Source organism: Globicephala melas, chromosome 10 (genome assembly GCF_963455315.2).
Source record: "Globicephala melas chromosome 10, mGloMel1.2, whole genome shotgun sequence".
NCBI lineage: Eukaryota > Metazoa > Chordata > Mammalia > Artiodactyla > Delphinidae > Globicephala > Globicephala melas.
Window position 1 is genome coordinate 64771177 of NC_083323.1, and position 288358 is coordinate 65059534.

The window sequence follows — 288358 nt, forward strand, 5'->3', positions numbered from 1 at the left end:
GAACAGCTATATAAACTTATACTCCAGTAGTTCATAGTAGAGCTTTTTTTTTTTAACATCTTTATTGGAGTATAATGGCTTCACAATGGTGTGTTAGTTTCTGCTTTATAACAAAATGAATCAGCTATACATATACATATATCCCCATATCTCCTCCCTCTTGCGTCTCCCTCCCACCCTCCCTATCCCACCCCTCTAGGGGGTCACAAAGCACCGAGCTGATCTCCCTGTGCTATGCGGCTGTTTCCCACTAGCTATCTCTTTTACATTTGGTAGTGTATATATGTCCATGCCTCTCTCTCACTTCGTCCCAGCTTACCTTCCCACTTCCTGTGTCCTCAAGTCCATTCTCTACGTCTGTGTATTTATTCCTCCCCTGCCCCTACCCCTAGGTTCATAGTAGAACATTTTAATTTAAATGATATTTTAAAAGAGAGAATCTTCAGATTGGCTAAACACATAAATAAAGGCCCTTTGAACAGTTCGGTACCCGTGTCCAGATGGATTTTCTGTTATCTTATTTGTTCTTCCTGCCTTATCAGATCTTTCTTCCCTCTGCCTGTTGCACAGTTTTAAGTCATTTGTTTTTGTTATCTACACACTATAAATTTCAGGCATTTCATTTGAGACGCTGTGTACTTTAAAAAGAAGACCTTTTGTTTCCCCAATATCCTAATTTTTCATCCATAAAGACAACAGACAAGATAGTCTTTTAGAGACAGACGTTAAGGGATGAATTATTGATCAAACCATAAACAAGTTGGAAGATGAAATGCATTTGCTAAATCAGTTTTATTTTAATCTTTTCCAAACTTTTCATCCTCCAACCCTAGAGATGTGTCAATAATAGAGAAAAATGCCGTATACACAGCTGGAACCAACTGAAATAATCAGAGGCCATATTTTTTAAGGCAGTGGTTTCCAGTACTGAGATCCTCTTTTATGACTTCCCATCCCCATGGGCCCTGTGTTTTGAAAAATCGAACACACCAAACTGCATTTATCAATATTTAATTTATCTTCCCATTTTTTTATTAATCAAAGTCATCTATAACTGCCAACCAGAACATCCAATCGGTATGAGACAACCTGGGTTACTACACAGAATTGCTATAATTCCAGTTAAAAGCAAGAAAATATCTGAAAGGAAACCATCTTTAATCTGAAAACAGACATTGTGTTTTCTCCCCCAGCAGGAAGAATGGAGATGAGAATCTTACACTCAGGACCCTTTAGTCTTTGGTTCCAACCTTTGATGGGCAGAAAGCCACCACTCCCGTCCCCACCAAATGTCCACATACTATTCCCTGGAATTTGTGAATATGTGCGGTTTCATGAAAAAGGAAAATTAAGGTTGCAGATGGAATTATGGTTGCTAGTCAGTTGATTTTGAGATGCGGAGATTATCCTGAATTATCCACGTGGGCCCAGTATAATCACAAGGTTCCTTAAATGTGGGAGAGAGAGGCAGAAGGGTCAGTGTCAGACCGATGTGATGTGATATGGTGTGAGAAAGATTCAATTGGCCATTGCTGGTTTTGAAGACGTTTGGGGCCAGGAGCCAAGAAATGTGAGCAGCTTCTCGCTGGAAAAGGCAAGAAACTGGATTCTCCTCTAGAGCCTCCAGAGAGGAACGCAGCTTTGCCGACACCTTAATTTTGCTCCGTGAGCACAATTTCAGGCTTCTTCCCTCCAGAATGGTAAGATAATACATTTATGTTCTCTGAAACCACCAGTTTGCGGCAACTTGTTACAGCAGCCAAGAAAACGACTACAGATCTCTTTCCTCAAGTCATTGACCTCTACTCTCCTTATGAGTCCTGTGTTCTGGGCAAAGTGACCTTGTCTGTGGTGCCTGGCATGCTCTTCCACCTCCTCTGGATCCTTGTTTATGCTTTCCCTCATGAGGGCATCATGCCACCTCGTTTCAGCAGAGTCAAATCCTGTCCCTCTTTCAGGATGCAGCTCAGATGTCTCCTCTGCCTCAACCTCCATCGTTACTGCATCTGTCAGTTGCCTGCAATCTCTCCCTCCTTTGAACTCCTGCAGTGCTGTGTCTGTCTCTCCCTGTCCTGGCATTTACTGCATTTTCTCCTGGAAGAGTTATTCATTCACGTATTATATCTTCTCTACAAGATTTTAAGTTCCTTGATGACAGGGCTAGTGTTGGACTCATCTCTAAATCTTCCATAATGTTTAGCCCAATAGGTTTATGTCCTATGAACTTAACATATACTCACGGTCCTTTATATGTGTGTACATGTACATATATGCACGTGTGTATGTGTATATGCATGTATGTGTGTACGTACGTATGTGCATATATGTAAATGACATTATAGTATGTCATATAGAACCATATGCTCTCATAAGAATAAAGGAGAAAAGAAAACTAAGGTTTTTCACTAGTTGCCACGCAAATGTCAAGCATCCCAGGCACATCTTTAAGACTAGCCTGAGCACTCCTCCCTTCACAAGACGGCTATCGCAGCATGGAAGACTATGGTAAGTTTATCCCTTGGTGGAGGAGATGTGCAGTAAAAGTGGAGAGCTGTGCCTGAGACTCCCCTGCATTCAGGCACAGGATCTGAACAAATAGAGGAAGGTGAGGTCCATGAGCAGCAGTAAGGTCTTGGGCCAACAGCTTAATTTTTTATTTTATTTTGGATCCAGCTACCCACCAGAAAAGAATGCAAAACGCTTTTTTTTTTTTAATGCAGATGTTAATCAATATCTTTCTCGAAAGAAAGAAACTAAGAATGAAGCTAAACAAGCCACAGCGTCAAAGAGTTGATGGCACACTTGGCTTGTGCGTCTGTGAAACAGGGCCATTCTTTGTTTTTTGCGGTACGCGGGCCTCTCACTGCTGTGGCCTCTCCTGTTGCGGAGCACAGGCTCCGGACGCGCAGGCTCAGCGGCCATGGCTCACGGGCCCAGCCACTCCGCGGCATGTAGGATCCTCCCGTACCGGGGCACGAACCCGTGTCCCTTGCGTCAGCAGGCGGACTCTCAACCACTGCGCCACCAGGGAAGCCCAGGGCCATTCTTCAAAAAAAAAAAAAATTAATGTTTTGTCTCTAAGACAAGCAGGTAGCTTTGTGGCACCATAATTTCCAGTTCTGTGAAAACAGAAAATTGTTGTTGTTCATATTTTGCATATTAAAGCAATTACTTTAGGTATTTTTTAGCTTTTGTCCTTCTAAAAGAAACATTAGACCCAAGACCCATTACACATCCGTCCAAAGACTATTCTACTCTTGGTATATTTTTAGTTCTTTCCTCTTAGAGTCAGGAAACGATAGATCACAAATGCATTTTTAATTGTCTGTACTTATTATTACTATATGCCAGACATTATGCTAAGTGTTTATAGATATTCTGCCATTTAAAACTAACAATCCTCCCCAATGTTCCTAGCAGCACTTTTTTCAATTGCCAAGATATGGAAGCAACCTAACAGTCCATCAACAGATGGATGGATAAAGAAGATGCGCTATATATACACAATGGAATACTACTCAGTCATAAAAAAGAACAAAATTTTGCCATTTGCAGCAACATGGAGGGACTTGGAGGGCATTATGCTAAGTGAAATAAGTCAGACAGAGAAAGAAGAATACTGTATGATATCACTTATATGTGGAATCTAAAAAATACAACAGACTAGTGAATATAACAAAAAAAGAAGCAGGCTCACAGACATAGAGAACTAACTAGTGGTTACCAGTGGGGAAGAGGGAGTGGGAGGTACAAGCAATTGGCTGTAAGAGAGGGTACAAGGATGTATCGTACAATATGGGGAATATAGCCAATATTTTGTAATAACTGTAAATGGAGTGTAACCTTTAAAAATTAAATAAAAATTTTAAAAATTAAGAAAAAAAACAAAACTAACAATCCTGTGAGGTGGGTATTATTATTTTTATTTTAAAGTTTAGGTAGCTGAGCCATAAAGAGTTTAGGTTCTTATTCAAGCTCTCATCACCAGTAAGGGGCACAAGACGCCATTTACCGCAAGGTGTTTGCATCCTTAATCCCATGTTCTTGACCTCAGTGCCATCCAGAACTTCCCTGTGGGCTACTTATCAGGCAGAGGAAGGAGGTACATCCCTCCTGTACACAGATGTCAGCTTCTAACCTTAGATATTAGAATTGAAAGAAACTCCAGGGCAGGACTTTCCAACTTTTTTTTTTTTTTTTTTTTTTTTTTTTGCGGTACGCGGGCCTCTCACTGTTGTGGCCTCTCCCGTTGCGGAGCACAGGCTCTGGACGCGCAGGCTCAGCGGCCATGGCTCACGGGCCCAGCCGCTCCGTGGCATGTGGGATCTTCCCAGACCGGGGCACGAACCCGTGTCCCCTGCATCGGCAGGCGGACTCTCAACCACTGCACCACCAGGGAAGCCCCTTTCCAACTTTTTTGACAACAACCCATAATAAGAATCACATTTAACATCTAATCACAGAACACACACACACACCCCATAATATCATTTCTACTCTATGTGTGCTCTGATATATTTTTTTCTACTCTATTTCATTTTTAAAAACCACTAGATTGTTATCAGAATTCACTAATAGGTTATCATCTTTATTTTGAAAATCATGACACTAATACACAGCTAGTCTATCTGACACAATTACTTTTGGAAGAGAGGTCTACCATCTTAAGTAAGTTATTTCTGAGTCTCCAGTTTCCTCATCTGCAAAATGAGGAGGCTGGACCAGATTTGTGATTCTTAATCTTGACTGTAAATTAGAAATATTTAAGAGCTTTGAAATACACTTTTATCCAGGTTTTTGCCCCAGAATCTCTGATTTAGTTTTCTTGGGGTAGGGCCTGTGCCCTGGCTTTTGTTGTTGTCTTATTTTTTTGTTTGTTTTTGTTTTTTCATTCCCCAGATTACACTAACAAGCCACCAGGGATAGGAATTACTGGATTAAATGATTACTAAATTTTCTTCCAGCGAAAAATTCTAGGTTATTTTGACTGGTGAGTGGGTTGTATTTTTAAAAATTATTTTAAAATTTTATTTTTGTAAGAAGAAAAGGTCATTAACCCTAAGCCATATCCCTTACAAGAGTGCTTTTCACATTCTAGTTACAGAGGGATTGGGTTTGTTTAAAATCCTGATCCCTGGGCCCAGCCCCAGCAGTTCTGACCATGTGCATCAGGGTAGCGCCACAAACATTGTGCATTTTTCACAAACACCTTAGTGATTCTGATGCAAGTGATCTCAAAAACACTGCTCTGCTTCATTGTCTCACCAACTGCTTATAGTTTCCTCAGTCCAGTACTTAGCACCGGACCTGTGGCCAGTGCTCTGAAATGTTTGCTAAGTGGCTGCCCCACTAACCTGCCTGGCCGCTCCGCTGCCCTCCACCAGCTGCACGGCTCCATGCCCATTTTCCTCTGTTCTTTGATCCCTTTTCTATCTTAGCCCAAATAAATAACCCCATTCTCCTATTTATCCTACTCCAACCATACTTAACGTCTTTCAATATTAAAAACACACTCGGGAACTATACTCGATATTTTGTAATAACCTATTAGGGAAAAGAATCTGAAAAAAAGTATATATATATATATATATATATATATATATGTAACTGAATCATTTTGCTGTACACCAGAAACTAACACAACATTGTAAATCCACTATACTTCAGTTAAAAATAAATAACTAAATAAGTAAAAAGAAAAATACACCAAACTAGGTTACTCATACCCTGAAGGTGATTATACAGTGGTAGCTAGAACAGTAGGATGAACTTGGAACAAATCTTTAATTTTATCTAACAAATATTTTCATAGTGCTAAGTATGTGCCAGTCGCAGCCGTAAGGCTTTATAAACATTAACTTGGTTGATGTCCCTCCATAATCATCCTATGAGGTAGGATGCTACCTATGAGGTAGGATGCTACCATCCTAATTTTACAAATTAGGACCCTAAATTCCACTGTATTCTTGTAGCACTGATACTACCCAGTTTTGAAGAGCATTATTTTTTAAATTAAACTGTACAGAGTTGAACATAGAATTTCAATATTTAATTTTTTAATTTTTATTGAAGTATAGTTGATTTACAATGTTATGTTAGTTTCAGGTGTACAGCAAAGTGATTCAGTTATATATATATATTGATATTAACCCTGAGCAATATAATATATATTAACCCTGAATATATATATATATGTGTGTGTGTGTGTGTGTGTGTGTATATACACATATATATATATTTTAATTTTCACACAAGGGTAACTTTATTAAAGCAAAGAACTGAACATAATTCTAATGGACATTTTTCAAAGGACTCCACCTCCATCATATCTTCTCCTAGCTTTTATCTTCATTGAGAAATTGTTCAAGGTTAAGTTCACTTTTTTCTAGTGCTGCTGTTTTGGCTTACCTTGGTAATCTTATCTGCATTTCTGGTCTGGCTCTGGAACTTCACGATAACTTTCAGAGTCAACTTTGGCCTCAATGCTCTGACATCTCCTGTTCGTTCTAACTGATACATATATATTCTTCTTCAGATTCTTTTCCATGATAGGTTATTGCAAGATACTGAATATAGTTCCCTGTGCTATACAGTAGGTCCTTGTTGTTTTTTTCTATTTTATTTATAGTAGCGTGAATCTGTTAATCCCAAACTCCTAATTTATCTACCCACCCTCTTTCCCCTTTGGTAACCATAAGTTTGTTTTCTATGTCTGTGAGTCTATTTCTGTTTTGTAAATAAGTTCATTTGTATCATTTTTTTTAGATTCTATCCATTAATATTTTAATATGAGGCATGAAATAAATTTAATTTGGGGGCTACGCTGCTGCAGGGAGACCTCCTGTAGGTAAAGGTTCAGCCTCCTCCACCATTAGAGGTATTCCAGTGGAAAAGTGAGAACATGGTATTAAGGAATTACTTAGTAAAGCATTCTTAAGTTAATTCACCCAGTAGTAATTTCCTTGAATAACCTTATATAATATGATTTCTTATCTAAATTTTATCTCTAGCCATGAAAATTTAATGTATTGCCTAATAAATACTTTTATTGAGTTAACAAATATGTATTTGTCAATAAACTAATTAGAGACTAGTATATCATTTGCAGATTGACATAGACACATAAATACCCTCACTCTGATGTGTAATCATTTATTTATTGGTCAATTAAGGGAGATATAATACCAAAACGAAGATCACTTGATATGCAAAGGAGTTTTTCCATTTTATTGTCCATTTATTAACTAACCCACTGGGTAGATTTTATAGAGTCTAAGCTAATCCCCAGACTTTGATTCCTTCCCATCTGCAAAATCAGGACAATTTGTCCACTGTTTGCAAGTTCATCTCCATCTGGTCTATATCTTTGGTATTGTTCTAGCTCCGAGCTTATTTCCCAGTGTTAATATTGGGGCTCTTTATGCTCTTTATGGGGTTGTTTCAAATAGCTGGCTTCTGTCTAGAATCACATTTCAGATGATCAGTGTTATGCCTTTCTCCCTGTGTCTGGGTCTGTGTCAGTAGAGACCTAGATGATTGATGGGGGGCGGAATGGATAAGGGGGTCTGAGAATAGAGTCCACCTGTATCCATTACCATATCTCATGGTGACCAGGCTTTTCTGTAGGAAGTGTATCTCAGAGTAAGCAAACAACTCCCGTAGATGAAGAAAATCTCTTCTTTACAAAAGAATGCCAAGCTAAGAAACGTGCAAACAGTGGTAAAATCAGAAAATCACCATTTTTCCACCCCTAACGAAATCTCTGTTTCGAGCAAGAATCATCAACGTGTGTTAAAACCATTAAGTGAAAGATTTGATGAGGAACCGGAATACTGACTTGGTACCAATGTACCACCCACAAGACACTTGCTGGTTGCAAGTAGGAAAACATAACTTTGAAGTTTAGGAGTTTGACTGTCACCCTTTACTTGGTGATCAATCTCAGCACAGAATGCTGGGAACCAGCTTATATGCCCTCTCCTGTGGTACAGTTGAAGCTCACTGCCTTGTCTGTGACGTGTTCTACCAAAAACATTTAACTTGCCTCTAAACCCAACCTTTGGATCTATCATTCACTTTATAGGAGACACAGGGGATAAAGTAAAAGTGAAATGACAGTATGAAGAAGTCATTAGACAAGCTCAGAAAGTGGAACATTCTGCAGGACAAATGTTTTCAATGAGTCAATGCCGTGAAAAAAAGAAGGGAGTGCTTTGGGTTCTCTTCTAGATGAAAAGAAATCCAGAGACATAATAAGCAATGCAATGTGTGATTCTTTAGTGGATCCCACTCTGAATAGGCGTCAAAAACATTTTGGGGACTGAACATCTGTCTTATTTCGGCTGCTGTATCAAGTCCAGTAGTTCGCCCCTGTCTGCAGGTGGTGTGTTCCAAGACCCCCAGTAGATACCCAAAATTTTGGATATTACTGAACCCTATAGATACTATGATTTTCCCTACACATACATACCTATGATGGAGTTTAATTTATAAATTAGGTACAGTAAGAGAATATCCAAATTGCCAGCATAGTTACTTTTGTGCTTTGGGTCATTATTAAGTAAAATAAAAGATACTTGAACACAAGCACTGTGACAGAGTAACAGTTGATCTGATAATCCAGACCTCTACTAAGTGACCAATGGGTGGGATCCACTGGACAAGTGGACGATTCACATCCTGGGTCGGGTGGAGTGGGGGTAGGTGGGTGAGAGACTTCATTACATTACTCAGAGTGGTGCACAATTTAAAATTTATGACTTGTTTATTTCTGGAATTTTCCATGTAATATTTTTGGACCACAGGTAACTGAAACTATGGAAAGTGAAACTGTGGATAAGGGAGTCTACTGTACTGTGGACTGAGTGGCTTCTGAACAATAGAAATTTATTTCTCACAGTGCTGGATCCTGGATGTCTGAGATCAGGGTATCAGCATGGCTGGATTCTGGCGAGGCCCCTCTTTTTCCAGCTTCTTGTTGTGTCCTCACACAGGGAGGAGCAGAGAGAGGAAGCAAGCTCTCTTGTGAAACTTACAAGTGTACTAATCCCACTCATGAGGGATCCATCCTCATGCCGTCATCAAATCCTAATTATCTCCCCAAAGTCTCTCCTCCTAATACCATCCTATGGTGGGATAGGGTTTCAACATATGATTTGGGGTGGTGGGGGACACAAACATTCAGTCCATAGGCAGAGGGTGCTGTGTTGAATGACTATCTCTGCTCAGTTTCAGAATATTGTTTATTCTCCACTTCCCATTACCATGCTCCACTGGGATGTGTCTTAGGATGTTCTGTGACCCTGTGCTGGGCATCAAATACCTGGGGTGGGATACCTCCACTCCACGCCATACTCTGCAGGCTGGAGGAGACCCACCCCAATGCTTGTTGTCAAGGAAGACTGTCCTGATGCCTCCCCCATCTTGGGGGAAGAAGAGGGCAACCATTCCTTGTACATTTCATCCCACTTTGATTAACTAGCTAATCTCGGACTTGTCCCAGGTTTATCTGATCAATTTTAGCCCATATTTGGGCACAGATTATTATAATGCTCCATTTAAAAAGGGCTTCATATATAAAGTGTCACCAACAAACCTTTTCTCTTCACTTAGCCCAACTATTTTATCTGGCCTTCTCTAGCATAATATTTCCCCAAACATGCTTTTAAAAGATGCTACATATGAAAGTGGTCTGTGGTTAAATAAATCTTGGAAATACTAGGTTAGATACATTGAATCAAGTTTATTTCATACAGAACTTCTCAGAGCCTCTAATGCGTTAAAAGCCATTGTGAGTTTCCACATGGGGTGACTGTAGAGTGAACCCTTTTGTAAGCATCCTTGCCCACAGAATGCATGAGGAGTAAAGATTATGGCTTAAAGGGACATGTTTTAGAACATGTTTCTTTAAAGATTAATGGGTAAAGTCTCATGAAGAATTATATCTATAAATTAAGCATGCAGTGATAAAGTCTTTTCTTAAAGTTGTGACAATGAGAATACTGTTTCTAGTTTATAGCAACAGACATACGGTAGCTGAAAACAATGGTAAATCCTTTCTCTGACATGATCTACGTTTTCAAAACAACTTACCTTTGCGGAATTCGTGAAACTGAAAGCTCCAGAGATGGAGCTGCTGCTACATACAACTCCAGAATTTAAAATGAAAATTGTCCCTGGCTGTTATGCAATGCAGATGCGGGGGAGGGGTTGGGAGTGGGAAGCTGGAGGGGGGCGCATGTGAACCAGCAAGAGCTCTGTGGCTGACCAGGGATGGGGCTGATTCTGATCCTGTGGGAGGATGTAAGTTTCCATTTGTTTTCAAATGTTGGGCCTTGCTTTGCTTGTACTAACAACAACAAAAAAAAAGTTACAGCTTTAAAGTTTTGGCTTTTGGTATAACATAGTATATCTTATTATAGAATCTTGTGAGAAATACGCTGCACAGATGTTAATTTAATCATTAATTTTCCTTTTTTTTTTTTCCCCAGAAAACTGCAGACAAGAGTCAAATATAAAAAAGCTGTCATTTCTTGAGGCTGGAAAGAATAGGCCAAATGAACCCTGAATTCTGAGTCTTAACAATAGAGCAATAATTTCTCTCATAAAGGTTGAATAATTTTGGCTCTTTTTTACCAGACAATAGCTTGATTGCATTGCTAGATTTCTTGACTTAAGGAACAAGAAGACAATAGCAAAAAAAATGGGCACAGAAGAAAGCTCTAGGCTGGAAGATAAGGTCAGGGTATGTAGGAAATTAACAGGAAGGCCATTGAAGATGCCCTCAGGCTCTAACTCCCAGTGGGGGTGAGGTCCAGGGGGCCTTAGCTTCCCAGAATGACTGAGGTAAAGTTATAGGAGAGTTCTGTAGACAGTTTGGAAAGAAAAGTAAACAAATACAGCTCAATTCTGATGTAAATTGCATTCTTACTTAAGGATAGAATGTGAAGTAATTGTATTCTTGAACATTTAACTAAAGTAAACATGCTTGAACACCTTCTTTGCCAGGCACCCTGCTAATAGGCATTGGGAATTCAAGGGCAAGCAAGACTCCTGGAGAAGCTAACAAACAAGCAGCCATTGACGCCACTGAGTGGGGAGCAACACAAAGGAGATAAAGAGTGTGTTACAATGATCCTAACAGCACTCTTAGATGGTCATGGAAGGCCACTTAGGAGATGACTTGGAAGGTGTGGGGGGAAGGATGAAGAGTCAGAGATCCAAAGAACTAGGGAGTAGAGGATGTTGAACATTCCAGGCAAAGGGAAGAGCAAGTGCATAGACCCAAGTTATACAACAGTTTGACATCTTGTAAAAATAGAAAGGAGTCCTGTGGGGTTGAACATGTGAAGAACAACGAAGAGAGTTCCAAAAGATAACACTGCAGGGACAAGCAGAAGCCTGATCATGTGGGACAGCATAAGACATAGTAAGGATTTTACTCTGGGCTAATGGATTTGGACTTTGGAGCTCCAGAGCTCTAAGAGAATAAATACGTGTTGTTTTAAGCCACCATGTTTGTAGTATTTGTTACAGCAGACATAGGAAATGAATACACGTGGGAAGAAGATTATCTGAGTTTACCCGTACTCCGAAACAGCTAAGAGAAACAGGACTGTTAAGGGATCAGTGCCACTTAATCCATAACCTAGTGGATTCATCATCGAGTCAGTGTCCGGTGCTCAGCACTGTATGTCTAAGAACTCATTCTCCTTGGTTCATTAGGCATGATCAGATTAAGGAGGATGAATACACACTAACTTAACTCACAAGAGAGAGATATAAACCACAAGACATCAATTAATTGGCTTATTCATGGAAGTAGAAATACTAAATGGGTCAACTTAACTTAGATCCGCAGCTAAATGTTGCTTGATCTTGCTTGGGAATTGTAAAGCCAGAATGATGGCAACGGGCTCATCCTGATGCCTAATGTTACCAAATCTCATAGCCTGCTGCACTCATCTCCATGGGATGAGAACATTTACACTGGTCAGGCGGGTCCCTCTCCTGATTATGTTGGGACATTCTGGCAAATTTTGACTTGTAGGCACTACCTTTCTAGAATCCTCAAAGATCATCATGACCCTATTTTGGTAAGATTCCCTCCAATGGACCACAAAGATTAAATGTCAGTTTACCTCATCTCATGTAGTCTCACCAGGAACACATACTCCACCTCATCATTGACTCCCTGATTCATTCAAGAAATATCATTCAGTACTTACTAAGTTCCAGACATTGTGCTAGGGTTTCAGACCCAAAGATAAGTAAGATAAAGGCCCTATTTTCTTACGGTGTTTTAGTGGATTAAAAGTTTCCGCTGATCTCATCCATGTCTTGTGACTTCATGGATTCCATTTTTGCAGAATAACATTTCCTGACCCTCATTGCCAAAGTTAGGGATGGTCCAATTGAGGACCTGTAAAACAGTCAAATCAATTCAATGAAAAACCCTGTTATCTGGACAATTTTAGTCATGTCTTATTTTGACTGTTTTATCTAGGCATTAACATTTCACCAGTCTAGTGTGACAAAGGGCCTAACATTTAAACAATCTCAATGATGTTAACATTCTTACGAAACAGAGAAGAGATGGTGGGGTCCACCTGTCCAATTTACAAGGAAGGGATTTGTGCACTGGGTGGTCCCTTCCAACTCCTAGTTTTACCCTATGATGATTCACATTGTCATTGAGTGCAACTTAATTTTCTCAAGCCCCAAACTCAAGACTATTAAAGAAATCATAAGGTCATAAGCATGCCATTCACTCTAGTTTACATAACCAATAAGCCTCTGGTTATGGAGCTATAAGGGTTTTTCATCATCACTTCCATAGAAAGACCATGTTTGGTAAACTTCGCTTCTTGGTTTGTTGCAGTATAAATCAAGTTTGAAAGTTAATATAAACTGATACTAGTATAAACTGTGAAAGACTAGTGGAGGAGTGATTTTTCTGTGTGACCTAGAACAAGTCACTCACCTCTTGACCTCAGATTCCCTGTTTGTAAATGTTAGTTAAATTTTATGTTTTTAGTTTTCTCAGTTCTGAAATTCCATGATTCTTCGAGAATCTCTGGAAAATATCACCACAAAAAGTTAAAGTTCTTTTATTTATTTGTAAGGAATCAGATCCATTTTATGGAAACCCTTTAGAGAAATTCCATTTTGAGTAGTTTATCAAGGGGCCGTAACTCTACAGCAGATACTGTCCCTGCTCTTATGAAGCTAAGTGTTCAATGGAAGGGAGAGGCACCATTAAATACAGACTCACAAAACCCACAACGACTTTTATGAAACAACTTGTTAATTTCAATTTTATATTTACAAAAAGACAAAGAGAATAGGCAGTGGGGAGGCAGGAATGATGCCTGGTTCCCCCTCGCAGAGTGCAGAGTGCAGTGAGAAGCGACAGCCAGCAAGAATAGGTCAGACTGCCCTTCCCTGCCATTATTGATAACAGCAATGGACCAAAGGCTTCAGTTAACAAGGTCAGTCTGTCTGGGGAGAGTCGGACGATCTGTCCAGTCCATGTGCATGAGGAGGAAGGCACCCAAGTCAGTCTATTGAGGCCTTGGCTCTCTATAGGCTGGGGCCCTTCTCTTGGAATTTCTGGGCCGCCCTCTCCAGGGCAAGTAGGGGCCACGGGGACAATACCGGGGAAAACCCCTATGGACCACAGGGGCCCGCTGCTGATAACAGGGTTGGGGGAAGGGGGGCCTAGGCGGCTGGGGACTAAACATAAAGTCACCATCGAAGGCAAATTCTGTCTGGGTAGATGGGAGAATATCTGAATGGAAATGGTTCAAGGAGAACTGATCCGATTGGAAAGGACGGTCTGAAGAAAAATCGGCATCTTGGGGACAGACAAGGAACGGGGGTGTCACCTGCTGAAGGGGGATGGGACGGGGTTTTGGGGGCAGAAGTGGGAACTGGGGTGGGCGGGGAGATGGCGTGGGGAGCAGGGGGCAGCACCCAGGCAGAGGCAAGGGTCGGTGCGGAGGAGGGAAGGCCGGTTGATCTCTGCAGGCCGGACGCTGCCTCTCAAGTCTCCGGCCAGGTCCTCCCCTCGCGGGGCCATCCTTGATGCACTTGCCCACTGGGTCACGCTGGGGCAGCTCCACCCCCCAGGCGTCGGCCACGTGGGCCAGCAGAAGCTGGGAGAGATGCCGGTGCGCTCGCTCGTTCCAGTGCACCCCGTCGGGCTGCAGGTACTTCCCTGTGTGGCGGCGGAAGTGGAAGTGCAAGTCCAGCACATCGAAGCCGTGCTTTTGGGCCTCGACAGAGCTGTAGAAGTTGGCCTCAATCACGTTGGTTTTCAGTGTGGAGGCCGCGGGTCGGAGCTCGGGCGGGAGGAAGCCGCTATTGATGTTGTTGCCCACGGGCATGGCCGTGTTCCAAACCAGGAGGCACGACTCGGGCAGCACCTGGCGCAGGCGCCCAAACAGGCTCTCCAGGTTCTGCAGGTAGTTCGGCCAGGAGTCCTCCCCGTACCTGGTGAGGTCCCAGAGGCAGGAGTTCATGATGACCAGGTCCGGGTCGTGCTCACCCGAATGCAGCTCCTCCAGGATGGCTTCCACGTAGTCGGAGTACACGCGCGTCAGGAAGTAGAAGCGCACCAGGTGCTGGCCGGAGCAGAACTGGCGCACCTCGCGGTAGTGGGTGCCGTTATGCATGCGGCCCTGCTTGCCCCCCTGCACCAGCTCGTCCTGCTCGAAGCTGTACTCTCCCTTGGCCTTGAGCTGGCTGAGTGTGAGCAGACAGTCCTTCTGCAGCAGGAGCACCAGGTCCTTGTACACGGCCCTCTGGACCGAGTCCCCCAGGATGACCACGAACTTGTTGTGAAGTAGCTGCCGTACTTCGGAGGCGAGCAGGTGGACCATGACGCCCGGGACGCGCCGCCTAGCTCCTTCCTTTCACTCGGTGGCTCTGCGGATGGCTAGGACAGAAGGAGAGAGCATATGGGAAGGGTCCACCTCGGGCAGGACGGTTTGGGAGGGCCCGGGGACGGGGATGGAACTTTAGCCTGGGGCACCTGCAGGGGCGGGGCTCCGCTACCGTCAGCCCGGAAGGAAGGGAGCCTGGAGCCAGAAGCCCTGGTTGGCCTGCACGCAGTTTCTGCCTGAGACGTAACTCTGAACACCCAGGAAACCCAGGTTCTACCTGGCCGGGTGGTGGGGGTGGGGGTGGGGGTGGAGGCCCTGCCCTCCCGGGCTGGAGGTACAACCACCACAAGATACCCCACCACCGGCCTGGAGGCCGCCCAGAAGTCTGACAACTGGAGAATGGTTAGGCAAATTTTGCAGCTGTTAAATACTGAGGATTATATCAAGCAAGAACATGGAGAGTGTGATATATACTGTTAAGTTGAGGAAGTTACCATATGTGTGCCCCATTTCCCTGAAATGGTATAAAATAGATATGCATAGATCACACTGAAAGAAAATAGGCAAAAAACAGTTTTTAATAGGACAGTAGGATTATGGGTGACTTGCCTCCCCCTCCCCTTTTTGTAAATATACTTTATATAGTCGTAAATCAATTTTAATAACTTAAAAGGAATTTAATGAAATGCAACAGGCTGCGGAAAGGAAGAGCACATATGCCAGGTATTATTAAAAACAGATTTCTTTTACAAGCGAGCAACTGTTTCTTATTGATGGGACTTGTAAGAATAAATAAAATTGGAAATAATTCACGTGTGTTTCAGCTGTAATATTCTTAGTGTTTCATTTGAAGATCAGAATATGCCAACCCCAAATATGCTTTGGCATAAGAAATATTTTAGCTAAAGGCCACTGAGAATCAATAGATACAGGAAGAGTTCTCCGCCCTCCCACTATGAACCTAAAAGCAGGGCATAAATTTCCTTTTGAGGAAGGTGCCCCTTCCCCCAGCAAGGAGAGAAGAGCCGAGGAAGAAGACAGTGAATTGTCAACCCCGAGATGAGTCTGCATAAACAAACCTTACTAAAAGAGCCCTTATTTTCCATTAGTACCCCCATAAATCCCTTCCCCACAATTTATCATCCCTTGAAACTCATACCCTTTGTTCTTTGTTAAAATGGTATGGAAGCCCGGGCTTCCCTGCTGGCGCAGTGGTTGAGAGTCTGCCTGCCGATGCAGGGGACACCGGTTCATGCCCCGGTCCGGGAAGATCCCACATGCCGCGGAGCGGCTGGGCCCGTGAGCCGTGGCCGCTGAGCCTGCGCGTCCGGAGCCTGTGCTCCGCAACGGGAGAGGCCACAGCAGTGAGAGGCCCGCGTAACAAAAAAACACACAAAAAAAACCCCAATAGTGTATAAGCCCAAGTTTCACCGCTTCTTTGAGTTTCATTCCTTTTCTGTGAACTTTTATGCACATAAATATTAACAAAAATTGTGTGCCTTTTCTCCTGTTAATCTATCTTTTGTTAGTTTTATTCACAGGGCCCCAGACACTGAACCTAAAAGTGTAGAGGAAAAGATTTTTCTTCCCCAGTTACACTGAATAAAACGTCAGAAGTTGTGAAACTTGTCTTCAGAACTTCAGATCGAGTTTATTTCAAGCTGCCATTTACAGCCATATCCACTAATGAATAAAAGGTGGAAACACACTAAAATACTACTGGCAAATCTCACATGGGGAGGAACATGACATCCACTTCACACACTTACACAGAAGCTGTTAAAATCTGCTGTGGCTTGCTATTCGCAGGCTCTCATGCATTAGTAAACATTTTAATAGGTGTAAATTACACATCTGGTTTTTTAAAGCTATACTATTTGTGGTTTTAAATGGGTATGAGTACAAAAATAAAAACATGAAGATGGATGGAGTACAAAAGTGCTCCACTAAGAGAACAGTTTAAAATATTGGCTTACATGAATCTTCATTTAAATGTTTTTGCTATCAGATAAAAAGCTTCAAACTAGGCTTTTGCTCATTGTGGTACAACAAAATAAAACATAATTAAGCAAACTCCAGATCCCCTTGGGGCTCAGGCATGTTCACTAGTTTATATTCATTTATTCATCCAACTTACACTAAGCACTGACTAAATGCTCCACATGGAGCATATAAAAATGAATAAAACCTGGTCTCGCCCTTCAGGAGCAGATCACATATATTCATTGGTAACTGTAATAAAAAGTTGAAAGTGCTAAGTGCCATGAAAACAGAATGAGCAGGTGCGGTGGACTTTCAGGGGTCTTTGTGAACAGGATTACTCTACCCTAGACCCAAGTCTCCAAAGTGCAAAGTGAAGGGGAAAACCTTTCCCAGTGTTTTCAGGGCTCCCATGCCACCCCAGCTATATGTGCCCTCTCTGGGCTGGACTCTTGTCATATTCTGTTCTAGTCCCCTAGAGCAGCAGTCCCCAACCTTTTTTGGCACCAGGGACCGGTTTCATGGACACAATTTTTCCATGGACGGGGCGAGGCTGGGGATATGGCACAGGCGGTAATGCGAGCAATGGGAAGCGACGGGGGGAGCAGCAGATGAAGCTTCGCTCACTCACCTGTCACTCATCTCCTGCTGTGTGGTCTGGTTCCTAACAGGCCTCGGACCTGTACCAGTCCACAGCCTGGGGGTTGTGGACCCCTGCCCTAGAGTAGAGGACATCATCCCCTTCCACTGGAGTTCCCTCCCCTAGGCTGGCAGATGGGATAACCCAGCGCTCTCTCCTTCAGTGGTACTGTGTTTACACGGCCCAGTGCATTCCTTCTCTGAGTATGAAGTCTCTAGAGCTGAACTCACAATGTGAGTCAAATCCGCTACTTAAAAGCTGTGGAAAACGGAGGCTCTTAAATATACTGGTGAAGAGCATTGCTTTTAGAGCCACACTATCTGGGTTTGAATCTCAGCTCTTCTTTTTGCTAGTTCTTTATCCCTGGGCAACTTATTTAGCCTTTCTCTGCCTTAATTTTCCTCATCTGTAAAATGGGACTTTTAGCACCCACTTCAGAGATTTGATCTGAAGATTAAATATAAAGTGGTTAGAACAATGTCCTGACAAATAGCATGAATGACTATTTCTAATAGTCATAATTATAATTATATACACAATATATAATATTATATTATTATATAATATAATATTGTATTATATATTATTATATATATAATTATAAATATTATAATCAATAATAATTCACTGAGCAAGTTTCAGAACACCCGGTTAATCATCTGTAAAAGGGGGTTACAATATTTGTGCCGTTTGTCTAGCAGGGTTCTGTGAAGATAAAATGAGAAGAAGCAAGTGAAAGATTTTGAATAAAGCAAAATTAACATTTATTGGACAGCTACCAGATGCCAAGTGCTTTGTAAATATTATCTGATTTGTGAGAAGGTTCTTATTCTTTCCATGTTATAGGGAAGGATCTTCATGTGATGGAGCTAAGATTTAAAACTACTGATGGCAAAGCCTGTCCCTGTAGGAGGCACCCCTTAGAGCAGAACCCCTGCAGGTGAGTCTGAATCCAAAAGCTTGGCTCATGTCAGGGAAATATTTGAGGGCAAGATGGGAGAAGAGTGTTTCAGTGTGCCTTTAAGCACAGGCAGGTAATCCTTTACTCTGCCTGCTAGGGAGAGGGGTCCATGCGTACTTAGGGGGTTGGGGGGTCAAGTGAGGATATAGATATATCTCATCCCATACCTTGATCTCAAGCTAGAGACATACAAAAATTAAAAGACCTGGATTTTAGAATAACCAAAACAAATTTCTACAGATTTCAGAGTCTCACAGTGTTTGAGAAATTCTGGCTGCCCTATATCCTGACCAGTGAACCTAATCCACCCAGATGGTGTTCCAAGGGCTTGGAGCCAAAACTGGGCAAAAATGCCCGCCTAAGAATTTCTTATTGTTCTTCTGCAATGCAACATGCAGATTGGACTGTAGGCAAGAAGGGAGAGGGAAATGACTGGAAAGAAGCATTCCAGTTAGAAGCTGAAACTGAAAGGAAATTCATGAAATTCTTGATAAACTTCCTGTCACAACAGAATTAACAAATCAGACATCCTCAGGACTATAACTGTGGGAAAAAAAATCATTTAAAAACTAAGATGCCAAGCATTAAAAACAAAACCTAATAAAAACAAAGTGATTTTTTTCAGAGGTGTGAGTGAAGAATAATTTGGAGAGCTGAATCTTCTCTGGTCTGGAAAAAAAAAAAAGTTGGTAAGTTCCATTTTCAAAGCTTTTATTTATAAAAATGAAACAAAAAAGGGATTTGAAAACAGTCAGATCAGTGATCTTTTTGGCTTAAGAGTTTTTCTTTGCTTCAAATTTGCAAAACTTATTAGTTTTGGTAGCTATTTTATAGATCAACTGCCGCATTCATTCATTCATTAAGGAATTCATTGAGAACTAGATATTGTGCTAGGTGCAAGGAGTAGGTATAAAAAGGCAGTCTCTTCTCTCAAGAGGAGGGGTAAGAAAATGGACACATACAAATATCAAAGGAGCTAACAGCTAGAACTGATGTATGTAAATGACATATCAAAGCCAGTAGGAAGAGTCCAAGGGGAGGGAGGAGACAGGCGGATGATCCAAGGCAATCTGTGATTCCAGCCTCAAATTAAAATCGATTTTTAAAAGAGTTTTATGATGATTCCTTAAATTATAAGTAGTTCCATGTTTTTCTGTTTTCAAAGTAAAATTTGGGCTTTGGCTAAAGCTCTGACAGAAATATACATTAATAATGGCTACTACTATGGGCTTCCCTGGTGGCGCAGTGGTTGGGAGTCCGCCTGCCGGTGCGGGGGACCCGGGTTCGTGCCCCGGTCCGGGAGGATCCCGCATGCCGCGGAGCGGCTGGGCCCGTGGGCCATGGCCGCTGGGCCTGCGCGTCCGGAGCCTGTGCTCCGCAACGGGAGAGGCCACAGCAGTGGGGGGCCCGCGTACCGCAAAAAAAAAAAAAAAAAAATAATGGCTACTACTATAATAAATTACGTTTAGGCATCTTGCTTAGATTTCCATTTGGGGCTAATTGCTTTTTTAATAGCTTCATAAACCGTCACTTGTAAATCACTGACTATTGCTTTATAACTATCACAAACCAAACACATAGCATTGTTCTTCATTAATTAATGTGTTGTAGAAATTAGGTTCGTTTTTTTCTTTTCCTAATATCTTTAGTCAAAGGAAGAGTGGCAAAGATATAGAGGCCAGTTACTGTGGAGACCCTGCAAAGAAGTCTTAAATCACAGAGGTAATCACTAACAATTAGGACGTTGTTCTGATTAGTTGTAGGAAGTACTTCTAACTAGTTTAGAAGTTTCTTGCATATGACTAACCGTCTTAATGTAACACTGTATTAGGAATATAAATACTTTATTTCCTTCTAACTGCATTTTTGGTGATCAGATCTATGTTTGAACTATCCAAGATCCCCTTAAACGTTAATGGATTAGATGTTACAAATAAGAAAATGATTTTTCGTGAACTCACCTATACAGCTTACCAGTTCTCGGTGTTTGTTTAGTATTCTACGTGGAATTTAAACTGGTCAAAAATTAAATTGCGTATCATGTAAAGTTTCCAAAGAAAAGAGAAAAGCAAAAGATTCAAACTTCTCTTTAGGAAAGCAAACTTCTCTTTTCCGCAGATGGGGATTCTCAAGAGATTGATCTTTCGATTTGGGGCAAGTCAGTTAACATTCTACTCCTCTGTAAACACAAAAATGGGAAATAGTGCAGGCCTATTATTTTTAAAAGTGGTTTTAGGAGAAATTTTTAAAGATGCACGAAAGTACTGTGAGATACCGTGATACATAAAGCAATAGAAAGATGATTTCCAAATATTAGCCATTGGAAAGACCGATTTTAATCCCACACCCCTCACCTCTAATACAGGCCTCAGCTCTGCAGCCCATTCATTCAGTAAAAATTTAGAAAACACTGTGTATACCTGGGGCTGTGACAGGTGTCATTCTGCAAGTTTGGCTCCCATCCCGCAACAACTCTCATGGTTTCTCTACCCCATCCCAACACATATGTCATATGGCCTATATATCTCACTTGGTTATTCAGTTAGTTCTTATACACCACAGCTAAAATCTCAGAAACATGTGGCATAAATGGAAAATTGAATTTAGATTAATGATCTTCGAACATTTAGATTAATGTAACCACAAGTTTTCCTTGTGGAGGCAGGAATCACTGTGGACATAATTCCCTTTGTATCCGTACCATCCTCACCAGGCCACAATCTTAATTTGGGATTCTTTTGTAACAAAGTATCAGCAGAAGAATTTCACACATTTGAAGAATTTGAAAATTACCAAGTTTAAAAATCCTTAAGGCAGCATATTTTCCCCATAGTAATAGTCCAATATAAAAATTTCTTATGGATTATACAAAGAAACGCAGGGGACATCCTTTATGAAAGAAGTGGGGGTTCATAATACCTGATATGCAGGTAACTTCTATAAAAACAAAGATAAACTATGGAGCCTTTATCCAAAGAGCCCCATTAAAAAAAACCCAACCAAACAAACAAACAAAAACCTTGTGTTTTACCAAAGGACCTCCTAAAGTAAAAAAATCAAAGCAATTCGTATAAACAAAATATGATTTCAATCACGTACAGCCTATGACGAACTTCCACATTCTGGTCTCGAACCATTATTTAAACTACACTTGTGGGAATTCCCTGGCCGTCCAGTGGTTAGGACTCCAAGCTCTCACTGCCAAGGGCAGGGTTCGGTCCCTGCTCGGGGAACTACAAAATCCCAAAAGCCACGTGGTGAGGCCAAACACAACAAAAAAACCCTACATTTGCTAACTCCCTACCTGTTACTCCTCTAACAGGAATGAAAGATACTGGAAGGCAGTGACCTGGCTTTCACTTCGAGGAGACGACATAGTCAGATGTGGCGTCTGGCCTTGAACAGCCGTGTGCTCTTGCCTGCCCACTGCCCCGAGCCACGTTTTTTTTCTGGTGTCAAACAGGGGTAATATCCCCCATGTCACTCAATAATAGTGAAGATGAAAAGAGATCAAGGTCAGCGTCCATCAGAGGTCTAGGCCAGTGCCGACGTGCATTAGGCACCTTTAAACCCCCCGCACAGCAACCCCTCCCTGTGGGAAGAATGCTGAGCCGGCAGAAGGCAGCTCGCTCTGGTTGCCTCCCTCAAACCCACAGCTCCCCGTTCCTCCCTCCCAAAGGGGCAGAGCTGTACCTCCTCAGGTGTAAAGGTGATCCCTCAGCTCAGGTGGCTGGTCCTCCTACATCCTCAGGCACTTTGCTCCAGGAGGTCCCCCGGAGAGGGGAGAATGATGCTTTCTGTGTTTCCTTCAATCTCCTGGGGCTGACTCCTTTCTTTAAACCTTAAACACATTCTAGTTTCTTGCTTTAAAAAAGAAAGGAAACGTCTTTGACTCCACCTCCAAGACAGTCCTATCTTTTGCTTCCCCTTCAAGGCCACTTCTTGCAAAGTTGTTTGAACTGGCTGCGTCTGGGTCCTCACCTCCCACTCACTCCTTTTACTTGATTTTGGCTTCCAACTGCACCAAAGCGAAACGTTTGTCAGTAAATCCCCAGCGATTTCCTTGTTGCTCCTTTCAGCGACTACTTCTCGGTCGTTATCACATCTGTAGCATTCCTAGCTCCTTGGGGCTGGGGCACCGATGGTGACTCCCTTCCACGACTCTGCCGGAGACTCTGACACCCTGGTCTCCTGTCTCACCTCCCCCGGTATCCTGTGTGAGTTTCTCTTCCTCTGGCCATCCCCAGATGTCGGTCTTTCTCAAGGCCCACTCATTGGCTCCTTTCTTCTTTTCTTCAACATTCTTTCCTTTGGATTCATCCACGCTCTTGGCGTCCATCCGTAAGGTGAACACACACTCCTAATTGCCCCAGCTTTTCTGGTTTACGTCTGCTTTCCCAGCGTAATCGTTAATAGCGACCCTCCCCCTAAATGTCCCATTTGGGAAGGAAACAAATGATACAGTCCCCATATCAATTACTATTTGTATGCAGATGACTCCGAATTGAGATCATAAAGCACAGAGGCTGAGGGGGTGGGCCCTCGAGTCAGCCCTCTGGGTTTATATCCTGCTCCACCACTTACTAGCCTCTGAGACCCTGGGTAGAGTAACACTTCAGAATTTTGACCTGTAAAACAGGAATACTACTATAGATTTCTTAAGAAGTGAGGGTTAAATGAACACATGTAAAGTCCTTAACATGAGGTCTACCATATTTTTAAGTGCTCAGTAAATTTAGCTAGCCCAAACTTGTCTCCTGAGTGCCTGACATCTTCTGGTGAGTAGAATAAGGTGAGTTCAGGTGAGTTCCAAGTGGGGGGGGGGGGCAAGGAGTGACTTAGTCTGCGTGACTTGGTGACTTAGACTTACCACTTCTAAATTCTCTGGATGCCATCATCCTCCCATCAAACTGTGGCTGAATTCCTAACATAATTCTCTTGTGACCTTTGAACAATCTTCCTAAAGGTAAATATCGATCATCCCTGAGAATGATGGCATATTTTGCTGTGCATTTTCAGAGAACTGCTCTATAATTTACGCTTGCAACACTGGCTGGGGATAACTAGGTGGAAACAAACTGCTTCTAAAACGCTTGGGTCAAGTCATTTTTATTTTTCATGACTGTGGCCGTTGTCACTGTTCGTAAAACATCAAAATCCTTCAGGGACAGCCTGGATATAGGCCGGTTCAACTATTTCTTGGCAATAAAAAAATAAGATGTAATTTTTGAAAATACGCTTTAGGGAGGAGAACGTTGCAATATATTTTAGGAGGCTGAGGGCAGTAATCAATTTCACCTCTGTTTTAGATTTTACGGTTAAATTTTCTACTTCCCATACATTTCTCTTAATCCTTAAGGAAGTGTCTTATTTTGATTGAAATACTCTCTAAAATGGGAGAGTTTTTATCGTATACGTGTTTTCTCATATTTCTCAATTTCATATCTTCACTTTCATCTGATACGCTAGCATAACTACAACATTTTGCATTTATAAACTTTGTTTTTTAACCTAGGGTATGATCATTCCTTCTGTGCATCTCTCCAAAGCCTGTGGATGAATTATAGAGCTTGCGTATACCCAGAGGGCTTTTTCTTACCTCTTCATGTTTGCTCCATGACTCAGCATTGAGCGTTCCCTAACCCCTTCTCCTTTTGAAATTCTGTTCCTTCTTTAAGACCCAGTTTAGAGTACAATTCTGTCTGAGAGCCTTTCCTAGTTTCCCAGACAGAAAAATCTCCCCTTCCTCTGACAGTTGCCTCTATTTAGCACTTGGTTCTGTTTTGTTCTATAATTACCTGTCCATGTGTATTTCTACCCCAGTACATCCCAGTCCTGGGTGGCAGAAGTAGGTCTCACCCATCTTTGTACCCCTCATGGACCAATGGTTATTATCCATTGAGCATTTACCCTGTGCAAGGCCTATTCTATTCTCATGACCTAGTGAAGTAGAAACTATTATTACCTCCATTTTATGGGTGAGTAAAGTGAGGCTTGGAGAAGTTATGTCAATCATCCAGGGTTGTACAGCTAGTAAGAAGAGGCAGCACCTGTCCCTTATGGACAGTGAATCTACTGATGGATTAGATTAGCTTAAGATTTTGTTTTGCTTCCTTAGGAGGACATATGGCTCCAGAGCCCAGGCTTTTAACCTCAGCTATACAGATTTATTGAAATCAAGAGGAAAAAATAATCTTACCTAGGAAAAAAATTTGCATGTAATTTTCCTTTTTATTCTCTGTCGTAAAACAAAACAAAGCAATGCCGTGTGCACAGCTTTCAATTCTTCCATGTGAAAACAAGGCGGTTATGAAATCAACCTAGTTGTTTCCGTCACCGATAGTCAGCTCTTCTTCTGAGTGGGTCAGTGGGAGAGTCAGTGCTGCCCTAAAGCTACATCAATGTTTCAAACTTTTCTATTCTTACGTTGCCTACTCTAGATTCTAACTACTCTAGGTTCAATGGCTGAGTAAAAGTTTCCATGACTGAAAAGAGTGTGGGTGGTGGTGCTAATAATGACTAAACTGCTTTCAACTGATTAACAGGTTGGATCCTGAAAATTCTGTCTTCAGGAATGGCCACAAAAGCCCATTTAACCAGCCATGCGAACCCTAGGCTGAGTCAGCAGGCGGAGGGTTTCTGCCACTGCCAGTGCTGACTTTATCTCTGTGTGTTCAACCTTGAAATGGAAGAAACGGCCCCTATGTTTCTCTAGGGAGATTGCCCAGAAGAGCTTTTAAAATGAATATTATTTTATTATTGCTGTGGGTAGTATTATTAATATTACATAGTATTGAGATACTAGGTGCGATAGTGTTTCAATGGCGAACAAAGCTCTTGAATGGAAAAATAGGATTCTCAGAGCCAGTCTCTGTCTGCCCTGCTGCCTAGCACCTCTCTTTGGTAGGGGGATCTGGAAGCCCTGGGTTCTCACTGCTTTCCGTGTACATTTCCCCAGTTTCTTTTTTTTTTTAATTTTTATGTTTTTATGGGCCATGAAAAGGTTTTGTTCTTACTTTCAGAAAGCATTTTTTTAAATTTTGTTTTTTACTGGGGTATAGTTGTTTTACAATGTTGTGTAACTTTCTACTGCGTAGCGAAGTGGAGTTCCCTGTGCTATACAGCAGGTTCTTATTAGTTATCTATTTTATACGTATTAGTGTATGTATGTCAAAGATTTCCCCAGTTTCAAGCCCAAGGCTGGGAACAGGAGGAGGGCTGAAGCGCAGGAGGGGAGGGGGCTGAGGAAATGAGAATCTAGGCTGGAGAACTGAAGGCACCGGCTCACTTCTGACACCAGACCTTTCCCAAGTCGTGCTTTCCTCCCTTGAGACCTGAGCTGGGACCGAAGAGTTTCTTCCTGCCACATGCTCAGGAGAGCTCTCAGCTTCTCCCTTATCCCTCAGTAACAAAACCAAGCTAACAGCGCTGCCTACCTCAGGGTTAATTGTGGAAATGAAAGGAGATGCTCTGTAAACTCCACGATGTTAATTGTTGTTACTCAGAGTCAGCTCAGCAATTTGGGGGATGGGATTTAGCAGCGAAGGGAGCTTTCCAATGAAATCTAGTCTTTAGCTTATTATTTGCTAAGTTAACTTGTTACTTAGTCACGTTATTTAGTACCCACTCCGACAGTATGTTCAGTATTTATTCCTCTTAAGACCCGTATGAAATTGGTGCTTTATTCTCTCCATTTTACACGTTCGAAAATTACAAGATTGAGTCATCGCCCAAGGTCATCCATTTTATAAAAGGTGGATCTGGGAGTCATAACTGATGCCAAGCCGTTGTGGTCAACCACAACATACAAGATGACACAGACAATAGACGTGTCACCGCCTTTCTCCAGTTCACAGCTGGCTGTTTCCTTGCACTGTACGCTTTTAGAGACTTAGTAGCTTATCAGTCACAAATCCTTATTACAAAATAATATTACAATAATAATGGTTGTCTCTCTAGGGCTCTTCAGTTAAGTGGGGGTACGGTGGACTGGGCTAGGATGGTGACTTCTTCCTATACAAAGTGCCCAAGAAATGAGGATCCTGAAAAAGGCTGGTCAGAAATGCAAAATTAATGCTTAAAATAAAATGGAAAAACTGGAAAGTACTTACTCATTAAAGTAACTGGTGATTAAAAAATGTGCCTCTCAGTTGATTCTAGTTCTTTTCCTAGACAGACTCCTTTCTCAGCTGGAGGTTGACGTGTCAGGTTGGAGAGCCCAGAGCCTGGGCTGCAAGGCAGATAAGTTCACCTCTGGGTGCTGCTCCGTTTGTGAGCCAGCGTCTGGGGAGAAGAGGCCATTTCTGGAGGCATCTGGGGCAAATGACACGAGACAGCATTTACTTTCTTGCATTACGAAGTGGAAGACTAATGACCGAAGCTTTAAGAACTGGGCAAATACGAAAACACAAAGTGGTAAGTAAATCAAAATACAGCATCTTCCTGGAATTTGGCTCTGAGCTAGTTTTCATTTCACATTTCTCAGTAATTTGGGTGTAATGTGTATTGACTCTTGCCTGGTTTCGTTCTAACAATTCAGACCTTGGGCTCTTGTTACCCTTACTTGTGTGGTTTGTTCACAGCTGGGAAAGCTATTAGAGGGGGGGAAGGAAGGAGAGACAGCGAGGGGCCGGGAGGAAGTGAGGAGAGAGACACAGGAAATGATGAGAGGAAGATTGCTCCCTTTTCTAATTAATTTTTTAAGGTCATAATCTTGCACTTTTGTGTGGGGCATTGCAGTTTACAAACCACTTTCAGATCGCTTCCCTTGCTCCTCCCACGCACTGTGGGCGGAAGAATAGACCATTACACAGCTGCAGAAGGCAAGGGGCCTCAGCCACAGGCCTCAGGTAAACACAGAAAGTGGCAGAGCCAGGACGCCTTCTCTCCCGCTGCATTTGAAACCAGCAGGTGACGGAGGGGGAAAAGGGAAGTGGTCCTCTGATTGATTAGATAAGCTCAGAGCTTTGTTTTGTTTTGGAAGGACCTGATTTGGAAGAGGAGGAAGATCATATCACATCCCCTACAGATACCAAGACAAAAGGGACGGAGGAAATAAATCATTAAAAAAGAGAAAATGAAGTTTTAAAAGTTCTCCCCAAATGGCGAACCCTCTAGAGGTGTGTCAAACATTTTAGGATAGAATGTGTCTCCACTACATTAAATGGTATAAAATACCTAATGAACAAGAGTAACAGATTCCAAAATGGTCCTGAAATACATGCCCTTCATGCCTACATGGCTTTTGTGTTTAATGCTATGTTTTAGGTAAACTGGCCGATAAAGCAACGCAGTGGTCTTTTTTTGAAAAATACCAGCTTACTTCACTGACTACTCAATGTATGGCTTAAAAATTAATCCTACACATTACCCATTGTTTTGATCCTCTTATCTATAGCCACAAATCAAATTATTTCACAGTTTTTCCATGAGTTTTAATACAATCATTATTGTGTCTCAAGGCAGGGCTGCATCTAGAACCCAGCTGATAACTTAAGTATTTTAAAATTCAGAGTAATCTATGACATAATTTGAAAACTTGCCATTATTTGATTCTTGCAATTCTATAAATGAGTTGCAGATCTTTCCAGTTCTCTAAATTCCAGCTAGTGTGTACTTTGTGAGAATAAAAGAACAATTTAGAGGATGACTAAAATTCACATAATTATCCTAAGACCAGAGAATAGAGGAGCTGTAATAATGCAAATGATAATCTTGCCTGTACTCTTTAAATTTAAAATGAATATTTTTGAGACCAAGCAACAGATTTTCCAACGATTTTCTTACTTCCAAGAACTTATTATGATACATGGAGACAGTTATGATTGCTATCCTGGCCCCATTTCATGTTCCGTAGCTCAGTGAGCTGCCTTTCTCATCCACCAAACCTGGCTTTTTCCTAAAAAATAATGAGAACTACCCATGTATAATGTTTTACACTTAGAATGTGCTATCTCGCAACAGATCCCAGTACATAAAGTAAGCCAAGCTCTAATTATTATCTTCACTTTGTAGATGGTGAAACTGAGGCCCTGGGAGAGCTTAAGTGACTTAAATCCCCTCGGTGATCAGCATAGGATGGAGTGTTTCCGTCTGCAGGGAGTCATCGTCGCTGCCCTCTGGGGGCTTGGGGAGTTGGGGGGCGGGGAAGGCCACACAGGGCACACTGCCCTCATTGTGATTCTTACATTTTTCTTATTTCTAGAAGCTATTTAATGCACATGGCACAAAACTTCAGAAGGTACAACTGGTATATGAGAGAGAAGTAAGTCCCCCTCCCTTTCTTGTTCCCTAATCCCTCAGTTTTCTTTCTAGAAACAATACTGTCATCAGCTTCTTGTCTATTCTACCAGAAATATTCTATACAGATATTCTATATCTCTCTGAAATATTTTATTCTCTTTCTTCTTTCTGAAAGAGTCAACTTCCCTTTGCACTGAAGGCAGTTGTTAGGAAAGAATATGAGCATCACTTAGAACCAATGTTAAACTGCAGAAACTGATCTTTGGTAAACTGATCACCCAGAATGTTCCAAACACTCAAATGTTTTCAAAAAACTCAAGACTCACAACAGCCTGTAAAAGGAGGTGGGCTGCTGTCCCCGTGGTGTGCTATCCCATCTGGGGACCACTCACTCAGAAACCCTGATCTTTTTTTTTTTTTTTTTTTTTTGCGGTACGCGAGCCTCTCACTGTTGTGGCCTCTCCCGTTGCGGAGCACAGGCTCCGGACCCGCAGGCTCAGCGGCCAAGGCTCTCGGGCCCAGCTGCTCCGCGGCATGTGGGATCCTCCCGGACCGGGGCACGAACCCGTGTCCCCTGCATCAGCAGGCGGACTCTCAACCACTGCGCCACCAGGGAAGCCCCCAGAAACCCTGATCTTGATTTGTGATTTGGTGACTGCATGTCTGTTGACGGTGAGGATTGGAGCCAGAGCTATAATGCTGTGAAATAAAGTGAACTGTCAGATCACTGGCTTTGGGGCCAAACAGACTTGGGTTTGAAACCTGATTCTGTCACTTGTAGCTGCATGTCTTTGGTAGTCAATTAACTCCTCTGAGACTATGATTTTCTCATCTGCGACTCTGATTTTCTCATCTGCGAAACAGGGATAGAAATAAGCACTACAGAGATGCAAAGATTAAACGAGAAAAACAGACAAGAACCAGGTACACGGTGGTGTATAATAAAATATATCTATATCATTAACCATGGCTCATTTATTCTTTCACTCATTCATTCAAAATAATCGTGGTAGGCAGTATTAGAGGTGCTAGGGATATCGCTGTGAATAACATGGAAAAAAAAAACAAACACCTTGCCCTTATATAGTTGACATTTGGGCTGAGGGGAAGCAGACAATTAAAAAGTAAGTAGAATAATATGTTATATAAAAGAAAAGAGGAACATGATTGCTGCATGGGGAGGATGTAGGGACTGTGGGTTGGAATTTTAAATGGTGTGGCGACAAGGTTCATAACACTGTACCCTAGAATACAGCACCTCAACATACTAAATATTTTAAGCTGAAAGAATGTGAGAAAGCAGCAGGTACTGGAAGGACTCTCTGATGCCCCCTGAAGCAGGTCCTAAGACCCTGTGTGGGAGGGGCCCTCGCTATACTCATAAGAAAGGAGCATCCTTATCTCTGAAGACAAAGGGACTCAGAGGAATTCCAACAAACTGACCTTGTTAAGTTCCCTCTGTTCTCCGCCCTTAGCTCTTACCCTTTGTCCTATCAACCTTCATCAAACCCAGTGTGAAAACACTCAGGCTGAACCTTCCTTTAGGTCTTCATTTCCTTTGGAAGGCTACTTTCTAGCTTTTCTCCTGTTAATCTGTCTTTTGTTACAGAGACCCAGCTGAGAACCAGAAGACAGAAGGGACCAGCAGTATCCAGAGAGAGGTAAGGGGGCAAACCACGTGGAAATCTGTGGGGAGAAAGCTCCAAGCAGAGAGAACAAGTAGGCGAGCGTGACTAGACTAAGTGAACAAGGGAGGGGGACACGGGAGACACACTCAGGGAAGAAGGGAGGCAGATCAAGGTCATCGAAAGGACTTGGGCTTTTATTTTGGGAGCTGTTGTGCAGGGTTTGAGCAGAAAATCAACACCACTTTAGTCTAGACTGTCCGGGGTAAGAGGGGAAGGAGGGGGACCAATTAGGAGGTTACTGAGTAAGGCAGGAGTTGAGCCTTAAGCCGGAATGACATTAGCCAAGGAATGAGAAAGGGTCAGATTCTGGATATATTTTGAAAGTAGAGGTGGTAGGATTTGCCTGTGGAGATTAGATGGGGTGTGAGAAAAGGAGGGAAGACAACGGCTAGCTCCATGGCTCTTGGCCTGAGCAACAGGAGGGATGAAGTTACTGGATGAAGTTACTGAGATGGAGAAACTTTGGGAGAAACAGGTTTGGGGGTGGAGGGCTTGTTCTGTTTGAGATACCTTTTATGGAGCTGAGGGAGAGGACCAGGCTGGAGATAACAGTTTGGTTTGGGTTTGGATGCTGTTGCCAATGGAGACGGTGAAGCTAGAGAAGAAAAGCTGTCTGAGAATTGAGCCCTGGGGCGCTCCACACCTGGGAGGTCAGGAAGAGGAGAAGGAACATGGAAAGAGACTGAGAAGGAAGAGTCGGTGAAGCAGGAAGAAGAATGTGCGAGGTCCCAGGAGCCAAGGGAAAAACACGTGTGTCGAGGGAGGACTCCAAGGAGGGATGGTCTGAGTCAGAGATAGCTGATAAGTCGAGTGGGATGTTTGGCCATTGGCAGAACATTGGGAACCTAGACAGAGTGGTGGGGAAAACTGCAGGTTAGAGTGGTTAAGAGACAATGGGAGGAGAATTGGAGGCAGTGCCCCCCTCCAGAGGAGTTTTACTCTAAAGGGAAGCCAAGAGAGAGAAGTCAGCTGCAGGGGAAGTGGTGATAAGAGAGTTTTTGCTTCGTTTAAGATGGGGAACAATGGTAGCGTGTTTGGATGCTTACAGGAATGATTCAGTAAACAGGGAAAAACAGATGCTGCAGGAGGAATGGGGAGAATTCTGGAGCCATGCCCCTGAGTTGGCGAAAGAGATGGGCTCTAGTGCCCAGGTGGAGGGCTTGGCCTTGGGTGGGAGCGTGGACAGTTCAACCAGAGAAACGCCAGGGAAGACGCACGATGTGGAGGTGACAGCTGGCTGGGGTTTTCCTGATTGCTCTTTTCTCAGTGAAATAGGCAGCAAGGTCCAGGTCACCAGTTTAGAGTGAACCTGGGGAAGGTGGGATTAGAGGTTTGAGGATGGAGAAGAAGGTATGAAATAGGTGTCTGGGGGATCAGGAGGCTGCCATTACTCAACAGTACGGAGGCCCACTTAAGGCTGGGAGCCCTTATTTCGACTGAGGATGCCCAGCAGGGGTGGTTGGTTTTCTCTAGTCTGTTTCCAGCCATGTGGGTGCAGGTGCAGAGTGGGCAAGAATGGTACTTAGTCGGATTGCGGTTTTGCCTTTCAGTTTCTATTTACGTTAATGTGCCATTAGAATTTTATAATTTATTTTAAACCATGATTTATTTAAAAGCAAACTCACAGAAGTGAAATATAATTTAGTGAAAAAGTATTCTGAATATAAGGGCAGAAATGATGGTTCCTTTAATATTAACAACTTTTTAATAGTTCCAGCCACAGATTAATTTAGACTTATCTTTCTATGAGCCATTATCATTATAGCCACATTTTCTATTTTAAGGAACACTTATTTTTCTTATCTTCTTGGAACTGAGTGTTTCAAGCAGGCCAGAAATCAGCCCACTAAATATTTACTTATAAACGCACTTATTTCCGCCAGCTGGTGTGTGTTTGTGTTCAAATCAATGCCTGGTTACCCTAAAAAGAGGACCAAATTTGGCAAATCACAAAAAATATGTGTTTTCTTTGCTTGTGTGCCTTGAAACAGGACGTAGTTTCGATCATTTCTCTTCAAAGCATTTGCATTTAGCACTTTCAAGCACATATGAATAATTTGTTTCTTTGGGGGCACAAAGTCTTCTATGAGAGTATATTAAGAATTTTGAGGGCTTCCCTGGTGGCACAATGCTTAAGAATCCACCTGCCAATGCAGGGGACACGGGTTCAAGCCCTGGTCTGAGAAGATCCCACATGCCGCAGAGCAGCGAAGCCCGTGCGCCACAACTACTGAGCCCGCGCTCCACAACTACTGAAACCTGTGCGCCTAGAGGCCGTGCTCCGCAACAAGAGAGGCCACCGCAATGAGAATCCTGCACACCACAACGAAGAGTAGCCCCTGCTCGCCGCAGCTAGAGAAAGCCCGTGCACAGCAAAAAAGACCCAATGCAGCCAAAAGTAAATAAAAAATACATAAGTAAAAAGAAGAAAATTAAAAAAAAAAGAACTTTGAGACTGGATCAAAACTTCTCATGAGCTGAATTTAGTAACTGGACTCAATTCTGCACTAATTTGGTATATGCAAACTTCTGTGTTGTAGAGGAACAAGGCTAGAGTTGCTAGAGTTTGGGAGGTTACAGGCTGGCAAGAGCCCAGGTCGTGGTTTCACCAGGATGGATGGAATGAGAGGAACGGAATTTATTTATTTGTTTATTTATTAAATTTTTTTAACATCTTTATTGGAGTATAATTGCTTTACAATGGTGTGTTATTTTCTGCTTTATAACAAAGTGAATCAGCTATATTTATACATATATCCGCATATCTCCTCCCTCTTGCCTCTCCCTCCCACCCTCCCTATCCCACCCCTCTAGGTGGTCACAAAGCACCGAGCTGATCTCCCTGTGCTATGCATTTTCTTCCCACTAGCTGTCTATTTGACATTTGGTAGTGTATATATGTCCACGCCACTCTCTTACTTCGTCCCAGCTTACCCTTCCCCCTCCCCGTGTCCTCAAGTCCATTCTCTACGTCTGCGTCTTTATTCCTGTCCTGCCCCTAGGTTCATCAAAACTACTTTTTTTTTCTTTTCTTTTTTTTTAGATTCCATATATATGTGTTAGTATACAGTATTTGTTTTTCTCTTTCTGACTTACTTCACTCTGTATGACTGACTCTAGGTCCATCCACTTCACTACAAATAACTCAATTTCGGAGGAACGGAATTTATAGAGACCTCATTCTGTCAGGATTGCTTTAACTTTTCTGCAAACTTTCTTAGAATTTTTATGTTTCATGTGACTTCCCTATTCTGCTCCAGTGTAGCTTCATGGTTCCGAGCATGGCCTTTGCAGGCAGAAGAAATGAGTTCAGAGTCCGAAGTTTGTAATGCACAAGCTGAGTGACTTTGGGAAAGTTACTTAAGCTCTCTGGTCCAATTCCACTTGTGGAGATTGAACAGGCCAAATGCTAAGCAGAGTGCTTGGCACTTGGTCAATGTTCAATTTATTCTAGGAGTTGGTATACATACATCCATGCTTTAGTAATATAAAATAATTACTAAATTATCTTAGTAATTTAGCAGTATAAAAATAGACTTTCAATGGCTAACTACTGAGCTTGAACCAAGAACCAGGCCTCCTAAATCTTGGTCCCATAGTCCCAGAGCCACGGTTCATGAATTGCAGGAAAATCAGGAGAAATAAAAGCTTGTGAACCTTTTTCACAAAGAGTAATTTAATACCCTAGGAGAATAGGGCCCTGAATTATTTAGCAATGTCCCTCACCTCTAAATAATATTACATTTTATTAGAAGACTCCAGACTACTGGCTTAGTTTTCTGATTCCAGTCTCTCTCTCTCTCTCTTATTACCATCTTAACCATTTGCAAGCGTGCAGTTCAGCACTGTTAAGTATATTTGCACTGTTGTGAAACAGACCATTTCATCTTACAAATCTGAAAAACTCTATCCATTAAACAATAACTCTCCTTTTGCTGGTCTCCACACCCCCTGGGAACCACCATTCTACTTTTCTGTTCCTGTGAATTTGGCTGCTATAGACACCTCACAGAAGTGGAATCACAAGTATTTGTCTTTTTGTGTCTGGCTCATTTCACTTAATATAATGTCCCCAAGGTTCATCCATGTTGTTGTAGGTGACAGGATTTCCTTCTTTTTTCAGGCTGAATAACATCGAACATCCAGTTCTCTAAAATTCACCTGCTCACCATATCTGTAAGAACACAGCTTTGTCCAACCCCAGGCCAGTGCTCGAAGACACTCTTTTTGAGATGTTTTATGTTAAGGGTCAGTTGACTTAGTTATTTATTAGTGACAACAAATATCCTATACAAAATCCATGTTGGCATAAACTATGCAAGCAAAGAGGTTCCACCCTAGACCTGCAAAACGCTGGGAGCATCATTTTTCTCTCACCAAGAAAAGCTGGCAAAGAATCTCCCTTTACCTTTTACATTCATGATCTGTGTTTGAAAATCTTCTCTTTAAAATGCCTTTTACTTTTCAACTTGTCATATTGGAGGGGGCTATTCACAACACTGTCAGTTTTTAAAAATATGGGTATTTTGGGAATGTAAGCTGATGCAGCCACTACGGAAAACAGTATGGAGGTTCCTTAAAAAACTAAAAATAGAGCTACCATATGATCCAGCAATCCCACTCCTGGGCATATATCTGGACAAAACTATAATTCAAAAAGATACAAGAACCCGAATGTTCATAGTAGCACTATTCACAATAGCCAAGACATGGAACAACCTAAATGTCCATCGACAGATGAATGGATAAAGAAGATGTCGTACATGTGTACAATGGAATATTACTCAGCCATAAAAAAGAATGAAATAATGCCATTTGCAGCAACGTGGATGGACCTAGAGATTATCATACTAAGTGAAATAAGTCAGACAAAGACAAATATCATATATCATTTATATGTGGAATCTAAAATATGACACAAATGAACTTATCTATTAAATAGAAACAGATTCACAGACATAGAGAGCAGACTTGTGGTTGCAGGGGGGAGGGAGGGAGGGGGAGGGATGGATTGGGAGTTTGGGGTTAGCAGATGCAACTATTATATATAAAATGGAAAAACAGGGCTTCCCTGGTGGCGCAGTGGTTGAGAGTCCGCCTGCCGATGCAGGGGACACGGGTTCGTGCCCCGGTCCAGGAAGATCCCACATGCCGCGGGGCGGCTAGGCCCGTGAGCCATGGCCGCTGAGCCTGCGCTTCCGGAGCCTGTGCTCCGCAACGGGAGAGGCCGCAACACTGAGAGGCCCGCGTACCGCAAAAAAAAAAAAAAAAAGTTCCCAGTCAGGGAGAAACACAGAAGCAGATGATTGTAATTCAATATTGGAAGTGAAGTTACAGCCTTATGTTAGGGCATCACTTCTATCACTGAAAAAGGATTTGAAAAATCTTACTGAAGATACGAATATGATTGAAAATAGCATTGTGAAAAGTGGCTTCTTGTCAGACCCTCTTCAGAAGGACATTTGCTTTATAAAGATAATGATTGCCCCAAATGGCATCATTTGTTTTATAAATCAAATGTGTGTCACTATTCCATTCTACCAGTACAATAGTAGGCTTTTAAATATTTTTCCAAATTATTATTTACAAAAATAATGTTACTGGCTATTTCTTATTGCCTTCCTTTCTTTCTCCTTTAGGACATTCCTTTCCTTAACACATTTTGTTGTTGAATCTCTGAAATACATTTAAAAAAATGAAGATGGAGAACTACAAATTACTTCCACTTCTCTGAATCTAGTGTTCACCAGTTTAATTAACCTATGACTGTAAATCTTTGAATCATATGTTGATATTCTGTTTTCTTAGTCATGATTTCTAAGTGTTGCATAATTCTTGATCAGTCACCTGATATACTGGTATCAGAACAAAAAACTTTGTGTTTATGTTCCATATATGCATTTATTCTTGGAGATGCATGCTAGTTAAATCACGGAGTAGTTTTAAAATACATGACAAAAATTCCTAAGAAGAAAGAAATGTCTCTTTATTGCTGGTTGAATAAACTCTGCAACTGTGCAAAGATCCAATTTAAAACCAGTTCTAAACTAATGAGCTTATTCCGCAAGCTTGTTCTTCTTCTCAGTAAGTGAAGCCAACATTTACTTAATTGCCACACGACAGAAATTACAAGGTCATCTGTGATTCCTCCCTTGCCTTCCTCCACCTGGAGTAGAGTAGATTCTACCTGCTGAACCACTGCTGGATAAGTCCCCTTCTCTCCCTACAGTCTTGACCTCAGCTCAGATCTGCAGTCCTGCTGTGGCTTCTTAATTTATCTTCCCATGTATACGGTTTTCTTCCTCCACCCCATTCTCTGACCTGCAGTCTTTGTTCTTCCTAAGACGCAGATCATACGATTTCACTTCCCTTTCATAGGCTAAATTTAACCTGCTAAATCGTGTCAAAAATTTTCTGAAAATATCAAACCTTCTGCCTTTTCTTAATCAGGCATGTTAGCCAAATACATAGCATTACCTCAGTGAGGCCTGCAGATCCCAAAGTGACAAGGCATCTGGGTTCCTTCAGATCACAAGAATACATAATAACAAACACTTATCGAGTATACTATTCTGAGCACTTTAAGAGTTTTAACTCTTTTGACAAAGTCAACAATAATAATTATTGCCACCATTTATTGGGAGTCTAATATCCATCCAGATATTAGCTGTCCATTAGTTGTTACCTTTTAAACCGCCATGCCGGGTTAGTGTTCCTGTCTCCAGGAGGAAGATGAAATGAGGGAAGGGATTTCTTAGGTCAGGGCTTGCCCCAGGCCAGTCAGCTAGGAAGTAGCAAGGTCCAGAGCCAGCCAACTCCCCCTGTCCCTGCTCTCTGCCCACCCTCAGTACTGGGCGCCTCACCACTTACAGGCCTATAGTGGTGTCACATCAAGAAAGGTGATGGAAATCCACAAACAAAATGCTGGAGAGGGTGTGGAGAAAAGGGAACCCTCTTGCACTGTTGGTGGGAATGTAAATTGATACAATCACTATGGAGAACAGTATGGAGGTTCCTTAAAAAACTAAGAATAGAGCTACCATATGATCCTGCAATCCCATTCCTGGGCATATATTCAGAGAAAAACAAGGTCTGAAAGGATACATGCACCCTAGTGTTCATTGCAGCACTGTTTACAATAGCCAGGACATGGAAGCAACCTAAATGTACATCTACAGAGGAATGGATAAAGAAGATGTGGCACATATATGCAATAGAATACTACTCAGCCATTAAAAAGAACAAAATAATGCCATTTGCGGCAAGATGGATGGACCTAGAGATTGTCATACTGAATGAAGTAAGTCAGAGAGAGAAAGAGAAATATTATGTGATATTGCTTACTTTCAGAATCTAAAAAGAAATGATATAAATGAACTTATTTACAAAACAGAAACAGACTCACAGACTTAACAAACTTATGGTTATGGGGGGGGAAGGGTTGGGGGAAGGGATAGTTAGGGAGTCTGGGATTGACATGTATACGCTGCTATATTTAAGATGGGTAACCAACAAGGACCTTCTGTACAGCACAGGGAACTCTGCTCAATATTATGTAACAACCTAAATGGGAAAAGAATTTGAAAAAGAATAGATGCATGTATACGTATAACTGAATCACTTTGCTGTACACCTAGAACTATCACAATATTGTTAATCAACTATACTCTAATATAAAATAAAAAGTTAAAAGAAAAAAGAAAGGTGATGGAAATGGAAATTAAAATATTGTGGCCAAGTCAGGCAGACTGTTTTGACTTACGACTTCTGGGGAACAAAGCCTGGCACTAAGCTGACTTCCCCAAGTCCATTACCTAAAGTGTTACTGTTTGGGTTTCGGGGTTGTGTCTGGTGACGGCAGGCTCAGAAGTCCTGGACATATGGTGGAGTCACAGAATGTTAGCCCCCAGGCTGAAGGAGAAACTGTCTCTTGCAGAGCGTGATTAACCACAGACAAATTTTAGGAGGAAGTAGCCTAAGAAAAATCTGCAAACTTTGCCTGTCGTCTGCTGAGGCTGTCAAACAAAACTAGATGAGAAGCTTCTTATTTCTTTAAGTGGGAAAGTCCTAAATCGAAAAAGCCCCCAAATGTTTTGTCTGAATAAGTTCTCTCAGTGGATGTCTTAAGAACAGGGATGTATCGTTGATGGCCAGGGGCCAGGACCCAGCTCACCAGCCTGAAGTAAGTCCTTTACCTTGTGGCCGAAGTCTGCTGATGAGGGATGCATAGTCACAGGGTCATGCAAGGACGATCTCCTTATTGTCCTGACCCATCAGGGCTTAGTCCAGGAGGAAGGAAGAGAGGTCGGGGGCATGCCACACTGTCACCCGTGCTCAGAGGAGAAGAAGGCCGTTGGGAGTTCCTCTTGGCCACCTGCCGATCGGCTGGGTCACTCTCGTCCTATCAGGAGAGAGACGGTACTTCCGTCGGAGGGCTTGGGTGTGAGCAGAAGCCTCCGCCAGCTGGAGGGCATGGCCCTGTGGCCTCAGCCTGCTCGGGGAGATGGCTCAGGGCTTCCTCTTTCCTGGAGCTAATTACAGAGTCTCAACTCTTATCTGTGCTCCCAGATGAGCCCAGCTGCTGGCTGGCTCTCCCCACTTCATCTCAACCAATCCCACACACTTTTTCAAGCCAACACTGAGATTTCCTAATCATTTCTTTTACATGTGGGGACAAAGATTTAATCTAATTTAGTCCTCAGTCTGTCACTTTGGGGCTAAAGTCCCTTTTCTTGGTGGCTGTACCACGGGATGCCTCTTAGGACCTGAAAAGAATTTTTTTCCCTGAAGGTCCTCAGCCGGAGACCGCCAGGGTCACCTTGGGCTACACCTTCTCCTAATGAGCTTTTGGAGAAAAGATCTGTCGGCTTTGCTGACACCCCATTCAATGCCCCTGCCAGTCTGAGCAGTGAGACATTTTATCTGGATGCCAATGAAGCTGGCTGCAGTTCTCCTGGACGAGTCTATCAAAGTCCCTGTCCATTCAGACAGCCATCTATGTATGGAGGGGGACACTGGCTAAGCAGTCTATTCCCCAGAGGTGTGCTGAGATTTGGGGGTGCAGAGTGGAAGGCGGATGATTACACGCAGATCTCTTTCTTCACTTTCCTTTCCAACATAACAGGTCCTTTAAAAACCTAGGATTTTTTAAATAATTAATTAATATAAAGAGAGAGTGCAGACAATGGAAATACAGTTTTGCCTTGTCTCCAGTAGGCTGAAGGAATTACCAAGGAGAGAGGACTCAGAGTAAAACATACCAGTCCTGAGGCCAACTATTGATCATACTGTGGTTCACATTTACTGAGCCCTGTTTGTGTTCCTCTTCCTGTCTCTGCTCCCTCCTCCCCTCCCTCCCTTTCCTTCATTTTTATAAAAAAAAACTATGGACTCAATGAATTGCTGGTTATAACAATCTACACATAACCTCAATTATAAGGAGACGAAATGATCAGGGAAGTAACTGAACTAGGGTATTTAGATTCTTCTACACTAAGAACCACTGAATATATAGCATTAATGCTAAACTAGGAGGAAATATGATGGCTCAACTGTGGAAATCAGCGTATTTTTGGACAATGAGGCATGTAAATGAGGAGGAGAATTAGAGCCACCAGAACCTTTACTTTTAGATGTCTGACCTGCCTGTCCTGGTCTGTAGGCAGTGGGGGATTAAGGAAACTAGCAAGCACTGGGATTAATCCAGAACCTAAGACACACTCCAGGAACACCCAGATGCCTGAGAACAAGACCAGGAGTTGCAAGCTCCCGTGGCTGTAGGTATTAGACATGAGATGGAAGAGGGTACAGGAACAGGGTCTGTTCATTGTATGGACAATCATTTTGCATATTAAACATGTAGGAATAGTCTTTGTTAACTCTAAGACTTGTAGAGCTGGCCCTCCGTTTCCATAGGTTCCGTCTGCATCTGTGGATTCAGCCAACTGGGAATTGAAAATATTAAAAAAAAAAAAAAATTCCTGAAAGTCCCAAAAAGTAAAACTTGAACTTGCCACGTGTTGGCAACTCTTTACATTGCATTTGCATTGTATTAGGTATTGTAAATAACCTAGCCTATTTAGAGTATACAAGAGGATGTGCATAGGTTATATGCAAATATATGCCATTTTATATGAGGGACTTGAGCATCCATGGGCCTTGGTATCTTCTGGGGGTCCTGGAACCAATCGCCTGTGCATACCAAGGGATGACTATACTATACTTTTTTTTTTTTTTAAATTCTTAAACCTCTCATATCTCGTGTTTTGCCACTTCTGATAAATATTATATATGGGAACAGAGAAATACCTCTCTACCATAAGGATAAAACAGAAGTGAAAGTATAGTGGTAAACAAAAACTTAATACTCAGCCTCAGTGTCGGAGACATTAGGGAGTAGTGGGGATTGTGGCAAACTGGAGAACACATGTACCATTTAAGTGGGCAGGAGCCACTCTGCTCTAGCAGATTGCTTCATTAGAGAATCTGGCTCCAGTATCCAGTTTTTTTTACTTCTATCTAGACAGTGAGGGAGTCAAGTTAGAGCAAACATCTGGGAATGGGGAACCACATAGAATCCTATCAAATGGGAGCAGTGGCTAGAAGAGAGGGAAGCAGTGAGGATTGCAGGAGCTACAGAAGGGCCAGAGAGAGACAGAATTCTGAAAACATTCTTGCCTTGGGAACCATTTCCCCTCTAGTTGTAGTACAAACCAGTGACAGTTTCCCAGGCAACATCCAGGCTGGCATAGCCTGAAAACTCATGTACTTCTGCAGTGCAGCATAATTTCTTGATAGGCAAATTTTGGCACCAGTTCTCAGAGTATAACCAACCCAAGAATGGAAGGTGAGATGGTGCTATTGGGTAGCAACTCCCTGTCATGGCAAATTTTAACCCTTCTGTGAAGTACAGAGTTCTTAATGAATTCTCATTTCTTTGTCTCTGTAGTTCATTGAAGTCAAGTTCTCAAAGCCTGACTGCCACATAAGAATCTTCTAGACATTGTTTTTATTTTATCTGTGGTTGGTGCTTAAAACAAATATAGATAATCGGATATTTGTAACACCAATATGCTGATAGTGCAGTTGATCTAAATGGATTTTAATATTTCTTCACAGTTGGGCACAGCTCAGTTAGAGGCTCAGTTTTACTCAAAGATGAACTTAAAAATATCTGCTTTTTTTGTTAAGGAATAATAATGGTAATAAAATACTGTTTGGGCAGTATGAATAACCATACTGTCTAGGACTTCAAAAAGCCTTCCAAATAACTTCAAACAAATCTCTACTTTGTTTTTAAGAACACTGGGGAAATAGAATTTAAATGAGCAACTGTGCCTTTTAATCCACATCTCATGGGCCCTTTACTGTTTAACTGTCCTGATTATTTTTTCCACATACTCTCTAATAAGCCAAATTGAGATGGATTAGAGTTAGTAGTCTGACACAACAGGGGAAAGCTATAGTCACACTGTATCCAGATATCAGCAAGGCATTTGGCAATGCCTATCATTATAACATTAGAAATAAGATGGAGAAGTACGTATGAACTAGATGACAGCACGTTTTAGTGCATTCATAGTTAGTTATCTACATTCAACATATCATTCAACATTGATTTAGCAAATATTTACTGGAAATCTACTATGGACTAGGTACTGCTCTAGGTTCTATAAGGATAGGAGCAAATATGAATTTTTGTTTTTGTAGAGAACACTGAGAAAAAAACAGGTTTTAAAAAAGGTATACACACACACCTACACTATATGTATAAATACATATGTAATTTTAAAAATGGACAACTCAGGCCTTGAGTGGAAAATAGATTTCATCCTCACTAACAGTGGATATTGCAATACAAAAACAATTTTGAAATGTCATGGGTGAAACATGTTGTATCATTATGTAAAATGATATATAAAATATATATGAATAGACTATTAAGTATGGAGTTCTCATACACGTTCCTCCCACCCCCAAAGATTCCCCTATTATTAAATTTTGCATTAGTGTGGTACATTTGTTATAACTGATGAACCAATATTGATATATTATTTTAACTAAAGTCCTTACTTTACATTAAGGTTCACTCTGTGTTGTATATTCTATGAGTTTAGACAAGTGTTTATTTGTATCCATTATGTTTCATGGTGTCATGTATTATCATGCTTCACCATATAATGTATCCACCATTACAGTATCATACAGAATAGTTTCACTGTCCTATAAATTCTCTGTACTGTACTTACTCATCTTCCCCTCCCCCAGAAGCCTTAGCAACCGCTACTGTTTTTATTATTTCTATAATTTGCCTTTTCCAGAATGCCATATAGCTGTAATCATTGAGTATATAGTCTTTTCTAGTTGGCTTCTTCCATTTAGCAAATGCATTTAAGGTTCATCCATGTCATTTCATGGCTTGATAACTCATTTTATTTTATCACTGAATACTATTCCATTTCATAAATGTACCACAGTTTGTTTATCCATTCACCTACTAAAGGACATCTTGGTTGTTTCCAAGTTCAGGAAAGTGTGATAGAACTGTTATAAACATTGAAATGCAGGGTTTCCTGTGGCCATAATTTTCAACTCATTTGGGTAAATACCAAGAAGCACAATTAATGGATTGTACAATAAGTCTAAGTTTAGCTTTGTAAGAAACTGTCTTCTGAAATGGCTGGACCATGTTGCATTCCCACCAGCAACGAATGAAAGTTCCTGTAGCCCCACATCCTGTTCAGCACTTGGTATTGTCATTGTTTTGGATTTTGGCCGTTCTAATAGGTGTCTCATTTTTTGTTTTAGTTTGTCATTCCCTAATGGCATATGGTGTTGAGCATCTTTTCATATATTTACTTGCCATCTATAGCTTCTTTGTTAAGGTGTTAGATCTTTTGCCCATTTTTAAAGTTAGGTTGTTTGTTTTCTTATTGTTGAGTTTTGAGAATTCTTTCTACATTTTAGATATAAGTTCTTAATCAGATACGTGTTTTGTAAATATTTTCTCCTAGTCTATGGCTTGTCCTTTCATTCATTTAACAGTGTCTTTTGTAGAGCAGAAGTTTTTAATTTTAATGAAGTTCCACTTAATTTTTCTTTCATGGATTGCACTTTTGATGTTGAATCTAAAAACTCATTGCCAAACACAAGATCACCTAGACTTTCTCCTTCTATATTTTCTTAGAATTTTAGTTTTGCATTTTACATTTAGGTCTGTGATCCATTTTGAGTTAATTTTTGTGAAAGATGTAAGGTCTGTGTCAATTCCTTCTTTCCTTTTCTTTTTGCCTGTGGATGTCCAGTTTTTCCAGTGCCATTTGTTGAAAAGATTATCCTTTCTCCACTGAATTGCCTTTGCTCCTTTGTCAAAGATGAGTTGATTAGATTTGTGTAGGTCTATTTCTGAGCTATTTATTTTGTGCCATTGATATATTTGTCTATTCTTTTGCTAATTCCACATCACTGTACCTTTAGAGTAAGAATTAAAGTCAGATAGTGGCAGTTCTCCAAATTTGTTCTTCTTCTTCAATATTGTGTTGGCTATTCTGGGTCTTTTGCTTCTCCATAAAAATTTCTTTTTTAAAAAATTTATTTTAATTATTTTTGGCTGCGTTGGGTCTTTGTGGCTGCGTGTGGGCTTCCTCTAGTTTTGGTGAGCGAGGGCTACTCTTTGTTGCGGGGCGTGGGCTTCTCACTGCGGTGGCTTCTCTTGTTATGGAGCACAGGGTCTAGGTGCACGGGCTTCAGTGGTTGTGGTGCATGGGCTCAGTAGTCATGGCTCGCAGGCTCTAGAGAGCAGGCTCAGTATTTGTTATGCACCGGCTTAGTTGCTCCGTGGCATGTGGGATCTTCCCAGACCAGGGATCGAACCCATGTCCCCTGCATTGGCAGGTGGATTCTTAACCACTGTGCCACCAGGGAAGGCCCTCCATGTTATCTTTAGAATCAATTTGTCAATAGCCACAAAATAACTTGCTGGTATTTTTATTAGAATTGAGTTAAATCTATAGATCCAATTGGAAAGAACTGATACCTTGATAATATTGACTCTTGTTATCCATGGAATACATCTCTATTGATTTAGATCTTCTTTTGTTTCTTTCATCGGAATTTTGTAATTTTCATCAGCTAGATCTTATATCTATTTTTCCTTAAGTATTTCTTTTTCTTTCCTTTGTAAATGGCGTTAATGTAGATGGTGTTGTGTTTTAAATTTCAAATTCCAATTGTTCGTTGCTGGTATATAAGAAAGCAATTACTTTGGTATCATTCATCTGTATCTTACAACCTGTCTACAATCATGTATCAGTTTCAGGAGATTTTTTGTTCTTGCTTTGGAATTTTCTACACAAACAGTCATGTTATTTGTGAGCAAAGGCAGTCTTATTTCTTTCTTCCCAAACTGTATACATTTTACTCTTCTTTTAATCTTATTTCAATAGTTAGGACTTCCAGTGCAGTGCTGGAAAGGAGAGGTGAGAGGGGGCATCATTGCTTTGTTCCTAATCTTAGGCAGAAAGCATCTAGTTTCTATTAAGTATGAAGTTAGATATAGGTATTTTGTAGGCATTCTTTATCAGGTTGAGGAAGTTACCCTCTGTTCCTACTCTGCTAAGGTTTCTTTTGTTTGTTTGAATTATGAATGGGTATTGGATTTTTCAAATGCTTTTTCTACATTTATGGATATAATCATATGATCACCTTTAGCCTGTTGATGTGATGAATTACATTAATTGATTCTCAAATGTTGAATCAGTCTCATGTACCTGGAATAAATCCTACTTCATCATGGTGTATAATTCTTTTTATACATTGTTGGACTTGATTTGCTAATTTTTTTTTTTTTTTTTTGCAGTACACGGGCCTCTCACTGCTATGGCCTCTCCCGCTGCGGAGCACAGGCTCCGGACGCGCAGGCTCAGCGGCCATGGCTCACAGGCGCAGCTGCTCTGCGGCATGTGGGATCTTCCCGGACCAGGGCACGAACCCACATCCCCTGCATTGGCAGGCGGATTCTCAACCACTGAGCCACCAGGGAAGCCCTGATTTGCTAATATTTTGTTGAGGATTTTCACATCCATGTTTATGAGAGACATTGGCTTGTTTTCCTTTCTTTAATGTTTTTGTTTGGTTTTGCTGTTAGGGTAATGCTGGACTCATAGAATGAGTTAGGAATTATTCCCTCAGCTTCTATTTCTGGAAGAGATTGTAGAGAATTGGTATCATTCCTTCCTTAAACGTATGGTAGAATTCACCAGTGAATCTATCTGGTACTTTCTGTTTTGGAATATTATTAATTACTAATTCAATTTCCATAATAGATATAGGCTTTTCAGGCTTTTCTGTTTCTCCTAGGTATGAGTTTTTGTAGATTGTGTCTTTCAAAGAAATGGTCCATTTCATCCAAGTTATCATATCTGTGGGCACAGAGTTGTTGATAACACTCCTTTATTATTCTTTTAATATCTGTGGGATCAGTAGTAATAACCCTTCTTTCATTTCTGATATTAGCAATTTATCTTCTCTTTTTTGTATACATTATATTTTAATGTGCAATTTTTATTATAAGTGAAAGCAGATATGTTTTCATATAGCCTTTTTTTTTTTTTTTCTGCACCATAAAGCATGAGGGATCTTAGAGTCCAGACCAGGGATTGAACCCATGTCCCCTGCAGTGGAAGCACAGAGTCTTCACCACTGGATCACTGGGAAGTGCCCATAGAGTCCCCAGTTTTATTTCTTTTATAAACCACAGAATTTATGTACTTTGCCTGTTTTTCGATTTTATCTAAGGCTTATGATAGATGAAGTGTTTACCTTTTACTCTGTCACACATGCTGCAAATGTTTTTATTCCAACTTATTCCTTTCCTCTTAATTTTGTGTTCATATTTTTCATACATAAGCTTTAGATAAAGTCTTTCAGTATTTTAAATATTGCTTCTTCCTTTGCTATCATGCTAAATAATACCTAACATTCACTAAGTGTTTACTGTGCATCGGGCATTATATAAAGTATATAATACTTTATATACTTTATAGAGTATAGATATATAATTATATATAATATATATAACATAGTTATCTACAGTATATAGATAACTGTATATTATCTAGGTTAAACCTCCAAGAACCGTTGTGGTAGGTATTATTATCTCCATCTTAAGGATGAGGAAACTGAGGCACAAGACGGTGAGTCTCTAGTTGCAGGTGAGCACAGAGCCAGGATTTGAAGCTAGGTACTCTAATACCAGACACTCAGTCCCTAAGCTTTACTGCCTCCCAGAGAAGTGCTGCCACTTGAAGATGATATGATTTATCAATATTTTTAATGGTCTACATATTTTTTAAAAAGGACACTCATAAACACTCTACTTTTAAAGTGTCAAGATTTTCAAATTTTATAACATAGAGCTATATGTCATAGCCCTTGCAAATTTAAAAGCATTCATTTATTTTGGAATTGGAATTGACGCATTATGTACTTTGATCTTATGGAAAAGTGGACTGATAGAATATTCGAAGATGTGGGAGAAATTATGAGACAAGGAAAACTAAGCCATTTTTAAGAAAAGGCAATTATTAACTATAGGGAAAAAGCAAATGGTAAAGAGAAACCTCATGATTACAGTGCACACAACATTAAGTTGTGAATGTTATTTGCATGGACATAATAAAGTGAAAAATGAATGTTTAACTACACAAAACTAGTGAACGAAAGGTGAGGAAGTGGAAAATGCAGAAAGTCGAACAGACAACTCTAGTTTCGGGGAGTCGCTATTTCTAAATGAATGTAGAGCAATCAAAGGAAGAAGAAGGATTGGTAGAGCAAAAAAGGAATAGCCTTGCAAGCATCAATTATTAGATGGAGTTGAGGGTAAACATAATAAATATGGAGAGAGATTGTTTCATTCTCTCATGATCTCCATTTCCTCCCTCGAGACATAGCTCCAACTTTTAGAAATATTCCTAAGACTATTAAAAAAAGATTAAAACAAGCTCGTTTTCCTCTCATTCAAGAACACGTCTTCACTTAACAAGTTAAATACATAATGCTAACAAATAATTCACAATACTCCAATGAAGACAATAACTTTAAATGGAATTACAAAACAGAATAAATGGACAGTGTTATTTTTCAAGAGAACAATTTCGTTTACTATCAAATTTTGCCACCTTGTACCTTTCTCTGCTTCATTAAAACCCTGGCCATATAACGCGGCTTTCCCATCCAAGGGACATCCGATCTTTAAATAGCATGTGGAACTCCTACCAGAGTGACCTTTCTTTTTGGCAGGTCATCTGACAATATTAGCTAGAGTACTTTGTTCCCAGAAGAGCAGGAGACCTTAATATTCGGAGAAGCTTTATTGTTGAAACAGTCTGAGCCGACTGCCAAAAATGACTGACTTCCTTTGCTCTGAAGAAGTTTCTCTTGTGTTCGCAATAAGTAGATATCAAAGGGACATTTATGGGTCTAAACTAGTTCCGGTGCTTGTAAAGAGGGCCACCCCGAGACGAGGCAGGCAGTTGGGAGACAGATCTGTTTCAGGGGCATGAGAGGAAGTTTTCTGAAGGATGCTGGCAGCAAAGGGCGGGCAGCCAGTACTGCAGGGAGGTCTTAACACAACATGACCAAGTGTCCCTACAGGTGACAGGGCATAGCAATAGCATAGCAGGAGTATATGATATTCAATGCCAAGGTAGGAAGGCAGGAAACCAGAAATGCAGCTTAGTGAAGGTAAGAGCAAGGCAAGACCCCAGCCCCAGAGAGAAAGAGCAAATGAAATGGGTTAAAAACAACTCAGGGGCTTCTCTGGTGGTGCAGTGGTTGAGAGTTCGCCTGCCGGTGCAGGGGACACGGGTTTGTGCCCCGGTCCGGGAGGATCCCACATGCCGCGGAGCGGCTGGGCCCGTGAGCCATGGCCGCTGAGCCTGTGCGTCCGGAGCCTGTGCTCTGCAACGGGAGAGGCCACAGCAGTGAGAAGCGCGTGTACTGAAAACAACAACAACAACAACAACTCAGGAAAACAAGTGCAATTATCACAATTGGGTCCCAAATGGCAGACTCTGAAATAAACTCATAAATGCAATCAGCAAACGAGGTTAGAACCTTGGAAACTATCCAGTTGCTTCATATGATTTATAGGATTGGAGAAGTGTGTTGATCCTCATACCAAAGTTTATGTCACAAGGTGTAAACACAATTCTAACTTCCCAGTGAACCATGATTTAAGCTACACAGGGCTGAGGGTGCGGAAGTATGCCTTTGTCTCTAAGGGAGATAATAAGAAATGCTTGCAATTTACGAAAGTCACCGATAATTTTTAATCTTTTTGTTTTGGAGGTCAGCCAAAATTCCAAATCTTTTACACTAACCATTGCAGTAATCCAGGTGAGTGAAGGTGGTGGTGATGGAGGGGACGGGGACAAGGTGATAGACTGAACAGTGACTGGAGGGGAGTGGGGGATGGGAGAGAATCACGAGCCGAGAAGTATTGTACAGAATGCTTCCTTGGTGCTAGAAGATAAACTGAGGCATATTAAAACTTTTTAGTTTCTTTGAGCAAAAATCAATTGGAATGGAGCAGCGCCAGATCAGAAGTTGTTAGGAGCCCTCCACCAACAGGAACTCTGGGAGGGACTTTATAGAAAGAAGGTGGAAGCAAAGCAAGGAATTATGGGTTGGCTATAGCTTAAAGCCTCGTTGGCTGTTTGTGACTGGTTGTCCTTAGGTTTGCATTTCGATTTGGGTTTGCTCACGTAGGCTGCCACGGCATTAATGCCACCTGTCTTTTTTTAAAAATAAATTTATTTATTTATTATTTTTGGCTGGGTTGGGTCTTCTTTGTTGTGCACGGGCTTTCTCTAGTTGTGGTGAGCAGGAGCTACTCTTCGCCGCGGTGCACGGGCTTCTCATTGCAGTGGCTTCTCTTGTTGTGGAGCACGGGCTCTAGGCGCGTGGGCTTCAGTAGTTGTGGCACGCAGGCTCAGTAGTTGTGGCTCACGGGCTTAGCTGCTCTGCGGCATGTGGGATCTCCCCAGACCGGGGCTCGAACCGTGTCGCCTGCGTTGGCAGGCGGATTCTTAACCACTGCGCCACTAGGGAAGCCCGGTGCCACCCGTCTTAATGGTCTCCTTGTTGAGTTAACTTAACACTGGTTTCTGGATTGGCTCGGACAACTGAGTGTACCGGGATGCCAGCACAGAGTAGGCACAGTCTGATGGCTGGAGTCAAAACCTGACTCCAGTTTCTATGCTCTGTGTGAACTTGAGCCAATTACTTAACCTCTCTCAGCCTTTATCTGTAAAAACAAGAAAAATTCTACCTACAAAGTTGTTGTGAGAGCTAAATGAGAGTTCATACCACTAACTTGACACATATACTGATAGTCTATTAATTGCCAAACCCTGAATTCAAAGTCCAGTATGCTGGGAGAGATGTGCAAAAACAAACAACACACTACAAAGGGGCAAGTGATAAGCACAAAGATATCAGCCTCCCTAAAGTGTTCGAGGAGCCCAGAATCAGGTGTTCTGCTTGCAGATGTGGGGAGAGGGGAATGGGTATTTGAGCCAGGCTTGAATGAGTACGTTTCCACTAAAATGCATCTCCCCTGTGAACTTGGACAAATTAATCTCCGAGAGCCTCTGTTTCCTCAGTTAGGGATAATAATAGTAATCATCCCAAGGAGTGATTGTGAGGGTTAAGTGAAATAATCCCTGAAAAATGCCCAGTACAGTGCCTGGTACATAGCAAGTACTCCATCAACGTTGGCTACTATTTTTTTTTTACATCTTTATTGAAGTATAATTGTTTTACAATGGTGTGTTAGTTTCTGCTGTATAACAAAGTGAATCAGTTATACATATACATATGTTCCCATATCTCTTCCCTCTTGCGTCTCCCTCCCTCCCACCCACCCTATCCCACCCCTCTAGGTGGTCACAAAGCACTGAGCTGATCTCCCTGTGCTATGCAGCTGCTTCCCACTAGCTATCTATTTTATGTTTTGTGGTGTATATATGTCCATGCCACTCTCTCACTTTGTCACAGCTTACCCTTCCCCCTCCCCATATCCTCAGGTCCATTCTCTAGTAGGTCTGTGTCTTTATTCCTGTCTTACCCCTAGGTTCTTCATGACATTTTTTTTTTCTTAAATTCCATATATATGTATTAGCATATGGTATTTGTCTTTCTCTGTCTGACTTACTTCACTCTGTATGACAGACTCTAGATCATCCACCTCATTATAAATAGCTCAATTTCGTTTCTTTTTTATGGCTGAGTAATATTCCATTGTATATATGTGCCACATCTTTATCCATTCATCCAATGATGGACACTTAAGTTGTTTCCATCTCCTGGCTATTGTAAATAGAGCTGCAATGAATATTTTGGTACATGACTCTTTTTGAATCATGGTTTTCTCAGGGTATATGCCCAGTAGTGGGATTGCTGGGTCATACGGTAGTTCTATTTGTAGTTTTTTAAGGAACCTCCATACTGTTCTCCATAGTGGCTGTACCAATTCACATTCCCACCAGCAGTGCAAGAGTGTTCCCTTTTCACCACACCCTCTCCAGCATTTATTGTTTGTAGATTTTTTTATGATGGCCATTCTGACTAGTGTGAGATAATATCTCATTGTAGTTTTGATTTGCATTTCTCTAATGATGAATGATGTTGAGCATTCTTTCATGTGTTTGTTGGCAATCTGTATATATTCTTTGGAGAAATGTCTATTTAGGTCTTCTGCCCATTTTTGGATTGGGTTGTTTGTTTTTTGGATATTGAGCTGCATGAGCTGCTTGTAAATTTTGGAGACTAATCCCTTGTCAGTTGTTTCATTTGCAAGTATTTTCTCCCATTCTGAGGGTTGTCTTTTGGTCTTGTTTATGGTTTCCTTTGCTGTGCAAAAGCTTTGAAGTTTCTAGGTCCCATTTGTTTATTTTTGTTTTTATTTCCATTTCTCTAGGAGGTGGGTCAAAAAGGATCTTGCTGTGATTTATGTCATAGAGTGTTCTGCCTGTATTTTTGTCTAAGAGTTTGATAGTTTCTGGCCTTACATTTAGGTCTTTAATCCATTTTGAGCTTATTTTTGTGTATGGTGTTAGGGAGTGATCTAATCTCATACTTTTACATGTACCTGTCCAGTTTTCCCAGCACCACTTATTGAAGAGGCTGTCCTTTCTCCACTGTACATTCCTGCCTCCTTTATCAAAGATAAGGTGACCATATGTGCGTGGGTTTATCTCTGGGCTTTCTAGCCTCTTCCATTGATCTATATTTCTGTTTTTGTGCCAGTACCATACTGTCTTGATTACTGTAGCTTTGTAGTATAGTCTGAAGTCAGGGAGCCTGATTCCTCCAGCTCCGTTTTTCATTCTCAAGATTGCTTTGGCTATTCAGGGTCTTTTGTGTTTCCATACAAATTGTGAAATTTTTTGTTCTAGTTCTGTGAAAAATGCCAGTGGTAGTTTGATAGGGATTGCATTGAATCTGTAGATTGCTTTGGGTAGTAGAGTCATTTTCACAATATTGATTCTTCCAATCCAAGAATATGGTATATCTCTCCATCTATTTGTATCATCTTTAATTTCTTTCATCAGTGTCTTATAATTTTCTGCATACAGGTCTTTTGTCTCCTTAGGTAGGTTTATTCCTAGATATTTTATTCTTTTTGTTGCAATGGTAAATGGGAGTTTTTCCTTGATTTCACTTTCAGATTTTTTTGTTATTAGTGAATAGGAATGCCAGAGATTTCTGTGCATTAATTTTGTATCCTGCTACTTTACCAGATTCATTGATTAGCTCTAGTAGTTTTCTGGTAGCATCTTTAGGATTCTCTATGTATAGTATCATGTCATCTGCAAACAGTGACAGCTTTACTTCTTCTTTTCCGATTTGGATTCCTTTTATTTCCTTTTCTTCTCTGATTGCTGTGGCTAAAACTTCCAAAACTATGTTGAATAAGAGTGGTGAGAGTGGGCAACCTTGTCGTCTTTCTGCTCTTAGTGGAAATGGTTTCAGTTTTTCACCATTGAGGACAATGTTGGCTGTGGGTTTGTCGTATATGGCCTTTATTATGTTGAGGAAAGTTCCCTCTATGCCTACTTTCTGCAGGATTTTTATCATAAATGGGTGTTGAATTTTGTTGAAAGCTTTCTCTGCATCTATTGAGATGACCATATGGTTTTTCTCCTTCAATTGTTAATATGGTGTATCACATTGATTGATTTGCGTATATTGAAGAATCCTTGCATTCCCGGAATAAACCCCACTTGATCATGGTGTATGATCCTTTTAATGTGCTGTTGGATTCTGTTTGCTAGTATTTTGTTGAGGATTTTTGTATCTATGTTCATCAGTGATATTGGCCTGTAGTTTTCTTTCTTTGTGACATCTTTGTCTGGTTTTGGTATCAGGGTGATGGTGGCCTCGTAGAATGAGTTTGGGAGTGCTCCTCCCTCTGCTATATTTTGGAAGATTTTGAGAAGGATAGGTGTTAGCTCTTCTCTAAATGTTTGATAGAATTCACCTGTGAAGCCATCTGGTCCTGGGCTTTTGTTTGTTGGAAGATTTTTAATCACAGTTTCAATTTCAGTGCTTTTGACTGGTCTGTTCATATTTTCTATTTCTTCCTGATTCAGTCTTGGCAGTTTGTGCATTTCTAAGAATTTGTCCGTTTCTTCCAGGTTGTCCATTTTATTGGCATAGAGTTGCTTGTAGTAATCTCTAATGATCTTTTGTATTTCTGCAGTGTCGGTTGTTACTTCTTCTTTTTCATTTCTAATTCTATTGATTTGAGTCTTCTCCCTTTTTTTCTTGATGAGTCTGGATCATGGTTTATCAATTTTGTTTATCTTCTCAAAGAACCAGCTTTTAGTTTTATTGATCTTTGCTATAGTTTCCTTCATTTCTTTTTCATTTATTTCTGATCTGATCTTTATGATTTCTTTCCTTCTGCTAACTTTGGGGTTCTTTTTGTTCTTCTTTCTTTAATTGCTTTAGGTGCAAGGTTAGGTTGTTTATTCAAGATGTTTCCTGTTTCTTAAGGTAGGATTGTATTGCTATAAACTTCCCTCTTAGAACTGCTTTTGCTGCATCCCATAGGTTTTGGGTCGTCACGTCTCCACTGTCATTTGTTTCTAGGTATTTTTTGATTTCCTCTTCGATTTCTTCAAAAGTGATCACTTCAAAGTGATCGTTTCGTTATTAAGTAGTGTATTGTTTAGCCTCCATGTGTTTGTATTTTTTACAGATCTTTTCCTGTAATTGATACCTAGTCTCATAGCATTGTGGTCGGAAAAGATACTTAATACAATTTCAATTTTCTTAAATTTACCGAGGCTTGATTTGTGACCCAAGATATGATCTATCCTGGAGAATGTTCCATGATCACTTGAGAAAAATGTGTATTCTGTTGTTTTTGGATGGAATGTCCTATAAAAATCAAGTAAGTCCATCTTGTTTAATGTATCATCTAAAGCTTGTGTTTTCTTATTTATTTTCATTTTGGATGATCTGTCCATTGGTGAAAGTGGGGTGTTAAAGTCCCCTGCTATGACTGTGTTACTGTCAAGTTCCCCTTTTATGGCTGTTAGTACTTGCCTTATGCATTGAGGTGCTCCTATGTTAGGTGCATAAATATTTGCAATTGTTATATCTTCTTCTCGGATCGATCCCTTGATCATTATGTAGTGTCCTTCTTTGTCTCTTCTAATAGTCTTTATATTAAAGTCTATTTTGTCTGATATGAGAATTGCTACTCCAGCTTTCTTTTGATTTCCATTTGCATGGAATATCTTTTTCTATCCCCTCACTTTCAGTCTGTATGTGTCTGTAGGTCTGAAGTGGGTCTCTTGTAGACAGCATATATATGGGTCTTGTTTTTGTATCCATTCAGCCAGTCTGTGTCTTTTGGTGGGAGCATTTAATCCATTTACATTTAAGGTAATTATCGATATGTATGTTCCTATTCCCATTTTCTTAATTGTTTTGGGTTTGTTATTATAGGTCTTTTCCTTCTCTTGTGTTTCTTGCCTAGAGAAGATCCTTTAGCATTTTTTGTACAGCAGGTTTGGTGGTGCTGAACTCTTTCAGCTTTTGCTTGTCTGTAAAGGTTTTAATTTCTCCATCAAATCTGAATGAGATCCTTGCTGGGTACAGTAATGTTGTTTGCAGGTTTTTCTCCTTCATCACTTTAAATATGTCCTGCTAGTCCCTTCTGGCTTGCAGAGTTCCTGCTGAAAGTACAGCTGTTAACCTTATGGGGAGTCCCTTGTGTGTTTTTTGTTGTTTTTCCCTTGCTGCTTTTAATATGTTTTCTTTGTATTTAATTTTTGACAGTTTGATTAATATGTGTCTTTGCATGTTTCTCCTTGGATTTATCCTGTATGGGACTCTCTGTGCTTCCTGGACTTGATTAACTATTTCCTTTCCCATATTAGGGAAGTTTTCAACTGTAATCTCTTCAAATATTTTCTCAGTCCCTTTCTTTTTCTCTTCTTCTTCTGGAACCCCTATATTTCGAATGTTGTTGGGTTTAATGTTGTCCCAGAGGTCTCTGAGACTGTCCTCAATTATTTTCATTCTTTTCTCTTTATTCTGCTCTGCAGTAGTTATTTCCACTATTTATCTTCCAGGTCACTTATCCGTTCTTCTGCCTCAGTGATTCTGCTATTGATTCCTTCTAGAGTATTTTTAATTTCATTTATTGTGTTGTTCATCATTGCTTGTTTCATCTTTAGTTCTTCTAGGTCCTTGCTAAATGTTTCTTGCATTGTCTCTATTCTATTTCCAAGAGTTTGGATCATCTTTACTATCATTATTCTGAATTATTTTTCAGGTAGACTGCCTATTTCCTCTTCATTTGTTAGGTCTGGTAGGTTTTTATCTTGCTCCTTCATCTGCTGTGTGTTTTTCTGTCTTCTCATTTTGCTTATCTTACTGTGTTTGGGGTCTCCTTTTTGCAGGCTGCAAGTTCGTAGTTCCCATTTTTTGGTGTCTCTCCCCAGTGGCTAAGTTTGGTTCAGTGGGTTGTGTAGGCTTCCTGGTGGAGGGAACTAGTGCCTGTGTTCTGGTGGATGAGGCTGGATCTTGTCTTTCTGGTAGGCAGGTCCACATCTGGTGGTGTGTTTTGGGGTGTCTGTGGACTTATTATGATTTTAGGCAGCCTCTCTGCTAATGGGTGGGGTTGTGTTCCTGTCTTGCTAGTTGTTTGGCATAGGGTGTCCAGCACTGTAGCTTGCTGGTCGTTGAGTGAAGCTGGGTGCTGGCGTTGAGATGGAGATCTCTGGGAGATTTTCGCCATTTGAGATTATGTGGAGCTGGGAGGTCTCTTGTGGACCAGTGTCCTGAAGTTGGCTCTCCCACCTCTGAGGCACAGCACTGACTCCTGGCTGCAGCACCAAGAGCCTTTCATCCACACGGCTCAGAATAAAAGGGAGACAAAGTAGAAAGAAAGAAAGAGGATAAAGGAAAATGAAATAAAGTAAGGTAAAATAAAATAAAGTTATTAAAATAAATAATAATTATTAAGAAAAAAAAATTTTTTTAAGTAAAAAACAAACGGACGGACAGAGCCCTAGGACAAATGGTGAAAGCAAAGCTATACAGACAAAATCTCACACAGAAGCATACACATACACACTCACAAAAAGAGGAAAAGGGGAAAAAATAATAAATCGTGCTCTCAAAGTCCACCTCCTCAATTTGGGATGATTTGTTGTCTATTCAGGAATTCCACAGGTGCAGGGTACATCAAGTTGATTGTGGAGATTTAATCCGCTGCTCCTGAGGCTTCTGGGAGGGATTTCCCTTTCTCTTCTTTGTTTGCACGGCTCCCGGGGTTCAGCTTTGGATTTGGCCCCGCCTCTGCGTGTAGGTCTCCGGAGGGCGTCTGTTCTTCGCTCACACAGGACAGGGTTAAAAGAGCCGCTGATTCGGGGGCTCTGGCTCACTCAGGCCACGGGGAGGGAGGGGTATGGATGCGGGTCGAGCCTGCGGCGGCAGAGGCCGGCGTGACTTTGCACCAGCCTGAGGCGCGCTGTGCGTTCTCCTGGGGAAGTTGTCCCTGGATCATGGGACCCTGGCAGTGGCGGGCTGCACAGGCTCCTGGGAAGCGGGGTGTGGATAGTGACCTGTGTTCGTACACAGGCTTCTTGGTGGCGGCAGCAACAGCCTTAGCGTCTCCTGCCCGTCTCTGGGGTCCGTGCTGTTAGCCGCGGCTCGCGCCCGTCTGTGAGCTCCCTTAAGCAGCGCTCTTAATCCCCTCTCCTTGCGCACCCTGAAACAGTGTTCTCTTGCCTCTTCGGCAGGTCCAGACTTTCCCCCAGACTCCCTCCTGGCTAGCCGTGGCGCACTAACCCCCTGCATGCTGTGTTCACGCCGCCAGCCCCAGTCCTCTCCCTGCGCTCCGACCGAAGCCTGAGCCTCAGCTCCCAGCCCCAGCCTGCCTCGGTGGGTGAGCAGACAAGCCTCTGGGGCTGGTGAGTGCCGGTTGGCACCGGTCCTCTGTGCGGGAATCTCTCTGCTTTGCCCTCTGCACCCCTGTTGCTGTTCTCCTCCGCGGCCCCGAAGCTCCCCTCGTCTGCTACCCGCAGTCTCCACCTGTGAAGGGGCTTCTAGTGTGTGGAAACCTTTCCTCCTTCACGGCTCCCTCCCACTGGTGTGGGTCCCGTCCCTATTCTTTTGTCTCTGTTTATTCTTTTTTCTTTTGCCCTACCCAGGTACGTGGGGAGTTTCTTGCCTTTTGGGAGGTCTGAGGTCTTCTGCCAGCGTTCAGTAGGTGTTCTGTAGGAGTTGTTCCACGTGTAGATGTATTTCTGATATATCAGTGGGGAGGAAGGTGATCTCCGCGTCTTACTCTTCCGCCATCTTCCCCCTCTCTCTGACGTTGGCTATTTTTATTAACATTATTACTATGGAGAACTCTGGTACTAAAGAGCTCTGATGAACTCAATGACATATCAAGGTCACAGCTAGTTAATAGCAGAGACTAGACTAGGATCCAGGCCACAGTTTTATGCTCAAAATAAAAGTAAAGCTCTGGACTCATCCATCCTACTTTTCCTACTGGAGATTCTAAAGAGAGTGTTGGATCTTTTTGTGTAACATGGAAACTTAGCAACTTTTCCCAAATGAAGTTCTGAATGAAATCATTTAACATTTGAATGAGCTCATATGTAAAAGGATTAACCACTTTGACAGGTACTAAGTCTGCAGTACATATAAATTTACTTTGTCTTACTGGACATCTTGGTTTTGCTTTTGTTTTTTTTCCAGGTTACATATTTCTCTTATTTCAACCCTCTAACCCCATTCTCTGAAGCCTATTTGATTTTCATATCAAAGGAAAATGAAAGCAAAATGGATAGGTTCTACTTGTAATCAACATCCGTTTACTGTCTATTGTGGTTCAGAAGCTCTTCGCTAGCCCTATGGAAGGAGACAAAGAATAGAAAAGATAGCCTCCATCTTTGAGACAGGTGCCGTTTTGTTTAAATAAACCAGATCTATATGCAAAGAGAAAACAATAATTCTGTGATAATGTATAGATATTCCATGGTCATATGGGTAGGTTGGATATGTTCACACAGAGGAGACAAAGTCAATTGGTGTATTGGGCGGGAGCTAATGAGGATGTATGGGGAGAAAAGAATCATCTCTTTGACCAGTGCTATGTTGGGTGTTCCGTATAGTATCTGGATAATTCTGAGCTCCAAAAGTGGTAAAGACTGACAAAGAGAAAGGCAGGCAGTGATTTTCATTAAGATCACCTGGTACTAAACAAACAAACAAAGGAACCTGCACCCAGCCCCCACCCTCAGAGATTCTGTTTCCGTTTCCGGGGCAGGGAGCCCGGGTCTCCACACTTTATGAAAGCTCCCAGGTGATTCTAAAGTGCAACAAAGGCTGAGAACCTCCACGTTGGGGCAAAGACCAGATGAAAAATATTGGCAAGTCTGTGTAGAGAACTAATGCATATGAAAGGGTTTTCTAAATAACACACTACTGTGTGAATAAAGACTTACCATTGTTTTTCTATGTGTAGTTTGTACCTAGAGATCCCCTGAAATGACGTTGAACTAGTGCACTTCGAGTGCGGTGCTTATGCACTTCAAGCAGGATTCTGAGCACATTGTATTGAAGCGGGCGTGTGGGTTTGTGGGGAGGAGGGTGAGGGTGACTAAAAGAAATGCCAGGCAGGGCTGGAGGAACAGACCCATGAGTTCTCTTCTGTGGATTCCAGGTCTGAAGCAGCAGAAAGTTACGCCCAGGGCTTGCCAAACAGCTCAGGAACCTTCTGTTTGGAGATTTCAAGGATGCCTATTTTGTCGTAGGGCTAGTTGAAGTGAAAATGCCAAGCTGGAGAGGAACAAAAGATGGGATTCAAGAGTTTGACTCATAGTTCATGCTCATTAATTGTTTGCTGAAATGAGGACAAAATGTGGGATGATGATGTAGCGCTAAATAGAAGAGATGGCCTAGCAAATTAGATCATGGTGTTTGGATTTGATGCTAATGGCACCGGAAAGCCATGATGTAACCTTGAGTAGTGTTTAAGGACCTGTAAACTACTGAAAATTGAAGAAATAAATGTGTGTCCAAGGTTATTCATTCCTTAAGAGGACTTTAAAGAAGAGTATTTTCATCATGAGAATAATGGTCGCTATAATGGTTTATTTAAGCAAGATTGTGGACTCTTCTTTTCTGAACAGGGTTGCACCTCCGGTAGGGCTGGTTGTTCATGTCACACGAGTGAATAATAGCGTTGGTCCTGAAATCAGTCTGTCCTGTGCTCACTAAGCCGTGCATCCGAGTGTGGACTGCATCAGCCCGGATGAAGGGATGCCTTTTCCCACCTCACACAAAGGCACCCCATGGAGTATTGGCAGCCCATCTCTGAAAGTCTGAAGACACAGTGCATGCTCTTCTGCTTAGGTAGTCTCTTAAGGTCACTTCCAGACTTGGGTAGGAAACCAATGATGTGAGCAATAAAGTGGAAGAAAGAAGAGAAGATTAAAATGATCAAATATAAGAAGAAATGTAAAAGAACAGCAGAGTGAGGTCCCAAGATAAGTGGAGTCTCCCCCCATGTCTTTCTGATATTGTGAGTAAACACGGAGAAAAAGTTCAGTGACCTAATAAACGGCAGAAACGAAAACGAGGCAAAATGCAACACAGAGGCATTTTGCAATAAGAAGCAACATGAATCTGGCATCTAAATCCAGCAATTGTATAACCGGGGCTAGAAAAAGTCCATTTTACCAGCAGCAAGTCTATTTTTAGAGAGAAAATATAAAATGAGTATGTTTCCAGTGGTCCTCTGCACTTCTTTTCACTTTCATCCAAAATCCCTTCCTCCTCAGCCCATTCCAACACCTCAGTGGAACTGGATGGCTACTGCTAATGTTTTACGTTTCAATTTGGATGATGAGTTTCCATATTACGTTCATATCGGCAAGGCTCTGCCACTCTCACCTCTAACTGCTAACTTTTCTAGTACACAGTCAGAAAAGGAAGTCCTTAACTCTCACAAGCAGTTTCGTCTTGAAACTACCTAAGAAATGTCTCAAGCCCCTTTCAATTTCTAAGGAACGCAGAATTTGCACATTAGAAACAGAGCTCACAACACCTAAGCAAAGAATTTCATAGAAATAAATCAGATTAGTTCAAAGGATATTTCTCTTTAGGCTCACAGTATATCCCACACTTTTCAATAGACCAAGAAGACCTGTGGTCAACACTCTGGATTCCTATCCCTATAAGGCTTTTGCATGGAACATCACTGATTCCTATGGGTTCCAGCTGAGGAATTTATAACATGATCTGTTTCCCTTGGGATTAGCGTTTGAAAATTTATTTATTCATCCAACATTTAATAGATCCCCCACTGTGTTAGATGCTGGGAACACAAAGATCACTAAGGCATGGCTACTGCTTCTGAAGTCCTTATTTAGTAAGAGAAGACAGACATTTAATTTAATAAATGCCACAAAATACTCCGGTGTTATGACATGTATGTCTGGGGAAGAGAGGGGACACAAAGGACAAGGAGGTGCTCCAAGGCAGAGCAAACTGTGGGAATAAATAAAGCAGCTGTGTGTCAAAGAGTGTGGGATAGTCAGGAAGATGCAGGTAGATCCAGTTGACCAATCGAAATCCTATCCTTGGAGCAGGTGGAATAAAGGATAGGTCCAGCAGGTAGGATAAAGGATAGGTCCAGGTAGAAGAGGTGGCCGACGGGGCCAGTGGGAGTGTAACCCATAAAGCCACAGTCTTTACAAGACTTGGCCTCCATAGGATGGTCTATAGTTCCCAGATATGCCTTCAATGAAGCCAACCTAATGTTTAAGAGCAATTCCAGAACGTGTAGAGTTGGGGGTTGCCTGGGAGACGGAATGCTCAGACAGCTACTTCCCTATTGCCTCTGGTTCTCAGAGCTGAATTCCTAGCATCTTTAGTCTCTGCCTTAACTGTGAAAAAATAGATTTTAAAACATGGATTTTTCAACATTTTACTGTTTAGTGCTGGGTTTAACTGTTTAAACCTGTCACTGAATGAAGATGAAAAATTTGTTTCACTATACAATACTGCCTACAGTTAAAATGACATCTCTGTTTCTCTCTTTCTCCTTTATTCTCTCTCTTTTTGAAACTGGCTTAATAATTCCCTTGGAGTAGGGATAGGGGATTTTCACTAGTACCAGATCATTTCACCTGCCTTTTCTCCCTGAGATTTCCAGTTTCCTGACATGCGCTTTTCTTTAAAATTTCTACCCCTCACTTGGTTTTCCATGAGCTTCCATGGTCTCTTCCTGTGAACACTGCCCCTCACTTTTCTAACTGCTTACCTGGAACCATATAACTGGATCCCTTACCTAAATTTTTCTTCCTTCCATCCTCCCTTTCTTTTTTATTGAAATACAGTTGATATACAGTATTATGTTAGTTTCAGGGCACGACATAGTGATTTGACATTTAAATACATTGTGAGATGATCACCACAGTAAGTCTAGTAAACATCTGTCCCCACAAAAATCTATTATAGTACCATTGACGACATTCTCTATGCCGTACGATATATCCCCGTGACATTTATTTTACGACTGAAAGTTTGTACCTCTTAATTCCTTTCACCTATTTAGCTCCCCATCCTCAACCTCCCCTCTGGCGAAACCACCTCCCCTCTGTTTTCTTATGAGTCTCTTTTCATTTTGTTTTGTTTTTTAGATTCCACATATAAGTGAGATCACATGGTGTTGGTCTTTCTCTGAGTTATTTCACTTACCACAATACCCTCTAGATTCATCCATGTTGTTGCAAATGGCAAAATTTTATTCTTTTTTATAGCTAAGATTCCAGTGTGTGTGTGTGTGTGTCACATCTTCTTCTTCTTCTTTTTTTTTTTTTTTTTTTGCGGTACGCGGGCCTCTCACTGTTGTGGCCTCTCCCATTGCGGAGCACAGGCTCCAGACGCACAGGCTCAATGGCCACGGCTCACGGGCCCAGTCACAATGAACATAGGGGTGCATGTATCTTTTTGAATTAGGGTTTTGTTTTCTTCAGAGAATATGCAGAAGTGGAAATGGATAGTTGGATCATAGGGTAGTTGTATTTTTAATTTTTTGAGGAATCTCCATACTATTTTCCATAGTGGCTGCACGAACTTACAATCCCACCAACAGTGAGAGTTCCCTTTTCTCCACATCTTCACCAATACTTGTTATTTGTTGTCTTTTTGATGATAGCTATTCTGACAGGTATGAGGTGATATCTCATTGTGATTTTGATTTGCATTTCCCTCATGATTAGTGATGTTGACTATCTTTTCATGTGCCTGTTGTCCATCTATATGCCTTCTTTGGAAAAATGTTTATCCTCTGCCCATTTAAAAATTATATTTCTTGTTTATTTATTGTTGAGTTGTATGAGTTCTTTCTATATTCTGGATATTAACTCCTTTTCAGATATGGGTGCATATCTTTTTTCAAGTGTTATATGTTCTTGTTGGATTGATCCCTTTGTCATTATGTAATGCCCTTCTTTCGCTCTTGTTACAGTCTTTGTTTTAAAGTCTATTCTGTCTGATATAAGTATTGCTACCCCAGGTTTATTTTCATTTTTATTTACATGGAATATCTTTCTGCATCTCCTCACTTTCTGTCTGTGTGTCTTCAGATCTGAAGTGAGTCTCTTACAGGCAGCATATATATGGGTCTCATTTTTTTCTAATTTTTTTAGCTATTCTATGTCTTTTGATTGGAGCATTTATTCCAGTTACATTTAAAGTAATTATTGATAGATATGTACTTATTGCCATTTTATTAATTGGTTTTTGGCTGTTTTTGTAGTTCTTCTTTGTTCCTTTATTCTTTTCTAGTTCTCTTTCCTTATGATTTGATAACTATCTTTAGTGTTACATTTGGATTCTGTTCTCTTTATTGTTTTGTTTATCTTTGTAGGTTTTTGATTTGTGGTTACCATGAGGTTCATGTATAAGAACCTAGATAGATAGATAGTTAGATAGATAGATGATAGATATATAGATAGATGATAGATAGCTAATAGATAGATGATAGATAGATAGATAGATAGATAATAGATATATAGATAGATGACAGATAACTAACAGATAGATGATAGATAGATAGATATATACATAGATAGATGATAGATACATAGATAGATGATAGATAGGTAGATGATAAATAGATACATAACCTACTTTAAATTGATGATCTCTTAAGTTGAACACATTCTAACAGCTCTACATTTTTAGTCCTTCCCACCATGCCTTGTTTCTGACATCATATTTTACATCTTTTTATTTTTCTGTACCCCTTAACTTATTGTAGATATCGATGATTTTACTACTTTTGTCTTTTAACCTTCCTATTAGCTTTGTAAGTCATTGATCCACTATCTTTACTATATGTTTGCCTTTACCAATGAGGTTTTTCCTTTCATAATTTTCTTACTTCTAATTGTGTCCTTTTCTTTTGTGCCTAGAGAAGTTCCTTTAACACTTTTTATAAGGCTGGTTTAGTGGTGCTGAACTCTTTTAGCTTTTGCTTGTTGATAAAACTCTTTACCTCTCCTTCAATTTTGAAGGATAACCTTGCTGGGTAGAGTACTATTGGTTTAGGCTCTTTCCTCTCATCACTTTGAATGTATTGTGCCACTCTCTTCTGGCCTGAAATGTTTCTGCTGAAAAGACAGCCAATGGTCTTACAGGAGTTCCCTTGTTTGAAACTTGTTGCTTTCTCTTGCTGCTTTTAAAAGTCTCTCTTACCTTTAATATGACATTTTAATTACAAAGTGTCTTGGTGTGGTCCTCTTTGGGCTCATCTTGTTTGGGACTCTTTCTTCCTGGACCTCATTGTCTGTTTCTTTCCCCAGATTAGGGAAGTTTTCAGCTATTATGTCTTCAAATAAATTCTCTGCCTTTTTATGTTTCTCTTCTCCTTCTGGGACCCCCATAATGCAAATGTTAGTATGCCTGATGTTGTCCCAGAGGACCCTTCAAGTGCCCTTATTTTTAAAATTTCTTTTATTTCTTTTCATCTTGGTTGATTTCCACTACTCTGTCTTCCAGATCCCTGATCCATTCTTCTGTATAATCTAATCTACTTTGATTCCCTGTAGTTTTTTTGTTTTGTTTTAGTTATTGTATTCTTCAGCTCTGATTTGTTCTTTTTTATATTTTCTAACTCTTCTTTGAAGTTTTTACTGTGTTCATCCATTCTTCTCCTGAAAATGGTGAGCATCTTTATGATCATTACCCTTAATACACTGGGTAGATTTCTTGTCTCCATTTCACCTAGTTCTTTTTCTGAGGTTTTTGTCTTATTCCTTTGTTTGAAACATATTCCTCTGTCTCCCCATTTTGCCTAGTCTCTTATTTTATTTCTGTGTATTTTGTAGGTCCATTTCATCCCTTGATCTTGAAGAAGGGACCTTATGTAGGAGAGGTCCTATTGGGCCCAGCAGCACACTCCCCTTGTCCAATGGATCTAGATGCTCCATGGGTATCCCCTTTGTGGGCTGCGTGTGCCCTTCTGTTGTGGCGGCGCTGATTGCTGGCCTGCCTGGCTGTGTGGCCTGGCTACACTCAGCTACTGTGGGTTTGCTAGTGGATGGGCTGGGTCCCTAGGTGGCTTACTGTGTGGCTTGACAGTGTGTGGCTGCTGCAAGCCTGCTGGTGAGCAGGGCAAGTCCTTAGCACTAGTAGGCTAGAGGGAGGATTCCAAGATGGTCCTTGCCAGCACTGGTGTCAGCACGGAAGAACAAGAGGTCAAAAACGGCTGCTGCCAGAGTCTCAGTCTCCAGGAGGAGTCCCAGTTGCCACCTGCCTCTCCAAGATGTTCGCCAAGATCAGCAAGGTCTGATCCAGGTGTCTTTCAAACTACTACCTCTGTGCTGGGACTCAGAGCATGTAAGATTTTGCATACACTATCTAAGAGTGAAGTTTCCTATAGCCCTGTAGTTCTTCCAAAGTAAGCTCAGTTTGTTTTCAAAGCCTGACTTTCTGGGGGGCTTATCTTCCAAGTGCCGGATTCCTGGGCTGAGACGCCCAATGTGGCACTTGGGTCTCTTGGTCCTTGGGGAGGACTTCTACAGTCATGATTTTCCTCCTATTTGTGGGTCAATGACCTGGGGGCATGGATCCTGACTAGATCATGTCTCTGCCCCTCCTACTCATCTTGTTGTGGCTCCTTCTTTATATGTTTAGCTGTGGAAAATCTTTTCTGCTAGTCTTCAAGTTGTTCTCATAGACAGTTGCTCTGTAAGAGGTTGTAATTTTGGTTTGCTCTTGGGAGGATGTGAGTTCAGGGTCTTCCTACTCCACCATCTTGACTCCCCCCTCCTTTACCTAAATTTCTGAGGGCTTCTGTAGAATGTGAATGTGCCCCATTAATTAGGGCAGCACTGCTAACATGCCAGCTACAGAGTAACAAAACAGTCCATCTTCATATTTGCTGCCCATTGCCTCTCCTAGGCCATTTCCCCTTCTTCCAGTGTGTTTAGATGGTGGGTAGAGATCCCTTGGTCACAGGGAGAATTGTCCCTACCCCAGGCCCAAAGATGAATTAGGTCCAAACCAGTCATGGAAATCCCCTTCTCCTTGGCCATTGATTGTTCTAAGTTTAGACATCTGACCCACATCTGGCCAATGGAATGTAAAAGGAGATCTGGAGACCACCTATGATAAGATTTTGTGATGATGTTTGTGATAAGTTTCCTAGAACTACTATAACAAAATGCCACAAACTGGGCAGCTTAAAACAACATATACGTACTCCCGCACAGTTCTGGAGGTTATCAGTCTGAAATCAAGGCTCTAAGGAAGAATTCTTCCTTGTCTTTTTCTCATCTCTGATGGTTGCCGTTCCTTGGTTTGTAGCTTCCTCTGCCTCCGTCTTCAAGTGAGCATCTTCTTTCCATGTATTCTTTGCATTTCCTCTCTGAGTCTGTCTCTGTTTTCTCTTCTTACAAGGTCACCAGTTATTGGATTGGGACCACCCTAATTCAGTATGACCTCTCTTAATTAATTACATTTTCAAAGGCCCTATTTCCAAATATGGTCATATCCACAGGGTTAGGACTTCATCACACTTTTTGGTGGACACAATTGAAACCACAAGGCCTTTTGCCCTTTTCACTTTACCTTCTTGGAAGTACAGCAGCCATCTGATGACTATAAGGTTATAGGCATGAAAAGACTCTACAATTTGAAGATGGGTGGAAAGGAGAGCTAAGGGAACAGTAGGTACCTAATAGCATCACAGCACAGTTGAACCACTGCCAGCAACCGTTTACTTCTAGACCGCTTGATTTGTCAGAAAGTGACCCTGAGCTATTAAGTCACTGCCAGGTTTTCTGTCACTTGTAGTAAAAATATCCTAATGGATACACCAAAATCTCCCTAGTTCATAACAGAATTAGAAAAATAAGTAAGGTAGTAAAATTTTCATTGAGCAAGATTCATTAAATTTAAAGGATATTTTAAAATTCTGAAGTTATATCATTTTCACCTTTTTGTTATTAAAATATGCTTTCTTTTATGAAATGATGGTGATTATAGAAGGTCATTTGTTTTTTAGCATCTTTACTTGGAGAAGGAAGGGAGGAAGGAAGGAAAGAATGAATGAGTGAATGAATGAAGGACAGAGGAAAAATTTTGGAAAGTTAGTTTTTCTCTAATTTTCAAAAATTTTTTCTTTTACCTTGTGAAATCCAAAAGTCTGTGATGATAAAAATGCTGCTGAATTTGCCTTGAAACCTAGAATTAGTGATATGCTGCAGCTTCGGGCACCAGCTCATGAGAGGAGGGGGTTAAATTTCCAGGAAGTGGCTTGACATCACCTTGGTAACTTGAAATCTGACATGGTGGGAGTATTTACATCACGGACATCTGCAGATACTATAAATCCAATCCCTTCTCCCCCAGCTGGTTGTTTTCCAGCACAACACTGCCCCATACCTGCCTCTTGCAGGTGCAGGGTGTCAGCATGCAAGGGACAACTCATACCGAATAAAACAAACATGAGATTGAGATGGACCTAATTTAGTAATTTAAAATTTTACAATGTAAAATATTCTGTCTCATTGCTTGTTGAGTTATCTGACAGTCCATTTCCCTCATGAAAATATTAGCTTTGCCTCAGCAGGAACCACATCTGTTCTATTCACACAGTATCCTCACTGCTTGCCACAGCATGTAGTGGGCTCTGGGGTCCTCATTTTCCTAGGAGTCATTATCAGAGATTCCAGCCATCAGGATGCTTAGGGAAGCAAAAGTTATTGTAACATAAGAATATTTACCAGTGAGGGATCTGTAGACAAACGAATCCCTGTCCTCAAGGGGTGTACATTCTAAGATGGCTAAGGGGAAAATGCAAGTAACAAAAGTACCATGTAATTTCAAGTAGTGAAAATCACAAGAGTGTGAGTTTTAAACAATCTACTGTAGTATGTTCAGTTAAACACTGGTTCAATGGGAGGTTTATAGGTGTTGAAAAAACTTAAATGGTTCTGTAGGCAATACATTTGGGGAATGTTGGTTAAACCAAGTTAAATTGGTGTCTTTATTGCTAAACTGCTCAGAGCCTTTAATATGATACTGTGAACCTTTAATCTGTGGTAGTGAATCTTTACTTTGACCATGGAATCCACTTTTGAGTGCATCACCTATAATTAGCTTTCCACAGAGCATATTTTAGGAAACACGAGCACATTGTCATCTTAGATTTCTTGAAAGGTTTATGTCGATTTCCTTGAGGGGCTTTTCTATGAGGCATTAAAGCAGAATATATTTAGGAATTCCACCCCCAGACAAACCAGAGAAGTTTTTTTAGGTATATTCTGCCCACCTTTTTACAGATACGGAATCACCAAGATATGAACACTTACCTATTACAATTTTAGAGTACAGCGGTTACAGGTAAGCCACATTTCCCTAATTGGGAAAAAGTTCACTCTCCTCTCTAATTGGATAATTAACACTCCCGATATATCAGATATGTTATTTAATCAAAATGTTAATTTTCTTTATGTCAACTGTTTTTCAAATGGTATAATGAGTAAAAACCATCTTTTCAATCATGACGAGAAAGAAGGAGACCTCAAAGCCATTTTAACTTAGCATTTGGTTTTCCAAGGCAGACCTGAACTCCCTCCATCCCAATAAGACATTCCATTTCCATTTACAATCTCTGGAGTGATAAGTGTCAAAGTCTCATTTGTTTATATGGCCTCATTTTTTTCACATCCTTTCAGACAACTGAATGTTTCTGCTCGTAAGGCAGTGTGGTGCACTGATGAAGAGCTGAGGCTCTGGAGGCAGCTTGTGTTCAAGTTCCAGCTCTTCCATTACTAGCTGTGTGGCTGTGTGCAAGTTACTTAAGCCTCAGTTTTCCTCAGCTGTGCAATGGGAATAATAGCAATAACATCTGCCTCCTGAGTTACTGAAAGGCTTAAAAAAGACAATATGTATAAAGCACTCAAGGTAGTATTACTGTAGCTATAGCTCTCTTAACAAGCGCTTAGAATTATTGTTATAGTGACTCACTACCATGCACCTTTGAATTCCAAGCCCTCTCTTTCTTACTCAGTTAAGTCAAAGAAATTCATTTCCTCTAACAGCTTCCTCACTAGGAGGCTCTCCCAAGCTTTCAGTCATTTCAGCTGCCCTTTTCGGAACGAGCTTCAAGTTTCACTGGCTCTCTTTAGTTTTAGGATTTCTAACGGAGCTCAGTGCTCTGAAAAATGCCTGCATAGAGAAACAGAACCATTTGTGACTTCAAAATTACATCAAACTGTTCTCTGAAAAGGTGTGTGAAGCCTTCAGCCTTTCTGTTGTCAGTGGGAGTGGACTATTTTTAGCATCCAGTTCTGCACGGATCTTCTTGGATTCAGTTCTGATTTTGAAGGGGGGAAATTACAGGATGTTTCTTGTGACAGGAATAAAATCACAGAAGGGTTGGAATGATTGGTAATGATGGTCTGTCTTCTGTTTAGCACTGACAAAAAGTTGAGTTCTTTTACTATTTTTTTTTCAGGAGAGGGGATAAATTAAGCTGAGGAGGTTAAAAAAGTTCTAGGTTTAAAAGAATTTAGAGATTCAACATTCTTTCTACTCTATATGGTTTTTCTATGTCATTGTACTCAATCAAGAGAATACAGTGGAAAATACCTTCACTAGCCAGAACTCAACTCCCTGAAACCATGATTTAAATAGATTAGAAATATAAACTTCCTGAGAAAACATCAAATAACATAAAGCTAGCTGACCTCAGTGATTAATCAAAAATCAACTACAAGGGTATGTCCGTGTATAAGTTAAGTCAACCCAACCACCTATTCCTTATACATGTAACATTGTATTAAAATTTAATCTCCATGGAAGAAGAGATTCTTGTCTGTTTTGTTCTCTGTTATGCCCGCAGCCTCTAGAAGAACACTTGGCACATAGTAGGCTTTCAGTTGATATTTATCAAACGGATTGATGAATGAATGAAAACAGTATGTTTGGTACTGTATGTTTGGAAACAGTATGTTTGGAAAGATGGGAAGTGATAGTTCAGAGTTATGAAGCAGAGACATTGTAAGGTCTGTAATAATCAACAAAATATCAGTAATGTTGGAATGGAATTGGCCCTCTTCAAGCAGAGCAGTTGACTTGTAAAGTATTAGGAAAGATACTGATGAAGTACTGACTTCTTAAAAGAAATGATTGATTAACCAGAAATATTATTTCATCTGAACGGTCTACCGATTCCAATTAATTGAGGCTTCAAGTTGAAGAGTAAAGGTGCAGACCTTGCCCTTAGTAACAAAACTTCATGAAAATCCATCCTTCAGGGCTTCCCTGGTGGCGCAGTGGTTGAGAGTCCGCCTGCTGATGCGGGGGACGCGGGTTCGTGCCCCGGTCCGGCAAGATGCCGCGGAGTGGCTGGGTCCGTGAGCCATGGCCGCTGAGCCTGCGCGTCCGGAGCCTGTGCTCCGCAACGGGAGAGGCCACAACAGGGAGAGGCCCGCGTACCGAAAAAAAAAAAAAATCCATCCTTCAGCTAAGCATTCCCAGATGTTCTGATGAGTTTGATGGTCTCTTGTTTTATCTTTGAGAAGCGGCCACCCCAATTTAACTCCATATTAATTTTCTGGCACTTAACTGTGACTAGCTAACATTGGCGCAGAAGGTCCTGTCTGAGCCTTTCAGAGATGCCGAAGATGAGAAGCAGGGAAGGGAAGACGGAGATTAGGTGTTAGGATCTAAACTGTGGTTGCAGCCTCATGGTAGCTGAGTGGGCTCTTCATAAGGCAAATTATGGCAGTGCTTCCATTTGTAATTTGTATTGTCCGGGTACAACTTTGTGTCATTAATCCTTCTTTACTTTTCAAAACTAAAAATGATAGGCAATTGCCTCGGGGGCTTTTGTAAACAATGGCATTTGCATTTTTATATCATTCAGCATGAAGAGAGTTAATCTTACATTAACTTCATGAGTACATTTGAGGTGCCTTCCCGCTCTTCTATTTCTTTCCTTTATTTTTTGAAATGGTGGCAGAGCTATATGAGATATTTGACTGCTGTTCCATTATTTGAAAGTAAACCTGATCTAATCTGGCCTCACCAGTCCGTGGAAGTTCCTGTGGCAGCACTCCATCTTCTCAAACAGTAACTTAGCATCCCCTCTCTCAAACTGTCCCTATTTATTTTGGAGACCGCCCCCCCCCCCACTCCGGAAGATGTGCTTCACATTTGCCTACAGACCCGTCTGTCAGACACGGTTAGCACATGGCGTCCACCACGACCTTCTGTTGGCTGTACTTACTCATGTCTTTGCCTTGCTGCCATTGATTTGCCTACACTGCCAGGAACCACTGTCTGAGGTGAGGACGTCAGTGTTCATGCCCAGAGTGCTATATTCTTGGGGTGTGGGTGTGGTTTATGCAGAGGAGGGGAGAAAGGCCCTTTCTCTAATTCCCTGCGACACTTGGTCACTGGGCCCTTAAGCTGATCTGATTATATCCAGAGTCCTTTCTACGCTTCCAGCTTCTGACTTCTACCCTCACTCAGAATCTTACAAATTCTGTCAACACAATAATTCTGTCACTCATTATTATGACAGAATTATTATTATTGAATTATTATGTCAATAATTCTGGCACTCATTCCTTGGCCAAAATTGTTTTGGAAACATTCTCTAAGTTTCTAGTTACCACTCCTCCCCCAACCCCACCCCCAGGCTGGGCTAAGGCATCAGCTGGGGCAAAGATGCCACAATCGGGGCTTCCCTGGTGGCGCAGTGGTTGAGAGTCTGCCTGCCGATGCAGCGGACACGGGTTCGTGCCCCGGTCCGGGAAGATCCCACATGCCGCGGAGCGGCTGGGCCCGTGAGCCATGGCCGCTGGGCCTGCGCGTCCGGAGCCTGTGCTCCGCAACTGGAGAGGCCACAACAGTGCAGAAGCTCCACGGACATCACTGGTACAGAGAGGTTTTGTGTGTGACGGGAGCACAGCGAGGGGATGGAATGAATGTGCTCTTTAGCGGTGGGTTAAATGCTCTCTTACAGAAGGAATCCTTTTTCTCTTACTTCTGAAGTGACGAAACAAAACCTAACCACCTTGGGCTCCACACACCATCTCCTTCAGGGCACCGCTCAGGTGACTGCTGCCCACCAGCTCTTCCAGGGCCTGGGGCTTAGTCATCCCTTTGTTGAATAGAAAGGGACTTGGTGGAAATTTTTCTTAGGGACAAGGAGTTCTTCACATGCTCCCAGGCTAGAATTTGTGTTTGTTGGGCGCCTTGGAACTGGTAGCATTCCTTTTCCTCTCCTCCAGAGCCATGAAACAGGCAGCCTTAGCTGCTCACTCCATTCTGTGAACTTCTCAGTTCACAGCTGACACTGAATCCCAGATTGCACCAAAGGAACAGCCTTTCGTCTTTTTATTTGTTTTCTCCCCTCCGCCTGTTTCTTTACTCAGTCTCAGTTCCATCTTCTTGCATTCCTCACTGGGGAACAACTTTGACTTCTCTTCCTCATGTTTTCCTGATTTTAGCTGGTCTGAAATCCAAACACGTTTTAAGAAGGAAAAGTACTGAGCAATAATATTATTCAAAGAACCATTGGCTAGGACACACCAATCTTAAAAGGAACAAACAGATAGGTTTCTGAATTCCCAAATGGAATTTCTATACATTAGAAATGTCTGTGACCCAACATTTAAAAACCATCATATTCTAGATAATGACCAAATAAAATTAATTATGAGGTTTGGTTCCTTTGGAAAAAAAGCTTTGAACTAATTCAATTCATGCCTATGAGGATACTGTGCAAGTTAATATCGAATTACTAACTTAAATAATACAAAGGTCCAGGAGTGAATAAATTTTCATTGAACTTGGTTTGTTACCCAGATATTATGGGCAGTTGGCCCACTTTGCTTCTAGGATAATGTAATGTAAAAAAAAAAAATCAAATTTAATTTCTAAGATCAGATTCCTAAGCTAAATCCAGTACCATATGTTAATTGTAAATATTCCACTTGACTAGCAATTTAATTTTTCTACAATTTGTTATTCAATCTCCTAATAAACATCAACAATGCAGAACTGGAGAAATTTGAGGAGGAATGTTTAAGGGGTATTTTTAAATAATTCTAAGTGTTATAGTACCTAGACACATAAAATTATATGATATATAGTTATAAGTGCTATAAGCAACAATAATACATTTCATTTTTGAGGCTTACTATATACCAGATAACTTGTGAGACCTTTACTTACATTATCTCATTTAATCTATGCAGTAGATAGGTTTTTAAAAAATTTTTATTGGAGTATAGTTGATTTACAAAGTTGTATTAGTTTCTACTGTACAGCAAAGGGAATCAGTTATGCATATACATATATCCACTCTTTTTTAGATTCTTTTCCCATATAGGCCATTACAGAGTTTTGAGAAGAGTTCCCTGTGCTATACAGCAGGTCCTTATTAGTTATTATTTTTTATATAGTAGTGTGTATATGTCAATCCCAATCTCCCAATTTATCCCTCCCCCTTACCCCATTTTCCCCCCTGGTAACCATAAGTTTGTTTTCATGCAGTAGATGGTTTTAATTCCCATTGTACAGATTAAGACACTAATGCTCAGTGATATTAAGAACTTCCCCAAGTTAGTATAGTCTGTTAGAGGCAGGCCCAGGATTCGAACCTACACATGTCTGACCCCAGAGATTATGCATTTAACCCTTGGGCTATGAGGCAGGAGGAGGAAGTCACTTAAAAAAAAAAAAGATTACATCTCAGTGTGCAAAAGTATATAGAAGTTATTTTTCTATCCCCTCATAAAATTGTCACATACATTCAGATTAGCTAAGGATCTGAAAAAGTAAATGCTGGAAAAGGTGAGAAGCCAAGAGCAAGAGGGGTGGATGTTTGCCAAAACCAGTGGGTAGAGTAAGCCAAAGGGCAACCAACAGAGAGCACAGAGGACGCAGAGTCTGAGGGAGCCAGGAATCAGGACACGAGGGTGAGTGGGGTAGAAAGACGCTGCTGCCGGACATCACACAGAAGACTGGGGCCGGGGGACAGGGGGTGCAGGGATGAGAGGGCAACAGGAGTACCCAGAGCAGAAGCATGTACAAAGGCAGCTTGACTGTGGCTGTTCACATCACTGCTTCTACATTTTCTAATTCTCCATGTCAATAGCCCGTCCCTACAGAATCTAGCTAGGCTTATGGCACTGGAGTGGGATCAGGCAGTTGGAGGCACTAAGCTGAGGCAGAAGGAGAATCCACAGCACCTGTGCAGGAGAAAATAGTGCCTAAAGGCTGTATTTAATTTAATTTAATTTATTTATTTAGGCCGCGCTGTGCATGCAGCATGCGGGATCTTAGTCCCCTGACCAGGGATCGAACTTGTGCCCCCTGCATTGGGAGCGCAGAGTCTTTACCACTGGACCTCCGGGGAAGTCCCTAAAGGCTGCGTTTTAAAGACTCCAGGTAGATAAGTACCAGGAAGTATGACCTTCAGTGGGCTTTGCTTCTTCAACCCCATGATCCTCACTGCTTCTAAGAGAGTTCTACTAGATTATGCCCACATGTCTCCCAAGAGCAAAATTCAGCTCTTAGAGACAGCTTAATCTGAGCCCACAAAGAAAAATTTTCTCAGTTACATTGCAAATGACAGGGCACCTCTCACTCATTAAATTCAGTGAGTCATAAATTATTCAGAGCCATGTACATATCATGGGTTAACCCTCGTCTGTTTCCATCTTACAGGACATGTTCTAATTGCCAATTTTCCCCTTAGAATGTAGTACTGGAATTTGCATGTTTCATTCTATATGTGGCTTGACCAGTAGGAAGTACAATGGATGTACTACTTCCTTAAAGGCACCCTGCTCTTTTATTACTTGTCATTTAAATTGCATTATCACTGGAAGCTGCCACATCACACTGGTATTGAGTTCATGGCCACTGAAAACTGCTAGATCTTTTTCACTTAAACAGCTACTACCAAGCCAGATATCCATCTTATATTTATGAAAATCCAGTCGAAAATAACTTTTACATGGGTCTTTGCCTGTACTCCTGTTAATTTCTTTGTGGTTTTAGTGGCCCAACATTCCAAATTGCTGAAGGCAGGTTGAATTCCAGCCTGTTTGTGTCATTGAAATCAACAGCATCAATACTTCAGGCCCTGCGATATCTGCAGATATGATAAAATGCCTTCTATGTCTTCAGTGAATTAAATAATTTTCAATCGAAGTCAACAAATATTTTATTGAGGACATGTTATGAATTAGCCACTTTTCTAAATGCAAGGATGAATGAGATGTATTGATGATGTCTGGATGAACTAGACAGAACTAGTGCCCAAGAGGCTCACGGGACCTGGAGGAACAGGCATGAATATGGCTAAGTACAATATGATATGAGTAGGAGTTCACTGGTGGCACAGTAGATAAGAATCCGCTTGCCAATGCAGGGGATACACGTTCGATCCTTGGTCCGGGAAGATCCCACATGCTGCAGAGCAACTAAGCCCACGCTCCACAACTACTGAGCCTGCGCTCTAGAGCGTGCAAGCCACAACTACTGAGCCCGCGCACCTAGACCCCGTGCTCCGTAACAAGAGAAGCCACCGTGATGAGAAGCCCGTGCACCTCAATGAAGAGTAGGCCCCGCTCGCCACAACTAGAGAAAGCCTGTGCACAGCAACGAAGACCCAATGCAGGCAAAAATAAAAAATTAAATCTTAAAAAAAAAATGGTATGAGTAAAGTCCTATGAAAACATTTAAAATTAGCAATTTACTGAATTGCTTTAGCCATTATTTCAGTTTCTTTTTTTTTCAATTAACAAATCTTTATTGAACATGTATGATAAACAGGACAACTTAATGGGTTCTTGGGATTAAAATAGAAAAAAAAACTTGTGGTCACTGCCTTACAGAGATTATCTCAGAGGCATATATGCAAAAGTAACTACATCATAGTGATATCAGTTTCTCATATACAGTCGTCCATCGGTATTCATGGGGGACTAGTTCCAGGACCCCCACGAATACCAAAATTTGTGGATGCTCCAGTTTCTTATATAAAATGTTACAGTCAGGTCCTCTGTATTTGCAGGTTCTGCATCCGCCGATACGGGAGAGCTGACTGTAGGTCATCTTCACTGAACCTGTTGGTTTTCAAATTTCCAAGTGGTACTAATTCAACCTGAAGCTAGGTCTGCATAAAGCTACTAGATCAAGTGATTGACTGAGGACATTGTCGCACCTGAGCTGAGCACAGTAGAATGTGTGAATTCGATTATATTAAGAATGCTGATGCACGTGACCAATACATTAGAAACATACAAATATCTCATCATACCAGCACCTTCTGTGATTTTAAGAGGACAACAACGTGAAAGATAGTGCACAAGACAGATTCATCTCACGTATTGCTGCCTCTTCCAGAACGCAAAGATAGCAAGAAAGCAACAGAAAACAGACCCTCTCCTGCAACAATGAATGTAATCCTGGCCGGGGGCTCACTCACCACTTTACAGCCCCAATAATAGTTCAGATGTGCCACGTCCCTGCATCTTGTAGCCAGCCACCAAGCATGACCACACAACATTTGGTAGCTGAAGCTAAAAGAATTATTTGGGTGGTTGACTAATTGTTCCTTTACCTTGCCTTTCAGATAGGAGGAAGAGGAGGAAACCTTTCTGTCCACAGTTTTTACTAGGCTGGCAAATCTACATGGGCCCTGTTCACATTTACTAATCTGAGTCTTAGCAGGAACAAGAGATTACCTATTCAGATGTGAGGGCTCTTGGCATTTTACACGAAAAACAATGACTCAAACCTGAATATAATTGAAAGAAGGGAGATTCGTTCCATAGCATCTAGCCTCCATTCAGAGCTTTCTTTTCTCCCTGACACCATCTGCCCTAAGAGAGACTTACGCAGCCCTACTCGGGCTGTCCTGGCCCCTGGTCCTGAGGCAGGCACCAAACTATGCCTTCCCCAGCAGGAACCCCAGGCTCAGACCTTTCCTTAAGCCGCGGCTGTGTGTGAGGCTGGTGCTCCCTCAGCCAGGAAGCAGGCCAGGGCCAGCAGCCCAAGGATTTTCAATTGACTTTCTGTTTGTTTTGCTTTTTATTTCCTTCCCTCCCTCCTTTGCTTCCTTCCTAAGTCATTTGAGTATTTTATTACTAAATTTCAAAACTCAGTTGTTGGCCAATGCAAGTATGAAATACAATTTTTGAAAGATGTAATAAAGATGAAATAAACTGTTCCTAGAGCGCCAATGGAGCAAATCGAGTCAGGAAATTGAAAAATGGTGCTGGAACAGTTGGACATTCATATGCAAAAAAAAAAAGAACATTGTTCCTTGAACAGCATGTAAAAATAAACTCAAAATGTACCATAGACCTGAATGTTTGATGTAAGACTGTAAAAGTTCTAGAATAAAACCTAGGGAAAAAAATCTTTGTGACCTTGGATTAGTCAAAGATTTCTTAGATATGACACAAAAGCACTAACCAGAAAGCAAACGATGATAAATTGGACTTTATCACAATTAAAACCTTCCTCTCTTTGAAATACACTTAAGAAAATAAAAAGACTAGCTACAGGCTGAGAGAAAATATTTGCAGAACACATATCTAATCAAGAACTTGTAGCCAGAGTATATAACTAACTTTCCAAAACTCAGCAATAAGGAAATAAGCAACCCAGTTTAAAAAAAAAAGCGGGGGAGCTTCCCTGGTGGCGCAGCAGTTAAGAATCCGCCTGCAAATGCAGGGGACACGGGTTCGTGCCCCGGTCTGGGAAGATCCCACATGCCGGGGAGCAACTAGGCCCGTGAGCCACAACTACTGAGTCTGCGCGTCCGGAGCCTGTGCTCCACAACGGGAGAGGCCGCGACAGTGAGAGGCCCATGTACCGCGATGAAGAGTGGCCCCCGCCCGCCGCAACTGGAGAAAGCCCTCACACAGAAACGAAGACCCAACACAGACAAAAATAATAAAAAATAAATAAATAACCCATATACCAACTGAATACTATCACATTAAAAAAAAAAAAAGGGGGGGGTGGTTAAAAATTTGAAAATCTTTCACCAAAGATGACATGCAGATGACAAATAATCACATAAAAAGATGCTCAACATTGTCAGTGATTAGAGAAATACAAATTAAAACCACAATAGAAATACCACCTATTAGAATGACTAAAATAAAATGAAACCAACAAAAAGTGCTAAGAGGTTGCAAAGCAACTGAATTCATGCACTGTTGTGGAAATGTAAAATGGTATAACACTTTGAAAAACAACTTGGCAGTTCCTTACAGTATTAAACATATACTGACCTTATAATTCAGTAATCCTCTTCCTAGGGATTTACTCTGGATGAATGAAAATCATAGTCACACAAAAACTTGCACCCTACTTTTATAGCAGCTCTATCCAAAATTGCCAGAAACAACCCAGGTGGTAAATGGATAAACAAGTTGTAGTATATCCATACAATGGAATACTATGCAGCAATGAAAAGGAATGGACTGTGGATACAGGCAATGACTTGGATCAATCTTAAGTGCATTGTGCTAAGTGAAAGAAGCCAGACTCCAAAGAGTACATATCATATGAGTCTATTTAGATGACCTTTTGGAAAAGGCAAAATGATAGCAACTGCGAACAGGTTAGTGATTGCCAAGGTCTGGGGGATGGGGAAGGAAATTGACTACAAAGGGGCACTGGGGAACTTTTTGGGTGGCAGAAATGTTTATATCTTTATTGGGGTGATAGTTACATGGGTGTATACATACATAAAAATTCATTAAGCTGTACATTAAGATTTATGTATTTTACTGAAGTAAAATTGTATCTCAAAGCATTTAAGAAATGAAGATGAAACAAAAACATCTTCAGGTAAAGGGAAACAGAGAGAATTTATTGCCAAAAGACCTGCATTAAAAGATGCTACTAGATGGGAACTTGGATCTTCAGGAAGAAAACAAGCACGTTAGAAATGGTGACTATGAAGATAAACATAATATAAATACATTTCCTCAGGTTTCCCTTTATTTATCTTTTGGTGGGGGCAGATAGAATACAAAACACCTACATTATGTAGGGAGATGGTGGGGGGGATTTTTTAGGAAACAAAGAGAAAGCCACCTAATCAATTAGGGATTCCTAGCTCCTGAAAATTTGGTTCTAGCTTAATGCCATGGTGCAGAGTAGATTCACGCTAGGTCTTCATGATGCCAAACAACCTGGTGAATAAAACAAATTTGAGTCAACTATTCCCAAACATTACAAGTCGGGCATTTGGTGTCCACGACTTGCTGTTAACAGATATTAAAAAATGTTTGTTAGGGGCTTCCCTGGTGGCGCAGTGGTTGAGAGTCCGCCTGCTGATGCAAGGGACGCGGGTTCGTGCCCCGGTCCGGGAGGATCCCACGTGCCGCGGAGTGGCTGGGCCCGTGAGCCATGGCCGCTGAGCGCCGCTGAGCCTGCGCGTCCGGAGCCTGTGCTCCACAGCGGGAGAGGCCACAGCAGTGAGAGGCCCACGTATGAAAAAAAAAAGTTTGTTAGATAATTATAACATAACTTCTAATTCTAATATTTTAAGAATCATTCTACAAAAGACAGAATTAATAAGTTGAGGCCTACTATGGGTAGGAAATGCCAAAGTCATGGGCTGAGATTTAAACTGAGGTAAGTTTGACTCCAAATTCTACTTCACTATCAACACTGCACTGATTTTAATCCTGTGTTTCCTATATGTAAAATGAAGATAGTGATAAAACCTATCTCACAGTGTTGTTATGGGGATTAAATGAGAAAATGTCTGCAAAGTACCTGGGATATAATAAGAACTCAATAAATGGGAATGTGTCCACAAAAATATATGACCTATAGTTGTTTTTTTAAAAAATAGATCTTTATTGGAGTATAATTGTTTCACAATACATATGTCCCCATATCTCCTCCCTCCCATCTTTCCTATCCCACCCCTCTAGGTCATCTCAAAGCACCAAGCTGATCTCCCTGTGCTATACAGCTGCTTCCCACTAGCTATCTATTTTACATTAGGTAGTTTATATGTCGATGTTACTCTCATTTTGCCCCAGCTTCCCCCTCCCACCTCGTGTCCTCAAGTCCATTCTCTATGTCTACATCTTTATTCCTGCCCTGCACCTAGGTTCATCAGTACCATTTTTTTTTTTTTAGATTCCATATACATGTGTTAGCATACAGTATTTGTTTTTCTCTTTCTGACTTACTTCACTCTGAATAACAGACTCTAGGTGCATCCACCTCACTAAAAATAACTCAATTTCATTTCTTTTTATGGCTAAGTAATATTCCATTGTATATACGTGCCATATCTTCTTTATCCATTCATCTGTCGATGGACATTTAGGTTGGTTCCATGTCCTGGCTATTGTAAATAGTGCTGCAATGAACACTGTGGTACATGACTCTTTTTGAATTATGGTTTTCCCAGGGTATATGCCCGGTAGTGGGATTGCTGGGTCATATGGTAGTTCTAGTTTTAGTTTTTTAAGGAACCTCCATACTGTTCTCCATAGTGGTTGTTCAATTTATATTCCCAGTTTATACCAACAGTGCAGGAGGGTTCCCTTTTCACCACACCCTCTCCAGCATTTATTGTCTCTAGATATTTTGATAATGGCCATTCTGACCGGAATGAGGTGATAACTCATTGTAGTTTTGATTTGCATTTCTCTAATACTTAGTGATGTTGAGCATCTTTTCATGTGCTTCTTGGCCATCTGTATGTCTTCCTTGGTGAAATTGGTCTATTTAGGTCTTCCACCCAGTTTTTAATGGGGCTGTTTGTTTTTTTGATATTGAGCTCCATGAGCTGTTTGGATATTTTGGAGATTAATCCTTTGTCAGTTGTTTCATTTACAAATATTTTCTCCCATTCTGAGGGTTGTCTTTTTGTCTCGTTTATGGTTTCCATTATTTTTTTAATTTTAATTTTTTATACAAAATTTTATAAAATAAAATAAAATTTTATTTTATTTTTTATATTTTTTTATTAGTCAACCATTTTATACACATCAGTGTATACATGTCAATCCCAATCTCCCAATTCATCACACCACCACCCTCACCCACCGCTGCTTTCCCCCCTTGGTGTCCATACGTTTGTTCTCTACATCTGTGTCTCAATTTCTGCCCTGCAAACCAGTTCATATGTACCATTTTTCTAGGTTCCACATATATGCATTGATATGCGATATTTGTTTTGCTTTGCAAAAGCTTTTAAGTTTAATTAAGTCCCATCTGTTTATTTTTGTTTTTATTTCCGTTACTCTAGGAGGTGGGTCAAAAAAGACCTTGCTGTGGTTTATGTCAAAGAGTGTTTTTCCTATGTTTTCCTCTAAGAGTTTTACTGTGTCTGGTCTTATATTTAAGTCTTTAATCCATTTGGAGTTTATTTTTTGTGTGTGGTGTTAGGTAGTGTTCTAATTTCATTCTTTTACATGTAGCTGTCCAGTTTTCCCAGAACCACTTATTGAAGAGGCTGTCTTTTCTCCATTGTATGTTCTTGCCTCCTTTGTCGTAAATTAGGTGCCCATATGTGCATGGATTTATCTCTGGGCATTCTATCCTGTACCATTGATCTATCTATATATACATTTTTTGCCAGTACCATACTGTCTTGATTACTGTAGCTTTGTGGTATAGTTTGAAGTCAGGAGGCTGATTCCTCCAACTCTGTTTTTCTTTCTCAAGATTGCTTTGGCTATTCGGGGTCTTTTGTGTTACCATACAACTTGTAAAATTTTTTGTTCTAATTCTGTGAAGAATGCAATTGGTAGTTTGATAGGGATTGCATTGAATCTGTAGATTGCTTTGGGTAGTATAGTCATTTTCACAAAATTCATTCATGTGATCCAAGAACATGGATTTTCTTGTTTCTCCATCTGTTTACGTCATTTTTGATTTCTTTCATCAGTGTTTTATAGTTTTCTGAGTTCAAATCTTTCATCTCCCAAGGCATGTTTATTCCTAGGTATTTTATTCTTTTTGTTGCAGTGGTATATGGGAGTGTTTCCATAATTTCTCTTTCTGATTTTTCATTGTTAGTATATAGGAATGCCAGAGATTTCTGTGTATTAATTTTTTAACCTGCAACATTACCAAATTCATTGATTAGTTCTAGTAGTATTCTGGTGGCATCTTTAGGATTTTCTATGTATAGTATCATGTCACCTGCAAACAGTGACAGTTTTACTTCTTTTCCAATTTGTATTCCTTTTATTTCTTTTTCTTCTCTGATTGCTGTGGCTAGGACTTCCAAAACTATGTTGAATAAGAGTGGTGAGAGTGGACATCCTTGTCTTGCTCCTGATCTTAGTGGAAATGCTTTCAGTTTTTCACCATTGAGTATGATGCTTGCTGTAGGTTTGTCATATATGGCCTTTATTATGTTGAGGTAGGTTCCCTCTATGCCCACTTTCTGGAGAGTTTTTATTCATAAATGGTGTTGAATTTTGTCAAAAGTTTTTTCTGTATCTACTGAGATGATCACATGGTTTTTATTCCTTAATTTGTTAATGCGGTATATCACATTGATTGATTTGCGTATATTGAAGAATCCTTGCATCCCTGGGATAAATCCTACTTGATCATGTGCATGACACCTTTAATATGTTGTTGGATTCTGTTTGCTAGTATTTTGTTCAGGATTTTTGCATTTATGTTCATCAGTGATATTGGTCTATAATTTTCTTTTTTTGTGATATCTTTTTCTGGTTTTGGTGTCAGGGTGATTGTGGCTTCCCAGAATGAATTGGGGAGTGTTTCTCCCTCTGCAATTTTTTGGAAAGGTTTGAGAAGGATGGGTGTTAGATCTTCTCTAAATGTTTGATAGAATTCACCTGTGAAGCCTTCTGGTACTGGACTTTTGTTTGTTGGAAGATGTTTAACTATGGTTTCAATTTCATTACTTGTGATAGGTCTGTTTATATTTTCTAATTCTTCCTTGTTCTGTCTTGGAAAATTGTACCTTTCCAAGAATTTGTCCATTTCTTCATGGCTGTGCAGTTTATTGGCATATAGTTGTTTGTAGTAGTCTCTTATAATCCTTTGTATTTCTGTGGTGTCAGTTATGATTTCTCCTTTTTCATTTCTACTTTTATTGATTTGCATCCTCTCCCTTTATTTCTTGATGAGTCTGGCTAAGGGTTTATCAATTTTGTTTAGCATCTCAAAGAACCAGCTTTTAGTTTTATTGATCTTTGCTATTGTTTTCTTTGTTTCTATTTCATTTATTTCTGCTCTGATCTTTATGATTTCTTTCCTTCTACCAACTTCGGGTTTCCTTTGTTCTTCTTTCTCTAGTTGTTTTTAAGTGTAGGGTTAGAATGTTTATTTGAGATTTTTCTTGTTTCTTGAGGTGAGAATGAATTGCTATAAACTTCCCTCTTAGAACTGCTTTTGCTGCGTCCCATAGGTTTTGGGTCATCATGTTTTCATTGTCATTTGTTTCTATGTATGTTTTTATTTCTTCTTTTATTTCTTCAGTGATCTTTTGGTTATTTAGCAGTGCACTGTTTAGCCTCCATGGATTTGCGTTTTTTAGGTTTTTTTCCTGTAATTGATTTCCAATTTCATAGCATTGTGGTCAGAAAAGATGGTTGATACGATTTCAATTTTCTTAAACTTTCCAAAGCTTGATTTGTGACCCAAGATGTGATCTATCCTGGAGAATGTTCCATGTGCTCTTGAGAAGATAGTGTATTCTGCCACTTTTGGGAGGAATGTTCTATAAATATCAATTAAATCTATCTGGTCTATTGTGTCATTTAAAGCCTGTGTTTCCTTATTTATCTTCTGTTTGGATGATCTGTCCATTAGTTTAAGTGGGGTGTTAAAGTCCCCTACTATTATTGTGTTACTGTCAATTTCTCCTTTCATGGTTGTTAGCATTTGCCTTATGTATTGAGGTGCTCCTATGTTGGGTGCATAAAGATTTATAATTGTTATATCTTCTTCTTGGACTGATCCTTTGATCATTATGTAGTGTCCCTCTTTATTTTAAAGTCTACTTTATCTTATATGAGTATTGCTACTCAAGCTTTCTTTTGATTTCCATTTGCATGGAATATTTTTTTCCATCCCTTCACTTTCAGTCTGTATGTGTCCCTAGGTCTGAAGTGGGTCTCTTGTAGACAACATATATATGGGTCTTGTTTTTGTATCCATTTAGACAGTCTGTGTCTTTTGGTTGGGGCATTTAATCCATTTACATTCAAGGTTATTATTGCTTTGTATGCTCCTATTACCATTTTCTTAACTGTTTTGGGTTTGTTTTTGTAGGTCCTTTTCTTCTCTTGTGCTTCCTTCCTACAGAAGTTTCTTTAGCATGTTTTGTAAAGCTGGTTTTGTGATGCTGAATTCTCTTAGCTTTCACTTGTCTGAAAAGCTTTTGATCTCTCCATCAAATCTGAATGAGATCCTTGTTGGGTAGAGTAATCTTGGTTGTAGGTTTTTGTCTTTAATCATTTTAAGTATGTCCTGGCACTCCCTTCTGGCCTGCAGAGTTTCTGCTTGAAAATCAGCTGATAACCTTATGGAGATTCCTTTGTATGTTATTTTTTGTTTTTCCCTTGCTGCTTTTAATGTTTTCTTTGAATTTAATTTTTGTTACTTTGATTAATATGTGTCTTGGTGTGTTTTTTTAGGGTTTATCTTGTATGGAACTCTTTGTGCTTCTGGACTTGGGTAACTATTTCCTTTTCCATGTTAGGGAAGTTTTTGACTGTAATCTGTTCAAATATTTTCTCAGACCCTTTCTTTTTCTCTTCTTCTGGGACCCCTATAATTTGAATGTTGGTGTGTTTAGTGTTGTCCCAGAGGTTTCTGAGATTGTCTTCAATTCTTTTATTCTTTTTTCTTTATTCTGCTCCTTGTCAGTTATTTCCACCATTTTGTCTTCCAGCTCAATTATTCATTCTTCTGCCTCAGTTATTCTGTTATTGAATCCTTCTAGCGTTTTTTTCATTTGTTATTGTGTTGTTCATCTCTGTTTGTTTGTTCTTTAGTTCTTCTAGATCTTTGTTTAACATTACTTGTATTTTCTCAGTTTGTGCCTCCATTCTATATCTGAGTTTCTGGATCATATTTACTATCATTACTCTGAGTTCTTTTTCAGGTAGATTGTCTATTTCCTCTTCATTTATTTGGTCTTGTAGGTTTTTACCTTACTCCTTCATCTGTGACATATTTTTTTGCCCTCTCTTTTTTTTTTTTTTTATGAGTCAGATTGTGTTCCTGTCTTACTGGTTGTTTGGCTTGAGGCTTCCAACACTGCAGTTTGTAAGCTGCTGGGTAGAGCTGCATCTTGGTGCTGAGATGAGGACCTCTATGAGACCTCAGTCTGATGAATACTCCCTGGGGTCTGAGGTTCTCTGTTAGTCCAGTGGTTTGGACTCAGAGCTCCCACCGTAGGAGCTTTGGCCCGACCCCCAGCTCATGAACAAAGATCCCGCAAGCTGCGTGGAGTGATGGTTCACTTGGGGGTTCTCCCATCTCCTTGGGCATCAGAGTCCCCACCAGCGGCTGGCAGGCACCCTAGTTGTGGGGAGACGCTAACTCGACATCTCCCCACACCGCCATCTTGACTCCGTTCTTAAATATGATTCTTGACCTCTAGCTAATACATCTTATAGTTGGCGAAGACTTCAGTGAGGGGGAGGGTGTGGAACACCCTATTTTTTGGACTGATCACTGAACCATCCTATGACCAGGAAACACCTTAATCCTGAGAGCCTTGTAATCATACCTTCAGGTAATCATAGGCTTTTTAAAGGAGCAACAGAAATGTTCTCCCTGTAACCCATGACACTACATATTGGAAAGTGGAGTGAATTTCAAAGAATCCTCGGGTTGTCTCTGGGTGCTTTGAATTAGCAATGATTACCTCTAAGGCCTACCCCAGCCACATTTTTGGACCGAAATCTGCTCTGAAGCAAAGGGTTGTCTGATACTACTTTCGATTAAATATGGACTAAAGGATTTCATTGGATTCCCCTAACATTTGTTGAGCTTCTCTTGTTTGCTGGAGCCCATCCTAGACACTTTCTCATATATATTTATTTAGATTTATTTCAAGAAGAATACTCTTTAACGTGGTTGCTGCATTTCCTGCAAATGGTTTCCTCGGTGTTTCAAAATATATGAAACACCCGAGAAGTATCTGTGAGGCTCTTATGATCAATATTTAAACAATTGATGAAAATTGTGTCTCTTATTTGGGCATTACATTTTTCTTCTAGTATCTCAGAGATTAATCCTATTCATCCTAAAATAGTGATTGTGAATCTTCTTTGGCAGGATGGCTCAAATTCCATGATAAATACAGACATTCTGTTTTCCCCCCACCATGTTCAAGGGGGGGGGAATTTATGTGTTTGTTTACAAAGCTAAAGAAATAATAAATAATTCTGAGTTTTCCAAAGGGTATTGTAAATTATATATTAGCTTTGGGGGGAATCCATTTACAACTCTTCCGATGGTTGGCTTCGTCCTCGTATGACTTGCCATAGTTTAAATCATCCATTTTAATGCCTGATGGGTCATTCTGAGCCCCACTTGCTCTGTTTTCCACATGGCTCACCCTGAGTCAGAACTTCAAAGGAAATTTTTAGTGTTCTCTTACTTCACTCCCTTAGTTGCTTTTCCTCTCTTCACTGTCTTGTCTTCCCCACTGCCTCTTTTAACTTATTTCCCCCAAAATTGCTCCTACAGACGCACAAATGCAATTCAGTACCTTCTCAGCCTTGTCTGTTTCAAACTGATTTCCTATTGCCACCTCGTCAGTCCCTTTCCCACAGTGACACATCTGTGTCCTCGGGGTCTCAGGAGAAAATTCCTCCCTTCCTCAATACCACCAGGAAAGGGAGGAGAGAAGCTCACCATGTGCCAGTCCTTACCTTTCCCAGACATGATCTCCTAGCAAGAGTTCTGCAAGAAGGCATTGTCATCTCCATCTTACAGGATGAGGGTCAGAAAGTGTAAGCAATTTGCCCAAGTTTACAAAGCCAACAAATGTAGAACTGAGACTTACATCCAGGTCTTTCTGACCACAATGGTCACACTATTTCACCATGTTATCCTATTTTCTATGACATACAGGATCACACTCAAAATTGATCAGTCTAGTACTCAGAGATTTCCTTGATCAGGATCCAGTTTTATACAACCAGTTTCATATTAGCCCCAAACTCCATCCAGGCTCTCCTGATTTATGTCTTAAGGTAAGATGTATTGATACCCACTAGCCTAGAATACCCTTCTCTTCTGTCCCAAGTCTACCCATTCCTCAAGATTCACCACGTTCATTTTCCATAGGACCTTTCTGACACCTTGCCCCCAGTTATATTTGGGGGGATCTCTTTAAAATATAGATTCAAACTGAGACAAACCGGAGTGTGGCCAGAGTCTCTGCATTTCTAACAAGGTGATGTCAATGCACCACCCGGTACACATGCATCCTTGTCCATGTACAGGATGCAAAGATAACTGGTTCTTTCCTAGGACAACCCCAGCAAACCAAACCTCACAGCTCAGGAGCCCAATCACAGGTAAGGGGCAGAGCTGGCTTGGATGAATCACCTGAGGAGAAACTGTTAGAGAGCCAGCCACATGTCCACTTCAGTTCCCCAGTAGGGCAGTGAGAAAATCCAGCACAAACCCCCCAGGAATGCCCGAGAGACATAAAAGTAATAACCAGCAGAAAAATCAACCCTTTTGATAGGGGAGATGATTTTATTTTTGACTACAGCTCATCTCGATTAGTTACTTGTTTGCAAAAAGACTTCCCTCTTGGATCCTTTCATTTTATGGAAGAATAATTGAGATGAGCAGAGCATTATTTCAAATTCTCTTACTAGAATGGATTGTGAATCACCCTCTGTCATGACTGTGGCCAGTGGCCATTCGACGATGCTTAATTCAGAGACTATTGCCATGACATGTTTCTGAGGTCAGCTAAAAGTTTCTAGGCATCCATATTTTAATTGGTTTCCTTCCAGTTTTGGGCTGTATGCACTAAAGAAAAACAATGCTGGACATTAGTTAAAGGTAGTAAAAACAGACTTTCTTCAGTAACTACTGCAGTAGGGGAAAAGGACTTCAGTACAAAACCAAACTCAGCTCTGATCCACGTAGAGGTGCAGAGATGGAGTCAGGGCTTGAGCAAAGTCAGGAAAGTGGAAAATTACAAAAAGCAAGTGGCGGGGGTGGGGTGGGGGTGGTGTCAATGTGATTAGGCCACCTGGGATTATTAACTGGCCCTTATGGAAGTGAGACTTTTATCCTCCCACAGAGACTGGGAAAAAGAGGCCCTGCCTTCAGGTGTTGGTTGGAACAAACAGTAAATTCTTTAGTCAGCCTTGACTTTTCCCAGACAGGAACTTAAGGGGGGCTGGGTCATCCCAGGGACACAGCCTTGAGCTGTTAGAAGCCATGTTAGTGTTTGTTCAAAGTCTTAGTGTTGGGGGTAGACAAAATCATTCGTGATGAGACAAATCAACAGTTCTCAGATGTAACCTAAAGAAATCATGCTAATAATAATCTTAATATATACAGCTGTTACCATATGATTCCTCTTTGTCACTAAATTTATAATTTCATTTACTAATATAAAGTCAAATGAATACTACATATGAACTTTTTAATTGAGTAGAAGACTAATTGCACATTATGCCCCAGTAATCCCTGAAAATATTCCTAAGTAAGAGCATAATATGTACAGAATCAGCTCTAAAGGATAGCCAACTGGAAACATCTTTTTAAATGGAGGAGCAAGGTTTGGTGGATGCATAACTCAAATAGACAACTTTTGCCCACCAATTCTAAGTGGTGATAGGAAATCAAGGAGTTAGTCATAAAAGCCTTTAAATAGGCACTTGAACAAGTGAATATAGGATGGAACTTTTTATCATTCCTTTCACTGTAGAAAAATTACTGAAACAACTGAAAGAAATGATCTCTGTTCTCTCTGGAGCTGTTAAAAGAATATGTGCTCAGTTAGTTATCAGAATGTTTTTCCAGTACACATATACTCTACGGAAATATATATATATCTACACACATATATATGAAAATGTGAAAACCTCCATAAAGCTGACAGAAATGAAAAGCAATTCTAGAAAAATTGCCCATCATTCATTCATTACTGGTTGTAAAATGGTCTTACGTTTGCAATAACAAGAAGCACTAGGTGGGAGAATATGTAATAGAAAAATAGAATAAATGTTTCACTAAATCAGATATTCCCTTGGTGAAATTGGTTCTGCACTGTATGCTGAAGGTTCAACAGGAAAAACAAAAGCCTCGTCTTACTACAGATTGCATTTGGGCCTAGATGATGGCAGCAGATCTGGGTGAAAATTGAACAAAGCAATCTTAGGTAGGAATTTGCAAACGTATAATCGAATACCTAGTGGCTGGCGCACAGTAGGCATTTTGGAGATACATGTTAAGTGGAGTTTTCAAAATGCATATTTTGGTCACACGTAAATAAAGTATTGGAGATACTGAGTAATATTTACGTTTCAAACTGTTGAATCAGCCCTAAATAAGCATCTTTTTCAAAGAAATGATAAAGGGAAAGAAGCTCAGATTGTTCAGTTACAAAGAAGCCATATTATCAATGTGATCCTTTCTCACTGTTACACAGAAGCATTGAATTTAATTGGATACTCCGGGCACCAAATCTTCCCTCTAAGAAGCATAGCTGAGATGGAAGAAAGAAGCCAGAACGGCCTCTGAAGAGCCAGCCAAAGCTCCTGGAGTGACAGCCGGCAGGTTTAAATCCCTTATCACAGGAGAAGCACGCGGAGCCCCAACCAAAGCTTATTTAATCTCACTTAGCACAGGATTTAAATAATTTTGTTTATCTGGTTTCTAAGCCACAATTTAGAAGGGTTTTATATAATGTTAATTTCCTGGGCTGGAACTGTCGAGCATCATGCTTTAAGAAATACCAGGTCCCACTTTGGAACCTGTCTGTTTTTATCCAGAGTCCTAGTTCAGGACATCTGCCTCTCTCCCCAGTTGACTCCCCTGTATAATTGTTTACATCTCTAGCTCTTCTCCGATTAATTTTTGTATTCCTCTTTCCTTTAAAACCTTCCCCCAGACCTTGACGATGCGGGTATATAATAAATGCTCGTTAAACACTATGAATAGAAAATAGAGCATGAGAAGATTTGATGTCCTGCTGGAAGCAGCAAGAAGTCACGTATGGCTGGTGACAGTCTAGGAAGAAACTAAAATCAAAGGGCTGATGCACGAGGAAGCCCAGCTATATGGGACTGACCCTTCGGTGTAGGGAGAAAGAGCTCTGCCCACGCGCACCTCAGGAGCCCTGGGGTACTGCGTGGAGATTCAGAAGAATACGGTACCTAGTGCTTAGAACCACCACACTGTCTTCCGAAGGCTTAAACGAGGAGCTATGTGCTGGGTTTACAGAGGCATGGGAAAAATGAGAGGCCATTTTTCTATCAAATTGGCAAAGATGTTTTCTTAAGATCAAACCCAGTGCCGCTAAGGGCACAGTAAAATAGGTATGCTTATAAACTGTTGGGTGGTGCAAACAGTTTTAAGTTTTAAAAAGTTGTATACTGTTTAAAAACAGTTTTTAAAAGTTTTAAGCGCAATGCAAGATGCTTGCAAAAATGTATGACAGGATGTTTATTGCAGTATTAACACTTACTATGAAAAACTGCCCATCAATAGAGAAATATTGACCAACAAAGATTTGTAAAAATTAAATTAGAATATTTCAATATAATATAAATGTACACACGTGCATTAAAAGGATGCACGTGCATGTGAAAAGATATAGATTAAGGTATAGATATAGATTAAGATATAGATTAGTGGTTGGTAGAGTCACAGGTAGCTTTTATTTCCTTCTTTATAATTCCGTGTTTTCCAAATTTTCACCAATAGATATGAATTAATTTACTAATTAGAAACAAGAAGGAATTTTCTGTGTGTGTGTTCAGGCGTAGGCTTTAGCTATATGGAGAATTCATTTATGTAGAGAAACCAATTCCTTGACCATATTATTATAGACCCTTAGGAACTGTCTGCAATGTGCCTGATATCTGTTGGGTCCTGAATATTCAAAGATGAAATACAGGGTCCCTGCCCTCATGGAGCTTAGACTCTATGAGGAGACAAGTTTTCACCCTAACGTTTACTGAACATTCACTGGTGCTAGGCATTTTATTTAGTTTATCTCATTTAACCCCCATGATAATTCTTTGAAGTAAATATTTTTCTCTTCATAGCGAGAAGCTGAGGCTTAGAGAGGTCAAGTGACTTGCCCAAGATCACTGCCAGTAAGTAATAAAGGAGAGCTTCAAGCCCAGGCAGACCAGTTCTAGACGTTCTTCTTCAATAAGACTGTCTCAAACAACTGTAATTAAGGAGATATATGCTAGGATGGAGGTAAATACAGAGTGTTACTGGAGCACTTAGGACATGTTTCTAACCCATAGTTAGTGGAGAAAAGGATGGGGAAGGCTTCCTGGAGGAGGTGTTATTTTCACAGAATAGAATGTTTATAGGAGTTGGGGTTAGGAGAGGAGCAAAAGGGGGTTCCAGGCAGAAGCCACATGCACCCGTGATCAGAGGCTGGAGAGAAGGGGGCACACTCTCCAGCCACGCACGTGGTTCCCTTCTGTCTGGAGCAAGGGTGCGAGGGGGCGTGAGGATCAGAGAGTAAGACTGGGATCTCAGAGCAAAGGGACACACTTGCCTCATCCTACGCTATTGTGCAAAATGAAAATCTCTCTTAGTTTCCACTAGTGGGTAAGGAAAAGGGTTAAGCAGGCTCTAAAAATCCCATCCTTGTTTGACTGATTACTGCCATGGTAACCCAGCAGCAGCCGACACTTGTCAAGCCCTCTTCTTTGGATACAGTAATAAACAGTGATAAAACATTACCTCAAGGCTTTATATTTTTGCCATCAGTTAAAATTCTGTTCTTGGCTATGGTGAAGACTTCTTCAAATCACAGCCAAAAAAAAAAAAAAAAAGAGAGAGAGAAAAGAAAAGAAAGCAAGGGAGAGAAAGGTATATTTTTAAATAATGCACTGGAAATACTTTATGCATATGCTTTAAGAATTCAAAGCCCTTAACATCTGAGGCCCTTGAAAAGGCCAAAAACCTTCACAAGGTAGAGAGTTCTGAAAGGGCTTTCTGCCTCCTAAGAATAAAGACTTGACAGAAGGTAAACAATGACCGTTGCGTTTTGGAGCTCCACGAAGCATTAGCTCCATTATGTCTGTAATGATTTCTGTGGTGAACAGCCGCTCCCTCACCCCTCCTTTCCCTGCTAACTCTCGCTGAAAGAAAGGAGCCCAGGCTCCCCATTATAGCTGTGTGACAGCTGTGCGATGGGTGGGAACTTGTTTCTAAAACAACCCACAAATATTTAGATTTGGTACCATTCTGAAAGCTACTCTCAACGCAGGCAGCTACTCTTCTTCTAAGAGGCAATTCCTTAGGGTAACTGAAGGCTCTTCAGCTTTGAGAGGCGTTTCAGCTGGGTCCAAGTCATGGCTCCCACTCCTTCTAGCATCTTCCCTCTCAAACCTTACCTAACCTCCAGCAGCTCAGTTTTCTGCTTTGTAAAACAGGCTTTATACATCTTCTTTGCAGTAGAGCTGAAAGGACTGGGGCTAAGGAACGTAAATGCGGTGGGCGCACATATACTATATCTTCTACAGTCAGTAGCTATTATTATGTACTTAGAGTCACAAACTCAAATGATAAGTTAGATAATAAAACACCATGAAGTAGCCTAGGCAAAAAGTTTTCAACCCCCAGTTTATGTATCATAGTTCATACATTTTTAGTCACGCTGTTTTTCATGTCTTAACGTTTCTGAAATTGGGATGTATCTTACCATTGGCAATGATTTTCCTTACTTAGTGGATCATAAAATAGTGGAGCATCTTACCGTGGAGGAAGTCTCAGATGAGATGAAATAGGGTAATCCCTTTCAGCATATGGAGCATTTGACTTTGGTTCCAGGCCAACAGATAAAAGAAGAAGCCAACCCCTACTCTTATTCAATAAATCTCTGACAGAGAAGATAAGATTCATGGCAAGGACCCATCTCATCTTTCTGAGCTGTTGCAACCTGGCAACACATCTGTTCCTAAGAAAAGACACATGAAAATCATCCATCTATTCAGTCTCCTATGTAATCTATACCATCTGGTGGCACCTTTCAGTATCTCAACTGTCCTTCTCCCACCACACGTGCTGCTGCTAAAACTAAACAAAACAGAAAAAGACTTTAGTCTGAGATTTTCAAAGCTGTTTCTAAAGTGAAACCAGGCAGGAATGTGATGAATGTAATTTTCCAGCCTTGTAGAAACACGTTGATAACAGCAGCAAGGCTTACTGTTGGGGGAGGAAAGAGGAAGATGTTCGTGCAAACACACACACACACACACACACACACACACACACACATCCCTCTGTCCCATATTATGGAGCTCTGCCTTGAGGCTTCAGGAACCCCCAAAGCCAGAGCTCTAAGGGAATGTAGGTGGGTGGGACTCTAGAATAGCTGGTGTCACCTGCTTGGGAACAGGAGATGCACACACACGCGTGCACGCATGCACGCACACACACACACACTTTTACAGGTAACAGAACAAGACTGTGAAACGGGTTAGTAGATATTTGCCTGGGAAACCAGCCTGCAAGGGCGCTAAAATATCATTGGCATAAATCAAAACTAGGAGACCTGCTAACTCAGGTGTTTGACAGCAACTCTACATGGTGGCTGAAATGCAAGTTGGTTCCGTGCCCACTAAAGGAGATACTGACTTCTAGGAGAAACAGTTCAAAACCAAAAACTCCCTACAGGTGCTAAACCTGTTTGAAATGAGTATCTGTGTGGTGCTCACGGGCAGGTCCCATAGTGCAGTTATGGCATCGGCCACCAATCCTAACATCCCGGCTGCTGAAAGTAGGGCTTGGGGTCAGTAAGTTCAAACAACTGTCAAGAGTGGCCCTCCTTGTGAACGAACGAGTTAGCCTGCTACCGTTTCACGGTTTCCAGTTGATGATACCTGTCTACGTGTGTCAGATGGTTTGGAACAAAGAGCAGTCAGTGCCTTGCTCACAAGAGGTATAGAAATGGGAGAGACCTTGGAGAACTGTCTCCCAGCAACAACATAGTAACGTGGCATAGTGGAATATAGTAGAGTAGCTCCCACCCCGCTAAACAAACATAGTGAACTACATATGAGAACAAACATATTGAAACATATACTGAAAGAATATCCGTATGAAGAGGCATAGGTTATAGCCTGCCTAGGAAGGTCACGTGGTCCAGCTGTGGTCTGGGGCAGTGCAGGGTTAGTCTTTCCACGGGAAAGAACTTGAATGAAAAGGTCAATTCACAGAGAAGGGAATAGGACAAAGGAAACAATGAATAGTTCTTTTCCCTTTTTATTCAGAGACATACCTATTATATAGTTCATAATTCAGTGGGGAGGATAAATCTGGTTGCTTAAAAGTAGTTGGAAGAGTCTTAGCCTAAAGGCGATGCAAGGGTTCACCATTCAGCTCTGGAGAGCAAACTGTTTCTTCTTTCAGCACAGATGGCTTTTCCTTTCTTTTGGCTATATCTAGCAGTTCCTGGTCCTCCTACTTCAAGGACTTGAATTGGTAGATAAAGCCAGTTACCAGATTTGAGATGACTGGAACTCCAATCATTTTGAATTTATATATCAAATTATCTATAAAATATACATGGAGAGAACATTTTCTGCAGTTTTAAAGTGTATAATTCAGGGCTTCCCTGGTGGCGCAGTGGTTGAGAGACCGCCTGCCGATACTAAGGGATGCGGCTTCGTGTCCCGATCCGGGAAGATCCCACAGGCCGCGGAGTGGCTGGGCCCGTGAGCCATGGCCGTTGAGCCTGCGCGTCCGGAGCCTGTGCTCCGCGACGGGAGGGGCTGCAGCGGTAGGAGGCCCGCGTACCGCAAAAGAGAAAAATAAAAGTGTATAATTCAGCTATAACTTCAATTTATAAATTCTAAGCATTTTCTCCTTTTCCTAGAATTAGTACATTTGATTTCAGTCCCCTATGTAATAATTTTCTTTATAACTTTTACTAATTGTCAGTCTAGTGCTATTTGAGAAGGTAACGTTGATATAATAGTCCTCCCTCAGTATCTGTGGGGGATTGGTGCCAGGACCCACACTTATGTAAAATGGCATAGTATTTGCATATAACCTAAGCACATTCCCCTTATACCTAATACAGTGTAACTGCTATATAAGTAGTTGCTAATGCACAGCAAATTTAAGTTTTCCTTTTTGGAATTTTCTGGAATTTTTTTCCAAAACATTTTAATGCACAGTTGATTAAATCCACAGATATGGAACCTGTAGATATGGAGAGTCGATTGCACAGTTAACTAATCTTCAGAACTTATTCCAATACTGTATCTCCAGTTGTTCTCTTTCAGGTCCAAAATTCAATTCAGGATCTCACACTGCAAGTAGTTTTCATGTTTCCTCAGTCCTCTCCAATCTGAAACAATTCTTCAGTTAAAAACAAAATTACCATGACCTTGATAGATTGATATCAATATATCAAGAGTCCTTGATAGATTGATATATATAGATATAGATATATTGAAGAGTCCTTTAGTTTGAGTTGGTTTAATGTTTTTTCATGATTATACAGAGATTACTCATTTTTATCAAGAAGACTACAGAAGTGGTAATACGTCTTCTTAGTGCAGCATATGAGGACGTATATGATGTCAGTATGCCTCATAAGTGGTGATGTTGACTTTGATCCTTTGGTTAAGTTTTCTCCACCACAAAGTTATGATTTTTCCCATGTAACTAATAAATATCTTGCGGGGAGATACTTTGAGACTATGCAGATATCCTATTTCTCATCATGGTGTTGCCCACTAATTTCGGCATCTGTCAACATTGCTAGCCTGCAACACTTACTACTGTTTACTTTGGTGTTTACTAAAGAGTGATTTTCTATTTCTGTTATTCTTTCAGCATTTATTAATTGGAATTCTACTGTAAAGAACAATTGAATAATTTATTTATATTAGTGCATACTCATGGATATTTATTTTCTTACTCAATTTGTTCCATATTTGGTCCTTGGTAGCTCCTTTAAATTGGCTCCTATATTCTTTTGACATGCTCCCATAATTTTTTTAAGCACTGCCATATTTTTTGAGACCACAAATAGCCCAGGCTCATCCTTTACTTCTCCTCTCCAGCCCTGGAATTGGCCATTTTTCCAAGGAGCCCTGGCTCCTTTTATTAGAGAATGATGATTAGAAACCAAAATCTTGTGGGTGTCAGGTGTGCTCATCATCACTGGGTGTCATCTCTTACAGGCCATTTCAGCAAACAGAACTAGGATATATATGTATGTGTACACACACACATATGTCTGTCTGTCTATCTATCTATCTATCTATCACCATGATTCTCATTGGTATCTCTGACTCTAGTACAACATGACAAGTTTCATTATAGTCTCCCCCCTTTCCTTATTTGTATCTTCTTTCTCCTCAGTTAAGATACCTGACTCTCGTTATCCATAATCTAGTTATTTATTTGCACAATCCTATAATGCACATAAAGTAATTTCAGAGTTGCTTAACCCATACCTCTGTGAAAAACAAATTTATCAATTCAAATAAAATATTTCTGTATAGTTCTTTTTGCTTTTAGCTTTATGGTGCATGATGGTTAATTTCATGTGTCAACTTGATTGGGCCATGCATGGGGTACCAAGATATGATTAAATGTTATTTCTGCCCTTGTAGAAACACGTGTGTGTGTCCGTGTGTGTCTAAGTGTGTCCGTGAGGCTATTTCTGAAGGAGATTAACATTTGAATCAGCAGACTGAGCAAAGCAGATTGCCCTCCCCAGTGTGGGAGCCAGATGCAATCTATTGAAGGCCTGAATAGAATAAAGAGCTGAGAGAAAGAATTCTTTCTCCTTGCCTATCTTCGAGCTGGGACATTGGTTTTCTCCTGCCTTTGGACTGAGACTCAGACTAGAACTTACTGCATCAGCTCTCCTGGTTCTTAGGCCTTTGCACTCAGACTGGACCTCTACCATCGGCTCTCCCAGGTCTCCAACTTGTGGACTACAGGTCCTGGACCTCTCAGCCTCTATAACCATGTGAGGCAAATCCTTATAATAAATCATAGATGGATAGATAGATAGATAGACAGAACTCATGGTATATATTTCTACCTTTATATCTATCTATATATTCTCCTATTGGTTCTGTTTCTCTGGAGAACCCAGATTACTAATCTTCCATATATAGTCAAAATACTCTTTTCCAAAATCACTTAGGTTAATGCCTTCTTCTGTACTCCCTTCATTGTGGTTCTATTGTTCATCTGTAATTGGACATTTCTTACCCCTTACATTCCTTTTAAAAAGTAAGTGAGATCATATCTGCACAAAACCCTCCAGGACTACTCCTCTCACTCTAAGTCAAATTAGAAGATATTCCCTAATGTAAGCTGTGCATGACCTGGCCTCCTTATGCCTCTCTGACCTCATCTCCTTACCTCCGAACCCTTTGCTCACTGCTGTCCAGTCGCACTGGCCTTCTTGTTGTTCCGTCAACACCCCACACACACTCCCACCTCAGTGCCTTTGCACGTGCTCTCCAGCAGACATCAATATGGCTGAGCCCTCGCTTCCTTCAGGCTTCCTGAGGCACCTTATTTACCAATTTCTCTGTCTGTCTTAGTTACAAGAATGTGAGTTCCACGAGGGTTTTGTTCTGTACACTGCCATACTTCCTGACCTAGGACAGTACCTGGAACTTAGTAGGAACTTATATGTATATATATGTATATTTGTGTTGAATGTTTGTTGAAATAACCTGCTTCATATTTCTTTAAGAAAATATCTTCGATGCTTTTGATGTCAATGACGAGTGTCAGCTGATGATACATTGCCAGCATAAGGACGGACAATCTGTATTTCTGCCTCACATGCATGTTCCAGTAACTGTGCCAGTGCAGTATGTGATTCAATCTTATTCATTAGAATGTTTGCCTTCAATATACTCCTCCACATCTCTTCTAATAGCTGCCTGTCCTTATACAAAGGAAATATGGGATTTTCCTCCTAAATTCTCTGCAATAAACATATACTATTTTAAAATCTGAAAAAAGCGCAAAAGCTATTAAAAAAAGAAGCTCATATGTTAAAGTGTAAGTCCTTGTCATAGAACTACTGTGATGCCTTCCTCCCTCCTCACCCTCCTGAGGAATCTTTCAGGCTGACAGGCTCCCGTATCAACTTTTTTTTTTTTGCAGTACGCGGGCCTCACTGTTGTGGCCTTTCCTGTTGCGGAGCACAGGCTCCGGACGCGCAGGCTCAGCGGCCATGGCTCACGGGCCCAGCCGCTCCGTGGCATGTGGGATCTTCCCGGACCGGGGCACGAACCCGTGTCCCCTGCATTGGCAGGCAGACTCTCAACCACTGCGCCACCAGGGAAGGCCACCCAGTATCAACTTTTAAAGCATCTGTCTGAGAAAATGATCAGGAAGCATATTTGCTCCTACAGATAGGCCATCTACTATTGTGCAAGCCAGCCTATAAAAAGACAGTTATCCCCAATCATTCATCAGGGAGAGGCAGAATAAGGAAATAATAACAGGTAGAGAAAGTGTGAGGCTACTATTATGCCAGTTTTCAGGGAACCTGACAAAGGGAGAGAGAAGTGTGAAGAAAAAGGAATTGAGCTCTAATAGCAGGTGAGGATGTCAACGTCTCTTCCTGTGTTGAAACATAATGACTTTGTGGGGGGATCGCTCTGGAGGGGAAGCACTTAAGAAAAGTGAAATGTATTGTCAATTCTAGGTTTAGGGTGTTTGGAAGCTAGATACAACATACCAAATTATGAAAGCAATTGAGTAATGTCTAAACTGAGAAATAATAGCTGGAAAGTTGTTTCCACCATTTGAGAGCACAGATTTATTTCTGTAAATTGAAAAGACCAGGAATAGCCAAAGGGATTGTTAGATTCATGGAATCTTCCACTGAGTTCCATGGGGACAGATTCTCAGCAATCCCATTTCTGATGGCATGTTACCAAACCTGAAGGTACGTCGACAATGGAAAAATGAAATGGGGAAGGGGAAGACAAAAGGGGGACAGAAAGTCCTGCTTTTGTAAATCTCACTGGATAAACGAAAGACTCTTGAGGGGGACAAATGTTGAACACCGCTGTGGTCTGTCTGGTAACAGAGATATGTCTGAGATTTAAGGAACTCTAGTCAGCAGCACGAGAATCTGGCCAATGGGGTAGGCATGTCTGAATTAATGATGAAGGAATATGTGAAACAGAGGGCATGTTTCCTTCCTAAAGTCGAGGGCTTTCCTTTAGGGAGGACACCTGAACGAAAAGTGGGAAAATAAACCTTATATGAGCATCAAACATGGCTCTTCGAGACTTTTTTTTTTTTCTCCTAGGAATCAATTAACTCCAGGAAACTGAGGCAACGCAAATGACCTCTGGGGTCCCCCATGAGGACTAGAGATTTCAGAAGCTGCAGAGAATTGCCTCTGCTCTGCTTTTCTACCTGGGAACTTGCTGCAGCAGACAGCTTCGGCTGCCTACCCCATAGCAATTCCCTACTCAGTATTTTCTGATAGACGCTGAATTTGTTCTAGTGTCTATACTTTTCCAAGAATCCAGAGGCTTTAGGGAATGCTGGTCCCATTCCCAGTCCTGTGTTTGATTATACGAACCCAGTGGGAAAAAATTTTTCATTGTTTGCTAGCGATTGGCTTTGGAAGAGGCAGTTTTGGCCAGCAGGACATAAAGGGACGCTCATAAGGGAGGCTTCCGGGGAAAGTTTCATAACTCTTTAAAAGAGACACAAGGAAAAGTCCCATTTTTGTGTCTGTGTAATGGATTGTGAAGATGTGATGCCTGAATCCGCTATAGCCATTTTTTCTTTAAATTTTTTATACAATTTTTAAAGGTTGCTTTCCATTTACAGTTATTGCAAAATATTGGCTATATTCCCCATGTTGTGCAATACATCCTTGAGCCTATCTTACACACAATAGTTTGTACCTCCCAGTGCCCCGCCCCTATATTGCCCCTCTCCCCTCCCCACTGGTAACCACTAGTTTGTTCTTACTATAGCCATTTTTAAACCATGAGGAAATCTAACCAAGATGCTCAGGATGGAGAAGCTGAAGAAAGAACTTGGGTTTTTGGTGTTGTTGTCAAGGAGCTGAATCGAACAGCCCTGGGCTGTGCTCTCTCGGGGCTTCTTGTTATGTGAGACGATAAATCCATGGCTGTTTCAGCCACGCTGAGTTGAGTTTTCTGTTGCCTGAGTCCTACCTCTTTCTTCTTCTTACTCTAATAATGAAATTTTGAACATGCTAGCAAGAAAATCCTTACTTCAGAGTAGATTGCTGAGTAATATTAAGTCCTCTCTCCCTTTCACTCCGTGGGAGGTCTCCCAGAGTGGGGACAGTGCGACACTCCCAGAAGGCTAAAGGGCCCAGAGTAGAGACAAGAGATCCCATCACGGCTAGGTTCCAAGGCAGACCTTCCAGGCTCCGGTAACCCACTGCAATAGCAGAAATACCCATTGGCTCGGGGGATTGACGCATGGACCAAATTTAGAAGTTGATTCTCAGGCTCCCATTTGGGCCGAGTTGCCTCTGAGTTGCCTCTTGCTGTGCTCTGATATCGTCAAGAGCCCAGATGCTATGCCTCGGCTGTGCGGTGAAGGATTAGCTCAGCAGAGTTGGGGGTGCTCAAACCTGGCACATGTTAAAGAATGGCCTGGCCTTAACCTCCAGGGAGATAACCTCTGAGCCCTTGGAATATCCTTCCTGACAAGAGTGCCTTTGTATAACTGAGACCTTGAGCCACACCAGATAATTTGTGTTAACAAGGTGATTTATGGAGAACGCCTGCTTTGTTGACCTGTGACCTTGGACCACGAGGTACCAGTGTGACCTGCGGAGGCCTGAACACTGAGTAATTCAGGTCAGTCGTTCAGGTGCTCCACGCCTATGTGACTGAACCCCAATAAAAACCTTGGACACCAAGGCTCGGGTGGGCCCCTTGGTCGGCAATAGTACTTTGTGTGTCATCACACATCATTGCTGGGAGAATTAAGGGCTGCCTTTCCAACGACCCTGGGTAAGGACAACTGGAAGCTTGTGGCTGATTTCCCTTGGACTCTGCCTTTGGCTTTACTAACTTTAATCTGTATCCTTTCACTGTAATAAACCATTGCCATGCGTATAACAGCTTTTCTGAGTTCTGTGCGTCCCTCGAGTGAATCACTGAACCTGAGGATGGTCTCGCAGAATCCTCAAAACTCCTGCTACACCAAAACGTAACATTTCTTTTGGAATCTCTTATATTCTTTCCAGAGTCACAGATCAACTCAATATTATACTGGGTTAATTGGTTCACTGGAAAGAGCACTGGGACACAGCAGACTTGGATTCACATCCTGGTTCCATGACATGGTGGCGGGGGGCCTTGGAGCAGGCACAGATCTTCCCTGATCTGCCCTCTTTTGCCAAATGGGACAATATCTGCTCCACTACAATGGGTTGTTGTGTGAAGCACATCAGATAATGCATGTGACAACACTTTGAAAATTGTAGGGACTTTTCATCGTTAGGTGTTCTATATACTTTTAATACTTGACACAAAAGTGGAATCTTAATAGCTAATGCTGAGGGCTGAATTTGTGCCAGCATTTTCATACAGTGGCTCATTTAATCCCCACTCTAGCATCTGCTTCATGTTATATGTGTAGGAAACTTTGTGAGGAGGAAATTAAACAACCTTCCCAGGGCTCTATAACTGGTAAAGAGCAAACAGGAACTCAAAACACAGTCTTCTGATTGCAGAGCTCGAGTGAGCCACCATTTTATAGTGTAATTCCATCCTTTCCAGTACGTCCAGCAAATTCAGTCTCTTAAATATGAAACCCCTTAGACGTGTGCAGCCTGTCATCTGAAAGTACCGAGAATGTCTTAGAAACCGTCCCTAAATCAAGGACACTTTATGAAATACACCACTCTTACCTAAGAACTTTCTGTTTTGTTTTGTTTGGGGTAAGGATATTTAGCAAGTAAACATATCTTGGCTCATATCTTAGGGACACACCAGCCAACAACACTACAGGAGAAGGGGAACTCGCTGTCTTTGCTCCCTTTTCCTGTTTATCCAGGTATTTTGGACAAACTTTCCTTTTTGCATACAACTGCCACCATCACGAGCGGATAAATCTGTTATATCATCTGTCAAATATGTGAAGCATTTTCCACTGTCTTCTGACATAACTCAAAATCTCGATTGTGAAACATACCTTCGGTATTTCAGTCTTGCTTGTTTTTTCTATGTGGGTCAAGATGGAGACCGGATATCACTGCATTTCACTGACTAAATGAAGAGAGAGGTTTTGGGTACAGATGTTAATGCATAAAACAGTTGAAAGCGACAACATATTTTGTTGTCCCTGACACTTCGCTGCACATTTCTTGGCAGCCCAAGATGCCAGGGGCATAAGAGACTAGGTAATATAGGTCAAGAATCCTTGGGCTTTCAAACCCACGTGTTAACCAGAATTGCAAACAAATAGGTCTTAAAACTCTCTACTTATTTAAAATGTACTATGGATTTGTTTTGGAATCTGTGTTTGCTGCGTTATATGTTGACAATGTTGTCAGGCATTAAATTTAAATGATTAGGATGATGTAGCAGAAACAAAACAGTGTTCTTTTTCAGAAAACATCAATGCACTATTGAAAATCTGTATTGTTCAATAAGTAAAATTCCTTGTTAGTATGCAGTAACTTAGGCAAGGCAGTCTTTTAATCCTGTGAGTTTGTTCAGAAGCAGAAAAGGAATGTTTCTTTCCTTTTCAAGCTATGGTTTTCAAACCCCCGGCAGGATGAATTTTGACCAACTTTTGTTGTAACAAGAGTAGTAACTTCAATACATATATGTACCACCATGCACACGCAGGATCCCCATGTATACCCCCCTCTCATACCAAACACACCTGCATACACGATACACACACCACACCACACACATACATACACAACATATACACAAACATCACACAAACACAAGACATTTCTATACATGCACCAAACGCACCATACCACACACACATTCCCTCTCACACCAAGCACACACCCCGCCGCACCTACCCCGCACAAATGCGATCTAGCCACTGGCTACCTCCTGACCTACTTTCCAACCCTCTCTCTTGTTTTCTGTACTTCCGCTACACCCTCCCCCTTGCCACTTCTTGAACAAGCCAAACACACTCCTGTCTTTGCGTCTGCAGTTTCCTCTGCTGAGTTTCTCTTTCCCGGACATGCACATGGCTTACTCAGCTTTCCTAAGAAAGCCCTTCCCTGACCCCTTAATCAGGGGAGCACACAGATCTCTGTGTTGTCTGCCCCTCCCCATTGCTCTCCAGATTGGCCTTAACTTATCTACGCTCTTAATCCCAGCCACAAGATGTGAATGAAACTTAGAAATAATTAAATCTAGTTTAACACTCTCATTTTCCAGACAACAAAATGCAAATCTCAAAAAGGAGAAGTAACGTGTCCAAAGTTACACAAATCATTCATTCATCCATTCAGCAAATATTTAGTCAGCTCCTATGTGCCGACACTGTTCTAAGTACTGGTTATCAGAAGGGTACAAAAAGGGCAAGGAAACTTACATTCTATTCAGGGAGATAGGTAATAAACAAATAAACACATCGCATAATGTTAGGTAGTGATTAATGCTTAAAAAAAAAAAAAATCCAGGAGGGAGGAAAAAGGAGCCAGAAGTAAGAAAGAGCCAGGAATAGTTGAGAAACGTTATCCCAAAGGCACATGGAGATACAGTCTGTTGAAATTCTCCAGATGTTGAAACATCTGCTCATTCAAGATGGTAGCCAGGTGGCACGCTAACTCACGAATACAGAAAGTTTAGCAAGGGGTTCCTTCACATTTGAAAAGGAGGCATAGTTTCTGAATCTAGGCTCAAGGCAAGAATCCTGTAAAAGACCCTTAGATGGTCTAATGACTCTCACTGTAGCAATAATTGCAGTTAAGATGGAATCTGGAGTGAATCCACTCAAAACACTGTGCAGAATGAACTGTCGTAGAGTTTAGATACTCTTGTTAATGTCAGTTACTGATAGTGGCTAGAGCCGACTTGAAATCCAGCAACACGGATTCTTCTGAGAAAATAATCAACAGTCTAAAAGTGGGAGCCAAGTTACTGAAAGGCGGGACCTTTCATGCCTTGGTGGTGCACAAGGCAAGACCAGAATCAGACTACTCATCTAGGAATGTCCTAACATACACTCATTCTGGAAGGTAAAAGTCCACTGGTGCCGTAAGATGTGGCCAAATGATAGAAAGGCTAAAAATGGCAGACCAGATCTGAGAAAAGAAGAGACCAAAAAGCAACAGAAAATAATTTCTTTCTCTTCTCATTCTTGAGGTTCTATACAGAAGGCAGGCACCGAATAGAAACATCTGAGTGTGTGGGTACACGTGCGGACATGCATGTATATTTGTGTGTGCGTGTGTGTGTGTGTGTGTGTGTGTGTAAAAGAGAGGAAGGAACAGACATATTTTGGAGGAGCCCCTACATGTTTAATGATATGTCCTGTCTGCCATGTCTGGCACACTTCACCCAACTCATTATCTTTCGAAGGAAAGAATTCTCTTAGGAATGGTAGCCTGGGCTTTTATGCTACATGAACCTCCGGAATGAGGGCTGCTTCTCAGATCATTAGAACTGTTCACTGGCAATTTCAACAAAATAGGCCATTTGCACTTAAATTACAGGGCTCTCTTCAGTGACAAGGTTTGAGGGTTTCTGAATAAAGTGTCAAATCTCTAAAGTGGCCCAAACCTCTCAGCTTCAGTATAAACAGCTCTGGGTACAATGTAGCTTTTTGGGACTATATAATCCTTGTAATTTTAAGCATTAAAAAGATTCCTTTTTTGAAAGACAAAAAAATTTTCCCTCAATGTTTAGAAATTAGAATAGGAACATTTTAGAAATACGTTTTCTATAGAAATCTATCTAATAGCATTATTGTAGAGCTTACTTTATATACATTAAATATTTTATTTCCTATAACAGATAAATCATTTTTGCAAAGGACTGCTTTGGATGTGTTGATGATTCCAATTCTGATCATTTCTATATTTGAAGATATATATTGACTGATAACATAAGGAGCTAAAATGTACACATTTAATCAAAATATGTCATTGTCTAAATATGAAGGAAATAAAGTGAAATTAAGGTAATGTTGAGACCCACTTCATGAAAAAAATTTGTATTAGGTTTTGTAATCAGTACCACGATCTTTCACAAGCTGGATAATAACAGGAAGCCAATGAGACATTGCAGAATGTAATCTACAGATATGTTACTTTCCAACAGTTAAAGTAATTCAGAGGGTCATACGGATTACAAAATGTTTTACCACGAGTTCTTTTAATTCACAAAATAACCTATTTGATAGGTAGAAAGTTATTATATTCATTTTATAGATGAGAAAACTAAAACAGAGAACCTGAGGGAGTTACTCAAGGTTCCATGGCAAGAAAGTGACAGAGACAGGTGCAGAGTCCAAGTTTACTGACCCTAATCATGATGGCCATTCTTCAACCTGACTGTCTTGCTGTACTATGCTTTACCTTCCAATATAAGTTGATAGCGTTTTAACTGAAGGAGTTGCTTAATCCTATTTCACAATGATACTGAGATGCTCAAAACAGAACTTAAAAATTGTCAGAAACATCCCTTAAAATTTGGAAGATTCAGGATTCTGAAAGATATTGAAGAGCTACATGAAAGACACTCTTTGAAGTTCTGGTGTGCAAGTTTTTTGGGTTTTTTTAAATAAATTTATTTATTTATTTATGGGCTGTGTTGGGTCTTCCTTGCTGTGCGTGGGCTCTCTCTAGTTGCGGTGAGTGGTGTGCAAGTTTTATGCAGATTATAAAGGCATGAATATTTGGTTGCTTTCCCAACTCTGATGGATAAATTTCCCTTGGGTACCTCATGCTGCCTTCTTACTGCTTACTTACCCTTTAAAGTAAGTGATGGTCTGGCTTTTGTCATCTCCCATATCTCATTTTTAAACAGAATCAGGCTGAAATTCTTTTTTTTAAAAGGGCTTAATAATTCCATCTGCTAAGAGGAAGGAAGAGAATAATTTATTTTTACCATTCAATCTTTTGACAGATGGACAGCCTAATTTTCTTGATTTATAAAGAGCTCATTCAGATAAATTAAAAGGTGAGCAAACCAATAGAAAAATGGGCAAAAGATATGATCATGAATCTTATAGTACAAAAATACAAATGGCCAATAAATATATGAAAGATGCTTATAATGAAAGAAGTAAATAGCAAAACACTGAGGTACTTATCAACTTAGAAAAAAAAAATTGGATACTACTCACTCCTGGTGAAGGTATGAGGGAAAAATGACTCTTGTGTCCTATTGGTGAAAGTGTAAATTTGAATGCCCTTCTGGTGAGCAATTTGACATTGTCTATAAAAATTTTAATTGCATATATATATCTTTTAAAAGAACAATCTCTTTTTTTTTAAACATCTTTATTGGAGTATAATTGCTTTACAATGTTGTGTTCGTTTCTGCTGTATAACAAAGTGAATCAGCTATACATATACATATATCCCCATATCCCCTCCCTCTTGCGTCTCCCTCCCACCCTCCCTATCCCACCCCTCTAGGTGGACACAAAGCACTGAGCTGATCTCCCTGTGCTATGCAGCTGTTTCCCACTAGCTATCTATTTGACACTTGGTAGTGTATATATGTCAATGCCACTCTCTCGCTTTGTCCCAGCTTACCCTTCCCCCGTCTCCATGTCCTCAAGTCCATTAATCCCATTGTATGAATCTTACTATAAGGATATATTGATGGAGTTCACCTAGATCTATGTATATCAAACTTTATTAATTACAGCATTATTTGTAATGGCTAAAAACTCTAAACAACCAATTCCTATCAGTAGGGAATTGGTGAAATAAAAAACAGACAAATTCATAGAAGCAAATACTGATGACTAAAAGATAATGTAAATCTGTATATGGAATGATTCTCAATATTTGGTTATAAGTTGAAAAACAAGTAAAGAGGTGTGTATAGTACGATCCCTATTCTATAGATTAAAAAAGAAACAGAAAAATAGACATAAACACATGTACACGTGTACACGCATATGTGTATCCTTTTGCGTCATGGATGAATCACAAGACATTATTCAATAGCGGTTACTTTTAGGTCAAAGATTGGGTGGGATGAAGTCAATTTGGTGGGGGCAGGGGTTGCTTTTTTTCATTTTGTACAATTTTTGCCCTGTTTGAATTTCCTATTTTCTAACCAGACATTTGTATTATTTTCTGTTTGGTGTATTATTTAAGTGTTAATAAGAGATGTCTTCTCTACATTTCACTGAATTGAAAAAAAAAAAGAAGGAAGAAAAAGAGAAAGGAAGGAAGGCGTTCCATGTGGATAAGGAAACAAACACATAAATTCCTGTCCACAAAGTCAATTCACATTACCTCCTGTCCTAATCTAATGTAGGCCTTGCATTCTAAATCTCCTCTTTATTTTCCCATGTGGCACAAAATGCCCATCATGTTATGGAAACTTCCTTGAGCACCTGAAGATGCTCTCACTTCTGGATTGACCATTCACGTCATGAAGCAGTCAGGGATCTCGGTCACTGGAAATTGTATCTTGAAAGTCACTATTAGGATTTTCTTTCTTTCCCTTGCCCTGGCAAGTAAGATACCTGATGTGAGGCGTCTTATGCTAGAACTGTGATACTGGTCTTCAGAGAACAGTGATGTACTTTATATGCAAAATGATGTTATTAGTGGAAACTCTGAGCTGTGACAAAGACGATCTCCTTGATCAACCTGTGTTCAGGCTCCTCTGAGCCCTCTTCTCGAACAGACTGCAACCTTGGCTTATAAAACTTGCAGGCTCTCGGAACAAGTGATTTGTCCACTCCTGCCCTGTTCCCTCCACCACCAAGAGACTTAAGCAAACACTAGCACAGTTTCTAACAGCTCAAGTCTGCACTCCTTTTCAAAGTATCTGCCTGAAAAAGCCTGGTGCTTCCAGGAGCATTTACTGTTTGTTCCTGGCCAAAACCTGGTAATTGGTAGACAGGCTCTTGCACCCTCTCTTTGAGCAGACACTTTAGAAAGATTGCAATTATAAATCCTTTCTCTGCCCTTTGAGATGCAATTCTACTACCCAGGACGGTTTCTTCAAGGGCCTGAGAGTCTTTGAAATGCAAACATCTGTGGAGATGACTCTCCCACAGGCCAGTGGGAGGATTAGGGCTAAAGTTGGTAGGGCCTTACTTTTACTTGCCTCACTGCTCCTGCCATTAAGATAGGAGACATCTGTTTCTCTTCCAGATAAGCACCAATAAACAAAGCCAGAAGATCCAGTCACAAGGACCAACCCCCCTAACACTCCCCAGTTCCTTGCCCTTGGCCCACCCATGCCTTTTTTAAAAATTTATTTATTTTTGGCTGCCTTGGGTCTTCGTTGCTGCATGTGGGCTTTCTCTAGTTGCGGTGAGGGGGGGCTGCTCTTCGTTCTGGTGCGCAGGCTTCTTATTGCGGTGGCATCTCTTGTTGTGCGGCATGGGCTCTAGGCACGTGGGCTTCAGTAGTTGCAGCACGCGGGCTCAGTAGTTGTGGCTCGCGGGCTCTAGCGTGCAGGCTCAGTAGTTGCGGCGCACGGGCTCATTGCTCCGCGGCATGTGGGATCTTCCAGGACCAGGGCTTGAACCCCTGTCCCCTGCATTGGCAGGTGGATTCTTAACCACTGCATCACCATGGAAGCCCCCCACCCCTGCCTTTAAAAAGCCTCCTGCCTTTTGTTTTGGCAAAGTTGAGCTCAGTTCATGCTGGACCCCCTTCCCTATTGCAATAATTTATTTCTGAGTAGAACCTATCTTCACTGTTTTAACTACTGTCCAGATTTATCTTTAGCAACAGATCTCAGTGAATATCAGGTCTGAACCCAGAATGCCCATGGTCATTTTTCCAAATCCCACTGGCATGATGTGTCCCCAGTTCCCACCAGTCCACTCCCATAATTATACCTGTCATTATTAGTGAACCAAGAATTATACAATTGCTTTTGGTCCAACCGTCTAGCCATGTTGTCTCTGATGTTTCAGGGCCCCATATAAGGGGTGCCCCAGCAGGACATCCATCAAAGCAAACTGTTTTAAGACAGGGATAGACTTGTCTTTCTTCTCTCAGTACAATCCCTACTACAGAAATCACGGCCCTTGAGGTACCTGGAAAGTATGCTTGCTGATGTCATGTTACCTTACCCAGTTTAGCTTATCAAGGATGAATTCCAAACTTCTGCAGATCTATAGACAGGTGAAAATAGTCAGAAAATATATTTGTGTCTTCGTAATTTAAATTAACTTGGTACTATTTTATGGACCTACACATAAAGAAAATATCCTCTAAAGCCTCCTTTATAAGAAAGATGGGAGGCGCAGTGGTTGAGAGTCCGCCTGCAGATGCAGGGGCCACGGGTTCGTGCCCCGGTCCGGGAAGATCCCACATGCCGCGGAGCGGCTGGGCCCGTGAGCCATGGCTGCTGAGCCTGCGCGTCCGGAGCATGTGCTCCACAATGGGAGAGGCCACAGCAGTGAGAGGCCACATACCGCAAAAAAAAAAAAAAAAAAAAAAAGATGGGAGAATTACTTTTAACCTGTATTTTTAAACTTTAAATATGAAAAATTTTAAACACATATAAAAGTAGAATAGTATATTGAACCACTGTCTACTCATCAGTTATAGGATTACAATATTGTCATATTTCTTTCATTTTTTCCCCCCTGAATGTACTGTATTTCTAATAATAATCTTTAACAAAAGAACTTCTAACTTAAATTCCACAGATGTTGATTGTGCCCCAGCTGGGTGTGGTTCTCCTTTGGTAGTGATGCTGTCATTCAACTTCAAGAGGATGTTACTTGCCATCCTGAGGTCATGGTTTGGGTTTTATTCCAGTAATAGCAATCAATACCTTTAGGCTGAGTCACATGCAGTGTCCCCTCCAGTCTCCCTTTTAACTGACAGCACAGTTTCTGACGTAGTTGGGTAGGGTGAAGCGCGTAGTTAGGGCCATCTAGAAATCGACTTACAACACACTACAATGACTGAACTGACTTCACTGTCAGATGAAGCCTGCCCCTTAGCCTGCATGAGAATATTGTTTTCCTGATAATATAATGATGGCATTCAAGCTCTGAACTATAAATCCAAGTGTAAGACATTTAATTCTTCCTTTGCACTGGGACATCTTTACAGGGGCATTTATGTCAGAGGAAAAAGTCTTACTACAACTACATTAGGGTCATTTTTAGTTGGGTAAACTGGGTCCAAGCTCCAGACTGCAGGCTTAAGTACACATAGGAATAAAAATTAATTGGTACAATATGGTTTTTGTTTGTTTGTTTGTTTGGGGTTTTTTTCGCGGTACGCGGGCCTCTCACTGTTGTGGCCTCTCCCGTTGCAGAGCACAGGCTCCGGACGCGCAGGCTCAGTGGCCATGACTCACGGGCCCAGCCGCTCCGTGGCATGTGGGATCCTCCTGTACCGGGGCACGAACCCGCGTCCCCTGCATTGGCAGGCAGACTCCCAACCACTGCGCCACCAGGGAAGCCCCAGTTATTGTTTTATTAAAAAAGAATACACATTGGAAAAATCTCAAGGTTTCCACTGTTGTTAGTTGTCCTTGATGCCAATGACTTTCCATGTAAAGTCCATTACTGCCCAGGACACTTACTTTCACCACAGCCTCCTCATTATTCATGTAAAGATGAAGCAAAACATGACAACAGGTTCGGCACAATCAGGAAGTTGGAGAAAACTGAGAATGAGCCATGGAGGAAAAAATATGACCCATGCCCAGGTTGCTTGCTCCAACCTTCCTTCCCTTTTGCTCGTAGTGGTTTCTGCAGTGAGAATTTTCTGGTGTAATCCCAGCCAGGACAGATGATACGTAGAACAGAGCACCCACATTCACTCTAACAAGTTTCCAGGAAATGAGAGTAGTTGAATAGTTTTCTGCTTAATCCAGAGAGGCACTAAGATTCTGAGAGGAAGTAAAGGAAGGCTGTTGTCTTGCATTGGTTAAAGAGGGCATTTGGGGGGCATTCTGAAGAATCTGGGGGTGCATTTGCTCAGCCTAAGGGGTGGAATGCTTAGAAGAGAGTTTCAGATAGTTTTGTCATTTCAACAAGTAACGGTGACATGAAATCTTTATTGGATGAGTCAGTCTTCTTTTAAGTAAGTATTGGCATGTCCCAAGTCATAGAATAAGGATATGGCTCCTCAGTTATAAAAGTAATTCATATTTATAAATACCAGCAAGATACCTTCAGTTTAAAACAAATATTCTTGGAGATAACCATTCTATGATAAGACTGAATGTAACAAATATGATTGTTATAATAAAATAAAATGTACACGTTGATCTAACATATAAGTAATGTGTGATTGCTGTGATGCATTCCGTATGGCTGTTAGCATAACTGACTCCATCGTGGGCCCTTACAGTTTTTCCTGTCCTTCCACTGACCCTACCCAGGACTGTACTGTGCAGTAAATCACTTCTCCAAAGTCAAGGGCTTTGTAATGAATAGATATTGTTCAATAATCATTAGGACTAGGTAGCCTCTATGCCCTGTTGGTCCCCAAACAATGATGAAAACCTTTGCTGTTGTATTACTGGTGCCCATGAGACTAGTGACCCATTCATGAACCTTGACTTAGGAATGCATGTCCTGTTTCCAAGTTCCTACCCCCATACCCTAGGTTAACTACAAAACTGTCCTGGGGGCTTCCCTGGTGGCGCAGTGGTTGAGAGTCCACCTGCCGATGCAGGGGACGCGGGTTCGTGCCCTGGTCCGGGAGGATCCCACATGCTGCGGAGCGGCTGGGCCCGTGAGCCATGGCCGCTGAGCCTGCGCGTCCGGAGCCTGTGCTCCACAACGGGAGAGGCCACAACAGTGAGAGGCCCGCATACCACAAAATAAATAAATAAATAAAAATAAAAAGAAGAAAAGAACCAGCACACTCAAAAATTCAGTGATTCAGTTTTAATCTATCATCTTAATCAATTTCCCACTTGGGATGAAAGTGGATGACTCCCTTTCTGCAGGCTTGAGTGACGGGGTAGGAAGTGCTGTTACCACATGAAACATATCAACAGAATATAGGAGCAGCGGAAGGGCTGAGGAGACGACCATGCGGAAGTTGTAGTAGCTTAAAGCTGCTTGCTCCAGTGAGAAGCAACGCCATCAGATAATAATGAGAAGACTGGCGTGTGTTAGGGACTTGAGGATGGTCAAGGTTTACAGCGGTAACTGAATATAGAGAAGACGGTAAACAAAGGGAGCACAAAGATTGAAGGGCAGAACTGAGGACTCAGCAGAACGTGGAGAACACAGATTGGCGGAGTAGTATGGTTTTCTCCACCTGTGTCAACAGTCCAGCTGTTGGAGGAAGGAGAGCAGAGAGTGGCACCAATTAACCAGAAATGAGCTTCAAAAAGGAGCCATTCTGGAAGGCGTGATGATGACTTGGTTGAGCGTACTCTGGTTACCGAAGTCTTCACTGAGATAGTCAGGTAGTTTCTACCCAGGCCAGACACGTAACCCACGTGATTTGTGTTTCAAGTTAATCACTGTAGGGCTTCCCTGGTGGCGCAGTGGTTGAGAGTCCGCCTGCCGATGCAGGGGACACGGGTTCGTGCCCCGGTCCGGGAAGATCCCACACGCCGCGGAGCGGCTGGGCCCGTGAGCCATGGCCGCTGAGCCTGCGTGTCCGGAGCCTGTGCTCCACAACGGGAGAGGCCACAACAGTGAGAGGCCCGCGTACCGTAAAAAACAAAACAAAACAAAACAAAAAAACTGTCCTAATGGCCCCTTGGCTGTGTGGAACGCATTTGCAAATGCTTCCAGATCTTTGTCTGTCAAATCCTGCTCCCACCTTGTAAGTTACCTTATAAAAAAACCAATCCATTGATAATATAGAGCTGCCTGCCTCGTTTTTTTTTTGGTTTCAAGATGCCTTCTCAGTTCAGTGGGCACTTTTATCGTTCTCTCCGTCCTCCAATGCAGGGGTTCCCAACCCCCGGGCCTCGGACAGCTGTCAGTCCACGGCCTGTTAGGAACCGGGCGGCACAGCAGGCGGTGAGCAGTGGCCGCTGAGCGAGGAGGGAAGCTTCGCCTGCCGCTCCCCGTAGCTCCCCATCGCCTGCATTACCGCCTGAACCATCTCCCCCTACCACCCCCGCGATCCGTGGAAAATTGTCTTCAGAACGGTTGGGGACTGCTGCTCGAACGCGTCCCTGTTCATCATGAGTAGTTAACTGTCAATGTAACTAGCAATTAATACGGACTTTACAGTCCTGTATCTGTAAACTAAAGCAACGAAGACAGCTTTAATAAGATGTTATTTTTAACCGTTTGAATTTGTAATCTGCTTGTTGGTATCAAAATTTTTATCCTACTCATGAAATAAATATTTCAGTCGTAATTAAACACTTTCCCATGATAATATCTGACATAAAAACAATTGTGATGAAGAAAGTAATGTTAAATAAACTCATTCTATTTTCCTGTTTACCCTTCTCAGAATCATTTTATAGAAAATTGGGTAAAATGCATTCAGTGACATTTTATACCTTTTGTTTTCTTTTTTTAGTAATATGCTTATTTATTTATTTTTGGGTCTGTTGCTGCACAGGGCTTTCTCTAGTTACTCTTCGTTGCAGTGCGCAGGCTTCTCATCACGGTGGCTTCTCTCGTTGTGGAGCACGGGCCCTAGGTGCGCGGGCTTCAGTAGTTGTGGCGCATGGGCTCTAGAGCGCAGGCTCAGTAGTTGTGGCGCATGGGCTTAGTTGCTCCGCGCCATGTGGGATCTTCTCAGACCAGGGCTCAAACCCGTGACCCCTGCATTGGCAGGTGGATTCTTAACCACTGTGCCACCAGGGAAGTCCCATCGTATATCTTAATAACACTTACTCTTTAAAAACGAAAGCTTCACTACTTAAAAAAAAAATTATCCAAATGAAAGTTTTTCTACTACTCTAGCTCAGTGGCTCTCAGTTCACTATTTGTTAATAGAGGAATGTTAATTTCAAGTAAAATTTTACTTGAAAATCCAATATGCAAAAATGAATAATATGAAACTGCAGTGGTTGAAAAAGGGCATAGGGAGCTCAGGGTCCTACCTACTGAGTTTCTCCTTTGGGCAGAACTCAAGACTCCTGCCAAGCACAATTGGAAAACCACTGCTTTAGCCCATCATAAGGAAATTTATTCTTTCTGTGACATGACAGCAAGCAAGTCCAGTTGGTGTTCACCATGCTGTGGGACGTGGTTATGATGGACAGGCCACGTCTCATGCCTACCAGGTAACGTGCCTCCTGCTGGGATCCTTCAGAGTTCCTGACAGACACATGGCCCCTTCTCCATCCTTCATATCTTGTGATTTAGCCACTTTAACCACGAGTGATTGGACTAGGGATGAGCACCAGATCAAAGGACAGCTATCTATAGGCTGCCCAGTGCCATGTAAGTAACCTGGCATGAGACTTCTGCCCAAGGGGACACTCCATTCTGAAGAGTCATTTGTTGACCTATCATTCTCTGTGGGGAATTTGAACTTGAAATGTACAATGAGGAATGTGGCAAGGAGATATGCAGAAAGAAGGTGGAGAGCAGAAGCCTTGAGGCAAACAGAATTAGAGTTAGTTTGTTATGGCAGGAACAGTGAAAGAAAAAGAGAGAGCAGCTAAGTCATCATGCTGGCAGAGCACTAAAGAAGGGGACAGCGGGCCCCTGGTTCAGAGTTCCCTTGACAGACCACTGGGACTTCTGACATTCTGTGAAGGAAATTTTGAGAAGCTGTCCTGTGCTTCCTCGCCATCCCATGTAGCCTTACACAAATCTTTATCCTGCAAGGTTACTTAAGCATTCTTTGTCGATTTCAATTTGGAAAAGCCTGGCAAATGTCACTGTATAGTTTTCCTAATTTTCCAAACGTATTATTCAGCTAGGAGATGTCATGTGAAACCAGGTTTGAACAGTAGATCTGTCAATATCTCAAGTCTAAGAATATCAAACGTGTGGCATGTGCTCTTCCAGTTCCCACACGTGTGCCCCCGGCAGACATCAATAATTGAACACAACCCCTTAAGTTACTAATGAGACAGGAATCAATTTCAGACATTTTTTCAGACAGTTCACTAGGCAGGTTACCAATCCCTATTGTTGACGTGAGAGTTGAAATCCATTTACAATTTCACTTTTGAATGGGATCATTTCTTTTTTTTTTTTTCCTGGTAAGCAGAGTATTTGAGTACATCTACTGTTTTCAATACTCTCCTTGGTGTCTGAAGTCTTCTGCTGAGGTACCAGAGGGGGTGCCTCTGGGGGAAGGAGAGTGAGGCCCACAGTGAGGCTGAACAACTGGAGTCCAGATAAAAGAGAAGCTATTTCACTTTTCTATCTGTATTGAATTTCTGGTAAAATTTTATGTGAGGGAAGTTTTTTACAACTGAGAAAAAAATTTTGAAATCACTAAATTATATCTCATCGTCTGGATCATAGTGTTCATACCACTGAATCATTTCATAGATCAATCTGACTTGAGGCTGTCAACTGCCATAATCAGCCAACTATTTAAACTTCTCATTTCAAGATCTAAATCTGTAGAACAACATTTCTAAGTACTTTATTAATAAATGATAAATACTAAATTAATAAATGATACCAAGATTTTCCATATGGCATTCACAATACTGTTCTCTTATTAGGTATTAATGAAACAAAAAATTATCAAGATGCAAAAGAATGTACATGCACTCTGTCAGTAATTGATAGACCAAATAGACAAAAGAATTATTAAGTCTATAGAAGGCTTGACCACTCTATCAACCAATTTGATCTAATAGTAATTTATAGAACATTTCACCCAACAACAGCAGAATACACATTCTCTTCCAATATACATAGAAAATTTACCAAAATAGACAATATTCCGAGCCATAAGACACGTTTAAATAAATTTAAAAGGATTTAGTCATGCAAAGTATATTCTCTCAGCACAGTGGAATTTAATTAGAAGTCAATAACAGAAAGATAATTAGAAAGTCCCCAAGAATTTGGAAAAAATAACACATTTCTAAATAACCCCTGGGTAATAAAACAAATCAAAGGGAAATTAGAAAGCATTTTGCACTAAATGTCAACGCAATCAAAACATACCAAAATGTGTGGAATGCATGGGATTCAGTTGACACAGTTCTTAAAGGATAGTTCCTAAAACTAAAATGCCTTTATTCAAAAGGAAGGTTCTGAAATCATTGACTTCAGCTTCCACCTTAAGTATTAGAAAATAAACAGCAAAGAAAACCAAAAGGGAGCAGAAGAAATGAAATAATAAAGATCAGAGTGAAAAATCAATGAAATAGAAAATATAAATAACTGAGAAAAGGAATGAAACCCAAAACTGCTTCTTTGAGAAAAATCATTAAAATTGATAAAAACTCTAGCCAGTCCAATCAACAGGAAAAAAAAGAGAGAATAAACAAGATACTAACATCAGAGATGAGAGACAACTCAATGGATAGTAACAAGGATAATGAGGGAATATTATGAAAAACTTTATGCAAATAAATTTGATAACATAGATGGAATGGATGAATTCTTTGAAAGACACAAACTATGAAAGCCCATTCATTCTACAAGAAATAAATAACCTAAGTAATCCTACATCTATTAAAAAAATTGAATTTGAAATTAAAAATTTCCCACAAAGAAAACTCCAGGTTCACATGACTTCTCTGGTGAATCTCAACAAACATTTAAGGAAGAAATAATACTAATTCTACAAAAAATTCTCCAAGGGAATTGCAGAGGTGTGTTACTTCCCAGCACATTCTAGAAGGCCAGTATTATACTGAGACCAAAACCAAAGACACCATAACAAAAGAAATCTACACACAAATATCCTTCATGAAACTCAGTGCCAAGATTCTTAATAAAAGTTTAGCAAATTGAGTTCAACATTACATAAATAACATAATACATCTTGACAAGTGGGGTTTATCTCAGGAATGCACAGTTGTTTTAACATTAGAAAACCAATCAATATAATTCACCGTATTAATAGACTAAAATGAAAAACATGTGATCATTTCAGCAGACACAGAGAAACCATTTGGCAAAATCCAACATACATTCCTTATAAAAACTCACAGTAAACTATAAATAGAAGGGAAAATTCTCAACCTCGGGAAAAAAAAGGTTTTTTACAAAAAATCTTACAGCTAACATCATAGCTAATGATGAAAGATTGACTGAAATGTTTTCCCTATAAGAGTGAAAACAAGGCAAGGATGTTTACTCTCATTGCTTCCATTTATCATTGTACTAGAGGTTTGATCAATGCAGTAAGAAAATAAAAAGAAATAGAAGGCATTTTTGGAAAAGATTGGAAAGGAAAAAAAACTGCTTTTATTTGCACATGACATGATTGTGTATGTAGAAAATCAAAGGAAATCTATAAAAAAGCTACTAGAACTTATAAGTGAGTTCAGTGAAATTGTGAGATACAAGCCCAAAGTGCTAAAGTCAATTTGTTTTCTATATACTAGCCATAAGCAGTAAGAAATTGAAATAAAAATGCAATTCCATTTATAATAGTATCAAAGAATGTGAACTACTTAGGGATAAATCTTATAAAAGATGTGTAAGACTTGTACATTGGAAACTACAAAACCCTGCTGAGAAAAATTAAAGACCTAAATAGATGGAGAGATATACTATGTTTATGATTCACAAGACTCAATATTAGTAAGATTCCAATTATTGTCAAATCCATCTGTACATACTACAAAATCTAAGCAGGATTTTTTGTCAATTGACAAGTTGATTCTAAATTTCATATGGAAATACAAAGGACCTAGAACAGCCAAAACAATTTAAAAAAGAACAAAAATGGAGGGTTAACACAATCTGATATTAAGACATTATAAAGCTACTGTAATCAAAGCTGCATGTCATTGCCCATAAGGATAGACAAATAGATCAATGGAACAGAAGAGCGAGTCCAGAAAGTCCAGACCCACATATATATGAACAATTAATTTTTTTCAAAGATACAAAGGCAATTTACTAGAGAAAGGATAGTCTTTTCAACAAATAGTAGTGGAAACATTTGCAATCCATATACCAAGAAAAAGAATAACAACAAACTACATTCCACACCTTTTACAGTGTACAAAACTTAACCAAAAAAAAAAAAAAAAAGATCATCGACCTAAATGTAAAACGCAACATTTAAACTTCTGAAAGATAACATAAGTGAAACCCTTTGTGACACTGAGCTACGCAAGTATTTCTCAAGTATGACACCAAAAAGACAATCCATACAATAAAACCTGATGAATTGAACTTCACCAAAATCAAGGATATCTGCTGTTTAAAAGACACTGCTTTATTTGGTTTGGTTTGGTTGAAAAACCAAGCCAAAGACAGGGAGAAAATACTTGGAAATCATCTATCGGATAAAGGATCTGTATCCAGAATATATAAAGAACTCCCAAAACTCAATAATATGAAAACAAACAATGCAGTTAGAAAATGGGAAACAAATTTGTAAAGGCACATCACCAAAGATGATATAGAGATGGCAAATAAGGGCATAAAAAGTTGCTCAGCATCATTAGCCATTAGTTAATGCCAATTTAAATTACAATATAGTAACACCATACCTTATTAAAATATCTTAAAAAGACTGAATATAACAAGTATCAGTAAGCATCAGTAAGTGGAACAATTGGAACTCTCATGCACTGCTGTCAGACTTCTTAAAAAGGTAAACATACACCTACCACATACCCAGCCATTTCACTCCCAGTTATCTACCCAAGAGAAACAAAAGCATATGTCTACACAAAGATTTGTTCATGAATGTTTATAGAAGCTTTGAATTTTTTGTAACAGCCCGAAATTGGAAACAACCCAAATGTTCATCGACAGGTGGATGAATAAACACATTATGGTATATCCATACAGTGGAACAGTGTTCAGCAATAAAAAGGAATAAACTCTCAATACTAAAACAACATGCATCAATCTCAAAATAATTATAATGTTGAGTGAAAAAAACCAGACAAAAAGAGTATATACCATATGATTACATTAATATAAAATTATAGAAAAACAAACTATAGTGGCATAAAATAAATAAATGATTTCCTGGGGATGTGGATTAAGAAGGGGGTTAAGGAGCATGATAGAACTTTTGAGGGTGATGAATATGTTCATTATCTTGATTATAGTGATAGCTTTATAGGGTGTATACATGTGAAAACATCAATCTATACACTGTATATTATTTATTGTATGTCAATTATATATCAGTAACTGTTCAAAATATATGTATAAAGATGTTCATTGCACTCTTATTTATAGTAGCCCAAAATGTCTAACAGTAGGGAAATGGCTAAATAAATAATAATGTGTTCATAAAATATAATTATCATGCAAGCACTAAAATATTTTCAGAAGAAACTTAATAACATGATTAAAGGGTCATGTTACAAGGCATATGTTAATAAAAAAGTGAATTCAAAATTATAGATAAGAATGACTGTGATAATCCTGATTTTGTAAGTTAAAATATAATAGAAACAAAATGGGAAGAAAAATCTTGTTTGTTTAATACCTGTGATTCATTGGGTCTATGGCATCTTATCACCTATATTCATCTTTTGTTATTGTCTTCTTATATTCACCTAGTTTTCACTTGAATATAAAATATATTAAGGAAGGGGAAACAGAAATTTTAATTTTTTTGGATATCCTGGTGGACTTATTATAGAATTTTGCTGCATTGTTTTATTTATTCTAATGAAAGTATATACATCTTAACCATAGATTAAATAAGCTCTTTAAAGGGCAATGCTTTTGCAATCTCTGTTCTCCAAAGATAATTGATGTCATAAAAATTAAGCATCTCTATATGACCTCTGCTTGGATAAAATCCAACTATGCATGGACAGATATATAAGGATATACTGTGTGAGGCTGTGCTCACACACTGTTTAGAAGGAGCCATGCTAGAGCTCAGATAATGTCATCATACCTTCTAAAATAACTTTTAGTGTTCAGAAAGAGGAAAGTGTTATTACCTAACAAAAGTTGTAGGAAATCTCTTTTACCGCTAATTGTAACTGAATATGGATTTCTTTAGTGTGACTGCTATCAAAGGTAGCACCTTGTTTTGTGGAAAACTATTTGGTCAAATAATCTAGGCTATGACATAACTGTATAGTTATACTAGAAAGTAAGATTTCTCAGTCAACAATGTTAAATTCTTCATTCTAATCTAATAACCTGATTTTCTATATTCTGCTTCCCACACTATGGTATGCTTCCCATGAAACTCAAATGTCCCCTACTAATGAGAAAATAGGGAAATAAAATGGGCATATGGTATTTGTTTTTGATTTAGGGGGTTATAATCTCCAGGAGGTCGGTGACTAATTCTTTTGCAACTTCTCAAAAATGGACAGGACATTTCAGAGCTCTTAATAAATTTGTAAACATAGAACAGATTTTTGATAAGACTTGCTCTGTATGCCAAGCTCTTACAAACGGACAAGATAAACTTGTAAATCATTGATCCAAGCACCAAGGATCGCAAGTGTCTCCAGGTTCTCATTTTCCAGATCTGAGGGACTTAACTATAGGCTACAGAGAAGCTGCTTAATGCCTTGAGGACAATGTTCATTTTCCAAAAAAGAAGGGCAGATATTGAGAGCAGAGGTTGCCAGCAGAGAGGCACCATCAATCTAGTTTTCTATACTATATACCTTAACTAAAAGATTAAGGGGCTGCAAGATGTTCAATGACTTTCTATTACTGAGGACATAAGGAAAGCATTTGTATTTCATACTTAACAAAATACGGTTTGAGCAACTATGATGTAAGTCACAGCCCGACAAAGTGAAATACCAAGTTCTGGAACCAAGTACGCGTGGTTGGCTTTCTGCCCATCTTCAGGGAAACATCATGTTGGCTCCAATTACAAATGAAGCACATTTTCTGTGGTGTAAACACTTAAGTCAGTGGCAAACCGGCCATGGTGCTTTAAAAAAAAAAAGAGGGCCAGTGTGAATCACTAGATTATACGTCATCCTCCAATAGGATGCTTATTAGGCCAAGTGATGAATGCCTAATTAAAAATAATAATGATGAGAAACATTTAAAGTGATTACTATATGCAAGGTGTACTCATTTTATTATTCCAATTAATTATAACATCAGTGAAGACTGAACTGTAATCATACTGGTTTTACAGATCAAGAAAGGGAAGTTGAGAGCATCTTTTCACAGCTTGTTTTGACAGAGCCAAGACAGATGCCTAAGTCCACAGTGCTCTTAACCACTTCTCTACCGCCCCCAATCAGAAGGAACTTCCTGAGGCAGCCTAGCCAGCTTATTTAAAATATTCTCTTTGGACATTTAAGTAGACTAAATTAGTGTATTAGAACATGTTAAACATGCATTTTTGTACTTGCAGATTAAGTAAAAATTACAAAGGAAGGTTTCTTAAAAAAATTTCCAATATTTTGCAGTAACTAAAATAGTCAAATTACTATATGGACTTCAGTTTTATATATATATATACTTTTTCAGATTCTCTTCCATTGTAGGTTATTATAAGATATTGAGTATAGTTCCCTGTGCTATACAGTTGGCCCCTGTTGTTTACATATTTTATATTGAATATATAGCAGCGTGCATATGTTAATCCCAAACTCCTAAGTTACCCCCAACCCCCGGCCATTTGATGGTGTCCTTTGATGCACAAAAGTTTTTTGTTTTTTTGTTTTTTGTTTTTTGCGGTACGCGGGCCTCTCACTGTTGTGGCCTCTCCCGTTGCGGAGCACAGCCTCCGGACGCGCAGGCTCAGTGGCCATGTCTCATGGGCCCAGCCGCTCAGCGGCATGTGGGATCCTCCCAGATCGGGGCACGAACCCGCGTCCCCTGCATCGGCAGGCGGACTCTCAACCACTGCGCCACCAGGGAAGCCCAAGTTTTTGGTTTTGATGAAGTCCGAGTTAGCTATTTTTTATTTTGTGGCTTGTGCTTATGGTGCTATATCTAAGAATCCATTGCCAGATATGAGGTCGTAAAAATTTAACCCTATGTTTTCTTCTAAGAGTTTTATAGTTTTACCTTTTTAGTTTATGTCTTTGATCAATTTTGAATTAATTTTTTTGTACATGGTGAGAGGTGAGGGTCCAACTTCATTCTTTTTCATGTGGCTATCCAGGTGTTCCAGTACCATTGGCTGAAAAGATTATTCTTTCTTCTTGAATGGTTTTGGCACCCTTGTCAAAAATAAGTTGATGATAGATGCATTGGTTTATTTCTCGACTCTCAATTCTATTCCATTGACCTATATGTCTGTCCTTATGCCAGTGCCAGTACTGTTGTTTTTCAAAGAATGAGGCTTTACAAACATTCATGGTTGACACAGTCCAGGATCTCACAACTCCAATATTTTTAATAAATGATTACCTAGCCTTGAGATTGGCAAATAATTTGGCTCAAATAATCCAATTACCTATTAAAACTTATACTTATCAGTAGTGAACTGTTATAAAGTCACCTGCTATCTACTATGTTTAGGATGAAATTTATATGACAAAAATAAGTCACATTTTCTTATCTGACTGTGCTTTTTGAAAATCAAACTCTCAAAATAAAGTACATTATACAATTTTGGAATTGAAAAAATTTAGACATCAGCTAGGCCAATCTATTTGTTTTTGTTTTACAGATTAAAAAATAAACCTTGGTGTTTTCATAATAAAGATGTCACCTCTCCCAAACTGTGACCTAAAATGCATCTCCTCCATTAAATTCACTTGCAGACTAGAAATAATTCAGGTGTTTTGACAGACTGTGTACTTCTCTATAGGGAACAAACAATTATTGGTGTGCACAGAACTTATCAACAACTCTTTTGTGGTCAAGGCCCATCATACAGAGGTTGTGTCAGTAAATATTTAGACGATAGAATTCTGTATTTGCCGTTTGGATACTTGGCACCATGTAGACCCAAGAAAAAAATCTTATTAGTAAAGATTATTTTAACACAGAAACACACTGAGAGAATAATGTCATATTTTGAAACAAAATGCTAAAGAAATAAACTAATAAATCGTGGAGTGATTGATTCAGAAATATTTTTTGTGTTCTATATATCTTATATATTTAAATTTTTATTAATCTAATTAATATAGATTTATAGTGTGTTACTTTACAGGAATATGGCTTTACTGATGTTTAACAAAAGCTCAAGCGCTCTGTTATGGGCTGAATTGTGTCTCCCCCAGATTCACATGTTGAAGCCCTAAACCCCAATGTGACTATATTTGATGATAGGGCCTGTGAGGAGACGATAAATGTTAAATGAGGTGGAGCCCTAATCCAGTAAGGCTGGTGTCCTTATAAGAGAAAGGACAGACGCCAAAGCTCTCTCTTTCCACCACATGAGGACACAGCAAGAGGGCAGCCATCAGCAAGCCAGGAAGAGAGTCCTCACCAGAAACCAAGTCAGCCAGCAACAAGGTATGTACTTCTCTGCCTCCAGATTGGGAGAAATACATTTCTGTTGTTTAAGTCGTTCAGTCTATTGCACTTTTCTATGGCAGTCCAAGCTGACTAACACATGCTTTTACATGCTGAAAACCAATCTATACCATTTCTTAGGATCAGAACCTAGCACAGCATTCACACTGTGTATACAATTGTTTTTCATTGTAGTTGCACATAAAAGGATTATATGAGGATGTAAGAGGTATCGATCTGAAAGGGGTCCTCCAATCTGCTGTAGATAATCATCACATCACTTAGACAATAAATGCTTGCACATTAGATGAATACCAAACTTGATCTCTAAGATGAATAAGGAGATTCAATCCATACCACATTTTTAACAGCAAAGAAACAGACTATTCCCTAATTGAAATCTTTCTGGAAGAAGGAGAGGAATAAAAATATGACAGAAAAAGAAGAAGAAGAAAAATAAGAACAGGAAGAAGAAGAAGGTGAGGAGACCAAGAAGAGAAAGGAGAGAAAACAAAGAAGGCAAATAACTTTTTTTCTTATTTGTGTGTTTGTAAGCATCAGATGGCTACACATTGGAAAAAGTTAAAAAGTACATTATAATATTTAAGTAGAAATACAGGAAAGCTGATTCAATAATACAAATGCTATGTATACACTTTGGCTGAGAACTTAAATGTTTCACATGAGCACATGCACGGTTGAAATAAAAGAGCTCCAAGATTGAATATTTTTAAAGAAGTTTAATCAAGACTAAGGAAAGAATTTTAATCTTAAAAAAGGATGCTATTTCTGGAACTACAACAATGTACTTGAATTAATGCAAACCAAGGAAGAATCTTAATAATCAAAACTCTGGGAGCTAAAAGCCATTTAAAAATTCTTTAAAATATTAAAGATTTAAAATTCCCAGCCAAGTTGTCAAAGGAGTGTAAGACTATGCAGGCCAGATGAATAAAGCCATCCTTTATACCTTCCTTAAATGCTTAATTCATTCACCTGTTAATCCATTCATTTGCCAATTGTTCTGGAAGACTTCAGTTAAATTCCCCGTTATAGACCTGACTCCCCTAATACCCAATGAGTGATTATCTTTCCTTTAACGAGAAACAACCAGGATTAACAAATGGGACCTTGTAATTGCATCAAAGTTTCATTAGCACACTTCCAGAGGACATTAAAATTTAACTGCTGCTTGTGATAGAATGTGTGGTGCCTTTAAAATTCCCATGAAAACTCTTTTAGTGTCCAAGAGAGGGGCTTGCTCACTGAGCTCATCTCCAGTGAGGTACGAGAATTCTGACTGGTTGACTTAGAGCTCATCATTCTGCCCAAGAGGAGGTAATCAGTGTTGACAATACCTTCCTTTTTCGAAGCAGTTTCTAGTCGCTCCACATGAGCGCAACTATGGCTTTAAGACAAACCCTTCTGTTCGCTCCCTGAAAATTACAAAACGGAAGGTACAAAAAGTCACAGACATTGAAGGGGGGGGGGTGGCCAGGGTGATGGAAGAAACCACACCAGCAGAGGCCAGAATCTAGAGCAGATATCACCGGAAGGCGGTTTAATACTGGTTTTGGCAGAGAATAAAGGAGCACTAAAAGGTGATTTTAACTGCTCTCTGATCCTTGTGCCTGAAATTTCCTCTATCATTGTTATACAGCTTCCAAACTGGGCCTAATCCAGAGAAGTTTGCCCCCGTTGGTTTGCACAGGGTCCTAAAACCACCATCCATTTGTTCATTTATACAAACACATATTGATAACCTATGTGCCAGGCTTTACTATATACCCCTTCAGATACTTAGATAAACTGGTAACGTCACATTATATTCAGATCACAGGGATTGAGACTTGAATTGACTTATTTTGCAGTATTTCTTCTTTATTATTTTTGAAGAAGATATCAACTTTGGAGTAATTTAAAGTTAGTTAGTTTCTTTTTTCCTTAAAGAATCAATTTTATTTATTTATTTATTTTTCAGTGTGTTGGGTCTTTGTTGCTGTGCCTTGGCTTTTCTAGTTGTGTTGAGTGGGGACTACTCTTCGTTGTGGTGCACGGGCTTCTCACCATGGCGGCTTCTCTTGTTGCGGAGCACAGGCTCTAGGCGTGTGGGCTTCAGTAGTTGTGGCTCACGGGCTTAGTTGTTCTGTGGCATGTGGGATCTTCCCAGACCAGGGATCGAACCCATGGTCCCTGCACTGGCAGGAGGATTCTTAACCACTGCGCCACCAGGAAAGTCCCCAAAGTTACAGTTTTCACCTGCACATAGTCTAACTTCCCAAACCTTCTTCCCACCTGTATCTCCAGACTAGGCTGTTAAACTTTGCTTAATGGACTTTAGGAAACATGAAAGAAGATTCTCTTAGAAACTTGCTTGTCTTGGAGTAAGATGCTCAAAATGGAAAGTCAGATGCTGGCTTGATCAAGCTCTTAAAGGCTTACCCTCAGGCCTGTCACTTGGAGGCAGTCCCTGGTAACAGGGGCCTCCATTGCTGCTCTAGCTGGGGGGCTTGGTGGCAGCAACCTTAAGCCTTCCGAGATAAGGACAATTGCTTTTTCTTGAGAAAGTTCTACAGGTCAAGTGACAGCAGGAGTTGCAGAGAGGCAGCCATTGCTAACCTAGGGCAATGTAATTTTGAGCTAGAATCGAGGTGTGTGCATATATCTTATGAGACTGACACAGATCTGTTCCCGGGGCAATATTCTCTGTCTCTAGACAAACCAGAGTCTGGAGAAAGCTGCATTTCCAGCTTTTTTGGCCACATTGTAATTAGCTGAAAAGCTTCTGCCTAGATCTCTGCTTCTAAGTCAGAGGCTGCATGTGGAGACAGAGGGCCCGAGTGTGAATCTAAATTCCTCACTTACTATTTATGTGGGCCTCAGTTCTGTCATGTGTCTACTGGAGGAGATTAGCATCCACCTCCCGGATTTGCTAGGAAGAAAAATGGTAGAAGACAAGCCTCAACCGTAATGGTGCATGGTGGACGCTCAGGGAGGTGTTCTGAATCTGAATTTTGATAGCTGCTCTCTCTACAGAAGTGTGCCTCTCTCTTTATTATGGCTTTGTGTCTCTTCCTACACCCAACAAATCTTCAGTAAATTACCAAAGACCCAAACTTAGTTTTTTCCCTTGTAATTGGAATCACAGGAGAAGAGAGAATTATGCAAACAGACAAAGGGATTTCTCAGTGTGTTTCTCAATGGTCTCTTCAATAAGTGGTGCTGGGAAAACTGGACAGCTACATGTAAAAGAATGAAGTTAGAACACTCCCTAACACCATACACAAAAATAAACTCAAAATGGATTAGAGACCTAAATGTAAGGTTGGACACTAAAACTCTTAGAGGAAAATGTAGGTAGAACACTCTTTGACATAAATTGCAGCAAGATCTTTTTTGATTCACCTCCTAGAGTAATGAAAATAAAAACAAAAATAAACAAATGGGATTTAATTAAACTTAAAAGCTTTTGCGCAGCAAAGGAAACCGGAAACAAAACAAAAAGACAACCCTCAGAATGGGAGAAACTATCTGCAAACGAAGAAACCGACAAGGGATTAATCTCCAAAATATACGAACAGCTCATGCAGTTCAGTATCAAAAAAACAAATAACCCAATCCAAAAATGGGCAGAAGATCTTAACAGACATTTCTCCAAAGAAGACATATATGTGGCCAAAAATCACATGAAAAGATGCTCAACACCACTAATTTTTAGAGAAATGCAAATCAAAACTACAATGAAGTATCACTTCCCACCAGTCAGAATAGCCATCATCAAAAAAATCTACAAACAATAAATGCTGGAGAGGGTGTGGAGAAAAGGGAACCTGCCTACACTGTTGGTGGGAATGTGAATTAGTACAACCATTATGGAGAATAGAATGGCGGTTTCTTAAAAAATTAAAAATAGAGCTACCATATGATCCTTTGGTCCCACTCCTGGGCATATATCCAGAGAAAACCATAATTCGAAAAGATACATGCACCCCAATGTTCATGCAGCACTATTTACAACAGCCAGGACACAGAAGCAACTTAAATGTCCATTGACAGAGGAATGGATAAAGAAGATGTGGTACATATATACAACGGAATATTACCAGGTCATAAAAAGAACAAAATTATGCCATTTGCCACAACATGGATGGACCTAGAGATTGTCATAATGAGTGAAGTAAGTCAGACACAGAAAGACAAATATCATAGGATATCGCTTATATGTGGAATCTAAAAAAGTGGTACAAATGAACTTATTTACAAAACAGGAGTCACAGATGTAGAAAACAAACTTATGGTTATCAGGGGATAAGATCGAGGGAGGGATAAATTGGGGCATTGGGATTGACATATACACACTACTATATATAAAATAGATAACTAATAAGAACCAGTTGTATAGCACAGGGAACTCTACTCAGTACTCTGTATTGGCCTATATGGGAAAAGAATCTAAAAAAAAAGAGCGGATATATGATCATGTATAACTGATTCACTTTGCTGTACACCTGAAACTAATACAACATTGTAAATCAACTATACTCCAATAAAAATTTAGATAAATAAGTAAATAAATAAAGCCCTTCTCTATAGACTTATTTTTTAAAACACACTTTAAATAAAGGAAACAAATAGTACTGTAAAAATAAAGTAATACTTCTTTTCTTAAAAAAAATAAAATATATGACTCTCAAAACCACATTCTTAAAAAAAATTCCATTTTTGGCTATCCTTTGAGCACGTGCATTCCTCTGCCTACATGTCCCACAAATTTCTGATGCCAACGAGAAGGCCATTCAAATCCGGTAAAAGTTGACTGTCTGAAGCCTTCCAATATTTCTTCTTTTCTGGGGGTGGGATCAGGGTCAGGGCAGGACATGAAGCAGGAAGTGTCACCAGCATGCATTAGTGTGATGAAAAGGATAAAAGCTGAGCAAACAATCATACTTGGACAAGTCTTGGTGTCCTCACTTCTAAATTGGGGGTAAAAATGCCTAATCGTACAAGGGGTGTGCGGATTGAACTAGATAATTTATGGAAGCTGCCTAACACAGTGCCTGCTACATAGTATGTGTTCAAGTCGGTTATTTTCACTTCTCATCTGTGGATCCTAAATTCAGAGATATTCCCGTCTTATGACTTCCCACAGCCTTCTCTTTTCCACGAATTATGTACTGACTTGCATTATAATAATGGAATAGACATCCTCTCCCCACTCCTTCAGGACAAGGACTCTGTCTGATTCCTCTTAGTACATTCCAGAGACCTAAACCGGTCATAAAAACATTCACTTATGGAATGAATAAGACATCCCATATAATTAGGAGGGGACTGTGTGTGGTTTTAAAGAAAGCTAGTTCTATTTGCCAGTTTTCGGTAAAAGACTGTAAAGACAAACGTACCAAGAGTGGGGGATTATTAGTTAAGAGAAAGAGAAAGGAATTTCCACCTGGTTTTGTACCCAGCAGGGCGGGAGGATGTGCCAGGGGCAGATCAATGACTATCTCTTGCCCAAGAAGCTCACTGAAGATTGAGGTTCTCTACTGTAGAAATGAAACTGTAGTCTCCCAGTTGAAGGGAGCAAGCACTTGAATATTCCAGTATTCCCTGGAGCCCAGAGAATGGGGAATCTTTTAAAGGGCATAAGAGAAAAGCAAGCATTATGCCTGTTCTAAATATTTGCAAATAATGGAACCGTACAAAGTTTTGGCTAAAGGATTACAACATTGGAAGGTATTCTGGTAAAGTAATGTACCCCGGAAGCGGCTTTCCTATGAAGAAAACACAAATTTCTATTTGCTAAAGTCTGATACACAGATTGTGATCAAAATCACAAATAAACCTTCAGCCAAAATTAACTGTTTTGTTAAATAGAAACCACAAGGGATATAGTGGGTAGAAACAGTTGCTGCATTTTCTGCACTAACACCATGGAATATGGAGGGATATATTTTCCTGCAAGACGGAGCTAATGAACTATAGTGAAATGTGCCTCAAGACTCTTACTGAAACAGCACTTTAAAAAAATTCTGTTTGGAATTTAAATAATCAAGACTGTATTCGAAAGGCGTTAGGAAATGAGGTTACTATTCAGTGGATTGGAGGAATCGATCCCCTGTAGCAGAAGTGCCCCTTGTATAACAGACAGAGACTATCGAATAATCCCAGGTTTATGCTGGGCTCGGTGCAGTGTTGGCCACATAACAAGTGTTAAATAAAATAATAGCAACATGTGACATAGGAGCCTGATTCTCTCATTCTTAATGCTAAACCTACATACCAGATGGTTATAACACACCCGTAATCAAGCGCAGAGCCGTGTGGGCTGGGGTCTGGCTGTGGCAGCTCTGAGTCAGGCGGCTGCCTTCCCCGCCCCGTCTTGTGGAAGAGCTTCACGACCTCCGCAAACAGTTATTAGGGGGCAGTGCTGGGGCTTTTGAGAGCTCACAGAGCCTTGGATGGGTTCAGACAAGTCCTGAGTGACGCCAGTTTCCTTCAACTACGCGTGGAATGACACCTTATCAGTTCCCTTTACCGCTGAGAGAAGCAGCTTTCTAATAAGATCTGTAGATACACTGGGGCACCTCAGCTAGAACAAGTACAGTTGAGTGTTCGTGAGACTTGAAAGTATTAGCTCTCTAAAAAAAAACCTCGACCTTGAGGACACCACACTGAGTGAAATAAATCAGTCATGAAAGGACAAATACTGAGTGATTCCACTAATATGAGGTTCCCAGAGGAGTCAGATTCATAGAGACAGAAAGTAGGATGGTGGCTGCCAGAAGCTGAGGAAGGGGGAGTGGGGAGTTATTGCTGAATGGATGCAGAGTTTCAGTGTTGCCCAATGAAAAGAGTTACGTGGATGGATGGTGGTGGTGGCTACACAACAATATGAATGTCCTTAATACCACTGACCTGTACACTTAAAAAATGGCTAGAATGATCAATTTTATGTTATGTGTGTCTTACCACAATTAAAAAATTTATAAATAGGCATATTAATAAAAACAGAAATAGACTCACTGACATAGAAAACAAACTTACAGTTACCAACAGGGAAAGGGTAGAAGGGAGGGAAAATTAGGAATTTGGGATTAACAGATACACACTACTATGTATAAAGTGGATAAGCAACGAGGACCTACTGTATAGCACAGGGAACTATATTCAATGTCTTGTAATAACCAATAATGAAAAAGAATATGAAAAGGAATATATATATGTATAACTGAACCACTTTGCTGCATAACTGAAATATTGTAAGTCAACTATACTTAAATTTTAAAAATTTGAAAAAAATATATAAACAGACACATAAATAAAAATCTAATAAACACTTATTTCTTCTGAGGGTCAGTGAAAACCCTCATGATGTTCCTCCTATCATAAAAAGAGAGCAGACGCGTGTTGAAGCATTTGAGAGGCGGTCCTCCACAACGTTCTTTCTTGTGGGAGTTGGTTCTCCCTAGAGCATAAGCCCTTCCAGACAGTGTGATACCATCTTCATCTTTGTGTCCTTGTGGCTCAAAATATGAGGTCCACAGTGTCCCTGGATTTATATTACTAAGCCAACCCAAATGTTAAATGGACTCTTCAGTTTTACCAAAATTTAATTATCAAAAAAACCAAAAAAATCAGACTACTTCTAAAGCAACTGAATTCAGTGGGAAGAAAAATGGATTTCTCTTTGAAATTTGAAGTTATATAAGTCAAACTTCAAAGAACTCCAGCACATTCTTTCATGCTGCATATGTTGCTTTGAGCTGAAGAGCTCAAACCTTTGGTGCTCTGATCTTATGTTTCCCTGAAACTGTAGCCTGGGAAATCAAACTTCACATTGGACCAACCTCTGCTATGTGTTGGTTATTGACTCGGCAGAGAACAACCTGATCAATGATTACATGAAAGAAAATGCTCGTTTGATCTAAAAATGAAGCTCGTGTTTTCATGATCACAGCAGCTTCTCAAGGAGAATCATACCCTTGCATTGATTATGCTCCCACATCCTGACGCAGAGGCCTCCTGAAACCTTTCTCACTTGACTTTCAACATGAGGCTCCTTCTCTTACGTTGATATTCTCTACCAGGCAATAAGAATGTGATGGAGTATCTTTGCGTCTTAAGGGTCTTGTCTCCCTAGTCATACTCAAAGTTCCTTGTGTAGAGAGATACCATATCTTGTTAGTAAAGTTGGGTCAGATCCTATGCCGGACACATTGTCCTTGTCAACTACAAACTGTTACCCAATACTTCCTGGGTGAAATGTGCTTGCAATTCATAATTGATTGGTTGAATGTCTACTGACTGAATGAAAAATTGTTCATTGAAGTCAGTCTCAACGCAACCACTGGACTTCCCTCTTCACTGACAGCTATGCCTGCAAAACTCACATTACACACTCTAAACTCAACCAAGTGGGGACAGAAGTGATTGTTGGCTGTCCTCTGAATCAGTAATTTACATGACAGATCGTTCATTCTTTTCTCTCTCTTTGTTCATCTACTTAAAACATGTTTTTTATTGTGGTAAAATACACACGTACATAACATTTACCATCTTAAGCATTTTTAAGTGTGCAGTTGAGAGGCGTTAAACACATCCATCGTGTTGTGCAACCAACAGTACCATCCACCCACAGAACTCTTTGCATCTTGCAAAACTGAAACTCGGTACCCATTAAACAGTAAGTCCTCCCGCCCCCAACACCACTAGCCCCTGGCAACCACGATGTTACTTTCTGCCTCTATGATTTTAATTATTCTAAGTACTTCATATCAGTGGAATCATACAGTACTTTTCTTTTCATGACTGACATTTCATACGGTGTATGTCAAGGTTCATCCATACTGTAACATATGTCAGAATTTCCTTCCTTTGGGGCTTCCCTGGTGGCGCAGTGGTTGAGAGTCTGCCTGCCAATGCAGGGGACACGGGTTCGAGCCCTGGTCTGGGAGGATCGCACATGCCACGGAGTGACTGGGCCTGTGAGCCACAACTTCTGAGCCTGCGCGTCTGGAGCCTGTGCCCCGCAACGGGAGAGGCCGCAACAGTGAGGGGCCCGCGCACTGCGATGAAGAGTGGCCCCCGCTTGCCACAACTAGAGAAAGCCCTCGCAGAGAAACGAGGACCCAACACAGCCAAAAATAAATAAATTTTTAAAAATAGGACAGGAAAGGACGATAGATGGGAAATAGAAAAAAGAAAAAAGAATTTCCTTCAATTATAAGGCTGAATAATATTCCATTATATGTATATACCACATTTTGCTTATCCATTCATCTCTTGATGGGCATTTGGGTTGCTTCCATGTTTTAGCCATCGTGCATAACATTGCTATGAACATGACTGCATGTTTACCTACTTTTTAGCTCAACCAAAGTCCAGAGTAATAATTCATTTAGAGACACGAACACCCTAAGAGGACCGGGAAAAGCAAGAGGATTCATGAACAATTTCAGCCACTAGCAAATATCCTTCAAGCCGTCTATTTAAGCCAGTTCTAAACTCCATTGCATTATGTGGGAGAATAATGCAGAATCTCCAATTTACTAGGTTAAAAGTCACTCAAGGTGAAAAAAAAAAGTCACTCAAGGGTTCCATACACTGATCAAATCTCAATATGTTTTAGGATCAGAGAAATGTTTGCTAGAAGGGATATGCGAGACCATCAAGTTTAGTGATTCCCATTCTTGGCTGTACATCAACATCACCTGGGGCTCTTAATAAAAATACCGATGCATAGATCCCATTCCCAGAGATTCCGATTTAACTGGCCTGGGGGTAGGCATCAGTATTGTTCAAAGTTTTTCAGGGAACTAACGTATAGCCAGAGTTGAGAATCACTGATATAGCTCAACCCCTTCCTTGCCCCCATTTAGAGAGAGAAACGGAAATGATATGCTGAAAGTAACACAGAAATTGGTAGAATGATGCAAAGAGAAATTTTAAAATCCCAAATCTAGTACTCTAAACCTTTTGAAACTTCTTTTTACAGTACTCTGCCTCCAATTCTGTTCTGTAGAAAGTGCAAAAATATAGAGTACTATCAAGTAGGTGATTTTTATTCAACCTAGAATAATTTAAATTGTCATTAAAGGCAAACTGGAGAGTTTATTTTAGTTTTTTTCATTTCAATGTCTGAACGGCAATGAATCCAAAAAATGAAAGAATTCCACCTATTATCAGAAGTCTGCCAAAGGAAGACAAAGTCTGTGTGTGCCTTGAAATATTATACACTGCTAAAATTAAATAGATGAATCGGAGGCACAAAGTTTAAAGAAGAGAAGAAAACAGAGAGGAAGTAACAGGACTGATTCTAAAGATGATTCCATTCTGTTGTAAAAGTCAAGTAATGGAAACCTAAGAGGAAATACAAATGACCGATAAACATATGAAAAGAGCCTCCGTCTCACCAGCGGTCAGGAAAATGGAAATTAAACTACAGCTTGATTTATCAGATTAGGAAAAAGTAAAACATGGATAACATCCAGGCCTGGCGAAGACATGGGGAAAAGGGGAATCCAAGGCACGTTTGGAACATGTGTCGCTTCCAAACAGTCTCTGAACAGGAATGTACAGAGTACCAAAGACCTTGGGAGAGGAAGTCCTTGGGAAAGATCTGTTGTTCTTCATTAACTCCGTAATTTTGCCTTCCACTCAGATTCTTGACAAAGAGAGACCCAAAGTGGGAGCTTCTAGCTTTGGACCAGTCTTCTGCGGCTTTTTCCATGGCTCCGATACAGGAGACTTTAAATTCCTACTTTCAGCTTGAGCGAGTTTGAGTCCATCTTGCCACTTGCTGTTGATGAGTCCACATTACTACAGAAGGTAGGCACTGCATGCAGAAGTTTCTTAGGGTGGCCTGGCTGCCGGGGCATATGTTCCAATGAACCCACTGAACTTCTGATTTTCTTCCTTAATCTCCCTGAAGCAACATTTCTGTACGCAAAGGACCCTAATTCTTTGTCTTAGGTCCTGTGTAGTGTGTATGGATCAGCTCCTGAGAAGCTCAGCAGTGTTTGGGCTACTCTCCCTCTCATGGGCCCTTGCTCCCATCCAGAGCCCACTCCAGCAGTGGCTCTCAGTGTTCTCGACTGGAGAAAGCAATGCTCACCCACTCCTCCATCCCGGATTCCCCATCACCGTGCAAGTCCACGAGTTCTATACTCCTGGGTGGTAACCTTCTCAATAGCTCAGTTGCTGGCGGTGCATCTCCCACCATTTCCTGAGTGCTGGCTGGTATCAGGACAGTACTTCATTCTGCCATATTCTCATTTTGTCCTCCAACAATCCTACAAGGTAGTTATTATTTTTATTTCTCTTTACGTATGAGAAAGCTGAGGTTTAGAGAGTTTCAATGGTAGTGATTATTTTTATTTCTATTTACATATGAGAAAGCTGAAGTTTAGAGAGTTTCAATGCCTTTCATGAGGACACCTAGCTTGTAATTGGCCCTCTTTTGCTGATCCAGGAGTGTCACCTGCATGTAAAATAGTTTTGAGGAGTGAAAATATACTCTTCCTCTTTTAGGGGACACTGTATCTGAACACATCCCTGAGGAACCAGTTAATGTGTGGGATGCTAACCCCAGGCTGGTGACTCCAATGACTAATCCCTGAGCCACCTCCACTGAAGGAAGAAGCCTCTGCTGCCATTGCTGCCACCTGCTGGAAACTGGTCTCTCTGCCCAAGCTGATGTCAGGGCCATGCCATGGCCCTCCCAGGTGCTTTAACTTCCATCCATTGCACCCTCTCCTTCTTCTGGGACAATGGTCAAAACCTCAACAAGTTTTCCTCCATATATCTTCTTAAATTGGGGCCCCAAGGGCTGCCACCTATCTGTTCCCACCTTTTCCTATTGGGAGAAGAGAGAACAGCCTCCTTCCTCCTAGAGCAGAGCATTTGCTATCCTGTCTCATAAAGCTGGCCGAGAAAAGCAGGACAGTGTTCTGTGGAGGTGGGTGAGACTCTGATCCCAGTGAGATCCCCAGCCTCTTCATGTGATGCAATACGGTAACTCCTTTGACTTATGACACTTGGCACAGAGTTCTCCAATCAGAACTTCAGGAATCTCTCGTGACTATGAATCAACAATGAAGACTTGATTATCAAAACTGATGTCACCCCCTTCCTCCCACTGACTTCAAACAAAGAATTTGGGTACTCTGTGTACAGAAAATTTGCTTCAAGGAGATTAAGGAAGAAAATCAGAACTTCAGTGAATTCATTGGAAGATATGCCCCAGCAGCCCAACCACCCTAAGAAACTTTTACAACATGAAGTGCTTGCTTTCTGTATTAATGTGGACTCGTCATTAGCAAGTGGCAAAAATGGACTCAGATTCACTTAAGCTGGATATAGGAGTTTTTATGTCTTCTTGTATACTAACCATGGAAAAAGGCACAGAAGATTGGTCCAAAGCCAGGAACCCCTCTCTGGGATTCTCTTTGTCTCTAATCTCTGCCTCTCTCCGCAGGCTGGCTTCACTCTGTCTGAGTTCAGAGGTGCTAGCGGAGAGTTTGAAGGGAGAAGAGGATGGGCATGGAGAACAGCATCCCAAGCTCACATCCCCTCCCCTCCACAACCAATGGGAAACCCTTCCCAGTGGCTCCACTTAGAAAAATCCCGGAGAAGGATTCAAATAGTCCTCTTTTGGATCATGTGACCATCTCTGAGAACTGGAATGGTCTTTGTTACCATAAGAAAGAGGAAGGAGTACTGGGCAGAAAATGAAAAATGGCCATTACCGTTCTACATAATGAATAAGTGTTTGTAAGATTTACATTTATTTTGTTTAATTTTCATCATCAATTTTGTTTTAAAAAAAACAGTTTAAATAGATTTCCATGGAGAGAATCCCAAAGGATAAAATTATAACCAATGGAAATTAGGTCTTAACTTATTATCCATATTTTTCCTTTATCCCATTTGTCACTATTTTAATTATATGCTTATTGTATGATCATTTGATCATTTGATAATTGCTTGTCTGCTCAACTGGAATGTAAACTCCATGAGGGCAGGGATATCTTTATTCACCATGATTTCCTCAGCACCTAGAACATTCCTGGCATACAGTTGGCATCCAACACATTCTGTGAATGACTGAATGAAGAATCAACTCAACCTTTTCTAGACAATGTAAGGCAGCACCATGTGACTCCAAAGTTAGAGAATCATAAGAACCAGCGACAGAAAGAAAGAGGAAACGAGATGAGTGCCTGGAATTAGAAGATCCAACTAGAATTTCCCTGGTGGCACAATGGTTAAGAATCCACCTGCCAATGCAGGGGACACGGGTTTGATCCCTGGTCTGGGAAGATCCCACATGCCGCGGAGCAACTAAGCCCGTGCGACACAACTACTGAACCTGCACTCTAGGGCCTGCGAGCCACAACTACTGAAGCCCGTGTGCCACAACTACTGAAGCCCGCGCGCCTGGAGCCTGTGCTCCACAACCAAGAGTAGCCCCTGCTCCATACAACTTGAGAAAGCCTGCGCGCAGCAACAAAGACCCAACGTGGCCAAAAATAAATAAATTTATATAAAAAAAGAAGACCCAACTAGCCTCACCATTCATGGCCAGGAAATCCACAGAACAGAAATGGTAACACCAAAGAATAAGGGTCTAATGAGCTAAACGTCAAAAATTTAAGACGGTCGTAAAAGAAAAAGGTTCAAAGTTCTAGCTAATTCTGAAAATTTTAAAGTTTACAGAAAAAGTTGACATTTATATTATGCGAAAAACAGAATTTGTTTAAAAAACCTACCACCTATCCCTATATTTCTATTTGACCCAATTTCCAGATGGAAATATCATCAAGCCAGACATCCAGAGAGACCTCCTCATCGGCCTGTGTTTAATGGAACTACACACTCATGAAAACACACTGCTTGGGTACTTCACTGGGTTGTGCTAAAAATTATGGCCTGCAAACACTCTCGATCGCACATGCTCTTGCCCTATGCACACTTTAATAAAACACGACTCTTTGAGCTTCTGTTAATTAAGCTCGCAGTTTCCGGTGACCTGGACTTCCTGTGCCTGAGGCCAGGCCATGACACTGGCTCCCCAGCGTGGTTCTTAACACACAGAGAGAAGCAGATCTGGGGGAGAGGGTGCCACGCAGAGGAGGCTGTGGGCCCTGAAGTGCATTTGCCACGGTGGGGAAATGCCATTCCACCTGGATGAGGGCCAGGGCCTGAGACACAAAGAAAAAGGTTGGAGGAAGAAGAAAAAAAGCATGCTCTGACAGGAGGAATTTACTTTTTCTTTAAATTTCTTCTAAGAAAGGTGGACAATGAGAAATTTTGAGGCTGAGGGGTGCCCTGTAGGAAACCAAGACTTCTGTGAGGTCAGGGGAGGGGCCCTGTCATATTGCGATTTATAATAAGAAATGTATGTTTGATCCCATCCCTGACACAGGGATCCTCAAACCCTTGTAAATTCCTGAGTGAGTGACATGAGCTCTAGGAGTATCTTTATTTCTAATGTGGTGACTCTGGGTGGGCTCCTGGATGGCTCCTGGATGGGGGCTGGTCACCAGAAAGACCAAGCCATGAGCAGAAGCTTGGAATTTTTAGCCTGGCCCCCAGTTCTCTAGAGAGGGGAGAGGGGCTAGAAGTGGAGTTAATAATTGATCATGCTACATGAGGAAGCCTCCATAACATAAAAGCCTACTCATATAAAAATAGTAGTCGGGGGGTGGGGGGGAAGAGATGCCAGGTGGGTAAACATGCGGAGATTAGGGGAGAGTGGCAGCCTCGGGGAGGGCACGGGAAGTCTGTGCTCTTTCCCCACACCTTGCCCTATGCACCTCTTCCAGCTGGCTGTTCGTGAGTTATATCCTTTTATAATAAACTGGTAATCTAGTAAGTAAAATGTTTCTCTGAGTTCCGTAAGCCACCTTAGCAAATTAATCGAACCCAAGGAGGGGGTAGTTGGAATCTCCAATCTACAGCCGGTGTGTCAGAAGCCCAGCTGACAACCTGGACCTGTGACGGGTGTCCGAAGAAGAGGAGGCGGTGGCGCGGGGAAATCTTGTAGGATTGAGCCCTTAGCCTGTGGGATCTGATGCTATCTCCAGGCAAATAGGGTCCGAAGTCAGAACTGAGATGAGTTGTAGGACCCCTAGATGGTGGCTGAGAATTGCTTGGTGCTGTGGGAAACCCCACCCCACGTTGGAATTGGTACTAGAATCATCTTACCCCCCTACCCCTCATGGAGAATGGTAATGAGATTCACACAGAGGGGAGGGGCAGCGAGTGACCGCTGTGACCCCCCCCCCAGCAGGAGGTTTCATGCCTCCCCTCAAGGAACTGGGATGACAGTCAGCATGGGCACAGGTGAGTACAGAACCAGCGGTTTGCTGATGCTTTGTCTTTCCTCAAACACCCGTCGAGTGGACTGGCCAGAGCCGTTTCCCATACGAACCCACTTTCCTTCCCACTATGCAACTCTCCCCCATAAGTTAAGGTATTTTCAACACAAGGAGTACCAAGCAGTTAGACGTAACTCCAAAAACAGGAAAAAATTGTGCAGTAAGGAGCAATGTGAGGAATTTATGCAATGAAACGGTTCTTGACGTTAGAAAGAGAAAATGGAAAGCACCAACTCTTCTACATCGGCAATAAAATGGTCTTTGGGGATTCGTGCAGCAAAGCAGAAAGAGCTCACACCAGGCATCAAAGCAGTTACAGAAAGAGCTCACACCAGGCATCAAAGCAGTTACCTTGAGCAGTGGGTCTGGCACACGCAGCTGGGTGGCTTTCTGTGGTAGGTTACCCTCTGGTCCTGTTTCCCCTTCTGTAAAAGGATACCTAAGTTCTCTTCCAGATTTAATTTTCTAACTTTCATAGAAGTTTTTCAATTAAAAATGATAAAACTTGCTAACTGCATCATCGTTAGGATATTTTCCTACTATTTATGGGAAGATATAGGGCGTATGTTCCAACATTGACGAGGGCATGAAACGGCTACGAGATTGTACTTGTCACATTAAAGCATCAACTCAGGGCAAGTTCTTTCAAAAGACACCAGTACTTTGTCACTCTTTCAATCACCCATGCTCCACTCACTTTCCCCTTGTGACCTTTATTCTTCCAGAAGCAGTTTTAAAGCTGCTTCTTACTTGAACCTTTTTTAAAGGACCAAAATATTTTTCCTACAAAAATCCGAACACGATTTACTGAATGACAATTTTGGGTAAAGCATTGACAAACTAAATTTTTAAATTCAGTGTTGAGCAATGGTTTCCACCCCCTTTACAAATAATCATATAAGCATCCCAGGGCATCTTACTTTCCTTTTTCATTCCCAGGTCTCCCTTACCTCAGGCCCTAGGCTCCTCCCACCGAGTCGAGCCCCACCCATTGCACATGCGCAGCACGACACACTTTGCTTCCGCCTTCCCGTGTCTGTACTGACTGCAGGATAAAGTCTAAAGCCTTGACTCAACCCTGGGACACTTCCTCACTGGTTCACGTCTATCTCAGCAGCCCAGCTATCGTTACTCCCTTAGATAGTACGTGGTCCTGTCTCTGGGAAGATTCCCAGTTATTTTTTTTGCTGTACGCGGGCCTCTCTCTGTTGTGGCCTCTCCCGTTGCAGAGCACAGGCTCCGGACGCGCAGGCTCAGCGGCCATGGCTCACGGGCCCAGCCGCTCCGCGGCATGTGGGATCTTCCCGGACCGGGGCACGAACCCGTGTCCCCTGCATCGGCAGGCGGACTCTCAACCACTGCGCCACCGGGGAAGCCCTCCCAGTCTTTTTAGAGTAATTAGAAGGGGATGAGTAAGAGTTGAATTCCTTAAGACCTCGGTTTTTTCTCCAGAGCCTAACACAATTTAACCTTAATCCTTGCCCCAGTGGGTCAAAGTGAACTTTTGACCCAGGTATGAGCAAGGTCTCTGCAAGTAGATGTTTGGTGGAGGCCTGGTAACCAAAACATTCAGAAGATGACTTGCCCAGGGTGATAATGAAAGTGATAACATAATTCATTTACACTGACTGAGCTCTTACCATGTGGCAGGCCCTCTTGTTTGTATCTTTCATTCATGCATTTAATGCTCACAACAGTTCTCTAAGTTGGGTATTATTCTCTCCACTTTACAATGAGAAAATCTTTCATTTCCAAATGTGAGTTGCCTTTTCCCCAAGTTATACAGCTAGTGAGTGGCAAAGCTGTTTTTGTGTAGGGGAAGAGCCTTAGCTGAACCTGCTTTACCTTGAAACCAGAGGAGAGAAACTCACATGCTTGCCGGAAGTAGAGTCCTCAACACGTTCCAGACTTCTCATATGGTACATCTGGGATCTTAGGGCATCTCATTACCTGAAATATGAAAATGGTATAAGTTTAATTATTCATTTTCCATCACCCTTAATGAGGGGATTAACTGCCGTGTGAAACAAAAGGAAGTAGTCTGACCTTCAGGCTGTCAGGAAGTGATAATTAACTAAAACCTCCAGTCAGTGGAAATGGACAAATGAAAGTGTTTCACTGCTCTTGATGCAAATGAGCTGTCAGGGTCACTGACGGAAGTCACATAATGGAGCGGTGACAATGAAAAAATAAACATATGCCAAAAATAGACATTTTCTAAATTACAGTTTGTTTACAGATTGTCTTCAGGGGTTTCCAAAGCTCCCCTGACTCACTGCTGTCTGAGGGTTTTGAGTGTGTGGGTTTTTGTTTTTTTTTTTTGCTGTATCTGGGCCTCTCATTGTTGTGGCCTCTCCCGTTGCGGAGCACAGGCTCCGGATGCACAGGCTCAGCGGCCATGGCTCACGGGCCCAGCCGCTCCGTGGCATGTGGGACCTTCCCGGACCGGGGCACGAACCCGTGTCCCCTGCATTGGCAGGTGGACTCTCAACCACTGCACCACCAGGGAAGCCCTGTGTGGGGTTTTGAGTGTGTGTGTGGGTACAGGTTGCAGCGCCCTGGCTTGCTAGGAGGACAGGGGAGGGGAGGCTGTGTGCATGGGGGTGGGAACTGTCAACAAAAATAATCAATACATAATCAATGATAAGAACAGAAAAGAGTTTTATTTGAGCCAAACTGAGGACTAGCCCGGAAGCCCACTTCCCAGATTACTCTGAGAAACTGCTCTGGAGAAGGAGGGTTTTCAGCACGGGTTTATATCTTGTCAGAAAAAAGAACATTAAACAAATCAGGGTTACATTTCTACAGTGTTTCAAAAAACAAAACAAAACAAAACCAGAATGTACACAGTGAGTCAGTATGGCCTTGGCACCTGGGAAAGGAGTCTTATCATCAAAGGAGTACCAGCACTGCATCCCGGGGAGAGGGGCGTTTAATCTTAAGTTTTAGCACAGACATTCTTTACTCCTGGTCAGTGTGCCGTTTTCTTTGGTAATTAAAGCAGATGTGCAATGTATGTTTGATAGGCCACAAACAGGCTGTTTTGGTTTAAAGTTTCAATTAAATCGTGTATAAGCCAGAATGACTTCCCCATACCTCAATATGTGACCATTTCTTTTATCAGGGTCAATTCAGTCTCAGATTCGAGGAGCATCAGGCAAGTGGAGACCTGTTCATCTCAGCCCCAGGACCAACGGATTGGTTTTTCATTACTTGGTTGATTGGTTTGACCAAAAGTTACTGTGGGAATGATTCATGGAAGCATTCTGCTGTACGGCATGTAAACACAGGCTTCTAATCTAGACCTTCGTTATTAAAATGGTCACAGATAGCTGCGAATTACGACTGTTGTGAACCTCATGAGTTCATCACGGCTTCTGGCCTAGCAGATGGAGCCGCGTTCCACGCAGTGCTGCAGCGCCCGGCTTGTCCCCAGGCTTTAATGAGCACAGCCTGGTAGGTGCGACGCAGATGACAACATGGCATCCTCCTTGCCCCACTCTGTTCCAGAGTAACACATTTTTCAAAAGACCATCGAGCCTTGAAAGCCTCACACACGCTGCATGATATATAAATATATAACTGCCCCGAATATAGCAAAATGAGTCGCTATTAATAACTCAAAGAGTCATGGAGATTCAGGCAGTCCAGTTCCTCTGCCAAAAGTTAAGAATGTTTGCTCAGTGCTTTGATTTTTTTTCTTTTTTTAAACTCTGTTCTCGATTTGCTACAGTACATTTCCTATTTAGCTACTCCACTGCGTGTATGTCAGACTTTATCTGTGACCTTACTAGGACATACCAGAGCATACAGGACGGGAATGAAAAGCCTTTTAAAGCTACTGGGGCTTTCAATATCGTGCCTAACAAACACTTTCCATTTCTCTCTACCATGGCAACCGTCACCTTTGCCTTATATGCAGAAATTGCTAAGGGGCAAGTGAAAAAACTCCCTAAGTTACTTACTGGATTATAGTATTGTACTATTAACTGTTTCTTGAACGTTTACTATCTCCAGACACAGGGTTTCTATACACTGCTAAGCTTTGCATCAACCCTACAAAGTAGGTGTTATTCCTACTTCACAAACCAAGACTCAGAAATTAATTAACTGCCCTGAGCTGACATGCAAGTGAGTCTCAGGGCTGGAATTCAAATTCAAGGCTCCTTGGCTTGAGCCATATGAAACTGCCAGTCGTCAATCATTTCTGCCCAACAATGGTGATTTTATGGTTCCACCTACTACTACAGGGTGTTGGCCCAGAAAGGAAACCTAGAATCTCCTTCTGACATCACCATTCATTTTATCAGAACATTTTCCAGTGCAGTACTGGGGGGAAGAGGAGGGGAATTGGTCAAATGATCTGTTTTTTTTTTTTTTTCCACCAACTATTATTACCATCACAAATAGAGACATAATATAAAACTGCACCCAAATAAAATGGCAAAGCCTGTCAAAATCTCTCTATTCTCCTCACGTTCCCTGATACATTCTACCTGAAAATCTCCACATGTAATCATGCTCATCAGACTTTTCCAAGCCCTGAAATGATTTCTAGTATTTAAAAGCTAATGATGTTGAGATATAATTTTGATGGACCACACGTTTTAGTGAGCAGGTAGGCTATGCGTCTATAACACGTATACATCAAAAAGATAACTTGGGAAGAGGAATTTAGTTTCTTGGGAATTACCTGAAAGTCAATAGCATAATGGCTTAGATAGGAGCTATTGTCTAGGACAAATTATGTCTCTGCATTCTCTTAAAAATGGTGCAAATAAACCCAACTCTTCTTTTTAATTCACAGTTTTCTCCACTGATAGAGTTAGAATGGGAAATATTAAGGTGGCTAATAGTAATTATTGCACTTAATATGTGATGCCTACTGAAGAGTAAACTGTTAAATGCATAATTGGGACGGTTTAGTGTCACAAGTTTGGCTCAAAAGGTAAATAATAAGAAAAGGGTCAACGAGTCTTAGACTGAGATTTCAGTCAGGAGAAGCATCTCATTTTACTGAAGGGGAGACTGAGACAGAAGAAAGCCAAATACATGACAGAGTCATTCAACTCATTGGTGATACGTCAATGACTAGCATTCAGTTCCCTTGACGTCTGAGTTAATGTTTTCCCTCCCTAAAATCATAGTCTGGCTCCACGTAATATTTCATTTCTCCTTCTCTACATTTCTTTTCCTTGAAGACATCTGGAAGGAATCATGAGCTGTGCCTAACAGATTAATACATTAAAATGAACTCAATATCCTGGGTGATTATATTTTAAGATGGGATAAACTAGATGTTTTAGATTTGTTGAAACAAGATGATCAAATAACTTTAAGAGTAAGTTCCTACGGATCTATTACCAGAATCCAAAGTCTGATTGGCTTTTCTCAGGGTCAGAAAAGATTTCCTTTCTATCTGACCCTTTCCGGACTCTCTGTTCACCTCTTGTATGGGAGGCATCCGATGTGAGATACTGGAGGATTTCACATGACTCAAGTTTCTGACTCGATATTATGAATAGAAATCTGAACCATTACAAAGTTTACGGTAGCCTTACCATATTACTTGTGAACCAAATGACACAACCGAAGGGGAGAAGTACTCTAAATAAGAGAATACCAAATATCCTTTTAGTATAATGATAAACATACAGAGAAAAAAAGGAGAATAAGTATATTCATAGACGGATGGATGATTCAGCTGGTTTCTACATTAACAATGACTCATTCTGTAAAAATTGGCATGTTTATAAAATAAATCATATTATTGTACCAGAAAAGACAAGCACATAATATGCTAGAGAACCAAACATGCTCACAAAATAGTTTTCTTTTATTTCCATATATGACTTTCTTGAGTGTTCTATTACTCTGGCCTTTAATGACATAGAAAAGGGGAATAAAATGTTAATGATTGTTAGAAAAAGCAGTCTTTTATGCATGCAAATAATTTTTCTAAAAGAGTATTTATGAATAGTACTGGATTCAAGTGTTTCTATTAATAATCCTTCATTGGCCTTAGGTCAAGTCTGTGAGAATGGCCCCTTTTCCAAGGAAGGAGTGGAACATTGCACAGTGTAGCCCTTCCTTTGGAGCCCCTGGGTTTATGCACTGACACCTGCATTGATGAAAATGTGCTGAATGTCCTCAGGAAAGTCAGCTTTAAGACTGGCAGGTAATGGATGTGGGCTTGTGGATTTACAGGCCGATGTTAGGAGTGCCCAGATGGAACAGGAGGTTGTGCTGGCTCAGAAAATCCCTTTCAAATGCCTAAATTGGCTCCTTTAATCACGACCTTGTAGGGCTTCCCTGGTGGCGCAGTGGTTGAGAGTCTGCCTGACGATGCAGGGGACACGGGTTTGTACCCTGGTCCAGGAAGATCCCACATGCCACGGAGCGGCTGGGCCCACGAGCCATGGCTGCTGAAGTGAGAGGCCTGCATACCGCAAAAAAAAAAAAAAAAAATCACGACCTTGTGACTATGACTGGGCCACCTCTAAGTCTTCTTTTCCTGGGCTAAGTAAAGGCTAATACTGCTTCCCTGTCTTTCTCATGCTCTTCAAATCTTTCTAGTAGGGCTCACAGAAGTCTAAGGACATGTGGAAATCCAGATGGAGTAGCAGAAGGGAAAAGCAAAGTTTCTGAAAAGGTAATATCTGAATATTAGTTCCAATATTCTAAAAACATTCGACAGAGGTGGAGAAAGAATATTCGTTCAATTTATGTATATGACGTATCCATCCAAATGAACGCTATAGTTGTCAGCCAGTGTACTTAGGTGCTAAGTATGCAGATGTGGTGGGGACGTAATCCCTATTCTCAGGCACTCACAATTTGATAGAAGAGTTTTACATGTGTGGGCGCGCGGCGCAGTGTGTGGGAGGATAGGGAAAGTTTTCTGTGTAACGATAAGTAGCCCTTTTAGGCAGATAGAATGGTTGGCTACTGAGATAATAAAAGGTGCTCTGGGAAGATTCCTAAAATATATTCCAACCGATGCCCAAAATGATATTGGGAATTGTTATTCCTTAGTGCCTACTGTTGCCTTCTCACTGCACTGCTCTTCTAAAATATTACTGGAAAAGTCAGACAATTTGATAGTGGGAAATTTTTCAGATCATGTTCTTTCCTCACCGGAGAGAGAGGGGCCACACCAAAGCAGGGTGCCTGGGGAGAAGGGATACGTCAAGAGATTGCTGGTTGCTAGGAGTCCAATCTCACTCGAATTAACTCAAATTAAAAAGAGGAGTTAACTGTAAAGATAAAACCGGCAACCTTACAGACATCTAGAGGCAGGAAACAAAGTCCAGCTGCCACTTCATAGCGACCTAAGCTGGGAACTAGAATTTCACTGGGTCTCTATTCTCTGTCTCTCTCTCTCTCTCTTTTTTTTTTTAAACTCTTTCTCTTTTGACCCTTCTCCTTGATTTTTAAGCATATCTAATGTCTTCCCTCTAAAGACTCGGCTTCCTCTGATTATTCATAATTTGGCTTTCAAGGAACTTTGATTGTACTTGACTCTGGCGTGCACTGGTGCCAACCTCAGCCCAGACTGGACGTGAGCTCTGAGCGGGAGTCCACAACCATCGACTGTCGATTCTGTCATTTGGCTCAAATTCTTGAGAGAGTCTGATCGTGCTTGTCCATGAGTCTGTTCCTGGTCTATTCAGACTGGGGCAAGGTGGACATGGGGTGGGGTCAGGGCTACTTAGGCTTGTCCTTTACAGCACAGGCTATGAACAGCAGGAATCCTCAGGGACAGGAACCGGGGAGGAGACACAAGTGTCCCAAAGCATGTCAACCACTACTCCAGACCAAACGTTTTCCCCTCACAGTGTGGCAGTGGGCAAGCCTCACTTGCAGAGGGGCAGGACCTTGTCTGCTATGGTACAAAACTGAGTAGCACTGTGTTTGGAGCATGGATGAAAATGTGGTTTCTGAGTCTCCATCCCTTTTCTCCCTCTACTACAAATTTAACAGAAAGTAAACTGCTGCTTCAACGGTGGCACTGCCATCCCTGTGAATGGGGCCAAGAGAATCTTTGGGTAAACAGAGGAGACAGAGCTAGCTACTGAGGTTCTTTTCATCCCTTCTTTCATTCAGTTAGTTAACCTTAGTAATCACCTGTTCTGTTCTGCCTTCTGCTAGAAGAGTAGGAGACCCTTATATACTCCAAGAGTTTATTTTATTAAAGGCTCTTTGGGGTATGTGTTTGTTGACTTTCCACTGAATACAATCTAGATATCACCAGTGAGAAGTTCCCAAAATACTCTTGGAATCTATTGTACCTAAAAATTTCTAAAAGCAGAGTATTAATAAATACAGATACATAAACAATGCTTATTTCTGGTTCAGAAAACTGAGTTCAGTCCAGTGCCTGGAAAGAAAAACTAAGCACAAAGACTAAAATAAACATAATATAATCCATTTCACTTCCCCTGCCTCACTCCTGCATGGCTTTAATGTGAGCTTCCAGCTGAGAGGAAACTTACCATGTTTGCTACAGGCAGATATTTATGTCTGTTTTGAGTTTTAAAAATCTAGATTCAGAGCTATAAAAAAGAAAGAAGAGGGTGATCATTTAAGAAGTTGTAATTAAATTGTGCATTTTGAGGGATGTATTTTCCCTACCCACACTTATCTTTATAGACAGATGAGTTATTTTAGGTATTTCTAGTTGATACAGAAAGTTAAAGACCTGAACTAGGCATCAGAGGACTTGGGTTCAGTGTAAGGTGTGTAAATGTGGGCAAGTCTCTTTCCTCCCATGATCCCCGCTTCTTTATCTTTTTGGCTTATCCATCAAGTTATTAACAGGATCAACTGAGAGCTGAAGGTTCATGCTCTTTGAAAACTGGAGAATACCATTCAGTAAGTGTTTGAATTTGACTGTGTAAATTCAGGGCTTTATTGAAAAATCAGTATTACTGCTTGACCTCGATACTAAAGTTGTCTTATCCAAACTTACAGTCTATTTTTGGTGATTACTTAATCAAAATTCTATCTCGAATATATTTAAACCAGCATACTTAACTCACATAGTGGCTGCGTTGCAAGTTTATTTTTGAAAAAATATGCAGGAAGGAATAAAAAACACTGAAAAGGGTAAGTATACAGGTATTTATAAACTACTATTGACTGTACAAAACAATAAATGTAATATTTTTCGTAGAGTAAAATCTATGTAGAACTAAAATGCAAAACAGGAAGAACAGAAAAGCAGGAAGGGTGAACAGTTTAAAAGTTTTAAGGGTCTGATAATATCAGAGGAGTGGTAAAATAATAATTTGTATAATTCTGTAATCAATCAAGGATATGTGTTGTATTCTCTAGGATAACTACTCTCAGAACAAGAAACTAATGTATTATTTGTAAGTTATTAGAATAAAAACATTAAATAATTTTAAATTTTTGAATAATCTAAAAGAGGCAAAAAAAGGGGAAAAGGAATATAAAACAAAAAGAAAAAAGGAATATAAAAGGGAAGAGCCTAATAAAAAATGAAAAATAAAATTTTATCTAGAAAGCTAGTTATGTCAGAGATTATACTGAATGTAAATGAATTAAATTTGAAGTAAAAGACTATGATTGTCACACTAGATTGAAAAAAAACCATATGCTTTAAATATAATAATAATGTTTAATGTAAAATAAAAAAATAACACCAAGCAAAAACTAACAACAACAAAAAAATCTTGTGTAACTCTACCAATATCAGGCAATGTGAACTTTAAGATAAGAAACATTATTAAAGATAAAGATAGACGGTTTATAATTGTAAATGGGGCTATCCAATAGGAAGATATTACACCTTCTCTATGCACTCAGTAGCATTGCTTCAAAATAAATCAAACCAAGATGGACAGAACAAAAAGTGAAAATGTTCAAATGAACATCACAGTGGGAGGCATTAACATATCTTTCTCAATAGCCGGTAGGACAAGCCAAAAATAAAAAATGAGTAAGGATATAGAAGATATTAACAGTACAATTAGCAAGCCTGATCTAGTTGCCATGCATATAACATTGCACCTATTAATGACCAATTCATATTCGTTTCAAATGTACATGGAACATTTATTAAAATCAATGTATTGTAATATAAAGTCTCAACAATTTCAAAATGTTGACATATTTAAGAATATCTTCAGTGACCACCATGGAATTGAACTAGAGATCAATAACGAAAATAGAAAAAAAACCAACTGCTAAAAATTAAAAAATACACTCTAAATAATCCATGGGATGAAGAAGAAAATAGAAAATAGTTTAAACTGAATAATTAAAAATACATTTCAAAGCTTATGGGAAGAATTAAAATGATGCTTAGAAGGAAATATATAGCCTTAAAAGCATATAGTAGAAAAGAAAAAAGTCTTAAAATCAATGATTTAAGTATTAATCTCAAGAAACTAGAAAAAGAGCAGCAATCAAACCTAAGGAAATAAATGACAGAGACAAAAACTGAAATCAAGGAAATAATAATCCAACATATAATAGAAAACAATCAACAAATCCAAAAACTGGCTTTGAAAAGATTAACAAAATTAATAAAACCAAAACTGATAAAGAAAAGTAGAAAACCCACAAATCAGCAACAATAGCAATAAAAGGGAGGATATCACTATTGATTGCACAATAAAAGTATTCCAGGGCTTCCCTGGTGGCGCAGTGGTTGGGAGTCTGCCTGCTGATGCAGGGGACACGGGTTCGTGCCCCGGTCCGGGAAGATCCCACATGCCGCGGAGCGGCTGGGCCCGTGAGCCATGGCCCCTGAGCCTGCGCGTCCGGAGCCTGTGCTCCGCAACGGGAGAGGCCACGGCAGTGAGAGGCCCGCATACCGCCAAAACAAAAAAAACAAAAAAACAAACAAACAAAAGTATTCCAAAACCAACTCTATGCAGATAAACTTGACAATTTGCATGAAATAGACAAATTTGTTGAAAAACACACCTTACCAAAGCTGATAGAAGAAGAAATAGAAAATATGAATAGTTCTGTGTATGTTTTAAAAATTTGAACCCATTATTTAAAATCCATTCCCCAAAGAAAAGTCTAGGCCCAGAGAGCTTATCAATGAATTTTCCAAAAATTTAAGGAAAAATAACACATGTAATTCTTCATGAAGACAGAAACAGAAGCAGAACTTCCAGACTTTTAAAAAATGAAAACAGCATTTAAAACTCTGACAAGCATTCTGAGAAAATTGCAAACCCATCTTTCTCATAAACATTATTTAAAAATTCTTAACAGAATGCTAGGAAATCAAATCCAGTGATATAGTAAACTGAGGACAGTTTAGTCTAGGTGGGCAAGCAGGTTTAACATTCAAATATCATAAACTCAGTTAACCACATCCATAAAAAGGAGTAAAATCACATGATCATATCAAATGCAGAAAAAGTATTTGATAAATTCAACATTTACTTGTGATGAAAACGTTTAGTCAAGTAAGAATAGAACTGCCTTAATGTGATAAAGAATACTTACAAATTACCCACAGCAAACATCATTTTCACTGAAAATGAAACTTTCACTGAAACCTTCTCCCTAATATTGGGACTGGGTCAAGAATGGCCACACTGTAACTGGAAGTCTAACCAGGGCAAAAGGCAAGAGGAAGAAATATAAGTCATGGAGATTGAAAAGGAAGAAATAAAACTGTCATTTCCAGATAGTATGATCATGCATATAGAAAATTTCTAAAAAATCTACAGACAAATTCTTAGAATTAATAAGAGAATTAAGAAGGACACTGGATATAAAGTCAATATACAAAAATTAGTTGCTATAGACTGAATGTTTGTGTTCCGTCCAAAATTCGTATTTTGAAATCCTAACCCCAAAAGTGAGGGTATTAGGAGATGGGGCCTTTGGGCTCTGCCCTCATGAATGGGATTAGCGCTCTTACAACAGAGTCTCCAGAGGGATCCCTAACCCCTTCCACAATGTGACAGCACAGGGAAAAGCCACTGTATATGTATGAAGAAGATGGCCCTCACCAGACACCAGATCTGCTGGCACCTTGATTTTGGACTTTGCAGCTTCCAGAATTATGAGATATAAATTTATGTTGTCTATAAGCCACCGAGTTTATGGTATTTATTATAGCAGTCTGAGCTGATTATGACATGAGTCACAGTTGTATATACTGGCAATAAACAAATAGAAAATAAAACATTTATAATAGCATCCCCAAACTCAAACACTTAGAAATATATCTCATTATAGATGTACAGGACCTCTAAACTAAAAATTACAAAATATTATTGAGAAAAAATAAAGGAGAGCCAAATAAATGGACTTGTCATGGATTGGGTGACTCAATATTGTAAAGATATAAGTTCTCTCCAAATTATTATCTACTTCTATGAACTCTCAACCAAAATCCAAACCGTGGGATATTTCTCCCAGAAATGTACAAATCAATTCTAAAATTCATATGGAAATGCAAAAGGCCCAAAATAGCCAAGGTATTCTTGAAGAAGAACAAATGTGAAGGACATATACTATATCAGGAACTATTAATATAAAGCTAAACTGTGTGATACTAGTATATGACCAGATAACTGTCCAATGGAACAGACCCACACATATATGATCACATGATTTATGACAAAATGACCATGCAATGCAGTAAAGGAAAAAGGTGGTCTTTTCAAAAAATTGTACTGGGTCAATTGGATATCCATAGGGGGAAGAAATGTCTATTGGCTTCTACATCACTTTACACACAAGAATCAATTCCAGATGTGTCAGTCCGTTCGGGCTGCTATAACAAAAATACCATAAACTTTGGCGTCTGGTGAGGGCCTGCTTCCTCATTCATGGATGGTGTCTTGCTGCTATGACCTCACACTGCAAAGAGGATAGGGATCTCTCTGGAGCCTAAGCATATCCCAATGCCCCACCTCTTAATACCATTACCTTGGGGGTTAAGATTTCAACATACGAGTTTGGGGTTCAGACCATAGCAAGAAAGACTGGAGAAATAAATTGAAAGATAAAACAATAAAGCTTTTAGAGGGAAGCATCTTCATGACCTTGGACTAGGCAATGCTTTTTAAAATAAGAAATAAAAAAGAAGGAAAATAAAAGAAAAAAATTGTGATAAACTTGACCATATTAAAACTTAGAACTTATGTTCACCCAAAGTGAGTAAAACAGCAACCTACAGGGTGGGAAAAAATGTTAAACATATATATTTACACACACTTAGGTAAGATATACGATAAAAAACACAGATCCAGAATTCTTAGAAAGCTCTTACAAACCAATAAGAAAAAGATGGACAGTTCAACAGCAAAATGGGCAAAAGACTTATAAAAGAGGATATGTAAATGGCCAATAAACATATGAAAAATTGCCCCCGAGTTTATTAGTCATCAGGGAAATGCAAATTCAAGGCACAATGAAATATTAAGACTACCCACCCAAATGGTTAAGATGAAAAAGATGGAGAATAGCAAGTGCTGATAAAGATGTGGATGAATAGGAATTCTCATAAATCGCTTGTGGGAGAATACTTTGGTACAACCACTTTGGAAAACTCGCAGTTACTGCTAAAGTTGCCTATGTGCATAACCTGTGATCCAGTGAATACATCTCCAGGTTATACCCAATAGAATTTTGTGCAGATGTTTATCCAAAGACATGTATTAGAATGTTCATGGCAACAGTACTCATAATAGGCAAACATTGGAAACTACCCATAGATCCATCCAAAATAAAATGGTTAAATAGTGATATAGTCACACAGTGGGATACCACATAGCTGTGAGAATAATCTACTACTACATGCAAAAATATGGATGAAACTCTCAAGCATAGAGTTGAGCAACAGAAGCCAGACAAGAAGAGTATATATTTCATGTATACAATGTATCAGAACAGGCAGAACTAACCCAGCAGTCATGAGAGTGGTTATCGTTGGGCATTTAGAGACTGGAAGGGAACATGGGACCTAGTGGGTGCTGGTAAATGTTCTGTTCCTTGATTTGGGGGACTTTGCCCTTGTTTGTTAATCCTCTTCTGTACGTGCTACATGATTCTTATCTCATGACTGTCTTTGCCGGAACTTTTTTTTTTCTTTCAAAATGGTTGGGCAGAACTCAATTTCTGCTTAGGTAATTATTCAGTTTACTTTCAATATGCATATTTACCATTATATTTTCTTGAGGTTCTGCAAAATGCCTGCTTATCAGGATTATTTCTGGAGACTGACTTTTTTTCTCCATGTAGCTCCGCAGCTTTCTGAGAACTCTTTCTGATGTGTTCTGTTTTGTCCATCTGCCTCTCTTCCGATCACCATTCTGCCTTATTTATTGTTGTTCTGCCTTTGCTACTCTGTTACTGTACTGATGAAGAAAGAGGGAGAGATTATCTTTAATAGGAAGAGTAATTTTCTGATTGGGGCAGAGACATGATGTCATTGTATTTCTTGTGTAATTTAAGATTTCACTGATTAACTGCTTGGCATATTCTGCCCAGGGATGACAGTGCTGTGTCCAGCCAACCTGAATATGTGGACTTGTTGGCAGACATACCTCTCCTGTGGCAATGGATTTGTCATGCTTGATACCACTAAACATTAAACTCATCAAACTAACTACTCTTCTCTTCTATTTCGCACTCAGTAAATTTGTTTGTGATTATAAACTTGGCTTCCCAAAGCTTCTTATAGGCAGAAACTATGATTAGGACCATATCAAGGTCTGATCCACTTGAGTTTTGCTTTAAATTCACAGGTAGGTATTCTTTTGGTTTATATTATAAATCTTTCTCCACCCAACAAATTAACTCTGGGACATCAAAAATATCAAGCTTGGACCTGCCAACCTGGGCTATGTTGATGCGTTCAAGGTTGTCCATCTGGAGAGCCCACCATCCAGCTTTCCCCCCCAGACACACCCTACAAACAAGCAAACAAACACATCTGATACTCATTGTGTCAATGTTATTCTGCTTATGAAAATAGAACTAAGGTGCCCAGTGCCTTCCCAGCAAAGGACATTTAGGAAAGAGGAGTTCAGATGTCCAACAGTTCTAATAAATATAATTGAGTAAATAAAAAATTCCACTTTGAGAGAAATGTGGACAGCTGCCACAATAGCATGTTTTTCCAGCATCCTGCTGTTTCTGTAAAGTAGGAAATGTCAGTGAGCAGACTCATCCTCCAGCAACTTGTTCAGATTTGCACCTGACCTCTTCTACATAACAGCTTCCAAGGAACGCTTCCTTAGTTTCCTACCATGCATTTTTATCACGATGCAAGAGGCAAGCAGCAGCATGTCAAAACTGCTCTCCAGACACAGTGATTATTATTTTTTTTATTTTGTTTTTCCCTGTAGTTCAAAACCCCTTTGGGTACCCTCCAGTGTGTATTGACATTGCCAGTCATCTCTGCTAACTAAAGGTCTTCACCCAGGATGTTCCCCCACAACCTGCCAGCTTCAATTCCCCTGGGGCTTTGGGCAGCCCAGGCATGCAGACTGGCGGCTCATTCCCATCTGCAGCAGCTGACAGTACCATGGAGAGTAAGGCAGGGCTGAGCGAACAACAGGTTCTCCAAACGAGGACCAAATGAAGACCTGTTGTGCTCTGGTACAGCCCAGCTCAGGGGAGCCATAAAATTAGTACAAACATCACTGTGGTGAGACACCTCTCCAGATCTGTTTATTCTGTACACAAACCTAGCTTCGGTTCCATTAGGTTCAACAAATATTTGTTAAACATCTGTGCTGTGTCAGATCACATCCAAGGCACAAGGACAATAAGGATGAACAACACATGAACAGGACGCACTGTAACACTCTTTTACAGTTTTATAGTTCCCAAAGCACTTTTCACATGTCTCATCTCCATCGGCCTCGTGAACTCAGATAGAGCCTTACATGGGTACTGCATTTCCATTTCACAACTGGGAGACTTCAGAGTCTGAAAGACCAGGTCAACTTCCCTGAGGTCACACAGTTAGTAAATGTAAGTTCTGGCACCAGAACCCAGAGATATGATTCTTTATTCAATGCTCAATTTTATCACATTGCCCTATTTTTTTTTACACATTGCCATTTGGCATACAATTAGAGGATGTTTCAGACCCTTTGCACATGTCAGGAGAGAGATGCTACTTTCCTTGCTTGTTATTCTCCATGGTGAAGGCCGTGGATAAAATGAGCCGGAAGGATTCATATTATTGTTGCTTAATTCTGAGAGTTCATTTTCATCTCTGACTATTCAAATAGTTTCTCCTGAATTATGTTTTTATTTGCATCCAATTCGCTCTGTTGAATCAGCTACTTGGTCAACCAAGAAATGGTTGACCTAAAATTAGAAAAAGTAAGACCTAAAATTCTGCTTGTATTGGAATTTTCAGGGCCCAAAGTACATATTTTCTCTTGCAAATATTTTAGCTCTTGGTAATATCCAATTTGAAATTGAATTATATACTGTCTTATATCCTGTAATTATTCTAATAACACTACAAATTCCTAGAGTAGAGCAACCATATCATGGGTCTGGGAGTGTGGCCAGAGCTAACAATATTTGCTGAATGGAATTTAAATTATAGCTGAACCTTCTACTCCCTAATGGGAAGCATTAGAGTTAATGGCTGAGCATCAGATCAGAGAGAGGCAGACTTGGTGACAGATATGCTTCTACCACTAATCTTGGGCAAGTTATATAAATCAACTAAGCCCCACTGCCCTCATTAGAAGATGGGGATGTTAATGGCCATCTCTTAGGACACTTGTGAGAATTAAATGAGAAGCCTGGTAGATGCTGAGAATGAATGTTGGGTCTTATTATCAAGCCCACTTCCTTGGATCTTTCCAGAGGTCCTTCTGCCTTTCCCCATTTGAATACAATGTTTCTTTCCACGAGCACAGACTGAAAGGTCAGAGCTCCAGAGCCAATTACTCACGGAGCATTCACCAGAGAGGGCCTTGGATTTGCTGAAAATAATTGAATTAGTATTTGCCACAGTGCTGGTTATATAATAGAGTGTTTATTATTTTCTCTCTCAATTTTATGTTACTCTATTTTGTGTAAATGTTGACTAGCAAATAATGATTGCTTCCAATCAGATAGTTCCATGAATAATCAAGTATCACCTTAACAAAGGTATGATAATTCCTGTTACAGGAAATCATTTTTTTTAAAGGACATAAAACTGGAGTCTGAACACTTCATCTAGTTCTCTAAACTGGGTTTGTTAAAAATTATCCATGGTTTTCAGAGAGAGAAAATTAGCCCCAGCTTTGAGAGATATAACAGCATTTAAGAATTCAAATAGACGATCCCTTCAGGCTAATAATAAGCAAAGTGAAAATTAGAGCACCTACCATTTATGACCAGTCATAAAAGGAACATAATGCTAGATGCATGGCTTTAAGACTGAATTTTATAAAGCAAATTTTCATCTGCTTATTTTATTCCTAAGGCTGAGAATTCAGAGTATTAAAAAAGAAAGAAAGAAAAGAAAGGTCTGCTTATTTCTCTTGTTACATAATTATGACAAAGAGAAAAACATCCTTCTGCAACATTCTCAGGCTCCTCACAACAATGGATTTGTTCTTTCAGCAAAAATAAATTGACCAGTAAGATTATAAATGGCATTCTCTGATTCTTTACAGTTTTTCTGTATCTTCCACTTCTCCTACAAGGAATGCATAGTACCTTTAGGATTAGGAAAAAACGTTTTTAGTTGCTACTTTTTCTTTGCTTCTCATCGAAAAACCAATGGTGGTATGGGGTAGGGGACCATGCTCCTTACAAAGGCGGGTCTAAAAATGTTTTGTGAGAGGGAAGGATTCACAACTGCTGGGAGTTGATCCCAACCAGGGATGTTGAGTTGCAAACCTGGGAATATGGACAGCTGGCCAAACAAGAAATATGTGAGTGACTATATGTGCCTCATTCCAGTAAGACTTGTGAGCTACAGTAGCACTTGTGTATTGCTAAAATTCTCAGGCTAAAGAATAGTGCCCGGAACATAGCAGATGCTCAGGAAATATTTGCCAAATAAATGACAGTTGTGCTGAGAGGGGACAGCAATTATTATCTCAAACCAGGGGAAATCAGAGTCACTTCCTGCCTGAGAAGCCAGAAGAGGGTTTGTTCTCTAAAACTAGAGTTGCTGAATATTAAGTAGTAATCACAGTAAAGAAGAAACATTGATGCACATGACTTAGTCACTGGTAACTTTAAACAATGATAAGTTGTCTCTGAGTTTTCTTATCACAAAAGCATTGCAGATAAATAGAAAATGCAGATAAGAGAAGAAAAATTTTAGAACCACTGTTATGATAGGTATATATTCTTTCAGGTTAGCTTTGATGCATACATATGATTAATATACATATGTATTTTCTTTTACAAAAATTGGAAGAGCAATTTTGGTAATTTTTTTGTTACGTCACCAGATATCTCTCTGCCACATTATTTTTAATGACAATATAGCACAATGACGGATGCGTGCACAGTCATTTATTCACCCACATCCCTGTTGCACATTAAGGATACACTTTTGTTTTTCCTCTGAGAAATGATGCTGCCTCTTCATGATCGAATACTTAATAAATTAAAGTGATGTCTCAACTATAGACAACTTGCCCTCAGTTGCTTTTCCTGAAGCAGCCATGAGACTGACATCACTGGGGAGAAAGGAGGAGTTTGTGTCTGCCCGGTGCAGCGATAACTGACCCAGAGGAAGGAACTAAACCCAGATCAGCTCTAACTGGTTAGTACCTGTGTTCTAATCGTCTGTCTTCCTGGGGCCTGGGCAACAGCAGACAGGTTGTGATCAGAAAATCAGATTCATTTTTTGAAGTTAAAAGGAATTTAAGAAACCATTAACTGTCATATCCTTAATTGATTCTTGGGTTTTATGGAGAGATGAAAGCAGTTTTGCCCGAGACTAGAACTTAGATGTCTTTAGCTCAGAAGACTGCTCGGTTTCTATAATCACATAGGGGCTTGATACTTTCATAATTGAAGACTCTGGACAAATGGGACTTCCGGCCTCAAGGCTGACAACGGCAGGGGCAGATGCCCCACGTCTAAGCTCAAGTGCAACTAACCCAACTATGCAAGACTTTCAAAGGGATGATCCCAACTTGTTCTACAAGCTTTAGCCAAAAAAACCCATCCAAACCTTGAAAACATTATGCTAAGTGAAAGAAGCTAGGCACAAAAGGCCACATCTTGTATGATTCCATTTATATGAAATGTTCAGAATAAGCAAATCCATAGGGACAGAAGGTAAATTAGTGGTTGCCAGGGGCTGGGAGGAGGGGAAATGGGAGTGACTGCTTAATGGGTCCAGGGCTTCTTTCGGGAAGTCATGAAATTATTCCGGAGTTAGATCGCTGTGATAGTTGCACGACATTAACCACTGAATAGTATACTTTCAAATGGTCAGAACAGTGAATTTTGTTTATGTGAATTTTATTCCAGCTAAATTAAAAAGAACAACAAGGATCCTATCCAGTCCATGTCCGTGAAGACAGGAGATAGAAAGAGCAGGTGGGTGAATGGTGATTCCTTGAAGAGTTGGCCCCCTGTGGGCCCTCCCTGGGGAGGGTATGTGGGTACTTCTTGCACGTTCCATCTCCACTCCCTGCCCAATTTCTAGCCTATGGAGCTTCCAAAGAATCCAGCCACAAGGTGACACACGCCAGCTGGAGTTAAGAGAGCACAGGGGCTGGAGCTCAAGTCTTTAAGAGAGCACAGGGGCTGGAGCTCAAGTTTCCATACAGCCAGAGACATAGTACTGGGTTCGCGATCTGGTTCTACCTTAAATCTTGGGCAATTTACAAAAACCAACTGGAACAGGTCAAAAGGCTGTTGCAGGAGTAGAGTGCACTTCCAGAGCTGGTGAGCAACGTTATGTTTCCTGCGGGCCTAGCCTGCAGTCACATTGCAAAAACCCTACCAAGAGTGCTGCCCCCAGAGTGGGCTCTCAGCAGAAAGCTTCTGCATGCAACAACCAGGCTCCCGCAGAGCCAGATACTCCTGTGAGCTGTCCCTGAAGAACACCCGATGTGTCCCAAGGTTAAAAAAAGAGGCAACTTACATGAAAAGATGCTCAACGTCACTAATTATTAGAGAAATGAAAATCAAAACTACAGGGAGGAACCACCTCACACTGTTCAGAATGGCCATCATCAAAAAGACTACAAATAATAAATGCTGAAGATGGTGTGGAGAAAAGGAAACCCTTCTACACTGTTGGTTGGAATGTAAATTGGCGCACCCACTATGGAAAATAGTATGAAGATTCCTTAAAAAACTAAAAATAGAGTTGCCATATGATCCAGCAATTCCACTCTTGGGCATATATCTGGAGAAAAATATAATTCAAAAAGATACATGCAGGCTTCCCTGGTGGCGCAGTGGTTAAGAATCCGCCTGCCAATGCAGAGTACACGGGTTCAAGCCCTGGTCCCAGAAGATCCCACATGCCGCAGAGCAACTAAGCCCATGTGCCACAACTACTGAGCCTGTGTTCTAGAGCCTGCATGCCACAACTACTGAGCCCGCGTGCCACAACTACTGAAGACTGCACGCCTAGAGTCCGTGCTCCACAACAAGAGAAGCTACCGCAATGAGAAGCCCACGCACCACAACGAAGAGTAGCCCCCGCTCACCGCAGGTAGAGAAAGCCCGCACGCAGCAACAAAGACCCAACACAACCAAAGATAAATAAATAAAATTATATATATAAAAAAGATACATGCACCCCAGTGTTCATAGGAGTACTATTTACAATAGCCAAGATATGGAAGCAACCCAAGTCCCCATCAACAGATGATTGGCTTAAGAAGATATGGCATATATATATATATATATATATATATACACAATGGAATATTACTCGGCCATAAAAAAGAGTGAAATAATGCTATTTGCAGCAACATGGATGGACCTAGATATTATCGTACTAAGTGAAGTAAGACAAAGAGAAAGACAAACACCATATGATATCACTTATACGTGGAATCTAAAATATGACACAGATGAACTTATCTATGAAACAGAAACAGACTCACAGACATAGAGAACAGATTTATGGTTGCTAAAGGGGAGGGAGGTGGGGAGGGATGGACTGGGAGTTTGGAGTTAGCAGATGCAAACTATGAATATTATGTATAGAATGGATACACAACAAGGTCCTACTGTATAGCACAGGGAACTATATTCAATATCCTGTGATAGACCATAATGGAAAAGAATGAAAAAGAATATATATATGTATAACTGAATCACTTTGCTGTACAGAAGAAATTAACACAACATTGTAAATCAACTATACTTGAATAAAACAAATTTTTTAAAAAAGAGGTAACTTTAGATTGGTGTCCCAACTACACCTGATTACAGGAGGCATGCTAGAATCAAATGAGACACAGAATGTGAAAGCCCCTCACAGCATATAAAGTGCTATTAAAGTGTTCATTATTAGTAAAAATGACTCCAAATCATCAAACTAGTGCTGTAACAATTTCTTGTCTCATATACCTAATTCTTACATCTTTGATTACAACCTGAGAAATTCTGGAAATCATAGGGCTAGAAAATGCCCTGGGATTTCATCTACTCAAATCCCTGACCCAGTCAGGAGTTACTTCCAATCCCAGCCAGACACTCAAAGGACCACACGTGCCTGAGCACACTAGATTCAGAATCACATCAAGTGTCAATTCACTTTCTCCTATCCGTTGGAGTCATTACTGAATGGTCAGAAAAACCAATAGATTATGCCATGTGGAAAAGACCAGAGAAATATCTATGTGTCCTATTTTAAACTCCTGAGAAGGCAACTCAACCATCTGTCTTGGCAACCCATTGCAGGCTGGAACTACCCTGTCAAAAACGTCTCTCTTCTGTTTAATCTAAATCCTTCAAGTGGAGCTTCAAGCTAATTTTGTCCCATTCCATTTTCAGATAATTTGGAACACAGTTGTTTACCATCTGCGTTATAGGATTATACAATGTCACAGGGTTTTGGTGAGCCGTAAACAAAATAATGCATGTAAAACACAGAGCTCAGATCTGAAACATAACAGCCCAATACATATTTATTTATTATTACCATCATTATATATATTAGGACTCTTTCAGTCACAAGTGATATCAACACAACTCAAAATAATTTAAGCAAAGGAGGAGGAGGGGGCGGGAGAAGAAAAAGAAAAAGGATGCAGGGTGGAGAATGTAATTAGAAAGGAAGTAAAATTGTGCAGTGGCTTTCAGGCACTGCGGGATCCAGGACTCAAATAATGTTCGCAGGGCTCGTCTTTTCCTCTCTTCTGTTTTTCAGAAAAGCTTTTTGAAGTATAAAGAGCAGGAGGGCTATGAGCAGATTCAGGTCACGTAAGCCTAGAATAGGTTCTCCATTCAGCAGTTGATTCATCAAAAATTCCTTCAATGGTTCTAGAAGCTAAGAAAAGAGCAGTGTCCAAGACATAACATTTCACCCTTGTGGAATATACCTTCGAGTGGGAAGAGTGGATCTGGTAGAAGAAGGGGAAGGGATGCCAGAAAGATATAAAGTTATCCTCTACAAAGTAAGGTCTCACCTTATACCATTATTACAGTCAACTCTTAGCTTTCTCTTCAGCAAGCCAAGTAAACCCATCCCTTTCAAAACTCTTTTCCCCTTGGCAAATGTGCAGAATCCCAAAAATCAGGTCTCTAAAGAGATAAATAAACTTGCCTGTGGATTTGAGTGCATGTAGTTTATTTAGGCTGTGTAATCTTTGCATAATATTTCTAAGATGTGCCTTCAGCCCTAATAACATAACATTACCATTGTTTCCATTTTTGAAAGTCACTTTTTTAAAATAATTAATTAATTAATTTTATTGTTGGCTGTGTTGGGTCCTCTATGCTGCGCGAGGGCTTTCTTTTAGTTGTGGCGAGCGCGGGCTACTCTCTGTTGCGGTGCGTGGGCTTCTCATTCCAGTGACTTCTCTTGTCGCGCAGCACAGGCTCTAGGCGCGCGGGCTTCAGTAGTTGTGGCGCACGGGCTTAGTTGCTCCAGGGCATGTGGGATCTCTCCAGACCAGGGCTCAAACCTGTGACCCCTGCATTGGCAGGCGGATTCTTTAACCATTGCACCACCAGGGAAGCCCCTGAAATCACTTTTCTTTTTAGACTCTTTTCCTTTTAAATACAGGTCTTTCTCCCACTTTCATGTTTTCCTTTGAATAGGATGTTAGTTACTTAGTAAAACACTGCAAACATCTGGTCATTTATGAGTCATTTAAAAGGTATGCCTCTGAGTAATTTTAATCTGTTTCTCTGTGTTAATCATTCTAACTGTAAAAATGGCCTGGAGACCAAGTTTCTTTGAGAACCCAAGGACGTGTGGCGTAAACTTCAGAAAATCTCAACCTCTTCTTCTCCCCTGGGAGCTCGCAGTAAGGAATGCGTTCCTGAAGCATTTCAGGCTGTGTAGTCTTATGATAAACTTCAACTTTTCATAAAACTGAAACTAATCTGAATGAAGCTGCTCTCACCTGAAAAATCTTAATTTACCAGGTGCTATTTCAGATTCATCCCACAAAAAGCCTAACTAAATTAACGATGCACACAATTCTATTTAAATTTGGCACTAGCCTAGCAGATCTGTGCTACCACATGAATCCATTCACGGACAATGTAGAGAACAACTCTCACTAAATTCACGGTACCGCAAGTGTGTGTGTGTGGGGGGGGGGCAGTTGATTGTCTACGTCATCGCTTCTATTCTTTAAGTAATATTACAAGTTATGTGCCCTGCCCCCAACTGTTGTTCTCAATTTGGTCCTCTTTTCAATGTCCCCCTCCCTTCTGCTTTGGTTAATATCTCTCGTCAGCGCAGTAATTTAGTTCTTGTTAATCCGGATATAACGGCTAAATGGGTCAGTTGGCTCAGTCAAATCCCATCGTTAAAACTGATCTCGGAATCAACCAAAAATGGAGTTTTAATCGAAAAGCTCATCAGCTCCACTCCCCTTCCCCCACCTCATTTTGCCTGATCTTGTCACCTGGCCTTGTCCACCCTGCTTGCAACTTTCCTAGCCTGCCTCTCGCGAAGGGATGAAGAACCTCCGCGCAAGACACCCCTTCTGTCTGGGATCAGCCCTTGTCCGGCGCGAACACATTTTGAAAAAAAAAAAAGTCTGGATCTGGGATTTTTTTTCTTTTTTCCTTTTTCTTTCAAGCTGAATACTGTTATCTTTGCTTTCCAGGCGGAAGGTCGGTTCCAACCCTTCTTTCCTGAGCTTCTCCTTCGCGAACGGGGGACCATCGCTGATGCTTCCTCCTGAGTTGGGAAAGGGACAGAACTTTCCCAGGGAGCTGCGGAGTGTCCCCGCTGCGCTTTCCCGGTTCCTTTCCCCTAGAAGAGATCCTGTTGCACCGGAGGGAACGTGCCCCATTTCTCTGCGCCCCCCCCCGCCCCCAAATGACGGCGGAGACGGAAGGCAGCTTCTGTGTTTGTTTTGTAAACCTTTAAAACCTACTGCACTTAGCGCTTTGCGAGCCCCTTGGCCTTCGCCCAAAGCAAGCCGTAAAGAGGTCGGGGAGCTCAGCGGACTGGGTGGGAGAGGGAGGCGACCTGCGCTGCCGCGACGAAGTGGGTCTTGAAGGGTGCGACCTCTCCCTCCGGGACTGGGCGTGTCCCTTATCCTCTCCCAACCCTATCACCCTGCTGACCCCGGCTGGGCTCGCGGACGCGACTGGCAGGAGTGCGCGACCGCGTCCTCACGCCGGGGGACGCCGCCCACGGCCTCAGGTGTCGACCCCCGCCCCGCCCCGCCCCGCCCGCGCGGCCGCTCTCCCGGGACCCGGGAGTGGGGGGAGGGTGGTGGAGTTGGCGGCGGGGCTGCCGGGTGGGGGCGAAGGGGGCGCCGGCCGCTGCCCCGATTGGCTGCGCAGCCGCCCCCTCCCCGCGCCGCGCGCCCCCGGCCCGCAGCCCGGGAGCTGGTTCCCGCTGGAGGGAGGACGTGCGAGGGCGGGACCGGTCTCCCAGCCCCGCACCCGACCCCGGGCGCGCGGGGATAAAACCCGGCCGGCGCCGCCCGGGAACCCGGGCTCTGCAGCCTCCGGTGCGCGGAGAGGCGGGGCCGGGTCCGACCCGCTCCCCGCGCCTCCGCCCCTTGGACCAGGCTCCGGGAGCAAGGCGCCCCGCGCGCGGGCACGCGACGGCCAGAGCGCCCAGGCGGTACCTTCAGCAGAGCAATGAAGAGAGCCGGGGAGAAGCAACCGCAGCCGGCCGAGACGTTTCCTGCGCCCGGGGTTGCTGCCGCCGCTGCGGCTGCCTGAAACTCCCCAAAGTTGCGAGCCAGCGAGAGGCTGCCGCCCGCCGGGAGCTAAAGGGAAAGGAACTCGTAAGATGCCGGAGTGACAGACAGACAGACGCACAGACCTGCAGAAGACACCACCGTCGGCGGCCTATCCCCGGAGCCCGTGAGGCTTCCCAGCTCCGTGAGTTGCTTTCTGGACGGGTGGCTTGCTAAGTATTTCCGTGTAATTGTTTATAAGATGCGTTTGTATATTTTTGTGACTCTTGGAGAGAGTTAAAAAAAACAACGCAGGATGCACCTTAAAAAACAATTGAGTTTCTGATATTGAGACGGTTGTGTTGATAGAATGAGACTGTAAATGTCTGTAAGCAGGAGTAACCCAGGAAAAATTGCATCCAACAATAAAAAGGACACGTAGGCTCCCCAGTGTGAAAAAAACCCAAAAGCTTTCATTTCAAAAGTTATTGGAAAGAAAGCCAGATATTACTCTTAAGGGCTAACTAGTGCTAGTTAACTTTGCTTTTTTACCCCTCTTTAAATATTGATTGTTTACCAGGTTCACTGGTGGGAGGCTGAGCTGGTGGAAAAGGCGCCTGGAAGAGCCCTAGAGGCGACCATAATGTCTTTACGTTTACACGCACTGCCCACCCTGCCTGGAGTTGTCAGACCGGGCTGCAGGGAACTGCTGTGTTTGTTGGTGATCACGGTGACTGCGAGCCGTGGGGCCTCCGGGGTGTGCCCCACCGCTTGCATCTGTGCCACTGACATCGTCAGCTGCACCAACAAAAACCTGTCCAAGGTGCCTGGGAACCTTTTCAGACTGATCAAGAGACTGGATCTGAGTTATAACAGAATCGGGCTCCTGGATTCTGAGTGGATTCCGGTGTCGTTTGTAAAGCTGAACACCCTCATTATTCGGCATAACAACATCACGAGCATTTCTACGGACAGTTTTTCCAGCACGCCAAATCTTAAGTGTCTCGACTTATCGTCCAACAAGCTGAAGACTGTGAAAAGTGCAGTGTTCCAGGAGTTGAAGGTTCTGGAAGTGCTCCTGCTTTACAACAATCACATTTCCTATCTCGACCCTTCAGCGTTTGGAGGGCTCTCCCAACTGCAGAAACTCTACTTAAGTGGAAACTTTCTCACGCAGTTTCCCATGGATTTGTACGTTGGAAGGTTCAAGCTGGCAGAACTGATGTTTCTAGATGTTTCTTATAACCGGATCCCCTCCCTGCCGATGCATCATATAAATTTAGTGCCAGGAAGGCAGCTGAGAGGCATCTACCTTCATGGAAACCCATTTGTCTGTGACTGTTCCCTTTACTCGTTGCTGACCTTTTGGTATCGTAGGCACTTCAGCTCAGTGATGGATTTTAAGAATGATTATACCTGTCGCTTGTGGTCTGACGCTAGGCACTTCCATCAGGTGCTTCTGCTCCAGGATAGCTTTATGAACTGCTCTGACAGTATCATCAATGGTTCCTTCCGTGCCCTTGGCTTTATTCATGAGGCGCAAGTGGGGGAAAGGCTGATTGTCCACTGTGATAGCAAGACTGGTAACGTGAATACCGATTTCATGTGGGTCGGTCCAGATAACAGAGTGCTGGAGCCCGATAAAGAGATAGAAAACTTTCACATATTTCCCAATGGAAGTCTGGTTATAGAAAGTCCTCGTTTTGAGGATGCTGGAGTGTATTCCTGTGTTGCAATGAATCGGCAACGTCTGTTAAATGAAACTGTGGATATCACAATAAACGTGAGCAATTTCACCGTAAACAGATCTCATGCTCACGAGGCATTTAACACGGCTTTTACCACTCTTGCAGCCTGTGTGGCCAGCATTGTTTTGGTACTTCTGTACCTCTATCTGACACCGTGTCCCTGCAAATGTAAACCCAAGAGACGAAAAAATATGCTAAACCAAAGCAATGCCCATGCATCTATTCTCACTTCTGGCCCTGAAAGCGATGCCCCCGCCGATGAACGGAAGGCAGGGGCTGGGAAAAGAGTGGTGTTTTTGGAACCCCTGAAGGATACTGCAACAGGGCAGAATGGGAAAGTCAGGCTCTTTCCCAGTGAAACGGTCATAGCTGAGGGCATCTTAAAGTCCACAAGGGTGAAATCTGACTCAGATTCAGTCAATTCAGTGTTTTCAGACACACCCTTTGTGGCGTCCACTTAATTTTGTGCCTGTATTTTTATGATGCAGTGATTGAATCTCTTCATATTCCGCTTTGTGTGTGGTCTGCAGAAATAAACAGAAGGACAGAAATGGGGTTGTTTTGTTTTTCTGAAATACAACCAAAGTGTCTCTTTCTCTGGTTAATAGGAAATGTGCTGAAGCACTTAGGTTCGAGCTAAAGCACTTGGGTTCGTGCCAGAGAAAGATGGGGTTGTTTTTCAGAGTTTAAGTTCTAGATAGTAGCTTAGTTTTTAGCACCACTGATAATTTCAAAGCTGGCCTGGAGGTGATATCACTGACACTGTCCTTTCACTCAGGATTCTTAAAAGAAAAAATAAGTTCCAAGTATTAGTATTCTTAAAAAAGGGGTTTTACTAACTTATTGGCACCAAAGTTGAGTTATGTTAAAGAAAAGTGTTGTGTTCATTTTTAAAAGATGTAGAAGGAAGAACCAAGCAGCAATTATTTATAAAGCGCAAAGTGAAGTTAGATTTGGGAATAATTCGGTTCATGTCATCATTGCAGACCAGAGTAAATAGACTATCCTGATCAAATTTACTGAGCAGTGCCGCATCCCATGTGGTGTTAGATAAATAGTACAGTAAAGGTACATTTGTTTGACTGTCTTCTTCCCATTCTGTACATTTCCTATCTTTGTGCAAAAGATCTTACTGAAAGTTTAAAGCCATCATTATCTGTTGCCATAAATATGTAGGTGTCAGTGCCAGAACGTCTGAGTAACTTCTTCAGCCTTTGGTCTAGGACTCTAGTATTTGTTCATATGCTTGTGTGAATGTATGTCTTAAATTATATGAACTGTTAAAGAGATACCACTGTATTGTGCTTTGGACATTTGAATTATTGTAAATATATGTGTTCTGCGACTTGATGTTCTGTTTTATTTGCCTATTTAAAAATATACATCTAAGATGTTTTATGTGATCTGATTTTGCTACTTTTGTGTTAAGCACCCTCTATAGCAAATACCGCTCCAAATTTCTTAGAGTTACAGTACAGAGTTTATTTTTTTTTAAAGAGGGAAAAAGGCTCTAAGGTGCCCTACCCAGTTTATACCTTCTATATCACATTTTACTCTGACACCATTATACATTTCACCCAGGTTTGGAAGATATTTAAGCTCTGATTTTGGAACATGTGAGAGCCCCGGAGACCTCCTCCTCATTCCTATCCCTGCTGTGATGTAATCGCGTACCCACTGTTTTTTGTTTTGTTTTTTTTTTTTCCTTCGGTACGCGGGCCTCTCTCTGCTGTGGCCTCTCCCCTTGCGGAGCACAGGCTCTGGACGCGCAGGCTCAGTGGCCATGGCCCACGGGCCCAGCCGCTCCGCGGCATGTGAGATCCTCCCGGACCGGGGTACGAACTCGCGTCCCCTGCATCGGCAGGCGGACTCTCAATCACTGTGGCACCAGGGAAGCCCCGAGTACCCACTCTTGACCTAGGTTTCCTCAGCTATGAAATGAAAATTTCAGACTAGGTGATGTCTAAGGTTTCTTCTACCCTGGAATTGATGACTTCCTGGTGGTCTTAGCTCCATTACAGACTTGGACTGGCTTTCTGAAAATGTACCATATGCTGATGGAGGACAGGAATGGGATTAGGACAGACTAGTGTAGCACTGCCCAGCTCCGAGGGACTATGATTTCGGATCATCAAGTCCAGCTCCTTTCCTTTCTCAGGGATAAAGGAAGCCCAGAGAGGGTTGTGGGTTGTCTGAGGCCACACAGTGAGTTAGTGACAGGGTTGCGAGGAGAGCTGAGTTTTGGGATTCTTCCTGGCGAAGATAAGAGGGTCAAAAAGTGGTTATTTTTAACTATGGGGACGGAGAAGGAGCCAAAGAACGAGACAAAAGAGAGGTCAGAAAATGGCAAAGGAGAGTGAATCAGGGATGTGTTGTCCCTGGGGCCAAGAGAAGAGAATTTTTAAAAGATGGAATTAGGCAACAGTAACAAATATTTGGAGAACTGGAGAACCAGAGGAGGAGGGAAGACTGACTTTGGCAATGTTTTGGGGGAACTGGGTACTTGGTGACAGCTTGATAAGTGCCAAGCCAGGCTCCCAGTGGCAGATGCTGGTCAGCTGGGGGTTAAGGAGTGGGTGATGTGTGCCGAGGGAATAGGATGTTAGCCACTGCTCAGTTGCATTGACAATTCTTTATTGCCGGTGTTATTTTTTTTATTATTATTTTTTGAGGTGGACCATTTTTAAAGTCTTTATTGAATTTGTTACAATATTGCTTCTGTTTTATATTTTGGTGTTTGGCCCCAAGGCATGTGGGATCTTAGCTCCCTGACCAAGGATCGAACCCGCACCCCTTGCATTGGAACGTGAAATCTTAACCACTGGACTGCCAGGGAAGTCCCTGCCTCTGCCTTTTAAACACAGACCTCACCGGTTAGATAAGATCCTTCAGCCCCAAAGATATTACAGGAAAACTTTTTTTTTTTAATTTAATTTAATTTTTTTTTTTTTTTTTTTTTTTTGCCATACTGTGCGGTTTGCGAGATCATAGTAGTTCCCTGACCAGGGATCAAACCCGTGCCCCATGCATTGGGAGCCTGGGGTCTTCACCACTGCACCACCAGGGAAGTCCCTATAGGAAAACATTTTATTCCAGTTCCTGCCATTTAAGTAATGAGGAAGAAGTCTGTGATCTGTGTAACCTTTGAAATCATCACTCCTTTCATCATTCATATTTGGAGAATCTCAGACTCAGAGATGCTGTGATTTGTTCAAGATCACAGGGGAGTCTGGACACAAGGGAAAACTCTTTCGAACCACTGACACTCTCCAGCAAGGGGAGGGGCTGCCTCCAGGGGCCGTGATGACCCCAATGCTGAGTGTGAAAAAGCCTGGCTGGCAGGGAGTTTGCAGAGGATCTCTGAATTCAACCTTTTCTCTAGGGTCCTTCAGCCCTCAAACCCTTGCTCCTAGGAAACGCATGCTGCCTTTGGCAAGGGGACATGGACAGTGCTAGAGTGGGGAGTTTGGAAAGCCTGATCTTGGCTGGTCCTAATCCAGATGCTTGGTTAAAGGATGGGCTGAGCTGAGATAAAAACTAACATACTGGGCTTCCCTGGTGGCGCAGTGGTTGAGAGTCCGCCTGCCGATGCAGGGGACACAGGTGCGTGCCCCGGTCCAGGAAGATCCCACATGCCGCGGAGCGGCTAGGCCTGTGAGCCATGGCTGCTGAGCCTGCGCGTCTGGAGCCTGTGCTCCGCAACGGGAGAGGCCACAACAGAGAGGCCTACGTACTGCAAAAAAAAAAAGAAAGAAAAAAAAAAACTAACATATTTACAACCAAAACAAAACATATATATATATATATATATATATATATATAAAGCGGAATCACTTTGCTGTACGTGTGAAACTAACACAACATTGTAAATCAGCTATATTTCAATAAAAATAATAAAAAAGAAAACAAACAAAAATCCTGAATGCTGCAAAGCAAAGCTTTGTTTTGGACAGGAATAGGAAGGCGCGGTGATGTAAAGCATAGAACTGACTGTTATGATGTGGAATTTTAAGTTCTTACATGTACCTGTTTTTTTTTTTTTTTGGTAGTAGCCTGATCACATGTATTTTAAATATAGGAACAGAACTAATTTGTACTTTATAAATTTGTTCCACTCAAAACTTTTTTATAATTTTCCTTCTAAGTAATAATCTGGATTTAGGTAACTGGGTTATTCTTTTAAGGTACTTAGTATTTTTTATTACACAGTTGTGAGAGAGGTGGATACTCATTGGAAAAATCAAGCAAAGATCATTGATGTGAAATTTTCCTGGGCTTACAATATTTTTTCACTATAATTAGAAGATATTAGGTTCACGACAACAGACTGTCTAGTTAATCATGAGTTACATTTTTAAAATACACTTTTAAGACTTATAATCTGAACTAATGGCCTAAAACATTAATTTATAGTTAACTTCTTCATGAATCCTCACCGTTTGGCCTAGAGAGATTTAAATATTAAAAAAAAATTTTGATTAATTTTTAGCACTGATTGCTTGAATTATTTGCCCAGAAAACATGTTTTTTCATTTTTCTAAATAAACATTTTTCTGAAATGTTAATCAGAAGGGACATAGGTGAAACTTATGGGGGTGGAAGCATAAGAGGGACAAGAAGACGCACAGTCCAGATTCTAAAAAGACGTCTATTTGTATCAACCTGCTAAGCACTGTTAAAAGAGGATATAGCCTAAACACCCTGCAATATTGCTGGCTTTTCTTGGCCGTGACTGCTGCTTGGTGATTGTCACCTTTTAGTGTCATCTGGTTTACCAAGTGGTCTAACAATAGGTCTAAACCCAGGCTTCTCCATGGGATCACAGGGGAAAGTTAGATAAACAAGCGTTTCTAGCAGGTACCCTCTATACATTGCCCAACCAGAGGTTCTGGTTCAGGCCACCTGAGGTAAGGCCTGAATATCATATATTTTTTTGAAATTTCCAAATAATTATGCTTCTGCTTATTTTGTTGAAACACAGCCAAAAAAAATGGGGCTGTAGCAAATTTTGCGTTTGGGGCTCTGTCAAAATACATTATTATTACTTGCTAATGGATTTATTAATAAAAAGAATTTTAGCGCTCACTTAAAAAAAATTCTGATATGTTGGGAAAACGAAAGAGTGATCCTCTGATACTAAATAAACTCTAGAGTAAATTGTTGGCTATAATTTGTGATTTCTATTTTTCTAAATTATGAAATACAGAATAACTACTTTGAGATGACTAGATCTCTGATTCTTTCATTTATTAAAACTATTTTTGGCTTGAAAGCGGCAACAGCAGATCTGATTCCTAACAATGAGCTTTGGGGCTTTCAAATTTGATTAGATCATAGTAAAGTGAAGGCATATTCCAAAGATACGAGTGCAGATTTCAGCTACAGAGAACAAACTTCTTTGTTTTTTCAATATATTAGAATGATATTTTTAAAAGAGAGCAGTGAAATTCTTTTCACGGTTTTCTCATCCCTCTTTGCCCAAGAGCCAGCCCCCAATTCATATTTTTTATTTTTTATAATATGAAAATTAGTGTGGAAAGATGATGGTAGTTCACCCTTGCAAGTATTATTTGTTAGTAACATATAAAATGTAGAACCAAAAACTCTTATAATAACCTCTTGACTAATTGAGAGGACTGCTTACAGGACCATTGTTATTTGTGAATAGATTCCAGAAGGGGAATCCTTTTACAGTGAGGATCAGCGTAAACAGAGTATGGAAACACAGATCCTTTTATAAATTGTAAGAGGTGATATATATATATAGATATATAGATATAGATAGATATAGATATATAGATATATTTATATATATATAGATATCTATATATCTGTATACAGATAGAGATATGTATGTGTGTGTATATATCATATATACATACATATATACATATATATGGAATTTATACTGGCTTTAATTTATTAAGTGTGAGAATTGGGGTTTATTATTCCTCATTACAGAAGCCCTGAAATGGGAAATATTAACCCCCCCCCCCCACTGTTTCAGATAGGAAAAAGAGGCTTAAAAGGGATAAATAATGTTCCCAGGTGACTCAGCTAATAAGTCGTTTTTATCATGAGAATCATTTAAAAAATATCTCTGCACAGAACCCTTAGGGATGTTCTACCAACAGAATAACTATGTAAAGCACAGGCAATAAGTAAACTCATAAATGTAATTAGTGCTCACAGCATATCTGGGAGAAGAGGAATGAAGGGTTGGGGGATCATAAGTCATTCAAACATAATAAAGATGGAAATTATTATTATTTTTTCCCTTAAAACACAATGAGTCACAAGTAGCAAAGTTAGAAATCTACCTAAGAAGATTTGGTTTAATAGACGAAGCCTCCTTCGTCTGCGGGCTCTCTTCAGTCTGGCTGCCCTTCACACATGAAACTGCTTAATATGCAAAGCGAATATCTGCTTCATCATCATAAGCGACATATTCAAGATTTTTAAATGAATAAGTGATTGAGTTCAATTTTTTTAAATTAAAAATGACCCCAATTTACAGGAAAAAATAATCCTATTGGAGGGGGCATCTGATAATTTGCTTTAAATGTCTAGAAGAATGGAGGGGGCAATTCAGAGCCAGTGGGGGATTTTTTCAGCTAATTTTTAAATTAGATTTCTCAAAATAATAAAAAAAATTATTGCATAAGGTAGCATCATCAGCTTACCTGATTAAACTTCTCTATTAGGTAATATATCAGCAAAGTATCAAACATCATACTCAGAGTATGTGTATATATTAAGTGTCTACAGGACGGAGGGAACGAAAAGTGCCCACGAACTGAGACTGAAAAATGAGGCAGGCGGCTGCGTATAATCAATGGATCAGTCAATTATAGGGTAACTTACAGGGTGGGATTGGGATCCGGCAGGTAACCATCCAGAAGCATTTGCAGCCATACTCCGTACCACTGAGGGGCCATTGAGGCAATTTTGTAGTTAACCTAGGGTAAGGGGGTAGGTGCTTGGAAACGGGACAGGCATTCCTAAGTCAAGATTCATGAATGGGTCACTAGTCTCCTGGGCGCCAGGAATACGTCAGCGAAGGTTTCCATCATTGTTTGGGGCCTAACAGAGCATAGAGGCCACCTGGTCCTAATGATTATTTAAACAATATCTTTTAACTACAAAGCCCTTGACGACAGAGAAGTGATTTACTGCACAGTACAGTCCTGGGGAGGGTCAGAGGAAGGACAGGAGAAATTGTAAGGGCCCAAGATGGTGTCAGTTACACTAACATCTATGCACTAGGATCTTGGCGTCGTGGAGTTGAGTATCATAAGATCAAAGGCCAAACCCTTGGTGATGAGTGGCCAGTGGTAGCCAGGAGAAGATTATTAAGCATTTCTACATAGTGTGGAGGCCGTAAATGATGTATAATAACTGTTCTCTCCCCTTAAAGGAGATTACAGTACAACTGAGAGATCAAACAAAAAACCTGAAACAATTCACGAGTAAGAGTTGATTTGTCTACTAGTGACTAAACTGGCAAATAAGAGATGAGAAGAGGCAGATAATTAGCAGAGACCTTGCTTTACCCTGTCGGGCTAATGTGACACAGGCTTGAACACTGAATAGCCAGCCCATAGATGCTCTGAATGTTACATTAGCTGGGATCCTTACCTCAGAAAGACAATATTGTAAGGAGGTGGTGCAAACTTAGTTCATAGTGCTCTAAAATGAATGTCAGGGACTCTATTTAAAATTTGACTGCTCATTTATTATCATTTGTGATCAAATCTAGAGGAGAAAGAGACCTTAATATTTCACACTGGTCCTTTATCTACACTCACAGCCCCAAACTTCACGTCCATCACAGTTAGAATGAAGACTTCTGAATGTCCTAGCCATGTCCCGAGGAATGAGAATAATAACAATGACAGCAGGGAACTCTTCTCAATACTCTGTAATGACCTCCACGGGAAAAGAATCTAAAAGAGCGTAGATGTTTGTATATGTATAACTGACTCACTTTCCTGTACAGCAGAAACTAACACAACATTTTAAATCAACTATACTCCAATAAAATTATAAAAACAGAAAAAAATAATAACATTTTTATATGTAAGCTCCATGATAAGGGCTTTACATATTTTGTCCCATACCTATGAGGAAGGTATTTTTACGTCCATTTGGATCCGGTTTTGTCTGGATCCATCCAGAACCCAGCCTCTTAATGTCTGTACTGTAATAGACTAAACTGTAATACTTTCCAGCTCCATAAGAGGGCTTTGCTCATCATGTCCCCTTTGCCCTCTGCTTATCTGGCTTCAGGAGACCTTTCCTCCAGCGGTCTGGCTCTTCTTTCAAGACTCCGTACCCTGTCCCGCAGTGATTCCCCCTCCCCTCGGCAGCTCGCTGCTCTGGCCCTTAAGCGATGCTGGCTTTTATCGTTCTGTCTCTATTCACATTCCTCATCTTCCTGACCGGGTCCTCAGCTACTTGAGGAGATGTCTTCTATCCCTTTATCCAGCACCTAGCCCATAGTAGGTGTTTGCATGTCAACTTTTCAATTATATTCATTCAACACACAGTATTGAATACCTAATACGTGCCTGTCCCTGAGCTCGACCCAGAGATCAACAACAATCCAGCTGCTCCCAGTGTTTGAAGAGAGGCAGAAACACAGCTTTAATGAGGCAAGTGCGCTGCTAGAGAAGGGCCCAAAGACAGGGAGGTCAGGGGAGTTTTCCTGAAGAAAGGTTGCCTGAGCGGAGGCTCCAAGGAGGCCTCTGTGTTTGGAGAGGTCTGGTTTGTTGTCCACAGCTGGACATGCAGACAGGATGGAAGGCAGGATTGTGAACGTACTCTGGGGCACTGGGGATTCAACCAGAGCGGCTGTAGGACACACGGCATTGGTGCGCTCGGAACTGCCTTGCAGTGGGCCCCCTTCGGTAGTTTGATCACTTGGTCCTCTGGATGCGGCCCAGCGTGAACCCTTCTCATTCCGCATTCCATCCTCGCTGAAAATGTAGCTGCCGTGTGGTCCTATTTCGTAGCTCTTCAAGGAGGATGCATAGTAAATTGGCTCATGTAAAGGCTTATAGCACATTTGGCCAAGCTAAAAAGAGTTAGAAATATTAGCTTCTCTTGTGTAACAATGTGGGCTTCGTACAGCAATGATGAAATAATGCTACTTAATTCAGTTATCACTCTATGGACCAAGAAATACCTCAGAGCTAATGTTTATCCAAGCCTCACTGTAACTAAATTTACATTGCTAGCCTAGATATTGATTTGACTAAGCCAGTTTTATAAGAGTAAATGATTTGGGTGGGAAGAGACAGAAAGATGTGACCGACCTGCAGGATTGAATTACACAGTTCAGGCTGCTTACTGAGTGTTTGTGTGCATTTTTGCCTCAGCTCTGTCCACTTAAATACGTCTCCAAAGCGTTCATGCTTGAGTGAATCTTTCTAGGAGTCTAGACTTCAAGAGCTATGGCACAGGGGTTTTTGTTTGTTTTGGTTTTCTTTAATCTGTTTCTTTTTTAAACTATATTCTTTTTTCCAAAGAAAAGGATCTTGCCTGAGGTACAAACTTAATGAAAGGCCTGTGATGTGAAAGCCTAAGAAGGCTGTTTATTTTTTATTTGTTTTCAGTTTTTTAATATTCATACTTAATTACAACCTTAGGGAAGCCTTGAGCTCTCAATCTGACCTACTTCAAATAAGTGGAGAAAATAGCCATATCTCCCCTAAGCAACCATTTATAATAACTTTGACTCTTTCCTAAAAGCCAAAGGAAATGTCGTTCTTGATCCCGGGCCAAGTTTGTCAGGAAATATTTGTGTTAATAAATCTTATTCACGTAAGGATTCAATTAAAAAAATTATATCATTAATTATAATATATAATGTGAATAAGGACCTTAAATAGGACTTAATTAGTCCAAAATGAAGTGATTTGAATGACAAATCAAATCATATGTTGATTGTTATTGATTGCTAAAAGAATGTTATTACTTTTTTTTTTCTCATTTAATTGGTCAACATTAAGCATCTTAGGCATTTGACAGGGTTTTGGAAAATGAGATTATATGCAGCCCTGTAAAGGGTCTGAGATTTCCCTGAGGAACTGGACTCAGGCATCGCCCTTTAAGGACTGCCTGCTTATCGCAATAAGGTGGCTGACTAACTCCCCTGCTATTTGTCACTCAGAGTACTCTCTAATTCTGTTCAGTTTTCAGTACTGCACACTTGGGGAGAAGGGAGAGGCAGCAAGCATCCCTTACATCTCTTGAATTTAGGGCCATTGCCAGGATTCTTGCAAGGCAACAAAGCCTTTTCCCACAGGGTCCTAAAGATTTAGAGGAGATGGCGGCAGAGGCATTTATGGGAAATTTTTCCTGGCTATGTCTTTATCTCCTCAGTTTATTTTTGGAAAATGCTTGGAACACGTGTTTATTATTTGCTATCAAACTACCTTAACCATACTTGGCTATAGAAACTCGCCCTCCAGCCCCACCCCACCCTGTCCCTCTTAAAGGCATTCTTGACCCCTGGAAAGTGCCAGGCGCAGAGTACGTCACTATCTATGGGCATTTCCATGCAACGTGTTTATATTTGACCTAGAAATGCCTTCTGGGTTGTTGAATAAACGTGGTTTTTCCTGTGGTCTTTCTCATCTCAGCCAAATGGCAACCCCATCCTTCCAACTGCTCAGCCCCCAAGCTTGGTGTCAAGTCTGACTCCTTTTTGCTCTCATACCCTATATCCATTCCATCAGTGGGGAAGTCCCCGTGGCTTTACCTTCCAAATTAGCTGGAGGCATCTGACCTCTTCTCACCAGCTCCTTTCCATCCCCATCCAGGCCCCCAGCATCCCTCACTGAATTATTGCTATAGCCTTGCTGGTCTCCGTGCTTCCACCCTTGTCCTCCTACAGCCTGTTCTTAAAACTACAGCCACCATGATCCTTCTGAAGCGTAAGCTAGCTCATGTCCTTCATCTGGACTCAGTGTGTCTCAACCCTTGACTACTCCCGGGAGGCACCAGTGGAGACTTCAGAAACACTCGCAGGCCTCGGCTCCATCCAACCATCACTTGGTTTTTTGTTTTGTTTTTTTTTTTGCTGTACGCGGGCCTCTCACTGTCGTGGCCTCTCCCGTTGTGCTCCGGACTCGCAGGCCCAGCGGCCATGGCTCACAGGCTCAGCCGCTCCGCGGTATGTGGTATCTTCCCGGACCGGGGCATGAACCCGCGTCCCCTGCATCGGCAGGCGGACTCTCAACCACTGCGCCACCAGGGAAGCCCCATCACTTGGTTTTAAAAATTGCACAGGTGACTGTAAAGCCACGGTTGGGTCCTCATAATGGTCTTCAACCCTTCCCCGACCCCTGCCAGTTCTCTGGCCTCATTGCCACGGCCCCATCCCCCCTCATTCTGCGCCCACCCGTCGGCCTCTGTGCTCACCAGGCACGCTACCACTCTGTGCCTGGAATATTCTTTTCCCGATTCCTGCCTGACTGGCTTTGCCTCCTTCGGGTCTTTGCTCAAGTGTTGCCTCAGCGAGGCCTCTGACCAATTTATTTAAAATTGGATATCCCACCCCAAGCCCACCTTCCGTCTCCCCTTTTCCTGTTTTATCTTTCTGCATCAAATTCGTCGCCAACTGACGTCCCATGTATTTTGAATGTTACTGTGGAGTTCCACGAGGGCAAGAATTTTTAGCAGGTGTGTGTGTGTGTGTGTGTGTGTGTGTGTGCTGTGTTCCCAGCGCCAAGAACAGTAGAAATAAATATCTGCAAATAAATATTTATCCAATGAGTGAAACACACTCAGGAAGGAGCTGTGAGGCTGCGCACTGAGGTGAGGAAAGGCCACAGCGGGCAAATAGTGCTGACAACAGTTGGTTTCCACGTGTCACATTTTCTACTTTGTCCCACAGTTTGTGACACTCTTCTTCACCCCCCAAAAGAGCGCAAGAAGGTCTTGGCCATATTCAGTGATGAATAAACGGTCTAAATACATCTCAGTCCCATTTCACATATTTTCTCATTATTTAAGGCATCCCGTTTGGTGTTTACGGAAAGATGTCCTGCTGGGTACAGGAGAAGCAGGAAGCGAGCCAGTCTCCTCTCAGCATCTGCTGAGTGAGTGATGCCAATTAGCATGTGTCAAGGGCCTGAAAAGAATCAGACTGGGCTTAAAGGGTATCCGGCAGTAAGCCTGACACAGCTTTAATACACTGTCTCCTATCTTTGGAGCAGGTGTGTTTTGGGTTTTTTTTCGAATCTAGTTCCGTCAAGAGGCATCCTGCCTGCTTTAGAGGCACACAGCAGAGATGCTGTGTTTACTCAGTGACTCCTGCGTGCAGTTAAAGATGAGCTCTGGGGAGGTGGTGTGGTGCGACAGGTCAATTAACTCTTTTCCTTGTCAATACGTGGAAACTTCCAGCAACTTCCATGGCAACATATTTTCTGAATTAGTTCCTGGTATGAGGAAAAAGTTACATTACCACAGAGAACACCAGGCAAAAGGAAAAACCTGAAAGGGGTGGGGTGTGTAACATGAGGGTTGGCCACTCAGAATATCCACCTACTCCAGGTGAGGGTCAAGTGTGTGATGAGAGGTGCTTGGTGAACAGTGAAATGCAAGATGATGGTGATACTCAAAGATGGCAGCGGGGCTTCCCTGGTGGCGCAGTGGTTGAGAGTCTGCCTGCCAATGCAGGGGACACGGGTTCGTGCCCCGGTCCGGGAAGATCCCACATGCCGCAGAGCGGCTGAGCCCGCGAGCCATGACCATTGAGCCTGCGCGTCCGGAGCCTGTGCTCCGCAACGGGAAAGGCCACAGCAGTGAGAGGCCCGCGTACCGCAAAAAAAAAAAAAAAAAAAAAAGATGGCATTGGGGCCAGCGTTGGTGGCTCATGGGTGGTTCGCTCCTGTAGAATGGTCCTCTCCTCTCTCAGTATTTTCCAAAACAGCTACTGCTTCTCTCCTCCACCTGGACCCCTCTTTCCGTTCCACTGAGAGTCTGTGTAAGGCTAAACTCAAGAGAGCAAGACTCTGCATACTGCTTTTAGGAGGTTACTCCTCTTGCCGTTTTATACTCTATATGGTTAAAGCATTTTTTTCAAGTCTGTGCTATTGTCATCTAATCAACCTAATTTCTGGCTGTTATAATAACATCGCTGAATAAGAAGTGATGATGACGGCTTCCCTGGTGGCGCAGTGGTTAAGAATCCGCCTGCCAATGCAGGGGACACGGATTCAAGCCCTGGTCCGGGAAGATCCCACATGCCGCGGAGCAGCTAAGCCAGTGCGCCACAACTACTGAGCCTGCGCTCTAGAGCCCGTGAGCCGTAACTACTGACACCATGTGCCACAGCTACTGAAGCCCGCACGCCTAGAGCCCGTGCTCCACAATAAGAGAAGCCACCGCAATGAGAAGCCCACACACCGCAACACAGGGTAGCCCCCGCTCGCCTAGAGAAAGCCCATGTGCAGCAATGAAGACCCAACGCAGCCAAAAATAGATAAATAAAATAAATAAATTTATTAAAAAAAAAGAAGTGACGATGAAAAAATGAATGACTAACATTTAGTGAGTACTCACCATGTGGCAGCCCCTGTTTTAATTGTTTTCCATGTAATCCTCTGAACAACCTCTGAATTAGGGATGACTGAAAGCCTGTGACCTGCACACAAACTGAAGCAGAGATTTAGAAACTTGCCCAAGGTCCTCCAGCCAGTCCGCGGCAGAGCCAGCGCTCATACACATCGTTTCATTTAATCTAGGCAACGCCATACTGAAGTAAGTACCATGAAGCCATCTTACGTAGGAGAAAATTGACAGACATGAATTACTTACCCAAGGCCACATGGCTATTAAGAAGTTAAGATCCGAACCCAAGTTTGTCTGGTTTCAAAGCCCCTGGCTGTACTTTAATTGGTTTCTGGGGTAAAGCCCACTCTTTCTGATTCATTATTAATAGTCTGAATTTGGTATTAGTGTACCTTTGTTGGAGGCAGGCAGCCAGATATCCCTAGGTGTTAGGTAAAGATTCTATCATTTTTAGCTTCATTTTAAAAAACAACCAATTATCAAAGTCTGAGCTGTGGCACCTCAGAGTCGCCAAGAATGACGGCTCTAGGCACCGTGACTGGTCTGTGCGCTTGGCACACAAATTCTTGCTGACATAATTGCACAGAAGTGCGCCATCCCTGGGAGGCAGGCATCAGTAGACCCACTCTCAGATGGGCAAGTTTGCCTGAGGTTACCTAACAGAGCTAGCAGGTAGCTGAGATGGGATGTGATTGTACATCCCTTGGCCAAACTCCTGCCTGGCTCACGGTCCTCCCTCCGCCCGGGGTTGGTACAAAAGCCACGTGCTGCTGGGTAACCAGGCATCTTAGCCACGCCATTATCTTTTCTTTGTAACCGAAGAACCAAGAATGCTCATCATTGCATTGGGGAACTTTTGAGTGTGAACTCAAGGGCCAGATCCCTACCTGAGCTTGTCTGAATCCATCTAGCACAGGCAGCAGACGTTCTCCGGTCCCAGGCAGGCATCTCAGGAAAAGATGCTACTATTGGCCACCAGGAAGACCTTTTAAGACAGAAGATATTCATCATAAACCTAGCTTTTCCATTGGAAAAACAATTCTGAAAGCACATCCTACACAAACCAGGTCTAGGAACACCTCGATACCTGTGCCAAAAAGCAGATATGGAAGACTTTTGGCCCACAGGCCCTTCTTTTTTTTTTTTTTTTTCCTGCGGTATGTGGGCCTCTCACTGCTGTGGCCTCTCCCGTTGTGGAGCACAGGCTCCGGACGCACAGGCTCAGCGGCCATGGCTCACGGGCCCAGCCGCTCCGCGGCATGTGGGATCTTCCCGGACCGGGGCACGAACCCGTGTCCCCTGCATCGGCAGGCGGACTCTCAACCACTGCGCCACCAGGGAAGCCCCACAGGCCCTTCTTTATGCTCATGGATGGATTAAGATTATTTACTCATTGTTTTAAATGTTCACATTCAATTCACTTTCTGGCAACTTCCAGAAAGTATTCGCTGACAGCTGGATAAAATCAACTGAGTGTGTCCAATAAAAATATTTCTGAAAATAGAAGCAGCATTATCATTTTGGCAGCGCTTACAAAATTTGTGTCCATACATATTATGCATGTTTATTGTCTTATGTTTGGTTTTATTCTCATGGGGAAAAAATCCCACTGAATTTGGCCCCAAGTATTAAGTCAGTTCCTTTAAATTTTCTCTTCTTTTCCCATGTCCCTCCCTTCCTTCCTTCCTTCCTCTCTTGCGCCCTCCCTCCCTCCCTTCCTTTTTCTCACTCTCTTTTTTGTCTTTTTCTTTCTTTCTTTATTTTTTTATTAAATCACTACTTGTTTAATAATTATTTTAATTTTAGTCTAGAAAAGCTTTAGTACTACTCTCCTAGACTAATACATGCTTTAGAATCTCATAGTTTAGACTCTGCTGATATGTGCCTTTATAGTCTGAAAACACTTCATGTTTTATCATTCAGCTCAATTTCTAACATTAAATTCAACTCATTGAATCACCAGTCTTTCTTTTTTTTTTAATTTATTTTATTGAACTATAGTTGATTTACAATGTTGTGTTAGTTTCTGCTATACAGCAAAGTGATTCAGTTACACACACATACACACACACACATATACACATTCTTTTTCATATTCTTTTCCATTATAGTTTATGACAGGATATTTAATGTAGTTCCCTATGCTATACAGTAGGAACTTATTGTTTATCCTTTCTATATATACTAGTTTGCATCTGCTAATCCCAAACTCTCTCAATCCATCCCTCCCCCCAACCCCCTCCCCTTGGCAACCACAAGTCTGCTCTCTATGTCTGCGAGTCTGTTTCTGTTTTGTGGATAAGTTCATTTATGTCATACTTTAGATTCCACGTATAAGTGATATCATATGGTATTTGTCTTTCTCTGTCTGACTTAATCCACTTAGTATGATAATCTCTAGGTCCATCTATGTTGCTGCAAATGGCATTATGTATTTCATTCTTTTTTATGGCTGACCACCAGTCTTTCTTAAATGGTATGTAACCAGTAGAGATCACCTTTCATGTTGTTCCTAAGGCTGCTGCCTTATCAGTAAATGTCCTTCTAATAGAGGGCAGGAGGAAGATACTTACATTCAATTCAACAGACCTCCCTTTCACTAGCCTTAAATATTCCTTTAAGTGTCATAAAATATCCCACAATATTGTCACAACCCGCATTCAAAATCATGATAGCTAATATTTAATATGTTCCTGAAAAATAATTATATGACTTAAACTCTGTTTACAAAACATGTAGCTCATCAGCACATTGTACTCAGTTTTTTGTTTGTTTGTTTTTAGCAGCAAGATATATTTGTTGACTAATTGACATAATGTAGTGGAAGTTCTTCAATCACTGTAGGTCTGGAAATCTAATCCAGGCATTGCTATTCTCAATTCATTGTTTTAAAAGCATTTAAGAATAATAACAGAATCTACATTAATTCAAACTTTCCCTGTCTCAAAGTAGTTTTAAAAATTAAAAATCACTGGCTTAATTATTAGCCAGTCAAAGATGATTCAGACCATTGAGGGGAACCTTGCCCTAATGCAAACTATTTATTTTGTGGTACAAAAGAAGAGTCCTTCCCTGGAGCATCTGAATTTGATAACCAAGCTTTTACACTGGAGCATCCTCTTAAATAGCCTATCATATTCTCTGAAGACAAACTTTTTGTAGCATATTATTTTCTTTTTAAATAATGGCATATTCCCCCTAATTTTTCCTATTCTTATTGGTTAGATTCTCTTATAAGAATATGATTATCTTATAATTGATACACATTTAAAAAATTAAGCATTGAAACAGGCACTGGCTTTGGTTAAATATGACAGTAATTGATAGTTTTCTTTTAAACAATGTTTCCTAGGTCAGTCTATATCTCAATAATTTTCATAGCAGAACATTAAAATTGCAGCTCTTAAAATGATTTCGATTTGCCCCCTCAGCTCTTTCCCTCCCAACACATCTCTTGGCTTCTTTTCTGACAGAGAGTGGGGTGGCATTGCCATGACATTGAGATTTCCGTCAGTTTTTTGGGATCAATAATATGATCTGTCACCTAATAATGATAATGAAAAATAATTCCTTTGACTTCCCATTTAAGTTTCCTAAACTGTATCAGTCTGAAGCAGGGAAATTAGATGCAGAACCCAATTGTGTCTTGCATAAAACACATTTAATGGTGCAACCCTTTCGGATTGCACTCAAAATTCTCCTTAGATTGTCTCCAGGCAATTTTTCCAGTATTCATTCCCACAATTCTTCTCTCTCAACAATGCATTCAAATCTAGCCTATTCAGGGGTCCTTAAAGAGGCACCTAAAATATTCTCCGTGGTATTTTCCACTGATTGATAGTCTATTAATCCTAAAATGTTTTAGCAAAATCCCACTTCTATGAAGCCGTCTTTGACTTCATTCATTCATATGTGAAAGTAACATTTTCTGAACCATTTCTGATTTAAGCCCTCCTTGAAAGACCCCTTTGAAGCAGAGAAGACATATTAATTCAATCTGCATCTGAAAAAGATGCTTCTGGTAATGATGCTGAGATGGGTTGGTTGTGGAGAAGGGAGGAATGGAAACAGGGAAACCAATAGAAGACTTTACAGTGGCCCAGTAGCAAAAGTAGGACAGGTTTTTAGAGAGATTAAAGAGGCACAATTTTGAGGATTTCATTGATTGAAATTAGACAGACAAGTCATTTCCAGCTCACACAAGGGTAATAATAAAGATACGCACAAAGCATTATAGGAGAACAAAGAAGGGTGGTAGTAGTACTGAGTGTCCAGAAAAGTCTTCCTCAGGCTATAATACCCCACAACAATCCTTGGAGAATGAGTTGTAAGGTGAAGTAGAGTCGGAGGGAGGGGATTCCAGTCCAGTTGGAGGGAGTAGCATGCGTGAACGCTGAGAGATTAGAGAGAATGTGATACATTCAGTACCAGTAGTTTGGTTTTGCCAGAACTATAGTTGAGGATGGGTAGAGGTAGGAACCCCGCAAAGGGGAAGCTAGAAAGGTAAGGCAGAAGTCAGATCATGAAGGGTCCTATGTGCCACCCCAAGTCATTTCAACCTTATTCTGAAATAAGGTCAATCTGTGAATTTCAGCAACTGCAGTGATATGAACAGATGTGTAACTGAAGGGTTGCAGAATATGCCACCCCAAAAATGCCACTTTGGCTTAAGGATTATTTTGTGCTGAAGCCAATTGAGAAGAAGCAGATATCAGAAAAGCTCTCTACTTTGCTTCTATTTACCTAAAGCAGAACGTAAATTTATAAAGGTGTTCCCCCCTCCCCTCTTTACCAGGAAGGACAGAAGTAGATCACTGGAGACAACTCTAACTCTTATTAGCCCAGAGACAGCACCAGAGGAATCTATATAACAAACTTTATTAATTAGCCCTTGTCTTCTATTAGTTCTCCCATATATTTACCTTCCCACAATTTGCTGCCTTAGAAAACTGAAGGCCTTCACCTTTGTCTTGTGACTTCTCTAAAAACGTATTGTTCTTTTCTTAAGAAGCTATATAAGCCCAAGTTCTAACCACCCCTTTGAGTTACTCATCACTGAGAACTCCCATGTGTATGCGTGATGCCCATGTTGATACACTTCTGTTTGTTTTTCTCTTATTAATCTGCTTTTGTTAGTCGAATTTGCAGTATATGAACCTCAGATGGGTAGAGGGAAAATAATTTTTCTTCCCCTGCATAATTTAGAAAGAGATTTCTGACTGCAGTGAGGAGGGAGTAACAGATTAGTTAGGAGACTATAAGAATGACCCAAGGAAGAGATGATAAAGGCCTGAACTGAGATATGGTGATGGAGATGGAGGAGGGGCCATAGTTGGGAGATGTTAAGATGCTAGGATTGACAAGACTGCTGCCTGATTAGCTGGAGGAAGGTTGAAGGGAGCATCAGATTTACTTTCTGATTTATAGCTTGGGTGGTACAGTAAAGGATGGTGCCAATCTCCAAGATGGGAGATATATTTGAGGAAGAAGAAAATGAGTTTTGTTTTGGACAGGTTGAGTTTGAGTAGCCTGTAGGGCTACAGAAGAAATGTCTAGTACAAAGATGAATGAAGATGCCTAAAGCTCAGAAGAAAGAGCTGAGACAGAGATTTCGATTTTGGTGTTGAGTCCACATTTAGTTAGCAGTTCAAGCCATGGGAGTAGATGAAACATATCAGAGAATATTTAGCAAGAGGAGAGAAGAGGATGGAACAGAGGAGAAAATATCTAAGTAGTTGGAAGAATAGGAGCCAGAAAAGGAGGACCCAAAGAAGCAAGAGCCAAAGCAGAGAAGGATGGTATCAGTGATGCCAAATGAGGAAAAGGAGGTGTTTCTAGCAGGACCAAATACATTAGAGAAATCAAGGAAGAGGAAGCCTGTGAATGTTCACTGGATTTAGAAACAGGTGACCTTGGCAGAAGTAAAGTGGAGGAGGAAGGCATATGGCAGTGGGTTGAGGAATGCATAAGGAATAAAGAAGTGCAGACATCTCTTTCAAGAAGTTTGTATGTGAGGGAAGGAGAACAAAAGATAGAGCCTGAGCTATGCAGGGGGATTGTGGAATCAAGAGAGGGCTGGAATCAAGATATTCAGAAGGCGTGGGCATATTTAAATGCTGGAGTAGAAAAGCCAGTAGAGGAGAGACTGAAGATCTAGCTAAGATAGGGCATAAAGACAGCAAAGCAAAGGCATAAGACAGCAGGAAGCAAGGAAGGGAGGGAGGGAGGCAATGAATGCGTCGGGGGGACAGAAGGGACATCAATTCAATTCAATGAAGAGGGAAGGGGAAAAAAGAGATTTGGAGGACTGGGTAGGAAGTTGAGGAGATATCTGCCTGAAGATCTCAATTTCTATGTGAAATAGGAAAGGAGGTCATTTGATGAGGGTGAGGGGAAGTGACAGATTGGGGAGGAACTTAAAGAAAGTAGAGAAGATTTGAAATAGTCATTGTGGGTACCAGGGAGGAAAAACTTCCTCTACCCTCTTAGGTTCATTCATGGAGTCCTGTGAATTAGGCTGACAAGAGACAGAGAAAACACAGATTTTTATTCACATACATACAAAGAAGTTTCCAGAAAAAAATGTGACTTAGGGAGGTGGTTAGAATTTGGGGCTTATATACCATCTTGATAAGGGAAGGGGAGAATGAGAAAGGAAAACAATTTCCCTAATTTTAGGGAAAATAAATGGGTCCTTAGGAGGCTAAATGGCAGATATGATAGTTTTATGACAATACCTGCTTAGGTGTTCTGTTATCCTGGTGCCAATTTCTCTTCTCCAGTGCTAGGAGTCAATCTTGTCTGACTGTGAAACTCCTGGGAAAGGGATTGATGACAATTGAGTTCTTTTGGGAGGCTCTGCTTTCAGGCAGATAAGGGGAGTTCAGAAAAAAAATCTCTTCCTGCATCTGCTGATTCTCAAATGCCTTCAGCTCAAAATAATTTTTATGTCCCAGTGGCATACTCTGGACCCCTTCATGGAAAATAAGATAGAGATATAACTAGGGAAATGTAGAGGGTTTTCAAGTTGAAGACAACAACATGTCTACACTTCTGTGTGATTTTTTTTTCCGTAGCAGGGTAGGTGTAGGAGCAGAGAAAGTGGGCCCTGGGATTGATCTATGTTTAGTTTTTCCGAACTGGTGGGATGGAAGGACAAGTGGTCAAGGGAATTCAGGGTGGTAGTTAGCTTGGGAGTAACTGAGCTTATGGATTATTGATAACAAGGTGGTGTTATGACCTGAATGTTTGTGCCCCCTCCCTCCAAACTCATATGTTGAAGCCGTAATGCCCATGTGGCTGTATTTGGAGACAGAGCCTCTGATAAAGTAATTAAGGTGTGGTAAAGTCATAAGTGTGGGGCCCTTATCTCATAGGATTAGTGTCCTTATTGAAAGAGACACCAGCAGACTTCCCTGGTGGCTCAGTGGTTAAGAATCCGCTTGCCAATGCAGGGAACATGGGTTCAAGCCCTGGTCCGGGAAGATCCCACATGTCGAGAAGAAGCAGCTAAGCCCATGCACCACAACTACTGAGCCTGCACTCTAGAGCCTGAGAGCCACAACTACTGAGCCCGTGTGCCACAACTACTTAAGCCTACGCGCCTAGAGCCCATGCTCTGCAACAAGAGAGGCCACCACAATGAGAAGCCCGCGCACCGCAACAAAGAGTAACCCCGCTCGCCACAACTAGAGAAAGCCTGCGTGCAGCAATGAAGACCCAACGCAGCCAAAAATAAAACTAAATAAATTAAAAAAAAAAAACAAAAACAACACATCAGAGAGCTGTCTCTCCATTCACACACATCAAGGAAAGGCCATGTGAGGACACATGAGAAGGCGGCCGTCCACAAGCCAGAAGGAGAGCTCTCACCACCAGAAACCGAATCAACCAAAACCTTGATCTTGGACTTCCAGCCCTCAGAACTGTGAGAAAATAAATTTCTGTTGTTTAAGCCACCTGGCCTACAGCTTTTGTTATGGCTGCCCTAGTAGACTAATATATGTGGTCAGGGAAGGAAGGTGAAGGCAGGAAGGGCAGAAAAGTGGAGAAGAGCTCTTGAGGGTATCGAAGAGCAAGGCAGCGGCTATAGTGCAAGGAAAGGAAGTTGTGGAAGGGAGTGTCTGTTAGAATTTGTAATTGTTGAGGAATAGCAGCTCTAGGGGATAACAAGCTCAGGATTGTAGCTAAATGGCAGTAGAGGAAATGAGGTCATGAAGGCTAGTGAGATTAGGAAGAACTGAGGCTAAGGCTTGGAGGTCATCCATGTGGCCATAGAAGTCACCTAGGATGTTGGCAGGACCTGAGATGAGAAGGATGTATGAGTTGGGAAAAGCAATGCTTGCTGCTATAACAAAAGTCCCCACATTTCTGTGGCTTCCCAGTATAAAATTTGGGTTTGGCGGCCCCCCTGACAGCTGCCCTCCAATCAGAGACTCAGAGATGGGGACTCCTGTGCAGGACTCTGCTATATGGGATCATTCATTTCCAACGAGTATAACCCTGATACAAAACATAGAAAAGATAGCACACAAAAAAAGGAAACCTCCATCTGACTTATGAGTATCGATGCACACATTCAAATAAAATGCCAGCAGTGATAAAAGAAAAATACAGCATGACCCAACAGAGTTTATTTTAGTGGTGAAAGAGAGAGGGTCTATCTACGTGGGCCTGGCTGAACTGCATGGAATGAAAACATTTGCTTTGCTCAACCTTCTGCAACTTATCCAAACATTTGTATACCCTGAAGTCAGAAATAGTGGTCCTCCATTTCAGCAATCCACAATGCCATAAATCTGTGAAGATACCTTGTAAATTGAAATGCACTAAGTAGGAGCAAGGAATTTCTGAGCACACAGGGCCCCATGCTGGGTGTGATTTAGTATAAGAATTTTAAGCCATGATTTCTCTTCTGGATCTTACCACCTGGTTGGAAAAGATAAGCTAAGAGAGATGCAAACAACATCGGGTGTAAAGGCCCAATAGCCAGACAGACCATGTTTAGCGTTGAGAGGGAGAGAAGAGAAACTCCAGGCCTTGTCTGTTGCAGAGAAACCAAATCATTGCATTTTCTGCCTGGGGCCAGGAAGACTGCCTTTCCCAGCCCCGACTGCTTTTGGAAGGAGTCAATAACAGCTCTGGTCCCTAGAATATGGGCAGGAGTGATATTTGCCTCCATTAGTCTTGGCACTTAAATATTGTGCTGGGTCCCACTCTCTGTCTCTCCTCTACTTGTGCAAAGAATAAGCAAATGTCAATAGTATACGGAAACACCCCCCCCAAAAAAGCCGAATTGTTTTCCAGTCTCCTATTTTCTTAACCTTTTCATTCTTTTTTTTTTTTTTTTTTTTTTTTGCGGTACGCGGGCCTCTCACTGTTGTGGCCTCTCCCGTTGCGGAGCACAAGCTCCGGACGCGCAGGCTCAGCGGCCATGGCTCACGGGCCCAGCCGCTCCGCGGCATGTGGGATCTTCCCGGACGGGGCACGAACCTGTGTCCCCTGCATCGGCAGGCGGACCCTCAACCACTGCACCACCAGGGAAGCCCTGAAATGCATTATTTGTTTTAAAAAATCAATATGATCAATATACTCCATGAGTGATTACAGGTATTTTCAAGATACATGTGACTTTCATTTTAGAGCCAATTCTCCATTTATTTATTTGCTTATCGCTATTATTGTCCCCTATGTGTTTTAGGTGTAACATTTCTAGTTACCATTAGTCTAAATATTGTTTACTGTAGTTTTGATTTCTTTGAATTTAGGAGTTGATAGGAAATGTCACCTCACCTGATACCTCGTTGCTGAAAAATCCCAGCTTCTAGGAAGTCAGACACTCCTCTGGCTTTTAAAAATATGTAATTTTTATACACACACGACTTTACAAATTGTCGCACTTACTCTTTACTGGTCTGCTCTAGGCATGCTAGAATTAGTCACTGAGTTCTGCGTCTTTAACCACTCAGACTGCAAATATAAAGTCCATCCGGAAAGCACCATAACCAGAATGCTACAGAACTCTCCTGGCCCACCTATGCTTATACCACCCAACACTCATTTCCCTCTTAACCAAAAAAAAGAAAAAAGGTGAGAAACAAGAATGGGCTTGCTTTTGATGAGGTTTAACTGGTAAGTGCTAAAGGGCCAGAAAGCTGAGGCCACTGGGAGATCTGCTTAGTGCCTGGTACTTGGTGGGTACTTAGTATATTTTTAGTGAATTACCAAACAATTGAATTCTGACTTCAGATCACTCGCTCCTCCTACCTCATGCCCCACAGCGCTTTTGTGAGGCTCGAATGCGAAACACTTGAAAGAGCTTGGCAAACTGTCATGCTAGTCATCGCTACTATGGTTTTAATACCCCAGATTGTGTGACCCTAAGGCGTAATGCACGACAGCACCACCAGAGGGCGGCAGCCCCCCACTACTACTCTGAAAAACCTCAGTGAGTAAGTTTTAGATGAAAAAGGAAAGGCTCTTGTAAGCTTATGAAAAAGGACTTTGTTCTCGTTACCCGTTGCGGAGCACAGGCTCCGGACGCGCAGGCTCAGCGGCCATGGCTCACGGGCCCAGCCGCTCCGCGGCATGTGGGATCTTCCCCAACCGGGGTACAAACCCATGTCCTCTGCATGAGCAAGCGTACTCTCAACCACTGCGCCACCAGGGAAGCCCTTTACCTCATCTTTATTTCTGCAAAGTGGCTGAGAAAGTGAGTCGGATTTGAGTAGCACCCATCCCCCCCATCCAACAGATGGGGCTGCAGAAAATGTTTATTTCTTCCTCCCCTTAGGCTAATCAGCTTTTGAGAAGTAGATCAGTGGATCAATGGTCTACGGTGGTAGAATGGTTGATTTGTGCCTTTGTTTCCCTGAACATTTTGGATAAATTATTTCCTGGAATATGTATGATCTCATGAAAATAATTAACAATGGTTCAGCAATTACTTTGTATCAAGCCCTGTTCTTATTGCTTTATGTGAGGTAGGTATGATAATTATCTCCATTTTATACATGAGGACATTAGCACAGAGAGGTTAGGTAATTTATGTAACGTTGCCCAGCTAGTAAGGGGCAGGGCAAGTTAGGAAGCCCTGTAGTTTGGCTTCGGAATGTGTCATTATTCACAGCAACTGTTGTCGCCAGGATGTTAGCATGTTTTGCACCGGCTCCCTAAGCCCCAACTTCCAAAGGGCAATAGGAAAAGACCAGATGATACCTGCGCATCCAGCAGGTTGTGACCCAGGAGAACTCTGACCAGAATCTTCTGTAATGGGCAGTAAACATGCCTATTCTTTGCTCCAAAAAGAGACATTATATTCATTACACTGGGCAGCAGATAGGTCTGTCCTTTGATCCAGTGGGAAACACAGTCTCTATCTCTCAAGGTTGTTCTCCACACAAACATCCTTGAAAAGATAGTGTGTAACAAAAGACAGACAGTGCCTCTGTTTGCAAGATGTGCAGAGTGGTTGAGAGAACATGTAGCAGGCTTGAGATCCATGGAGAATTGTCTCCCACAACAGTAATCTATCAAAACCAGCCCTATTCAAGTCACTGAACGTTATGCTTTTTTTTTTTTTTTTGCGGTATGCGGGCCTCTCACTGTTGTGGCCTCTCCCGTTGCAGAGCACAGACTCCGGACGCACAGGCTCAGCGGCCATGGCTCACGGGCCCAGCCGCTCCGCGGCATGTGGGATCTTCCCGGACCGAGGCACGAACCTGTGTCCCCTGCATCGGCAGGCGGACTCTCAACCCCTGCGCCACCAAGGAAGCCCCGTTATGCTATTTTTAAAGTGCCAGAGGTAGCTGAATTCCTTGATAATCAAACATCAATTTCATATTGTTTCAGTAAACCCTTGCAGCAAGAAAGCTGATTTTTGACCCACTCCAGCAAAAACAACTCAGTACTAATGAGAGCATCCTGATAATTTAAAAAATTATTTTTCTAAGTATTTCATTCTTCCAAAGAAAGAAAAAAAATATTCTCTTTAACACACAGTGCACATGAGATACTGTCTTGTTTGGGAAGTGACATGGAGGAGGAAGGGCCAGTGATAACCTGATTTCTCAGTACCCACATCAGCAACACATATTTTCATGTATAATACATCAGTAGGGTGGGGCTGCCACAGTGATATGTGCAAATAACTCCCATGTTACGGTAATCATTTATGTTAATACAGTTCCTCTTTATGATAAAAGATATGCTCATAAGTATTAAAAGCTTATACATCTTATGTAAATAGTTTTAATTGATGATTAGAATTTTTGCCATTTATGCAACAATTTCTTTTCTCTTTCCTAGTTTTTAATACCAGCTACCATTTGTCATGCATCTAATATTCAGGTAATTTGCATATTTAATCTCATACGAATGTTAATGACTGTATATGAAGGAATGGAGACACACCCACCTACAAGATTCAGATCTACCTGCCTGGAAAGCTGGTATATTTCTATTCCATTCCTCTGCCTTATGGTTGCCTGGCCCACCTCTTGGCCTGGGGTATGGATTTCCAAGAAGCTCTTGGAGCATTTCCCTCCAGGTTTCTAAATCAGCTGCCTCACTCTCCTTCACTTGGGCCTGCTGGCCTCCTCAGCAGTGTTCACTTCTCCACGGCTCAAGCACATCATGGAATCTTAGAGATGGAAGGGATCCCGAGAGTCTCCATATTATAGCATCCCCAGTGGGTGCCCATCTGCTTTCTGCCTCAGTGCTTCCTTGATTGGAAGTGCTTGTAGTAATTCGAAGTTTTAAAGATGTTGCTCTCTGCTGTCACTTTGTAATTTGTACCCATTGTTCCATGCCTGCTGTTAATCTACTTCCTCTTCTAGAAGCACTTCTCATAAAATCCAAGAAAATTTTTTCCAAAGAAGCATGCTGAACAAAGGGCAATAACCTAGGAGGTTTGTATAGTTATATCTTTAAGTATATTATTAAATATTAAAATATAGCGACTTGCTTCTCAAGCACTGACTAGGGTTAAATCATGCCAATAAATTACTCTAAATCATTTGCCACTGGAAGGATTGGCGGCTGACTTAGTGAAATACTTATTGGTACCAATCCATTTTCTATTATGCATCTAACACAACTGTTAACACAATAATAATAATAAATGTTGGGTAAGCATTTTTAAATGCTTCAGAGACACTGTCATTCTTATTTACATTTTCACATTAAACTATAAAGCAGGCTTGGTGGGTGATCCAATATGTAATTATCCCCCCAGAAGCCACCACCTATAGGGGTTAACATTTTCTTTTCTGTGACCTTTAGCCTCTGACCCATCTACTTTTTCCAACGGAGTGCTTTTTAAAGCAATTCCACCTCAAATACGTTTCATTTCCTCAGATCCAGGACAAAGTACCAAGAAATTCAAAAGTCTCATTTAGAAAAGTTTTTTCCCTTATACTTTAGAATTACATCTCTCTCTCTCTCTTTCTTTCTTTCTTTTTTTTTTTTTTTTTGTATTTTAGGCAAGTGCAGTAGATTGAATAGTGTCTGCTAAAAATTCATCCGGAACCTCAGAATGTGACCTTTTGGGAAATTTGTAGATGTAATTAGTTAAAGATCTCAAGATGTAATCATCCTGGATTTAGGCTGGGCCTTGAATCCTGTGACTGGAGTCCTTTTAAGTAGAGGAAAGGACACAGGAGACCCATAGAGAAGAAGGAGTTGTGAAGATAGAGGCAGAGACTGGAGATATGTACAAGCAAAGGAACACCAGGGACTGTCTGCAGTCACCAGAAGCTAGCAGAGAAGCGTGGAGTGATCTTTCCCTCATAGGCTCCGAGGAACCACCCCTACTGACACCTTGATTTCGGACTCCAGCCTCCAGAATGATAAGAGAATAAATTTCTGTTATTTTCAACCCCTGAGTTTGTACTAATTTGTTATGACCATGCCAGGAACCTAATACAGTGATGTAACAACAATCTAAAACAGATAAAGCATAAATGTTTATCAATATGTGATGTCTGAATCGAACAAGATGCTTTGAGAAAAGGAAAAAGGATTGGGTGGAGGATATTACTAAGTCTGAAAATAGGCTGCTGCCTTAATTAAAAACCATCATTCTTCATAAGTAGCCTGTGAAGACAAAAGGACTGCCTGGCTTGTTCTCTCTGTTATTCTCCATAGCCCTGATCGCATTGTATTGAGGTGATTTGTCTTCCACAAGGGCCCTTTCTTATTCTCAGATGAGGCTCTGTGTCCTAGCAGAGGGACTGACACATAAGTCACAGTAAGTGCTCAATAGATAGGAGGACATGTATCCAGCTTTACCTATGAATAGCGGTCCTTGTGTGCACCTGTTTTCCCGGCATAATTATTAATAGTGTCCTCTTTCCAGATATAGAGAACAGATTTGTGGTTGCCAAGGAGAAGGGGCATGGGGGAGGGATGGACTGGGAGTTGGGGGCTGGCAGATGCAAACTGTTATATATAGGATGGATACACAACAAGGTCCTTCTGTATAGCACAGGGAACCATATTCAGTATCCTGTGATAAACCATAATGGAAAAGAATATGAAAATGAATGTGTATATATATGTATAACTGATCACTTTGCTGTACAGCAGAAATTAACACAACATTGTAAATCAACTGTACGTCAATAAAATAAATTAAAAAAAATAAAATGTGTCCTCTTTCATATTAAGAAGTATTCTGTTTGGATGAAAAGCTATCCTATCAATTTATGCTTGTGCACATATGGAACAGATGATTTTGGAAATACTGTTGGGAGTCTGCTTGAAAACTGGCAGAGCCAAGGTTTTCCCTATCTGTGTTCATTTTTATTGTAAAATTCACAATGTAATTAATACATCCAGAATGATCCTATTAAAGTGAGTCAGATCACATCTTTTCACTGCTCAAAATCCTTTTCATCTCACTCTGAATAACAACAGCCAAAGTCCTTACAGTGGCCCTCAAGTCCCCACACTATGTGACCCATTTCCTCCCTGATCCCACAGCCCGGTGTCTTGTCCAACTGCCCTCCTTGCTGACACTCAAACACACAGGTAGGCTACTGAGTCAGGGGATTTGCATCTGTTACTGATAAACACATGTCAGAATTTGTGGAATGTAGCTAAAGCAGTATTTGGGTATTAATAGACTTAAAATATCTATAATAGAATAAGAAAATAGAAAATTAATGGCCTAAAGTTAAAACTCAATTAACTAGAAGAAAACCCCCAATAATCCCAAAGGCAGTAAAATAAATAATAATGATAAGCTTACAAATTAATAACATTTAAAAAAACCTATAGAGATGATCAACACAAAAGTGTTTATTTGAAAAGAAAAATTCTGGCCATTTTCATCAAGGCAGAAGATATAAGCAAACAATATTAGACATGAAGAAGTGTAAGCTCCATTAGAGATTTTAAATCATAGGAGAATAAAATAAGCAAGTTATGACCGTAATTTTGAAAACATAGATGAAATAGGTATTTTTAAGAAAAATATAAACCACCAACACATGACTCAAGAAAGGTATTTTTAAAATGCCAAAATACCAGTATCCATTAATGATAGATCGGTAATCAGACTTATTCCTCCCAAAAAGGGATCACTTACAGGAAGTTTTATAAACCAATTGTACCAATCCTTTAAGGAATAGATCTTCTCTATTTTATACAAACTGTTATAGAAAAATAGGGAAATTTATTTTATACATTTAGTATAATCTTGATAACATAAGAGAATTCAAGATAACAATTGTAGGCCTATTATATTTATGAACATTATAAAAATATTTGCAAATCAAATCCAGCAACATACAAAACCAAAAGTTATAAAATGTTCAACATTAGAAGCCCATTAATATAATTTACAATACCGACATTCTAAAGAGAAAAATGATATAATAATCTTAATAGAAAAGCATTAAGAAAGGTGAAATCCAACACTCATTTAAGTTGTAAGAAAAACCTAACACATCCTAACAAATATTAAAAGACAAATTCTACCAAATATTTATTAAATGAAATTCCAATTTTACAAAAACTCTTTTAGGTTCCACAAAAAGAGAGACTAGCCCCCAATTCATCTTGGTGCCAAGCATAATCTTGATGCCAAAACTAGACAAGAACAGTGAAGGGTGCCAGCATGTGCTGCCCCCAAATATGCCACTTTGGGTTAAGGATTATTTTGAGCCAAAATCATTTGAAAAACAACCGATACGATAAGGACACTCTGACCTTGAAGCTTGAGATAAAAATTCCCATGTGAAATGTTCCCTCTCTGTACCAAGAAGAAGAAACATTCTTATCAACAGAGATGAGGAGTCAAGGTAGAGAGAAATCTGCACAAACAGACCCTGTTAAAATCCACTCTTATCTTCCTTTAGTCTCTCCATATATTTTAGTTACTTTTCCACAATGGCTCTTCTTTGTTCAAACACTTAGGTGTAGTCGCTTCTTTGGGTCTTCATTTTCCTATGGGAGCTCCCATGTACATAGACAAACCTACGTGCTTTTCTCCTGTTGATCTGTCCTACGTTAATTTAAATTTTATTTATTTTTTTATTTATGGCTGTGTTGGGTCTTCGTTTCTGTGCGAGGGCTTTCTCTAGTTGTGGCCACTCTTCATCGCGGCGTGCGAGCCTCTCACTACTGCGGCCTCTCTTGTTGCAGAGCATAGGCTCTAGACGCACAGGCTCAGTAATTGTGGCTCACGGGCCTAGCTGCTCCGCGGCATGTGAGATCTTCCCGGGCCAGGGCTCGAACCCGTGTCCCTGCATTGGCAGGCAGATTCTCAACCACTGCGCCACCAGGGAAGCCCTGTCCTACGTTAATTTAATTCTCAGGCCCAGCCAGAGACCCGAAGAGGGTAGAGGTAAAGTTCTGCTTCCCCTACAACGATATTAAATAGAAAATTTACAGTCTAATTTCATTCCTGAACATAGGTGTAAAAATCCTAAACAGAAGCTTATAAAACCTAATTCCATAATCTATAAAAAAGTAAATAATTTATGGTCAGGTTGAATGCATTCCAGGAATACAAAGCTGATTTAATGTCAGAAGGTAAAATTATATTATTTATCTCATGTGTAGTAAAGATTGTAAACTTGCCCCCAAAGAGGTTTGGCCTTTGTCCCTAGCTTCTAGGAGATAATCTCTAAGCATTTAGTACATCATGCCTGATAGGAATGTCTTTATTTGCCTGGGAACTTTGGATAACTGGAGAGTCTAACAGGATAATTTAGGGCAAAGGGTGACTACATTGGTAAAATGGGAACCGGAGACTGAAATCAGCCATGTGGGTGATGACTCCTACTTATGTAGTGGAGCCCCAGTAAAGACCCTGGACACCAGGCCCAGGTGAGCTTCCCTGGTTGACAGTACTTTGTGCACATTGTCACACACTGAAACTGGGAAAGTAATGCATCCATGACTCCAGGGGGAGAGGACAACAGAAGCTCCATATTTGGTATATCCTGGACTCTGCCTATGTTCTTCTTGACTGATTTTAACCTGTCCTAAAATTATCAAATCAATCAAATGATTTTAATTCTCCTAAAATCCCAACAATACAGTAAGCTGCTTTTAAAATGTATATGGAATAGCAAAGGACCAAGAACAGCCAAGACACTTCTGAAGAAGATGGGGTCTTCTACAATCATATATCAAGATTTATCATAAAGCTGTAGTAGTTAAAACCTAGTGTCTGGCACAGGGATTGATCAATGGAACAGACTAGAGAGCCCAGGAATAATAGACCCACATGTGGACAATAGTCAATGTCAAGGAGAGAACATCTAAGGATGAAGAGGGAGAAAAGAAAGGAAAATGGTTGAAGAGAGAAATATTTGTCTCTGTATACATTTGACCACAGCCAAAACTATTTTCCTTAATATTTAAGGAATGGGGGGACATCGAGTGTGGTCCAAGTCACAGTTCAGTTTTCACATCAAGAAAGACGGTCAGTTACATAATTTTGGGGGCCCACTACAAGATGAAACTACAGTGTTCAAAAATTATTAATAAATATTATAAATTATTATAAATTATTAATAATTTCAAGACGATGACAGCCGAACATCCAACAAAGTGCAAGGCCCTTCTAAGCCTGAGGACATGTGTGACTGCACATGTCACATGCCCATGAAGCCAGCCCTACCAACGAATATCCTACAGGTCTCTCTGCAGTGCAGGGTTTGACTAATGGATGATCATGAATCATATATACATTGCTATCAACTTTGTGGGTGTCAACTAACGTGAATAAAGTTCTATCGTGTCTGTTTTCACTTACAGCTATACACAATATTCTCTGGAATTAGGGCAAAGAATTTTCTACTTTTTCTCCAGTTATGTTAACTCAAACACACTTGTAACTCAATACCTCATTTAAGTTTCAACTCAAAGGCAGTTGCAGGGCATAGCCTAGTTCCAGACACTTAGGAGAGTACTTTAAATTTTCTTCCATTACCCTAATAACTTTTCTGTTGTTTGACATTTTCCTGTGGCATTCACTTTCAAACTTGAAAGATTAATAGAACATTTCACCAAGGTAATACTAGGTTACTTTATTTTATTTTAGGTTACTTTATTTTCTATTGTCGAATAGAATGAATAAATCAGTGTCTAAAGTTATAGAGATTGTAATGTATGAAGTTGAATAGTTGGTAATTCCTAAAAATTGATTTTCTAGAATGGAGTAGAGTTGAAGCATACTCAAAATTAGTTTTTATAAAATAAAAAAATCTAACCTACTTTATAGAAGATATTTTGAAAAATATAAATGTATAGCAGCTTCCACTACATTATTTTGAATCTTCCAAAGACTGGTTGCGTTCTTATTTATTATTATAATATGTACAAATGCTTCCACATCACCAATAGGCCCAATGTATAAAGTTATGTTTGGAGTTAAAATATTCACAAGTGTTTGGTAATTTGTTATACCCAGACAGTGTTTCTGGGGCCATTTGTAGTAAAAGCTATTGCAAAGTAATATTTTCAAGTGGATTCTTTCACCCCCAAATGAAGAATTCAGCTCACTTTCAGAGGAGTGATTAAATGAACAACAGTAATTGCTTTCTCTTTACACAGTTACTCTTAAAATGCTGCAAAGGATTTCATCATTGATTTCAGGTCAAATCTTTTTGCAACTTTTTCTCTCTGGAGGTCTTCTGCTTGAAGCCACAAGCAAGAGTTTTCAAGGAGTTAAGAGTGTATGAGGTAATCTGCATTTGCTATTATTAGGTGGACCCTATTGTGAGTGATTTTATTTGACAGCATCATAACCGATTACCTGAAAATTCGAGCCAATAGCTGTCTTTTCAAGAAAAATTCAATTTGCAATTTACATTTTCCATACTTCCTTTCCGCCCACTAACAAATCAACTGCAGATCTCTGTTCAGCTCCAAAAGGCACTTTGCATGGGAAAAGAAACAGCCTTAAGCCTTCTTCAGGGTGATCACACTTAGCAGCCAACAGAGAGGAACTGGGCTCTGTGATTGAGGGCAGAATTGGTGTGTGGGATCAGGGAAAGATTTAATGAAAATCCAAAGGCCCACAGAAAACTGATAAACTTTTCAATGTCAGGGGCTGGTCCCAAGCATCACAGATAAGAATAGCGGAGCTTTATTGACTATCACCCAGGTTTTCTTAGCCTAAGGCCTGGCACACCCTGCTTTCTCCCCTCCACACTCCCTGCTTGCCAATCAGCAAAGGCCTCCACTTTTCTGTGTCTTGTTTATCTTTTGTTTTCGGTTTGTCTTTGAGGAATTGTAATATGATAGAAGAATTTGTTGGCCATTTGAATAGCCTCTTTTGTGATTTGTTCTTATCCATTTTTCTGTTGGATTGTATCTTTTTTCTTCTTAATTTGTAGATGTCTTTTATATATCTGGCATAAGTTTCTAACTGTTGTTCATGTTGTAAATATTTTCTTCTCTCTGGGCTTCCCTTTTCACTCTTAAATGTACTTTTAATGAACAGAAGTTATTAATTTCAATGTAATTAAATATGTGATTTGGGCTTTTATGGTTTCTTTATAGTTTGTATTTTTTATGTTGTCCTATTTTTAGAGTCTTTCTCTACTCTGAAATCATGAAGGTATACTCCTATCATATCTTCTTAAAGTTCCTTCATTTTTTTTCACATTTATGACTAAACAATCTGGAATTAATATATGTTTATGGTGTAAGGTAGAGGTCAAATTTCTTTTCTTTTTCTATGGGATATTTAATTGTTCCAATATTATTCATTGAAGAGGTCTCCCTTTCTCCCATTGGTCAAGAATACCACCTTTCTCATAAATCAGATATCCCTGTGTAGCTGTCTGCTTTGGCTCTCTTTCTGCTGCATTGGTCTGTTTGTCTCTCCTTGTACCATTCTCTAAATCTGTGCCAGTGTCTTAACAACTGTAGCTTCATGGTCTTGATAATCAGGAATCTGGCTTTGTTTTTCTTCTTAAAAAATTTTCTTGACGATTCTTGGTCCTTGGATAGCTAACTAAATTTCAGCTTGTCAAGTTTAATAATAATAGTAATAATAAAAATAACAATCAAAGGAGGTTTGCTTTAAATATATAGATCCATCTGATATTATTTTTTACAATTTTGATTACTCTAATTCATGAATGTATTTCCTATCAATTATTTAGATATTATTTTATTTGTCTTAATAGTGTTTTATAGGGTTTTTTTGCCCTCAAGTTTTGCATATACTTTGTTAGATTTGTTCTATGATATTTTTGCAGTTATTATAAATGGTATCTTTTCATTTGATTTTTAAATAACTAGTATATAGAATTTAAAATATTGTTTCTAGTAACTTTGTTAAACTCATTTTTAATTTTTTTTAAATTTATTATTTATTTATTTATTTAAATTTTTGGATTTTATTTTATTTATTTTTTTAGACAGCAGGTTCATATTAGTCATCAATTTTATACACATCTGTGTATAAATGTCAATCCCAATCGCCCAATTCATCCCACCACTACCACCCACACCCCCCCCCCCACGGCTTTCCCCCCTTGGTGTCCATACATTTGTTCTCTACACCTGTGTCTCAGTTTCTGCCCTGCAAACCGGTTCATCTGTACCATTTTTCTAGGTTCCACATATATGCGTTAATAGATGATATTTCTTTTTCTCTTTCTGACTTACTTCACTCTGTATGACAGTCTCTAGATCCATCCACATCTCAACAAATGATCCAATTTCAGTCCTTTTTATGACGGAGTAATATTCCATTGTACATATGTACCACATCTTCTTTATCCATCCTTCCGTCGATGGGCATTTAGGTTGCTTCCATGACCTGGCTATTGTAAATAGTGCTGCAATGAACGTTGGGGTGCATTTGTCTTTTAGAATCATGGTTTTCTCTGGGTATATGCCCAGTAGTGGGATTGCTGAATCATATGGTAATTCTATTTTTAGTTTTTGAGGAAACTCCATACTGTTCTCCATAGTGGTTGTATCAATTTACATTCCCACCAACAGTGCAAGAGGGTTCCCTTTTCTCCACACCCTCTCCAGCATTTGTTGTTTGTAGATTTTCTGATGATGCCCATTCTACCTCGTGTAAGGTGATACCTCATTGTAGTTTTGATTTGCATTTCTCTAATAATTAGTGATGTTGAGCATCTTTTCATGTGCCTCTTGGCCATCTGTATGTCTTCTTTAGAGAAATGTCTATTTAGGTCTTCTGCCCATTTTTGGATTGGGTTGTTAGTTTTTTTGATATTGAGCTGCATGAGCTGTTCGTTTATTTTGGAGATTAATCCTTTGTCTGTTGATTCGTTTGCAAATATTTTCTCCCATTCTGAGGGTTGTCTTCTCGTCTTGTTTATGGTTTCCTTTGCTGTGCAAATCTTTGAAGTTTCTTTAGGTCCCATTTGTTTATTTTTGTTTTTATGTCCATAACTCTAGGAGGTGAGTCAAAAAAGATCTTGCTGTGATTTATGTCAAAGAGTGTTGTTCCTATGTTTTCCTCTAAGAGATTTACATTGTCTGGTCTTATATTTAGCTCTCTAATTCGTTTTGAGTTTATTTTTGTGTATGGTGTTAGGGAGTGTTCTAATTTCATTCTTTTACATGTAGCTGTCCAGTTTTCCCAGCACCACGTATTGAAGAGGCTGTCCTTTCTCCATTGTATATCCTTGCCTCCTTTGTCATAGATTAGCTGACCATAGGTGTGTGGGTTTATCTCTGGGCTTTCTATCCTGTTCCATTGATCTATGTTTCTGTTTTTGTGCCACTACCATATTGTCTTGACTACCATAGCTTTGTAGTATAGTATGAAGTCAGGGAGTCTGATTCTTCCAGCTCCGTTTTTTACCCTCAAGACTGCTTTGGCTATTTGGGGTCTTTTGTGTCTCCATACAAATTTTAAGATTTTTTTTCTAGTTCTGTAAAAAATGCCATTGGTAATTTGATAGGGATTGCATTGAATCTGTAGATTGCTTTGGGTAGTATAGCCATTTTCACGATATTGATTCTTCCAATACAAGAACATGGTATATCTCTCCATCTGTTTGTACCAGCTTTAATTTCTTTTATCAGTGTCTTATCATTGTCTGCATACAGGTCTTTTGTCTCCCTAGGTAGGTTTCTTCCTATGTATTTTATTCTTTTTGTTGCAGTGGTAAATGGGAGTGTTTCCTTAATTTCTCTTTCAGAGTTTTCATCGTTAGTGTATAGGAATGCATGAGATTTCTGTGCATTAATTTTGTATCCTGCTACTTTACCAAATCCATTGATTAACTCTGGTAGTTTTCTGGTGGCTTCTTTAGGATTCTCTATGTATAGTATCATGTCATCTGCAAACAGTGACAGTTTTACTTCTTCTTTTCCAATTGGTATTCCTTTTATTTCTTTTTCTTCTCTGATTACCATGGCTAGGACTTCCAAAACTATGTTGAACAATACTGGTGAGAGTGGACATTCTTGTCTTGTTCCTGATCTTAGAGGAAATGCTTTCAGTTTTTCACCTTTGGGAATGATGTTTGCTGTTGGTTTGTCGTATATGGCCTTTATTATGTTGAGGTAAGTTCCCTCTATGCCCACTTTCTGGAGAGTTTTTATCATAAATGGGTGTTGAATTTTGTCAAAAGCTTTTTCTGCATCTATTGAGATGATCATATGGTTTTTCTCCTTCAATTTGTTAATATGGTGTATCACGTTGATTGATTTGCTGCTGAGAAATCAGCTGTTAACCTTATGGGAGTTCCCTTGTCTGTTATTTGTTGTTTTTCCCTTGCTGCTTTCAATAATTTTTCTTTGTCTTTTATTTTTGCCAGTTTGATTACTGTGTGTCTCAGTATGTTTCTCCTTGGGTTTATCCTGCCTGGGACTCTCTGCACTTCCTGGATTTCGGTGGCTATTTCCTTTCCCATGTTAGGGAAGTTTTTGACTATAATCTCTTCAAATACTTTCTCGGGCCCTTTCTCTCTGTCTTCTCCTTCTGGGACCCCTATAATGCGAATGTTGTTGTATTTAATGTTGTCCCAGAAGTCTCTTAGGCTGTCTTCATTTCTTTTCATTCTTTTTTCTTTATTCTGTTCTGCAGCAGTGAATTCCACCATTCTGTCTTCAGGTCACTTATCCGTTCTTTTGCCTCACTTATTCTGCTATTGATTCCTTCCAGGGTATTTTTCATTTCAGTTATTGTATTGTTCATCTCTGTTTGTTTGTTCTTTCATTCTTCTAGATCTTTGTTAAACATTTCTTGCATCTTCTCTATCTTTGCCTCCATTCTTTTTCTGAGGTCCTGGATCATCTTCACTATCATTATTCTGAATTTTTTTTCTGGAAGGTTGCCTATCTCCACTTCACTTAGTTGTTTTTCTGGGGTTTTATCTTTTTCCTTCAGCTGTTACATAGCCCTCTGCCCTTTCATCTTGTCTATCTTTCTGTGAATGTGGTTTTTGTTCCACAGGCTGCAGGACTGTAGTTCTTGCTTCTGCTGTCTGCCCTCTGGTGGATGAGGCTATCTAAGAGGCTTGTGCAAGTTTCCTGATGGGAGGGACTGGTGGTGGAGAGAGCTGACTGTTGCTCTGGTGGGCAGAGCTCAGTAAAACTTTAATCTGCTTTCCTGCTGATGGGTGGGGCTGGGTTCCCTCCCTGTAGGTTGTTTGGCCTGAAGCAACCCAACACTGGAGCCTACCTGGGCTCTTTGGTGGGGTTAATGGGAGACTCTGGGAAGGCTCACGCCAGGGAGTACTTCCCAGAACTTCTGCTGCCAGTGTCCTTGTCCCCACGGTGAGCCACAGTCACCCCCGCCTCTGTAGGAGACCCTCCAACACTAGCAGGTAGGTCTGGTTCAGTCTCCCCTGGGGTCACTGCTCCTTCCCCTGGGTCCCTATGTGCACAGTACTTTGTGTGTGCCCTCCAAGAGTGGAGTCTCTGTTTCCCCCAGTCCTGTCGAAGTCCTGCAATCAAATTCCACTAGCTTCAAAGTCTGATTCTCTAGGAATTCCTCCTCCCGTTGCCGGACGCCCAGGTTGGGAAGCCTGACGTGGGGCTCAGAACCTTCACTCCAGTGGGTGGACTTCTGTGGTATAAGTGTTCTCCAGTCTGTGAGTCACCCACCCAGCAGTTGTGGGATTTGATTTTACTATGATTACGCCCCTCCTACCATCTCACTGTGGCTTCTCCTTTGTCTTTGGATGGGTATCTTTTTTGTGAGTTCCAGTGTCTTCCTGTTGATGATTGTCCAGCAGCTAGTTGTGATTCTGGTGTTCTCATAAGAGGGAGTGAGAGCACATCCTTCTACTCCACCATCTTGGTTCAGGGCCACAAATTTCGCTTCTCTAAACTCATTTATTAATTATTTTAATTTGGCTGTAATTTTTTTTCAATTTTTCCACTCACGTAATTATATCAGCTGTGAAGAGTGATGTTTTATTTCTTCATTTCTGATAACTATGCAATTTATTTATTTTTTGTTTCATACTGTACTGGCTAGGACTTTCAATGGTGTATGTTAAATAAAAGTGATTCCTTGTCTTGTTATAGATCTCAAAAAGAAAACTTTCAACATTTACCATTAATTTTTACACTCATCAGAATTTGCTTTGTAAATACCTTTTATTAAATTAAGAAAGTTCCCTTGTAGTTCAAGTTTGTTAGGAGTGTTTACTTTTTAAAACTATGAATGGATATTGGATTTTACCAAATGCTTTTTCTGCAACTATTGAGATGATGTGTTCTGCAACTATTGAGATGATGTGTGTTTTTTCTCTTTCATTCTATAAATGCAGTGAATTACATTGATTTGTTTTTCAATGGAAAACCAAAATTCAAAACTTTATTTTTGGAATAGTCCAATTCAGTCATGAAATATTACTTTTTTGCATATTACTGGATTGTCTCAGCAGCACTAGAATATGTTTCGTGAATGCAGGGGTTTTTGTCTGTTTTATTCACTGCTCTGTTACCATGGCATATTTGTTGAGTGAATGAATGAAGGAATCCCTCAGAATTTTGACATCCTCTGCCTGTGAATAGAGAGCCCTGATCCCCTGGTTACCTGGGGTGGGGTCCTTTCTCCTGGCTGCACAGGGGTCATATCTCCCCAGGACTGGGCACTACATTCACCCCACTTTCTAGACAGAATATATCCAAACAATATCTCTCTTGGTTTCTTACCGAAGCCACCCTGCCTCCTTACCCATCTCCCGGTCCTTGCTATGTGTTGAGACCCCTTACATTCTTTATCCAGTGTTTAGTGGATAAATGAGTCACTTGTTCACTGGCATCCAACCCAGTTCACCCAGTGGCACAGTTGCCTAGGAGCCAGAGAGGGGACAAGGAGAGAGGGTGGAGGGACTGCAGCTACCTTTGTATCACCCTGAAGATCATGACTAGAATCCCACATTCTGGGAAGAACTCTCATCTGTTCTGTGGAAGTCACTCTTGAAAGAGAATAAAAGAGCTGAGACATATGTTTTTCGTCAGGAATCACAAAACAAGGAGAACCAAGACCAAAGTGTGCTGTCAGATGACACATAGATACTCACCTGTTATCCTCCATTATAAAGCATAAGAAATGTTTTAGAATGTTAAGCATTTCATTTCCAAACATTTTTAAGTTAATGTGAAAAAAATCTCATTTTAAAATGATCAATGTGCCATGAAGTTAACAAGCTCATTTGGAACAAAAATGACATGCGCTATATTATGGTTTCTTTACTGGTGACATTGTGTAATTACAATTACAATTCTAATTGTGAAAGACTAAACCCGTAAACAAAGTATTTGACCTTAATATGGCTTAGGTTACAGAGCTCTTCATGACTCTTTTGCCTACGCCTCCATTTTTCTCCTTGAACTTTTGCCCCAGGGGTTTTGTAATTCATTCCAATTATCCAATAAGGCAGGTTTTCCTGACAGTAGAGGTACATCTCCCCCCCACACCCCAACCCCAACACACAGGGACACGTATTTTCTCTCTCTCTCTCCCTTTGGAACACTCTTTCCCATCAGCAGCTTCTTTGTCTGGCAACTTCAACCCTTCAGAGGCCTTAAATATCACTTCCCACCTCCACCCCCAAAATAGGAACCAGGCCCCTGTGCTATTTTATAGCCCCTTGAATTTTTCCTATCATATCACTCATCAAATGTCATTTATCCACTTGTCTTCCCTAGAGGCTATAAACTCTTAGGCAAGTGTCCATACTGTCTTGCTCACAGTTGAATCCCCAGGCCCTGGAGTAGTACCTAGCATATATCAGGGATTCAATAAGTATTTATTGAATGAATGAATGAATGAACAACTAAAATCTTAGCCTGGCTTCTATTCCTGAATTATTAGTGTTAGCTATGCACCTTTCTAAGTTGACTTAGAACGGGTTCCAGGAGGTCTCATGTCTGTAGCTTGAAGAGCTCCTGAGAATATAATTTCCCCCTAGATGAACAGAGGTGATTTAGTACTAAAAGCCCCTGCCCAGTGTCCACTGAGAGGCAGACTGCCTGGGTTTGAATCCCCACTCCACTGCTTACGAGCTGTGTGACCTAGGACAAGTGACAATTTTTGTGTGCCTCAGCACCTCTCATAAGGTGGTTGTTGAAGGATTAAAGGAGCTTAACACAGTGGCTGGCATACAGTGAATACCTAAGGAATGCCATGCCTTTATTTGACAGTAAGTCAGGTGATAATTGTAGTGCGGGCTTCCCCAGGAAGATGCGGAAGGGGATCCCCTTGGGAGGAAATATTCAGTTCTCTTGTTAAGAGGTCATGGGGACATCAGTGAAAGGGTGACGTTTCAGTCATGTCAGCTGAAAATGGCATTGGGGTTACTGGGTGCCCTGCCATCTAAAACTGATACTGGGCTCCAAAGAGGGGAAGGGGAAACCTATTTAGGGAGACACAGTGACTTCTTTTTAAATTTATAGTTCAATACTTAAACGGGGAAACTCTCAGAAAGATGAACTTCCTCATCCATCATCTTACTCCAGGGAACTGTTTATTTTTGTTTTTTTAATTTATTTATTTTGTTTTTGGCTGCATTGGGTCTTCGTTGCTGTGCACGGGCTTTCTCTAGTTGCGGCGAGCGGGGCTACTCTTTGTTGTGGTGCGGGCTTCTCATTGCAGTGGCTTCTCTTGTTGTGGAGCACGGGCTTTAAGTGCATGGGCTTCAGTAGTTGTGGCACGTGGGCTCAGTAGTTGTGACTCGAGAACTCTAGAGTGCAGGCTCAGTAGTTGTGGCGCACGGGCTTAGTTGCTCCGTGGTACGTGGGATCTTCCCGGACCAGGGCTTGAACCTGTGTCCCCTGCATTGGCAGGTGGATTCTTAACCAATGCGCCACCAGGGAAGTCTCAGGGAACTGTTTTGAAAGAGCAGTAACCATAAGCACATCCCAGAATTATCCCCTAGTCTTTCCCTGCCAGTGTTCAGATTAACTAGAGAGAACAGTGGTTGCTCAGGTGGGTGAGAGAGAACAGTGAGAGCTGTGGAATGTATTAACATGTCCTACACTGTGGGTTGGCCACCCTAATTCCCATCCCCCACCCCCTTCTCATCAGCCAGCTCTCAGCCTGTGACACGGCTCTGGTGGATGAGTTATAAGAGAATATTTATGTGTTGGGGCTTCTGGAAAGGTTTTTGCTTTCTTGATAAAGAAGAGACCGAATGGGCTATGTGGACTGAAAAAAATGCACCACCTAAAAGTTGAGAGTTTCTTATCTGGTGGACAAAACTGAGGACTTAAGCCTGGGACACAGCATCTCAGATAGCTCTGAGAGACTGCTCCGAAGAGACAAGGGGGAGCCAGGGTACATAGGAGTTTTTGCAACAAAGACCAAGTATCGGAGCATCAAAGGATTACTGTTAATTAAAGAAAACCAGACATCTCAAGTTAAGGAATTTAGTGCTTTTCTATGTATGGGAAGATGCAAAATCTGGGCTCACTGGAATCATTCCTTTGATGTGCACCTCAGCTATCTGGGGCCAGTCTCCCGTGCTTCCTCATCCTGAGTCTCCTCAGGGCGCGTCGTTGCAGGGCTCTCCATTGGGGCGGCTGTAATGTGATGGCTTGGTGGTGGCAACATCCTTTGTTTACTGATATGGCAGGCAGTATTTTTCACTTACAGCTAGGATGTTCATGTTGCCCTTTCTTCTTCCTCCTTCTGCCTGCCTAGAACATAGACAGATGTGGTGTCTCGAGGTGTAGCAGGTATTTTGCAATCATAAGGCAATGAGCATGAAGGCAAATGCCTCTAAGCTAAGGATGGTGGAGGGAAAGATGGAAACCCCTGCATCCCTGAGGACATCATGGACCTCCTGCACCAGCCCTGGACTGCCCACCTCTGCCCTTGTCTGAGACAAATAAACTGAGGTGAGTGATGGTTGGGTTTTCCTGCCTCTGAATGGACTCCTAACACATACATACGTGCATGCATACATACATACATACTAATAAATAAATACAGCCTGCAGCCCAAACCTTTAGACCATGTGCACCTCAACTGCAACACTTACCACAGCATCTTATCATCACTTAGTTTTCTTTCTCTTCTATTAGACCTGAGTTCCTTGAGGGTAACGATCTGGGCTTAATTATTTCTCTCTCTGCAGCATATACTGTAGTAGAGACTCAGTAGATGTTGGATGAGTGAATCCATTACATTGGATGTATTGTGACGAGTGAGCTTGCAGATCAGGAGTTGGTGCTATGATCCAGCCAGGAGACGGGTGATGCTCTGTGAAGAAACCAGGGGCATCTGGAGAAATGAAACTCATGAGCCATCAACTGAACTCTTGTGGCTTCACTTGTTTCTGGATCTTTCATGACAAAAGCAAATAAAGCAATGCTAATGCGTATAAAAATGCAGACATTTTATCAGATGATGAAAACATATGCCCTTCTCAGACATAGAATTAACCTTAATAGGAGGAGTGATAGGAATAACAAAACAGGGAAAAGGGCAAAATAATTTTTCTCCCCTTATTCACGTGGCTGCTTACTCATAAAATGGACCTTTATTTTGCCAGAAAAATCCAGACGTTTGTATTTTAAAGAACCCAGAGCCATGACAGATTAAGAAATGCTCGCTCTTGACCTTATCGGCTTCATTCAGGCAACACTCAGCCGGCTGCCTTTGCAAAAGTTTACTTCTCAGGGCTCTGTCTTTCCTCTTCTGCCTTTCCTCTTTGCCTGAGGCTGACTTCATTTTCTCCAGCATTATGAATCTCCTGGGCCAATTTGCCCAGAGCCTTTCTGTCGTTTGCATTTCAGCTGCCCACTTCTCTATATAGTTCCTATTTTAAAATGCTTATGTAACAACTTTGGGCCCACTGGGGTCTTTTGAGTCTTGAAGATTTTAATCAGACTGGAGTGAGTCCCCATTTCATACCCTGTGGAAAATCTAGTATCTTCTCCAAGTTTCCACCTAATTCCCAGGAGGCTCACCTGGGTCTCACAGACACCCCTGGCTCCTACCTCCTGCTGTTGATGAGTCGGTGCTTTTAACTCTGCACCTGTGCTAATTCCTTTTCTCTACTTTAGCATCAATGTGGCTGTGGAACTCTGGACATTTACTTAATTTGTATTTCTTTTTTGAATAAGTCAACTGATTTATAGCACTGAATGTGACTGCTTCCTTCTGAGTAAAGTATAAAACTTTCGTGAATACGTGTTGAGTACTTATTTTATCCCTGGCCCTGTCATGCCAGAGACACTTTAATGACCCACTGAACTAGGTGATGGGCAGGTATCTGTGACCAAGAGAGCCACAGCCCCTGCCCCTGCCGGCGGGGATACCAATGAGGGGTGGAAGTACCATGGGCCATGAGAGCCAGTGACACTCCGTGTACCCTGTGCAGGTGCATGTTTGTAAGAGGTTCTGTGTAGTATTGTTTCTTATGCTCAACGCAACTGAGTTGCAGCCTCACTGTAATTCACTATTTCTTATAAGTTGAATTTGTTTACTATAAAATTCCTACTAAGAAACTCTAACAATTGGGTCAACATTGGAAAGCAAACTACTTGTATTAGTACCTGCAAAAATCACTCATGTTGAAGACAAGTCGTTATTATGGCCTGTACTTATATGTTCCCAGAAAGAAAAATGCTGCTATATTAGAGGAATAAAACTTCATTCTATTAAGCATTTAAGTAGATACAGGTTAGATATTATACCTTTGTATGAATTCTCTTTTTCTAGTTTTTGAGCAAATGACTAGAGTTTTTCTTCTGCTTCTTGCCAGCTTATACATAACCGTGTGTGCACTGATCCCTCTCCTTGAAAGGAACAACTTCTGGATTTAAGGTGGCCTTTAGGGCCCTCTAGTGGTTTCTTGAATATGAAATAATAAAAATTACCTTTAAGCCGAATAAGAGAAAAAAAAAATCTCTTCAAATTTGCTACACATCAGCTCTCAGAAGCTTTAAAGACAGATATTGGAAAACTTGTAGTAACTCATATATATCCTTTCTCTTTCTCCAAAATGAAATTTGTTACTGTTTTTGCATTCCCACGGTAGTTTACGTGTGAAAATAGCTCCTTGCTGAAGGGTATCTTACAACATAAAGATAGAATATTTTCATATTTAGAAATTAACATACAACACTAGTGCTACAGCATTTTGTAAGACGTATCTTGCTTTTTTTATTGGCTCTTTCAAATGTGCACACAGTAAAGACTCATGTGAGTTTTTGGATTTTTGAGGAAGGATGGAATTTTGGCATCTTCTGGGTTGGTTATGGAGTTTTGTTTTTGTTTTTTTTTTTGCGGTACACGGGCCGCTCACTGTTGTGGTCTCTCCCGCTGCGGAGCACAGGCTCCGCACGTGCAGGCTCAGCGGCCATGGCTCACGGGCCCAGCCGCTCCGCGGCATGTGGGATCTTCCCGGACCGGGCACGAACCCGTATCGCCTGCATTGGCAGGCAGACTCTCAACCACTGCGCCACCAGGGAAGCCCTGGATAATTTTTTTAGATTCCACATATAAGTGATATCATATGATATTTCTCTTTCTCTGTCTATTATATCCAATTTGAAAGAATTCAGCCTAGGAACAGCCTCACATTTAAGTCATGTCAACGATTTAAAGAAACAGCTACAGACTTCTCTCAGTGCAAGATTCCTGAGCTATTAAATGCTAGCTCCCCAAATATCACCAACAGAAATTTTGATAAGACAAGTCTGAGTTTATTGCTTACCTCATAAAGGGTGACCACCACCTCACGAAGCTCTGCTGTTGTCTTGGATTGGGGGAAGATGAGGATAGAATTTATTGAGAATTAAAAGGGTGATGTAAGGTGAGTCTTTTAAGATGGCGCTAAGGATCTCAATACAACCACCCAAGATAGCTGGAAACATCGAGGCAAGGTGTTCAAAGAATCTTAGCTGCAAACTCTCTGTTGATGTTATCCAGAGGTGCTGGGTCTTTTGGGAAGATCCTATAATGAACAATCAAGCCATTTCCCTGGGCAGAAGACTCCTGGACAAATAAAGCAATGCTGGTAAAGACAGAGGAACAGTAAAGTGATGCTAATGTAGACAGTAGGTGTGGTTTTGGTTCTCCGTGTTCAGACTGAGTATCAGGGAGGACAGTTTCAGTTCTTAGCACTCTTCCACAATTAAGATGCCTTCATGGTGTCAAAGCAATATTCCCTGCTAAAAATGCAAATACTTAGAGGAATATCATATCTAACGACTATAAGCATTTTGCTCTCTAGAATGACTATGTTTTAAGATTGTTTCCTATTAGGATATTTAAATGGAAGCAGTTCTCTGAGAGAATAGACATAGTTTTACCAAGCTTTGATATTGATAAAAGATAGACATTTTTAAGCATAGAAAGTTGGCAGGTAGGTAGGATGTCAGAGTCCAGGGTTACAGGGCTCCCATGCAGAGCACAATGGCTTCCCCAAAGCAGTATTTTGTGTGCACTAAAGAACGTTATAAAAGATGCAGTAAGTGGAAGACAAAATATTGTCTCTAGTTTTGCTTCAGGGTTAACCTTCGTCCTGTTTCTGATTCAGAGCGCAGTGTCCTACCCGTAAGTGCCTGGTGGTAGAACTAGCAGGACTCCCAACTGGCAGCTAATATGATGACTTCCTGTTAGTCTATCAGCCCCATCTCTGAAGTTAACATCCTTTTTCCAGTCTCAAGTAAGTTGTGTTTTGAGAGAGGAAGGACACAAGGTGTCAAAGAGAAATTGCACCAGACACTCGTTAAAAATGGCAAGGCAGAGTTTATTTGAGCTACTGCAGTAGAGGAGAGAGACTTCAATACACAACTGAGCTCAACTGCAGAAACAGCAGGGGTTTCTGTGGAATTATAGACAAGGGTCAAGGTGAGGGGTTCAGTGGATGGATTATTAAGAGAGACTTGGTTACGTATCAGAAGTGAGAGAAGAGGGACATGATTAAATATCAAGGATGGGAGGATTCACTTCATAAATATTTGTATTTCTGACATCCTATAATAGGGGAAGTCTTGTGGTTCAGCTGGCTTAGCAGGCCAAGGACAAGGCCCAGTCAAGCAGAGTGCTCAGAAGACCTGACTAAATTTGGTCAAAGAGATAGTCCTTGTCAAAGACGGGAATATTTGAAGATAACATTGGGAATGAGTGGATGAGAGTAAGAAGTCCAACTGGGGTGAACTCAGCTTCACTTCCCTTTGCCAAAAGAAGGACAGCCTCCAATTTAAGTTCTCCCACATCCCCAGAGTCTTGATTTGTGTCAGCAGCTCACATGGTTGCAGGACCAGCGGTAGGAGGGAGCTAGAGGCCATTGGGTCCATGGCAAATGAGGCTGTCAGCAGAGGCATTGTATTTGCCTGTGCTTTAAAGCCATTAATTTATTCAATGTAAAGATTTAAAATATACTTCAATTTTGTAACATTGCTTTGTCCTTTTCTGTTTTTGTATGTTACCAGGGGTCTCAGTATGAGTAGTTGGCACCTCTCAGCCTGAGAGATGCCCTTTGTGGATGGTTTCTGGAACACTCTATTCATCAGTCATATGGATTCCAAAAAACCCAAACACCTGAGAATTAGTCAATTATCCACATCCTACCACAATCCTCTCCTCAACCCATCCATGAAGAAATGAACCATGTGGTGTATTGGAAAGGGTCTGACTTGAGGACTTTGAGTCATCATCTTAATGATGGCATTTAAAGCCATATGACCAGATGAGATCACTTGAGGAGTGAGTACAGGTGCAGAGAGAAGTCCAAGGTGGAGAGCCTGGGGTACTCCCACATTCAGAGGTCTGGGAAAGAAGAATCCAGCAGAGGAGATGATGGGGGAGGGGAGGGCGAGAACCACCAACGATTGTTTAAAAAAAGCCATTTCATTACTGGCTTTTTATGAATTCAGAGGTCACTCCTTCTTCGGATCCCTCTTATAACTATTGATTCCTCATTGATTCCTCAGTTTCTGCTTCACATATTTACACAAGACATATATGGAAATACCATACTCAAAAACAGACCTACAGTAACCCTTACCTCAGTTTTGAGATCCATCTTCTGACTTAGCATAGTGGGGATATGACAGAGTTAGTCATAGATGTTGAATTATATGCCTTTTCTTTAATAAATCAGCTTTTCCAAGTTGCTGTTTAGATATTATTCCAGAGCTCAGCACATGAAATAGAAACCAGTTTAGATTTTTCAGTTAGGAGGGAATGGAACAGAGACAATTAGGCACTTACAAATTTTTTGGAAGGTCATGGGGCTACCACTGATCTGTTGGTACCAAGATGAACCACCGTTGCTGCTACTGCTGCCGCTGTCAAGCTGCCACCACAACTGCTCACGTCCGGGAAGCTGAGAACTAAACATGAGAACAGCGTCCGGCTGCCACAAACACCTATGCTTTAGGGAACTTGCTTGCCGTCTTATACACCACAGAGGTGGGCTTTCCCGCCATTATGCTTTCTATATCTCTATGAGTCTATATCATTACCCTGATCCAAATGACATTTAAAACTTTAGCTCCAAGCAATTCTGAAAAATGTAGTTTTTAGACTTCTAGCCCTTTAAATACAGAGGGGATACAAAAGAAAGGGGACTAGTCTCCAAATAAGAATAGTTAATATTCAGCCCAAATGTGTTCACAATGTTGCAAGTCTTGTAAAAGTTTATAAGACTTAACCATTTTCTAAAAGCTGCAGCTTCTATATGACTTCATAAATATTTGTATTTCCGGCATTCTATAGTAGAGGAAAGGCCTATGGTTCTTACTAGTTTGTTACTCTCTGCTTTTATGCTATGCTTGGCGTCCAAAGAATTCCCACACCTTTGTCAATTATAATGTCTTTTACTCAACACTCGTTTAACATACTTTAAGTAAAAATGTTTTGGACAATCTATATCTAGGTGCCCTCCAAACTGGGCTATGATACTGATATGGCGTGACACCTTTCTCCTGGTCCTTTCATCCTTATAAGCAAATCATTAACGCACTGATCAACTGCACAAAAGACGAAACGGCTACTGGGGGAGAGGGGGGAGGGGTATTTGATGAGGGAGGTTCACAGTCTGGCAGCATCTAGCCTAAAAGTATAGACTGACCTCACACACTGTTTCCAGGTTGGTCTCTCTTTTTTTTTTTTTTGCCGTACGCGGGCCTCTCACTGTTGTGGCCTCTCCCGTTGCGGAGCAACAGGCTCCGGACGCGCAGGCTCAGCGGCCATGGCCCACGGGCGCAGCCGCTCGGCGGCATGTGGGATCTTCCCAGACCAGGGCACGAACCCGTGTCCCCTGCATTGGCAGGCGGACTCTCAACTACTGCACCACCAGGGAAGCCCTATAGTTCATTCTTAAAGCTGAGCCTTCAGACTTCAGTCTCTGTGCTCCACAGTGGTCTGTTTACAGCTGTGGACTGTGACCTTTAATCTTTCTTTGCTTAAGAGGGGCCTTGACTAAGGTAGAATCAATGACTCGGCACGTTGTTCTAACAGAGAGTTGAAAGAAGATAATGACAAAACAGAGGTTACAAATCTTTCTGAAGAAAAAGCCTAATGCTGGCTATTTGGAGGAAGCCAGAAAAAAAAAGAAGTGCACTCTTCTGCTGTGACGATTGTAACCTTGAAAGAGCCTGACATGGCATTTACCTACCTTGGCGTCTAAGAATCATGTCACTCCAATGATTGGTAGACTTGCTCTGCAATAATGGTGGCTGTGGCATCACGTTACCCCAAGATAGTGAACTACTGCTTATGCTTCACTGTCCCATTGATCTGATTATGGCAACTAGGAGAACGCATGGTGTCTGCACTTGTCTGGGCGTTGTTGAGAAGCATGGGCAGTGCAGGCTTTATCGTAACATGGCTGTCAAATGCATGGTCACATTTATGAGCACAAGACCTAGAATCAGACACACACAGGTTCTACCCAGAGGAGGCCTTTTGCCGGCAACATGACTTTGAAGAAGTTACTTAACGACTCAGCCTCAGTTTCTACTTTTGTAAAATGACACTTTTTGTCGTAAGGATTAAAGGAAGCAAAGTAAGTAAAGTGCTTAGTATATATTAAGAACTTAATAAGTGAGACTTGCTGTTTTCCCATGTCTGACTCCAAAAAAGTTTTTCTGAAATGATTGTATTTATGATAACTGTCCCTTTAATAATAATAAATATAATATGTCTTTTATTGTAATAATTGCTGTTTCCAAGGGCCAACATGCAATAACTACTTTTTATAATGTTTTGTACTTTAAAAAGTACAAAAAGTACTCTTATGTAAAAGTACATAAAAATGTACTTTTTATATGTTTTATAATGTTTCCAATATTATCTATATGATTTTGCTTTCTTGTCCTTTCATCTTCAACAGCAAAATCACTCATTCTTTCATAACTTACCTCTGGGAAAGTACGTAGTAATGAAAAGAATCCCTTCTATCACTTTGGGATGGTTGGGAAACAAGGCATTTGAAGGCATTTCTAAAACTACAAGATAAAAACCATTATCATTATCTCTCACTCTTTATTTACTACACATAAAGAATAAGGCAATATATAATACGATGTGGTTATAATTCTACAAAGGATCAATTAAAATGGTGGACTTGACACCACTCACATTGATTCCTATAGGTTTGGTCCTTTATAGATAGAAAATCACTTTAAGTCCAAGCAACCAGAAAGCCCAAATGTGCATTTTAAAAAGTGTTCAAATTATTCTCATGTATTCAAAGTATACATCTATAGGATCCTAAAGTTTATATGAATAACAAAAGTGAAATTAAAGCTACCTTAGGTTTAGGGTCAAGTTTATTTTATTGCATTCTGGTTCTTGGTATATTGCCAATGCACATGTGGTTTGTATATTATGATACAATAATTTAACAAACATGTTCACTTGTCCCCAAAGCTCCATTTCTTAATTATATTGGCTAAATAAGAATTTACAATGATCTCCTATACGTTTGTGGATGACTCAGGATTTTGCCTTGGATATTTTATATAACAATCTTGTCCCTCCATTGTAGCAAGGAAAGAATCTCATTGGACCCTCTTAAATGTCATTTAAAGTGTCTTCTACCTCAACAAAGAATAGAAAATATCACAATACGAGCCACTAGATGGCACACTAGTAGCGGTGATACTCCAGCAACGGGAGGACAAAATAACATTTTTGAAATCTGTAGAGTTAAAACAGTAGATTATATGGATGTACATTATATAACTGGCTGAATGAAAACATCAAAAAGTTGACTGTAAATATGAATTTCTAAACAACATATTTCCTTTTTCCACTGACTTCTATTATAAAATCGGATGTGTTTCTCTGGATGAAAGTTGATGTGGGAGATATAAACTATCAGGTAGGAAAGCACCAAGTCTTGTATATTGACATATTTAAAGGAACGTTCTATTTTAACATCTCAATAAAGGTATTGAAATGTCAAGATTTAAATGTTGTACAGTTAAGGTTAATTTCATGTTTGACACAACATCATATAAGTCTAGAATTTTAATGGGACCAAATATATGGGCTAAAAGTCACTCAGGCATAATTCCTTTGCGGTTCTCTGAAGTGGTTGCTAATAGTCACAGGGTGCTGACGGGTTTTAGAAATTAATAGTCTGGGCCAAGAGAAAGAAGGAGAACTAAACACAGCAGAGGCAGCAATGAAAACAGAACAGCAAATAAAGAAACACAGCGGCAGATCCTACAGGTTTGTAGGCATAACCGAAACCATGGGAAAGCACATTCATTGAAAGGGAGAGTTGGAAGGGATGTGAGAATTCCGTGAAAAGAGTCCTTAATGATGTAATGATTCGATTTTTAAATTATGAAGGCGTGCCTGAATGAAAACCAGGTTCATTTTATAATAAAACGAACATTTTTCTGAAGCTACACTATTTGATATAAACAGCATTGTTCATCAAGTAACTGTTCATCAAGATCTGATTTACAGCTGTCTCTTAAATCAAAATAAAATTCATAATGATAGGCTCAAAGGCCTGGCTCTCTGTCTGGCTCTCTGCACTTGCCTAACTATTCTTCCTTTTTTTAATTGAAGTACAGTTGATTTACAATGTTGTGTTAATTACTGTTGTACAGCAAAGAGATTCAGTTATAGATATATTTATATATAAAATATACATTCTTTTTAATATTCTTTTCCATTATGGATTATCCTATGATATTGAACATACTTCTCTGTGCTATACAGGAGGACCTTGTTGTCTGTCCATTCTATATAGAAAAGCTTACATCTGCTGACCCCGACCTCCAATCCCATCCCTCCCCCAACCCCTCCCCCTTGGCAACCATCAGCCTGTTCTCTATATTCGTGATTCTGTCTCATACATAGGTTCATTTTTGTCGTATTTTGTATCCCACATGTAAGTGATATCATACGGTATTTGTCTTTCTTTTTCTGACTTACTTCACTTTGTATGTTCATCTCTAGTTGCAGCTGCCTAACTATGTTCATGTGCCTTAGGGGTCCCCAATTCCTAGCCCTTCCAGGCAAGCCTGCTTGCTGTGCTGGATATCACTTCATCTCCTCTCTTCCCTTGTACTTTGCTGTGGCAAAGATGGGAAATCCCTTTCCATAGTGTGGGGCTGGTGCTGAAAAGCCCTGACCTGCCCAGGCCCACATTTCCCAGCCCCACCCTTCCTTGCATCCAGGTTGGACCACGTCACTAGTTCTTGCTAGTGGAATATGAGTAGAAATGATGTGGGTCACTTCTTGGCCAAGAGAGTAGGAAGTGGTAGTACCTTCTCTGCACTTTCTCCTTCCCCTTCCGCTAAGTGGATATTAACAAACAGGATGATGTTGGAAGCCACATGGAAGGTGGTGGAGATTCCATCAGCCTAGGGTTCTGAATGGTCATAGGGAGTGGAGCCTTCCTCTAATTCGGTGCCTGTCCTTCCACTCCTGCCACCTCATCAGGAACGTTTGTTTTGGATTTTATGTGAGTGAGAAATAAGCTTCAATTGTGCTAAGACATTAAGATTTTTTTTAAACAGCAAATAGCCTTACCTTAATTTATTTGCAAAAGTTATTTTTTAACAGGAATGCTTTTTTCATTAGGGGGGTGGGGGACAGAGACTGTTTATTGAGCACCTATTATATGCTAAGGACATCATAATGGTAACAGCTTTAGTGATTTATACATTTTAATTTTCCCAACTTCAAGAACTAGTCATCACGGTGTTACAGGTACAGCCTTGATGTATGCTATTGGGTAATTATGTTTAAGTGTAGACAGTCTCTGATTTGTGAACATTTTACATTAGAAGGTCCAGCTGGGGATTTAATTCACTACTGGATACAGGGTTGAGTAAGCCAAAGATTGATAGGGAAAATATGGGAAGTGGCCATATGGCATTCTACAACACTTAAGTCTGGCTCTAGTGCAGACACAGGCTTTGGGCTACATATGGAGATAATAGAGAAATGAAATTGATAGACAGAGTAGGCTCCAGATAAAGAATATTGAATCCAAAGCTAGGAAATTTGGACTTTGGTCTATAAGCAATTCAGGGGCGGGTAGTCAAGTGACATGAACCAAACTCTTCTTTAAGATTTATTTGGCAACAGTATGATATATAGACAACTTAAAAATTAACTTATAGCGAAGGTTTTTAAAATACATATATATATATTTATATATATTTTAAAAAAATTTTGGCCACATTGTGCGGCTTGTGAGATCTTAGCTCCCTGACCAGGGATTGTACCTGGGCCCCTGGCATTGGAAGCTCAAAGTCTTAACCACTGGACTGCCAGGGAATTCCCTAGAGAAGGTTTTTTGTTGAGATGGTGTTGTCCTGTGCATCGTAGGATGTTTAGCAGTATCCTTGGTCTCTACTAACTAAATAACAGTAGCAACTCCCACCCCCTTCACATTGTGACAGCCACCGGACATTGGACATTGCCAAGTATCCCATGGGAAGCAAAATCAGCCCTGGTTGAGATCCACTATTCTCGAGAAACACACGGTTCACCAAGTGAGACTTGTCTTTAACTTTTCGTTTGAAGACACACCACTGCCTCATCTTCTTAGATCAGGACAAGAGAAGCCTCTCTCCCTCTACCCCCCACCCCCATCCTTGCTTTCATCAGAAGGCCCAGGTGGATGTGGCTGTACCCCTCCCATAATGCAAATGGTCTTGGGACCACAGGGATATGGCCACTGGTGGCCCATGCCCTCCTTTCTACCATATTCTAGGCACTCATGACCCTGGAATTCTTAGCCCCATTTTCCAAGCAATGGTGATTGGGCATGGGTATAGATTGAGTTTGGACATGCAGGAGAGGGCATCCACGTGCCTGTGCCTGAGGGTCCTCATGGTACCAGACAGAGCTGGCGTGGGAGGAGAAGGGGGCAACTCCTTAAAATTCCTGTGTGGGATTCCGAGAAATGTGGGAATTCTAACTTTGAGTCTGACCTCCCAGCCTTGGGCCCTATGGAGAAACTTCAAAGCAGGATGCCAGAGGTGGTGGTGAGAGCAGGGGTACCTTGTAACCAGAGTTTGGGGGCCTAGTTGGATGAGGTAGGGTGGGAGAAACCTGAGCCATGTGGTCCAGGGCTTCTGTGTGCCTCTTGCCTCAGAGTCACAATTTGCATCTCACAATCCAGTTAGTGTAACGTGATGGGAGGAAGAGCTTGGGACTCTGAAATCACATGCATCTAGGTGACAGCCTGATTCTGCCTATAGGGTCTGTGTGGCAGCTGAGCAAGGCCAGGAAAAATTAGGGTGCTTTGGCCGGACATAGAAGGCTGGGGAAGGACATCCAGGGAATGTGTGAAAAGGCATAGATGTTTGCAGAGCGCTTGAGCATTTGGAAGTTGTTTAGAGACTAGGAAGATGAAGGTGTGAATGGAGGACAGTGTGCTGGGGAAAGAGCAGAGGTGAGTCTGCAAGGACCCCACACAAGAGCCCTGAAGGGGCCTAGACTTTCTCCTGCAGCAACACAGAGCTTTGAGGGTTGCTAAGCAGAGCAGGTCCTCTGGTTTAGCTCTGGATGGAAGTGGAGAGAAAGTAAAGGCTGTGAGATCAGAGAGTTGTTTTTAAAATTCTGACAAGAGAGGCTGGGCTGAACAAAGGCACTGAGCAGGGGAGTGAAGACAAGAGTGGAGAGATTCTGTGAAGGCTGAATGGCTCATAGGATAACAGCTCTTGATACAGCCCTGAGCATATTGAAATCTAGACACATGCTTTTGGCTCTTAAGATTTTGACATAGAAGATTTTGGTTTTCACACGGGGCCACACCAGATAAAATTTTCAAACAGGATTTTAAAATGTTACTTTCTTCTTCCTTTTCAGGATGACTTTGTAGACCTTTTGGACCTCCATATCTTTTAAAAAGTTTGCATTTCACTTCTGTATGTGTGTTTGTGTATACTTTTTATAACAGGTGTATAAAACTGATTTTTTCCAAAAATAGGATTCCAAAAGTAGAAACTTCAGGCTGAGTGAAAACCAGAAGAGGTTATATCTGGAAGCAACAGGGATTCTGATATCGCTGAAATCACTCAGCCTTCGTGCCTCCCAATACTGCCAACACAAACATCTCTCCATGTCACTGTCCCACAAAGGCGTTGACCTCTCATGCATGGAAATAATATATGGAAATGAGATTCCAAAAGATTATAATATTCCAATTTAAGTCAAGAGAGCAAATTCTTTGGAGCTTCATTTTTAGGTAAAGATCACCTAAATAAAACATTAATTTGCGTCTCTATACAACGGCCTTCAGCTATCTTCAAGAAACATAACTATATTTGGAAATTTTCCACAGGCAACATTCTCATTAACCTTTTGTTGGGACATCAACAGGAGTGAGACGTCTCTAAATTATTAGCATTCTTCTCTACAACTGGAAATTTCCATCCCTTCCAACAAGTTTTCAGACTGTCTCCTTTGGGTCCAACGACTATAAAATGCTGATTAGATAATGGCAAACAATGGGATCACAAGACCTGAAAGAATTCCAAATCATTTAGTGGGCTTGTCAGGCCTTCGTCTGGACAATGAAAGAAATGTGGGAAATGCAGACACCACTTTAAAGGGCATATTGTTCAACACTGAGAGGCCTCTGTACGATGTGTTTTGATACACTTTAAAGTTCATAGAATCAGGGCGTCTCAAGTCAGAAGGGGCCTTATAAGGTCACTTAAATCTGTCTTTCCTCTTCCCATTTTATCTTTACACAGACAAATACGTTTAGATCAACAAGCGTATTTAAAGAGTTACCCTGTGCAATGTGCTGGGACAAGAATAAAATCCCCATGAATCGAGCCTTGGTCTGGAGTGGGCAGCAAAGCCTTTTCAGAAAAGGTAGGAGGTGAAGTAGAAAGTGTTGTTTAGATTGGATCTGGGCGGCTGTGTTAGGAGAGCATGTGAGACAGAGGAAATGAGATGCAGAAATGTGCAGAGGGGGGAAGAACAAAGCCGGTCAGTAAGACATCGGTGTACCAGCTGGACCTGACAGAAAGTTCACATAAAGAGGAGGGGCTAAGGTATGGTAGGTCTTTGCCACCATGAATTGACGAGCCATCCCGTGATCAAGGAATTTACTCATGGAAAAAGGAAAAGAAAATTTACTCAAGGAAAAAGAGAAATTCTGATTTAAGTGAAACTATGGATCTGATATTCCCTTTAAACAGTCTATAATGACGACTTCAGTTTATGCTTGATGAGTTTACAAACTCATTTCTAGGAAACATGTCTTGTTGCCTGCCCCGTGGCCCTATCACTGCCCCTTGTCAAAAATAAGGAGAAGTAGCAGGTCTGGGGAATGGGCAGCAAAACCCTGAAGATATACCCTTTCAGAATGGTGCTAAAAAGTGTGTAGGCTAGGTGGGGGGTTGTGTCTGTCTGCTCTGGCTACCACAATAAAATGCCACAGACTGGATGGCTTCAACAAGAGAAATTGATTTCTTACAGTTCTGGAGGCTGGGAAGTCCATGATCAAGGTGCGAGCCAATTCAGTTTCTGGTGAGAGCTTTCTTCCTAGCTTATAGATGGCTGCCTTCTTGATGTGTCCTCACATGGCAGAAAGAGAGAGAGAGAGGGAGAGAGGGCATTTTTCCTCTTATAAGGCAACAGCCTTATTATATCAGGGTCCCACCAATATGACTCCATTTAACATTAATTACCTGCTGAAGATCTTATCTCCAGATAAGTCACATTGGGGGTTAAGGCTTCAACATATGAATTTGGGGGGCACAATTCAGTCCATGACGGTGGGTTAGATATAGCCACTCAATCAATTGCACATTGGAGATTTTTCACTTACCTAGGATTTTAGAAACTACATGGAAGTTGCAAAATCATCATTGTGGCAGGTAAGGAAGTGATATTTTCTACCACATTTTCTCAGTATTTTGTCAAACTTTCCCATAATCCTAAAACTGATCAAAACTATTCTTTTGTTATATTAAAATTATGCAAGTCATGATACACGATTAATGAGTTACTTTCAGGTAAATGTATTATAACTATATGGAATAAAGTGGGCAGCTCAATCCACCTTTTGTCAATAATAGTCTTGATTTAATTGATCACTGGGCATGTGCTGGGGCTTTACACATGTTACCTTATTAACCTTCACAATAACACGATAATGTAAAGATCTCCATTCCACAGATGAGAAAATTGAAGCGTGGAGAATTCAGGTGATAGTACAAGACCGATTTCAAATTCAGGCTTAGAAGATTCCCCAGTCCAGAAATTCCCCTGTACCATCTTACCGTTCTTGATATTATATTGTCTTTCACCGCATTGATGAAATAACAGATCAAAATGACATTTTCAAAAATCAAGATCGTGAAAGGATGGGGATAACAACTATCAGAACAACTATCAGAATCACCTGGAGAGTTTTTGTTTTTGTTTTTTTAACACTGATGTAGTTCTTATCTTCCACCATAAAACACAAATGGACAAACCAACCAGGTCTGTGGAATCAGAGTCTCTAAGGATCGGGCTTAGGTCCCGATCGGACAATAAGTCCATGTCCTATTGTCTGGAAACTGCATGTAATCATACTTGGAAGGAATCTTTGCAAATGCAATTAAGCGTCTCTAGATGAGATCATCCTGGATTATCTAGGTGGACCCTAAATTCAATGACAAGCATCCTTATAAGAGACACAGAGAAGAAGAGAAGGCCATGTAAAGACAGAGGCAGAGATTAGAATGATGCAGCCACAAGTCAAGTAGTGCCAGGAGCCACCAGAAGCAGGAAGAGGCAAGGAAGGATTCTCCTTCAGAGGGAGTGCCACCGTGCCAACCCCTTGATTTCTGACTTTTGGCCTGTAGAACTGTGAGAGTATAAATTTCTGTTGTTTAAGCCACCCAAGTTTGAGGTCATTTGTTACAGCATCCCTAGGAAACAAATACAAGGACATGACTTAGGTGACAGAAAGTAGCAAAAGTAATTAAGGCAAGATTGAATGTGGGAATGAGAGAGAAAATAATTGGAAATAATATAGTACATCTTTTTGCTATTTAGGGATGCTCACAATTTAGCAGGCTATTATGATTTTGGTCTCTCACCGTTGGAAGCTCCATCTATACATCATTAACAATTTCAAGTGCATTGAGCGTACTCTTGTAAATTGTATTTACATTAACTGGGGAAAGGTCATTCAAGTCTGTGTAATTAAACCCATTGAGCATGTGGGCTTTATGAGTCCATTATATGCCTTCCTAGGTGGCTAGTGGTGAGGTTAATACAAAACAAACAAACAAAATAGACAACAATTAGCCAGAGAATATGTATCCACTAAGAAGGTGGGAGATAAAGGGAGGGGAAACTGTGAAAAGTAGCTCTTTTATTTTGTGCCTCTGGAGGTACAAATACCACTTTCTTCTATTCTTTAGCAAGTATGGCTCCCAGTGATAAAGGCTTTCCCACTCTTTGGGAGACAATGCAAGACAGACAGGAACACTTCTATAGTTAACATGATTAAAAACAAGTAGAAGACAATTAACTATGTTCTTCTTGGGCATCAGGCCAAATAATTCTTTTCCCTCTCTAAATGTTTTAAGACATCATGTCATCTTCTTACAGATCGTCAATAGGCACAGAAAAAGATGTTCAACATCACTAATTATTAGAGAAATACGAATCAAAACTACGGTGAGGTATCACCTCACACTGGTCAGAATGGCCATCATTAAGAAGTCTACAAATAAGAAATGGTGGAGAGAATGTGGAGAAAAGGGAACCCTCCTACATGGTTGGCGGGAATGTAAGTTGGAGCAGCCACTATGGAGAACAGTATGGAGGTTCCTCAAAAAACTAAAAATAGAGTTGTCATATGATCCAGCAATCCCACTCCTGGGCATATATCTGAACAAAACTCTGATTAGAAAAGGTACCTGCTCCCCAGTGTTCATAGCAGCACTGTTCACAATAGCCAAGACATGAAAACAACCTAAACGTCCACAAGTCCATTGATAGATGAATGGATAAAGGAAATGTGACATATATATATATATATATATATACACACACACACACACACACATATGTATGTATGTATACACACACACACACACACACACACACACACACACACCACACAATGGAATATTACTCAGCCATAAAGAAGAATGAAATAATGCCACTTTCAGCTACATGGATAGACCTAGAGATTATCATACTAAGTGAAGTAAGTCAGAAAGAGAAAGACAAATACCAGATGATATCACTTATATGTGGATTCTAAAATATGACGCAAATGAACTTATCTATGAGAGAGAAACAGACTCACAGACATAGAAAACAGACTTGTGGTCACCAAGGGGGAGGGCAGCAGGGGAGGATTGGATTGGGAGTTTGGGATTAGCAGATGCAAACTAAACAACAAGGTCCCACTGTATATATAACACAAGGAAGTTTACTGAATATCCTGTAATAAACCATAATGGAAAAGAATATGAAAAAGAATATATTTATAATATATATATATTCAGTTATATATATATATAACTGAATCATATTGCTGTACACCAGAAACAAACACAACATTGTAAATCAACTATACTTCAATAAAAAAAACATTATGTCATCTTTTGAAGGTCTCAGAGCTGGATACCAATTCTTGTTGTACATGTCAATTAAAAATAAACAAATATCCTATGTATTAAGTCCTATTTTATTGCCAATTAGAAAAATATCAAACGTCATGTTGGGCCAGTCCAACATGGTATTGTCTCTGTTTTACCTGTATTCTTGGCTATAAAAAGACCTCTTGAGATTACACTAGTACATTGTGTTAGTAGTATTAATTTGATTTCCTCGAATATATTCTAGCCCTAACACCTTCTCTAAACTCCAGATTGAACACTCCTAAGCTCACTAGGCATCTCCACTTGGACAAATAGCCAAAAAAGAACTTTTGATTTGCTACCCCAAACTCGCTCCTTCCTCAATGTCCCCCATCTCAGTTAGCAGCACCACCATTCACCCAATTGCTCAAGTCAGAAACTACGGAATCATATTCTCCTCTTCTCTTTCTGGCAACCACCTTACTTTCATCACTATCTGATAACATTTGCTCAGTCTTCCAGAAACATCCTGAATCATACCACTTCTCTCCCCCTCAGCCTGCTCCATCATCTGTTCCCTTGATTACTGCAATAGCCTTTTAACTCGTCTCTCTACTTCTACTCTGGCCCCCACAGATGATTCTCCACCTAGCAATCAGAGTTTTAAAATATAAACCAAAATATGTTTAATTATACCTTTCCTTAAAAATCTTCCAACAGCTGGATTATTTAACATATAGGTAACTACTGAAATTGAGACCCCAGATAACTACAGCTTCAACAGGATAAAAGGGCTGTTAATGATGCCTCCACAGGTCAGGAACCCAGTCTACATATATCTTATCGCTTCACTGTGTATAATGTGTAATCTTCATCCTGATTCACGAAGGCGACCTCATCTGCTTTCAGGCCAGTAGGAGGTGGAAAAGAGGAGGGCATGCCCCTTCCCTTAAGGACACAACCTTGAAAATGTGCTTATTGCTTCTACTCACATTCTATTGGCCAGAAATGAGCTGTGTTACCACACTTAACTGCAAGGGAGGCTTAGAAATATAATTTTAATTCCATGTAGTCTTATACTAAGTTGGAAATTAAGGGTTCTATTACAAGAGCAAAAAGTGAGAATGGATATTCAGGGATAGTATGGTAGACTAGGTTATGGTAATACACAGACCCAAGTATATTAGGGCTCAACAAAACGGAAGTTAATTTTTTCTCATGTAAGAATTTTGGGTAAGTGGATATCAGCCGGCGTGACTCTCTCAATGTGGTCATTAGGGTTTCAGGTGATGGAGGCTCTGTCATCTTCAACATGTGGATTTGCAGGTTGCCATCAGGATTTCTATCCCAGAGAGCAAGAAAGGAGAAATGGCACAGAGATGCATGGATGGATGCTTTCTACTGGCCAGCCCTGGTAATGGCTCACATCACTTCCATTCACACATTCCATTGGTTAGTTCTCATTCGTATGACTACTGCTAAGTACAAAGTATACTGTGAAATTTGGTCTGACTACGTGCCCAGAAGGAAGAGGAGGACAGAGATTTGGATGAACACCTAGCAGATTTCATATCTCACACCCAATAAAATCCAAAGTCCTTAACAGACGTAAAGCCCATGGCTACGTCTACAAACTTTAATCTTCCTCCCACTGATTTAGATGCCAGTTCACCAGCCCTCTTTCTGTTGCTTGTCGTTACCAAGTCTGTTTTCACCCCAGGGCTTTTGCAAATGCTGTTTGTTCTGTCTGGAACATTTCCCCCAGATTTTCACACTTATCACTCCCTCACTTCATTGAGTTCTCAACTTAAAACCTGTCTTCTCGGAGAAAGCATCTGTAGTCACCATTTCCATACCCTCCACATCCTTGACTATTTCCCATCACTGCCTAATCCCTTATCATGTTTCATTTTTATTCATAGGGCCTATAACTTGTTCATTGGTTTACTCATGGCCTGTGTCTGCCCGTAACCCATATTCACTGTGATTGTATTATGTTTTATTCACTGCTATTTCCCTAATTGCCTAGAAAATTGCCATACTAGGCACACTATAAATATTTGTTGATTTTAATTAATTAACGAATTAATTAAGACAGAAACTCTCTTGGTCACACATAAGATTTAATTTACCACAACATTCTGTGAACCGCTACCTTTCCACTCTTACAGGTTTTCTTCCTCAGAGAGCATTCTCCAGTGTGTTTGATATTTGCATCCCTTACTTGTAGAATGCGGGTAATCATATACCTATTTCCTCGAATGATCATCAAGATTATATGAGATAATGTATGTGAAATGCTGAGCACAGTGCGTGGCATGTGGTCACAAGGGCAGCGTGCATTTAACAAATGTTAGCTCTGACCACTGCTGTGGCTGCAGCCACCTCTAGACTTCTATAAGGAAAGTTTTCAAAGTACAGAAAATGGGGAGAAATCTATTAATTATTAACATATTTCTAAAATATTCTATTTTCTAAATTTAGGGGGAGAATTAAAGGATCTAAAATAGAGCTATCTGTTATCCTGCTGGTAAAGTGGAAAGTGGGCAAATTCTGAATTGCCTTTCATCTATTCAAACTATCTAGACTCTAAGTCTTTCCAGCCCCAGTTTGATTGTAATAATATAACTGTCTAGAATATTACAGCCATTCTTTCAACGTGAGCTATTGAAGAGAAAGCAGAACAAAATCCTTCTGGTAACAGTCTACACTGTGTCTAATGAATTATTGGTCATGACAGGGATTTCCATTTGGTTTTTACTTTCAAATTAAGAATACATTCAATCATAGAAATGACGAATTACATCGGCTATATTCCAGTTGACAGAACCGTTCAAGGTGATATAGTTACGCTAGTTAATCCAGTCTCTTGGATAATTCTTGTGAAACGCTATGCTCAAAACAACCCATGTGAATAAGGGTCACCAGGAAATGGTTTCCAAACATTAAAAGAGCCTGAGAATAGTTAGCTAGTGAAAACATTGAAGTAATTGTTTTAAAATAAAGAATCGTTGTATTTGTGTTTTGTAGCAATCATTTAAAAAATTAGCTCTGGGCTTCCCTGGTGGCGCAGTGGTTGAGAGTCTGCCTGCTGATGCAGGGGACGCGGGTTCGTGCCCCGGTCTGGGAAGATCCCACATGCCGCGGAGCGGCTGGGCCCGTGAGCCATAGCCGCTGAGCCTGCGCGTCCGGAGCCTGTGCTCCGCAACGGGAGAAGCCACAACAGTGAGAGGCCCGCGTACCGCAAAAAAAAAATTAAATAAATAAATAAGCTCTTCCTTGACTCATTAGTATAAATATCCTCTTCTCTGATGTTACTAAATAATTTCACAGGCCTTTGCACTGGGTTACCAATAGACAGCGTGGGTGAGTAGGCCTTAGTCTCCCTTACTGCTCGCTCCCTTAGTCTCCCTCACTGCTCGCTCTGGGCCTGACAGTTTCTCCTTCCCAGATCTACCCAAAGAAGGTCAAAAGTCCTGTATGGCACATCGTACATCTGCTGGAAGGAGCTGGGATGTCTGAAAGTGATTGAAATGTGATTCCTATGCAAGTGTAGCACGTGAAAAATAGAACCCTTCCCCCTGCCCCCCAGCACTTACCACACCCAGTTTTCAGTACAATTCCCATCCCCACTTGTACTTGGTATTTATTACACTGTTACCCAACCTCCTCTACTTCAGGCTGAGGGGCACACTGGGAAATGTAGTCTCTAAATGGATATAGAAATAGAATGGCTGATGGAGAAGGAAGAGAGGTTATGACTTTGGCTGGCTCAGATGACAGCTCTCCATTTTCTGGACAGTGGATCCCCTTGTCCTGGAGTTAAGGGCAGGCACTGGGGGAGAGTCAAAGTCTTCCTCTTACTTTGCGGTAGTTCTTGCTGTTCTGGTTCAAAGGGTAGAGTTTGTACCATCCAGGAATATGTTTCTCAATCCCTCCCAATAAATGATGTAGTTGGTGGAGAGTTGGAAAGTCCCTCTGAACTTTGACACATCTTCTCTTTGCTTTACAACGCTGGTGCCAGATTTTTATCTTTTAGTATATTCTCAGGGGTATTTTAAAAAGAAATTGAGAGGATGTTTGTTAGGTATTGCTAATTTGTTGCCATGTTAATCTGAAAGTTTGTTCAAGTTATTTGATTTTGTTTATTATTAAGAAAGATCAATTGAGCAGAATAATTGAATCTCAGGCAAATACTCAGTCTCTTTGACCGTTGGAGATAGAAGGGAAATTGGACATCATCTACTCCAAACCCCTCACTTTATCTTAGGAATCTGATGGCCCAAGAGGATCAATAACTTGCCCAAGGATGAAGCCCATTAGGGATAGAGAGCTGAGTAGGTACTCCATATCAATTGGTTGGTATAATTCTGCATCACTTATTTGTTAGAATATGAACGGGGGTAAGAGGAGGGAAATACCAGATGTTTCTTGTGGGTCAGGCCTGTGCTAGGGGTCTTACATATATTCCCTATTTTGATCTGAAAATATGTATTCTTTTCCACATAATGCCAGTAAGGGATTTTATTTTTATTAAAAGTAAGGGATTTTTAAATTTAAAGATTTTGCAGAGCAACTATTCAAATGACTAAATACCTTTATCTGAGAAAGTAAAAAAAAAAAAAAGTGAAGGGTCTTTACTAATTTAGTTGTAATGACCAGACTGTTTGTGTTTCCATCCAGGGTACCTGCATGAATATTGAGGTAGCTGGGAACATGAGTTAGCAAGTAGGAAGTCACCTTGTGAATACTATAGTTAACGGAAAAGACTATGAATAACCTGGGAGGGATATTTTACTAGGAGATGAGACCTTGAACTACCCCTACCCACCAAAGTGCACACTGTTAAGTAATTATATCTGCATTGAGCCGAATTCTTCATAGGATGTAGCTCGACATATATTATCACCTATGACTCTTGGGTCTCCCTTTTTTATGCTTTACACTGGCCAGTCCCTTTGGTTCTTTACCTTTGCCTCCCTGAGATTACACTATGCCCTTGAAAGGAGTTTTGGTTGTTCTCAAAACTCTCCAAGCAAACATTTACAGTCTCCAGGTTTACCACCATGATGATCAATCTCATTCATTATGTGTAGATTAAATCTTTTTCCCTCCTAGAGGATAATTTTACTTATCTTCTTTTCAAAATATTAGCAGATGCTTTTATTATCTCTCCCATGTAGTTATCACTTAGATTATTGTGACAATGTAATCAAATTGTGAGATGAAGTTACTTCCTCTGTGTTAATCATGGAACTCCAGCTTGGGAAGAGACCTTAGGAAAGCATCTCACCCGGACCTCTTCACATAGGTGAGGGAATGCCTTAGATCAGGCATACCATGAGCTATCACTTCTTCTCTTAATTAAATCCAGAAATGACACAGAACAATATATCTGGAAATTCACTTCAGCTGACATTTTAAAAGTAGTGATTATTCCTTATGTTTAAACACAATCTTCCTAATTTTATTTAACTTTATTTCTTCATTAGTTGTGTTTTTTTTTTTTCCTCCAGAAGAGATGGGTAGAGGAAGGGAAGTATTCCAGAATTGTGGAATGACTATGAGCCTTGAGGCAGGAGCCAGGTAAACAAATGAAAGGTGACACCACAGTGGTTTGGCTGAATGAACCCTGACCAAAAATAAAAGTGATGAGATAAGGTTCGGGGACTGGCCTTGACATTCAAGGAGGTTTGGGCCTGAATTCCCTACTTATGTTATATAAAATTTCCATCTCACCTTAATGAACAGAAAACAAGTTGGGTGTTAAATCTAGGAAAGAACCAGAAGTGAGAGGGTAGACCTCGGAGTGGGGCTCATTGGAAAAGGAAGCAGCTCAGAGACCAGCTAGGCTGCCTTTACTGCTCCAAAACAACAGGCACACCCCTCACAACCTCTCAGGTGTTCCAGAAGAATCTCTATTCTAGAGGTAAGGCTTACAAAGGAGAAAGTAGACGTGCAAATGCTCTGGACACCAGGAGGCTCCAGGGCTACCTCAGTGACTAAGGCTATTTTTATAATCCAGCTGTGGACAGTATGACTCCAAAGACCCTTATGGAGATTTGAGAGACAATTTTAATTTTTACTAAGTCTTATTACTTTAAAGTGGCTGGCTGCTTTCTTGGCTGGGATGAAATACTCCCGTAGGACGAAACCCAAAATTTACCGTGACAGTCTTTTGAAGTGGTGAAGGGAAACAAGAAAAGTGAGTGTTATTAGGTGTGAAGAAGGCATCTCACTTCTCCATCTCACTTTGACCTCTGACACAGCAGGCACACAGACTGATTGGTTTTCAGTCAGTAGCTTATCAAACCAGGGTACATGGCATGCTCCCTGGGACATCCAGTTCACCAACAGCAGTGGCAACTTCCTTCTATCTGGTCCTTGTTTATTCAAGTGTCACATGTACAGCCTCACTGATAAATGTATTTTCATTCCAGGATAGATTCTCCAAACCCTGGCATCAAATTGATTCTGCAAGCATAGGGACACAAGGGACAAGAGACCAACTTTGAACTTAGCTTGATGTTTCTTTAGGGATTGTGTTAATCAGGGGCTTTCAGAATCTCTATTCAAGAATACTTCTTTCTCACCCAAAAAGAGTCAAATCTAAACTGGATTGAGTTTAATTTTTAAAAAGTTGAAGAAAATATTGTGGTAGAAAACAATTATTTGTTTTTTTTTGTTTTTTTGTTTTTTTGTTTTTTTGCGGTACACGGGCCTCTCACTGTTGTGACCTCTCCCTCCAGTTGCGGAGCACAGGCTCCGGACCTGCAGGCCCAGCGGCCATAGCTCACGGGCCCGGCCACTCCGCGGTATGTGGGATCTTCCCCGACCGGGGCACGAACCCGCGTCCCCTGCACTGGCAGGCGGACTCCCAACTACTGTGCCACCAGGGAAGCCCAAAAAACAATTATTTGTAAAGGTGTACATATCTTGGATGAACTAAGATGAAAATTATGCTTGATATATAAAGCATCTTCCACTGACATATTTTCAAGGGAGGATGACGTCTCTTCAAATAGAGATCTACTCAAGTTCATGTATACCACAATGGTTCTGGACTTAAGACAGTTCTATAGGTCATTTTAGTTCTGAGTATCTGAGTAGTAAACACTCACTGTGGAAGGTTTGTAAAATACAGAAGCCTATACGAAAGAAAATGGAATCCTTTAGTAAATCTTTAATCAGTGATAACCACTGTTAACTTTCTGGTATATCCTTCTTGTTTTTTTCTGTGCATTTTTAAAACATGGTTAAGATTAGACTATGTACAGGGTAATTGGGGATAACATTTTAGAAATATTAACCCAATGCCTTTTTATTTCTCCTTTTTATTTCCTTGTACCTTTTCCAAATGTGAGGTTGGATTCATGAGCTTCTTGCCCCAGGGAGAGAGGGTGTTTGTAGTGCCTAGAAACTCTTCCAGCCCTTTGTTCCCTTCTCAGCAGTTCATACCACCATCCAGCTACAGGCTAAGGCCAGAGTCCTTGGGGTCAGACTTGGCTTTTTCCTCTCATACTCCACATCCATTTAATTAATATGTTCTATTGGCTGAATCTTCAAAATATATTTAGCTCCCTCCCACAAATTTTGTGTTCAGTGCTTTCATTTTCATACAGCTAAAAAAAACCTTTCTAATTCCTCTTTTGACTTTTTATTTGACCAGTGAGTTATTTAAAAGTGTGTTACTTAGCTTTTGAATATTTGAGGGTTTCCCAGATATGTTTCTGCTACTTATTTCTAATTTAATTCTTTTACAAACAGAGAACATAATTAATGTAATTTGAATGATTTAAAATCTACTGAGGTTTGTTTTATGGTCCAGAACATAGTATATCTTAGTAGATGTTCTTCTAAGATGTTCGTCTAAGTAGTCTTCATCTTAGTAGATGCACTTGAAAACAATGTCTAACTCTGCTGATCATGGGTGCTGTGTTATACAAATGTCAACTAAGTCTGGTTGGTTGAAAATGTTGTTTAAATCTTTGACTCTGATTGTGGATTTCTCTATCTCTCTTTGATATTCTGTAATTTTTTTGTGTGTCATGTATTTTGAAGCTGTTGTTAATACATATATGTTTATGATTGTTACTCCCTCTTAATGAATTAACTCCTTTATCATTATGAAATGATCTTCTTTACCCCAGATAATAACCTTTGTTCAAAAATCTACTTTATCTGGTATTAACATGCCACTCCAGCTTTATTTTTTGGCCTGTGTTAGCCTGGTATAACTTTTTCCATTTTTTACTGCTAACCTATTTGTGTCTCTATATTTAAAGTGTGTTTCTTTTAGGCAGCACATTATTGGGTTTTGCTTTTGTTATCCAATATGACAAACTCTGCCTTTTATTTGGGATGTATATGCCATTTAAATTTAATGTGGTTGTTTGTGTGGTTGTGTCTAAATCTATTGTCTTGCTTTTACTCTTTGTCCCATCTGTTCTTTGTTTCCATTTCACTTAGTTTTCTCTCTTCTTTTGGATTAATTTTTTATTAATGATTCCATTTTATATCTTTTCTTAACTCATTAGCTATAACTCCTTATTGTGTTTTCACTGGTTGTGTTAGGATTTTTAGTACAAAACTTTAACTTATCACAGTCTACCATTTTGAGTGAAGTATAAGAACAATACAATGTGTACCTCCATTTTTCCCCTCGCTTTCTTTGTGCTTCTTTTTTTTTTTGATGCTATTTTTTCATGTTTTATTTCTACATATTTTGTAACACTCACAATGTATTATCATTTTTCTTTAGTCATTTATTTTTCAAAGAAATTCAATTATAAGAGAAAAATTATTATCCACATATTTATTATTTCCAGGACTTTTCATTCTTTTGTGTAGTTCCAGTCTTCCATTTGATATAAATTTTCCTTTGCCTGAAGGACTTTTAACATTTCTTACAGTGCAGGTGTTTTGGTGATAAATTATTTCAGCTTTTGTGTGTCTGAAAATGTATTTTGCCTTCATTTTTGAAAGATATTTTCCCTAGATATAGAATTATACTCAGTTGACAGGGTTTTCCCCATCAGTATGTTAAAAATGTTGCTCCACTCTCTACCTGTTGGCACTGTTTCTGACCAGCAGTTTGCTGTCTTCCTTATTTCTGTATGTAATGCCTCCCCTTCCTCCCTGTCATGGTTTCAAGGTTTTCCCTTCATCTTTGCTCTATTGAAAATTTTGATTATGATGCAATTTTGTGTAGTTTTCTTCATGTTTCTTGTGCTTGTGATTTGCTGAATGTCTTGAATCTATGTGTTCATAGTTTCATCAACTTAGGAAAAAAATATGCCATTATTTCTTCAAATATTTCTATGTCTCTCTTTCTCATTCAGGGACTCTAGTTATAACTAGATTAGGACATCGAGGTAGGCCACATCTCACTGATGCTTCTTCCTCCATGCTACCCACATCTAGACCACCCACACACTTTGGTGTAACTTGTTACATTCATTTGTTTAACACCAGGTTACACAGTCAGTTTGTGAGGCAGAAGTGACATGCGTCCTATGCATGTCTTCAACTGCAACACCTAGTTCTATGCCCTCCTATAAACGGCATTCAATAAATATTCATTATTGGATGAATTTGCATATCACTTTTTGTGGCTTCACTGTCTTCTTGCATAAGACTCAGATATGATAAAGATATTAGTTTGCTAATAAGTACAATTTATGTGAAACTGTGGATGTTGAAGACAAATAGAAAAGAGTGGTCTCCATAGTGCTTGGCAGTGGAGTTTTAGAGTGAAATTCTTGGCTTGCTGTTCAACTGCAGTGGGAATATTAAATCCATGACTTCATCCCAGATGTTTCTTTTATTGAAACACTTTCAACACTTCAAATCAACATAGTTAGATTAATACTAAATTTCAAATTGACTAAAGTAAACTTTTCCTCAGATTAGTTCAGATAACTAGAATTCCAGGGAAATTATGAATCGATAATTCAATAAATATTATTCTTGCTTTTGTCTTCTTTGTCTCCCTTGAACTTTATGCTATTATTTTAATAAGCTTTTTTCTGGTTGGGTTAGACTTGACCATCTGGAAGTAATATGCAGTTTTATTTAAAATAATACACAACATTCTGAAATGGGTATTTTATTTTATTTATTTATTTCTTTAACAATAGGCAGTATTGGCTTTTTGTAGGTGCCTGAGGTTAGATGACTGAAAGACAGGAAAACAGGTAGGTAACTAGTCAATATAAAGGAGTGACGGAGAAAAATATACAAAATATGATTTGTTTTTCTGTCTTTGCATATGTATTGAAATAATATATTTAGTTTAAAATATATGTTTAATTCTTAACTAATCTGAATCTGAATTCTTCTTGAACAAGTGTTTACAATTTATCAGTGTTTTCGTCACAACAGAGAGGAAATGAAAATACATCTAGCAAAATGCTTTTCCCTTTATAAGAATGGAATTGTCAGCTTTTCCTTTTAAGAGCTAAGAGAACACTGTGTTGTGGTAACCATGCAGTGGGAATACCATGTTCCTTTCCCTTCTAGCTATTCATTCTTCCCTGGGTATCTCACATGTCCCCAGGACCTCTAGCCTTCCAGGGCCATCTTTCCTTTAATACCAGTTAACTTAATCTAAGCTCCCAACCTGCACAACTGCATGAAGTCCAGGTTATATGGTTGCCCTCACCAAGTATATCTGAGAGTCCTCAAGGAATGCTTATATGACCCATGAAGATGTTCCCCTGCATTTGTCCCTTTAGCCAGCCACTGCTCTCCATACTTATGCTCCCCTCTCATACAATGGCTTGTCCAGTCTGCCGTGGCTTCTCCCTTACAACTGCACCCCATGCATGGATCTGGACATCTTTATTTCTCTGAAGCATCCCTATATAAGGTTGAGTTTTCAAGAAAACTTCATTGAAGGCTTGGAGGTTACTAAATGGTCCAAAAATATCCAACTATCGCTACTCTTAAGTCCATTATCTGGGCCCTTCTATATATCATCCTCTATTGATTTTCTTTCTCCTTAATCCTTAGACTGCTGCCATCTTCAAGGATCTTTGCCTGCATTCTCCTACCTGAAATTTAGGCTCAATTTCTCATGGACTGCAAGACCCCTTCCCAGTCCTAGACCTTTTCCTTTCCTGCTCTTGGGATGATTGGCAGGAGGAGTTCCCACTTGTTTAAGAGCGCACCCACGCTCCACTGTAGCGTGTGGTCTGCCCATCCATCTCCCTCATCCACTGTTTAGACAAGACACTCTCAGCAGCTGACTGTACATCTCCTGAGGGCTTAACAGAACATCAGTAGAGCAAAATCAAGCAGTCCAGTACCTCTAAACCAACCCCATTTACTTCTTCTTTATGGTCTTTCCTCTAGTAAAAGGTGAAGGTGAGATCAGATCCCTAGGTCCTTCTTGGCATGGCCTGGGGGTATGTATAATGTCTCTCAGGAACCCTAGCCTCTATGGCACTCCTGTGAAAATAAGAAAAAAGTGCCCTTTCTACCAGGAGACTAGCACCTCATGGACTGGTGAGCAGTGCATTGGCTGATTTCTCTGCTCTTGGACAGGTGTCCTGAGTAGGGCCCAATCTACATGCAGTTCCACGGTGGCTCTGATGCTGCAAAGGCTTAGACCTGTCAAAGATCCATGCCAAGGTTGGTCAGTAAGAAAAGTGCTCAACTTGTGCTGAACCATCTGCATTAATATCCCCTTATTGGTTTGAGACTTTCCATGGGAATTTCCCCTCAAACCATGAAGAGTCTTATAGATCTATAACCAAACTGGCTCATAGAAGTGGTTTACTGCAGACCCAAAGGAACCTCTGCCCCAGGATATATGCCAGGTTTCCCCCTTGAACACAGGAAATAGTTACCTTCAACCTTTTACAGATCCCAACTCCAGCAAGACCTTTTTATTGGGAGAGTTTTTCTTTACTTTCTTGAAAATTGCTTTTAATTTTAAAAGGATGGAGCATCTTCCCTGGCAGTCCAGTGGTTAAGACTTCACCTTCCAATGCAGGGGGTGAGGGTTCGATTCCTTGTCGGGAAGCTAAGATCTCGCACGCCTCGTAGCCAAAAAATCAAAACATAAAGCAGAAGCAGTATTGTTAATAAATTCAGTAAAGACTTTAAAAATGGTCCACATCAAAAAATGATCATAATAAAGATAAATAAATAAATGGTTGGGGGGGGAACAAAAGAAGCAAAGCCCATGAGGCCACCCTGCTTCCCTGACTCTTACCATATTATAATGGAACTTTCTGGACTTGTTCCATTATGAGAGGTTTTCATGATGAAAGCTTATTTTTCTATACATTGGAAGCAAAAATCAAGAATGTTTAAAGAAAAACAAAAAGCATTTTATGTTTCTACAGTGATTCTCTGACTTAAGAGAAACACACTGATAACTGTCGCCCAACCAGGTTTAGGCACAGCGCCTCCCCCTTCTCTCCTAGTCAGGCAGATGACAGGTGGAAGAAGGCTTTCTGAGGCAGGCAATGCCTCACACAAACCCTGAGGGACTCGGGGAGCCACCCAGGCCAGACCCTTGCCATACACTCGTAATCTCAGGCACTTGCACGTATAAGCCTATTTTACAGAGCAGAATATGAGACCGAGGGCTTTCAGGCCCCACCCTGCCTGCCTGGTTCCTTCCCTCTAGTTCCTTCATCAACAAACATACTTTTGAGTGTATTGTGTGCTCTGAGTTGCAAATGACAGAATTGCAGGTAAGGAGGGGAGCTGTCCGTCCTCTCTATTTAACAGACAGAATGCAGGCCTTGAGGTCATACAGAACAGAATGCTCTGTCCAGGCAGGGCATCAGGGAGGACTCCCTGGAGGAGAAGGCTGAGGCCTGGAGGGCAAAAGAGATACCAGCCAGGCATATTCCAGGCTCTGCTTCCAGACTGGGCCAGGACGAGAGCCTGGGATCCTGGGCAGCTGGGAGAGCTATGAGTGGTGGGGCTGGAGGTGAGGGTGGGGGAAGGGTGGGGGGGGCGGGAGGGTGGGAGTAGGGTGAGAAGTTGGGGTGCCGAGTCCACACACTGGCAGGGTCTCTTGGAGGTACTTCTCAATCCTTGATGGCCTCACAGTCTTTCCCTTGCCTCAGCGGTGAGGCAGGCCAGCCCATCTCTATACAAAGTCCTTAATTTTTTTTTTTTTCTCTGTCCTGGTTCTTGCTCCAGTCCTCAAATACTGTGTATATAGGTTGAAGTTTTTGCTACCAGAGTGAAATAAATAAATAAAAGGTCACAAAAGAAGTCTTCTTTGCTAACACTTTAGTGTTTATATGTGCTCATGTCCTTATTTGCCCTTTTTGAAAAACAAAGCATTTCTAAAAGTCCATTTTTTTAAAAAAACAGGAAATATGGTGCTTCTGATTGCAATCTCACGTGCGTTCTCTTTTTCCCTGTAAATGTATTCTACACTCAAGTGAAATTTCACTGGTTATATGTGGGTAAGTTTCCAAAGAAACCCTAATAGTATCAAGAATTGTCCCTGCTCCAGTGTGTTGGCCAGATTTTAGTTTCAAGCAAAGGCTTTTAAAAGAAAAATCTGTGAAACAAGAATATATTTGTCTAAAGTAAGAAATAAGCCCTTGAGTATCCCCAGTGGGGATATAATTTTATCAGCTATTATTTAGCAGTCTTAGATATGGTTTTATAGATGAAACTGTTTTTGTGCTCTTTGGAAAGAAAACTACAATAGCCTCATACATCATATGCCCAGCTACTGAAGGTATTGAAGATACCATTTATATGAGGCCATCTATTTGACTCAAATTAATTTTGTTATTGCCTTTTTTTAATAAAACTTTTAAATTGGTTATTGACTAATAGTGTTCTTGGATACCCATGTAAGTAGACTGAATGGTTGTATAAACACAGAAATATGAACACGTTCCTTTCACGGGCATTAAAATACTTGTCCCAATCCAGTGACGCATGTGACACAATGAGTAATCTACCTCCTTTCTCTTTGCTTCCCCAAACACCTCCTGGAGAGTGGGTTCATTCAGGGGTAACCATTGGTCTGTAAATCTGGGATGAAATGGTCTTCCAGAGAATGTGTGTATGTGTGAGAGAGAGACACACAGAGACAGAGACACACAGAGAGAGACCTTGGTCATTCTAGGGTTGGTAAAGACCTTTGAGATGTGAAAGATTATACCAGCTGCTTACCCCTCTCCACAACCACCATTGTATTCCTTTGTACTCAAGCCCTAAGAAAGGTGAACATTTAGACATTTTGTGTTTGAGAAACTAAAGAAGGAGCCACTGGCCTGCAAGGGAGAAAGCACCGGGTCTGTGAGTGGTGTATGCTGAGACCGTGTTGAGTCTGAAAGGTAAGTATGTCTATTAATGGCGGCAGGGGGAAAGGTTGTCTAAATGGGCATCAGGTCAGTGTGTGGAGCAGTGGTGGAATAGGGCACCTTACCTGCTGCAACAGACTAGCCACCACTTCATCTCTGTGCTCATCCTGTTAACATAATAGGAAAAGTTATCATGTGACTTAAGGACTGCAGGTCCCAAAGACCTTAGAACAGTGGTCCCCAACCTTTTTTGGCACCAGGAACTGGTTTTGTGGAAGACAATTTTTCCATGGACCGGGGTGGGGGAGTGGGGGATGGTTCAGGCAGTAATGCGAGCCATGGGGAGTGATGGGGAGCGGCAGATGAAGCTTCACTCACTGGCCTGCTGCTCTCCTCCTGCTGTGCGGCCTGGTTCCTAACAGGGTACAGACCGGTACCGGTCTGAGGTCTGGGGGTTGCGGACCCCTGCTTCAGGACACCCTGAGCTGGGCACAGAGGGAATGTTACAAATCATTTCAAGATGATTCCAGCGCATGAGGGAGTGAGCAGTGGGGTCGTGGTATATCACAGGATCTCTTAGATTAAGGACAGTCATCATCAATCAAAACATGCATCTAAGATTTGAGGTAGGGAAAGGAACCACACAGACATATAGGTAAGTCCTTATCACAGGACTGTACCTTACTGACAGGTAGAAAAGTGAGAGTAGCATAGTTATGTTATGCTTTTATGTTATGTGAAATCAGTGTGTTGACTGAAGTTAAGATTTCACCTAAGACTTGGAATCTTTTTCCAAGTTCATTAGTTACTAGCATAATTCAGTATTGTATGGTTGTAGGACTGAGACCCTAAATTTTTAGAGGCAGTGTTTCCTGCCACATGGTCCTCCTCACAGCATGGCAGTTTACTCCTTCAAATTCAACAGGAGAGCATCACTGCTGCTATAAAGCTCTCTCAGGGAAGGCTTGAACTGTGTTATAAAGAGCTCACCTGATTAGATCAGGCCCACTCAGGATGATGTCCCTGCCACACCCCAACGCTTTTAACCATTTTTAAGTGTTCAGTTCAGTGACATTAAGTATATTCATTGTTGTGCACCTATTACCACTATCCACCTCCAGAATTTTTTCAGCATCCTATACTGAAACTCTTTACCCATTAAACTACAACTCCCCACCTCCTCCACCTCCCAGACTCTGGTAACAACTGTTGTACTTACTTTCTCAGTGACTTTGACTACATTAGTTACCTCGTAAGTATATGATATAAGTGGAATCATAAAGTATTTGCCTGCCATTTGCCTTCAAGTTTCATCCATGTTGTAACATGTATTAGAATTTCATTTGTTTTTTAAAATTGAGAATATTCCATTGAGTGTATATACCACATTTTGTCTATCCATCAATGGACATTTAGTTTGACCATCTTTAGGCTCTTATGAATAATGCTACTATGAACATGGGTGTACAAATATTTGAGTACCTTTTCAATTCTTTTGTAATTTTACCAAAAGTAGAATTGCTGGACAGATTAAGTATTTACTTTTTTGAGGCACTACCATACTGTTTCCACAGTGGCTGTACCATTTTCCATCTCTGCCAACAGTGCACAGACACACCAACACTTGCTGCTTTCTGGTTTTTTGATAACAGCCCTGCTGTTGGATGTGGAGTGGTATCTCTGTGTGGTTTTGATTTACGTATCCCTAATGATTAGTGATGTTGAGCATCTTTTCATGTGTTTATTGGACATTTTAAGTTTTTTAAGAAAATGTGTATTCCAAGTCCTTTGTTCATTTTTTAATTGAGTTGTTTGGTTTTTACACTTTTGATTAATTCAAAGTCAACTGATTAAGGATCTTAATTATATCTGTGCAGTCCTTTCACTTTTGCACATCATGGAACCTAATCATAGAAATGAAATATCATCATATTCATAAGCCCTAAACACATGAAATGTGAAGAGATTATACACAGGACATTATTCTACAAGTCTGGAATCTTGCAGGCCATCTTAGAATTATGCCTCACATGATCTGATATGAAGCCAACGAAAAAATAATGAATTCTCCCTGGTTTCTGTAAAGCTTCATTCCAATCCAATTTCCTCAATTACAAACAACTGTAAACTCTGCTAAGAGGAAAGTATTAAATAAATCAGTATTTTTCAAGCTCGGTAAAGTGAATCAGCCTTACACAGGATATAACTTTGAAAAATTCTTGTCCATGATACATGTAAGAACAGCAGTACACTTTACAAAGAAAGTCAGGTATTTCCTAAGAAAACTCAACTTCCTGTTCTTCTCTCCCTTAAAAAAGTGAAAAGTTAATCTTTCCATAAGTCACTGGATCAGGGGTCCCTGGTGTCTCCCTTTCCACAAACTATGTAGAGAATGTTCGAGAACCTTCACTCTGTGGTCAGAGTCCAGGGGCCTGTTTTAGTGACAGTCTGGTCATTAGGGCAAGACTGTAGAGGATGCAGAGAGGATTCAGGGAAAATAATGTAAAATCTGAGGAAGGATTCTATAAGAACAGTTGTTTCTCTCCCCCCTTTTTTTTGGTGAAAAAGAAATGGCCAAGAAGATAATTCATATTCTTCTAGTGCTTGTGTAACCACAACTTTTATTCCTATACAGGTCAGGAAAATAAGAACATACACTGTCTTATTGAATACTTACACAATGTTATATTGATAGATATTGTAAATCAAATCACAAAATTAAGTACAATTCAATAAGCACATTAAGTATTTAATTTATAGGATTTTCTTATAAGGAAATGATGAGAAATGTAGGCAAAAATATATGTATGCTGGTGTTTATCACAGTGTTATTTATATTAACTGTGTTATCTTAAGTGTAATTGTAGCAAATAAATTGTTACATATTCATTAAAACATACTATGCAGTTATTAAAATGATTTTTTTTAAGTTTTTGTCTGTTTTATTTTTTTAATTTTATTTTTTAATTGAAGTATAGTTGCTGTATAATACTATGTTAGTTTCAAGTATAAAACAGTGATCAGACAATCAAATACGTTAGGAAGTGTTCACCATGACAAGTTTAGTAACCATTTGTCACCAGACAAAATTATTATAGTATTATTGACTATATTCCTTATGCTGTATATTATATCCCTATGACATTTATTTTATAACTGGAAGCTTGTGTTTCTTAATCCCCTTCACCTATTTTGCCCAATTTCCCACCAGTTTGCTCTCTGTATCTATAAGTCTGTTCCTGTTTAGTTTTGTTTTTTAGAGTCAATATCTAAGTGAGATCGTACAGTATTTGTCTTCTTCTGTCTGACTTATTTCTCTTAGCATAACGTCCTCTATGTTCATCCATGTTGTCACAAATGGTGAAAGTTCATTCTTTTTTATGGCTAAATAATATTCAATTGTATATATACACCACATCTTCTTCACCTGTTCATCTACTGATGGACACTTAGGTTGCTTCCATATCTTGGCTCTTGTAAATAATGCTGCAGTGAACATAGGGGTGCATATATCTTTTCAAATTAGTGGGGTTTTTTCTTAAAAAAAAGCCAGAAGTGAAATTGCTGGATCATGTATTAGTTCTATTTTTAATTTTTTGAGGAACCTCCATACTGTTTTCCATAGTGGTTGCACCAATTTACATTCCTATGAACTGCACAGAGGTTCCCTTTACTCCACATCCTTGCCAACACTTGTTATTTCTTGTCTTTTTGATGACAGCCATTGTGTCAGGTGTGAGATGATACTGCATTGTGGTTTTGATTTGAATTTCCCTGATAATTAGTGATGTTGGGTATGCTTTCTTATGTCTGTTGGCTATCCGCATGTTTTCTTTGGAAAAAATACCTATTCACGGCTGCTGCCCATTTTTCAATCTGGTTTTTTTTTTTTTTTTTTTTTCTGTTGAGTTGTCTGAGTTCTTTGTATATTATATATATTAACCCCTTATCCGATATATCATTTGCAAGTATCTTCTCCCATTCAGCAGGCTGCCTTTTCATTTTGTTGACAGTTTCCTTCATTGTGCAAAAGCTTTTTCATTGGATGCATTCCCATTTATTTTTGATTTTGTTGCCCTGACCTGAGGAGACATATCCAGAAAAAAATATTGCTAAGACCAATGTCAGAGAGTGTACTGTATATGCTTTCTTCTAGGAGTTTTATGGTTTTGGGTCTTAAAGTTAAGTCTTTAATCCATTTTGAGTTTATTTTTATATATGGTGTGAGAAAGTAGCCCAGTTTGATTCTTTTGCATGTAGCTCTCTAGTTTTCCCAACATCATGTATCTAAGAGGCTGTCTTTTCCTCACTATATATTCTTGCTTCCTTTGTGATAGATTAATTGACCATAAATTATGGGTTTATTTCTGGGCTTTCTATTCTGTTCTATTGATCGATGTGTCAGTACCACACTGTTTTGATTACTGTAGTCTTGTAGTATAGTTTTAAATCAGGCAACATGATACTTTCAGGTTTCTTCTTCTTTTTCTAGATGGTTCTGGCAACTCGGGGTCTTTTGTGTTTCCATACAAATTTAAGATTATTCTTTTTAGTTCTGTAAAAAATGCCATTGGTATTTTGATCAGGATTGCATTGAATCTATAGATTGTCTTGGGTAGTATGGTCATTTTAACAATATTAATTCTTCCAATCCACAAGCATTGTGTATCTTTTTAATTTGTTTGGGTCATCTTCAGTTTCTTTTATCAGTCTCTTATAGTTTTCTGAGTACAGGTTTTTACCTCCTTGGTTGAATTTATGCTAGGTATTTTATTATTTTGGATGCAATTGTAAATGGGATTGTTTTTTAATTTCTCTTTCTGCTAGTATGTTGTTGGTGTAGAGAAACACAACTGATTTCTGTATATTAATTTTGTATCTTACAACTTTACTGAATTCATTTATTAGTTCTAATAGTTTTTTGATGGTGTCTTTAGGATTTTCTATATGTAGTATCACATCATCTGCATACAGTGACAGTTTTACATCTTCTTTTCCAATTTGTAAGCATTTTACTTCTTTTTCTTGTCTGATTTTTGTGGCTAGGACATCTGACACTATGTTGAATAAAAGTGCCTTGAGTGTGCGTCCTTGTCTTATTCCTGATCTTAGAGAAAATGCTTTCATCTGTTGAGTATGATGTGAACTGTGGGTTTGTCATATACGGCCTTTATTACATTGAGGTATGTTCCCTTCATGAACGCTTTGTTGAGCATTTTTATCATGGATGGATGTTGAATTTTGTCAAAAGCTTTTCCTACATCTATTGAGATGATCATATAAATTTTATCCTTCATTTTGTTTACAAGGTGTGTCACATTGATTGATTTGTGAATATGAAACCAACCTTGCATCCTGGGATAAATACCACTTGATTATGATGTATGATCCTTTTAATGTATTGTTGAATTTGGTTTGCTAATATTTTCTTGAGGTGAAAACTATTAATGTTATGGGAAAATGTACATGATATAATATTTATTAAAAAAGAGGCACTGTTTTGTATATGCCATATTATCTTAATTTTTTACGTATCTATGCATATAGAAAAGCCTATCTAAATATACCAAAATTTTATTATTAATTGTCATTGAATGATTGAGTTGCCAGTGAGTTCTTTTTAAAACATCTTTGCATTTTTCCATTTTCTGCAATAAGCCCATATTACTTTTATAATTATAAAATATACAAACACTAGTTTTTAAAAAGAAATGGTAAGTGAAGGGTGAAAGAAGCATTTTAAATTATTCTTTGTTCAATCTAGTGACCCACTTGTAAGAAACTCAGTTTGCGTATTTGTGTTTTTAGGAAAGGAAAATGTAAGTAGTATTGGCTCTTTCTTGTCTTTGTTTACAACAGTTTCAGCCATTTCTATTTTGGGAGGAAAATCTGTTTTAACCCAAATTCCCTTCTGACTCAAATCCTCCTTCTGTTCCTTGAAAAAGAAGTCTTCATTAATTGTCTTCACTTCTTTGCCAACACTCATCCTAAATACAAAGCAATGTGCCTCGCTCCCCAAATATTGTCCTAAAATTGCCCTGGTCAAGGACCTGTTATAGAAACTGCCCCTTGAACTTTTAGGGACACCATTCACTTTATATTATAGTCTCTGTGAATAACTAACAGGGCTGATACACAGATGTTGCCTGATAACCAAAGCCAATTGTGCTTTCAGAAAGTTACTAGATATTTCAGCAGTATTTGATGCAGTTAGCTTTGCTCTCTTTTTAGATTTTTAGTCTGGAAAGTTTTTGAAAATATGCAAAAATAGGGCAAATAATATAATAAGCTTCCATATACCCAACCATCAGCTTCAACAATTAACAAATTGTAGTCCATTCTGCTTTTTCTATACCCTCAACCACTTCTGCCACTTTCTCAGGATTGTTTCAATGTAGATTCCAGATTCGTATGATTTTATCTGTAAATATTTCAGTATGTATTTCAAGAATCTCTTTTATAAGCATAGTTACATTATCATCATTAGAATCTTGCATCAGTAATAATTTGTATCTATTGTCTCATCAGTGCTTGCATTTCTCCAATTTTCCTCTAATATATTTTTTTTATTTTTAACACTTTATTTGAATCTGGGTCCAAATAAATACCCACACATTTTAATTGTTAATAAATCTCTTAAATGTCTTTAATCTATAAGTTCCCAGCCAACATTTTTTCTTCCTTGCAATTTATGTTGTTGTGCTATTGAAGAAACAGTGTTTTGCCCTGTAGAGTTTCCCACCATCTGGATTTTGTTAATTGCATTCTTGGGCTATCACCAACTCATTTCTCTGTCCCTCATATTTCCTATATATTGATAGGGGTTTGATAAAATTCAGCTTCCATTGTTTACAAAATTACCTCTGTGGTGGTGTTGTGTACATATAACAGGAGGAACACACTATCTGGCTTCCTCTGTTGGCACTGTCTGGATGCATCTATCCCAGGCTTATTATACTCTATTGCACTTTTCTGTTTACTTGGCTCTCTCCCTGTCAAGACTGTGAAGTCCTTGAGGACAGGGCCAGTGTCCTTAGCACCTAGCTTAATGCCTGGCACATTGGCCAAAGAAATCTTTCAGCAATGCTCCAATGAGATATAACATGTCACATAGCGTACTTTTCTACCAAGTCCTCCAGGAAAAATTAGTTGCAAAATGTTCCCTTAGAAATCCAAAGGAAATAAACCACTGTATTCCTGTTGGAAGAACAATTATGGTTTGGAGAACCTCTCTTACCAAACGATAATTGAGGTTTAGAGCAGCTGCCCACGATTCATTCATCATTAGCTAGATAGCGAAAACACTTTGGGGTTGAAACCACTTTTAGTTTGAGACAATAACCAATAAAGTTCATCTTCCTATTTTCTATAGCTAGGGACTATGTCCACTAATGAGGAAACTGAGTTTCGAGAAGTTAAATAACTTGCCCTAAGGCACACAGTTAATGCATGGCAGAGTCAGGGGCTTGAATCCAGGTCTTTGGACTCCAAGGACAAATCTTCTCCAGCATATACTACAATACAGGGCTGCTGAGTGGCTTCTGTGTTAGGTGGGCCTTGACAAACCATAAAACACAAATACTAGTCTCCTTTAACTCTGAAGAAAAAAAATATCATCAAATCCACCTGCAGAGCTACATGATTCTGAGCCAGGAAAAACCCCAAGATCAAAAGAGCCAGACGACAGGAAGTCCTCAAGGCTGTGGCAATAACCAAAAATCCCCCCTCAACTTTGTGCATTGTTCTAAGAGAGAAAAATAAGTGGTTTAAATTCTGCCATTGGGGAAAGCCTCAAAATTATACCCTGCCAGCTGCCCTTGGCCATGGGGCAGCCTGAGCTGCTTCGTGGAATCCCTTGGTCACTGGGCTTGTGCTGGAGCATCTGCCAGCACTCCCTTCACACACGTCACCCACTGCATTGCCACACTGGATGCTTGACCCGGGCCATGTGTCCTCACCCAAATTAGAAACTACTAAATCAGGAACCGCCCCCTGGCTGCACCAGTGGGAGCTCAGCAAAGATGATCTCCATGGCTCCCGAGGCTTTCCAGATCTGACTGCTCAGGCTTGTCCTGAGTAGCTTCAATAGCTTACAATCAGGACAAACCAAGCCATGCCGAGAGTAAAGGCCAGCTTAGCTCTCTGATTTATTCCCCACAGGTTCTGAGCAATGTTTCCATCATTTACAAAATCAGCGGTGCCCTCATATTCGGACCAGGCATGACACGACTTGAGTACATGATACTTGAAGGCGAATACACTATACGCTAAAAGCCAAAGCCAAAGCCAAAAATCAAACCTGATCCAGAGGCTGTCAAGAAAATTCACATCAGCCTTAAACTCAGATCACAAGGTGACAGTGGGGAAGCTCCTCCTTGCAACTCTCCTCTGAGCTCTTCAGCTGAGAACTTTTATAGAACCAAGTGGCAAACTTTAAAAGCCACCAGTCTTGTTAGGCGCAGGTTGAGTTATTTGATGTTCTTTCCATGTCCCTGAGAACTCCCTGAGCACCAGTGTGTCAGACATTTCCTTCTTTGTGCTCTCATAGCATAAGGTTTGTACTCTCCTTATTGCACATATGGTCCATATTGCATGAGAGTTACATACTGGTGTGGCCATTGGTTAGGGTTCACCCTCCATCCTCTGAAAATCAGGATCCTTGTGTTGTTCTACTTTGTTGACCTTCAACTACAGCAGTGCCTGGCATTTAGTAAGTATTGGCTAAATGAATGTTGTTACTTCAACAGAAAAACTTTACATACACAATTTCTTCATCTAGCACTCCTGCCCCCGTGAATCCTATTACTTCCAGAGAAGAGGGGGAATCTTCAAAGGCAATTTTCACCTAATTAGTACAGAGTATTACTAGTCACAAAGAATCCTTCTTTCTCACTGAAACAAAAATTATGGACTCTATTCTAGAACAGTCTAAAATGAGACAGAAAACCTGAATAAAGGTAAGGTTGGCATTTTTCTTCTCTGGAAGTAAATCTAGGTTTATGATGAATACAACCTAGGATGAGACCAAGACAGTTTGTCTTGCTTATCCTGACACTTCCTGAAAGCCTGGATGAGTTGTTGGATCATTTCGAGGTTTGGTTTCCTCGCCAAGGCAACCAGGGGTCAACTAAGGAATCCTGTCCTAAATACAGCTTTCTTAGAATAAGTCCTCTGGGGCAGCTCTGAACTGGAGCTCCCTGATCTAGGCAAATAGGTTGCATTTCCCATACTAATGCCAATAGAATTCCTGGAATGTTGGATTGAGAAAACTCTGTGGCTGCTTTTAGCGGGAACTTCATGGCAGATGAGCGGCAACCACCACGGATGCAGATGGGGAATCAGGCACTAGGGCTGGGTGCTTTGATCACGTTCCAATCCAGAACAAAGTTGCTACGTAGGAGCCTTAATCATTTCAACCTTGAGGAATGCAGAGATGATGAATTCACACCAAATACCCCTAATTCATACTTGCTTATTAAAAACAACCCTCGCAGGGTTTACAGAGAAAAGCCTGGGAGTTAAGAACAATAAAATGTCCCAGTACAGATCCTTCTCAATGTGTCCCTGGCAGGTCTGGCTGAACATAATCCCCACAGGGTCCTGTGCTGTGGACCGGGAGTCACTTCCTAAAAGCCAATTGCTGCCTATTTCATTGATTTTTTGACTGCACAGCCCTGACCTGCACGTGGCAATGGGAAAGTTGCTCCTTGGCATCGAGGAGAATAATAAGAGGAAAACCTGCCAGGATAATGCACCTGGCAGAACTTGTTAAAACCATTTCTATTTCCAGAACTAGGAATGTACATGGACCTCAAAAGCACCAGAGAGTCACTCTAGCTATCCTTAGTGCCCTTAAGAGGAATTGTTTGCAATCTTTGATCCCACATGACCTACCCCAGGTAATACATAGAAGAATATTTCAAATGTTTTATTTGCTAGGTGGAGAGTCTATCTCTCCATCCACTGCTCTCCACCAATACCCATAGCCATGGCTCATTTAGATGGGCATATGGGAAAAGAAAAATTAAAATCCTCAAAAAAGAAGCAGGATACTGACAAGGTCATTTTCACCTTTGAAATGAATTACACAAATATCAGGTCACATGAGTGGACGGAACAGTGTCATACATTTTTAGCTGCTGTATATGAGCCATAATTTTAAAATATCCATATGTAGCCTTAACTATGCTTTGGTTTCTTTCATCACACTACATAACCCTTTACTCCAAATATACGTGATTAATTCTCCACCAGATACTTCCACCTGATACCAAATCCTACCTCTAACCAGTTGCTAATAAGACACACATAAGAGAGAACAGGGAACAAGGATGAAAGTTTTTTGTGCTAACTGCTCATGAGTATGGAGGCAACGTAGCTTATCAACTTAGGATGCATCAAGAGAAGGAATGCTGAAAACAAGTCAAATGCACAAAGCAGAAATTTAAAAAATCCATGACAATTTGATACAAGAATTTTTCTAAAGCCTACCAATAAACACATACCAGTCATTTTATACACAGTCACTGAATTGAACTAACACTTGTTCTAATTTCTTAAACTCTCTCTGAACTCCTTAGTCTGAATTAGGATTGTGGACAACTTCTTTCCTTTTTATCCTCTACCTTCCCAACCAAAAGTAGTCCACAGGCATCAACAGACGAAGCCAATGCAATTTTTGAGGACAAATCCTAGCAGACACGATGAATTCTGTACATAGGAGTGAGTCTACAGAAGGAACCAAGTTCAAGGAAGGTGACACGCAGTTTACAGGAGAAGCTTTTATTTCTGAGAGATCTGGTTTGGCTCATCCAAGAACCAGTCTCAACAAAAGGCAAATACACACACTTTTAGAATTCATCTAGGTGATAGTCTGATATTTTTTTTCCTCTTATCTTCTTATTTCCTGAAGACAAATGTCTCTTTTAACTGTGATTTTAACCTATCCAGACCAGACTACATTAAATGAATGTTTTATCTGTAAAATATATCACAAAGAATAAAGCAACTGCCTCTGATGTTATTGGAATATAACTGATTTTAATTGTTTACATGTTTTAGCTTTGTTTACTTTCGAGATGATTTGAAGAGAACAAAACTTTTCATAGAGAATGAGTAAGGTTAAGAAAGTAGATAAAAGAAATTAGTGGAGAGCCTTCAGTAGTTTCTCTAGATTGTGGGAAGATACCAAATATTCAACAAGGAAGTCAACTCTACCTGAACAATGGCCTTGGTATCCACCCTCTTCTTTCCACTGCCCCTAAATAAGTCCTCATCACCTCTTGTGATAGTCAATACCTGGGCTCCCTGTGTCCTTTCTTTCCCTCTTCAATCCATCTTATATCAATCACATAGCCAAGAAATATGTAATAAGCATCTACTACATGCTAGGCATATTTTTAAATAACCATTTCAAACACTATCGGAGGGATCTTTGGAGAGAAGAGGCTTTAAATATATCCACTGAATTGACTTTTAAAGGGAATGACCTGAAAGTGTGGTCTGTCTACCAAGTTCATCCACATAGGATCTATGAGTAGGAGTGTGTGTGTGTGTGTGTGTGTGCCCCTCTAGATGAAAACCTGACATTAATTTGCTTTCTTCTCTGAAGAAGACAAAAATATTTTCAATCATTTAGAAGACTATTCCACAAGAGCCTATGATACACAAGAGTTTCAAAGCTCTGGTCCTGGCTGATGTCCTTAGGTGTGAGGAGACTGGGTGTCACTGTGATATAATTACTATCATATTTCTCTAAGCTAAGTGTGATTTCAAAGGATCAGCCACCTCCTCCCCCCCAGAATCTCTGGTCTGTTTCAAACTTTATTTCATTAATATTCTCAGGCCCTCTGGTTCCAAAAGCAGCTTTGAGAATGTTTTAAAAAATATGTAAACATTATTTTGAAAATTTCTTAAGTTATTCTAGGATGAATTTTATTTTCCCATTTAAACCTATAAATCTGAAAGTTTCTTTTTTAATTTTATGTGAATAATAACTGGCAGTTTTAAGAAAAAAATTTGATCCTAAGAAGTCTCATCAATTAAGAGGTCTTTAAGCCTTTGGAGAAAGACGTCATATATATTCCAATATTGTACGTTGTCTTATTTCTGTCTGTTGAGAGAGGAGTACTACCTGCTTGGGACTTGTCAAATGATACCATGGAAAGGGCTTGGGGTCTGAGGAAGACTTGGATTTAAACCCAGTCTCTATCCCTCGCTGTGTTCTCCTGGGAGAGGCACTTTGGATCTCGGTACCTCAGTTTCGTCCTGCAAAACCTCACAGGTTGGTGTTGAGGTATGTGACATCGCTCTGTGAACCTTGAATTACTCTGTCAAGCACTGGTTGTGAGAAGGGTGCCTTTGGGAGGTGAGGTCTCTCTCTGACAGTGAAGGAGTTGAGGAAACACCCCCCCCCCCCCGCTCCTGCTTCTTCCTGCCCAGCAGAGATGGGGTCTCCTCTTGAACTTTAAAATTACTTATCATGACAAGTTTCTCATACATACTACAAGTACGAAAAACACTAAAAAGTGTTAACATTACCCATCGACCAATTAACTATTGAAGCTAATCAGTGAGTCTGAAGAGCCTTTGGAATAAACATGCAAATTTTTTAGCCACTATCTGTAACGAATATTCCACTTTTATATATTCCACTTTTCCAAGTATTGGGTTAATCTTTGTTCTGCCTCCTGCACTTTTTTGGCTGGGTCCTAATCAGGGAAATATACAATGGGAATCCAGACACCAGCTGCAGGGATGCATGATTACACATACTCAGTTGTGTAAAAAGTAACCAGTAGGGGGCTTCCCTGGTGGTGCAGTGGTTGAGAATCTGCCTGCCAATGCAGGAGACACGGGTTCAAGCCCAGGTCTGGGAAGATCCCACATGACGTGGAGCAACTAGGCCCGTGAGCCAAAACTACTGAGCCTGCGCGTCTGGAGCTTGCGCTCCGCAACAAGAGAGGCCGCGACAGTGAGAGGCCTGCGCACTGCGATGAAGAGTGGCCCCCACTCGCCACAACTAGAGAAAGCCCACTCACAGAAACGAAGACCCAACACAGTCAAAAATAAATAAATAAATAAAATTTAAAAAAAAAGACAGTAGTGTTGAACAAAATTGACCCCTTTTAATTTCTTAAAAATACAATATTCTGATCTCTAAGCCAAATGAATATTAAGTAGATGAAAGATTATTAACAATTATCACATGTGAATTGTGATGAAATTTACTGGCTAGACAGAAACTCTGACAGAAAAGAAAATCTTTTTTTCTGGCTTTAGAATAGAATCCATATACTGGTCCAACTGGAGACTCTCCCAAAGGCCTGTGGATTGTTATTAAAAAATTAAATCCCGGTAATAGGATTTTTGAGGACAATTATGGCAGTCTAGTTACCTTGTTTAAATGTCACTGAATTAATCCTTCTATTTCTGTTTCAATAAACATAGGTAAACATAATATTTTAAAATATAATATCAGTTGAAACTATTTTCTTTAAAAATCCACTGGCACATTTTTCTGCTCACTTTCTGTCTGCATTTCCTCACCGGGGCTATGTGCTATCCGGGTACATTTTGGTCACCATCAATTCCCTGTCCTGATTAATCAACCTGCCCACCTGCTTGAATTTCATGAGCATCTGACTCAGACCACGGCTCATCTTCCTCGATATGCAGACGTTGCCAACAAGCCCAGGGTGGTTATTTTTACAAGCTAGTCTTTGGAACTGATCAGCCCGTCCAGTCATGGTCGTGAACCGGGTCACTCCAGGGACACAAGTAGAAGAAAGGGGAAAAGGGTCATGCCAGGCTGAGCTATGGACAGGCCACTGAACTGCGACTTCCAAGAACTTAAAAATCGTTGATTTCCTATTTTTTCCTCAAAAGTCACTCTTTTGAGGAAAAAATAGGAAAAGATTCTGATTCCTTAAGACTTATTTCTGGCATCTATTTTGTAGGAGGAAATGGAGGGACCATAGTCTGCAGTCTCTGCATCCCTTTCATTTCTATGTCTCTAGTTACTCACGCCAATCACTTTGCTGAGAGCTGATGAAGGGTTGAGGTGGAGGGGAGCTGAGGGTGGTAGAAACACAAATGAATTCCAGTCCTGGTAGGCAGACTACCACTGCACTTAGGGCTGGCAGTGTCCCCAGTCACACCATCTCTTTTATGGGTCCCTGTTCTGTGAAACGCTCAAAGCTTTTCTGTATATCCCACAATATTGGACACATGGCCAAGCATCTGAAGGGCTGCGTGAGTTCCATTGGTTTAGTAATCGTCGACTTCATTTCTCCAATTATGAAGTGAGTTTGCATAGATTTAGTTGGTTTCTGAGATACTAGACCTTGAGGTGTTACAAAGTAACTTTACTTGAATCAGTAGATTTTATATTTTTTAAATATTCCCCTCCTACCACCCCCCAATTAATCATTTCAGTAGTCAGGGACAATCTGTTATATAATACAGTCTCTTCAGCAGCAGAAAGGACAACAGTTAATGATTGATAGATCAAGATAGACGTTGAAATTTTGAAATCGGAGAGTGTGATCCACAAGGTGACATACACACTTAGGTCTCTTTGTTTTAAAAATGTACTTTTACTTAAATAAACATATTTCTTTTTTTAGTCTCGTGTATTACTAAGGCAACATTAACACAAATTACCAAGAGGTATGGAACTTATGTTGACTTCACATTTGAAATTTTGACACTAATTTGAGCATTTAATATTTTGAAACATTTTCTGGGCACATACAAAAAACTAAGTTTGGACGACAAATCTAAGGAAGTAAAGAAAATTCACAAAGGTCCTTGTCACAATTTTTTCTTGAGAAAAAGGGCACTGCCTAGTTGAATTTCTTAGCTCTAAAGACGAATTTGGTGTGACAGCTATGGAACTGGGTTAGCCGAGAAAGCCTGAGGGTTAAGTGAGAAATCTTGAGGTAGATGAGTTCTTTGAAATAAAGCATTCCATAAAGGAAGGACAGTCTACTTATTATCCATGCACACAAAACTTCCAGGAAAAAGTTACAATCATTTATTCCTATACATCCACAGAGTGGTGGATTGTCCATTGGGTTGACTGGTTGCTTTTTCCTCTCTCTCTGATTTAGATACAATTATCAATATATCCCCTCTTCTATCATAGGGTAGGGCCATTATCCATCTGGGGAATCGGGCACTACAAGGCCTTACTGGAGGGGGAAAGACTGACAAATGAAGTGTTTGAAGGACTCCCTGAGGAAAAGAACACGGTAGCGATGGCATCTCTCCTAAGGCTGCTTGGAAGGCAGTGAGGCAGGTGCACAGAGGCGACAGGGGTATTGCCAGGAGAGGGCTGGCTAGCTGCCCTCACAAGGTCCTCACGGTGAGACTGTCTCAGGGAATGAATCCACCACTTGCCAGGGAATGACCTCAGACTTCTGAGCTCTGAAACTCATCAGTAGGTCAAAGTTCCTTGGATTTAGAGATATACAAAACTAAAAAGATCGTGAGGTAGAAACACAGAATGCCAGTCTATTAAATTTTAAAGAGAAATATAACTATCAAGGAGACCTCACATTCAAGTCAATCTGACCAGTACAAAATACACGGAGAAGTTTACTTTGGAGAAAAGGAAACAGAACAAGGGGAATTAAAAATTGTATGAACCAGATATACAGCCAGCATCAACTCTGATGGCTGCCATGTCCATCTCCATAATATGAATACACTGGCCAGGTAGACTGGATAAATCCACTTCTTGGGCATGCACAACTCAGATTTGCCCATGATTTTCATGCGACTTTCTAAATCTCTCTCTACTCCAAATTATGGTGGACTTATTCCTTACTTTAATTTTCAAAGAACGATCTTACTTTCCTTATTTCCAAATTTTTGAGGTCTATTCTTCTGGACTGTCTGCAAGATATATGACCAAAAGATTTAGAGTCAAATTCTGGAACATAGCAGCAGTGAAATGCATCTGTGATACCCACACAGTCAAAAAGCACAACTCAAATAGCACCAGACCCTGAAGAGATTGGGAATGACCACAGACCAATGTTGTGATGGATGGCGTATATCCATTTTTTGTGTGTGTGTGGTATGCGGGGCTCTCACTGTTGTGGCCTCTCGCGTTGCGGAGCACAGGCTCCGGACATGCAGGCTCAGCGGCCATGGCTCACGGGCCTAGCCGCTCCGTGGCATGTGGGATCTTCCCGGACCGGGGCACGAACCTGCGTCCCCTCCATCAGCAGGCAGACTCTCAACCACTGCGCCACCAGGGAAGCCCGATGGTGTATATTCTTGATCCAAGATGGATGGCCACTGTTGGCATGCCTACCACTGAGGAAAATTCTCCAAGGATGTGGAAGTCTTGAAAATTGTTTCCCCACATTCCTCTCTATGATCTACAGTGAAAACTTCCTCCGGATATTAAGTCACCTGCTGTTATTAACAGCCATAATTAAACACAGAACTTTTTGTACCACGATCCTTCTTTCCTTCTTCCCTTTTTTCCTCAGTGGAGTGGGCTTGGGGAGAGTAACTGAAGCTAGATTGGAGATCTGTTCGCAGGCCACAGTAATCAGATATAATTTAAACAAACCCTTTAAATGATCAGGATTCTCTTTGTTCCCAGTCTCACTACAAACTGCTTTGTGTACTTATGACGTTTCTTAAAGACAAAAATTCTTCTAAAATCCTTATCAAATCACCTCATACCAAGCTGGAAGACTTTTGATTATGTAGGTGAAATTTACCTCAGAAAATGTGTCATAGTCAGTATAACTTAAATCAAAGCAGGGAATTTTAATTTTTTTGACCCTCAGCACCTTATCACTCTTTTGTTAATCAACACTCTTCCATTTTCTTGAAGCTAATTTCAGTTTGAGTGGTTATCATTCTGTGAGGAAATATGATTCTGATGAAACCAGTGCACATAACTAAGACCCATCCAGTGTTTTGAAAGAGCAACATTTACATGTGTTTGCAAATACTAAAGTCTGATCTCCAGATTATCTAAATCCGTAATTTCAGATCATTCAAAGCAAACAGTCCTACCCCAGGAAATCTTATTTTGCAGGAAATAGAGCAGCACTGAATATTTTCATATTGCAATTTATGCTGGGTTTTCTTTTGTTTTGTCTTTTAAATTTATTTTATTGAAGTATAGTTGATTTACAACGTTGTGTTAATTTCTGTTGTACAGCAAAGTGATTCAGTTACACATATAGGCATTTGTTTTGTTTGTTTTGAATTTCAAAGTAGGAATCTAAGCAATGCCTTCCAGAGGTCAGTGAACGTACTGTATGACCAAGAGATAGTAGAGCACAGTGGTCAGGTACACCTGCATTAGCGCCAGGCAATTTTGGTTCAAATCACAGCTCCACCACTGACCACTTCGCATCCTTGGGCACCTTGCTTACCATGTCAAATTATATTTTACTCAACTATAAAGTGGGGGAAATAATAATGTCTGTCCTACGGGGCCATTCTGTGTAGCAGATACCAATAAGTGCCTACCCAGCAGCCATTCACATCTTCCTTGCTAACAGAACACAATCCTCTATGAATACTGTGAGCAGGTTGGCCCTAGCTTTAGACCCACTGGGTACATCTTGATTCGTTTTAGCCAATCATGGGGGTTTCTTCTTCTCTTCTAATAATTGACTAGACAATGATATGTAGGATAAGCCTGCTAGGATGACTTCTGGGAAACGTTTTCTTTCCCTTCACATTTGTTTGTAGAGATGTGCTGTCAAAAGCTTCTGCAACCAACTTGCTACCATGAGAAAAATTAGTGGATAAGCTGAGAGTGTTAATGCAGAAAGATGGAAAGAACTCCCAATTATATAGCAAAAGCAGTATTTGTAAGACTAATAGCAGAAGTTCTGAAAATCACTTGGGAACTTGAGAATTTAGATGGAAGTATAATCTACAACATCCATTCATGATAAAAACTCTCATAAAAGTTGGTATAGAGGGAAAACATCTCAACATAATAAAGACCATTTATGACAAACCCACATCTAACATCATACTCAGTGGTGAAAAGCTGAAAGCTTTTCCTCTAAAATTAGGAACAAGACGAGGATGCCCACTCTCACCATTTTTATTTAACATAGTATTGGAAGTCTGAGCCACAGACAAGAAAAAGAAATAAAAAGCATCCAAATTGCAAGGGAAGAAATAAAACTGTCACTATTTGCAGATGACATGATGCTATATATAGAAAACCCTAAAGTCTCCACCAAAAACCTATTAGAAATTATAAATGAATTCAGTAAAGTTTCAGGATACAAAATTAATATACAGAAATCTGTTGCTTTATTATACACTAATAATGAACTCTCAGAAAGAGAAATTAAGGAAATGATCCCATTTACAATCACATCAAAAAGAATAAAATACCTAGGAAGAAACTTAACCAAGGAGGTAAAAGACCTATACTCTGAAAACTATAAAACATTGATGAGGGAATTTTAAAACAATACAAAAAGAAAAATAAAGGAAAGATATCTCATGTTCTTGGACTGGAAGAATTAATATTGTTAAAATGTCCACACTACCCAGAGTGTTCTACAGATTCAATGCAATCCCTATCAAAGTATCCGTGGCATTTTTCACAGAACTAGAACAAATAATCCCTAAAATTTATTTGGAAAGACAAAATAACCCAAATTGCCAAAACAATCTTAAGAAAAAGAACAAAGCTTGAGGTATTAAGCTACAGTAATCAAAATAGCATGGTACTGGCACAAAAATAGACACATAGATCAATGGAACAGAATAGAGATCCCAGAAAAAAACCCCTCACATTTATGGTCAATTAATCTATAACAGGAGGCAAGAATATACAGTGGAGAAAAGATTATCTCTTCAATAAGTGGTGCTGGGAAAACAGGACAGCAACATATAAAACAAAGAGATTAGAACATTTCCTAGCACCATATACAAAAATAAACTCAAAATAGATTAAAGACCTAAATGTAAGAAGTGAAATGATAAAATTTCTAGAAGAGAACATAGGCAGAGCACTATTTTTTTAATTGAAGTATAGTTGATGTACTATATTATATGTTACAGGTGTACTACATAGTGAGTCACAATTTTTAAAGGTTAGACCCCTTTTATAGTTATTATAAAATATTGGCTATATTACCTGTGTTGTACAATATATCCTCATAGCTTATTTATTTTATACATAATGGTTTGTACTTCTTAATACCCTACCCCTATCTTGCCCCTCTCCTCTTTCCCTCTTCCCACTGGTAACCACTAGTTTGTTTTCTATATCTGTGAGTCTCTTTCTTTTTAGTGTATTCACTAGTTTGTTTTTTCTTTTTTAGATTCCACCTATAAATGATATCATACAGTATTTGTCTTGCTCTGTTTGACTTATTTCACTTAGCATAATACTTTCTGAGTCCATCAATGTTGTTGCAAATGGCAAAATTTCTTTCTTTTTTATGGCTGAGTAGTATTCCATCATATGTATCACATTACATCTGTCAAAATGGCTATCAACAAAAAATCTACAAATAACAAATGTTGGTGTGGATCTGGAGTAAAGAGAACCCTAGTACACTCTTGGTAGTAATGTAAATTGATACAGCTGTCATGGAAAACAATATGGAGGTTCCTCAAAAAATAAAAAATTGAACTATTATACAATCCAGCAATTCTACTTCTGGGTATTTTCCCCAAAGAAAACAAAAACACTAGTTCAAAAAGATATATGCACCCATATGTTTATTGCAGTACTATTTACAATAACCAGGATATGGAAGCAAACTAAGTGACTACGAATAGGTGAATGGTTAAAGAAGTGGTATATATATATATATATATATATATATATATATATATATATATATATATACACACACATACATATATTGGGTGGGCCAAAAGTTTTGTTCAGTTTTCCCCATAAGATGGCTTTAGTAGCACTTAGTTGTCCTTAACTTCATTTGAAACAATTTTGTTAGACAGTCTGTGACAGCTGTCATAGCAGCATGCATTTTTAAAAAAAGACATAAAAATTGGTGAATTTTTGTGTAGCCATTCTAATATTGAAGACGGAAGGAAAAAAAGCAACATTTTTGGCATATTATGCTTTATTGTTTCAAGAAAGGTAAAAATGCAACTGAAAGTCCCAAAAAGATTTGTGCAGTGTATGGAGAAGGTGTTGTGACTGATCAAACATGTCAAAGTGGTTTGCGAAGTTTCGTGCTGGAGATTTCTAGCTGGATGATGCTCCACGTTTGGGTAGACCAGTTGAAGTTGATAGTGATCAAATCGAAACAATAACTGAGAACAATCAACGTTATACCAGGCAGGAGACAGCCGACATACTCAAAATATCCAAATCAAGAGTTGAAAATCATTTGCACCAGCTTGGTTATGTGAATCGCTTTGATGTTTGGGTTCCACATCACTTAAGCCAAAAAAACCTTCTTGACCGTATTTCCGCATGCGATTCTCTACTGAAACGCAATGAGTACGTTCTGTTTTTAAAACAAATTGTGATGGGTGATGAAGAGTGGATAGTGCACGACAATGTGGAACAGAAGAGATCATGGGGCAAGCGAAATGAACCACCACCAACCACACCAAAGGCCGTTCTTCATCCAAAGAAGGTGATGTTGTGTATATGGTGGGATTGGAAGGGAGTCCTCTATTATGAGCTCCTTCTGGAAAACCAAATGATTAATTCCAACAAGTACTGCTCCCAAATAGACCAACTGAAAGTGACACTCAATGAAAAGTGTCCAGAGTTAGTCCACAGAAAACGCATAATCTTCCATCAGGATAACACAAGATTGCATGTTTCTCTGATGACCAGGCAAAAACTGTTACAGCTTGGCTGGGAAGTTCTGACTCATCCTCCGTATTCACCAGACATTGCACCTTCGGATTTCCATTTATTTTGGTCTTTACAAAATTCTCTTAATAGAAAAAACTTCAATTCCATGGAAGACTGTAAAAAGCACCTGGAACAGTTCTTTGCTCAAAAAGATAAAAAGTTTTGGGAAGATGAAATTATGAAGTTGCTTGAAAAATGGCAGAAGGTAGTGGAACAAAATTGTGAGTATATTGTTCAATAAAGTTCTTGGCGAAAATGAAACATGTATCTTTTATTTTTACTTAAAAAAACTGAAGGCACTTTTTGGCCCACCCAATAGTAGCATAGGGGTATGAGATTAAGAGACACAAATTCCTATGTATAAAATAAATAAGCAACAAGGATGTATTGTACAGCACTGGGAAATACAGACATTATTTAATAATAACTTTAGATGGAGTATAATCTATAAAATATGGAACCACTATATTGTACACCTGAAACTAATATAATATTGTAAATCAACTATACTTCAATTAAAAAAATATATATTCTAAAAATTGTTCCTTCTTAGTCCTGTAGAAATTGCATTTTTAACATTAAAAGGAGGGTGAAGAGGCTGACCTTTGAATGAGAAGCTAACAGATTTGTCTTTTAAAAACAGCAATGACTGGAACCTTATGAATAAATTATTATATGCTCTATACTTCTTTCCCCGAAGTTGTCAGGTATCTTAAAAGGTAAATTAATGTTGGTTTAGGAAGTATAAAGTGAGTCATAGGAAGAGAATCTGGTTCAATAATCTTGAAATGTATTAAATGTCAAAGATGATAATTTAAGCCCTTTTTTTTCTAGTTTTTTAGGGCAGCAACCCATTGTCTAAATACTTTTAAGAGGCAAAGCTGGCTACTGACATAGAGTGATTCAACAACATGAATTTGCTCACAGAACTTATAGCTATCAATATATGGAGAGCATTCCAGAATGTGAATGCTACAAACCTGTCCTCATTTTCCTCCCTTCCCACTCCTCAGACGGACGAGTGTTTTTGACTCGTTTGCTGAAAGCCTGACATAATATATACCTTAAATAATTTACCAACTTTGAGTCTACACTTCAGACTTAAACTGAGCCAAACAGACAACCTATACACACAATAAATGGGACTGTTGTACACAATATTTGGGTGCATGCAGGATGCGTATATATCCAAAATATTTAATAAGCATTATGGCATGAAAACTGATGATCAGAATGAATGCCAGCTATAGGCTGAAGCAGGGTCCTGGGAGGCCTGTACTGTTTCAGGCATTAACCCTTCCAATTTTACCTCACCAGCAGATGGGAGGATCCCAGGTGTGGATCTGGGGGTGGCTGGAGAAGGGGTGCTGTTTACCAACTGGTGTGAGACTATTTCAATAATTTAAAAAACAGTGTGGCCACCCTGAAGCATATCAAGTAAATATCAGCCCTGAATATGGAAACTTATCTTTTTTTAAAAAAATTAATTAATTAATTTATTTATTTTGGACTGTGTTGGGTCTTTGTTTCTGTGCGAGGGCTTTCTCTAGTTGTGGCGAGCAGGGGCCACTCTTCATCGTGGTGCACGGGCCTCTCACTATCGTGGCCTCTATTGTTGCGGGGCACAGGCTCCAGACGCGCAGGCTCAGTAGTTGTGGCGCACGGGCTCAGTTGCTCCGTGGCATGTGGGATCTTCCCAGACCAGGGCTCGAACCTGTGTCCCCTGCATTAGCAGGCAGATTCTCAACCACTGCACCACCAGGGAAGCCCCGGAAACTTATCTTTTGACTGTCAAGGAAACTGACTCAGAATATAGTTTACCTGTCCAAAGTCATTTCCAGTCAGTTACACACCCTGGGCTACATCCCAGGTCTCTTGACTCCTAATCCTCTACTCTTTTCATCAAACTAAATATTACAGAGGGAAAGTTAAAACAAACAAAACTGAGGAACTAAATTTTAAATTTCATTTAATTTTTTTTTTCAAATAAATTGGGGCATATTCATTTAATGGAATACTATATAGCAAAGGATATGAACAAACAAGTTAACATACCACAACATGGCAAATGTGATAAACAGTTAAATAATAAGGCTGTTAAAAGATTAAATGAAGATTAAATTAAATTATCCCTATGAAGTGCCCATTATTTGGACTCCAAGTATCTCAAGATACCAACTGCACCTCACTATACAAATGTATCATGGTTACATTTCTTTCATTTTTTTAAACATCTTTATTGGAGCATAATTGCTTTACAATGGTGTATTAGTTTCTGCTTTATAACAAAGTGAATCAGCTACATATACATATATCCCCATATCTCCTCCATCTCCCTCCCTCCCACCCTCCCTGTCCCACCCCTCTAGGTGGTCACAAAGCACCAAGCAGATCTCCCTGTGCTATGCGACTGCTTCCCACTAGCTATCTATTTGACATTTGGTAGTATATATAAGTCCATGCCACTCTCTCACTTCGTCCCAGCTTACCCTTCCCCCTCCCCGTGTCCTCAAGTCCATTCTCCATGTCTGTGTCTTTATTCCTGTCCTGCCTCTAGGTTCTTCAGAACCATTTAAATTTCATTTCATTTTAATTAATTTACATTTATGTCTAAATATTCACATGAGCTTAGCGGCTACCATTTTAGTGTGGGTATACAGAGAGCCAGAGAATGATGTAGATGTGAAGAGATGGCATGAGTTACTGACAGTAGACAGAAGAGAGTCGTTCTCTTTCCTAAGGTAACTTATATTCCTCTTAGGCTTGTTTCAGCTTTGGGAATTTATACAATATTTTAATAATGAATTTCTTTGCTAAGGCATCTGGAAAGGCATCTAGCTTATCACTCATTTCTTTGGAAATTAGTGTTAGACATTTTCAATTGTGTTAGACATTTTCTGTCTTGTTTATCACAAGAAACATTTTAAGTGTTCATAGCTTCAGTGTTATGCCCATCCTTTCCTTGCGATGGCCGACTTCTTGCTTACTTCTTGCAAATATCCAAGCATATTTGCACTAGTTTCCACATCTTTGAGGAGCCCTCAAGTCAGCTTTGCAGATATGCAGTGAGTCAAAATCCAACAATTCTACCAGCATAGTATTGCACACCAAGGAGATTATCTTCTAGAAAGATTTAAAAGTCCAACAGATATGCCACAGAGGGTTAGATAACATCAGTGCTTAGTAACTAGGAGTGGTGAGAACCACAGATATTTCATAGACAGTACACGATGTTTCATCTTGACTCTAGGTCATAGCTTGAACTAAAAAAAAGAAAAAAAAAATTAGAAAAAAGGATTACCTTAATATTCCTTTCTCCCCAGCCTCTCCTTCTGTGGTTAAGAGATCCTAAACCTTCTGCTCTAACCCAATAACAATACTACTAATAATAGGTAGAAACAATGGATATTCAAAATATGTTATCAGGCTTTGGGCAAAACACTCCTAGAAAATAGAAGGAAAAGGTTTATTTACTCCTAAATTTGAGGAAATAACCTCTAATTAATTAATAGCTTTAAAGTGATATTGAAACATGAATTCTGAAAGCCTGTTCATGCTTATTTCTCATTAAAATGCATTTCAAAACACATCCCATTATTCTTTGGGGGCTAATGAACTCATATTTAAGACATGAACACAAAAGCATCTCCCAGGTTTCTGAGAAAATATAAAAATGCACCAGTTGACAGTTTGCCTAAATGGAGCACAATTATCACCGAGCTGCACAGCACTTTTATCTGTCCTGTCACTGCAGGAAATCTCATTGTGTATGTGACCTGAATACATACAACCCAGTGGAAAATTCCGTAAATGCAGAGTAGCCTAAGAGCATCCAACAGCTGCCTTGCTTTTTTTTTTCAAAATCAAACACAAGGGATTGCTGGAGATTGCTGTTCTCCCTAAACCACTGGGCCATTTTAGAATTCTCTGCCATTTTCATCTACCCATATTAATTCTTAAACAGTATCCACTCAAACTGCTGTGCTTCAACCCTGAGGAATGTAAATACTGAGGTAATTATGAGCCATATTTTCCAGGGGTGCACATCTAAATGATTATCTGAAAGTTAAATGTTAACGTCACAAAATAAAGAGGTAAAACAGAGTTAATGTATGTTGCCCATAGTTAATATGCTAAAATAGAGCAAGCAATCTAACATTGCCAGGAAATTTCAATGCAGAGACTAGAAGTGCTTTTTCATTATTTAAATATTACAGCGCAGTAGATATATTTTATTTGTATCAGCCTCTCAGACGGACTGGAGAGACAAAGCGTAAGAGGCAAAGGGATTAGAAGAAAATATGTGGAGACTGGATGGTTGGACAAAGTGTGTATGTCCGATTGGGCAGGGGTGTGGGGTGAAAATGACTCAGGGCACAGTCCTCATTGTAAATCTGTCAGGAGTTCAAGGGCAGCAAGGAAGTCCTTTGTCCTGTAGAAATTAGCCATGCACTCAGTCTGTGGGCCCCCTCCTTCTCTGGGTCCCATTCCTCTCTTCCTCTCTTCTCTACCCCACCCCTCCTTTAAGCCAATTTGAACAAATATCAACTGTAAAGTTTGTAATGACCCTAAGTGCATCCCAATTTATATTCATCATCTATTATGGAACTATACTGTCAGGAATTTTATAGAATCTGGTGATTCTATAAAATCGGATTGTTATGGGTTGAACTGTGTCCCCCAAAAAGATTTGCTGAAGTTCTAACCCCCAGTACCTCAGAATGTGACCTTATTTGGAAATAGGACAGGTACAGCTGTAACAAGTCAAGAAGAGTTCACTCTGGGGTAGCGTAGACCCCTGATCCAACATGACTGTTGTCCTTATAAGAAGACAGTGGCCATGTGAAAACACAGAGATTCACAGGGAAAATGCAATGTGAAGATGGAAGCAGAGATTGAAATGATGCATCTACAAGCCAAAGAATGCCAAGGACTATCACCAGAAAATAGGAGAGAGACATGGAATAGACTCTCCCTCAGAGCCCTCAGAAAAAAAACTAACCCTGCCAACACCTTGATTTTAGACTTCTAGCCTCTAGCACTGTGAATCAATCATTTTCTGTTATTTTAAACCACTCAATTTGTGGTACTTTTTTATGGCAGTCCTGGGAAGCTAAGACACTAATGTTTGTAGAAACCTTAAAATTTCTCCCTCTAGATGACAATTATATCCATAACCTAATAACAAGAATGACTGCCAACATTTACTACTTGCCGTATACGTGCCAGACACCATCAAGTTTTCCTCCCCAGTGCCTGCCCCGTCACCCCTACAGAGACCAGGCTTCCCTTCGCCCCTTGACTCAAGCATCCAGAGATCCTGCTGTTGGTGATAGATGGTCCACTCAGTAGTCACAGTTCTGAGTCTCTAGTATGCAGTTCTCAAAATCCCCAAGAATTCCTTTGTGGACTCTAGTTCATGTATGCGATTCCTCCTTAAAGAGAGACCTACTAAGAAGTTATACAGTCAACTGAACATTGGATTGGGGAGGATGAACTCAGAGTCAGGTGAGTTAGTCAGAGGAATGAAATACCTAATGGCACCAGACACATCACAGTGAAGATAATCTTTGGGCTGCAATATTGTCATCTTCTCTGGTCAGGCGAGCACGAGCTAAGATGTTGGTACACTTTGCAGAGCTCTCTAAACTGACCAACCTCTTTCTGAGAGTAACATTTTCCCTTAATTGTATTAATATGCTAATTAATCAAGCTCCAGTTGTTTTATGTTAGTCCAGGTAGCAGATGTCAAGATGGGATTAAACTTGCATGGATTTTAATGGGGGAAGGAGCCAGGGAAGGCTGGGAAGGCCATTGGACCACAAGACAAGTCTGACCCCGAATGAAAGAGAAAGGGAGAGAAGGGAGAATGGAACACTGCCACACAGGCTAAGGAAGTTCATCCAAGCCACTGGGGGAGGGGGTGGGGGAGCAGTAGGACGAAGTGATTAGAGGCAAAGTGGGCTGAAGGAGGAATTCCCCTGACTCCCAAGAATGGATCTGCCTTCGTGTTCCTGCCTGGCTCAGTGATTGGCTGGAGCAGCCTGTGGGCAGGAAGATAGGCCCTTGGTTAATTACACACCCTGTAGTTGGAGGTCTTCTGTGGCCCACATGCCACACCCTGGGAGTCACTCTTCTTCTTTAAGGGGACTGACTGCCCATCTTGGTAGTGTTTTGATTTAAAATGTAACTGCCAGAAGCAACTTTGCTTCTCATTTCTTGGAAGAAAACTCATTGTGGCAGGACTTCCAAGTATTCATAACACCTATCTTGTTTAAGTCCATGCCCCTATTATATATGTAAACACACACTTATATACATATGTTTAAGGTATGCTACCACATTTAAAAAAGAGAGACGGCCATTGAGCTGAATAGTTCCTGAGAAATGGAACTTTCTCAGACCCATAGTGGAATAGCTCTTAAGTGGAAGGATGCTGTTTTAGTGCACTGTATTATAGCCATTAGACTCACACAAATGCACATTCACGATAACATCTCAAGGTGAATAAATGATAAGCTTTGTACCTTGCAGCATAGATCACATTTAATGAAACACCTAGCTGGCTCCAGAGAACACCTGACTTCTCTTTAATAAGAACAGATGTTGTCTCCAGAAATAATTTCCACAATGCTCAGTGCTGAGGACAGGTGAAACAAACAACAGTGCGTGTCATTTTTACAACACCATCCAAACAGCATTTGAGGAGTATGCTGAGTACAGCTCACTCTGCCTGGTTGGTGAACATTGTGAAGAGAAGATGGGTGAGAGCACAGGTGTGCATATGGATTCAGCCAGACCAGAATGACTGTCCATCCGGACCTTCTGGGAATGGATTGCTCCTAAAAAGACAGGAAATACACAATAATAAAGAGGCGAGGAAGGCAGTGAAGAATGCCATTCACAGTATAAGAATCTTCCATTGCTGTTTAGTGCAGTTTAATCCACATAAAACCACTTTGACCTAATGATTACTTTTATGAAATTAATGTGAAAATACCATTTCAACAATTAGACTTCCTCTGTGTTTTTCCAGTTTTTTTCCATTCATAGCTTGTTTGGAATATTTTTCAATGATCTGATATAATGCAAAGAAATCTGACCCCCCAAAAAGCAAAAACATTTTGAGCCTCTCTTTATCTAGGAATTAGTCATTCTCCTAGTTTCCAAAACACTTAAGTTTCAAGTTTACCTCAAGTTCATGAACAGGGAAGGCAGGTTAGAATAATAGTAATCCAAATAATTGGAACCTTCAAATAATCAGATTTTTGTTTTTCACAGTCGGCACTCTAATTTTATGGGGAAATGACAGGTAAACAATCATAACAACTTCTAAAGTGATGTTAGTATTCTTAGACATCTTCAGTTGCTTAGAGTTAAACATTGTTCTTGAACCATACCACACTTTGAATATTTATTCGAAAGGTTCTATTTGCTAAGGCAAGAAATAAAATGATATATTTCATCAATAATTTTAGTAAGAGAAGACACAAAAAGTATTTTGGCATTTAGAGAGTTAACTCTTTGCAAAGGGGAAAGTAGAATAACCAGAGTTCCTCATTTAGTTATCGTAGACTTCTCTCTGCTTCTCAACACACACGGAAAATACCTGGCCTCTTACACACTGATGCAGCTTTACATCTCAAGTCCATGAGCACTGAGGCAGTTCCTAGGAGGCCAAATAGCACCAGCAGCCTCCTCTCTTCCTATACCCACCTGTAGCTCCCATGGTCATCCTGAGTACGATGAATCAGAGAAATTCTTCTAGGTACCATAGTTTAATTCAGAGGATAGAGGCTGGAAAAACAGAGCTGACAAGGAAAAAGGAGACGACTGCAGTGTTTCCTGGGCTCTCAAGGCAAAGACTCCCAGGAAGAAAGGAAAGCTAAATCCTGCTGGCATCTCTTCCTCTTTGACACAGACACATCCCTACACTGTATGCTGCACCATTGTCACTTCTTTTCTCACTGCTGCCCTTGAGGTTCGTTCAAACTGGACTAGGTACATAGAGTGCTTATGAACTAAAGAGGACACATACTGAATGAATGATCTTGAGTCACATCTTTGTCTAGGAAATCATCTTTGGGTCCCATGATTTATTATGGAGGTGCTCAATAAATGTTTGTTGACTAAGTGCATGTGTCCATGCCACCTACTGACATGAGGCTTAATTCTGATTGTTAGATGACTTATTCCCCTTTGCTTCTGAATCATTTCCTCTGCAGAGTTCAGGGATCCTAGGGTGCTAGGAATTGCCACTTTAGGAATTAAATAAGACCATCCTGAACTCAAAGAAGTCTGGAAAACATCTATAGAAGCTTGGGTTTTTCCATTCTGTATCTTGGGCTCATTCCAATTTTGTCAATGACTTTCAGTTATTCTCCTAAGCGTCCACCTGTCAGCTCTATTGGTGCCTTAAATGAAATTCTTTTATAGGTGAACATACAATATGTGTGCCAAAATCCATCAGAAATTGAAGTACTATGGTGAGAAAGTAAATTACTAGGAAGTTGGTGTGGGTTTTTTGGTTCTGTTTTGTTTTGTTTTGTTTTTAGGTAAAAAGAGTGTGCTTGTTGTTTAATGTAATGCTCTATATATACATGATTGTCTTAAAATGTAATAACTTTTAGACAGATTTCAGATTTTTATTTACATGTTTAACATTCATGTGGCTTGACTTGAATCCAGATCTTTGAACCTCTGGTCCTCACATGCCAAGAATGGGGCAGGACAGGAGACTGTCTGCGGTTGGAGACTCTAATGACCCTTCCCCATTCTGCTGCATTCACACTTCCTTCATCGCCTCGAGTTTGCCTCCTAATTCCTCCTTATGCTCAGAGCCAACAGAGCCTCTTTAACCTCCATGCCCTGCCTTGAGAACAGCATTATTGTAGGTTCAAGTGCTGTTATGGGTTGAAGAACTGTGTAGCAGAATGTTGTAGTGCTTAATGCAACTTACACAGAGATATTAAACACTGATAAGTCAGTAGGAAAATATTCTCTGTCAATAGGAAAATATTTTGCAAAATATGGATCCACCTAGATAGATTTCTTTAATAAGATTAAATCTGTTTGATAACAAGGTTATGTGGGTGCTTTATAAATCAAAACCCTCTGAACGACCTTCATGTACACTTCTTTCACATCCCATAGTTTCTGACAATACCTTGCACACTTCTCAGAGCATAAGGACTGAAATCATATCCATTGGTGCTTCTTACAAGAGCAGTGGTGATTTTGGGGGGAAGTTTTAAAAAAATATATAATTACTACTCATTCATTGGAAAATAAATTGAAGTTAAGAAATAGAAGAAAATTAAAATTCTCATAACTCCACCACCCAAGAATTAACCATTATTGGCATTTTGTCTGAAAACTTTTGAGACTTTTTCTATGCATATATGTATGTATTTTCCAAAGATGGGAGCATATTGTACATACTCTATACAGATACCTTTAACGTAATTCTTGCACTTAACAATTTATCAAGATATTTTCCTATGTCAATAAACATTCCTATGTCAATATCATTTTTAATGGTGGCATAGAATTCCTTTGGATAGAGGTATTCTAGATTCTACAGTTAGGCTGTCTTTAAAAACTCACTCCTATAAATAGCACTGCCATAAACTTCTTCAGCTAAGTATTTGTTTTCTTAGGATTAATGATTTCCTTATGATAAATTACTAGATGTAAAAGTGCTGGTTCAAAATGTATGGATACCAAGGGGGAAAGGGGTGTGGTGGGAGGAATTGGGAGACTGGGATTGACACATATATATTATTGATACTATGTATAAAATAGACAACTGATGGGAACATACTGTATAGCACAGGGAACTCTACCTAATGCACTGTGGCAACCTAAATGGGAGGGAACTCCAAAAGGTAGGGGATATCTGTATGTGTATAGCTGATTCATTTTGTTGTGCAATGGAGGCTAACACAACATTGTAAAGCAACCATACTCCAATAAAACTTAATTTAAAAAAATGCTGGTTCAGGGGCTTCCCTGGTGGCACAGTGGTTGAGAGTCCGCCTGCCGATTCAGGGGACACGGGTTCGTGCCCCGGTCCGGGAGGATCCCACATGCCGCGAAGCGGCTGGGCCCGTAAGCCATGGCCGCTGAGCCTGCGCGTCCGGAGCCTGTGCTCCACAACGGGAGAGGTCACAACAGTGAGAGGCCCACGTACCGCAAAAAAAAAAAAAAAAAAAAAGAAGGTAAGGAAGAGAGGAAACACGGTGTAGTAGATCAAGTGGAGGGCTCAGAAAAGGTAAGACAGGGCAGCGGCCAGGGCAGAGAAGGCAAAAAGAGTTATATACTATTCCCGTGGTGACAAATATCAGAGGTGACAAAGAATGGCTAACAACTGGGGGAAGGAGGAGAAAGGTGCACACACATGTTTTTCTAAATTTCTTTTAGAATTAGTTAATATGTTCTTACCCATACTTTAAAGGAGAGGAAAATGGCAAATGAATAAATTTTAAATGCTCAGAAAATGTAGGTGTTCATCCTGGGTCCTGGGTGAACACCAGGTTAGTGAACACAACTCACAGAGGCAGTGGGGCTGGGAAAAGGAGACAGTGCTGGGCATTCACATGTTTTCAACTTAATGTCAGTTGACATTATTCCTCTCCCTTTCCCCTGTCCCTCACTAGGAAAGGGACCACTGCTGATGGCCAAACCATTGCATGTTCTCTTTCTGTACACTTCCCTCTTGTGACCTCTCTTTACAGTGAGGCCTAGAGGGGACCCTGCTTACAATCCTGGGGGTCAGGGCCCCAGACTGAGAAACAAAAACAGGAGATGGAAGCCTGGGAAATGAGCTTAAATGAGAACAGAGGAGTGCAAAAGAAACTAAAATACTAGAGGAAAGCAAAAACAAAATAAAACAGAACTGAGACAACAAACGTTTAAAAAATTATCTTTTTTTTTTGATACATGCATCCCAGTGTTCATTGCAGCACTGTTTACAATAGCCAAGATGTGGAGGCAACCTAAGTGTCCATCGACAGATGAATGGATAAAGATGTGGTACATACACACAATGGAATATTACTCAGCCATATAAAGGAACAAAATAATGCCATTTGCAGCAACATGGATGGACTAGAGATTATCATACTAAGTGAAATAAGTCAGACAGAGAAAGACAAATATCATTACGATATCACTTATATGTAGAATCTAAAAAAAAGATACATATGAACTTATTTGCAAAACAGAAACAGACCCACAGACATAGAAAACAAATGTATGGTTACCAAAGTGGAGGGGGGAAGGATAAATTAGAAGTTTGGGATTAACGGATACAAACTACTATATATCAAATAGATAAATGACAATGTCCTAGTGTGTAGCACAGGGAACTATATTCAATATCTTGTAACAGCCTATAATGGAAAAGAATCTGAAAAAAGAATATATATACACATATATATACAGTATATATAAAACTGAATCACTTTGCTATACATGAAACTAACACAGCATGGTAGATTAACTGTATTTCAATAAAAAAATAAAAAGACTGGACAGACTCATCAGGGGCTCACAAGTGCAGCAGAGGAGCACAGAGAGGTGGAGGGTTTGAAGTAGGATCCAGACTTTGAAAAAATTGTCTTTTTGTTGATGAAACAAAGTTATATTAAAAATATCCTTCCTAGAGAAAATTAGGTGAACACTAATATCCTCTAAATAAGGAGATTCCTTGTCAATCAAATATTTTCTAAACCCAGCACTTCTTAATTTACAATACTTCAATGGGAAAGACAAGCCAATGATTTGGGATGTTTCTTTTATAATAAGATAGGATATGACCAGTAACACTATTGTTACATTTAACAATAGTGATAGCTTATATAAATTGAGAACTTGCAAAGTGCCAGGAAAAGCATTAAGTATCTTTACTTATTACCTCATTCTATAGCTGAGGAGACTGAGTCACAGAGTGTGAAGAAATCACCCATAGACTCATACAGTGCATGATAGGTAGAGCAGGGCTTTGAACGCAAGCCCTATGAGGCCAGGGTTTATGCTTCTAACTTTTGTACTGCACTGATCACCACACAGAACAGCATCATGTGAGTGAAAACAGCTAATCAACTAGCCAGTCCCACCTCCTCTGACATGCTTTGTAAAGATTTTTTGTTTCAATGCACACACAGTGATCTCCTATGAAACTGATTTTTTTAAAGTACTATTGCATATTGTGGGTTCCCAAAAAGTGCCAACCAAATAAGAGCAGCTGTTCAGAGTGTTTTGATTATATCTGTATGAATAAAAGGAGAAGTCTTTTCATGATTTTATGCTAAATATCTTCCATGAAGGATGTTGGCTACTACCAACAATCTTTCCTAAAATGAATCCCATTTTTTTCATTGAGGTAGAGTTGAATTACAATAGTGTGTTACTTTCAGGTGTACAGCAAAGTGATTCAGTTATATGTATGTATCCTGTTTCAGATTCTTCTTCATTGTAGGTTATTACAAGATATTGAACATAGTTCCTGGCACTAGAGAGTAGGTCCTTGTTGTTTAAAAATGAATCCCATTTTAAATACTCAGCCGCATGGCACAGGGATATTGGCTCGGTGCTTTGTGACAGCCTGGAGGGGTGGGATGGGGAGGGTGGGAGGGAGGGAGACGCAACAGGGAAGACATATGGGAACATATGTTTATGTATGACTGATTCACTTTGTTATAAAGCAGAAACTAACACACCATTGTAAAGCAATTATACCCCAATAAAGATGTTAAAAAAAAAAAAAAAAAAAAAAAACCTAGAGTAAAAATAGAAAAACAAAAGAAGTGTGACAGTTAAATTAGCCTATTTGATTTGCCTTGAAAACAAATGAATAAGAGTGCAAAAAGCTAGAGGATTTCTCTGTGTTCTCCACGTGGGGGCATAGTTAGTCCTCTGAGTACTTAGGAACAAACCTGTAGTTCTGAGGGAGGGTGTATCTCTCAGACAAGGGAAGCACCAGAGCAAGGAACAAGGATGAGAGAGCAAGACCAGAAAACCCTGTAGAAACATCAGCTGTGTTGGGGACGGGGGTGGGGAGTGGGGTTAATGATTTTCACTAACGGCTCCTGAGTCCTCTAGTCCAGGGGTCCCCAATCCCTCGGCAGCAGACTGGTAGCAGTCCTCGGCCTGTTAGGAACTGGACCACAAAGCAGGTGGTGAGTGGCAGGTGAGCGCTCCCCATCACTGGCATTATCGCCTGAACCATCCCCAACCACCCTGCCCCTGGTCCATGGAAAAATTGTCTTCCATGAGACTGGTCCCTGGTGCCAAAAAAGTTAGGGACCACTGCTGTAGTCCATCCTCACAGGCCTGTGCAACATTCCCCTGGGTTGGCAACAACGGTGACCAGACTTCAGATACTGACAGGGCCGTTCTCTATTTTTACAGAAGTTCTTGTGTGAAAACAATCGCAACACTGCTGCTGTCCTTTGCCCACAGCAAGGATGAGTGTGCTCCTCTTCGCCTTGAAGACTATCCATTCTGGGTCTCTTCTCCCCAGTCTGGGGGATAGCTCTTCATGAGACACACAAGCAACTGTGAGGTGATGGAGTGTGAGCCCTCACAGGATGCACACCTTTTAAAATAGCCTGGTGACATCATTCTATACCCATTTCCCAGGTTGGGGCAGAAAATATTTCCAGAGGAAGATAAAGATAACAAACAAAAGGTAGATAGCCACTTTAGCACAGAGTAAAGCCCCAGGGCAGGAGAAAGACCAAGATCAGGGAAGCTTCTATTTTCCATTCCTCTCTCCCTCCCCTAATAATAGTTCTGAAACCCAGTATCTAAATTTTCTTTAGAGCACCAGGGACACAAGCATTTTCAAGAGAAACAAAGTCGGAGGTTTGTTAAAGACACCAGAGCCTGAGGAAGACTCCTGGGTGAAAATGACAAATACCTCTTGACATTTGTTTATTTTCTGCCTCCAAAATCTTCAACATGTTTATCTTAAGAAGTGCTGAGGGATGCCCTTCCTCCCCTTTGCAGGATAATGGAGATTTGGGTGATGCTCTACTCCAATCACTCCTACACCTGCCCCTATTGGTACTCAATGCCCTGCTCATTACAGCAGGTGGATTGTGGTAAAGCAGTTCATACTCAAGTTCTGACAGTAGATGTCAGGACTAACATTGCTCATTTTGTTTCCACATCTGCTTTAACAGAAGCAGAATTCAGGTTATTTGTCCACAACAGGAAATACCTAAAATAGTACTTTTAAAGAAAATACATCATTAGACGCTTACCTTAAAAAAAATCCAGGAGATTGGTTCAATATGGCTGAGCAGAAGGACATGCACTGACTCCCTCTGGTGAGAGCACCAGAATCACAACTAAGTACTGAACAATCATCGACAAGAAGACACTGGAACTCACCAAAAAAGACACCCCACATCCAAAGACAAAGGAGAAGCCACAATGAGATGGTAGGAGGGGTGCAAACACAATAAAATCAAATCCCATAACCACTGCATGGGTGACTCACAAACTGGAGAGCAATTATACCACAGAAGTCCACCCACTGGAATGAAGGTTCTGAGCCCCATGTCAGGCTTCCAAACCTCGGAGTCCAGCAACAGGAGGAAGAATTTCCAGAGAATCAGACATTGAAGGCTGGCAGGATTTGATTGCAGGACTTTGACAGGACTGGGAGAAACAAAGACTCCAGTCTTGGAGGGCACACACAAAGTAGTGTGCGCATCAGTACCAAGGGGAAGGAACAGTGATGCCATAGGAGATTGAATCAGACTTACCTGATAGTGCTAGAGGGTATCCTGCCAAGGCAGAGTGTGGCTGTAGCTCACTGTGTGGACAAGGACACTGGTAGCAGAAGTTCTAGAAAGTACTCCTTGGTGTGAGCCCTCCCAGGGTCCATCATTAGCTCCACCAAAGAGCCTGTAGCCTCCAGTGCTGGGTTGCCTCAGGCCAAAAAACTAACAGGAAGGGAACTCAGCCCACCCATCAGCAGACAAGCGGATTAAAATTTTACTGAGCTCTGCCCACCAGAGCAACACCCAGCTCTATCCACCACCAGTCCCTCTGATCAGCAAGCTTGCACAAGCCTCTTAGATAGCCTCATCCACCTAAGGGAAGACAGCAGAAGCAAGAAGAACTACAATTCTGCATCCTGTGGAAAGAAAATCACATTCACAGAAAGATAAAATAAAAAGGCAGAGGACTATGTACCAGATGAAGGAACAACATAAAACCCCAGAAAAACAACTAACTGAAGTGGAGATAGGCAACCTTCCAGAAAAATAATTCAGAATAATGACAGTGAAGATGATCCAGGACCTCAGAAAAAGAATGGAGGCAAAGATCGAGAAGATGCAAGAAATGTTTAACAAAGACCTAGAAGAATCAAAGGACAAACAAACAGAGATGAACAACACAAATTGAAATGAAAACTGCACTACAAGGAATCAATAGCAGAATAACTGAGGCAGAAGAATGGATAAGTGACCTGGAAGACAGAATGGTGGAATTCACTGCTGTGGACCAGAATAAAGAAAAAAGAATGAAAAGAAATGAAGACAGCCTAAGAGATGTCTGGGACAACATTAAATGCAGCAAAATTCACATTATAGGGGTCCCAGAAGGAGAAGAGAGAGAGAAAGGACCAGAGAAAATATATGACAAGATTATAGTCAAAAACTTCCCTAACATGGGAAAGGAAACAGCAACCCAGGTCCAGGAAGCACACAGAGTCCCATACAGGATAAACCCAAGGAGAAACATGCCTAGATACATAGTAATCAAATTGGCAAAAATTAAAGACAAAGAAAAATTATTAAAAGCAGCAAGGGAAAAATGACAAATAGCATACAAGAGAACTCCCATGAGGTTAACAGCTGATTTCTCAGCAGAAACTTTACAAGCCAAAAGAGAGTGGCATGATACACTTAGAGTGATGAAAGGGAAGAACCTACAACCAAGATTACTCTATCCAGCAAGTACCTAATTCAGATTCGATGGAGAAATCAAAAGCTTTACAGACAAGCAAAAGCTAAGAGAATTCAGCACAACAAAACCAGCTCTACAACAAATGCTAAAGGAACTTCTCTAAGTGAGAAACATAACAGAAGAAAAGGACCTACAAAAACAAACCCAAAACAATTAAGAAAATGGTCATAGGGTCATACATATTGATAATTACCTTAAACGTGAATGGATTAAATTCTCCAACCAAAAGACACAGGCTTGCTGAATGGATACAAAAACAACACCCATATATATGCTGTCTACAAGAGACCCACTTCACACCTAGGGACACATTCAGCCTGAAAGTGAGGGGATGGGAAAAAATATTTCATGCAAATTGAAATCAAAAGAAAGCTGGAGTAGCAATACTCATATCAGATAAAATAGACTTTAAAATAAAGAATGTTGCAAGAGACAAGGAAGAACACTACATAATGATCAGGGGATCACTCCAAGAAGAAGATTTAACAATTATAAATATATATGCACACAAGATAGGGGCACCTCAATACATAAGGCAACTGCTAACAGCTATAAAAGAGGAAATTGACAGTAACAAAATAACAGTGGGGGACTTTAACACCTCACTTACACCAATAGACAGATCATCCAAAATGAAAATAAATAATGAAACACAAGCATTAAATGATATTTTAAACAAGAAGGACTTAAGTGATATTTATAGGACATTCCATCCCAAAACAGCAGATTACACTTTCTTCTCAAGTGCACACGGAACATTCTCCAGGATAGATCACATCTTGTGTCACAAATCAAGCCTCAGTAAATTTCAGAAAATTGAAATCATATCCAGCATCTTTTCTGACCACAACGCTATGAGATTAGAAATGAATCACAGGGAAAAAAATGTAAAAAACGCAAACACATGGAGACTAAACAATACATTACTAAATAACCAAGAGATCACTGAAGAAATCAAAGAGGAAATCAAAAAATACCTCGAGACAAATGAAAATGAAATCACGATGATCCAAAACCTTTGGGGTGCAGCAAAAGCAGTTCCAAGAAGTAAGTTTACAGCTATACAACCCTACCTCAAGAAACAAGAAAAATCTCAAATAAACAATCTAACCTTACACCTAATGGAACTAGAGAAAGAAGAACAAACAAAACCCACAGTTAGCAGAAGGAAAGAAATCATAAAGATCAGAGCAGAAAGAAATGAAATAGAAACAAAGAAAACAGTAGTAAAGATCAATAAAACTAAAAGATGGTTCTTTGAAAAGACAAACAAAATTGATAAACCATTAGCCAGACTGATCAAGAAAAAGAGGGAGAGGACTCAAGTCAATAAAATTAGAAATGAAAAAGGAGAAGTTACAACAGACATCAGAGAAATACAAAGCATCCTAAGAGACTACTACAAGCAACTCTATGCCAATAAAATGGACAACCTGGAAGAAATGGACAAATTCTTAAGAAGGTATAACCTTCCAAGACTGAACCAGGAAGAAATAGAAAATATGAACAGACTAATCACAAGCACTGAAATTGAAACTGTGATTAAAAGTCTTCCAACAAACAAAAGTCCCAGACCAGATGGCTTCAGAGGTGAATTCTATCAAACATTTAGAGAAGAACTAACACCCATCCTTCTCAAACTCTTCCAAAAAATTGAAGAGGAAAGAACACTCTCAAACTCATTCTATGAGGCCACCATCACCCTGATACCAAAACCAGACAAAGATATTACAAAAAAAGAAAATTACAGACCAATATCACTCATGAATATAGATGAAAAAATCCTCAACCAAATACTAGCAAACAGAATCCAACAACACATTAAAAGGATCATACACCATGATCAAGTGGGATTTATCCCAACATGCAATGATTCTTCAATATATGCAAATCAATCAATGTGATAAACCATATAAACAAATTGAAGAATAAAAACCATATGATCATCTCAATAGATGCAGAAAAATCTTTTGACAAAATTCAACACCCATTCATGATTAAAACTCTCCAGAAAGTGGGCATAAAGGGAACTTACTTCAACATAATGAAGGCCGTATATGACAAATCAACAGCAAACATCATTCTCAATTGTGAAAAACTCAAAGCATTTCTTCTAAGATCAGGAAGAAGACAAGGATGTCCACTCTCGCCACTATTATTCAACATAGTTTTGGAAGTCCTAGCCATGGCAATCAGAGAAGGAAAAGAAATAAAAGGAATCCAGATTGGAAAACAAGAAGTAAAACTGTCATTATTTGCAGATGACATGATACTATACATAGAGAATCCTAAAGATGCCATTAGAAAACTACTAGAGCTAATCAATGAATTTGGTAAAGTTGCAGGATACAAAATTAATGCACAGAAATCTCCTGCATTCCTATACACTATTGATGAAAAATCTGAAAGAGAAATTAAGGAAACACTCTCATTTACCACTGCAACAAAAAGAATAAAATACCTAGGAATAAACCTACCTAGGGAGACAAAAGACCTGTATGCAGAAAACTATAAGACACTGAAGAAAGAAATTAACGGTGATACCAACAGATGGAGAGATATACCATGTTCTTGGATTTGAAGAATCAATATTGTGAAAATGACTATACCACTCAAGCAATCTACAGATTCAATGCAATCCCTATAAAATTACCAATGGCATTTTTTACAGAACTATAACAAAAATTTTAAAATTTCTATGGAGACACAAAAGACCCCGAATAGCCAAAGCAGTCTTGAGGGAAAAAAACTGAGCTGGAGGAATCAGACTCCCTGACTTCAGACTATACTATAAAGCTACAGTAATGAAGACAATATGGTATTTGCACAGAAACAGAAATATAGATCAATGGAACAAGATAGAAAGCCCAGAGATAAACCCACGCTCCTATGGTCAACTAACCTATGACAAAGGAGGTAAGGATATACAATGGAGAAAAGACAGTCTCTTCAATAAGTGGTGCTCAGAAAACTGGACAGCTACATGTAAAAGAATGAAATTAGAACACTCCCTAACACCATACACAAAAATAAACTCAAAATGGATTAGAGAGCTAAATATAAGACCGGACACTATAAAACTCTTAGAGGAAAACATAGGAAGAAAATTCTTTGACATAAATCACAGCAAGATCTTTTTTGACCCACCTCCTAGAGTAATGGAAATAAAAACAAAAATCAACAAATGGGACCTAATGAAACTTAAAAGCTTTTTCATAGCAAATGAAACTATAAACAAGACGAAAAGACAACACTCAGAATGGGAGAAAATATTTGCAAACAAATCAATGGACAAAGGATTAATCTCCAAAATATATAAACAGCTCATGCAGTTCAATATTAAAAAAACAAACAACACAATCCAAAAATGGGCAGAAGACCTAAATGGATATCTCTCCAAAGAAGACATACAGATGTCCAAGAGGCACATGAAAAGCTGTTCAACATCACTAAGTATTAGAGAAATGCAAATCAAAACCACAATGAGGTATCACCTCACACTGGTTAGAATGGGCATCATCAGAAAATCCACAAATAACAAATGCTGGAGAGAGTGTGGAGAAAAGGGAATCCTCTTGCACTGTTGATGGGAATGTAAATTGATACAGCCACTATGGAGAATAGTATGGAGGTTCCTTAAAAAATTAAAAATAGAATTACCATATGATCCAGCAATCTCACTATTGGACATATACCCTGAGAAAACCATAATTCAAAAAGACACATGTACCCCAACGTTCATTGCAGTGCTATTTACAATAGCCAGGACATGGAGGCAACCTAATTGTCCACTGACAGATGAATGGATAAAGAAGATGTGGTACATGTATACAATGGGATATTACTCAGCCATAAAAAGGGAACAAAATTGGGTCATTTGTAGAGACGTGGATGGACCTATAGACTGTCATACAGAGTGAAGGAAGTCAGAAAGAGAAAAAAATATATATTAACGCATATATGTAGAATCTAGAAAAATGGTACAAATGAACTGGTTTGTAAGGCAGAAATAGTCACAGATGTAGAGAACAAATGTATGGACACCAAGGAGGGAAAGCGCAGGTGGGAGTGGGGGTGGTGGGATGAATTGGGAGATTGGGATTGACATGTACACACTAATATGTATAAAATAGATAACTAATAATAACATGCTGTATAAAAAAATAAAATAAAATTCAAAAAAAATGTTAGGAGAGTAAATCCTGAGTTCTCATCACAAGGAAAATTTTTTTTTCTTTTTCTTTAATTTTGTATCTCTATGTATCTTTGTATCTTTAATTTTGTATCTCTATGAGGTGATGGATGCTTTCTAAACTTCCTATGGTAATCATTTCATGATGTATGCTAGTCAAATCGTTATGATGGACACTTTAAACTTATACAGGGCTGTATGTCAGTCATATCTCAATAAAACTGGAAGGAAAAAAAAATCCAAATTTCTTCTTGGGAAGGAAGAGGTAAGAGGATTTGTCCACATTTATGGAGACGTGTAATGCAAAGGGAAAACCTTGCCAAATTTCAGATAGCTTTTCTCTTCATCAAACCCCCAGACTCATATACGTCTCAGTATGTGCCTGAAGAAAGTAAAAGACAAGGCTTGGAGTTGAAAGGAGAAAATTGTTATTTCATTATATCAAAATTACATCTCAGGATTTGACAGGGCTAGCTTTAATTATGTGTTTTCTTTTTTAATAGACGATTTTGGGGGGCAGGTTTAGGTACACAGAAAAGTTGAGTAGCAGGTACAGAGGTTGCCCACATCACTCCTTCCCCACCGACTGCCCCCACCCCTGCCATGCAGAGCCTACTTTACAATCAACATCCTGCACCAGTCTGGCACACCTGTCAAAAGGGGTGAACTTATTTTATCACATCATTATCACCAAAGTTCACAAAGTTCACTCTTGGTGTTGTACATTTTATGGGTTTTGACAAACATAATGACATGTATGCCACATTACAGGATCATGTAAAGTAGTTTCACTGCCCTAAACATCTCTGTGCTCTGCCTATTCATTGCTCCCTCCCTCCAACCCCTGGCAACCATTAATTCTTTTACTGTCTTCAAACCTGTGTCTTTTCCAGATTGTCATATATCTGGATATCATACAGGATGGAGCCGTTTCAGACTGGCTTCTTCCACTTAATAATAGGCATTTTAAGGTTTCTCCATCTTTTCATAGTTTGATAATTCATTTCTTTTTACCACTTAATAATATTCCATTGTCTGGATGTACCATAGTTTATTTATCTATTCACCTACTGAAGGCCATCTTGATGACTTCCAAGTTTTGGCAATTATGAATAAAGCTGCTATAAACATCTGTGTGCAGGTCTCTGTGTGACCATAAGTTTTCAGCTCATTTGGGTAAAAAATGAGGAGTTACCATATGATCCAGTGATCCCACTCCTGGGCATATCCAGAGAAAACTCTAATTCAATAGAGTTTTATAGATTTATAGTTTTATAATCTATAATAGATTATATCTTGGGTCACAAATCAAGCCTTGGGCAATTTTTTTTTTTTTTCAGTACATGGGCCTCTCACTGTGTGGCCTCTCCTGTTGTGGAGCACAGGGTTAGGTTTGTTCAGTGGGTTGTGTAGGCTTCCTGGTGGAGGGGACTGGTGCCTGTGTTCTGGGTGGATGAGGCTGGATCTTGTCTTTCTGGTGAGCCAGACCATGTTTGGTGGTGTGTTTTGGGGTATCTGTGAACTTATTATGATTTTAGGCAGCATCTCTTCTAATGGGTGGTGTTGTGTTCCTGTCTTGCTCATTGTTTGGCATAGGGTGTCCAGCCCTGTAGCTTGCTGGTGGTTGAGTGGAGCTGGGTCTTAGTGTTGAGATGGAGATCTCTGGGAGAGCTTTTGCCATTTGATATTACACGTAGCTTGGAGGTCTCTGGTGGACTAATGTCCTGAACTTGGCTCTCCCAACTCAGAGGCTCAGGCTTGACACCTGGATGGAGCATCAAGACCCTGTCCTCCTCATGGCCCAGAATAATAGGGGGAAAAAAGTAAAAGAAAGAAAAAATGAAATAAAATAAAATAATTAACATAAAAAATAAAGAAAAATTATTAAAAATAAAAAAAGGTAATAAAAAAAGAAGAAAGAAAGAAGAGAGCAACCAAACCAAAAAACAAATCAACCAGTGATATCAAGTGCTAAAAACTATACTAAAAACAAACAAACAAACGGACAGAGGGAACCCTAGGACAAATGGTAAAAGCAATGCTATACAGACAGAATCACCCAAAGAAGCATAGACATACACACTCACAAAAAGAGAAAAAGGAAAAAAAAATTTGTATATATTAAAAAAAAAAGAAGAGAGCAACCAAATCAATAAACAAATCTACCAATGATAATAAGCTCTAAATACTAAACTAAGATAAACATAAAACCAGAAACAAATTAGATGCAGAAAGCAAACCCCAAGTCTACAGTTGCCCCCAAAGTTCACCGCCTCAATTTTGGGATGATTCATTGCCTATTCAGGTATTCCAGAGATGCAGGGTACATCAAGTTGACTGTGGAGATTTAATCCGCTGCACTTGAGGCTGCTGGGAGAGATTTCCCTTTCTCTTCTTTGTTGGCACAGCTCCTGGGGTTCAGCTTTGGATTTGGCCCCGCCTCTGCATGTAGGTCGCCCTCTGGTGTCTGCTCTTCACCCAGATATTAGGGGGTTAAAAGAGCGGCTGATTAGGGGGTTCTGGCTCACTCAGGCTGGGGGGAGGGAGGGGTATGGAATGGGGGCCTGTCTGTGGCTGCAGAGGCCGGCATGACATTTCAACAGCCTGAGGTGCGCTGTTTGTTCTCCCGGGGAAGTTGTCCCTGGATCACGGGACCCTGGCAGTGTCGGGCTGCACAGGCTCCAGGAGGCGAGGTGTGGATAGTGACCTGTGCTCGCACACAGGCTTCTTGGTGGCTGCAGCAGCAGCGTTAGCGTCTCATGCCCACCTCTGGTGTCTGCACTGATAGCTGTGGCTTGTGCCCGTCTCTTGAACTCGTTTAGTCAGTGCTCTGGATCCCCTCTCCTCACACACTCCAAAACAATGGTCTCTTGCCTCTTAAGCCATTCCAGACTTTTTACTGGCCTCCTTCCAGGCTAGCTGTGGCACACTAGCCCCCTTCAGGCTGTTTTCACGCAGCCTACCCCAGTCCTCTCTCTGGGATCTGACTTCCGAAACTGGAGCCTCAGCTTCCAGCCCCCACCCACCCCGGTGGGTGAGCAGACAAGCCTCTCAGGCTGGTGAGTGCTGGTTGGCCCCGATCCTCTGTGGGAATCTCTCCGCTTTGCCCTCTGCACCCCTGTTGCTGCGCTCTCCTCCATGGCTCCGAAGCTTCCACCTACCCATCCCCCATCTCCATCAATGAAGGGGCTTCCTAGTGTGTGGAAACTTTTCTTCCTTCACATCTCCCTCCCAGAGGTGCAGGTCCCATCCCTATTCTTTTGTCTCTGTTTTTTTCTTTTGCCCTACCCAGCTACCTGGGGATTTTCTTGCCTTTTGGGAAGTCTGAGGTCTTCTGCCGGCATTCAGTAGGTGTTCTGTCAGAGCTGTTCCTCATGTAGATGTATTTCTGACGTATTTGTGGGGAGGAAGGTGATCTCCATGTCTTACACCTCCATCATCTTGAAGGTCCCTAAACATTTATTCTTCTCTGAGCTTCCTGGATCTATAGTTTGATATCTGACCTTAATTTGGAAGAAATTCTCAGTTATCATTGCTTCAAATATTTCTGTCCCTTTCTCTGCATCCTCTTCTTCTGGTATTCCCATTATGAGTACGTTACACTTTTTGTAGTTGTCCCACAGTTCTTGGAAATTGTTTTCTGTTTTACTTTTTGTTTTTTTCCAGTCTTTTTTCTCTTTGCTTTTCCACTTTGGAAGTTTCTATTGACATATACTCAAGTTCAAACTCAGAGATTGTTTCCTCAGATGTGTCCAGTCTGCTAATGAGCCCATCAAAGGCATTCTTCATTGCTGTGACAATGTTTTTGATCTCTATCTTTTCCTTTTGACCCTTTCTTAGAATTTTCATCTCTCTGCTTACATTGCCCATCTGTTCATACATGTTATTCACTTTATCCATTAGAGCCATTCGTATATTAATCATAGTTGTTTCAAATTCCTGGTCTAAGTCTGACATCCCTGCCATATCTGAGGCTGGTTCTCATGCTTGGCCCATCTCTTCCAACTGTGTTTTTACCTTTTAGTGTTCTTTACAATTTTTTCTTGAAAGCAGACATGATGTACTGGCCTTTAGTGATGGTAAGGTGTGGGGAGGGGAACCATTCTTTAATCCTCAGTCTTTTAGTGAGTTTATACCTCTTAAGCCATGAACTTCAGAAGTCCATGTCAGTTTCCCACACCCTCTTAGGCAGTCAAGATGGCTAGAGTGGGCTGGAGTTGGGTATTTCCTTTCTCCCACATGCAAGGCTAGAGATGAATATTTCTCTTCCCTCAGATAGGTTAGGCTCTGCTAAAACCCCAATAGTTTAAGCTCTGGTAAAATAATTTCTTTTGTCTGTAGACCTTGTTAAGAAGAAGAGAATGCTCTGGTAAATTTCAAATGTTTATTTTCTCCTCCATCTGTGGGAAGCACTAGGGGATTTTCTCTAATCTTCATTGTGAGAACTCTTGCAGGTAAAATTCACAAAAATGTGGGTGCTCCCCTATGACCAGGTCCCTCCCTGTGGAATTGCCCACACTGAGCTTCGAGAAATTTGTCAGTTACTGTGTAAGTTTTCCTCCACTGACACAGGTTCCTGAGGATGTTTTTGCTTTTGGGTTTTTGCTCTTGTAAGTTGTGATTATCTGTATCTGCCCATCTGTGTCTCCAATTTTTGGTGCAGCATTTTGCCCTATGATCTAACTTGTCTGATAGATCTAAGAAGAGCTGTTGATTTTTCATTTTGTTCAGCTTTTTACTTATGGTTAAGATGGAGTGATGACTTCTAAGCTCTCTACATGCCAGACAGGAAACCGGAAGTCCTAATTATGCTTTTAAAACATTTGCCCTGCTCTTTCTTTGTGTCTCCATTGTTGAAATATTTACTCTGAGAGGCATCCTTACAAATACCAAGTTCTTCTGTTAATTTATTTATAGAGAGTTTAGTTAACAGTGATTACAGGTTAACAGGCCATTAATGTGGGAAGTGATCTTAGAAACCATCCAGTCCAACCTTATTTTTTACGTGAAAAAATAAAAGAGGTCTAGAAAAATTGTCACTTGATCAAGGTCATTTAGCTGGTTAATGTAAAGCCAAATCTCTTGGTTAGTCTGATGTTTTTTTCACTAAAGTCCACATCTCTCAGTTTTTAAATTGTTAATTTGCCAGTCTCTCTACTTGGATTGCGTGTATACACAGTCCATTGTCTTATGTAGAAGTCTGACTTAGTCTCAAAGAAATGTCTGATTAGAAACAGTTTGTTATTGCAGACTCTACTGTTTAATTACTTAATACTTATTCCCTACCTCTGCCCCAGCTTTGTAGCATCCTGCCTCCCTCATGTCTCAGATGATGATGATCCCACCCTCAAGGCAGACACTGTTTAGTCTAAACCCAACCTGGAAATCCTATGTTCGTTCCAATGCTTAGTTTAGGAATGAACATGTGACCCAATTCAGGACATTGGGACATAGGGGAAGGAGTTTCTGAAAAAGATCTCTTTCTTCCTAGAAGGTAAAAACGAGAAAAGATTGTTGCTACATCTGGATGTGAGGTCTAGATGCCCTTTTGGGACTATAAGGGGACCTAGCCAGAGGGCAAATGTGACCCACTAAGGAAGGTGGAACAGGGAGATGGAAAGAACCCAGATCTTTGAGGACATTGTTAAGCAGCTGGACTTCCTGTTATATTAGATGATAAATTCCCTTATTGTTTAAACCAGTTTAAATTGAGGCTTTACGTTACTTGTAGACAAAGTTAACCTAATGGAAAACTGTTATCAAATGCATATTATCTTATTTCTAAATTTATCTTAAATGTATACTTTGCTTAAATTTAATATAAACCTAATCCCTAAACATAGTGTCTGGTCAACAATAGAATATTTTCAGGAGAATCTAAGTCCTGTCTAATTTCTGTGCCTACTAATCATGACCAGAGTTCTCTACTCTTTCAGGTCCAGATGTTACAAGCTGATAACCCACTGCCCCAAAATAGGCCTGCCAATTTTGGATTGTTCTGGAGAATTAAATGACTTTAACTCATACATATTCTCTCCATTCCCTGTTATCTTGTGTTCTGCTGTTTTACACATTTATATTACTTGCTCAGTCATTGAGGTATCTGTATTTAGACCCTGATAAACTGTTCTTCCCAAAGATGCTTTTAAAAAAAATCTCCGCCCCCAATGCCCTTCACTGTAATAAGTTCCATAAATGATGGGCAGCTTAGAGTATCTGTATCTCTAGACACCAGCCTCTGAATAGGCCAGCGGCTATCAACCCTGGCTACACATCAGGATCAGCTGGAGAGAGCTTAATGTCCTGATGCCCAGACCATACCCAAGAAGAAGTTACTCAGAATCTCTGGGAGTGGGATCCAGGCATCAGTGATTTTCTTTTAATTTAAAAATATTTTTAAATTTTGAAATAAGATAAAACTTATCAAAAAGTTGCAAAAAGTATAAAGAATTTCTGTATATCATTATTCCAGATTCTCCACAGTACCTTTATCATTCTCTTCCTCTACCCCTGGCACCGCCCCCTCCTCTTTCTATCTCTCTCTGAATATATATATTTCTCTATATATACACATATTTCTTTTCTGAAACATTTGAGAATGGTGTCAAAGGTGTGACGGTGCTCTACTTCAAAATATTTTAGTGTGTATTTCCTGAAAACAAGAACATTCTCTTAAATAATTATAATACAGTTATCAAAATCAAGAAATACAGAAATCGAGAAAATCAAGAAATATGATGATTGTCATATTATCTAATCTAAAAACTTTATTCAGATTTCTCCAAATGTCCCATGGATGTCATGTTTCTGATTTAGTTTCTAGTCTAGGATCCTATTCAAGATCATCATTGCATTTAGTTATCATGTCTCTTTAGTCCCCTTTAATATGGGATTGTTCTTCATAGTTTTCATGACGTGAAAAAATTTAAACAACAGACTAGTTATTTTGTAGAATGTTACCCAATTTGAGTTTTTTGATGTTTCCTTATGAATAAATTCAAGCTCTGCATTTTTTGCAGGAACAACCCAGAGTGATGCTATGTCCTTTTCAGTACATCATTACAGGAGGCAAGTAACAGGCATCTATATTTTGTAACTTTCCCCATATGATTCCAACATGTGCCCAAGGTTGAGAACTACTCATTTTGGCCAAGAATATATAGGGCCCTTATTTTTGAAGCTGAATATCTTTCTAACAGGTGGGACCAGAAAGTAACCAGGAAACAATCTTTTACCTCTACAAGGGGCAAATCAAACCAACAAGTCAAATGGTGATGTCAAAATGTTGGGAAGGGGGCTTCCCTGGTGGCACAGTGGTTGAGAGTCCGCCTGCCGATGCAGGGGACACAGGTTCATGGCCCAGTCCGGGAAGATCCCACATGCCGCGGAGCTGCTGGGCCTGTGAGCCATGGCTGCTGAGCCTGCGCGTCCGGAGCCTGTGCTCCACAACGGGAGAGGCCACAACAGTGAGAGGCCTGCCTACCTCAAAAAAAAAAAAAAAAAAAAAAAAGTTGGGAAGGTTGATGATAAGACTGAAGGAAAGATGCAGGATGAAGGAGTAATGAACTGTCTTCATGTTCTATCCAGTTTAAGGCTGTTTCTTAAATTGATACTGAATACATTACATTCTTAAAATGTACTGCAGTGCATTTGGGTCCTGCCTTCTATCATCTAGTCCTTCCACACTGAAAAAACCTTTCTCAACTCTGTGTTCCCATAGTACTGTGTTCCTTTCAAGCTGTACTTACCATACCTCCCCTTGTCTTTAATGTACTTACCTGTTTTCCCCACCTAGATTGC

At 40.5% G+C, this 288358-nt stretch overlaps 2 protein-coding genes and 1 long non-coding RNA gene across 8 annotated transcripts; 2 read left to right on the forward strand and 1 right to left on the reverse strand.

Annotated features, from left to right (window-relative positions):
* Positions 1 to 13428: 13428 nt before the first annotated feature.
* PCED1B (PC-esterase domain containing 1B) lies at positions 13429 to 164054 on the reverse strand. 5 transcript variants are annotated; one of them, XM_060306425.1, is made up of 6 exons: positions 163898 to 164054; positions 140549 to 140627; positions 139029 to 139102; positions 101884 to 101957; positions 26578 to 26779; positions 13429 to 14938 (listed from the first exon to the last, which is right to left on the reverse strand). In XM_060306425.1, the coding sequence occupies exon 6, from the start codon at positions 14880 to 14882 to the stop codon at positions 13563 to 13565; it is 1320 nt and encodes a 439-aa protein (XP_060162408.1). In that variant the 5' UTR covers positions 14883 to 14938; positions 26578 to 26779; positions 101884 to 101957; positions 139029 to 139102; positions 140549 to 140627; positions 163898 to 164054; the 3' UTR covers positions 13429 to 13562. The 5 variants fall into 5 exon arrangements, with proteins under 5 accessions (XP_060162408.1, XP_060162409.1, XP_060162407.1 ...); XM_060306426.1 differs by lacking the exon at positions 101884 to 101957; XM_060306424.1 differs by lacking the exons at positions 101884 to 101957; positions 139029 to 139102.
* Positions 23116 to 33024, forward strand: LOC115841404 (uncharacterized). 2 transcript variants are annotated; one of them, XR_004034803.2, is made up of 6 exons: positions 23116 to 23258; positions 26643 to 26881; positions 27450 to 27585; positions 28481 to 28730; positions 30318 to 30369; positions 32553 to 33024. It is a non-coding gene; the product is annotated as an uncharacterized lncRNA (long non-coding RNA). The 2 variants fall into 2 exon arrangements; XR_009565537.1 differs by lacking the exon at positions 27450 to 27585.
* Positions 163701 to 167102, forward strand: AMIGO2 (adhesion molecule with Ig like domain 2). The gene is made up of 2 exons (XM_030835306.3): positions 163701 to 164156; positions 164532 to 167102. The coding sequence occupies exon 2, from the start codon at positions 164595 to 164597 to the stop codon at positions 166158 to 166160; it is 1566 nt and encodes a 521-aa protein (XP_030691166.1). The 5' UTR covers positions 163701 to 164156; positions 164532 to 164594; the 3' UTR covers positions 166161 to 167102.
* Positions 167103 to 288358: the final 121256 nt, after the last annotated feature.

Excerpts from the sequence above, each read along its gene's own strand:
- PCED1B (XM_060306424.1), bottom strand. The coding sequence starts at position 14,882 with ATGGTCCACCTGCTCGCCTCCGAAGTACGGCAGCTACTTCACAACAAG.
- AMIGO2 (XM_030835306.3), top strand. The coding sequence starts at position 164,595 with ATGTCTTTACGTTTACACGCACTGCCCACCCTGCCTGGAGTTGTCAGA.